Source organism: Dipodomys merriami, unplaced genomic scaffold (genome assembly GCF_024711535.1).
Source record: "Dipodomys merriami isolate MVZ:Mamm:240054 unplaced genomic scaffold, mDipMer1.0.p SCAF_1, whole genome shotgun sequence".
In the NCBI taxonomy this organism is placed as follows: Eukaryota; Metazoa; Chordata; class Mammalia; order Rodentia; family Heteromyidae; genus Dipodomys; species Dipodomys merriami.
Genome location: NW_027202270.1, coordinates 104,807,982 through 105,096,339, shown reverse-complemented (window position 1 = coordinate 105,096,339; position 288,358 = coordinate 104,807,982). Strand labels below are relative to the sequence as shown.

The 288,358-nt window shown below is 37.8% G+C and overlaps 1 protein-coding gene, 1 long non-coding RNA gene and 1 pseudogene across 5 annotated transcripts; all 3 read right to left on the bottom strand.

The window, feature by feature from the left end:
- Positions 1-94,751: 94,751 nt before the first annotated feature.
- Positions 94,752-96,674, bottom strand: LOC138803964 (uncharacterized). Its single transcript, XR_011365109.1, has 3 exons — positions 96,513-96,674; positions 95,647-95,819; positions 94,752-95,100 (listed from the first exon to the last, which is right to left on the bottom strand). It is a non-coding gene; the product is annotated as an uncharacterized lncRNA (long non-coding RNA).
- An 11,324-nt stretch (positions 96,675-107,998) lies between these two features.
- On the bottom strand, positions 107,999-281,276 carry Ttc6 (tetratricopeptide repeat domain 6). Of its 4 annotated transcripts, none has more exons than XR_011373031.1 (31): positions 281,200-281,276; positions 244,579-244,704; positions 237,432-237,644; positions 231,025-231,152; positions 226,411-226,602; positions 219,062-219,203; positions 209,086-209,190; positions 203,843-203,938; positions 201,972-202,046; positions 197,432-197,784; positions 195,774-196,227; positions 193,989-194,118; positions 178,263-178,435; positions 176,054-176,190; positions 167,571-167,740; positions 164,435-164,555; positions 162,354-162,504; positions 159,101-159,183; positions 157,910-157,986; positions 157,425-157,585; positions 153,679-153,813; positions 152,688-152,837; positions 151,025-151,165; positions 146,532-146,645; positions 138,011-138,130; positions 136,680-136,753; positions 131,695-131,905; positions 127,666-127,818; positions 126,330-126,500; positions 114,567-114,679; positions 107,999-108,139 (listed from the first exon to the last, which is right to left on the bottom strand). XR_011373031.1 is itself a non-coding variant. In XM_070026900.1 (31 exons), exons 1-31 carry the CDS (start codon positions 281,203-281,205, stop codon positions 117,907-117,909), a joined length of 4,728 nt encoding a protein of 1,575 aa, XP_069883001.1. In that variant the 5' UTR covers positions 281,206-281,276; the 3' UTR covers positions 117,778-117,906. The 4 variants fall into 4 exon arrangements, 2 of the variants coding, with proteins under 2 accessions (XP_069883001.1, XP_069883006.1); XR_011373032.1 differs by lacking the exon at positions 107,999-108,139 and adding an exon at positions 112,971-113,035; XM_070026900.1 differs by lacking the exons at positions 107,999-108,139; positions 114,567-114,679 and adding exons at positions 117,778-118,046; positions 118,749-118,974.
- Positions 200,065-200,164, bottom strand: LOC138835032 (U6 spliceosomal RNA; annotated as a pseudogene).
- Positions 281,277-288,358: the final 7,082 nt, after the last annotated feature.

Below are 288,358 nucleotides of genomic sequence, written 5' to 3'. Positions count from 1 at the left end.
TAGCAAGCACCGGGCCTTGAGTTCAATTCCCAGTATTAGAATGTGTTAAGTAACTTTTGAATATTGACAAATATAAACTGAAAACAAAGATGTATGCATTTCAAAAGCACGAGATAGATTAAATAATTGATTGTGGGCTGAGAAACTCTTTTGGCAAACTAGAATATTAAATATTAAAAAGTGCTGGTGTAATTGTAGCTACTCAGCAGACTAAAACCTGGAGGATTGAGGTCTGAAGCCAGTGCCAGCTAGAAAGTCCATAAGACTCCATTTCCAATTAATCAGCAAAAATCACATCTGGAGCCACGGCTCAACTGGAAGAGTACTAAAGATGAGCAAAAAAATCCAAGTGAATACAAATCCCCTAGGTAATATTAGAGATTGCAGATATATACACAAATGTATTTTATCCATGAGTTAGGGACTTCATTTTTAGAAACTTAATTAAGAAAATAATCACGATTGTTGTTGGAAAAGATTAGGAAAAAAAAAAAAAACCTCTTCATATGGAGAGATTCTCAGGCTATCACCCATTGTAATACAGGGGCCATGAAAATATGCTACCAGACTTTATAAGCAAAAAACTGGTCCATGGGCCTTTTGCCTGCTGCATTTTAAAACCCTTCTTTGCATTTTCATGAAGCCACATCTCCCCAGGCCTGCTCCTAGCTAATGACCCAGGAGTAAAGATCCCAAGGCAGATTCTCTGGCCATGCTTAAATGTCAATAAGATGGCTATGCAAGCCATGCCTGGCTCCTTTCCCATTTTCTCTCCCACAGGCACTTGTAATAAAATTCTTGCAGGATTTTACTCATCTTAGCATTTAGCTAAAGTACATAGGTAAACAAATGCATGAAAACATACCAAACTGTTGAACCATTTGTTTGAGGGTAGCAATTTTACAAAGGGTTTTAATTTTTTTTATTTGTTTTCCTCTATGGTCTATGTTTCTGAATTGAGATTGATTTATTTTTTATAATTTAAAATATGACATAAACATCACAACTTACATATAAATGTATAGAAAAGCTGAAAAATACAGTATGATTGATCTTTAAAATGGCGCCATTAAGATATATAATGCTTTCTTAAAATACTTCAAGGTGTTTTGTTGCTTGGTTTGCTTTAAATTGGAATTTCACAGAGTTCTTTTAAAAAATTATCAGTATTTGAGCAATTTAAATATACGGGTTAAAACCACTGCTTAACAATGGATTCAGACATATAAAGTATTTGTTGCATATTAGTCAAGTTTGTGCCCTACTGAGAGGGTCTTTACCAAGACAATAACTTCAGTATTTGTGGTATATATATATATATATATATATATATATATTTCTGAAAGTTTCAGAGACAGGTAGAGAAAAACGTAAGAGTGTTTCCTGGTTGGAGTAGGGCAGAAATGATAAATAAAATTTCATTCTCAGGACAACTTTGATAGCTTGAGAATGCTTGTTTTTGTTGATCATTCTGAGGTGGTAGCTGATTTATCTGCCAAAAAAATGATCACGATCAATGAATGGTGTCTGCCTCAACATAAAAGGAAAGGCATTTGTCACCTTTTGAGTCTGGGATAATAGGATAAACAATGTACCATCAATATAGTAGTTTATCATGTCAATATATTCTCATTCTGTGACTTCCATATAAAAACTGCACTTAAGATTCTGCAAACCACAATGAGAAGTACAAAATGTCATGTCAAAACCAGCTTTACAATGTCGGTGGGGGGGGGGAGGGGGGTATAATTGGGTGGGGGGAGGGGGGAGGCTGGGAAGGGAGGTGAAGGGTAAACAAAGGAGGAGGCTGCAATGCTTGGTAAGAAATGTATGCATTATCCTGCCCATGTAATTGTAGCCCCTCTGTACAGTATGTTCTCAAATAAAATAAAATAATATTTTAAAAAAAAGATTCTGCAAACCCATTATTGATCAAAGGTATTGGCCATCTTTTTTGAAAAGTATGTTTATTCTGAAGCTGACTATTAATATAAACTAATGTTGCAAAATTAGTTATCTGAACTAGATTATTGATTGTCACTCACATAGATCAAGAATAGTTGGATAATAATGAGCTATTTGGTGAGTTTCACAATTTTATGGACAAGGAAGTCATTAGTATACTATTAAATTTTAGTATACTTTCCACATTTTCTATACAAAGAAAGATATTATTGGAATGTATGTTGTCACATTACAGATATAATGTTGAAACATTTTAAGTAATTCTGCATTGTTTCATCTAGTTTTAAACCAAATGTTTTCATGTAATAGTTTTAAAAGAGTAATATTTATACCTCAAGATACAGAAAATTTGTCTTGTGTAAGCTAATACTCTAAAAGTGTCAGAATACAGGGTTGGGGTATCTAGTGTTTCATGGAACATGGAACTTCTCATCAGAAGCAGATAGGAGTCCTTAACAAGGTAACTGTTTGGCCCTACTCTTCATCTTCTCTATCAAAACCCTGGTCTGAGTTCTACAAATCTACATTTAAAAAAATAATAAGTACACTAACTAATTCACATGCACACAAATTTGAGGATCACTAAAACTCTGTGTGTATTAGTCTGTGTGTGTGTGTGTCTCTGTGTGTGTGTGTGTGTGTGTCTGTGTGTCTGTGTGTGTCTGTGTGTCTGTGTGTCTGTGTGTCCACTCAAGGCTGGCGCTCCAATCACTTGAGTTACCTAACTTCCAGCTTTTTACTGGTTAGTTGAAGAAAAGAGCTTTTTGAATTTGTCTGTATAGCTGGCTTCAAACTATGATTTCAGATTTCAGTTTCCTGAATAAGTAGAATTACAGGACTGAGTCACTGGCAATAGACTAAAATAATAATTATAAAATAATTTTGGTTTTTTGTGTTGTTTTACCAGTCCTGGGGTTTGAACTCAGGGCCCGGGTGTTTTTCCTGAGCTTTTCCACTTGAGCCATAGCTTCACATCTGTTTTTTTTTGTTTGTTTGTTTTGTTTTTTGGTGGTTAAGAGTCTCACAGACTTTCTTTCCTAGGTGCTAGAGTTTGTGCCTCTTTGTATAAAAGACTAACACTCTACCACTTGAGCCATAGTGCTACTTCCAGGTTTTTTTAGTTTATTGGCAATAAGAATCTCTTGGGAACTTTTCTGTTCTGGCTGGCCTTGAACCATGATCCTCAGATCTCAGCTGCCTGAGTAGCTAGGATGACAGGTCTGATCAACTGTGCTGAGCTAGACCTAAACTTTTGAAATAATTTGTTGCCTTATTCCGTGGCATGCTCCCCATTGCCCACCATCATTATCTTCATTTAAAATGCCAACATCCAGATACTCTCTATCAAACCTAATCAATTTCTGAGAAACAAGTACATTCACTACTAACCCTGAACACCAACAGGTTTCTCAAAAGCACTATTAATACGTTCTTTACAAAAAAAAACTTGGAAAAATGTCACAGGCAGCTTTGCTTAAAATTATGAGGTCTTCTATTCTTACACTTTTGCCAAGATGACCCATATTCTTTGGAAGATTGAATCATCTTTCACCGTGATGTGAAAATGGCCAAGAAGCATTTCCATTCGAGTGGATGTAAGTTATGACTGATAATTTTTATAAATCAAATTTAAAGAGCAGTAGCAACAGTAGTAGGAGGTGTATTTATAGATAACAATTGACTATATTGAATGCTTTTCCTGTGTACTTTGCATTCAAATACCCTTGTATTTCCACTGTAGATGTCTGGATGGATATCAATATTCCAGCACCACTGATACTCAAACCACTTCTGTGTATTTATTGTAATGTTGTAAGCTAAGCAAAGACTGCTGTTTTATATGTTACTCCTTACTCATTTCCAGGCAGCAAGATAGTAGTAGATTTGTAGGGAGATTGTTAACTTCACAATCTCATTACAATATAAAGAAGTTAAAATGGCATCATGTCAGCAAGTCCAAATGAAGATCCCTAAAAAGAATGACTCACTTATGATGATTTATGAAGATAATCATTCTTGACTATGGTGGGAAAACACATCTAACACAAAATGCCTACCTGATACAAAGTGCAGGTGGACTAGACTCTAGCGCCGTGCAACCCCTTCCTTCATTGTGTATCCTGTGAAATTTCTACTGGGCTACCGCATGGATGAAGTGGTGTTCCTTTGACCTAGAGCAAAACTTTTATTTAAAGCTTTAAACATAGACTTAGTAAAAACAAACAAATAAAAAAAGACAGATGGCTCCATAAAATATGCAGTAAAAATAGTCCCCAGGGTCTTTTGAAACTAAAAAAGAGTGAGAATTTGTTGTGGTGTCATTTGACCCCTGAGGTTATGAGTGTTTCAGCATTTCAACTCCTAACTTTTGCAACTTTCAGTTCTATTTTGAGCAAATGTACCATCATGAAAAGGAAAGCTCTGTCGATACAGACTTTTCTTTTCAAAAAACAATACTAATAATCAGATTCATCTGTAAAATTTTCTTTAATCCCAAAGAGTGTGTTACATGTCTTAAGTAAGATCAGTTTTTTTCCACCATTAAAATATTATGTGTGATGGTTAGATGCATAGTCAATCTAATGGCTTGAATCAGGAATGCTCAGTAACCCCCTAGTTGTTTCTCACAGTTCTGGTAAGCAAATTTTTAGCTCTTTTCAGCAGAAGTATCCACTAGACCTACACAGGGTTTTCAGCCCAGCAGGTAGGACTGGAGGCAGAATGATAAGAGATTTAAGCCAATGGTAAAAGCAGAGACTTTGGAATCAAGAATTCTGTATTCCAGGGGCTAGAGGTTTAGCTCAGCAGAAGAGCTCCTGCCTGGTGAGTTCAAGGCCCTGAGTTCTCCTCAGCTCTGGGGAGAAAAAAAAAGAATTCTATATCCCAGCCGGGCACTGGTGGGTCACGCCTAAAATCCTAACTTCTGAGGATTGAGGTTCAAAGCCAGCCGGGGCAGGAAAAACCGTGTGACTCTTATCTCCAATAAACCACTAGAAAACTGGAAGTGGCGCTGTGGCTCAAGTGGTAGAGCACTCACCTTGAGCTGAAGAGCTGAGGGACAGTGCCCAGGCTCAGAGTTCAAGCCCCATGACCGACCAAAAAAAAACAGAATTTTGTATTCCAACCTTCCTGTAAACTGACCAGGAAAGGCCATGGTCCAGTCCATTCAAGTATCTTCCAGCTGTCTCGTGATGAAATGCTACTGTGGAAAGAAACACAACCAACCAGCAATATCACAAGTAGTTGGTCTCGATTACTTGGTCTCGATTCTGAACCAATCCTTTACCACCATTGTTCAGTAAAGTTTAAAGAGAGAAATTATTTCTTTTGTGTCAGCACTGGAGCTTGAACTTGGGGCCTCTAATTTTCACATGGCTTTTCCACTCAAGGCTGGGGCTCTATCACTTGAGCCATACCTGCATTTCCAATTTTATTCTTAGTTTATTTTTCTGGCTAATTGGACATAAGAGTCTCACAGACTTTTCTGCCCAGTCTGGCTTTGAAATGAGACCCTCAGATCTCAACCTCCGTCATAGCTAGAATTATAAGAATTATAAGCCAGCACCTTGCTTTATCAATAACATGGCATTAGCAATTTTAATGTATGAGGCTCGTTATACTCTCTTTTGTCTGAGGCCGATGGCCTAACTGGTGGATCATCCACCAAAGTGGCTCCTCAGATATGCATTAGGTTTCCATGCATCTCCTGAAATTATACATCAAATTCATCTCAGGTGACTTTTCCTGGGAGGGAGTCTGCTGCTTTCTCACTATTACAATAGAGGTTGATGACCAAAATTATCTTTAATTTCTATCTAAAGAGGAATGATAGATTATCCACATTATCTGGATGATGTTCTATTCATCATTGAAGCTATAGTTCTGTTCTCATGTTGTACCTGCAATATTACCTAGATTCAAAGAGAGTTTCCTGAATGAATGAACGAATTGGTAAATGAGTCCGCTAACAAATGTACAAATTCCACTTGGGAATAAGTTTCTGAGCACATGGTTTGCCTTAAGTAGCACAGCTAATCAAAGCCTCAGTTCCTCAAGTGAGCCATAGTCTCTGTTTGCCCATAGCAATTGTGAACAATCCTCTGCTTTTCCTTCTATGAGATATAGTGCTTGTTATTACTGTCCATGGCCAATTAACTCCAATGGAAAAAGGAAATCCATCATAATATTCATTTTTCTAATGGAAAAGTTAAAAGCAATTTTCTCTAAAATAAAGATGTATGATAAAAGACTTACCGGAATACAGTTGAAAAGGAGAACACTATTTTTTGAGACCATGTTTTGGTTGCAAGAGCTAATACCAAGCCAGAGACACTTGCCCATTGGGCCACAAGCCAAGGCTTTTCATTCTCAGGTCTGCTTATATTTCTGAGAATCCATTATCCCATGACCATTTGGGCCCTGGCTCACAACCCAAGAATGTAGGTGCCTTTAGCAGGAGCCACAGATGCTGTTCTCCCTCAGATCCCATTCCAAGCAGCAGATATCATCCACTTACTCAATCCATGTTCAGCAGGCCTCACAGAAGGAGCTCTCAGTTTGACATGCATCAGCCTCTCCAATGTCCCATGATGCTTGCTAAGCACAGGAGAACCAAGCTGCTGCTTCTCCCAATACAGGACCACTGTGAGAGTCCTATCCAGCAGCCAGGGAAAGTTCTGAAAGTTTCTATAGGGTAACCTTGAGTCTTGAGTTTCAGAATGATGGAACTGAATCCACAAATGTCTTCCACTTTTTGTCTGCTGCTTCTGCTCTGATTATACTGTCTTTATTTTTTTAATTCAATTTATTTTACTTGATACATAAAACCATGGAAACTGTGCATAATACAGAGTGCTAAATGATGTCCTGACACGTGTATATATTGTGCAATCAGGTTAATCAATCTAACTCCTTAAACATTTGTCACTTCTTTATGGTGATCACATACAAAATCTTTTTTCTGGTAACTTTTGAGATTTACAGTATACAATCACCGTCTACAGTCAGTCTACTGTCTACACTAGAAACTCTTATTCTATCTGATGGCAACTTTGTGCCTATACCAATAGGCACAATCTTTCTCTGTCCATCCTTCTTCCATTCTCCCCATTATTTGGCGACCAGTGTTAATTTCTACAAGCTCAACATTTTTAGATTCCACATATGAGTATGATCATGAAATATTTGTTTTTCTGTGCCTTTCTGTGACTGGCTTATTTCATTTAGTATAATAATCTCCCATTCCATTTGTAAAATGTGCCACATCTGTTGATAATTGGTTGGTTATGTATGCATGACTTCTGTGTAGATAGTTGACTTCCATAAACTCTACTTTGTTCCCATTGTTATTTTTAGAAATTGAAGATTTATTTCCAGAGCATTTTATGACTGAAAATGGGCCTTGAGCAGCAGTGTTCCTATATTCCATTTTACCTGAGATAAGCTTGGAGAATATAGCTCTTCACGGACCTAATTGTAATCAAGAATTACAAGGCCCATGATGTGAGCCATGGAATTCACATTAAACATCAAAAGATTCTTTAACTATCCTTGGGACATTCTCTTTATCTGAAGTAAATTCACATAGTTGGAGAAGCTCTGTTCTGACCTCAGCTCAGCCTCATTTACTGTTCACTTCCTGAATTACTGAGTAACTATTCATTATGTAGCTTATTACTAGAATGTATTAGCAGTAATAATGAATGTCCTTACCCCAGGAATTTTGTAATATATAAGACAATGAGATAATTATAGTTTTCAAAATAGTCTTATAATCAATGTATACTGTATGTGTTAACATTATTCTAAAAATTACTGACCATTATTATCAGGCAAAAGAAATAAATGAGACAAAAATAGAAAGGAAAAGGCAAAATTATCATCATTTGAAAATGATATGATTATAGAAACATAAACCCAAGAAAGATGACTAGTAAACTTAGAAGCAGCAACATAATTCAGTAAAACAATGTAGTTAAAAAGTAGTTTCCCAAAATAGATTGCTTTCCTATATGCAAATAATAAACATTAAAATGACAGCATGAAAAAAGAAAATAACTAAAAGAAAACATAAGAAATTATGGAAGGAAAAATAAATAAATTTTACTAGGAGATGTAATACAAGATGAATAAATAGATTCAAACTCTTATAAATGCAATCTAAATTTGATAAAGACATCTATTATCCTTAAAATAATCTATATAACTTATCCTTAGAATAATCTATATAACTACTATATTATGTTTAAAAAGAAAACATCTATATTTAGAATTAACTTTCCAAAGTCTGAAGCACATGTGAAAAATGTTTTTATGACACATAAGTAAACTAATAGATCCATGGAATAATTGAAATATTTAAGGAATAAATCAAATATATATATTTAAATTAGTATACAAAAAGAGCAGCAGTGTTGTATACCAATGGGGAAAATATAGATTATTCAAAACAAAGAGCCTGACATATAGGCTCACTTGTTTCACTAAAAGGTATTCAAGTTAAACCAAGAATTTAATTTAGATTATACAATTTAAAAATACAAAAGCATACCGGATGGAGACGGGAGGAAGGTAAGTCTCCGTATGTGTATGTACAATGGTATGAAATTGGAAACAAATGAAACAGAATTGGTAAAGCATTAAGCAGCAACAGTTAATAAGGAAAAAAGTAAGTAGATATTAAAAAGTGGACTTTAGGTTTCAACCTAAGTTGTTCACAACATGTGAACAACTTAAAATTTCTCACTGTATCTTTACCCAAAACAAAACTGAACAACATGGCCTTCTGTGTTTGCAGGGTCTACACTTTCCTCAGTTCTTTTCTTTTTTCTTTTTTCTTTTTTTCTTTTTTGTCAGTCATGGGGCCTGAACTCTGGGCCTGGCCACTGTCCCTCAGCTTTTCAGCTCAAGGTTAGCACTCTACCACTTGAGCCACAGCTCCACTTCCTACTTTTTCTGCTTATGTAGTGCTGAGGAATTGAACCCAGGGGCTCATGCCTGCAAAGCAAGCGCTCTATCACTGAGCCACCTTCCCAGCCCCCCCACTCTCCTCAATTCTAAAGAGATGGGAAAATTCAGAAATTTGCCTGTCTTTAGTAAGATTCCCATAAGCTCATAGAAACACTTGAATGGTAAATTTGCACAATTGAAAAGATCCCCTGCATCTCTGATAGAAGGAAAAGAACATCCCTGTAGAATCCACTCAGAAACTCCTGCACCCATGTTCATAAATTGAAATTTAATGTTTAATTAAAGAGTGAGCTCTTTTCAACTTGATCTTAAGATTTAATGTGTGATTAGGGGTGTAGTTAATTGGTAGAGCATTTGCCTAGCAGAAGTGAGGCTCTGGTTTTTATTTTCCTAGCATGCAAGAAAATAAAGATTTTTACTGTGACTTGATACAATTTAGCAATGAACCTACTGGCAGGTGGTGATATATATTCAAAAGGTATTTTGTAGGTAAGGCCTACTGAGAGGAAGTTAGATCTTTGGAGACATGCTCTTGGGGATAAATTTTAAAGCTGTGACCTCTCTATCGCCCTCTTCTCTTTTTCCTTTTCCCTCTCGCTATTTCTTGAGTATATTGGAATTAGATGGTAAAACTTTAAAGAACTGATGTTTGGATCCCAGGTAGAATCAACCAGAAAAAGCAGTCTCATTTTAATGTTCATCCTATCATTGTTTAAGAAAAATAAATTAGATATATTTGAGTCCATGGGCTTCTCTGTATAGAAATACATAATTTATTAAGCATGTTATAAGAGGAAAATTTTAATGGATTAAAATATTCAGAATTACATATCTATCTTGGGAGATAAAAGTTGGCAAATGTGTATTACCGCTGTGCTTTCTATTTTGTTGGAACAGTTATACTTTTAAGATGAAATTTCCCATGAATTTTTATGACTTCCTATGGACAGACACACTGTTTAATGTTGAAATTGTAGCCCAAGCAAATTTTAGTACATTGCCTCTTTTTTGGAAAATGGTTCAAACTGAGCCTGAGCAACATCGAGATATAACAGAAGGAAAGACTAAGAAATATTAAAGAAGGTCTTGCAGCAATTCATCATTGATATCTTGCAGAATCTGTCTTCAGAATACTAACCTACTCCAATTTATTGAGCTCATTCCCCTCATATTAAAATTTACAGGAGCTGGGAAGGTGGCTCAGTGGTAGAGCACTTGCCATGCATGCCAGAGGCCCTGGGTTCAATTCCTCAGCACCACATAAGCAAAAAGAAAAAAGCTGCACTGTGACTCAAGTGGTAGAGCGCTAGCCTTGAGCTGAAGAGCTGAGGGATAGCGCCCAGGCCCAGAGTTCAGGCCCCACAACCGGACCCAAAAAAACAAATAAATAAATAAAAATAAAATGTACAGCCCTCTCCTACAGAAGATCAGCATAGAAATAACAGCTGTTATTTTTAATGAATACTTCATTTTACCAGACAATACAATAAACTAATTTAAGCTAATCGCAAGCCCTAAAAACAAAGTATTGTCATTCCCATTTTATATGTCAGGAATGGAGAGATTGGCTGGCCCATCATCACACAACCAAAGACTGACACAGAGGTAGGACTTATTTTCAGGCACTCCAGTTCAGACTGCACATCCTGGCTCCCCATTTCATGCCTTTCACACATGGACTTCACCATCGCAGAAATGACTGAACCTGGTTTCTCATTCCACTATTCTTCACTTAATCGTGTAGAGCTTTTTCTCATTCGAGTGGTGGATTTCCACCTCTGCTTACTCCTTGGCTGCAATGGAAAGGCCAATCAAATGGTGTGTATCCTCTTCCCAAGGTCAGGCCAACAGGAAGCATTTGGTTACAGTCACACTGGCACTTGGAAATGGTGGAGACATGGACCTATGCCCTGAGGACTTACATTGGAGAGAAAGAATTCCTCCCATAAGTGCAAAACGTTTACCAAAGACACACAGTTGTTTCTATATATCTTCTACAATGTGTGTATTGTCTACAAACATATGTATACAAATGTGTTAACTGACATATGGTAGATCCAAGGGAAAACTCAAATAGGGTAATTCCTTACAAAGTCAAAAATGAACAAAATAAACACCAAGAAGTGGGTACGTGAAAGAGATGAGATGGAGCCCATGGGAGAGGGGAAGATGGATGAAGAGAAGAAAGGAACATACAGTCAAGAGTTCAATGGATATCTTATAAAATTAAGAGTGAGAGAAAAGATGGGTAGGAGGATGGGTTAGAATTTGTTGAAAGGGATAACATTGATCAAGATATGTTGTATTCATAACTGCTTGTTCAATGGCAACTCCTTTGTGTTACTATTTAAAGATAATAAAAATGGGATCACTGTTGAAGTTATTCTTACAAAAACATTAATTTACCCTGGCAGATTTTGAGGGTGCTAGTCTCACTCATGGAATCCAGGGTGGCAATACTAAAAATATTAATAATAAAAATTTATTATTTTAGTTGATAATGAGTACCTTGTATCAGCAAGCAAGAGTGAATGCCATTCATGCTAATAGCTCAGAAAGATTGAATATTGTTATCATCCTTAGGAATAAAGACTCTAGGTAATCTAGTCCCTAAATTACATATACTAAGGCAGAGCGTTTGGATGTGAATTGAATGATTTGATACAATTTTATAAAGAAGCATAAAAAGATTTAAGACACCAATGTATATTGTCCATTTTCTTTAGGCTGAATAGCAGTGATCAGAAGACTAATCTGATTATTAAATGATGGCTATAGACTTCATAAAGACATAGAGGTTTTCTCAGTTGAGAGAATATGATGTCACAAAAAAAGAGAAGACCACACTCTGGACTCTGAATTATACATTAAAGGATTCAACCAACTGTACATAGCATGTTCTATAGATAGGTCTATGATGGCTGCATCCTTACTGAACATTGAGGGACTTTTATCTTATCATTAATTGAATAATATGTACATTGTATTGGACATAATGCATATCTAGAGATGATTTAAAGTCTCTAGGGGATTATGTGCAAATACTATACATTTTATATATTGAACTTTATTTGTGGATTTTAGCATTGTGTGGACACTAAGGGACAAGGGAGAGTTGTGTGTTGTTTGTATCTCACTCTGCTCTCTGCCTCTGTCTCTGTCTGTGTCCCTGTTGGGGGGGGGGGTGTATTTCTCTCAAAAAGCAAAAGGCTGAAGTTTGTTTGTTTGTTTTGTACCTGTCCTGGGGCTTGAACTCAGAGTCTGGGCATTGTCCCTGAGCTTTTTTTGCTCAAAATTGTTACTCTACCACTTGAGCCTCCACCTCATGTCTGGCTTTTTACTGTTCAATTGAGGACAGGGTCTCGTAGACTTTCCTATTCTAAACCATAATCCAAAGATCTCAGCCTCTTAAGTAGCTAAGATTACAGGCATGACTATGAACAACAGAATGCTATAGATGTACTAGAATCATGCCATGGAAAAATACTCCATCACACTGAAAAGTAGTCATGATAGACCTGCAAGTGACATACCTTTAAGAATACAAAGCACCACACTGAGGACACAAACAAGCAGCACTAGCCTTGACTTCAAGGAGAAGACATTCCACTGTCATAGCACAGCTTATAAATAGGAATGTTATGACTGATGTTTGGATATTGTCTGTCAAGTACCTTTTTGTAAGCAAATTCTTGGAAACCAATTATTCTCTACTCTGATTTCATGGTGTCTTCGGTCATTGAGTCCTTCTCCTTACTACTTATTCTGGTCTTCATCTCCAAACCTTTCCAGCCTTTGGGATGGGAAGACCAAACAGTTGTAACCCAGGAGCTAATATAACTCTGACTAGAGTAGTGGTTAAACAATAGATTTCAACCAGAACAATCAAAATCTTTCCCGATACTTTGTGTCACCACCAATGAGGGGGAAAATGCTTTCCTTTCTATTGCAATTGCTAAGATTATTAGCATGGAAATTTCAGGCTACTGCTGGACATCATGTGTATTATCTGAAGCAGTTTTGCAAAGTAGACTGTATGTACCCCCAAAATAACATGGTATGGTATGGAATTGAGGGCAGGCATGTTCTAACAAAGGAATCTGACTCTGTGAAACTGAAGACAATTACTGCTGCTTTATCTCACCACATCATTAGGATGGTAATGTCTGATCATGTGTAAAGAATGTATTTGGAAGAACACTTACTAACATGTTAACGGCTGTTCTGGGCTGCTAAGATTATGAATGGCTTATTTTTCTTCTTCAAATTTTTTTCAAATGTCTCTAACTCTCCTGTAATTAAATTGTATATTATATAGTGTAAATAAAATACACTAGTATATAATAAATGCAGAATCAAGGCCTTCAGTCAGTGTCACTGTATTACACCTAAGATTTGGTAAACATTCTGAAGAAACTATTTCACAACTTCAAGTTCAGAATGGAAAGGAGAAAACTTAAGAATCTGGGACTCAATAACTCATGTTCCTAGAGAAATTCACTTCTCTTCCTCAGTAACATCTTCAGTAATATCAACAAACCTCATCTCAGAAAAATGATAAAATAAAATTGGAAGAAATAGCATTGAATTCAGTTTTTTTTCTAATTTTAGAAACTTAAAATACAATACATAGACTACTTGTTGGGCTATTAAAGTGCCTATAAGTAGTTATAAGAAGTTATACCTATGGGTATAGGCATACATAAAACTAGTATAGACACAAAGTTAACTAATACAGACATAGGAGTATATGCTTATTTGTTCATGGCTTTCAGTGTCTTCCTTGAGGTCCATTCTTACATTGTCTCATATATAATCTTTAGTTGTTCAACTGAAACTTCTGCCATCCCTAAGATTTTCAGAAATCTAAACTTAATTTCCAGGGAAGAGTTAATGCAGCCTAGTCTCTCTGTGACATTCTATTTTGTTTCTTCTGATGATTGTTATGGATTAGAAACAGAATGAGAACACACAGAGTTCAGGGAAATTTAAAAAGAAAGACAAGCAAATGTCCCCTATGTTAGGATCTAACTCCACAATCACAGAGAAAAAAAAAGAAAAGAAAAGAAAAACCCAAGGAAATAGGATTTCACAGTTCCAGAATATTGCTCCCAGCAACCTTAGACAAACGTCATGTGAAAGATAGAACTACATCCAAAACATCCTCTAGTGTAATCTCTGGAAATAGTGTTTTCCCTCTTCATATAGCTGACTGCTTGTTTTGCTTCTTATTATCTAATTCACCATTTTCACTGCTCTTTAATAAGATTCCACTCTGTCTCTGGCAAATCATCTGTGCTAATAATTTCCGGCTCAAGTTCTCTCTATAACCTCCTGTGAATGATGACTTGTTGCTTTGCTAAGAGCTCATTTGCTGGACTGTAATTTTAGTTAGAGAAGAATTAACATTTTGGAAAACAGATGGAGGAAAATAATTCATCACATTTTGGAAGTTTCAATGCTGCTGCTGTTGTGGAAAGCCTCATCTGACAGGTGTTCCATTGCTATTGTTTAAGGTGATATAAAAATTTTCTCTTCTGAACGCCTTGAATAAAATTCATGCCAGATTTGCAATACCCAAAAGGCTCTCTGAGAAGTGGATAACATATTCTTGTAGGGAAAGATTTTCTTTGTGAATAAAAGAGGGGGGAGTGGACAGAAACACAAAGAGCAATGGAGAGAGAAGGCATTCTGGACTTATTCCATTGTTGAGTCAGAGAAATAAAGTATTTTTTTGCTTTTCACATATACCCTTTACCAAATCAAATCCAAGGACTTAAAAATGCATGGCCAGTCAGGCACTGGTGGCTCATGTCTGTAATCCCAGCTACTCAGGAGACTTGAGATCTGAAAAATCACAATTTGAAGCCAATCCTGGGCTGAAAAGTCCATGAGATTCTTATTGCCAATTAAGCAACACACCTCCCCCAGCTCTGCACCCACCCCTAAAAAAAGCCAGAAGTGGAACCATGGCTCAAATGAGTGGGTGCTTGCTAGTCTTGAGCAAAAAATCTCAAGGACAGGGTTCAGGCCTTGAGTTCAAGCCTCAAGACCAATACAAAATTTTTTAAAGCATGTCTAAAGAAGATACTCTTGAGTCATCAATTAAAAATAAGACTAGAAATTTTATTTTTCAAAAAATCAATAAAACAGGCTTTCAACCTAGAAAGCTGTTAAGATACTCAAGTACTTAAAATTGCTACTCTGCTTTCAGCAAATTGGAACTGTAAGGAAGTTTGACCTCAAAGCTACCCTTTGAGGATCTGTTCTAGGTATTGGATGTAACACATGAGCTGAACTAAGAATTGTAATGAGGGAGAAATCCATGAGGAGGAGAAGACCTTCCTCCAAACTGACACATAGACAGTGAGGAGCTAGAAGGAGCGGGACTTTCAATTGGGGGGGGGGGGAAGGGCAGAGAGAGAAAGGGATAGAGAGAATATTTACAATTTGATTTGGTCCTATCCATGAAAAGCCCTTCCTCTTATGATTTTTGAAATTCAAATAAGATTAAGAGGTAGATTTCACAGATAAAAAATGTAAACTCTGAAAATGTGAACCTTGGAGCTAAACAAGATCAGACTTTTTGAATGGAAGAAAAGAAGCACTTATGAGGAAAAGAGGCCAATACCCAACCCTGAGAGATCTGGTCTATATTTTCTGCGTCATTGGGATTCAGCTCCAGTTGTCCACAGTGGTAAACTATGGCCTTATACTTGTTTAGTTCCCTTCCTGCTCCATGTCCGCAGTCCCTTATCCTGGCTTCCTTGGATTGCCTGCGATGAAACCACACAGTGTATTTTTCTGAGGAAACTCAACCTAAAATGATGTGTAGGGATGTGAGTTTCCAGACACTTTGAGAATATATTTTCTGCATTTCCTTTAAGAGAGGGCTATAATGAATACACAGTTTGAAACTGAGACTGAGAAGAGAAAAGAACTCCAGTCCTGAAAAGGGTCACTTAGTGTAGATGGGGGCAGAGATCACTGCATACACACTATGTGTTGAGAAAAGGGAGAACAGAAAAGGAATAGGCCGGACTGTTTATTGAGGAACAAGGAGGGGCATAGATCTTCCCATGGGTTTGGAGGTTGTGACAGGGACTGGATTTGGGGGTGGACTTATCTAGGGCTTAACAAGAAAGCAGAAAATTTAAAAAATGGGCTATGGTCTCTTGGAAGCCAAGGGTGATGTCCTTGGCCAAGCCCACAGTGGGGTGTGGGGGCTATTGTCTCCTGAGGGCCAAGGTCAGAATGACCTGCCTGCCGGTCATGTGAGCACACACCTGGTACTTTGCTTGACCCTGGAGAATAAAACTGGACTCAGTCCTTCACTATGTATTACTTTCTGAGAACCATGAAAACGAACTGGAATTAATAGGTATTAGTTAATAGGAAATTATATTCTTACGATTCTGGAAGCTAGAGGTCTACAATCAAGGTTCGCAGAGCCATGTGCCCTATTCCCTGCCACATCCTACCTTCTGATGGTTGTCTGAAACCCTAAGTGTTCCTTGACCCAGGGTTTGTCTGAAATGCTAGGTTCCTTGACATGCACCTATGTCACTATTCTGCTCCATCTTCCCAGGATGTTCCTTCTTGTGTGTCTTTCCATATCTTTATGTAATGATCTTATTGAGTTAAATATATCCCAATTCAGCACGACCTCATTTTATTTTAATTACAAAGTCTATTACCAAGTAGAATCACATGCACAGCAATCAGGTTGTGAACTTGAATATTTAGGGTTATATAACATTCCGCACCCACCAACTGTGTAGAAAAAGAAAAGCCAAATAACTCTCTTTAGTTTCTCATTATGCAAACAAAATATAAAGATGATGATGATGGTAAGTGATGATGACAGCAATGACATCAACAGCCAGGTGCTGGTGGCTCACGCCACCAGCTACTCAGGAGGCTGAGATCTGAGGATCGTGGTTCAAAGCCAGCACTGGCAGGAAAGACCTTGAGGCTCTTTTTTTTTTTTTTTTTTTTTGTCTTTTCTTTTTTGGTACTGGGGATCGAACCCAGGATGTTGCACTTGCTAGGCAAGCGCTTTGCCACTGAGCTACATCCCAGCCCTGACCTTGAGGCTCTTATCTTCAATAAACCACCAGAAATCCAGAAGTGGCACCGTGGCTCAAGTGGTAGAGTGCTCGCCTTGAGCTGAAAAGCTCATGAACAGCATTCAGGCCCAGAATTCAAGCCCCATAACTAACAACAACAACAAACAATAACATCAACAAATAATCATTATTATATTATAAAAATTATAGTCATAATCAAAATAAGAAGTTTAAGAATCTACATACCCATCAGAATTAAAGCTCATAGCACAATCTGAATACATAAGAAATAAAAAATTAAAAAATTAAATAGTGCTCAATGCTTCTGAGCTCCAATTAACATTTGCTTTTTGACTTGACATTCTAGACCAGTTATAGCTCAAGGTATCTTTGCTCTTAGAATTTGGTGAGTACCTTGGACTTCTATTGTGCTCTCTTCTGAGAATAAAAAAAGTAATTTTGACAGAAAAGTTCCTTCCTTAGACGGAATGAGGTCCAAAACACCAGCTCATAAAGCCCTCATAGTCCCTGACATTCAATGAAACCTGTTTTGGTTGCTCTTAGAAACACAGATAGCCAGGAAGAAAATAGCCACATGACATTTTTCTCTTGGATCTGAGTGTCCTTGTTAAAGGAAATCCTGCTCTCATCTCTATAAGCACACCTGCTGTCCAAGTTAAATACTCTCTGGTTCTTGAGTAATTCACGAACATGGCATGGCGTTAAAGCTCTGTGTGTGTGTGTGTGTGTGTGTGTGTGTGTGTGTGTGTGTGTGTGTGTGTGTGTGTGTTCCACTTCTTTGATGCAATTTCTCTTCTGGTTACTAATGAGAAGGCATTGAAAAGGAAAAGGAAAGGTTATTGAACAACCAGAGCAAAATGTCCATCACTAATTATGTGAAAGCCCAAAGATCCAGCATCCTGATTAGTGCAGGCCTGGAAAAAGCAGAGAGTATAAATGGGCATTTATTCTCCAATTAGAGATCAGAATGTTTACTGCCTTCCAGATGTGCTTGGGAGCACACTTCAATTGCATCACTCCTTGAGCCCAAAAGTAATTTAAAAGACAAAGAAGTGTCCATTTCAGGTCTATGAATAGCATCAAAATGCTCTCAGATGGAAGGCACTTCTGACTTTCATTTCTTAATCAAATTAGTCACTTGCTGAGATTTTTTTTAAAAAAGAGAGAACTGTACAAAATTATACATTCTATTCAACTGTGTGCATTTTTATGTACGCAGAAAGGGAAGAGATAGACAAAAGACATCAAATTAGTAATATCAGTCATTTTTGAGGAGGGAATTGTAAATACCTTATCACTTTCTTCTTAGTAATTTTGTGTTTTCTGAATTTTCTAAAATTAGCATGTATTGTTAGTAATTTATAGTGGTTTAACTGTTATATGGTGAGAAAACTGAAGAACCACATCTCAAGAAGTTGAATTTTGGAGTCTTTATTAAAAGGCCAGCAACTACATGATGGACTCCTGTTGTCTCAAAGACCAGCAGCCCTCAAATACACTTAATGCTGTTAGGTGAGCCATGAAGGCCTGAGAGGAAAGAAAGAACAGACACAGTACAAGCAAACTAATTCAGCTCCAATGGAGAGCTGAAATGGGACACCATGGTGACTGGAGAAGAACTAGGAGACAGGAGACAGGACCTAAACACAGAGGCACATGGCATGGCCTATGGTGCCTACACTGGTCCAGGCCTACACAGTGTGAGGGTCATGGGGCAGGGTCACAGAAAATTGAAATCCCAGGCACTGGACTGACAGGTTTACTAACTTATCCTCTGAATCCCCACGGCTGTCTCCAGGGATTCAGACACTTGCATCACCTGGGAGGTGGAGGCCTCACCTTCCCACACCATGAAAACAAGATGCCAGACCATACCATCCACCATGTGGTCATGATGGTGCCAGCCAGATCCGATCTCCCTACTTTGGAATAACTATTGAATGATCAGAATGTGAAGCAAAACTACATGTACACTTGAAATAAGGTTACTGGGTCGAATTGGTGCCATCTTGGCAATGTGTAGATGATAGAGAATTTCCAAAAACTCTTTGAGGTGGAGGCCCCCTCCCAGGTGATGTGCATGCCTCCATTCCTAAAGGCAGGGGTGGGGACTTGGACAATAGGTTACCCAACATGCCAGACCTGTACCAGGAACTCCCGAGACTCTTTGAATGCTCGAGCTCCCTGTGACCATGCCTCCTACCATGACTCTATTTAGGCCCAGACCACCTGTGCTGACATTTTGCACCATGCCTCTCTTTGCTCCCCAGGGTGACCACCTTCCAGTCTTCATTAGAGTTGAACTGGTTTGTTGAGATTGTTTTTCTGCTGTTTATTTACTCTATTACACTCATGATTCAGTTTCCTAACAGTATTTAGTGTACTTGAGGCTACAAGATTGGGGGGGAGGGGGGATCATGTGTCCAGATGCAGTTGCTAGCTTTCAAATAAAGACTCCCAATTTGACCTCTCAAAATGTGGCTTCTCAGGTGCAAAGAAACATAGGTCCCATGGTATCCCTTATTTGCAATAACTAGTATATGTCTAAAACAAGCAGAAAAGGTCAGACAAGATGATGTTAAGTGAAATGAACCCCAAGATAAGGACACAAGTGGATTTTTCTTTCTTGCTATTGTTTCTAACACATTTATAAGATGATTTCTTTGTTGCTTTGTATGTCCTTCCCCACGGTATAACCCCTGTTTTCACTGTATTTGATATTGCTATATTTTGGGGAGCAGAAGGGAAAAAACAAATTGTTTAAATAGGGATACAGGTGGACCCATTGCAACAATGAGATGTACAAGACGCTATGTCGAAAAACAAACTTTACACTTTAGGGGGTGGAGGATGGAGTCATGGGGATGGGAGGAGAGGAAACAAAGGAGGAGGCATCAATGCTTGATAAGAAATGTACTTATCACCTTGCTCATGTGATTGTAACCCCTCTGTACAGTATTTTCACAATAAAAAACTTATGATAAAAATAAAAAAATAAAGTGTTATATGCAGGCACTGGTGGCTCAAGCCTGTAATCCTAACTACTCAGGAGGCTGAGATCTGAGGATCACGGTTCAAAGCCAGTCCAGGCAGAAAAGTCTGTGAAACTTTTATCTCCAATAAACCATTAAAAAAAAAAACGGAAGTGGCACTGTGGCTCAAGCAGTAGAGCACTCTTCTTGAGCTGAAGAGCTGAGGGACAGTGCCCAGGCCCAGAGTTCAAGCCCCACCACCGACCAAAATAAAAAAAGAGTTATTATTGGATGTGAAGTAAAACAAATTCAATAGTTAAAAAAAAAAAAAAAACAATGTGGCTTCGCTGTGTCTCTCTTGCTTTCTTTTATCTTTTTGTTTTTCTTTCTTTTTTTTTTTTTTTGGCTTGAACTCTGGGCCTGGGCACTGTCCCTCAGCTCTTCAGCTCAAGGCTAGTGCTCTAACACTTGAGCCATAGCACCACTTCCAGTTTTCTGAGTGGTTTATTGGAGATAAGAGTCTCAGGGTCTTTCCTGCCCAGGCTGGCTTTGAACCACAATCTCAGCCTCCTGATTAGCTAGGATTACAGGCGTGAGCCACCGGCGCCCAGCAACTATTAAAATTTGTATCTCAGATGTAGTAAGAATAGTGGGATTAATTTGTGTAAAATAAGCTTCTCAAAATTCAAATAAAAATAATCTAGAGATAATAAAAAATTGTAAAAATCTTTATCTTAAATTTACCCAACCCCAGTATTAGCTTCTCAATGACTTTCAGTATGAAAATACATATTGCATTATATTTTTACTAGTCCTAGGGCTTGAACTCAGGGCCTTTGCACTGTCCCTGAGCAGCTTCTTTTGCTCAAGGCTAGCACTCTACCACTTGAGTCACAGTGCCACTTCCAGTCTGTTCTGTTTATGTGGTCCTGAGGAATCGAACCCAAGGCTTAAGCCTTGGGTTCTTTTATATTCTTGGGTTCTTTTATATTCTGGATATTAATCCTGTATCAGATGAATATCTGACAAAAATTTTCTTTCATTCCATAGACTGTTTCTTCACTCCAGTAATTATAAATTGGAAACCAAATTGAACAATTCTCAAAAGAATATAAATGGTCAATAAAAATATTGAACAAGAAATGCAAATCAAAACAACATTGAGATACCACCTCACCCCCAGTTAGAATAGTTATAATCAAGAACTCTAATAACAACAGATGCTGGAGGGGATGTGGACAGAAGGGAACCCCACTGCACTGTTGGTGGGAATGTAAACTTGTTCAACCAATTTGGAAAGTAGTATGGAGGTTCCTCAAAAGACTCCACATAGAGCTCCCCTATGACCCAGTAATCCCACTTTTAGGCATTTACTCAAATGATCACAAACAAGACCATAGTAAAGGTACCAGCACAACTGTGTTTATTGCCGCATTATTTACGATAGCTAAGATATGGAACCAACCCAAATGCCCCTTAGTAGATGAATGAATCAAGAAAATGTGGTATATATGCACAATGGAATTCTATGCCTCCATCAGAAAGAATGACATTGCCCCATTTGTTAGGAAATGGACAGGCTTGGAAAAAATTATATTAAGTGAAGTAAGCCAGGCCTAAAGAAACATAGGAAACAACAAATAAATGCTAACAAAGAAGAAGGGAAACTAGAGGGTTAAGAGGAAAGGAACCCTTATAAATTGTCTGTGGTAATGTAAATTAGTGCAGCCATTATGGAAATCAGTATAAAGGTACAAAAAACAAACCACCTAAAAATAGAACTATTATCTGATCCTGCTATATGGCTGCTGGGAATCAATGTTAATATACAAGAGAGATATCAGTATACCCGTGTTTATTTCCCATAATTCATAATAGCCAAGTTATGGAATCAGTTTTGTTGACTGACATCTGATAAATTGATGAAGAAAGTATATATACACAATGGAGTATTTTTCAGCTACAACGAAGAACAAAATCAAACCATTTGCAAGAAAATAGATGGGACTGGAAATCATCAGGTTAAATGAAATAAGTCAAATTCAGAAGGACAAGTCTCACATTTTCTCTCTTATATGTGGACACTACATCTAAAAAAAACAATAACAACAAAAACAAAGCAAAAACAAAAAAGGCATATGCACACACAAAAGAACTATTTGCTATTTGAGAGTGGGACCAGCAGGAAAGAGGGGAACCAAAGAAGTTGTATGAAGTAAATATTATCAAAGAACATTGCATATATGTGAGAAAAATGACACAATGAACACCCATTGTGGCATCTGTAGCTCATGCCTATAATCCTAGCTACTCAGGATGCTGAGAGCCAAGGATCACTGTTTAAAGCCAGTCTAGGCAGAAAAGTCCATGAGGCTCTTATCTCTAGTTATTCACAGAAAAATCCAGAAGTGATGCTGTGGCTCAAGTTGTAGAGCACTAGCCTTGAGCAAAACTGGAGCTCAGGGACAGCACCCAGGACCTAAAAATAAGGAGAGATATCTGGATATCTGAAGCTAGCCTCAACACAAGGAGTTGATTACAAGTCCTCAAAGTCGTGGCATTTCTAGAAACTCAGAGTCCTGCTGTAGAGACACATTTAACCAATGCTAGTTTCACCCAATGAATACAAGGAATTTTAACAGAAGTCTCTTCATTATTTCTGGGGCACTACCTTAGGGCTCCAAATGTTGAGGTTTATTATAAATGTGCCACTTGAAAATAATCTTATAAACATTGTATGAGGTCATCTTGTTGGAAACACTACTTATAATGTTCAAACTAACCTAGTATTATAAGAATGAAAGCTTGTAAAAGAAAAATTAAGGAAAGTTACAATCACCAGAGTAATAACCTGTAAAGTGCCTGAAAACCAATCAATACTGCAACTCTGGGAGAGATCTGAAACCATGCATCCACATCCACATCCACAGTTAGAACCTCAGGGCCTCATAAACGTGTTTCTACTTTGTAACTCTACGTGCTTTCATTTATTCCTTCTGTTCACCAATTTTATTAGTGTTTCTTTTGTCCGTAATATTCCAGGCATTATCCAAGGCCCTGGGAATAAGTGAATAAAAGAGATCTTAATCCTTGTAGAGCTCAGAGCCTCCCTATGGCTAAAGACAATGGGTTACTGAAGGACTGGACAATGAGGTTGTTGAAGGACTGTCTAAAAGAAGATAAACCACTGACCTATGAAGGGTACTCACTACATCTCTGTGTGTGTGTGTGTGTGTGTGTGTGTGTGTGTGTGTGTGTGTGTGTGTGTGAATGAGAGAGAGAGAGAGAGAGAGAGAGAGAGAGAGAGAGAGAGAGAGAGAGAGAGAGAGAGAGAGAGAGAGAGAGAGAGAGAGAGAGAAAGCAGGTCCGAGGACTTGAATTCTGGGCTGAATGCTGGCCCTGAGCTTTTCTGCTCCAGCTTTTAGTGCTCTAACACTTGAACCACAGCTCCACTTCTGGTTTTTTGGTGGTTAATGGGAGATTAGAGTCTCACAGACTTTCCTGTCCTGTCTAGCTTTGCACCACGATCCTCAGATCTCAGCCTGCTAACTAGCTACTGGCAGCAGCCAGTAGCTCACTATGTTTAACCACTGATACTACCTCAGGTTTTCCAGCAATACAATGGAACTTTATCTCATCTTACTTGGGTATATGTGAGAATATTGGTCTCTATAATGCATTATCAGCCCCTACCCAGAAAACATACTGGTTTTTGTAAGATGTTTCATAGAACAGCATATCAGAGAACCAGATGAAAATTTACATACTTCCTTTTCTTTTGGTTTGGGCTATCAAAATTCAAAGTTATATTTAATACTTCCCTGAAAAGTAATAATTCAAAATAAGTTCTTTGCAGGCAAAGGGGGATTCCATTGGTACATTTCTATACATATTTACCATATATTCCAGTCAACCTCCTTCTCTATTACTCTCACTATCCCTCTTCACCTTCTTACCACAGTTTCTGTTTTCATACATGCCACAGCCTTTTTGGACCATGTGCATCCAATTTCGGCCTTGTTAGCCCACCATCTCATTCTTACTGGTACCTACCATCCCCCAACATTTTCTCTTTCCCTTCCCGCAGCCTCAGCCCTCTGTTGATCAACAGTTTTCAATGAAGTTCTTTCTGCTGTTTTCATGTATAGTTGCAATGCATTTCAAAGTTATTCATCCTCTATTTTTCTTTTTTTTATTCCCTTTCTCCTCTTAACTAGTCCCTACGTCTCATGTTCTATGTATACAACCTTTGTGATAATGCCACGCCTCGGCTCTAGTCTTAAGGAATTCAAAACTCCTGAAGTGGCTCATTATTTTAACTATTTCAGGGAGGAAATACTTTTTTTAATAACAATTACAATTCACAGAGCTCCTCCACAAACTTCCTAAAAGCATTGAGATGAAAGCTACCCTCTCCTCATAGTGCATAGACTCCAGTTCCATGCTTTGGTTAATTAATCTAATGTCTCTTCTGCCTGTAAACTCTTCAAGTGTTCAAACACCATTTATTCTCCCATTCTCCCTATCCACAAAATTTCTTCTCTATAAGCAAAATAATCCCATTTTCTACCATTCTTTAAATTACAGTGTTTTGAATCTCTACCTTCTTCCTACTTTATTCGAATAATCATACTCATGTTCATTTTCATCATTCAAAAAATACAATACCACAGGTGTGGTTTGAAGAGTGCAGAGTTGAATTTCATTATCACAATGCTTCTCCTAGATATTATTTTTCTATTTATGTAGCTCAATAGCAAATTAGCTCTTTTATCCCCACTAGTTCATGCTGCTAGCTCAGATAGTATTTGCTATAATTACAATAAAGCCTCAAGTCTTTTTAAAATGCGTGTTACAATGAATCTCCATGTTCATGATGCTATTCCTGGGCTGAGTTTATATGACCTTTTCTCCATATTAAACCATACCACTTAAAGTGGGAGTGCTAAGCTGTAGGGAGAAGGGTTTTTGCAATGTGTTTCTGTCCATAGATGCCTCTCCATATACATCTATCATCAAATATCCTCCTAAGTCATTGAGTAGAAATACAGAGCAAATCAGGATACAATTTGAAATCCATCCAGTGACCTCAAGACTGCTTTCTCAGTGGATGTCAGTTCCACTATTGGTAGATGATAGGCAGTGTCAGTCTCACCAGGTGAGGAATTTGGTCCAAGCTCTGCAGCCCAAGTGCTCCTTGGGTTTCCTCCTCAGGATTCAGGAGAGACCAGAACAGGAGCTTGGTTGTCACTCGGACATTCCTTGTCTACTGAATGCCTCACATCCATAGGACAGAAACTTGACACTCCTGGTTGTCTCCTCTTAAACGTATTCGTGTATATTTTAGATAAAATATACTTGGAACTCAAAAAATTAAATCCCACAACAACAAATCTTCAAAGAAACAACTGCCCAATAAGTAAGTGGACTAAAGACTTAAAGAGAAACTTCTCTGAAGAGGAAAGAAGGATGGCCAATAGACACTTGAAGAAATGCTCAAACTCTCTAGCCATAAAAGAAATGCAAATCAAAACAACATTGAGATACCACCTCACTCCGGTTAGAATGGCTATAATCAAGAACTCGAATAACAACAGATGCTGAAGGGGATGTGGAACCCTATTGTACTGTTGGTGGAAGTGTAAACTTGTTCAACCACTTTGGAAAGTAGTATGGAGTTCCTCAAAAGACTCCACATAGTGCTCCCCTATGACCCAGCAATCCCACTTTTGGGCATTTACCCAAATGTTTACAAACAAGACCACACTAAAGCTACCAGCACAACTATGTTTATTGCAGCATTATTTACTATAACTAAGATATGAAACCAACCCAGATGCCCCTCAGTAGATGAATGGATCAAGAAAATGTGGTATATATACACAATGGAATTCTATGCCTCCATCAGAAAGAATGACATTGCCTCATTTGTTAGGAAATGGAAAGACTTGGAAAAATTCTATTAAGTGAAGTAAGCCAGGCCCAAAGAAACATAGGTCCCATGGTTTCCCTTATTTGCAATATCTAGTATATGTCTGAGTCAAGCAGAAAATGTCAGATAAGCTGATGTTAAGGAAATGAACCCCATGATATGTATTCAAATGTTTTTTTTTCTTTCATGCGATTGTTTCTAACACATTTATAAGATTATTTCTTTGTGGCTTTGTATGTCCCTCCCCCACAGTATAACCCCTGCTTTTTCTGTATTTGATGTCAGTTTAATTTGTGAAGGGGAAGGGAAAAAAACAAATTGTTAAAACAGGGATACAGGTGGACCCATTGCAACAATGAGATGTACAAGCTGTTATGTCAAAAAACGAACTTTACAAGTTTGCTGGGGGGAGGGGGAGAGGTGGATTTTGGGGGGCGGGGAGGGGGAGGATGGGAAGGGGAAACAAAGGAGGAGGCTACAATGCTTGATAAGAAATGTACTCATTATCTTGTCCATGTAAGTGTAACCCCTCTGTACAGTATTTTCACAATTTAAAAAAAAAAAACGTATTCATCAGGTCTCTGTTTACTGTCTTGTTTCCTTTCTTTACAAGAAAGAATGTCTCTAGCTGCTGCGCTTGTTGGTGACTTTCCTGCTTTCCACACCAGCCAGCATCGCAGGCATACAGTCACGGGCAAACCCCAAACTCCTGGGGCCTTGTACTTTGTCTAACGCTGCTGTCACCTTTGAAATTCTTTATAATATAACTTACCTAATTTTATTCTTTAAGTTGCTCTAAGGGTGGAAGTATAAAGAGCAGTGTAGCTTGTAGTTACAGAAAATAATTGAAAACTTTATGTTTTATTCTAATATTTTATTTTTTAATTTTTTAATTTTTTTATTGTGAAAATACTGTACAGAGGGGTTACAATTACATGGGCAAGATAATGAGTACATTTCTTATCAAGCATTGTAGCCTCCTCCTTTGTTACCCCTTCCCATCCATTCCCATCCTCCGCCCCCCATTCTAATATTTTAATGGTAGTTTTTCTTGCATTTGAACAAGAGGCCCTTCACTTTCCTTCTAGAGCCCCACAAATAACGTTGCTGGTCCATCCAGAATAGTCAATAAACACAAAGTGGGTCCTACCTAATCCATCAGGAGTGGGGGGGCCGAGTTGCACAGTCACGGTAGCATGCAGTACCTTGGCATGCGCCCAACAGCTTCAGGCTTCTGACACCATCATTCCTATTCACAGTCCCTCAGCTCATGGCCTCCAAACTGCTGCCTCACAGCAAACCATCTTTGCTCTTTCCTTGTCCTTGAAAAATAGATAAAACACATTTCTTTCCAAAGAAGCCTAAAAGTGAAAAAAAAGGCTATTAGAACTTTGTAAAAAGACCTAGAAGTCATTAGCTGATATATCATTTCCCACAGAGACCATGGCAATGACAGAACTATTACATTTTCATGTTTTAACTTTATGCTTTGCAGGGTTTTATGGTGGGGAAAGAAGGGGAATGATGGAGCAACTGCTTTCCTTAAGGCAAAAAAAAGAGGGGCTGATAGGTACAAAGTTGTTTGTACATCAGTCTAACACACATTAGTCTACAAAGCCTCGCTTCCAATGACTGAAGAAGCACTCTTGTGTTCTTGCATCTATAGATGTGGAGACTGTCCATTGAAATGCAATCATACTAAAGAAATTCTCCAATCCTTTTTCTTTCTGAAGTAAAAAGAAACCATGGACTTCAGAGTTCACCTACAGATGAAACCCCATGCCATCTCCTCACTGAAAACATGAATTTACCAGTCTCTACTTTTCCATCCTGGTCCTGCAAAGGTTTTAACTTAAAGTCACTGAAAACTGCTTATCAAAACTCTTTATAACTATATTGATCTGTGAGGTTTCCTCGGGTTAATATACCCCTTTCTAACATAGTTTCCAATCTCAGCTATCTGCCACATTTTAGTTCAATTTTCATCCTAACCACTATGAAGTCATCTGCTTTACTAGTTTCTAACTTTCCAATCTAAGGCCATATATCTAAATGTTTAAACAAGATCTAATTTATCTGCCTCACATTTAGAAAGCTACCATATTTCAAGTGCAGTGAAGGCAGATTAGAAATTTTCCAATCTTATTCATCTATGAAAGATTAAAATTACTTTGTAGTAGAATATTGGCTTTGAGTTCAGATCTCATTTTCTTTCAAGTACATGATCTTTGAAAATCACACAACCTCTGCAAACATGTATGTTACTTTGTGAAATGATAATAAACACCTGATAATTTTGTTGTATGTGAAATTCTTCTTTATTATGACAATCAGCTACTACTATGCCTAGAATAGAGTATGCACTTGTAGGATATAAATCTATCAATATTAGGATACACTATCACTCATTGCCTGAGTTTTCATCATTTCAAATAAAGTCAATTATACAAAGAGAAAATATCTTCTACCACCAATAAATATAGTTTTTGATGATCAGAAAAACTGTTAAAGTGAATATATGTTAGTGGCAGAGACCATGCTGGTGGGAATGAAGATGAAACAACTGCTCAGAGAAGCAGAAAAGGTTGGATGGGTGGGTTAGGCAGAGTCCAGCACATACTCATGTATCAAGAATGATCTCATAGAATACAGATAATAATATTCTGCACATTTCAAAGAGTTGGAAGAAAAGACTGAACATTTTCTCCATATAGCAATAAAGGTTAGGAAGACGGGTGTGTTTAACTTTATTTTAACATTTCACAATATATCCCTGTATCAGAACACCATGGGGTTCTCCATTAACAGCTATAATTTCCTTGCTTTGTGTATTACTTAAAATGCTTTAATTAATAAATATGATAACTCACTTGGAAAGACTTGGAAAATTATTTTAAGCAAAGTAAGTCAAATAGTAAGCTTACTAGAATGTGCCTATGAATCTATAAGTAAACACACTAGATGGTAAAAGACAAAAAATACACTTAGACCTGATAAATTATACAGGTCTCTAGATAATCACTGGGATATTCTTAGGAGAGAATCACAACAACTCAATAGCTATATTCATGTGATCGTATTTATCAAAATGAATTCCAAGAAATGGAAACAAGTGGGGTTTTTATTCTTTGTTACTGTTTTTGTTTTCTTTACCCTTTGTCTTATTAGTTTATCTCCTTTGGGAGGGTAAGAAAGAGCACAGAAAGGGTAGGAAAAAGGGTGAACAAATGCAACAGTGGTACTCACTAGACATGTGCAAAATGAACTATACAACTTTTGGGTAGGGATGGGAGGGGAAAACTAGGAGAGAGAGAGAGAGAGAGAGAGAGAGAGAGAGAGAGAGAGAGAGAGAGAGAGAGAGAGAGAGAGAGAGAGAGAGAGAGAGGACACAGGGGTGACACTGTTCAAAAAGAAATGTACCCATTACCTGACTTATGCAACTGTAACCCCTCTCTACATCATCTTTACGATAACCATTTTTAAAAGATAAAATTAGAACATTAAAAAGAATGACATTGTGGGTTTCTTTTTATCTCCATGGTAAAAAAAAAAAAAATTAAAAAAAAACTCAACAAAATGGTCTACATTTTCTGTAAAGATCCCCTGAAGAATATTCTGACTGACCCATTCCTGTTCGCATGGCACTTTAAATCCCTGCTGACCCAGAGCAGATTAAAAGTTACAGGACACAGATGAGATTTATGTGACAGGCCCATGCATCATTTTTCTCACCTCAGCGACCTTAGTCCCACTATGTCATTTTTTTTCTTATGTGCATCAACACTGGAGAATTTAACAGGTTGTCTTTATTTTGCTTATTTCTCCAAAATCCTGCACTACAAACTTTTTGACCTTTCAGCTACAGAAATTATTTCTCCAAGATATATAAAAGTGTCAATGTTACCAGGCGGTCTGATGATGCATGGTCTACTTCTTGCTACAGCAAAGGCGATGGAGAAGGTATTGCTTTGAATCAAATACTGACATGAGGCCAAAAATCATTCTGTGGTGGAATAGGTTACAAATGTGCAGGGAGAGGGGGCGATGCCAGCATGAGATGTATACCACACCACAAAACAATCAGGCCAAACTTCTAAGGTGAGAACTTGAAGAACCTCTCTCGATTGTTCTCAGGTGAACTAAACAGGAACCTTGAACTAAAGTCTGCTGTGTCTATGTAAAGAAACAAGACGAAGAGAACATTTGACTTATTCCTATTTACCCCTCAGAGCTCAACTCAGCAATTATTCTCTTCTAGACGTTTCCTATCATTCAAATGCCCACCATCAATACAACACCCCACTCCTCTACCTCTCCTAACAATACCTCTTCCCACCACCATCATTGTCACCTCTGTCACGCACCGTCACCACCCCTACAATCCAATCTGCTCGATTAATGCTGCTTCTAAAACATTATCACGCCCTTATTTATTTTATTTAGTTTCTTATTTACTTACTTTTAGCAATACTCAGCCTTCCTTTCTTTTTTCTTTCTTTCCTTCCTTCCTTCTTTACTTCCTTCCTTCCTTCCTTCCCTCCCTCCCTTCCCTCCCTCCCCTCCCTCCCTTCCTCCCTCCCTCCCTTCCTCCCTCCCTCCCTCCCTTCCTCCTTCCCTCCCTCCCTTCCTTCCTTCCTTCCTTCCTTCCTTCCTTCCTTCCTTCCTTCCTTCCTTCCTTCTTCTTCTTCTTCTTCTTCTTCTTCTTCTTCTTCTTCTTCTTCTTCTTCTTCTTCTTCTTCTTCTTCTTCTTCTTCTTCTTTCTTTCTTTCTTTCTTTCTTTCTTTCTTTCTTTCTTTCCTTCCTTCCTTCTTGAAGTCAGGGCCTGGGCACTGTCCCTGAGCGTCTTTTGCTCAAGGCTAGCACTCTACCACTTCAGCCACAGGGCCACTTCTGGCTTTTTCTGTGTATGTGGTGGTAAGGAATCACACCCAGGGCCTCATATATGCGAGGCAAGCACTCTACCACTGAGCTACATTCCCAGCCCTGTTTTAGTTTTTTTTTTTTTAATTATCTTTAAGTAGCTGTATAAAAGGAGTTGCGATTTAACAAAGCAGTTTATGAATATAATGCATCTTGATCAATGTCACTCCTTTCAACACTTTCATCCATCCTTCCCCCACCCACCCCTTCCCTCACTTTTATTAATTTTGGAGGATATACATTGAATTCTTGACTACATTCTCCCCCTCTTCCCTTCTTCCCTTTCCCCTTGACCCCATCCCCATCTCTTTCAAGTACCTGCTTCCTGGTGTTTATTTTGTTGAACTTTGACTTTACCTTTCTAAGGAATTACGCTATTTGAGTTCTCCTTTTTATCTACCATATTTCAATCAATAAATTGTATATACTTATAAACCATTCAAAATGTTTATTTATAAGTTTATAAGTTAAATCTAGTTTCTATAGGAGCAAAAACATTCATCCTTTGTGTCTCTGGACCTGACTTACTTTTTCCCAGGTCTTTCCATTTCTTTACAAATGGTACAATATTATTCTTTCTAAAAGATGAGTAAAATTCCATTGTGCATAATATGCCACTACTGTTCTTAACTTCATTGTTTCTAGTCACTAAGGACTATGAGAGGAACAATTTACCAAATGTGACCCTAGTTACCAGAAAGAGATAATGTGGTTAATTCCAAAAGTAATTTCCAAAAGTAATTTCTCAGGAAAAATATAGCTAAGTATTTCGAAGACTACATGATAGGGAGCTGTAAATTAGTTCAGTGAACTACATATTTCCAGATTCTGAGAAAGCAATATATGGTGGGCATGCACCTAACTAAAAGCTAGTGTTGAAAATCTGTTGTAAGGCAATCACTTTCTCTCATTACATTTATTTAGCATTTAGGTTTCCGTATCACTTCTGTTGCATGGAAACTTCTATTACATGCATGGAAAATCATATCTGACTATAACATGGACTGCCAAATTGCTTACCAAAGATGTTTGAACAATAATAGGAGATAAATTTTAAAAACTTGTGTTAATTACTAAGTTTGTTTCTCTTTATGGTGTGAGATTTGCACAAAATGAAGGACAATTGAATGAGCAGGAAAATGAGATTGATAGAGACAAATAGCAAAGTAGTAAAATATACCTTTACATATTTAACATCTTGTGAGTCATTATTTCCAAACGTCCAAGTAACTATAGAGTCTGTAACTTCTGGTAACACAAAACTCACTTGATCTATCTGTTCTTAATTTTGCCCCTAACAAATTGATCTTAGGGTTAGGACTTCAATCTTCTGTTTCCTTTAAGTTTCAAAGACTAGTGCTATTAACCTCAAGGTCCCTTTCTGTTCTAAAATTTTACAAAATTCTACTAACATCCCCTGTGTGTGTCTCTTCCTATCAGAAAACCACAGTATATATTAAGGGAAACAGCGCTACAAATGAGCATCTACCCAGGGATCCCACAGGCATTTTAAAAAAATAAGCTTACACAGAGAAAGACAAGCTGCTTTATTCTGCTGCCAAACTCAAGGAGAGTTATAGGAATAATAACTATGTTTGAATTTTAAAGACTTTATCAATCAAATTCCCCCAGGGTTGAATGTTGATCTCATTGCAATAATTCAATATCTTGCAGCAAAAAGAAACGAAGACAGACAGACAGAAAAGTTGCATGACTCTCTGGGCTATTCCTTTCATCAGTATATCCCCAGAGAAGATATAAATCCAGTCCAAAATAACACACCATTCATTCAGCTGAGAGAAACTAATGGATTATCACTCCAGCCCTACCCAACTTTGATCAATAAAGATGGAGGAGAAAGGCGAGAAGAGAAGTGGTAAAGAGCAAAGTTCACTTTGGTTTTCAGATTAGGGGATTGCACATATTTTGGTTTTATATGGTTTTGTATTTTCTTCACTTACTCTTTTTATATACATATCCTCTTCCTTTCTAATTAATCATATTAATAAAACATTTTAAAATTTCCAATCTGCTTTACCTAGCAGAGCTTCTCACTCTCCAAAGAAAAGCCAAAGCCGGCTAGCTGTGTATCCTTGAAGTCAGAGACCCATGAGAAGTAACTCAGGAATCAAGTTGAAGACCTCTGGACTAATGCAAGAAGCTGCCTATTGCAAAGAGTCTGACCAGCACACATGTCCACTATTTCCACCTTTTGGTAGCCTTTATGTGTTCCTTCAAAGTTGGCCTTCTTTAATGTGTTAAGTAACTTGAAGTCCTTAAATATAGAACTTTCTATCCATTCAGTCACCCACTGATATTGATAATAAGGTTAAGAAAGTACCTGTCAAAATATTTATGACATTTTGGCCAGTTCTGCAACTATGACATACAGGTTCTCAATTGTAATTTGTATGTAGGGTGTGTGTGTGTGTGTGTGTGTGTGTGTGTGTGTGTGTGTGTGTGTGTGTGTGTGTGTGTGTGTGTGTGTGTGTGTGTGTGTGTGTGTGTGTGTGTGTGTGTGTGTGTGTAGCTAGGGATGGAACCCTACACTTCACTCATGGCAGGCACATACTCTACCACTGAGCCATGATTCCAGGCCCCTTATCACATTTTTTTGTACTGGAAAAATACAAATTCATCTCTCATAGTAATGGGATTTTAAGTTTTTTTATTTATCTCAAAAGAATGCATATATTTTATTATTCTTTCTCAGTGTAAACAAAGGAGCCCTTGAAGAACCCCTGTGAGATTAATTCTGGGGAAAAAAGCAACTGGTTTTCTGGTAGGCCAGCTCTCTGAATAAAAATCTCCTTTTGTAGTACTTGTAAATTTCTTGATTGTAAGTGCTCCTACTGTGGCCAATTACAAGCTACCAATGGTGTAAGAAGCAGCCTGCAAAGTGCTTAATAATTGCCTAATAATTTAACAATTAGCTCTGAACACTGGTGTGAGCTTATGTGCTGGATCTATGGCAGAATCACAGCATTACATTAAACAACCTATGAAATATTTTCAGAAAGCAAGCTCCTTTGTGAATAAGTTAGTTAGAACTCTAATAACTTTCCTCTAGATTGTCACAACCTAACTCCCTGATAATGCCACCAAAACAACATATTGAAAAGACAAGAGTTTGAGCTTTCTGTTCACTGTGGTAAGGGACATCAGTACCTTGGATGAGACTTATCATTGCTTCACAAGAGGAGAATGAAGATAGGCCGTGTAGAAGGTTTTGGGTATCTAGTGTCAAGGTTTATATAAGAAAGGGATGAATGTTTTTTCTCTTCCCAAAACAAATTGTTTAAATAGGGATACAGGAGTGGACCTATTGCAACAATGAGATGTACAAGATATTATGTTGAAAAAATGAACTTTACAATTTTGGCAGGAGAGGGGTGGAGATGGGAGGGCAGAGATGGGAAGGGGAAACAAAGGAGGAGGCAACAATATTTGATAAGAAATGTTCTCATTACCTTGTTCATGTAATTGTAACCCCTCTGTATGGTATTTTCACAATAAAAAAAAATTAATAGAAAAATAAAAGAAAGGGATAAATGGGTCAACAGGCTAAGTTTTTGATGAAATAGTTAATCAGCAGACAGGGCAAAGCAAAGATTTCAAAGTAAATCTTGAAAGATCATCATTATCATGAAAAAATATTGATCATTATCCTTTTAAAAAAGACATTCATGCTTATGAGAGAAAATTGATTAGTTCAGATCAAGGGTTACAAAAAGAAGTTCTTAAACAATATTTGATTCCCAAATTAAAAGATAATTCATTGCCCTCTCCTAAAAAGAATGTGTTAAATAATTCATGCTATCATTATGGCTCTAATCTACTGATTTTATTTTACTAAACTATTACATATAATTTTTTGTTAGTATTTATTGTGTGCCAGTCCTGGGGCTTGAACTCAGAGCCTGGGTGAATGCCCTAAGCTTTTTTACTCAAGGCTAATGCTCTACCACTTGTTCCACAGCTCCATTTCTGGAATTTTGGGTAGTTTATTGGAGATAAGAATCTCATGGACTTTCCTGCCCAGGCTGGCTTCAAACCATGATCCTTAGATCTCAGCCTCCTGAGTAGCTAGGATTATAGGCACCCAGATTGTTTTTGGTTTTGTTGTCAAACTTTCTATTTTGTACCATTGTTCTCTTAAATGTATATGACTTTTCAATTACTTGGTCCTCAATAATGACACCCATCTCAGGAAAATAGGCAGCAATCAGGGCAGGATCCGTGATGGGTGCTCCTGTGGGGCCAGGGATATGTTTGTGGGCCGCCTCTTGGATTCAGTCTCTCTCTTCGGTGGTAAAAAGTACCTGTAAAAACTGACTGCAATCATCCCAAGTGGGCTGATGAGTAAAGAGTAGTTTCAAGCAAACGAATTAAATCCTGGGGTTTCTCAGAGAAGGGGGCATTTTGGGTGCACCAATTGTATAGATCACTGGTAGAAAATGGCCAATATTGGAGTTGCTGTTGACCATTCGCATCCACAGGACCTACAGGATGTAAAGGAAAAACAGCTGCATTAGAAGGGGGGTTGATACCAGGGAGTCGTCGAGTGACTGGCCCCTAAGAAACTTTAAGGGCAGGTGCAGAGGGTTCGGCTGCTGGTTCTATAGCTCCTTCCGCCTCTTGATCATTCTCAGGTTCTGCAAAAGGAACCTGGAAAGGGGAGTATGGGGGAGGAAACATTTCTTCTTCCAAGTTATCAACCTGAAAAATGGGGGGGGTACCTTTTCCTTTCTTCTTTCTCAGCTTCTTTTTGTAAGTTTAGGGGCCTAGATGGAGTGGTGCCCATGGTTTCCAGTCCCGTCAGTCGTTCAGTCCAAAAAACAATAAACAGTACAAACAAGACACATGCTGGCCTGACTAACGAAAAAAAGAAGTGGAGATCTCCCGAATTGATCCGATGACTCCTATAATAGGACACCCACGCCCCACAGCAGAAGGAGCAGACGCACAGTGGGCGAGTTGGGCCTTGGAACCGACTCTAGCCCCACAATTCACATGGGCAAGGTTCCAAGGACCCCCCCCCACCCCACACGGCAGGGTTCCAAGGACCCCCGACCCACACAGCAGGGTTACCCCCGCCCCACAAGAGGATCTGGGACGTCTCCCAGTTTCTCCAGGGTTGTCATGCAAGCTGGTCCTCTTCAATAATCCTTTATGAATGGGAGCGGCCCTTCTCACAAGGGAAAACGAAAGTAAAACAGACAAAAGACAGGACAAGACAAATTAACAAAGACAGCACTGTTTTACCTTTGGAGTCTGAGGTCTCGGGGGTCTTCCGGGGGTATCCCAGACGAGCCCCCACTAATATGTAATGCCAAGGTTGTAGTACCCCCCACAAGAAGACCACCGAGAGTCAGACTCTACAGCTGTTTTATTTATATGGGCTGCAGCTCGGGCCTTGTCCTACACTCCAACACAGCAGAGCATAGGAGGAGAGCCCCGAGCAGGATTTGCAGGTCTTATATAGGCACACAATCAACCAGATGTTTTTATTACCACCATGGGTTGCTTTGTTAAGCAACCCGTGGTGGTCACTGCCTCAAACTTTAACCTTTCACATGGACTCCACTCCCAAATTACTCGAGCTGAGTCGAAACTTTGGCAAAATAGCAAGGTATAAAATTAACCCTCAAAAATCAATAGCTTTTCTATATGCCAATAACAAGAAGAACATATTGAAATCAAGAAAGCAACTCCTTTTGTAATAGCCCCACAAAAAATAAAATACCTGTAGCTTTAGTATGGTCTTGTTTGTGATCATTTGGGTAAATGCCCAAAAGTGGGATTGCTGGGTCATAGGGAAGCTCTATGTGGAGTCTTTTGAGGAACCTCCATACTACTTTCCAAAGTAGTTGAACAAGTTTACACTACCACCAACAATGCAGTAGGATTCCCTTCTGGCCACATCTCCTCCAGCATCTGTTGTTGTTAGAGTTTTTAATTGCAGCATTATTTATCATAGCCAAGAAATGGAACCAACACAGATGCCCCTCAGTAGATGAATGGATCAAGAAAATGTAAGATAGATAGATAGATAGATAGATAGATAGATAGATAGATAGATAGATAGATAGATACACACACACACAATGGAATTCTATGCCTCCATCAGAAAGAATGACATTGCCCCATTTGTTAGGAAATGGAAAGACTTGAAAAAAAAATTCTATTAACTGAAGTAAGCCAGGCCCAAAGAACATAGGTCCCATGGTTTCCCTTATTTGCAATAACTAGCATATGTCTGAGACAAGCAGAAACAGTCAGATAAGTTGATGTTAGGTGAAATGAACTCCAAGATAAGGACTCAAATGATTTTTCTTTCTTGATATTGTTTCTAACATATTTATAAGGTACTTTATTTGTTGCTTTGTATGTCCCTCCCCCATGTTATAACCCTTGTTTTCACTGTATTTGATGTTGGTATAATTTGTGGAGGGGAAGGAAAAATTCAAATTGTTTAAATAAGGATACAGGTGGACCCATTGAAACAATGAAATGTACAAGATGCTATGTCAAAAAATGAGCTTTACAACTTTGGGGGAGGGAAACAAAGGAGGAGGCTACAATGCTTGATAAGAAATGTACTCATTACCTTGCTCATGTAATTGTAACCCCTCTGCATGGTATTTTCACAATAAAAAACAAGAATAATAATAAAATACCTAGGAGTTAACTAAAGAAGTGAAGGACCTCTACGATGAAAACTTTAAAAACCTGAAAAAGAAAGAAAGAAAAAACATTTGAGTCCTTATCTTGGGGTTCATTTCACCTAACATCAACTTATTTGGCTGTTTCTGCTTGTCTCAGACATATACTAGTTATTGCAAATAAGGGAAACCATGGGACCTATGTTTCTTTGGGCCTGGCTTACTTCACTTAGAATTTTTTCCACGTCTTTCCATTTGCTAACAAATGGGGCAATGTCATTCTTTCTGATGGATTCATAGAATTCCATTGTGATATATACCACATTTTCTTGATCCATTCATCTACTGAGGGGCATCTGGGTTGGTTCCATATCTTAGCTATGGTAAATAATGCTGCAATAAGACGTTATGTTGAAAAACAAACTTAACAACTTTGGCGTGGTGGGGGAGGGGGTGGGGAGATGGGAGGGCATGGATGGTAAGGGGAAAAAAAGGAGTAGGTACAGGTGGACCTGTTGCAACAATGAGAAGTACAAGTTGTCATGTCGAAAACGAGCTTTAGTTTAAGGATTCAGGTGGACCTGTTGCAACAATGAGAAGTACAAAATGTCATGTCAAAACCAGCTTAACAATGTCGGTGTGGGGGGGGGGAGGGGTGTATAATTGGGTGGGGGGAGGGGGGTAAAATTGGGTGGGGGGAGGGGGGAGGCGGGGAAGGGAAGTGAAGGGTAAACAAAGGAGGAGGCTGCAATGCTTGGTAAGAAATGTATGCATTATCCTGCCCATGTAATTGTAGCCCCCCTGTACAGTATGTTCTCAAATAAAATAAAATACAATTAAAAAAAAAAAAAGGTACAAAATTGAAAAAAAAAAAAAAAAAAAGAAAACGAGCTTTACAACGTTGGTGTGGGGCGGGGGGGGGGGGGTAAAGGGGGGAGGATTGGGTGGGGGGGGTGGGGAGGGAAGGCTGGGAAGGGATGTGAAGGGTAAACAAAGGAGGAGGCTGCAATGCTTGATAAGAAATGTACGCATTATCCTGCCCATATAATTGTAACCCCTCTGTACAAAATTTTCACAAAACAAAAACTTATTAATAAAAATTTAAAAAAATTAAAAACCTGAAAAAAGGAAATTAAAGCAAAACTTAGGAAGTAGAAAAACCTGCCTTGCTCCTGGATTGGAAGGGTTAAAATCATGAAAATAGCAATACTGTGAAAGGCTATATACAAATTCAATGCAATACCTATCAATATTCCAACCTTATTCTTAATAATAGAGAAGAAGCAACCCAAAAATTAATATGGAACAATAAAAGACCCAAAATAGTAAAAATGATCCTAGCAGAAAGAACAGTGCTGGAGGAATATCAATGCCAAATTTCAAACTCTACTACAAAGTCATAGTAATTAAAACAGCTTGGTACTGGCATAAGAACAGACTTGAGGATCAATATAATAGAACTGAAGACCCAGAAATGAACCCACAGACCTATAGCCACCTAATCTTCGACAAGGGAGCTAAAAACAATAGAATGGAAGAAAGTCAGTCTCTTCAGTAAATGGTGCTGGCAAAATTGGTTTAATACCTATAGAAAACTAAAGGTAGATCCTTATATATCACCCTGCACCACAATCAACTCCAAATGGATCAAAGACTTTGAAGTTAAAGCAGCCATCTTGAAAACATTACAGGAAGGAATAGGAGAAACTCTAGGATTCCTTGGCACAGGCCGAAGTTTTCTTAATAGAGACCCAGATTCACTCAAATCAAAGAAAGGTTGCACAAATGGGACTGCATGAAACTGCAGAGCTTCTGCATGGCAAAGAACATAACAAGCAAGATCAATAGAAAGCACACAGATTGGAAGATCTTCACTAGCCATACAACAGACAAGAGTCTCATATCTAAAATACACTTAGAACTCAAAAAATTAAATCCCCAACAACAAATCCTCAAAGGAACAACTGCCCAATAAATAAGTGGGCTAACGACTTACAGAGAAACTTCTCTGAAGAAGAAGTAAGAATGGACAATAGACACATAAAGAAATGCTCTTATCCTGCCCATGTAATTGTAGCCCCTCTGTACAGTATGTTCTCAAATAAAATAAAATACAATTAAAAAAAAAAAAGAAAAGAAATGCACTCATTACCTTGCTCATATGATTGTAACCCCTCTGTATGGTATTTTCACAATAAAAAACTTATTAAAAAAAAAAAGAAATGCTCAACTTCTCTAGCCATAAAAGAAATGCAAATCAAAACAACATTAAGATACCACCTCACCCCAGTTAGAATGTCTAGAATCAAGAACACTAATAACAACAGATGCTGGAAGGGAGGTGGACAAAAGGGAACCTTACTGCATTGTTGGTGGGAGTGTAAACTTGTTCAACTACTTTGGAAAGCAATATGGAGGTTCCTCAAAAGACTCCACATAGAGCTCCCCTATGACCCAGCAATCCACTTTTAGGCATTTACTCAAATGATCACAATCAAGGCAATACTAAAGCTGCCAGCACAGTCACAGCATTATTTACCATAGCCTATGCCTCCATCAGAAAGAATGGCATCACCCCATTTGTTAGGAAATGGAAAAACTTGGGGAAAAAAAATCTATTAAGTGAAGTAAGCCAAGCCCAAAGAAACATAGGTCCCTTATTTGCAATAACTAGTATATGTCTAGGACAAACCGAAAAGGTTAAAAGCTATGTACATATGACCATATAAGATAATGTTAAGTGAAATGAACCCCAAGATAGCGACACAAGTGGTTTTCTCTTTTTGCTATTGTTTTTAATGTATTTATAATGTACTATGTGATTTTTTTTGTTTCTTTTGTATGTTCTTCCCTCAGAGTATAATCCCTGTTTTCACTGGATTTGATGTCAGTGCCCTTCATCTTGTATATACATTTTTATAATTTGGGGAGAGAGAGGGAAATAACAAAATGCTGAAATAAGGGTAAAAGTTGACACATTGTAACAATGAGATGTACAAGACACTAGGTTGAAAACAAACTTTACAACTTGAGGGGAGGGGAAGGAAGAGTTGGGGAGGTGGGGAGGGAAGGAAAGGTAGGGAAAAAACAAAGGAGGAGGTAACAATGCTTGATAGGAAATGTACTCATTACCTTACTCATGTAACTGTAACCCCTCTGTACAGTATTTTTACAATATAAGCATATAAAAGAAAGCAGTTTGTAAATATAACGCATCTTGATCAATGTCACCCCTTTCAGCATTCTCACCCATCCCTCCCAACCCATACCTTCCTTCACTTATCTTGATTTTGTAGAATACACATTGAATTTTTTACTGCAGTCTCACTATCTCCTTCTCCTCTTTATTTAAGAATACATAGCAGGTAGTATAGGCTATCTAGTTAAACTTGGCGTGATGTGTGTGTGTGTGTGTGTGTGTGTGTGTGTGTGTGTGTGTGTGTGTGTGTGTGTGTGTGTGTGTGTGTTCCAGTCCTGGGGCTTGAATCAGGGACTGTATGCTATCCTCAAACACTTTTGCTCAAAGCTAACAACCTGCCACATGAGCCACAGATCCACTTCTGGCTTTTTGGTGGTTAGTTAGAAATAAGAATCCCTCCAACTTTCTTGCCCAGGTTTGCTTTGAACCATGATCCTCACATCTCAGCCTCCTGAGTAGATGGGATTACAGGTGTGAGTCACTGATGCCCAGAAAAACTTGGCTTCTTAAACATGTGCAAGCAATAACTTGACCAAACAAAATGTATTCTTAGATGTGACACTCCAGGTATGGATTTAACTGATTTGTCCAATTACATTCCAGTAAAAAGAAAGACAAATTTCTTTTAACTGAATGTTTGCATTACTATTGAAGGAAGAACACTCAAGAGAAGTACTTTTGGATTCAGATGGATCAATGAAAATCAGATACCATTAAAATATTCTACATCAGATAAATAAACTACAATGACTACTGAACTGATAACCAGTGATAGATGAGCTTGAGTGTCTATGTGCCTGTATATATTCATGAGAAATACAGCCTTAAAAACAAGATCATCAAAATTTCAATTTAATAACCATGATTTAACTTAGCAGTTCATTTAGTCCTATGTATATCAATGCACCTTGTAACATTCTGGTAAATAATGGACGGTACATGCAGCAGTGATTCCATGTAATTTTGTTGCCTAATGACCTCGAAGTCATCTTAGTAGTTTCCATCACAGTGTTCTCACACTGTAATGTTCACCAGAGTTGGGTGACATCACCTAACAATGCATATCTCAGAATCTCCTAATCAATAAGTGCCACATGACTGTAATTCATCCTTGTTCTGCGAGATTTGGAGCCCAGAGTCTGCCTTTTGTCCTCAGTCAAGTGTATTTGCTGCATGGCTGAAGAATTCCTAACTTAGTTCATTGGTCAACTCTAAAAGTTGTTTTAGCAATGTGAGCTCAGTAATATGTATCCAAGTATCTATTCTTTGAAGTATCAACAGTTTAGAACACTAGGATGTCTAGCTCATAAGACTCTAAAACTATTCTTTATCAACAATTCATTATTCTAGTCTATGAAATTCAGAAGAGCTTCCACTTAGGTAAACTGAAAGTTTTTTCCTGACAAAGGAATGACTGCAGTTGAGTCACTAGAGTGGTCAAAGTTTCAGAAGAAGAAAATATACCCTCTATAATACTATGTCATAAAGTTACAGTCACTATTTTCTCTTTGAAAAGACTAATGAGTACTGTCAAATATATAGCTTCTGAAAATTTTCCACTAACAATGTCTCACCTTTGCAAACTTAACAAGTAAGGATTGAGCATGTCTTTTGATTTGACAATTCCTCTGTGTATTTCTTACAGTGGCATTAAGCTAATTCTGAAACACAGAGCATATAAAAATTATTCCTACCATTCTTATGTATAAGAAGAAATGATGAATTTCTGTGAATTTTGAAGAAATTTTGGGGCAAGTCACAAGTATAATTTTAAGTAGGAAGGTATACTACGTTATTAAATACAATTTTAGGGCATGAATTTGAGAAGGTATTGCAGGTAATTTGGCCTCTTGATTATGATAATATCAAGGGGAAGTAAATGTGTAATTCCAGTGGCAAGGGCCTGAGGCTCTGAGCTCAAAGCCCAGTACCAGCACTAACCAACTAACTAACTAAATAAATAAATAAATAAATAACCAACCAACCAACTAACTAACTTACTAACTAACTAAATAAATAACCAACCAACTAAATAAATAAATAAATAAATATGAAATCCTCAAGTATTCTGCTGGGAACTAGTGCTTGGCTCTCTATGTAATCTAAGTTATAATAAGGTACTTTAAAATAACATTTAAGGCAATACCGTTGTAAGGAACTGTAGCTCCTTTACACATAAAGAACTTTGGCTTTTTTAAGAAATAATTAAGGACATTATAAAGCTCAACCCCAAACAAAAAATTAGTCTGATGAAATAACAGAATCTCTGTTATTTCACAGAAAATACAGAATAACATTTTATGTAATCTACTGAAAAATTTAAGATGAATTTATCATTTTCCTAGAGGACATATGAAATTCAAGAGCTTTCGTTAAATATTTGCAATAGAAGATCCAAAGGCTCCTTTTGTTTCTTAGATAGGCTAGTGAACAAACCCATCAAAGCTAAACTTTGCCAAGCAAGATCTCAATCCATTTTATAACCTCTTTTCTGATTCAGTTGTTATCATTCATGGCAAATAAAACTCATTCTGCTGAAACCTTCATAACTGGCAATAGATTCTCCATGTCCTCTCCTATTCCAGAAGTAAATGACACTTTAATAAATTATTCTTTTTCCTTGGAACACAAAAGCACATCCAGTTGTCTTTCTTCTCACCATGGCTTCTGTATGGTATCCAGCACCCACATTAATTATACTTTCAACTTTAAAAAATAGCCTGTTTCACAGAACAAACCAGAAGATGGAAAACTGAAGTACATATTGAAATGTAAAATGTTATCACTCTAACGGAGCTCAGGAATACTAATATCAAAAGTTTCTCCAGCAATGTATCATTCTAGATCTCCATGAAGCGTCAAAATAAAACATTCATTAACATGAATACCTCAAAGTTATAGCTACTGTATAATGAACCAAATCAGCTCAAGAGCATGTAAACTTAAAAATATGCTTAGTAATCAATATTTCAGGATCAATACTGCTTATAAATCATCTGGCTATCTATGGATTCAGCTTTGATCAATGTAATTTGTGAAGTTCTTAATTTTTAAGCTACTCAAGCATTGGAAATTATGTGTAAATTATAATTGTGTGTAAAATTATGTGTAAAACATACTTGATACTATAAGAATATGTAAATAAAGGCAACATTTTACAATTTTTAAGCATTATCTATGATAAATTCAAACAGTAAGAACATATGTAAAGTTTCAGACAGTCACACATTAGCTCATCTTGTGAGGAAACATACACAAATCACGTTGAAAAAAGTATTCTGTGCTACACTAAAGATTACAATTATAAAAAAAGAAAAAAAAAGATTACAATTATTACTCTAGTCTAATTTTTCCAAAGATTCACCTGTGAGCATGGATTTCTAAACTAGGTATTTTTGTAACAAGCATTTTCCCACAAATTCCAGTCCATTTAAATAAAATATTAAAAGAATAGGTACGTTCTTTTTATAAAATGTCAGGTTTTTTTATTTAAATAAACACTTCTTTATCTCTAAAACCTGGTCAGAACAGACCTCATTTAATTGAATAGATAGTATATCTTAAAAATAAAAATTCATGCTCACACCCAAAAAGAAAGATTTTCTTGCGTTGTGAACACATTGCTTTTGGCTCAGCTGTACCATTTCAATTGTACATCAGAAGTAAAGCCCAAAACATAAAAAACTCATTCTCCTAGATCTCAAGAGTGGCTGGCCTTCCCAATGGTCAGAAAATATTTTTTAATTGATTTGAGTTCACAAGTAGACAAACAGTGAAAGATTAACAAATCAAATACTGTCAACTGGCCCTTCTGACTCCAGATTTCCATCATTCGTTGACAGAGATCATCAATGGTCAGACCATAAAACCAAATTTCCAACTACAGCTGCTGCCACAGGAATGACTTTATCGAATGTTCAGTAAACAGAACAAGCAAAAGCACAAAAAAATCAATAGAGATGTGGGAAGAGAGAAACAGAGCATCAACAAAGTTAAATTTCTGTTACTGCTAGCAATTTACTGTGGGAGTTCAGGAAAAGAAACAGGAGGTCCACTGCTCTAGAAGCATGGCTTCTTCTAGTGACTGTGCTCTGGCTGTCGAGTGGATTCCATCCAAGACGGTTAAAAGAATCCTTTCAAATGGAAAACCAATGAGTCTCGTATAAGATAAAAATGAACACTTGTCAGTGTTTCTCTTTACTTCACTAAATAACGAGAAAACCAGTTTTTAACATGCTTAAAGAGGATTCAAGATGGCAGGTATGTACATTTAATTGAATAAAGGAATATTAAAATAACATTGCAGGGAAAAACACTACTGAATAACACTACTTAGGGGCCAAGAATTGTATAATCGGAGGTTACCTGTTTTACCCATCAGAAATTTTCATATCTCCTAGACCAAATTCCACAGGATAACCTCTGCCCCTACAGACTTGTGAAACAGCTCAGCCAATAGAAAGCTAAACCCAGACCTGCACTCTATTAACACCCAATGATCTTGTCTATCTGCATCCAATCTTTAGACATTTTTTTCCTGAACAATACAGAACAAGGCTGTATGGTACATGCCAATATGTTTGTAATTATTGCTATTTCTTTGTTTCCAGACAAGTTACTAGAACCCAGTAAACACTCGGTGTTCAGATTTAGCTCTTACCTTTCTCCAAACCAAAAACATGGCCTGCTATCCCTCTTTGCTCAGAATGCCTACAGTAATTGCATTGGGTCTTACAAAACTGCTCTTGCTTTCTTAAAAACTTATTTTCAGTTTTTGACATTTTTCACAAATTTCCACCTTAAAAGTGAGCTTCGAATAAGCCATTGAATTCAATAGTTGGAAATTGTGATTTTTAATTATAGAAAATCTTACTTGTATTATCCTGAATCACCTTAAATGATGGTGGTAGTGATGGTGGTGGTGGTGGTGGTGGTGGTGGTGGGGTGTGCGTGTGTGTGTGTGTGTGTGTGTGTGTGTGTGTGTGTGTGTGTGTGTGTGTGTGTGTGTGTGTTTGCTGGAACTTGTAGATCTATTGTGGTTACTGCTGGAGTTCACATTTAACAGTATCTTAGCCTCTTAGTTAAATGGACCCATTCCATCCATATTCAGCTAATGATGAACTTTTAAGGAGACTGGAAATATGGTGTATTTCTACAAAGCTGGTATTGATTTCTCTTCTCCCTCTCTGGATTTAGTATACTGGAGAAAGACGTCCCCAGGCCAACATTTTCCCAGAATGTCTGCCTATTGATCTTTAGCCCAGGCCCTGTGGTGCTATTTCCTGAGTTCATACAAGTCCATCAACAAGGAAATCCCCACCAACTCTGCTCCATCAGAATTTATAAATAGCCCAAGACTACATTTGGGTCCAACTACCCTTGTATTCCACCAACCCTAGAGTTCACCAAAGATGAATAGATTCGAGTTGGAAGTAGAAGCAAAAGAAGGTACCATCTTGGGGCTGGGAAGGTGGCTCAGTGGTAGAGTGCTTGCCCCGCATGCATGAGTCCCTGGGTTCCATTCCTCAGCACCATGTAAACAGAAAAAGCCAGAGTGGCTCTGTGGTTCAAGTAGTAGAGCATGAGCCTTGAGCTAAAGCACTCAGGGACAGTGCCCAGGCTTAGAGTTCAAGCCACAGGACCGACAAAACAAAAACAAAAAAAAAAATGCCATCTTTCAGAATTTTCCACCAGGAATAACTTCAAGTCTCATTTCATCCATGCTGCTACAGCCTTCTGAACCTAGGGTTTCACTTTGTACATGGGGTGGTATACGGTGGGGGAGGATGGGTCTGAGGTAGGAAGTTGTTCTCAGAGCAAGTGGGAAGTAGCTGAAATCAAATTATGTTTAATTAAGAAGGCTCAAGTATGTCCTCAGTACAGCTTAATACAAAAAAATAGTCATGTCTAGTCTCCCTGGAATGCGGAATCTTAGACTAGCATAAATACAAGTTACCTTCTCTAGAAGTTGCTTATCTAAGTTCTTTACTTTTGCTAAGTTCCTATAGTTCAGACCATGAGATATTTAAAGAACAAATTTGTTTTAAAGCCAGAATATAGCTCTTAGTGAACAGGGAAAAATAAAATAACTTCCTCTAAATAGAGGAAAATCTTTACTGGGTCTTGTGAAGTCCTTTAGCATTATGTTTTGTTGTTTTGTTTTGTTTTTGTCTTTTTCCTCATTGCTGCAAGAAAGGAAATGGACTTAAAGGGTTGTCATCCTCAACCTGCGATCACCCAAGTGTGAGTTCCTTACCCTAGCATTTCCCTATGTCTTCTCTTCCCCGACCTTAGCATACCTTTCTTATGTTCACTTTGCTTTTCTCTAGTCTCTCTGTGATGTCATCTTGTCAGCTGTGATACTGTGAGACCTCAGCTACAGACCCCCACACAGGCTTCCTAACTGTGTTGTAGTCGTTGTGGTGGTTAGTGTGGGGTTTGTTGGTGCTTTTGTTTATTTGTTTATTTATTTTTGTTGGTAGTGGGGCTTGTACTCTGGGCCTGGGCGCTGTCCCTCAGCTCTTCAGCTCTAGGCTAGCGCTGTACCACTTGAGCCACAGCACCATTTCTGGCTTTTTCTGTTTATGTGGTGCTGAGGAATCAAACCCAAGCCTCATGTATGCAAGGCAAGCACTCTACCACTGAGCCACATTCCCAGCCCCAGTTAGTGTGTTTTTTATTGCTTGTCTCAACTGCCTAGATCTAACTACTCTAGATTAGAATCATTTTTTTTGGATTCTATTGTGATACAGCTCCATTCCCAGAGGGATTAAATTTAAGTGTGGAAGTAAACGTCTGGCCATTAGAGTCTATCTTTGCCTAAATCTGAGACATGTCACCCTCACAATCCAGTGCAGTTAGGAGGCTGATCACAAATGATGCTCTACTTAAGATAATGGGCCAGCTTTGTAAAAGGCAGAGAATGACACATCCCCTAGCATTATATAAGGCAGCTCTAATGGCCCTCAAAAGATTTTATGGCTTCATAAACAAGAGAGAAACTTGAAGCATTGTCAATATTATTAGAACCTTAAAACAGGTTCAGAGATTTTCCTGCTTTGTTCCATTTAATAGCTATAATTATTCACAGATGCATAGGAAGACAAGGGTACAACATACTGAAATAGTAGTCCTATTTCTGCCTTTCCCCTCTATAAACAGAAAGACTACAAGCTTTTACTTTGACTTCTTTGCATCTCTTTTGTTTGTTTGTTTCATTAGGATATATTAGTTTTACAATAGGAAGCTCATTGTGACATTTCCTTGCATGAATCTAAATGTATCACAGTCAATTTTTATTGGGCTTGTACTGACAAATTTACACCGAAAAGTAAACACAAGCAATGTCTGTGTGGCATATTTTTATGGAAGTTCTCACTAATCTGTACAAAAATGATACAGGTTTCCTAAACTCTTCTTGAAGTTCATGGTCTATTGCATTCCGAATTAGAGGGTAATTTAAAATACACATTTTATATATAACCAATGCAAAAGCAAAATGGTAGAATTCAAAAATATGAGCCAATTACCATAAGACAAATACAACTAGCGTCCAAATGCATTTTTAGATTTATTTGCATCTTTAGTATTTTTTCCTGTTTATAAAATACAAAACCATAAGGAAGCCAGGCATAGTGGCACACACTTGTAATCCAGCATTTGTGATTTGGAAGGAGGAGGATTGAGGGTTTGATGCCAGCCTGAGCTACACAGTGAGATATTGTCTCAAAAAAAAACAACTATAGGGAAGATTAATAAAAATCAACTCTGATCTCCATAACTATAGATAGCCTCTATTCACATTTTACTTAAATTGACTTTCAGACTTATGTAGATAATGAAATCAGTGATATTCATTTATTTTATGATTTGGACAACATAAGGTTAATATTTTTTAACAGAAACAAAGTTCTTTTGTTGATTTTTTTAGTTTTTATTTTTATTGTAAAGATGATGTACAGAAGGGTTACAGTTACATAAGTCAGGTAATGAGTACATTTCTTTTTCCATTAATAAGTTTTTTATTGTGAAAATACAGAGGGGTTATAATTACATGAGCAAGGTAATAAGTACATTTCTTTTAATATTATTATTGTGAAAATACCATACAGGGTTACAATTACATGGGAAAGGTAAGGAGTACATTTCTTTTTTTTTTTAATTTTATTTTATTTTATTTGAGAACATACTGTACAGAGGGGCTACAACCACATGGGCAGGAATAAATAAGTGGGCGAAAGACTTAAAGAGAAGCTTCTCTGAAGAAGAAAGAAGGATGGCCAATAGACACATGAAGAAATGTTCAACATCCCTAGCCATAAAAGAAATGCAAATCAAAACAACATTGAGATATCACCTCACTCCAGTTAGAATGGCAAAAATCAAGAACTCTAACAACAACAGATGCTGGAGGGGATGTGGACAGAAAGGAACCTTATTTCATTGTTGGTGGGAATGTAAACTTGTTCAACCACTTTGGAAAGGAGTACATTTCTTATCAAGCATTGTAGCCTCCTCCTTTGTTTCAGCTTCCCATCCCTTCCCATCTCCTCCTCCCCCTCCACTTCCCCTCCCCTCTCCTGCCAAAGTTGTAAAGTTTAATGGGTACATTTCTTTTTTTATTTTTTTTATTTTTTTGTGAACATACTGTACAGAGGGATTACAATTACATGGGCAAGTACATTTTTTATCAAGCATTGCAGCCTCCTCCTTTGTTTACCCTTCACATCCCTTCCCAGCCTTCCCCCACTCCCCCCACCCAATCCTCCCCCCCCCCCACCAAAGTAGTAAAGTTCGTTTTCAACATGACAACTTGTACTTCTCATTGTTGCAACGGGTCCACCTGTATCCTTAAACGACTTGTTTTTCCCCTTCTCCGCCACAAATTACACCGACATCAAATATAGTGAAAGCAGGGATTATACTGTGGGGGAGGGACATACAAAGCAACAAAGAAATAATCTTATAAATGCGTTAGAAACAAATGCATGAAAGAAAAAAACATTTAAATACATATCTAAGGGTTCATTTTCCAAACATCACATTATCTGACCTTTTCTGCTTGACTCATACATAAACTAGTTATTGCAAATAAGGGAAACCATGGGACCTATGTTTCTTTGGGTTTGGCTTACTTCACTTAATATAATTTTTTCCAAGCCTTTCCATTTCCTAACAAATGGGGCAATGTCGTTCTTTCTGATGGAGGCATAGAATTTCATTGTGTATATATACCACATTTTCTTGATCCATTCATCTACTGAGGGGCATCTGGGTTGGTTCCATATCTTAGCTATGGTAAATAATGCTGCAATAAACATTGTTGTGCTGGTAGCTTTAGTGTGGTCTTGTTTGTAAACATTTGGGTAAATGCCCAAAAGTGGGATTGCTGGGTCATAGGGGAGTTCTATGTGAAGTCTTTTGAGGAACCTCCATACTGCTTTCCAAAGTGGTTGAACAAGTTTACATTCCCACCAACAATGAAGTAAGGTTCCCTTCTGTCCACATCCCCTCCAGCATCTGTTGTTGTTAGAGTTCTTGATTTTTGCCATTCTAACTGGGGTGAGGTGGTATCTCAATGTTGTTTTGATTTGCATTTCTTTTATGTCTAGGGAGGTTGAGCATTTCTTCATGTGTCTATTGGCCATCCTTCTTTCTTCTACAGAGAAGTTTCTCTTTAAGTCTTTAGCCCACTTATTTATTGGGCAGTTGTTTCTTTGAGGATTTGTTGTTGGGGATTTAATTTTTTGAGTTCCAACTATTTTTTAGATATGAGACCCTTGTCCGTTGTATGACTAGTGAAGATCTTTTCCCAGTCTGTGGGCTTTCTATTGATCTTGCTAGCTATGTCCTTTGCCATGCAGAAGCTCTGCAGCTTCATGCAATCTAATGGGTACATTTCTTATCAAGCATTGCTGCCTCCTCCTTTGATTTCCCCTTACCATCCCTGCCCTCCCATCTCCACGACTACACTCCCTCCCACTAAACATTTCTTTTTAAACAGTGTCATCTCTTCCCTCATTGTCTCACAGTTTTTCGACCACTCCCCCACAAGTTGTACAGTTCAATTTCAACATAGTGTCTAATGAGTATCACTGCTGCATTTATTAACTCCTTTCTCACCATTTCTGTGTTCCCCTTATCCTCTCCCATATCAAATAAAAAGACAAAAAGTACAGAAATTTAAAAAAAAAACAGTAACAAAAATGGAAAATCAGAAGAAAACCTACAAAAAAGTAAAATTTTAAAAAAGCCTCATTTCAATTTCTTGGAGTTCATTTCCATAAGCATCATTTTATATGCTCATAAGGTTTTTTACAATCATATTTGAAGTTACCTTTTACCTAATCACAAAGCCCTATAATAGTATGAGTATTTGTTTAATAACATTTTACCTCCCATCTCTTGCCAATCCAACCTAAGAATACACATTTAAAATATTGATTTCTCATTCTAGCTTCTTTTTTAACTATAGACTTGTTTCACTTGGGCACCAGTTTATAACAATAGGAATCACTCTGGGCACATGTCTGCATCAGTATTGCTTCTTTAGAAGCAATCTCATTTCCATATATGTATTAATAAATTGTTTCTGGGTGCCTAGGATTACTCTTGATATACATAGGTTCATGATTCAAGGCCAACCCAGGCAGGAAAGTCCTCGAGACTCCAGCCCAAAGTAATTGGCAAAAAGCTGGACTCAAGGTATGGTTCAAGTAACAGAACAGAACAACAAGCTAGAAAGGGCAAGACCTTAAGTTCAAACCCTAGCACCACCAAAAAAATAAACTGTGTATTTTTTTTAAATCCTTAACATGTTTTAATACTAGAAATTCAAATTTTGTCTGGCATGTGCCCAAAGCCCCCTATTTAATTCTTTATCCTAGCACATTTTCCTCACTCTCTACTCTTGGGTACGTATTTTCTGATCATGCAATTCTTTGTTACATCTTTGATTACACATTTAATTATAGTTTCTACTCTTCATTTAGCTTCATTCTCAAGGGGGCCAATTATTCACAGTTTCATACTCTATCCCTCAAATCTCTCATTTTCTTTCTTATAATTTTCCTTTTTCCCATCTCCGTTATATAAAACAATCTGCACTAACTATTCTCAATGTGTATTTTAACTCTGAATTAGAGAGATTTTTTTTCTTATCATTGGCAGTTTTTCTTTGATCTTGATCAACTCTTCTTTTAAATATTCTTGCATAGATACCTTGCTTTGCTTTCTTAAAAAATGCAAAGCAGGTGCATTCTAAATGTTCTTCTCCCATGCTAACCTTTCACATACATTTTTAAATAGTACCTTGTAGCAGCAGGTCCAGTCTTGGATCATAATGTAGCCATCTTAAAAGGTTCTGATTTAATGCTTATTGAAATGAACTCCAAGAAATGGAAGGGGATTTTTGTGTATTGTTTGCAGTTATTTCTTTTTTTTTCTTTCTTTCTCCCTCCCCCTTTGCTTTATTCCCTGTTGTCACTGTTTTTTACTTCTATACCCTTTATCTTGTATATAAGCTTATCTGATTTAGCAAAAGGAATCACAAAAATAATGGGTAACCTCCATCAGAAGAATGACATTGCCCCATTTGTTAGGAAATAGAAAGACTTGGAAAAAGTTATACTAAGTGAAGTAAGCCAGGCCCAAAGAAACATAGGTCCCATGGTTTCCCTTATTTGCAATATCTAGTATATGTCTGAGTCAGGCAGAAAAGGTCAGATAAGTTGATGTTAGGCGAATGAACCCCAAGATAAGTATTCAAATGTGTTTTATTTTTCTTTCATGCAACTGTTTCTAACATATTTATAAGATTATTTCTTTGTTGCTTTGTATGTCCCTCCTCCACAGTATAACCCCTGCTTTCACTGTATTTGATGTTGGTATAATTTGTGGAGGGGAAGGGCAAAGCAAATCGTTTAACTAGGGATACAGGTAGACCCATTGCAACAATAAGATGTACAAGTCGTTATGTCGAAAAACAAATTTTACAACTTTGGTGGGAGGGGGCGATTGGATGGGGGGAGGTGGGGGGAGTATGGGAAGGGATGGGAAGGGGAAACAAAGAAGAGGCAACATTGCTTGATAAGAAATGAACTCGTTATCTTGCCCAGGAAATTGTAACTCCTCTGTACGGTATTCTCACAATAAAATTTAAAAAAAAAATAGTGGGTAAAAGGGTGACCCAATGCAACAGTGATACTCACTAGCAACTATGTTGGAAATTTCATTTCCAAGTTGGGGAGGAGAGGAATGGGGGAAGTGGGAGAAAGTGAGGGAGGGAGTGTCACTGTTCAAAAAGAAAGGCACTCATTACCTTATATATATATATATATATATCTGTAACCCCTCTACATCCTGTACAATAAAATAATTAATTAATTAATTTTAAAAAGGTTCTGATTGGTTACATATATTTTAATCAAAATCTGGTTAAAATCCCAGGAATGAGTTTCCTCTATTCTTCCTCTGTGTTCCCAGACTAGCAACCACTTCTCATGCTGAATATGAATAAGCCCAGAGCACCTTTAGGTCTTACCTAGAAGAGTCTACAGACCTAAGCCTAATGTTTGCTCTGGTACTATATACTCAATTAGCTTCTGAGTAATATGATGCCATACAGGTATTTTTATGTACACTCAGATACATGACATTCTCTCCTCTTCTCTCTTGCTCTCAAATCTATTTAACAGGAATGTCCATTGATATGCTATGAACTTAACAGTCCCATTCTATTCCCCTATCTCCATATTTTAGTGGTTTGGCCTTTTCTACTTATGTAAAATTGAAATACAATATACCCAGAGAAAAGAAAATTTACAAATCTTGACTGGACATTTGATGGATTTTTGCCACATGAACTAGATGAACATCAGCACCCTAGATATTTTCCTTACGCCCCTTTACAATTTTTAATCCTTTCCAAAGATAATTCCACTCTGAGTTGTTACATCACCAAAAATTACTTTAGCTGCTTTTGAACTTTATATAAATTAACATATGTATACTTTTGTGTCTCACTTCCTTTGGTTCGTGATTATGTTTTTGAGATCCACTCATATTCTAAGTAGCCAAAATATGTTCATTTTCATTGCTCTATAGTATTCCATTATATAAATATATCACAATTTCTTTCTCCACTTCACACTTAAGATAGTTTTCTGTTTGGCACCATAATCATGTATTCTGGTGCATATATATATATATATATATATATATATATATGATTCAGTATATATATATATATATATATATACTGAATCATAAGTTATGTATATAAACAGCTTTGACAGTATCTGCCATTTTAATACTTAGTGTTGCTAATTTATTTCTATTGATCCATTCCTGTAGATGTTAGTAATACTTCAAATGCCACATATTTGTTGGCCATCTAAGTATCTTCTGTGATTTATATGTTCAAGAACTTTCCTACTTTCATTAGGGCTGACTGCTTTTTTGCTTTTTTGTATAAGCTCTTTATATATTGTGGATACTAGTCTTACCAGATATATGTCTTACAAAACACATTTTCCAACTCTGTGACATCTTGTCCATTCTTTGAAAAAATTAATTTATTAGAAAAAATAAATTTATTAAAAATTTAATTTTTTGAAATTTATTAGAATAAATTCATGTAGAAATTTATTTTTATTAATTTTATCATTTCACTATATGAAATAATTTCAAACTTTAATAAAATACTAAAAATAGGTATCTATTTCTCTATACTCATAAGTATCTTCTAGAAAGATACATTGAGCTTATGCAAATATCCTGCTTTTTGTAATAACTATTTTTTCTCTTTTTTTGTTAAATCAGTGATTGTTATCTTACTGATTTATATCTAATCATGATTTTATATCACTATCTACTTCTAAATCTCTACATAAATGAAAGCTATTCTTTTCAGTTATTTATGTAAGTCTGAGCTTATAGGTATTTATTTAATACTGTGGCCTATAATCTGTCATTGTCCTCATGTACTTCATTGTTCAAAGTCTTCCTGGTTTGGCCATTGGGAATCTGGCTCATGACATGTTCTTGTCATTTATTTTTCTGTTTCCCTTACTTTCAATACCACATGATATTCCAGGCTTTCATTTCTTTATTTTTTTTTTGTTTGGTTGAATTTTTTTCCTGTCCTGGACCTAAAACCATTGTTTTCTAAAGGCTATATTCCTTTTGCAATGAATAATGATATTGTGAAATCAAGATCTGTGTCTAAGCTGTGCTCACTGTTCCTGGAGTTCCACTTCTTCTATCATCTCTGAAAACAAACAAAGCTGAAGAATGTATGTACATGTCCTTACACCTCCGTATTTACTTCTCTGTCTCTGCGTCCATACATGTGTATTAAAGTCAATTCCTATGTGTACACACATGTATTAAAGTCATCAATTCCTAGTAATGATTCCTATTAACGTTGATTCACAGTTGCTTTCATTTCCCATGAAGACAAGTGACAGCAGTCTGTCTTGTGAAGACAGAGAGGACATTTCAAGCTCTGAGCAATCCCATTGGGGCTCCCTCTCTAGGCACGTGGATAGACATGGCCAAACTATCATGGGTCCCCAAACTGAGAGAGGGACTTACACCTTTGTCCAGTCCAGCTCAGAGAAAACCCTCCAATAATCCCCTGGAAGAAAACTCTCTGAGGAGCCTGGAAGATGTGGAATGCCTTCCGAACTCTATTTCCATGGTAAATCTGCCTCTGAACAGGCTCTGTGCCACACTCACCGTTACTGACTTCTATATGTTATTCAGTCAAAGCCTGACGCTAACAAGCCCCAGGCTAAAGCTTTGCATGCATCCTATGGATGATTTCCTTGAAGTTCTGATTTGAGACAAAGGAATCCTTTCAGGCATATTAGCAAGTATCTATGAGGCAGAACAGGGAAGACAGAGCAAAGGGGTTTCCACTGCTTCCTTATTAAGAATCCAGAAATCAAAGACCGAGACAATCCTTCCAGATGTTGCCAGCCAGAAAATTAACTCCATATTACCTCAATCCTCTCTCTGTAAAGCTCCATGCACTTTAGCGAGTGCCCCAGCAGGAAGGTTAGTGGATGAAGTATGTGATATTCACTTGTCATCATCACGTATTACAAATCTTCTAGTGTGATTTAGATTTCTTTAAGGCTGCTTTAGATTACTTTGCAGGAACATATTTAAGATGGAAGAGCATATAAAGAAGAAAATGATGACAAAGATATGCGTAATTAATTGCCTTTCCTGTCCACGGTTCCTGTCCAACAAAACCTAGAGCTGCTCTAATTTCTGTAAATGATTTCTTGGAGCTTTCAGAATTGAAATCATAGCCAGTTCTCCCAAACTACAATAGCAGTTAGGGAACAATAGTCATGAGTATGGGAATGTGCTTGTCTGTCGTGATTTGTAGAATATCAGCTTTTTGAGACAGCTTATCAACTTTTGGTTGGGTCACTCTGAAAATTGTGAGTGAAATGGCCATGTGGTGGCAGTCACTAGTAATAGCCACAAAAGCGTAGAATGATAGGAAAGTGAATAATCTTCATTTTTCTTTGCCAGATTAGGTTGCTAACAATGAATTCATTCATTCACACACACACACACACACACACACACACAATTTTCAAGTAGTCGTACAGGGAATTTTAATTCAATAGTCAGTTTGTGAGTACAGTGTATCTTGATTAATATCACCCCTTCCATCCGTCTCTCCCATCTCTCCCAAATCCACCTATCATCTCAGTTTTTCTTAGTATATTCATCTACAATATGGTGGATAAAGAAAAGGCATTGCCTGAATTGACTGCAAATAAAGTACATTGTATTTACTCATGCACAAAAATACGACAAAGAAGCAGGAAGCCCTAAACAGAGCTGTGAAGCCATTGATGAGCTGTTTACTTTCTCATGTCATCAATTAGCCTGGCCAACAAATCAATCGTACTGATTGCCTCCCTACAGCGTGGCGTAGAATGCATTTCTTCATGCATTGAAATACTGTCATTTATCATTACTCCTTAATTAGCATTGTATGACCAATCTCCAGTGCCTAGTAAATTAGCAATGCTTCAAAAGTCAACCATAATAAAATAATGAAATCTTCCTTTATCTATTTTTAAATTAACTCATTACCTTTGCTGTGGCCACTAACCCATGCCAAACTTTACTCTAAATCTTGTGCTGGACTTTTGGTTATTATATCACAGCTCTTGCTTTCATGATGAAGTGAGAATAAATATTACCTAAACAAATGTTTCTTAAATGCTGCAGAAGGAACGTAATGTGCTAACTGCCAGAGGAACCCAGAAGTTATAATAAGTACTTCTCTAAGAAAGCTAAGGAAGGCTTTACAGAAGATTTAGCATCTCAGTTTATCTATAGAAGTAGATTTTAAACATATGAAATTGAAATAGAAAGAGCATTCCTAAACAACGGAGGAGGCTACAATGCCTGATAAGAAATGTACTCATTATCTTGCCCATGTAATTGTAACCCCTCTGCATAGTATTTTCACAATAAAAAAACCCATCAACAAGAAATGTAGTCACTATGTTACATGTAACTGTAACCCCTCTGTACATCACCTTGACAATAAAAAAGAAATGTACTCTTTATCTCAAAAAAGAAAGAGCATTCCTAATAAATAGAATTGTCTGACATGCATGCATGTGTGTATGTGTGTACATATATATACACATACATATATAGATATATGAAAATTATATGACACATAGCCACAGAGCACGACTTGACAGAGGCATAAGGACTGGAAGACAGATAGCAGATTTAATTGTGAAATGTCATAGGAAATGCTGAATGCTTGCTAACACCTTTGAGCTTGTATTTTGCAGTAACTTCCGCATATACACTTCGAAATTCTATTCATTTAAAAAATCAATTGAAGATTTCTCAATTATTTTTTATGAATGCGTTCTCTACAAGAGTTTTCAAAGTCTACACACAATTTCCTACCATCTCAATTGGCTAATTTTAAAAAATAATTAAATTTACACATTTTGGACACAATGACAAGTAGTAAAAAAATAAATGAGACACTATTTAAGTAATAATAAAAAGTAGTTTGAAACCTTTGCAGTCTCGTTGAGTATATTATATGTCAGACAGCGACATCTACTGGTCATATTTTATTGTGCAGCCAATTCTGTGATGGCTAAAGTTAAACAATCTGGACTTCCCAGTCCAGGCACAATGCTGTCCGTGAGTATGGGCAGTAAGGGGTGTGATGGACGTAGATAAGGGTCTGAGAAGACATATTTGGGAATTGGGAATAACACAATTTCCTGAGAGAATTGCAAAGTTTCAATGTAGCTTCAGTATCGGTCACCGTTTAGAGCTTTAGCTATCCATGCTTCAAGCATCAGCTTATGGTATGAAACCAAAAGTACTTCTCATTACCTAAGTATTCCTACTATAAGAACAAACAACGCTCTTCCAATATTTGTTTCCTCCAGGTCTCTGGATATTAATGTGTGCAAACCAAAAAAGACAAATCCAATGTTTGTCTAACACCACACATCAATGATGAAAATTTATACGCATGCTCTATCCCTGCTGTTTTTTGGGGGGGTGGGGGAGGGGAGGAGGAAGTATGTCACAGTGTCATAAACTGTCTCCAGTCTACTGGTGCTGCTGTCAGATACCTCCAATTGAAAGGCAGCAACTACTTACATAAGGTATGGCTCTTGTGCCGAAGGCCCTTACCCTTTGATTGAATCTTGAGTGTAGAACAGTACTGCTCAGGGCTAAGGAAACTCACTCTGTTGGTTACAGTGGCTCATGCTTGTAATCATGGCTACTTGAAGGCAGAGATAAGAAGGATTATGGTTTGAATCAGCCCAGGGGAAAAATTATTGAGATGAAACCTCTATCTTTTTTGTTTGTGTGTCAGTTGTGAGCTTGAACTCAGGATCTGGGTACTGTCCCTGAGGTTTCTTTGCTCAAGGCTAGCACTCTACCACTTTGAATCCACAGTGCCACTTCTGATTTTTGGTAGTTAATTGGAGATAAGAGTCTCACAGACTTACCTGCCTGAGCTGGCTTTGAATCGTGATTCTCAGATCTCAGCCTCCTTAGTAGCTAGGTTTGTAAGCATGAGCTAGGGGCGCCAGAAAAAGCCCCCATCTTAACAAGACAGCGTGATGGTTCAAGTATATAGCCCCAGCTGAATGCGTGGTGTACATAGGGAAAATCAAAGGCAAAGCCATCCTTGGGGGAAAAGCATAAGATCTTATCTGAAAAATAACTAAAGCAAAAATTACCTGGGGATGTTAAGCCCAGGGCTTGAACCTTACACACTTTAGCTACAGTAACATTCAATGCATACATTCTCTTGCCCACCATGCAACAATGCCAAACTTAGGAAGAAAATGTCAGTTGCTAGAATGATCAGGTAACAGTTCTCACTCACTCTCTGCCTATGTTTAGTATAAGGACCTGCAATTGACTGAAACTCCAGCCTGAAATCCAATGAACATTGAACCTGGGAAGCAAAATTAAAGGCTAAATCAGGACAAGAGGCCCTTTTAGCAGCAGCAGTGCACCCTTCTACTCATATCTCCAAACACTGCAGGAAACACAACAACAGGAAAAACAATCCTATTTGTCTATAGTATTATAATTGAGTACCTTTCATTTCTGCTTCAAGCTAGACATAGAGCTCTTTTTAGATCAGAACACACAACTTGAGTTACATTTCTATTATTATTCAACTTTGTGGATGTAATTCACTTCCCCAAATGATACTAACTTAATAGCATGGATTAAATATCCATTCTATACTCATCACTGAGTTAGGTTAAGGAAAAGATAGAAATAAGAAATACATTTGTGGGCTGGGAAGGTGGCTCAGTGGTAGAGTGCTTGCCTTGCATGCATGAGGCCTGGGTTCGATTCCTAAGCACCACATAAGCAGAAGAAATACATTTGTGTCCAACATCAAGTGCAGGCTTTTCCTTCACGTTCAAAAGAAAATACTCCCTTATAGATCAGCTTTAGCAAATCACACCCATGACTTAGTCCAGGTTTACACTTGGCTAAAATATGCTGCCAAGTTCCTCAGCTTCTATTCTTGTCCATGTTTTAATACCTAAAGAATGAAGGAAAGAAGCTGGAATAATCATAATGAAGGAGGAGCATGTTCAAATAGGCACGAGTTATCCATACATGGAGCCAAACCCTCAATGGTAATGCGAACTGAGTCCCTGTTGATCTGGGAGGATTTGGTGAGGAAGAGCCACTAGGGTCCATGAGCCTCTGCTGCCTCTACCAGGCACTGAGGAACAGACTTAGTATGTGAGGGAGACACTGGTGCTTCCCACCGGGCCCACGGGGTCAGTTTCTTCATAGATGGTGAACCCCGAAGGGCTAGCCTCTCATCAATCTCGTGTCTCCCACTTCTAGAAGAATGAAATTCCCAGGGGAAAAACCACAAAAAGACAGTGGAGCCTTTTCTCCTACATTTGCTCATTTCTTGAAACTACAGCAGGTCAGATTCCCTTGTAAGTCTATGCAGCTAGCAGCTAGGTGGTCCACATTAGATGACTATCAGACCGCTACAAGAACTTGTCGACTTTTCCTGACCTCCCCCCATACAGAATGTAATCTTCCTATAAACACACAGTGATATTCTTTAACATAGTCTGCAAGCTTTGTGTCTTTTCACTAATAAATTTAGTGTACTCACGTCTTCTGTGAAAGGAGATATCTATACTGTCTTAGTCTGTACTGCTAACACAAAACACCACAAACTGAGTAACTTACAGAGTAGAAATTTATTTCTCAGAATGCTGGCGATTGGGAAGTCCAAGATCCATCCATTTGCCGGTTCTCTGTATCTGCTTGCAAGGCTAGTCTTGAATGGGAAGGCACCAGATGGGAAGGCCAGAAGAACAAGAGGGTGCTGCCAGCTCCCTCAGCGCTCGGGGCAAGTTGTGAATCCTAGTCACGAAAACAGAGGGTTTTGTTTTTTGTTTTTTGTTTTTGTTTTTTTATTATTATTTATTTTTTATTGTGAAAATACTGTACAGAGGGGTTACAATTAGATGGGCAAGATAATGAGTACATTTCTTATCAAGCATTGTAGCCTCCTCCTTTGTTTCCCCTTCCCATCCCTTCCAAGCCTCCCCCCACCCCCCCACCCAATCCTTCCCACCCCCCACCAAAGTTGTAAAGTTCGTTTTTCAACATGACAACTTGTACTTCTTATTGTTGCAATGGGTCCACCTGTATCCTTATTTAAATGACTTGTTTTTCCCCTTCCCCTCCACAAATTATACCTACATCAAATACAGTGAAAGCAGGAGTCATACTGTGGGGGAGGGACATACAAAGCAACAAAGAAATAATCTTATAAATGCATTAGAAACAATCGCATGAAAGAAAAAAAAACATTTGAATACATATCTTAGGGTTCATTTTCCTAACATCACCTCATCTGACCTTTTCTGCTTGACTCATACATATACTAGATATTTCAAATAAGGGAAACCATGGGACCTATCTTTCTTTGGGCCTGGCTTGCTTCACTTAATATAATTGTTTCCAAGCCTTTCCATTTCCTAACAAATGGGGCAATGTCATTCTTTCTGATGGAGGCATAGAATTCCATTGTGTATATACCACATTTTCTTGATCCATTCATCTACTGAGGGGCATCTGGGTTGGTTCCATATCTTAGTTATAGTAAATAATGCTGCAATAAACATAGTTGTGCTGTTTGCTTTAGTGTGGTTTTGTTTGTAAACATTTGGGTAAATGCCCAAAAGTGGGATTGCTGGGTCATAGGGGAGCTCTATGTGAAGTCTTTTCAGGAACCTCCATACTACTTTTCAAAGTGGTTGAACAAGTTTACACTCCCACCAACAATGCAGTAAGGTTCCCTGTGTCCACATCCCCTCCAGCATCTGTTGTTATTAGAGTTCTAAATTTTTGCCATTCTAACTGGGGTGAGGTGGTATCTCAATGTTGTTTTAATTTGCATTTCTTTTATGTCTAGGGAGGTTGAGCATTTCTTCATGTGTCTATTGGCCATCCTTCTTTCTTCTTCAGAGAAGTTTCTCTTTAAGTCTTTAGCCCACTTATTGGGCAGTTGTTTCTTTGAGGATTTGTTGTTGGGGGATTTAATTTTTTGAGTTTCAAGTATATTTTAGATATGAGACCCTTGTCCGTTGTATGGCTAGTGAAGATCTTCTCCCAATCCATGGGCTTGCTATTGATCTTCCTTGCTATCTTCTTTGCCATGCAGAAGCTCTGCAACTTCATGCAATCCCATTTGTCCATCCTTTCTTTGATTTGCTGTGTTTCTGGGTCTCTATTAAGAAAATTTTGGCCTGCGCCAAGGAGACCTAGGGTTTCTCCTATTCCATCCTGTAATGTTTTCAGAGTGTCTGCTTTGACTCCAAGGTCTTTGATCCATTTGGAGTTGATTCTGGTGCAGGGTGATATATAAGGATCTAGTTCTAGTTTTCTACAAGTACTTAACCAATTTTGCCAGCACCATTTACTGAAGAGGCTGTCTTTCTTCCATTCTATGTTTTTAGCTCCCTTATCGAAGATTAGATGGCTATAGGTCTGTAGGTTCATTTCTGGGTTTTCAATTCTATTCCATTGGTCCTGAGGTCTGTTCTTGTGCCAGTACCAAGCTGTTTTGATTACTATGGCTTTATAGTAGAGTTTGAAATTTGGTATTGATATTCCTCCAGCAATGTTCTTTCCGTTGAGGAGCATTTTTGCTATTCGGGGGAAAACAGAGTTTTGATGACCCAAAATCTCCTAAAGACTCACCTCTTAGCATAGTTGCACTGGAAATTCAGTTTCAGTATGATTTTTTTTTTCTTTTTTGTCGGTCGTGGGCTTGAACTCTGGGCCTGGGCGCTGTCTCTCAGCTCTTCAGCTCAAGGCGAGCGCTCTACCACTTGAGCCACAGTGCCACTTCCGGTTTTCTGGTGGTTTATTGGAGATAGGAGTCTCACAGTCTTTCCTGCCCGGGCTGGCTTTGAACCGCGATCCTCAGATCTCAGCCTCCTGAGTAGCTAGTTCAGTATGAATTTTGAAGATAGTAATGAAAGTAAATTTCCAAACAAATGATGAGAACAAATGACTGGCGGAAAAATTGAAAAGAATTATAAAATCATATACACCACTCGCTGAATATATGAATAAAAAATAGTACAATGAATCCCACTCTACCTGTTGCTTTACTCATTCTGCACTCTGAACAAAAATTATGAATGAAATAGTAGCCACCATGTGAAATACTTAAGATATTTAAAACAATATGTGTGTATGTGTGTATGTGAGTAAACATTTAAGGTTTTTAATGTTTTAGGGAATATATTTTTTGCTATTAGTTTATTTAAATCAAGTTAAATAGGTAACAACTCATATCTATATATGAAAAGGTAACTATATCTCATGTCTAAGGTTTCTCCTAATAATAGTAAAAAAAAAAAAAGTCACATAGGAGTATGCTGGCAAGAATGAAATAAGAGACTTTAAAGGTGTTTCAGCAGATTTAGAATATGTATTCTCAACTTTTACCCCAAATCAACACAAGTGACATTGCAAAAATTTAACTCTGTCATTATCTTTTGTTCATACTAAGAAGACCAAATGATCCCTTAGGTTTCTCTTTTTCCCAATAAAAAATCACAACTATCTACCTTCAAAGTTACAATTAAATGTTTAAAGCATTTGGAGGAGGCAAAAAACCTGCACTATGCTGAGCTGGTACTCTACTACTTGATCCATGCCCCCAGCTCTGCTTTTTTGCTTAATTTTAAGATGTTGACCCATAAACACTTTCTGCCCTGGCTGGCCTTGAACCTCGGTCCTGCAAATGTCAGCTTCCTGAGTAGCCAGGATTGCATGGAAAGCTAGTCACTAGCACCTGGCTAAAGTAAAATTACCTGAATGAAAGTAATGGAGTTCAGACTTTATGTCATTTTGGATCTGCTTTTACCAACTGACTTTAAAATAAAACACTGTGTAACTTGGCCCCACTGGGCATTTCACTTCATCTCTGTATATGAAATTTACCACAAGTTTCTGACTCTTTTCAGTCTTGGATGTCATGGCACTGTCAAAATCTACACGTCAATTGCCAAACTCTGTATAAACAGCTTAATGACGGACCGTAGTCCATAGACCCAACTCTGAATAGCAGGGCTCTTGAAGGCATTGTGGGAGGCTCAAGGAAATCCTGGCTTTCCTCTTTTGAGGACTGGGTAACAGTTTTTGTTTTCCAAGTCGGAAGCTTCTCACTGTGGGTCTAGCTGCCTTTGATGTCATCTAGATGCACATTGGAGAACAGCACCATTCAACAGGACATTCCCGGTGATAAAACGGTTCTGTATTTGTGCTTGCTAACCAACATCCACACGTCACAAATGGCTGTTGAGCATCTGAAGAACTGGAAATTTTTATTTTATTTCACTTTAATTCATTTAATTAATTAATTACAGTGGCCAAAGGCTACCATAATGGACTGTGCATTTCAGAAGCTTTTGTGAGGCTAGCATATTAGGAGAGGAAGATCCAACTTGGGAAGCAGGGCCAGGAGCCTAGGTAGAACCTGGCTGAGCCCAACCTGCTGTCCCAGCAGCTCTCAGGCACAGGAGGACCAAGGTAAAGAGGGGAGAAGGCAGCTGCCATCTCAAGTGGGCGCTAGGTCAGCTTTCTGCGTGTTCTTCGCCTCCCTTTACACTCTTGGCCTCAAGAGCTTCGCAGGACTTCCTCTCCCCACATCACCTCTGAAGAACCTCACAGTAGAGGCTCACTACTTGACATATTTTCTAGATTGGGGGGGCCCCAGACTTGGATCCTTTTCCAAAGGCTTTGCCTTGGGAACATGAGCCATACCTTATCTAGTCTGCAATCTGCAGCTGGAGGAAATGGTAGGACAATGCATGCAGCTTGTCAGAATCCAAACGCACAGGGCTGGCCCTTTTCAAGAAGGCTCACAAGGCCAGCCTATTCTTTCTCTGTCCTAAAATCTTGCAAAACTAGATTGCTTCCCTCCATGGAAACAAAATCTTCTCAATTTCCATTAGTCACTCAGCTCTTTCCCAGAATCACAGGCAGCAGCAGCTTTAGAGGTTCTTCCAAGTCCTTCCCTCCCACCCCCACCAAGAATGTTCCAGAAAGATTAGTCTACTATAGTCCAAAAATAACCTCTAGAAACTTCCCTAACAAGTGCTACATCTCTGCCCTCACTCCTTCCCACCGAAGGACCGTGGAACGTCAGATGCTAGACTAGGTGCTGCTGCCTGTTCATTCATGGGAGGATGGAACACGGCTGAACCTTCCCTCACTTTCCAGCACATTCCTACCACAAACTGCAGGGGCTCTGTTCTGCAAGCTACAGCAGCTCCCTTCCTGTCCTCCTCCTTTGGGTTATATGATCTGTTTCTTTTTAGTGTTTGAAACTATAAGGAAACCTCAAACTTATCTGGTCTAAACTCCTGATCTTGTAAGTGTGAAGCAAAGTCACAGGAGGGGTATGGAAATAGCATGTGTGCTACCGATCCATGTGAGTTGCTCAACCCTGTACGTGTGCCGGAACTCAGTAGTCAATTCAAGCAATCTTTTCTGCTCTGCCTGCGTAGTGCCTTAAAATATTGCTCCAAAGTATCCTCCAGGAAGTCTTTTCAATTTTAAAGAAAAAGATGAGTGGCATTACACGTTACACATTCACCAGTTCGATGTTAAATGAGGCCAAAGTAGTTTGTGTGCCACACATGATGGTACACGCCTGTGATCCCAGCACCCAGGAGGCTAAGGCAAGAGGCCTCTCAAGTTTAATGCCAACATGGGTGATGTAACAAGCTCAAGGCCAGCGTAGGGTACACAGCAAGACACAGCCTCAAAAACAAATACAAGAAGTATTGCAGAATCATGGAAGGGGTGACATTGATCAAGATTCCTTACACTCATGAACTGACATGTTGAATTGAAACCCCTTTGTACAACAAAAGATCATAAAAATAATTCTTAAAGGTATTGCATTTTCATAGTTCAAAATCAGAGCAGGTGTGCTCTGAGTTGTGTGCCTGCCTCTTGCTCTATTTGCTCTGTTTCTCTACTTTGTTAGTCAACTCCTTATTTATCTTTCTAGATGTATGTGTGTGTGTGCGTGCGTGTGTGTGTGTGTGTGTGTGCGTGCAAGTCCAAACAAATCAAGTATGTATTGTCACTTTTCTGGTCATACAAAAATAATTATGTACCCCTTTAGCACTTTGCCTTTTATAAAAACAAAAACTTCATACTATATTTGCAAATGAATCTTCCTTACTGTTTAGCAGTTACATAATCTTATCACCTCTGTCATTTAGGCCATTCCAATATGTGCTCTCTTATGCTCTGTTTTTGTTCTTTCTGACATTTGCTGCCACTACCTAGGCAATTAGCTGTAAAGTGCCCATCAGGATGGCATTGGCAGGAGTTCCAGGTTCTGAAGTTCCTCAGTTTAAGCCAGGAAGCTTGGGAGGTTTAAGGACAGAGCTCTTACTAGAAGATGCATGTCTATTCCCAGACCTGCTGTTGGTTTTGCTACTCAAAAAAAAAAAAAAGACTTCTCTGACTCTAAGAGCCTGACTACAGGCCCTTGGATCTGCAGCAGCAGCAGAAATGAACTACTGGACTGGGCTTTGCTTAAATAGACCCCCAAAGCATGGCTCTGGCCTGTTCTGTCAAATTGACTAGAGTGAGCTCACCTGTTCTACCAGAGGAAATTGTCATCTCTCATCTGTGCAATATAATTGTCATTTCTGGTCTTTCATACCTACTATGTAGGTACAAGTCATTTGTGCTTTTCCAGAGATAATAAGGAGTGACCTGCTAAAAGACAACTGAGAGACATTAAAATCTTCCTGAGTTATTTAACCACTTAGCAGTCTAGGAATCCGGCAGCAGCAAATAGTAAGTTGTTTAGTTCTCCACTGAGGAAGCAAAACTGGAAAACTTAGAAAGCACAGAAGCAAGAAAAAGAAAATCTCTGCTTGGTGAAAAGTGGAAAGTCTCTAGTGAAAGGGTAATTGGCAATTTCCGTCTGGGTAGTTTTTAATTTTATTCTATTGTTTACATCGAGCTGGGTTTCAGTTTCCTTAGGAAGGAACTCAAATAACTAGAGCCACCATGGTCTAATGGTCTCCCAGTTAGTTATTATAACAGACCACTACCCTAAAAAGGTCAGCTTCCTTATGGAAAAAAATAGATACTAAGGACATTAACAGAGTAGAGAAACAACTTTAAGGCTATATAACCACATTGCTCTCACAGTAATTATTTAGATGATAACTTACATTGAAAGAACACTATGATAGCCAATTTAGGCATGATATGAATTGAGAGAAAGAATAGTAAGACCAGCCAGGTGCTAATGGCTCATGCCTATAATCCTAGTTACTAAGGAGGCTGAGATCTAGAGGACTCATGTTCTTAGCTAGCACAGGCAGAAAAGTCCACAAGACTCCATCTCCAAAATAATCAGCAAAACAAATGTGCTGGATGTGTGGCTTTCTTGTAGACCAGCAAGCTAGAGGAGCAAGCAAAGGAGCAAAGCAAGTGTCAAGGCCCTGAATTCAAACCAAATATTAAAAAAAATAATAACAATCTGAGAGCTTGAATATTTGGTATCTTAGAGTCAGTAATACCATATGGAGATTTTTTTCTGAAAAGCATCATCTCGTACCAAGGTGAGCTCAGTATAACAGAGTTGCCATCTTTGGATCTTGGCTCCAGGTGAGGACAGAAACTCATATGTCACTCTAAATGGTAGAGCAGACTATTAGCCCTAATAGCAAAATAACTAGAAATTTATTTCTTCCTCAGGTAGCTGAGCTCTTAAAGATCCAAAGCTTGGCAGTTCACTCCTGGATGATCCATCTTGACTTCTAGAGTTGCTATTGTTTGTACATTTGCCCTCAGGTGTTATCATTAGCTTGTGAGCAAAACCAGTTTGTTTTTGTGGGGTTTTTTTTAGATCATGCTCAATCTCCCACAACCTTTCTTCACTGTGTAAGCTAATCAACAGGCTGCCTAAATCAGGCTGAGATTTAGCTGAATTAGTAACACCTCAAAGATCACTTATGGATGAAGCACTAAGCCTCCAATTTCATCTAATTAGAGTGCAAGATTATTTCCATAAATCCTCACCAATATTTTGAGTTGACAGTCATCTTGATAAGGAGAATAATGAGTTTCATAAAGCCACTACTTTTTTTTTGCTCCTTCAATAACCTGAGCACAGTGCCCCTCTGCATGTTTAAGAATCAAGAACAGAATATACAAGCATCTGCTACTTTAGTCATTAGCCAAGAAACCTCTGAAGTTCCCAAGTTTTCTTGAAGCACTTTACCTCGGAGCCACCATCCTCTGGAATTCTTCTACCGATCTTACACTTCAATCTTTAAGCACTCAGAGACAGACAAATGCAGTGGGTCCCTTTATCATGAAAACTCTTGAGTATTTGCTACAGTTAATTTCTCCCAATAAATTGCAGCTTATCCCTAAAAGATATTTAGAAAGACACAAGAAGCATTTTTTTAGAACAGTCAATAAGATTTCACTTACGTTCTCTGTGAGGATTTGTTTAGAACAGTATTTGGGATAACTGATGAGGTGGTTTGTCAATACGCTTGGTTTTGTCCCATAAGTCTTAATGCATGGTACTCCAGCACAGCTACTGCTGTGGAAAAGCACACTTTATCCTTTGGCTCACCTTCATGTGTTAGCCAGCATTCCATCACTGTGACAAAAACATCTGAGACAATCAACTTAAAGGGCAGAAAGGTTTTTCAATCCATGCCTTCTTGGCCTATGGAGGTACAGTACATCATGGCAGGAACTCATACTAAAGGAAACCTGTTCACTTCATAGCAAAAAACATGTTATTTCCCAAGGTCCTCTTAAAAGGTATGCCCCCACTGGGGGCTGGTAGCTCACACCTGTAATCCTAGCTACTTGGGAGGCTGAGATCTGAGGATCACAGTTCAAAGCCAGCTTGGGCAGGAAAGTCAGGAGACTCTTATCTCCCATTAACCACCAGAAAACTGGAAATGATGCCATGGCTCAAAGTGGTAAAGGGCTAGCCTTGACAAAGAAGCTCAGGGGCAGCACCCAGGCCCTGAGTTTAAGCCCCACAACCAGCCAAAAACAAACAAAAAGTGTGCTTTTACTCAGTTCTATTTCCTACAGATCCTACCATCTCCCAGGCCAAGTGATTGTCACTACCCTTGAAGGTTGGCAGCTTCTGGCAAGCCTTTAACACATGGTCCTCGGTGGAAACATCTAAACTCTAACACCTGGGAACATTATTGACTTGGTTTGGCTTGGTTTGGTTTGGAACAAAACTGGGGTTTAAAGTCATAATCTAAGTAAGCATGAGCTACACGTCACATTTTTCTTTTTTTCTTTTCTTTTCTTTTTTTTTTGCTTCAGTTATTTTTCGGATAGGGTCCCACTTTTCTGCTTATGGCTAATCTTAGTCAGAGAATCCTCTCACCTCCACCTCCCAGTAGCTGGGGTCCAAGTGTACTTCACCACATGCAAATTGTTTCTTGGAGTAAAGGGCTTACTAACACTTTCACAGGTTGGCCTTGAATTGTTATCCTCCATCGATCCAAACCTCCCACATAGCTAGAATTACAGGTGTGCACCTCCACACCCCATGGCAACAGTATTCTTTTCTTTAATTTTTAAAACTTTTTATTTTCTATAAGGTGATATACAGAGAGGTTACAGGTATATAAGTCAGGTAAAGAGTACATTTATTTTTAGAAAATGTCACCTCTTCTCTCACTCTCTCCCAGTTTTTTTTTCTCCCATCCCCACCCACAAATTGTGTAGTTCATTTTCAACATAGTGTCTATTGAGTACCACTGCTGTATTTGTTCACCCTTTGTCCCTCCATTTCTGTGCAGCCCCCTTACAGTCCCAAAGATAGATAAACAAACAAGACAAAAAGAAAAGGGAAACAACAGAGGAAAAAATAAACCTCTTGTTTCCATTTCCTGGATTCATTTCGATAAATATTATTTTATATGATCAGAGGCACAGAGGCACTCAGCCTTTGCATTCCTCCCCTAAGAGTACCCTCCTTTGGCCTCATTGTATGTGAATGTCTTGAGTCCTGCATAGTGTATCATGTTCCAGTGATTTTAGATCTACTTCCACATTTGAGAGAAAACCCATACTGTCCCACTGAGCTTGGCTTACCTCACTCAACATGATTTGTTCTAGGTCTATCCATTTCCCTGTAAATGACAAATATAATATCCTTTCTATTGGCTGTTAAAATTTCATTGTATGGGTTGGGAATGTGGTTTAGTAGTAGAATACTTGCCTAATATGCACAAAGCCCTGGGTTTGATTCCTCAGTACCACATATACAGAAAAAGCTGAAAATGGTGCCACAGCTCAAGTGGTAGAATGCTAGCCTTGAGCAAAAGAAGCTCAGGGACAGTGCCCAGGCCCTGAGTTCAAGCTCCAGGACTGGCAAAAAAATTCCATTGTGTATAGAGACCCCCCTTTTTTTTTTTGATCCACTCATCTATGGTAGTGCATCTGGGCTGTTCTGTAACTTGGCTATTGTGAATAATGCAGCAATGAACATGGATGTGCAAGTGTCTTTATGGTATCCTGGCTCATGATGTTCTGGGTAGATGCCCAGGAGTGGTATGGCTAGGTGTTAAGGAAGATCTATGTTTAGTTCTTTGAGTAACCTCCAGGACACATTCTTCTTGAAGGAAAAGTAGAAACTGTATTTGGGAAGCAATAAAAAAAAAGGAGTATCTGAATGACTGATGGAAATTCTGTCTTTTCTCTGCCCAGAAGTTCGGACAGACTCCCTTCCTTTTGCCCTCAGGGAAATTAAACACCTCAGGCACTCCTGCCAAATACAACAAAAGGTTCACAAAGGCAGGATGAGAAGTTGCTTTATGGAACCTTAAAGAAGACCAGTCATTTGTTTTAAAGCTAATTACTCACTTGGAATTATGCAAGTTTACATATTTTTAGAAATCTAGCCAAACAACTATGTTCCTTGACTTCTTTGCATGGCAAAGCAGGTCTACCTGTGATTTCTTTGCATACTCTATGGTAAATAATGCTCCCACAAGGGTCTGGAGACCATTTTTCAACTAACAAAGGTGACAGCTGCTAAGTAATGGAGTTGGAATCTGAGCTCTATTGTTCCCTCACCTGTCCCCTGCTCTCTGTGCCCCACAGCCGCTAGTCATTGGTACTTTGATGAATTACTGAACATATTTTTCAGTCTTCAAAAATATTTGAGGCAGGGATAGTAGGAGAAAACCAAAGGAAGAGGTAACAATGCTTGACAAGAAATGTACTTATTACCTTACTCATGTAACTGTAACCTCTCTGACAGCATATTTATAAGAAAATAATTTTTTTTAATGGAAGCAGAGATACTAAAAAGACAGTGTCACAGCAAGTCAAAACACCCCACCTGCTGCCCAAGGTCGGAACACAGAGTTTGTGGAGCCACAGATGGGGATCTGCGGGAGCCCCTGACTTTGGTGGAACCAAGCACCCTCCCAATAGCTTCCATGTGCAAAGCACTGCACTGAGTGTCAGTGTTCTGAGCATCACATCTACTCACCACTTCCAAGACCCTGAGAAGTGGATGTCTCTATTTTACAGATAAGCAACCGCAACCTGACCCATGGAGTAGTTAAGTGATCCATAGCCCCACCACGAGAAGAGCAGGTCCCTGAATACAAGTTGGCCGTTAAACCATAGTGCTTTGTACAACATGAAGACACTATAGGCCTGGCTTTACCTTCAGCTGTGTGTGTGTGTGCGTGTGTGTGTGTGTGTGTGTGTGTGTGTGTGTGTGTGTGTGTGTGTGTGTGTTCCCTTCCAGAAGACTGTCAGTTTATACAATCACCATCATGTATCTATGCCCCTTGACCCACATCCTTGCCAACATGGGATATTATAACTGTAGTTTTTGTTAATCCAATCATTCAATTTCAGCTAACTGAGAAGCTCTTGAGTAAATTGCTAGTTCAGACATTTTGCTCCTTTGGCAATTGGGTTTGTCTTCTTTTAACCCATGTAGAAGCTTTTTATACATTCTTGACAGTGGCCTTTGTATCCTATTGGCTGATCCTTTTTCCACCTTATGTGTGTTCTGAAGATTACCTGCATCATGCAATAGCAGTGTCTTCATTCACTTTGTTCTGCTATAAGCAGAATGCCTGAGACTTAAGTAATTGATAAAGAACAGAAATGCATTGATTCATAGTTCTGAAGGGAGTGAGTCCTGAAGTCGGGGCCCCAGCAGATCTGGTGTTCTCTTCTTTGACCTACTCATCATTTATGTCCCACTGTTCAGGCATGGAGGCTTAGACAGTTTAACATGCTTGTGTATGCTACTGAGCCTAGCTTCCTCTGCAAAGGTTGAAGTTCTGCAGATTTACTCTCATCACAGACTTTTCTCCAGAGAGGCTGGGCCTTCCACATCCATTCTTTTGTTATCATCTCTTTAAAAAAGGAAGTTTTCCAAAGAGGCTCCTAGGACTAGGCTTCTTTAAAGGTCTTGCAAAGAATAGTGTAGAGACTGTGTCAGAAATCCAGATATGGCATCGAAGAAATATTGTTGGTGGGCATGCCGTCCAGCCAGGGCTTTGTGTATTCTATGCAGCCTAGGTCTCTGCCTGGCCTCTGTTCTCATGGAGTCACACTGCTGACCTCCACTTATCTAGCCTGCTGTTAACATATGCTCCCTCTAAAAACTCACCAAGGAAAGCCCTGGGCTGGATGAAGCTAACAGCTCACAATCTGGGCATTTCTGTTTTCCCAGTTACTTGCTTGGGAAGAATCAATCTTCTTTTCCTTCCAATCTACTTATGCTAAATCATTTTGTTATATTTGTGTAATTTGTTCATATATTAGTGACAAAATGTGAATAAAAAGATGAGTTGTTTCTGTGAAAATTTAACTGAATAAATTGGTATCTACTTAATAAATTAGGTACCAAAGACTGTTGGCATTCTAGGCATAGATAACTATTATTTTAAAAATAGAATAAATAAAAAACTGGGAAATTCAAAAAATACATAATAGAAGCTTACTTCACCCAGATTCTGTTATAAAGACCCTGCTGTAAAACAAATATTGTGTATGTCATATTTTATGATTCCTTGCTCTACTAGACTTTTCTTGCATCTGACCCTTAATGTGTGTTCTACGGATTACCAGCAGCATCTGTAGTAGTGTCTTCTTCATTCACTTTGTTCTGCTATCACAGAATGCCCAAGACTAAGTAATATCTAAAGAACAGAAATGCTTTGATTCATAGTTCTAAAGACAGTAAAGTCTGAAGTCGAGGCCCCAGCAGAACTGGTGTCTGGTAAAGCTAGTCTCTTCTTGTAAGAGGGCACTTGCTGTACTGTGTCCTTCTAGGTAGGAGGAAAGTGGGAGTTTCACATGGGAGAAGTCAGAAGGCCAAAAGAGAAAAAGGAATCAACCTTGTTATTTACAATTGCACTAATAACACTCGTAATTCATGAGGGCTGTCTTCACAGTCCAGTCACTTCTTTAAGGTCTCATGTCTTTGTATTGTTAGAATGGACATCAAACTTCAGCGTGAGTTTTAGTGAACATAAATATTTTAGCAATAGGTCAGGATCTTGTTTAGAAATGCAGGGTATAGCAACTATTCTGGACTTACCAATTCAGGGTATTCATTTTAATGAGATCCCAAATAGTTGTAGTTAAGGAATTCTTGACCTACATTATGTAGCTCATGTGAAAGATTTTTTTTTAATTTGCTACTAGGAAAAACTTGGTTTCTCTTACAAACTTGAAGCTTTTTATTTAAATTTTATCATTTCCTTCTATATGTTTCGTGAAATCAATTTGCTTTTTGTTTCTCGTAACATCATTTATGAAGAAAAACATAGAGAAATAAGCTGGGCTCAGTCTACCATTGAAAAATTATAGTCAATCTGACAATTCATGATCTTAGCCCCTGCTTCTTCTATACAAGATGATGTGTTGTACTGTTGCACAATTATTAAGCCCTTGACCATTATCCAAATATCCTCTTTAAAAAAACACTCCCCATTGGTCCCTCAAAGTCATCCCAAATTAGATGTGCTTCCTGAATATTTTCCTTGGTTATGCTACAGAAAAAGTTCTTTCCTCTTTAAATCATGGGAAAACACTGTAGACATCTCCCAAAGACAAATTCAAACTGAGCCTCAGTCTCTTTCCTTTACATATGTGCCTTGCAAGCGTGCTTTGAAGGAAATCAGAATATTTTATTTGGGTCACCTGCAGATCATACTGCTCAGCTGATATTATATTAATGAATGAAGAAAGGTGTGGTATAATTAATCCAGCATGTATGATAATGATTTTGCTTGGTTTAAACACTTTTTTACTCAACTCAGACAACTAATAATGGCAAATAATATAGCACATGTTTTACTTTTTCTGCCTTACTCAATGTGGAAAAAAGTTTATATCCCAGAATTTGATGAGGTGTCTGAAGATGACACAAAATGGGTAAGACAGTCAGACTATATAATGGTATCTTCAAAGAAAGCTGAGGTGTTGGCATTATGTGGCAAGATGGGTGAGAGGTTTGTTTGGAAAATGTTTCTGTTCACCAGAATGTCACTGCTCACAACAAAGCTTCTGACATTATTTCAAAGACTCACAGCCTGCAATAAAGTTATTTAAGACTAAAAGCTCCCTACAGATTGTCTCATAAGGACCTAAAGAGGAACAAGGTAATAGTGACTTTGATGACTGAGAAATAAAGCAATAGCAGTAGGCAGGCAAATTGGTATGCAGCCAGCTAAAAAAATGTGGGGCATCTGTGTGGGAGCCAAAAATCATTTTTTCTGACCTTGGGTTGAAGGGCTCAGGCCCTAGCAAGCACTATTCAAAGGTTCTGACTCGCTAAGAAGCAAGTGACCTCCAGGTTCAAGTGCAAGGGAGCGGCCACGCTCACCTACTTGGTATGTGTTATAAAGTAACAGCCACCTTGGTTAATAAAAAAAAGACACAGAAGACAATGACATTTATAAATTCTCTCACTATCTATTCAGACCATTGAAGTCATCCATGTGGAAAGAAGTAGAATGCAAGATACAAACATAGTTCAAAAATGAGACACATTTAAAAAGTAAAATGAAGAAAGTAAAAATAATTTTAACATATTTTAACCTAGTATACCTAACATATCATTTCAGCATTTAATCCATATTTTTAAATTGTTAAAATTACACCCATTTGATAGACGAGGCCCTAGAAATCTATATCTCGGTTTGAAGTACCATGTTCTAAGCACTAAGTAGCCACATAATTGACCAGTGCAGACTTTAGATGTTGAAAACACAGTAGAAAATGATTTGTAAATACTGGGAAATAATGGCTTTGTACATCAAGGCACCTTTATCCTTTGGTCTACTAACTGATAAGCCAGTTAGAAAGTGACTAGAATGGGCATTTCGCCAAGGAGACGTTTCCCTATAACCTTTCAAGAAGTATTCTTACATGCAGAACACTAGGACATTGTCAGGTCTCCAGAGGACACTCAACAAGTGGTGATTTAATGATAGTATCTTCAGATGAGAGACGTATTCTCGTTAAGCCTGCCATGTGAGGGAGAAATCTATCTGAAGTAAATTATTGTTTCATCCTGGTTTAAAAATCACAATAACATAAGAGGAAGATGGTGATTTCATTTCTTTTCATTTTTACAATCTATTCTGCTAGATTGCATGTCTTTTACAAAAATAAGAATAAACTAAAGAAATCCATATGTTTCAATAGAAGGAGTTAAAATATTCTGAATGGACTTCTCATTTGAGGTCTGACATTCAAGAACCTTAGAAATCCTCACTCTGTCCTAACAAATAAAAAGCTTAACACTGGCTTTATGAAATCAATGAGATTACAGGAAAAGTGATGCCTGCAAAACTGGAGAAGCAGGCAGAAAAAACATTGAGAATTATAATTTACCAAATCAAGAGCCTGCATTGGAATAGGAGGGCAGGGAAAGGAGCTATCATGTAATTGATGTCTATAGTTATGAATTGTGCCGCCAAGACCTTTGTCAGGTCTTGACACTACATGTAGCTCATTTGCTACAACTTATTTTAGATAGTACACCATGTTTGTGACTTAAAACGTTACAAAGCAAATTAGAAGGTTTAAAAGAAACACGTAGTTTGAAGAGACTGAACCAGAAACAATACTAGGATCAGTGATAACAGAATGTTAGCATTATCAGACTAGTAACTTTACAAAACTATGATTAGTATGCTAAGAGATTTAATAGAAAAATTTAGACAATGTAAAAAGGCAGATAAAATAGAGAGATGGCATTTCTATAAAAGAACCAAAAGGAAATGCTAGCAACCATAACCATCTTAACAGAAATGAAGCCACTTTTCAATTGGTTCACCAATAGACTAGACACAATGGACTAAAGAGACACTCTGCTTGGAAACATAAAAATAGGAACTCACAAAATCAGAAAGAAAACATGGGTGAAGCACCAACCCTCCAAAACCAATATCTAAGAACTGTGAGGTAACAACAAAAATATAGCCTATACCAGAAGGAGAAGAAAAAGGAGCAGAAGAAATATTTTAAAAATTAATGATGGGAAATTTCCTCAAATTAATGTCTAGTTCCAAACCATAGATTCAAGAAGACCAGCGAGAAAACTTTTTAAAAATCATGAATGCTAAAAGAATTGTTTATTGGGCTGGGAAGGTCGCTCAGTGGTAGAGCGCTTGCCTTGCATGCATGAGGCCCTGGGTTCTATTCCTCAGCACCACATAAGCAAAAAGAAAAAAGCCAGAAGTGGCACTGTGGCTCAAGTGGTAGAGCGCTAACCTGGAGCTGAAGAGCTGAGGGACAGCGCCCAAGCCCAGAGTTCAGGCCCCACGACCAGACCCCCCCCCAAAAAAAAAATTGTTTATCATACTTGAACTTTAGAAAATTAATATAAAGAAAATACTTTGAAAGAAAGCAGAGGATAAAAAATATCTTACCCATAGAATAATAAAGATAAGACCCACATATAACCATGCAAGCAATAGAGTGAAATATATAAATTGTTGAGAGAAACAAACTCACCAACCTAGAATTCTAAATTCTTCAAAAGTAAAACATGATTGCTTAAATGATTTTTAAAGGAGGGAAAAGGTTTTAAAAAAAAACACATTGTCAAGGGACAATTTCCAGGCTAGAGCAAAAAAATGACATAATCCATTGGATATATAGATGTAAGGCTTAGAGATACAGAAGCCCATTTTCTTCCAGAAAAGTTCAATATAAAAATAATAAGTAGGTGGCTAGGGGAAGATGATGTTATGACATAAAGACAAAGTTTATGGGTGCTAGCTAAGTCACTGTTAGAGGAACAGATGGTTTTCAATGGACAAGCAAAGCAAGAAGGCTGGAAATAAAACTGGAGGGATGACACCACATTGTCTTTCTAAAAGATAAGACTAGTTAGAAAAGAATGACTAGAAACAGAAACATAAGTTCAAAGATGTACTTGTTAAAAGCTGTGTCAAAGTCACTTCAGTCCCTAAGACAATCAAATATGAACTATATCTCACTCCTTCCTCATGAAGTTGGGAAAAAAGTTTGGAGGGATCTCATAGCTGAGGGAACAGAATAATATCCTCTTGGATAGAAAGCAAAAAATATTTTAGGGCTGGGAAGGTGGCTCAGTGGTAGAGCACTTGCCTTGCATGCTTGAGGCCCTGGGTTCGATTCCTCAGCACCACATAAGCAAAAAGAAAAAATGCCGGAAGTGGCACTGTGGCTCAGGTCGTAGATCTCTAGCCTTGAGCTGAAGAGCTAAGGGACAGCGCCCAGGCCCAGAGTTCAGGCCCCACGACCAGACCCCGCCCCCCCCCCAAAAAAAAAGAAAGAAAAGTATTTTAGGCAAAATTGTTTTTAGCTTGACACTGTTGCCATGTAATTATTAAACCTCTTTACATTCTTCCTCCAACTTTCCACCCTTTCCCCTTTCCTTGTCTTTCATGGTTACCAATGGCAACAATTCAAGAAGAACCAGCTCTTGCCTCTTAAGAATGAGGAAATCCTACAGACCCAACAATATACAAAAATAGATTCAAAGACACTTTAAAAAATGATTGCAAAGGTTACAGTTGCACAAGTAATGCAATGAGTACATTCCTTTTTGAACAGTATTGTCCCCTTCTTCGTTTTCTCTGACTTCCCCCACAATTTGCCTCCTCCCAAAATTGTAAAGTTCATTTCCAACATAGTGCCTAGTGAGTATCACTGTTGTATTGGTTCATCCTTTGTCCCACTGTTTCTGTGATTCCCCTTCCATTCCCCAAATCAGATAAACTTATATACAAGACAATGAGTATAAATCAGAAACAGTGACCACAGGGAATAAACTAAAGGAAAAAAGAAAGACAAAAGGAGTAACTGTACACAGTACAATAAACAAAAATCACTTCCATTCCTTGGAGTTCATTTTGACAAGCATCACCTTCTATGGCCATATCCACATTGCTATTGAGCTGTTGTGATCCTCTGCTATAACTATCCTAGACATATTCTAGTAATGAGGGAAACAATACAGGCTGTGTTTCTTTGGGTCTTCTGATGGGGTGAAAACACCTTTTGGAGAAGATTCTTTTCATGTAGCAAAATTCAAAATACTATCACCATAACAGTGATCATTTCTTCAGACTTGTTTATTTCTTTAGGAAATTAAACATGCATATTTTCCAAAAAGACAGAAAAGTCATTAACCAGGCCAAGAACAAGTTTCATTACTTGGCTTCAGGAAGTGAAAAGCAATAAAAAGTGATTCTTCCAAGGCAATTCCTTCCCTCATGTAGTTTGGCATGGGGCACTATTCTGTGAATCTGATGCCCAACAGCTGACAGCCAAGAAAAACTTCCTCCACTGACTTTGTCTTGTCATGTTTTAAAACACACACACTTAACATGGTGTCATGCATTTCAAAATTTCCCAGGGTGTGTCAGTAAGCTGTTATCAAGATAGACAGCCTCAGTAACCTCAGGTTTTTCACTCTCCCACCTTAATCCACTTTCGGAAATCATTTGTGTACAGTAACCTTGAACACACAGAAACATCTATCTATCTGTAATACATGTAAAAAATATGTTAATGAAATCAGAGTCATGAAACAATATTGTATTATCTATGATACACTGTAAAATTTGAATTATGGCTCTATTTTTAATCATATGGTTGTACACAATATTGATCAGTATCCATTCATCAAAACTCCAGGTGAAATACCCTGGCTTAAAAGTTGTAACTTGGGGCTGGAAAGTTGGCTCACTGGTAGAGGGCTTGCCTCGCATGCGTGAGGCCTTGAGTTCAATTCCTCAGCACCACATAAGCAGAAAAAGCCAAAAGTGGTGCTATGGCTCAAGTGGTAGAGTGCTAGCCTTAAGCTGAAGAGCTGAGGGACAACGCCCAGGCTCAGAGTTCAAGCCCACGACTGACAAAAAAGAAAAAAGTTGTAACTTCATCTGGCTATTAATTTCAAGTGGTTGTCATGAGTTATCTATACTCTGCTGCTGATTTACACATGAGACCCCTCCACAGTCTTGTCCTATCTCCCCATGAGTCCACAATTCTCCTAACACAACTCTGAATCTTCCAGTTTCCATCTGAGCATGATGGCACATGCCTGCACTCTAGGCACTTCGGAGGTCAAGATCACAGGTTCAAGGCTAGCTTGTCTAAAACAAACCAACAAACAATATAATAGCTACCTTTTATTGGGCACCAATTATGCCAACTATGCTACCATTCTTGTGATATAATTAATCTCTACTATGCACAAGCCTGTGATGGAGTACAGTCTTCCCTCACTTTATCCCAGTTCACTTGTTTGCAGCTTCACTGTATCACAAATTTTCTTTAAAAAAAAATACCGCAATGATTGCTACTTCCTGGATTTTCACCTATCTTGGGGGTCTCTGGAATGTAGCTCCCGTGATAGGTGATGAATCACTGTCTTGATTTTCTTCTAGTATATACAGAAAAAAGTAAAACCTGAGCAAAGGAAAGCTGACCAGGCAAGTGGGGGACTAAGTCATTTTGGAACTTGAATTAAGATAAATCAAACTTCAGAGCTGTCCTCTTTCCATGCATATACAATGACCTCCAAATGGACAAGTCTTCTCTATTCATGTTGCCCACAGTCCTCCTGAGTTCATAGTGTCCCCCAGCTGGAAGGCTTTCAAGCCTTGGCTTGGCCATTCATTCTTCCAACAGCTTCTCTCAAGAAGCACCCAGAGGACCTGGATCCATGCTTCACTGCTCTCTTGGAGCCAGTGAATCAGAACTTACAGCATTCAAACACTGGAACCACACTGCAGGGCTTGAATGCTAGTCCCATCACATTGACTTTGAGGACCATGCTAACCCCTCTTTCTCCACCTCCTCCTCTGCAAAATGGAGGTCAAAATGCCTGCCCTTAACCCAAGGCATGGTTATTCATACTAGCAAACTACAGCATCTGCGCTGGGTCATCCGTCTCTATGGCGGCCTTGGAGAATGAGTCCAAAGACAGAGGGAGGAGGGAGTGAAATGGCTAGAATTTATTGAAGGAAAAGATAAACAGAACTCTTGCTAGATAGAAATGGGCATTGCCTAGGGTGTGTTGGTAAGGGTTAATAAGCTGTCTCTAGGAGAAAGCTATTCTCAAGATCACTGGACAGCCTGAGGGCCCTATCACAGTCCTGACACCCAATCAGAAGATTCATACAGTCTGTGAGAGCAATCCGTGTGACCTTTTAGCCTGTCTGAGTGGATGCCCATTACAGCACACACCTCTGGGGTCCAATCATCCCGTTGTTCATGTGCAAGTTTCCCAGGGCCAACAGGCTAGGAGGTGATGCCCAAGGCCATGCTGATGTAATGCATGCCCAGAGGCCTACACATGGGCCTGCTCAAGACATGATGAAGGATGCAGACTCTCTATAGGAAGGGGCCTTTGCCCTGATTGTGTAGCCAAGCTCTGCTTTTTCTGCTCAAGTACCAGGTAAATCAGTTGCTATACAGAGAATGATTCATACAAAAAATGGTTTGTACCAGATGACTGATAATTACCATCTTTCAATTTTACCACCACAATCCCTTCATCGGACCTTAATTAGAGCACACTGCATTTATAGATGGGCTCCAGAATTCCCCAGTACCACAGATTACATACAACAGGAACAAACACCAGATTCTGACATTACAAAACTGGCCTTTGCCAGATAAAGAATGGTTTCTTTTATTTTTTTAAAGGAGCAGTCAGCATGAACCTGTTAGCCTTCATATTTCTAAAGGTAAATATTGTGTACCTTTGGAGATGGTTTAGGAATCTTACCAGGATGCTTTTAAGTTTATACACAGACATGCTCTTCAAGAGAATTGTCATGCAGAGAACTATCAGAATACTATCAATTATTATAATTATCAATTATTGTGACTCCTGTTTAGTGACTACAGACATATAATCTCATTGATTATGTACTGAGACTGGAATGAACAAAAAAATCTACATTTTTAAAAAAAATTTTCCCAAACTTATGTAATTTTTCCTGAGCTATATAATTCCATGTAATAAAATTTAATCCAATTTAATCCTTGCATTGTACATGATTCTTTCCTTCCCATTTTTCTTTCTCTCCTTCTTTACTGGCGCAGACTTATTACCCAAACCCAAGCACAGCAAGAAAGAAATACAAAAGTAGGCCAAAAGAAATATAAAAGAAGGACTTTTTCAGCTCTAGCTTTTAATGAGCCTCTGGCTATGGGGATAGTTTGTTCTATAGGGCTCTGCAGAAAGTAGGACATTTTAAACATTCTCAGTATAGACACTTTGTCCCTGCTTTTCTTTTCTGCCTCATCCAATATTTTTCATTCTGCAAATTCCCATCTCCAACAATAAGCACCTTGCTGCAAGGAAGTTATAGCTCCCCACACATTCAAAGACCTCAGCTTAGCTTTCTCTGGTCACTAGACACAACAGAAAACACATTTCTTTCTTAGACACGGATGCACAGAATATGCAAGTGTGCGTGCACATGCACACACACACACACACACACACACACACACACACACACACACACACACACACACAGCAGCCTCTACAGAAAATCACATCACTTACAATACTTATTACCGTTTCCAAGAAATACAAGTGTAAGATGCCTCAGACACCTGCATTCAGGGAAACTATTTCTCTGCCAGTAGAAATGCTGACTTTGATGGCTCACACGCCCTCATTCAAGTTCACCTGTTAAACACTGTGTGCCTCTGAATGTGTATCTAACTTCTTGTCTCCACATGCATTCACTGAGAGAAATGGGTCTGGTTCAGGAAGGTGAGTGGACAAGCAGAAATATGAATAAAACTGAAAGCTCTCTGAAAAGCAACCCTGCTTTCTTTTTCATTTTTCTTTTCTAGAAGTGACTTTGGCTTCAGCTGGAGATAAATCATCTCAACCTTTATCTGCTCTATATCATGGCTTCTGGAAAGTTCTAGATGAGCCTAGAAATTCAGAACTCTTAAGAGTTCGAACTTGCTGCTGTTGTTGGGTGAGTTCACCTCCGGAGTCCCCAGAGAATTACTTGGCTTGTGCTTAAAGAAGCCCTAATAGAAGTGTCTACATCAGTATATAATCAGCCATGTCTGAGGTTTTTATAACAACCTTGGAAATATTGTTAGCTGACTAAAATTGCAAAATCAGATTCTTGGTTTTAACTCCAAAGCAATACATAGTGACATGGACAGAGTAGTGCTGAAAGCAAATTGGGAGAAACATTTTTAACAACAGAGCACAAACATTTGTGCTGTGAGTCTGGACCTCTCAGTTCCCTGGTGAAGCTCTGAGAAGCACATCTGTAATCCTCAACTACAAGTTCAGCCTGAGCTTGACAACACAAGGGGGGGGGGGGGGGAAGCAGATGTGAAATACTGCTGAGTCGACACTAATGATGTAAAATAGCTGCATCTGTTAAGGAACCTTAAAGAATGCATTTCACTAAATAAACCTCTTCTCAATAATAATAAAATAGAGACCCAAAACTTAGAGTAAAATCTTCGTAACTTCATTGAAGATCATTTTGACTCTTTTTTTCCCATAATTGTTTCTATTTAACTTGTACTTTGAATAATAGGATGTTTTCTCTTTTTATTCTTTTTTTGCTATTCTAAAGCTATAGAATCAGATATCTGTTAATCCATTTGAGGGTTTCTAAACAACCAACTGTTTCTGCCAGGAACATGTGACTTCTTCTGGGAGTAAATCCTTTTTGAGCAAAATTATACTTTCAGATTCTTGCCAAAGCAGACCTTCTTCAAACTTCATTTTCCAGTCCTTTTATCCAGGCATCATACTAGTCTCTCTGCCTTAAGCCTAGTGAAAACTACCCTGTAATTTTTTAATACTGGAGAGCAATTTTTAAAGAGTAAGAATTATTTGGTATGGATGTAAGAAAAATTTCAGAGTACATCAAATTCAGTTATTGGAGTTTTGGAGCAAGTTTCTGGCTAAGGAAAACTTCAAAAGATTCAGAAAATAGGTAGCTATAGTGCATTCCTGTGCTGGTGGAGACTGAGAAAGGAAAACAATGGGGTGACCTCTCTAGTCTCAATGGGTATAGGACCCAGGCCTGAACATTGTAGCTTTCTGAGATAAATCACTCCAAGAAGAAATAAAGAATGAATGAGGATTTCTGAGGACTCTATTTACACTCAATACAAAGAATGGTATTTCCTTAAATATTATCAGTCCAGATACTTAGCTCTATCTTCCACCTGAACAAGCAACAGCATGTTTGCTGAAAATATAAAGATTCCCAGGTGTCAGAGGCTTACACCTTGTAATCCTAGCTACTCAGGAGGTTGAGATTTCAGCATCACAGTTTGAAACCAGCCCTATTAGGAAAGTCCGTGAGATTCTTAACTCCAGTTAACCAGCAAAAAGCCAGAAGTGGAGGTGTGGCTCAAATAGTAGAACACTAGCTTTGAGTCCAAATGCTAAAGGACACCACCCAGGCCCTGACTTAAAGCCCCAATACCAGCACAGGCACGTGCATGTGCACACGCACACATATGAATACACACACACACACACACACACACACACACAGACGTTGATAAATTAATTGCAAATAAACTTTTGGAAATACATAGCATATTTTTTATCTAGTTTCTAACCAAAGTATGATGTTTCTATTAACTGCAAAAGCTAAGGAAGAAGAGATATGGGAAAGCTGAAAATGTTCTAGCACAATATACTCAGCTACTTCTTAACTTTAGTGAATTTTTAAATTTTAGGATCCACATTGCTACTTCTGCTCTCTGTTACTACAAAAAGCCTTCCTAACAGAAGAAGAAAAAAAGGAGGAGGAGGAGGAGGAGGAGGAGGAGGAGGAGGAGGAGGAGGAGGAGGAGGAGGAGGAGGAAGAGGAGGAGGAGGAGGAGGAGGAGGAGGAAGAGGAGGAGGAGGAGGAGGAGGAGGAGGAGGAAGAGGAGGAGGAAGAGGAGGAGGAGAAAGAAGAAGAAGAAGAAGAAGAAGAAGAAGAAGAAGAAGAAGAAGAAGAAGAAGAAGAGGAAGAGGAAGAGGAAGAGGAAGAGGAAGAGGAAGAGGAAGAGGAAGAGGAAGAAGAAGAAGAAGAAGAAGAAGAAGAAGAAGAAGAAGAAGAAGAAGAAGAAGAAGAAGAAGAAGAAGAAGAAGGAAGAAGAGGAAATAAGAACAAGAAGAAAGCAGCAGCAGCAGCAGCAGCAGCATCTGGATCAGAACTCACCAATTTCCAGGTAGCAGGACTTCCAAGTTCTCAATATGAACAATACTATTATTGATCTCTATTATTTTCTAAAGTATAATGAGTTTGACCTGAACAGCTAGCTCTTCACTGTCCTTAGATATTCTGATTCAGTTGATACAGGGTGTGGCCAATATGCAGCCTGACTTCCAAATAGCAGTAGTCAAAAGGATTGTTACCGGTTAAAGGACACAATCTTTCCTTGAAGCAAAAGAAGTCTGTTCCCTTAGAGGACTGCCAAAATCCCAACATGCTTGGGTATTGGCTAGTCGGGCTAGGATGGGGGAAGGATGAACAGCAAAGACAAATCATTACCAGAAGAGGGCAGCAGAGGGCAGGGTAAATTGCACTAGCTTCCACAAGCCAAACTCACCTCAACAAAACTCAAAACAGATCTTGGGTAATTGAACACTTGGAAAAGCGAGTATAGAGACTCAACAGCATGAGGGAAAGGCCGGGAACAAATCTTTTGAAGGAAACACAGTGCGCGTAGAAAGCACACTAGTACAGGAGTTACAGGCAGGAAGTGAATCCAGACACTGAACCCAAAGAGCAGTGAACTCTCGGCCAGCTAGTCACTCACCACCAGCTTTGATTTCTTCATCAGTGAAACAGGAGGAAATAGAAGGGTGATCTCTAAGAGGTCATCCCAAGCCAACCTTCACATTTTATGAGTCAGTGGGTGTTGTCCAAACTTTGAGGAAAGTGGAAGTTTCCATACACCACAAACAAAGGATGAGGAGTCTAAGGAAAAACATGGAGAGATGACTGGTCAGGGATCGCTGAGGCCCACAGAGCCGGTAGAAGGCTCCTTGATCTACAAATCAGTGGAGACTCTTTTAAGTCTGTTATCAAGGATTATCTACAAATTGACTAAAAATCCAAATAGGTGCATTCTTTATCTTCTGCTTTCTCAGAAAAGATGTCTTTGAAGACTTTTCGTCACTTCTCTTCTATTTATGAGGATGTATAGCATAATCCCATCACTTGATTCAAAAAACTCTCGTTTATTAGTACAATCATACCATCTTTTCCTTTTAATTAGTCTCTCTGTATAATTTATCTTATTTTTGAATCATATCTATACATCCACTGCTTCTATATTTTGATTGTATTCTTCCTTAATACATCAAGTAATATATGCTATGATAACATTTAACTTCTACAACTTTTTTGTTTAACCTGGAACCAGTGACTTTTTTATTGGTCACTTTACTTTGAATATGACTCCATTTTGCACACCGTCTAATCTCTCTGTAAAATGGAGAAATTTGTCAGATTACTGGTTTTGTTTTTGTGCATGTTGGGTCTCACGTTTCCTGGAGTTTGTCTTCCTCCTAGGGTTGTTTTCTTCTTTGCATGCAACATGCTCTCCAGAAAAGTCCCTCATGTCAAGATCAGAATCTTATATTTCAAGTTAAGTCATCACAGCTATCTCAGATGCATTCTCTTGTGACTTGATCCTTTAGGAAGAACTCAGGAGATCTGTGCCTTCCTACCTCTGGCATGCTTAGAGCTGCATGCTGGAACACTTTATATTTGAAGGTGAATTTTGCTAGATATAAACATCTCTTATTTGTTTCATTTTTCCTTCAGTATTTTAATTAAGCTATTCTATTATTTTCTGGCTAGCATACTGCTCTTAAATCATCATTTATAAAAATTCTGTTTCCTTTCCCCAACATATGAATGACCTTATAGCCTGAATGCCCAAAAGATTTTTGTCCAATATGTTTACTGGATTATATCTTAGTATTGATTCTCTTGGTTAATTTTCCCCCCAAGTATTTCTTTTAATATTATACCTAAAATCATCATTATCCCAGAAAAGTTTTCATGAATTGCAGATTTTAGCATTTTTTGTACCCTTTGAGGCAATTTTCTTTTTTGAGATTTCTTACAATATGGACAGTGGCACTTTTCTCATTCACTTTCCTCAAGTACATTTTCTCTCCATTTCTCGATACTTACATTTTCCTCTTCAGTATCTCTCAAAGACAATATCTGCTATGTCTATATATTTTTGTTTGCTCTCTGGTTTTATCAGTTCTGATTTTTAAATGTTTCTTTTACAGATCCACTGTTATTTCAGTGTCTTCTTGCTCAGTGGTGTCATTCCTCAGCCTTTCTGGTTTCATAGTTCTTACTAAATTTTCCATTTCTTCTTACTTATTTGAAAATAACAGGTTACAGCTATTATCAGGCTACATGTATCATTTGAACTTAGGTATTTTCCAGAAATCTGTCATTCCAAAGAGATCTTATTCTACCTCTTGCATTCCTTTTTAGAATAGCATTGTATGTGGCATGCCTGTGATCCTTTGCGTTTCTCAAGCAGAATTTTCCTGTTCTTTTAGCAAGGAAAATGTGAGTCTAGATAGATTGTCTAGGTCCAAGGCCCTAGAATTCTCTTGTGTCATTTGTAAAGAGACAAATACATGGCCTGAAGCTTGAAGGGATGCTCCTCCTCACTCCCCTCCCCCGTTCTCAGTACATCCTCCTTGCCATTATTCTCTGTTCTGTTTGGACTCTACTCCAAACAATTTTTCTCTTCTGCTGAAGGGAGCTTTGTTTTTTAGTTGCTGGAATTCATAGAAGCCAGGCTACCCCAGACACTCCCTCCCTAATTGAAGTTTCCAGCCCAAGTCAATCATAGTTGCAATTCAGACTCAGCTATAGAAACTCTAAACCCTGTCTTTTCTTTCTTTTCTTTTGTTTTTTTTTTTTTTTTTTACTACGTTTTCCAAGCCAGAAAAGTGTGGCCCCAGCTTCACACTGCCAGCCAGATTTCACTACCGGGACTTGTTGTGTATGTGTCACTTTAAAAGGCAACATCCAAAGTAATTGAGGGGAAAATGACAGTAGCTAATACCTATTATATAAAAACTGTGAGCCTGCCAGTAAAGTTTGAGTGTGTAATTTTTATTTTGTTTATTTATTTTTGTGCCCATCCTGGGGCTTGAACTCAGAGCTTGAGTGCTGTCCCTTTAGTTTTTTTCACTCAAGGCTGGTGCTCTACCACTTGAGCCAGAGTTCCACTTTCAGCTTTTGGTGGTTAATTAAAGGTAAGAGTCTCGCGATACTGTTTGCAGTTATTTCTTTTGTCTTTTGCTTTTCTCCTCCTCCTGTTTTAATTCCCATGGTCACTGTTTCTGATTTTGGTACCCTTTGTCTTGTATAGAAGTTTAACTGTCCTGGGGAAGGGAAGGAGAATCACCGAAAAAGCAGGACAAAGGGTGAACCAATACAACAGGGATCCTCACTAGACATTTTTTTGGAAATTAATTTTACAACTTGTGGGGAGGGGCAGGGAAAGTAGGGGGAAAGGGAAAATGGGAGAAAACAAGGGAGGGGTTAACATTACCCAAAAAGAAATGTACCCATTACCTTATTTATGTATCTGTAACCCCTCTGTACATCACCTTCACAATTTTTTTTTAAGCTGTCTCACAAGCTTTCTTGTCTGGCCTGGCTTCAAATTGAGATCCTTCGATCTCAACATCCTGAGTAGCTAGGTTTACAGGTGTGAGCAGCCAGCACCCAGCTTAAACTTTTACAGCTTACTGGAACTGTGGCTTATGGTTTGCTCTCCTTATGGCTCTCCCAGAATAGCTGAGTTTGAGCTGAGTCTGTGGCTTTGGCTCCCACATCTTCACTGTGCCGCACGTTCTACATTTGGAATAGGACAAAGAAAAGCACCCACCTACCAGCCACCCAAGTCTGAGAGGGGGTAAAAGGTAAAACATATGAAATTACCTCCATGATTTAACGTGATCCATATGAATAAATATGGATCCAAAATATCCAAATAAGTATGTATTTATAAAACATAAAATGAAGTGTCATTGTTAGCTATTTCAAAATGGATTTAGAATATGTGAAACTCTGGAAGTCAATTTTTGTGTTTGTGTGTGTGCCAGTATTAGAACTTAAACTCAGGGTCTAGGCATTGTCCTGGAGCTTTTTCTACTTTAGGCTAGCACTCTACCACTTGAGCCACAGCTCCATGTCTTTTTGTTGGTTGCTAATTGGACATAAGAGTTTCATGGACATTGTTGCTTGGATTGGTTTTGAACTGTGATCCTCAGATTGCTCAGCTCCTGAGTAGCTAGGATTACAGGTGTGAGCCACCAGTGCTTGGCTCTGTAATTTGATATCTTAACATGTTTTTTTTTTACTCTACATGTTATTTCTTCTGTCTTTTCCTATCCGAACATGAACTTCACAGAAGTGGTGACTTGTTTTTGTCTGTTTTCATTCAATGCCAAGTCTTCACTTCCAGTCTGATGCACATTGTAGACTGTTAACAAATATATGAATGATAAATTAATTGATTGTGATCATTTTGCCTTACACTGTGTTATGCAAGGGAGAAAACAGATGCACAAAAATTAAGCTATTATTACAATGTTGGATGAGATCTGCTTTTTATTATTTCTATTTGCTTCACATTCTTGCTTAAAATAGAGCTGGAGGCTCTACTGCATAGAAGGGAATCTGCAACACTCCCCAGTACCAGAAACAGCTATTCGTGCAGCCACCTGGGCCTCCAAGTTTCTGTCCTCCAGGCCACAACATGGAAAGCTTGCAGCCATGCAGACAATGGCTGGGCCCAAATAAGGAGCAGCACCGTGGCTCTCTCACTTGCTGACATTGTATTCTTAAGTTAAATAGACTTTCTCTAATGGAGCAATCTATCAAAGGATCTGGTCTGCTAGAGTGGGGGCTGAGGGGCCAGCTCTTCTCTTTCCTTTGGGAGCTCTTTATCTGAGCAGGGTAATAGATGAGAACAAGCCAGGAGTCGATGGTAATGATACTCAAAGCAGAAAAAATAATAGCATGTGGCTTAAGAAGGGCTCATCTTGACTAAGGTGTGGAGGGGCTCTGTGTGTTTAAACAGCCGGCTCTTCATCAGCAAGAGGCTTCTCAGTGAGTGGGCTCCATGAGAGCAGGGTGGTGCAATGCACAGATTAATGAGCACAAGTTTGGTTTCTACAGGTTTTCTCCCTCTTTACTAATGGAGGGGTGTCAAAACCACCAATTGGCTTCCTCACCACACAATACGTGATAAATGAGTAACATATTTATATCATGACTTAGAGGGCAGGGCAGAGTATGAAAGGGGGGTGTGGGGAGAAATTACCAAATAGTCACATGCACACTCATATTTTGGACTTTACTCGAAGTATTCCCAATGACACAATGAAAAGGTGCAGGTGTACTTTAACCCTTTTAGTTTGTGCCAGAACCTTGAAATCTTTGGAAAGAAAGAAAGGGGATTTAACATAAAACTACAAACGCTTTAATCAAGTGGCTTTCTTCACATGCCATGAAAGCATTTTGAAACAGTCAAGTAAAAAAAAAAACTTATTTTTTGAAAATATAACCTCTTAAACACCAAAGACACTGTCAGGCCAAGTCCCATCAAGTAACAAGACACAATAAGAAGCTTAAAAAGGGTTAGGATTAGGTTACGTTTGTATGAATAAGCTCATTTTTTGTTGTTGTTCAGGTCTCAATTCTTAAATTATCCTATCTCGTGTACTACGGAAGATGTCTCCTCATTAAATTCATGTTCTCAGGATGGGTCCCCAGAGACCTGTTTCCCTAGGACACACTGTACCCATAGCAACCATTCAGATGTTGCCTGACCATTGTGCTAGCCTGCCCAAGCCCCTTCCCTCCCTCCACCTGAAACTCCTGGAAGTGTCTTGGGAACACAGCTGCGCCCCACTATTGGCAGCTCCTTCTGAGGGGATGCCACTCCCAGATGCCATTCTCACCCCCGTGTGATCATCCATCAGATGCCACACAAGATCTAGCCTCTGGACCACTTCCTAGAGGGGTTCTATAACAAAACTTCAAGAGCCGCTCATATTCTAGTGCCAGGTAACCCTGTTTCTTGGGAACTGACACAACCTGACTTCTGACTTATGCACATTCAAAAAACATCTGCATCTGTTTTTGTCCCCCCCCCCTCCTCCTCCTCCTCCTCCTCCTCCTCCTCCTCCTCCTCCTCCTCCTCCTCCTCCTCCTCCTCCTCCTCCTCCTCCTCCTCCTCCTCCTCCTCCTTCTCCTCCCTCTCTTCCTCTCCCCCTCCTCCTCCTCCTCCTCCTCTTCTTTCTTCTTCTTCCTCTTCTTCTTCTTCCTCTTCTTCTTCTTCTTCTTCTTCTTCTTCTTCTTCTTCTTCTTCTTCTTCTTCTTCTTCTTCTTCTTCTTCTTCTTCTTCTTCTTCTTCTTCTTCTTCTTCTTCTCCCTCCTCCTCCCCCTCCCCCTCCCCCTCCTCCTCCTCCTCCTCCTCCCCCTCCTCCTCCTCCTCCTCCTCCTCCTCCTCCTCCTCCTCCTCCTCCTCCTCCACCTCCCTTCTTCCTTTTCTTCTTCCTCTTCTTCTTCTTCCTCTTCTCCTTCTCCTTCTCCTTCTCCTTCTCCTTCTCCTTCTTCTTCTTTTCTTCTTCTTCTTCTTCTTCTTCTTCTTCTTCTTCTTCTTTCTTCTTCTTCTTCTTCTTCTTCTTCTCCCTCCTCCTCCCCCTCCCCCTCCCCCCCCTCCTCCTCCTGCTCCTCCTCCTCCTCCTCCACCTCCCTTCTTCCTCTTCTTCTTCTTCTTCTTCCTCTTCTTCTTCCTCTTCTTCTCCTTCTCCTTCTCCTTCTCCTTCTCCTTCTCCTTCTCCTTCTCCTTCTCCTTCTCCTTCTCCTTCTTCTTCTCCTTCTTCTTCTTCTTCTTCTTCTTCTTCTTCTTCTTCTTCTTCTTCTTCTTCTTCTTCTTCTTCTTTCTTCTTCTTTCTTCTTCCTCTTCCTCCTCCTCCTCCTCTTCCTTCTCCTTCTTCTTCCTCTTCTTTCTCCTTCTTTCTTCTTCAATTATATCTTTGTTATCTTTGAGTAGCTATATAAAGGGTTTACAAATCAGCATGTCCATTTATAAGTATAATGCATCTTGATCAATATCACCCCTTTAATCATTCTCCCTGCATCTGTGTTTGACTTCTCTCCATTTCAAATCACAATCAAGGTCCTACAATGGAGTAGAAATAACCTTGTGTGGCCTAGCTCCTTAGTTTTAAGAAAAGTTAGACTAGTGAGGCCTTCCCTACTACTTTGGCAAACATGCCAAGATGCAAAGTCATAAACCCTAAGAGTATATAGTATCTAATTCTTGTCCAGGCTCCATGTTGCATATAGAACTGTATGATGATCCCTTCTTTCTTTCCCATCTGCTATCATCTTCATCAAGATTCTTAAGTCTGACTTTAACTCTGTATCCTTGAACCTCCTTAAATCTCAGAAGCTCACGAATGACACTGCTCTGTTAATTTGCCCTAATTTGCTACCGGACTGGACTATCAATCCTTGCCTCTGCCTTGAACACACGAAAGTTTTATTACAGTTTTTCACTTCTATTTGGCCCCACAGTTGGGTATGCAAGGGTACAGAGAATGTTGGCCTTGAATTCAAATTTTTTTTATTGCTAAGATGCTGTACAGAGGGGTTACAGTTACATGAGTAAGGCCATGAGTACATTACTTCTCGATCATTGTTACCTCTTCCCTTCCTTGTTGTTGTCCCACTATCCCTTCCCTCCCCCATCTCCCCACTCCTCCCCATCTCCCCCACTCTTCCTTGTTGGGATGGGTCATTCATTCTGTGTCCTTGTTTCAGCATTTTGTTATTCCTCTTCCCCTCCCCAGATTAGACATATATACATATATATGTATATATTATGTATATTATGTCTAATATATGTATATATTAGACATATTTGTCTAATCTAATATATATATATATACAGAGAATCAAAATTTAGTACAGTGACAACAAGGTATACGCCATAGGAGAAAGAACAGACAAAGGAAATAGCAACAACAATACAAATAAAATCACATGGTACATTTAAAACAATAATAAAAACAGAACTCTTGTGTCCATATCTTGGGGTTTATTTCACCTAGCATCATCTTTTTTTTTCCTGGACATGGAGCCTGAACTCTGGCCCTGGGCACTGTCCCTCAGCTCTTCAGCTCAAGGCTAGCACTCTACCACTTGAGCCACAGCACCACTTCTGGCTTTTTCTGCTTATATGTTGCTGAGGAATCGAACCCAGGGCCTCATGCATACAAGGCAAGCATTCTGCCACTAAGCCACCTTCCCAACCCATTTAGCATCATCTTATATGGTTATTCATACATGGTTTTTGAGATTTTCAGCTCCTCTGATAAGATTATCCTATATGTACACTAATTATTACAAATAAGGGAAACCATGGGACCTAAATTTCTTTGGGACCAGGTAACTTCACTTAATATGATTTTTTCCAAGCCTTTCCATTTCCTAACAAATGGGGCAGTGTCGTTTTTTACTCTGTGTTCAAGTATTGTTTTTTACTTTAATCACTTGTTTTGAACTCAATTTCATCATAGATAAGAATGTGATTTAATAACTCCTTCATAAGGCTATTGTAAGACAAAATAATGAATACAAGGAGATTTTCAATATGAAAGTATAAATGTAAGATGTATTGTTACAAAAACTCAAGAATTTGCTTTTAGAACTAAGTATCTCTAAAATCCACCAGTGCCTTATTCCTCAGGCTTTTCTCCAATTACACCATTCCTATCTTTCTTCCTCAGATTCATCAGTCTGTTCCTTGCCCTTTGGTTTTTAATTTTTTCAAAATTTATTTTGTTTTTGGCCAGTCAGGACCTGGGTGCTGTCCTTGAGCTCTTTTGCTCAAGGCTAGCACTCTACCACTTGAACCACAGCTCTATTTCCTATTCCTTGTCTTTTAAAGGAGTTTTTCACTTCTAGATAATGTTAACTGGGCTTTAACAAAAGGAGCAAAATATTAATGGGTAAACACAAAGGGAGTTTGATTCTTTTTTACTTAAAATCTAGGAGAATCCCAGCTAGATGGGGAGCTCACCTCCACGTGATAATTCAGAAATTCAAGATCCAACTTGTGTCTCTCCATCCTGAACATGTGGCTTCTGTGGTCACTTCAAAAGCAGCAGTATACAATCACATGTGGAAGCTGTGATGCTTTCATGTCAGAGCTCTATCATGTAACACCCAATGCTGTCCACTGGTAAGGACACAGGTTGGGGGAAGAGTTGGCCCTTCTTTCACTTCACATAGAAGCTTTACACTGATGTCTTCCAAATCTGAATTTTGTCTTCATTGCTCACCCTCACTCCATAACCATCATCCCACCAGTTCAAAGCGTTTATATGTTAGTTCTCCACAAACATTCAAATAAGCCTCCTTACCCTCCAGTGTACTACATCCCTTGGAATCTATACTATTGCATGGCCTCTTCTCTTTTAAATGTAAGCTGGCTAGCTGCTGAGTTAAAGGTCCCAAGTGAGATGTGGTAAGATTCCCACAGCTAAAGAATTTGTGATACATCGTCATGCAGTTCTTGAAATGCTCATTCGTAGAACACTTACTGGATGGCAATTGACAGTCTCCCCTGTGTTCCCAGCCAACAGCCATTACCAATGCTAACCATGTGGCAAGTCTGAGGAAGCCAGCCTTGGATGCCTTCTGACTAAAATTGTGCAAGGGATCCTAGTGGGAACTTGCCAGCCGAGCCCCACTAACCCTATGACCCATAAGAACTAATAAGAAATTTTTGTTATAGACCACTACATGTTGGATGCCTCCTTATGCTATATTATAAGAATGCAAATAGAGCATCTAATTGTTCATATTGCACCCAAACATGATTTCTCAATAGAACTGTTTCTTAACTAAAAGGGAAAGAATTCAATTGAAGACCCTGACACCATTATTATTCTTTCTTTTCTTCTCTAGCTCATCCCTTAGGGTGAAAGCTCCATCAGTCTAGGAGACTGATCCTATATCCTCTGTACACATGCTTCTCTATAATATTGAGTCAATAAACGTTTTACAAATAAATTCTGAATAGCTGAATTATTGTTGTAGCACAAAGTGTATTTCTTTAAAGTATATCAGCAGCCTGAGTAACAGTTTTTGCTGCCAACTCAACCATATTAGGGTAATAGCTGTCACTGAGGACATAGGTGCTAGATGCTGTATTTATAATCATTTTAGCTCTCCTAATGGCATTAAGAGATATGCATCATAATTTATTCTTGACAAAAAGAGTAACCAAGCTTAAGAGAAAAGTCAGTTTCCTTGCCAAGTATCACAAAGCTTAAGCATTTAAGAGTCAGACTTCTTAGCCTGGGTTGTAAACAAGCCTGATTTATTTCACTCATGAAATACTGCTTCCTTATATGTTGCTTAAATAGCCTATTTCTGTTTTACTGTTTTTTTCCATCCATGGGGATGGGAGTCATGCTCAAAATTATTAATCCTTTGGGAAAAAAAGAAGGATGGGAGGTGGGAAAATGGAAGATAATGAAGGAAGGGGAGACACTGATCAAGCAGCATTGTACTCATAAACTGACTTATGGCATTTTAACCCCTTTGTACAACTACATAAACATTTTTAAAACAAGTAAAACAATGAAGTTCCAAGTCAAAGTTCATGATCATATTTTCTCTCCTTGGCCATTTTCACTCTGCAAAAGCAAGAAACAAGTTGGTAAATAGGGAGAGTGTGGAGCACTGTTACTGCTTTATCCCTTTGCTCTGTAGTGGCTTTCCCATGGAACAGAGGTCCTCAACCCTAGGTGCATGTTGGAATCACCTGCATCTTTAACAATTATTTCCTTTGTGTGACTTATTCCAGACAGGGCACAAGCATTGGCCCTGTTTTGAAACTCTCCATGACAGGGAGGTACAGCCAGGCACAACCCACTGCTTCAGGAGTCCCATTGCTAATATTGATGCCTGTCATCCATCAGACAGATAACACCAGAAATCTTTGGGTTAGGCCATACTAATCAGCTTTTGCTTGCATGAAATGCATCCTAGTATATTCTTGTTGAAAGGACTCAGAGGCTGGGGGCAGGCCTCAAACCAGAATCTTAAAACCACAAGGCATTGATCAAAGAGGAATCAAAGACCTCCACAGAGGTCTTCCAGATTTTGAGGGATTCTTTAGCTGCTAAGTCAAGTTGTATAGTGTTAGCTTTTTAGCTGTCATTGGTATGTCGGTAGCTCACATTGAGAATCCTAGCTTCTCTGATATCCAGAGGGCTGTTATCCAAAGCCAGCTCAAGAAGAAGAGTCCTCAAGATTCCATTTCCAAAATAACCAGCAAAAAGAGCCAGTCTGGAGGTGTGCCTCAAGTGGTAGAGTACCAACAGATCAAACCAGTTCAACCTAAGTTCAAACCCTAGTACAATGGAAGTTAGGAAGGGAGGGAGGGAGAGAAGGTGAGAGGGAGGAAGGGAGAAAAAGAAAGAAAAAGAAAAAATACCTGCAGTCAGTTGCAAAACATAATATAATAGGGTTCAATTTATGTTTGCCTATAGCTAATGATCCGTGGTAATTGGTGGGTAATATTGACTGTGAAAATAGTACGAGTACGAATAAAACATTTGAGATAGTAACATTGGAAATAGTAAAACATATTTTTAGAAATGTTTGCTTCTAGCATGGTTTTAATCAGACATGGTAAAAATCTGCTTCCTTCCTATATATATCAACATGCTATTCTATTCTCCATTGATCGGGAGCAACAAATAAAACCCTACAAAATAAAACTATTCTTTGAAGGTGGGAGAAAATAAAAGAACTGTATTTAACTGTATTTTTTAATTAAAAAAAACTATACCAAAATTCCTTAAACCCACCTCCAATGGTAAAATCGTTTCCAACTCCCTTTGCGCTCTCCTCCACCTGGGAACTTTTTGGCTTCCCAAATTTGGGGGAGGTTTTAGAAATCCCTACTCTCTAGTGAAGCCCATAAGTCCTGTCCTCTCTACTCGCCCCCCCCCCGGCCCCCTGCCTGCCTCCCCGCACCCGCCCCTCTCCTTAATGCGCAGACGCAGAACAGTTGGCTCATCCTTTTCAACCCAACACAAACCTCACTTGTTCTGCTGTTGGCATCATGGAACCGAGTCAACTTAAGTCTCCTTCACATTTATTCATGTAGCTCAGCTCCTGCCCTGTTGACGTTCCCAAAGCAGATGTGCAAGTACCCAAAGACAATTAAATCATGATTCATCCTCCAAGACGCCTGCTAAGGCAGGCGGCCTGGCTGTGAGTGAAAACATTTGAGCAGTAGCTGATCTTTTCCTTTGGTAGAGGACCAAGTCAGACTAGGCATAGCTTTGAAGTTATTTCTGTCTCGGTGGATTAGAGGTATCAAAAGAAGCAGCTCTACAAACCTTTTAACAAATATTTACAATTCCACACTAAACAACCTCCACTGTACCTTAACCTTTACCGTCTTGTGAAATGCATGCCAACCTCCCTGCCAAACGTATGCACTTGCCAGAACAGGAGGGAAGGCTCAAAGGCAATGAAGTACGGAACAGAAAGGGGCATCCACTCCCTCCCATGTGGAGGAAAAACCTTGTCTCTCTACGCTGCTGACTTGACCACTAAGGAGGGCTATATATATATATGCCAGACACCTTCTCTTAGTCCATCTGCTCCAGCCTCAGGCCAGCATTCCTCTGCCCCTGAGAGATACCTGGCTTGCTCAACAGGATGCTACCAGGACACTTCGGCTGCCCTGAAGCCAAAGTTTCTGAAGGGGCCAAAGTGGGTCTATCTGGTGTGGGAAGGACACAAATCAATGGGTTCAACTGGAAAGGAGTTTAGTTATGTGGACACAAATGTTTTTGTTTTTGTTTTAAGAACACGGCATGTTTCATACTTCACTTCCCTCACTGGAGGTTTTAAAATGCTTATCACAGAGATGGATTTGTAGCTCAAAAGGTAGAGTACCTGCCTGGCAAGGGTAAAGTTTGGAATTCCAACTCCACAACAGCAAAAAGGAAGGAAGGAAGGGTGGGAAGGAGGGAGGGAGGGGGCGAGAGAGGGAGGGAGGGACCGAAAAGAAATTCATTAAAATGGGTATCATAGAAAGTATGGTTGCTCAGAAAATGCTGTAAGGATTCATTAAATGGATGACCTTGACATCTTTTCTGCTTTTAAGACTCTTTGTTGTGAACATATATATGATCTCATAACAAAAGTTCATGGAAAAGGACAGATGAAAGTATTCAAACCCTAGTTTTAGCAAGTGTGTGGGCGTGCGCGCGCGCACACACACACGAGAGTTCAGAAGGTAGGGTCTCTCAGTCCACAGTGTGAAGAAGACTAGTACTCCAGTCTTCATTCTGTAGTAGGTACTCACTCTTGCTTGCTTGCTCAGCGGGAACTCTATCACTCCAGCCACAGCCCAGCCCAGCCAGGTTATTCTGGAGATGGAATCATGTGGGTGTTTCTGCCCAAACCAAGATCAGTTAATGAGACCCAGTTTAAGGGGTGAGCACGAGTAAGTTGTCCCCAGGGGTTTTTAACAAGAGACTCAATAGCGAAGTCACCAGAGAAAGCAGAGTTTGAGAGGAACAGAGGCCAGCTGCTAACATAGCATAAAGTCCTACTTCCTAGAACTGAAGCCCCGTATTATTGACAGGTAAGAGTTGATAGTGTGTGTGATATTGTCAACAAGAACAATCAGCTCTTACCTCAGGCTAATGCACCCAGAAAATACAAATTAGAATGAACTCAGATTTGGTGACAAAGGTCACAGTCATCCATATTATTATATAAATAAATCATAATTCATTCATCTTGTATACTTCTGTGTATTTAGATCTCTTTCAAATTTAAAAGCAGAATTTTCATGCTGAAATCTTAATATTTCCTTTAAAATTGAGGTAATTTCCTTGGTAAAAAAAATTTATAGAAGTCTTACCTGGGCACTGGTGGCTCATGCCTATAACACTAGCTACTCAGGAGGCTGAGATCTGAGGATCAAGGTTCAAAGCCAGCCGAGGCAAGAATGTCTGTGAGACTCATCTCCAATTAACTGCCAGAAAATTGGAAGTGGAGTTGTGGCTCAAAATGGTAGAGTGCTCGCCTTGAGTAAAAAGAGCTTAGAGACAGCACCAAGGCCCTGAGTGCAAAGCCCCAGGACAGAAAATAATAATAATAATAATAATAATAATAATAATAATAATAATAATAATAATAATAAAGTCTTAATTTCTCAATCTAAAGGCCAGCATACTACAAAGGTTTTGGATAAATATTGGCAAATCCTGCAAAAATCCTAAACCAATATAATTTCCAGTTTAATTGCCATTAATGAAACTGGTCTCCCTCTTCATTAGACGCTAAACTCATAATACAAGAAATGGATTGGATTTTTTTTCTATTTCTTCTTTTAATCAGGATTCCATTCCTCAACCAACAGATGTACTTTATTTCAGCTTTATCATACAATGTAATATTTGATATTTTAAGAGAGGTCCCTCATGATTAGTTTATCTTGTTGAAATTGTACTTAGTCTCAGTCCATTTGCCTTTAACATTCTCAACACATTATAACATTTTTATTCATTAAAAAATGGCATTTAGCCAGACATCTATGGCTCACACCTATAATTCTAGCTACTCAGAAGGCTGGGATCTGAGGATCAGAGTTTGAAGCCAGCCCAGGCAGAAAAGTCCCCATAAGACTCTTATCTCCAATTAACCATTCAAAAACCAAAAATGGAGCTGTGGCTCAAAATGGTAGAGTGCTAGCCTTGAGCAAGAAGAGCTCAGGGACGGTACCCAGGCTCTGAGTTCAAGCCCCAGGACTGACAAAAAGCATTAAAAAGGAAAAATAAAGGCAGGTAAAATAAAAAATATAAACATCCATGTTCCTATGTTGAGTCTCAGCTTGAGTAAGGATTTTTATTATTATAATACAGTTGATGCCTTTGTAAACCTTCTTCAATCACTCCCCTCAAAAAAAAAAAAAACAGGTGACCCATGTCTTATTTTTGCCCTTAAAATTTGTTGTTCTCTATTCATCTATGTATTCATGTATTGCATGTACTGCAATACATATATTGCAGATGACTGGCATCTTTTTTGTAAATATTAGTTTAGATAATTTTACTTTTGATCTTTTCATTGCTTTTGCTCAATATTGTTTGTATGTTTTACATAATTGATATGTGTCACTCTTGTTTATTCATTTATATCACTTCAGGATATTCTATTTTATAACATTTAAATTTTTACCTATAACCTTGTAAATGAGGTTGTATGGGGTTCATTTTGTTGTGCACATTCTTATTTCCGTCTCATAAACACATAAGAGTTTCTTAAAGATATGTTGTCATGAATAAAACTGTTAGGCTGTAGACTGGATCCATCTTCAATTGTAGGTATTGTCCATTTGCTTTCCAATGTGGTCAAACATTTGATTATCTACAGTTTCCATCACACCTCAGCCTTATCAGCTTTGAATGTGTTCAAGTTTTTAAACTTTTTCCAATCTGATGATTTTTCCAGATGAACTTTGGAAGGCTATTATTCTTAAAAAGGTAATTGTTGAGAGTTTCCAAAGGATTTTCATTTTCACATATTAATTTGGAAGAATCAATATGTACAAAATATTAAGTGCTTGTTTCAGAACATGACTTCTCTAGCGTTTTTTGCTTCTTCATAAAGTTTTGTGCCTTCTTGTAGTCTTGACTATTTCTAAGTTAATTCATATGCATTGCATATTTGTTGCTATTGTGAATGAATCTTGTTTTCAAAAGGGTAATTTTAAAAGCTAAAAATTCACTTTCTTCTTTTATTGACATTGAATTTAAGTAGATTAGTGAACCCAAAAGATGGAAAATACGTTAAGAACAAATAGTTGAGCACATCCATAGCATTACCGAAAATGTCAAATAAAAGGTCAGCACTGAAATTAAATTTCAGTACCATTATAAACACTGCTGGTCCCCTTCATTTGATATGACCCACTCTCTCCAGAAGCCCTATTTTTTAAAATCATTTTTCAATAGCCTTTCTAAACAGGCTAGTCACCATGAAAATAGTCTCGAATATAGAGCAGAATGTAGTGAGCAAAAACTGAACAATCAAGCCCATCCTCACAAGGAATTTTGTAACACCTTGCAACATCTTGTCAAATTTCTCTAGCAGTGCTGAGAATGGAGTTTAGTGCTCAGCTTCAATTTGGTTCCTACCAGTTTCCTCCCTTATAGTCTAAGCATCTACCTTCACATCAATATGCTATCAAACACCTTCTGGTGGGCCCAGCAACATAAGTAGGGAGTATGAAAAGAGCCTAAGATGTGGTTCATGATCTCAGGGAGTGAAAGATTTCTGGAAAGATGACTAATGGGCTTAAAGAATTAGAAAGGAATTTAGTACAGGGAAAGAGTACTCTCATTTTCTACCTACTCTCAGATATATCAAAAGATAGTTGGTGATGATAGATAGATAGATAGATAGATTGATTGATTGATTGATTGATTCATAGATAGATACATAGATACATAGATAGATACATAGATAGATAATGAGACAATAGATAGATGGTAGATAATAGACAGGATAAATGATAGATAATGGATGATAGATGGAAGATGGATAGATAGATAGATAGATAGATAGATAGATAGATAGATAGATAGATAGATAGATAGATAGATAGAGACAAAAAGATCATTTGGAATATTTTAGTCTTTGTGTCATCCTATGAATTGGGAAAATGGCACATATTCTTTTGATAGCAATGCTGCTGCATCTCAACAGTAATGCCAAGTACAAAGGATGTTATTATTTTCTCTTGGGTCCTGAGTGTGTATCTCCTGCAATTACCACAGTCTGTTCTCACTTCCCACTTCCTTGGCTGTGGGTTGTTCTTAACAACACTTCCCCCCACCAAAAAAAATGCTCAGTACCCAGCTCCATTGAAGCAATCTCTGACATGAAACTGTATACTACTTCTCAGAGCTTTGAAAAGAATAAAAGGTAAAAGAAAAAAAACTCCAGGACTCTGTGAACCCCATGTGCCCTGGATTCATTTTACCTCAGTGAAAAATAAATAAATAAATAAATAGCCCCTCCCTCCAGCCCACTGATCTAGGATGACACTTGGAGTTGCATCCGGTGAAAGACAGATTAGTCTGTTCATTTGTCTTGCCCTGTGGTGTGCATTATTAAAGATCTAAATACAAAAGATATACACACAGTCTGGAAGATTAAAAGTAAATTGCAAGCTATTTTGATTCTTCAGAAGGAATTAATAGTATCACATTCCTTAATCTTTTGTGGAGGGTTTATAGAGTAGTTGCATAAATATGATCTGCTTTAATTCCTTCAACAACCCAGCCAGGGAGACTGAACAGGTCATGCTAATCCTATCAAATCTATACGTCCTAAGGCTAGAAGGGACTTGAACACCTTGTCTGTAGATAAGAAAATAGGCTCAGAGAAGTTAACTGAGGTCATACAGCTGGTGCGCTTCACCAACTAGAAAACCACGTTTTTTCAGCAGCCTTCTTGCCTTCTTCCAGAGCCTAATGCCTCATCCAGCTCAGCAGGGAAAGCTAACCTGGTTATTTACTTGTAGGTGACCACAGGAAAGGGAAGGAGAAGAGCTCAGAGATCTTGGTTGTAGAATTCTATGGTCACATCAGCCGTTATGTATGTATTAATGTGCATTATGTTGTGTATTAGTATGTATCATATGTTTTAATGTGTAGAATATGTTTAAGGTTATGGGCATATGAAGGTTATGATCATATGAAATTTAAAAACCATTTAAATCTCCTATAAGTTTTGGGCCAACGATAACAGCTGACTGAGAAGTCAGTAGTCTTTCACTGAACGTGTCCAAATCTAAGGAAAAATGAGCTCACAGTCAATGTATCTACTCTCCTTTCTCAGGAAATGCCTAGGTCTACAATCTTTGACCAGCAGAGTCCCTTCAATGGCCAACTGTGATTTTAATGCCCCCAACTTAGTTCAAAGCTCATGAGGAAAAGTTGTACCTACAATGGAACAAATTTATCATTTTTCCAGAGAGGGTCAAAGCCATTGGGTATTCCCAAATCTAGGATACCTTTCCAGTCTCAACCTCTACAAACCATATCTCCCTTGAGCTCATCAGATGAACTAACAAGTAGAAAACCAGGTGAAAGCCAAGCGAGGAAGGGACTCCGGGATCATTTATGCCATCAAGAGACCTCTTTCTCTGCTGACCTATTAAGCAATTGGCGTGTGAAATGCAAAGGTGAGACAGGTTGCCCAGGGATTGTACCCCTGGAAAGGTTGGCGTGTGGCTGCCCAACTAAGCTCTTTACTTGGCAAGCCCTAAGCCATTTGGGACAGACAACTGGGTCACCATGTCCCCGGGACATCGACGCTGTTCAGACACCAGAGCAAGTAAGACAGCAATTTGATCCAAAGATTGGTTTTGGAGAACCACATTCAGACTGGAAGGCTGAGCCCCTGAAAAAGATCTGTCTCGCCAGCTGGCCAAAATAAATACGTGCAAAAATAAAAGGGGAGAAAAGCAGATTATGAATAGTTTTTTTTCCAGACATGCAATCCTAAACCTAAGTCCAGATATGCACTTTAGAAAAAAAAAAAAAGGGGGCCTCTTTTGAAATATCTCACCTCTGAAAACAACCTTATTTTGTTTAATTTACTTTGATTTAAAAAAAAAAAAACTGACATACCATGAGATCGAAGTTTCTTATTCTACACATTAAACCATATTAATACAAGACTGCAATGCATATCAGTTGGATATTACTCATATAAAACATATGTAACCACCTTTCATGACTGTCTCATGTGAAATTACTGAAATCTATGCCCACAACTTCAAACTTATTTGCTTTTTGAAAGGTCAATTTTTTCAAATACTACTTTCAACAAATATGTAAACACCTGCTATGGACTGTGCACTCTACAACTGACTCAGGAACTCTTAAATTTTTGTTGTTTGGGGGAGAATGAAAAAAAAAGAAAGTGAAATTCCCTAGGGAGAAGTAAATAGTATAAAATATTCAACCACTTATAATGTTAATCTTGGTGCAACTTAAAAAAGTGCACATGAGATTTGAAAAGGTTTCAATACCCAACTTTAAAAAGATAGGCATTGTTCTGCTTCTACTTCTAACAAACCTAGTCATTTTATTGTTTTGAAATGATAGTATGAGTTGTTTTCAATTCCATTGTCTTTGTTGTCCAGATAGAGACAGCATCAGAAAAAGAAAACTATTATGAATAATATCTTAATTATTACATGTGGAAAGTTTAACAGACATAACATAGTAAGTGGACTATTGGAAAGTAAAATCTTCAGTAGTAAAGAAATAATTCTTCCCAATTCCATAATATTATGTCAAGTGGAAAGAAGATGCTCTGAAAATTAACTGCTCTATTTACTTGTGCTGAGCATTCCAGGCCTTGGAGAGCAGAATGTTTACTGCCAGTAATGCCATCCATATTCCAAATAGCTTTTTAATAGCACTGTTCTTTTTTGGTTACATTGTGTCGCATTAAACCTCCCAGAGACATGAAACACACACACACACACACACACACACACACACACACACACACACACACACACACACACACACTAATGAGCAAGACAGATAAAGTTCCCAAACTCTTTCAGTTGCCTTGCCAATCTGCTCTTCCTCTTAGCTAACACATTCTCAAAGCAGTTTCTCTGACCTTTCTAATGAGGGTTTTATGAGAATCCCAACTGTCATAAAAGGGAGGAGATCTTATTAACCAAGAAAGTTCACATCCACGTAAGCCTTACACATTAAATGTTGCATAATTTGTTCACAAGGGAGAAGGATGGATCAATAGTCTAAGGACAGTAATCTCAAGTAAGCCTAAATGAATGTTTTCATATTTGTATAGTAATGACATACTCTCAACCCTAAATTATGGGTAAACATTTTAATACTAATCATAGAAACATGTTCTCTTATTTTTGACAATTTATTTAAACTATAAGGCCTTGACACGAGTTATACTGTACATGAAAATCACAAAAAGCACCAGTTATTGTGTATTTCATAGCATAACTAATTTTCCATATAAAAATATGACTTTATTACAAACTGAGATAGAGTAGAAAGGCTCTCAAAAATGTCTTTATATAAAGCAGTAGTTACTACTTGATACCAAATTTTTGTAGCCAAATAGCTAAAGAAAATACCTTAAGTTTGATAATTCAAAAATCAAAGACATATGGATTACAGAGAATAAATAATGAGACATTTTTAAAGATAAATCCACTCATCTTGTATTATGTCACATCTATGTTTCATATATTTAATTATGTCTTAATATATACTTACCCACATCAATGATGTCTGGCTTTGTGGAAAAGCTCAGGTTAATTACATTTCTCTAATAGTGCCTGGCACAAGATGATCCCCATTTAGTAAAAACCTTTGATGGTGGTTACAAACCCTCAGCGGAACTATCAGTTAATGAGGGGAAAAACTGGGAGAAAATGAAGGAAGGGGTGACACTGTTCAAAAGAAATATACTCAATACCTGACTTTTGTTACTATAACTCTTTATATATCACCTTGAAAATAAAAAAAGAACTACCAGTTAGTGAGACTCTTATCTCCAATTAACCACCCAAAAGCCAGAATGGGGTATGGCTCAAATGGTAGGGTGCCAGCTTTGAATGCAGAAGCTAAATGAGAACTAAATGAGGTCCTGAGTTCAATTCCTAGTACCAGAACAATAATAATAATAATAATAATAACTTAAAATAACAACTCACTTAAAACAACCAAAAATAACTCTGTACTGACTTTTAAATCCTGTTTTTAGACAAAAACAAACTGTTCTGAGTGAAGCAGTGTCCCTTCAACTTGGAAAAACACTTCATTTTCTCATTCAGGAGCTCTGGAGTCAACAGCTTACATTTCTGTCTTGTTCCAAGAAAGGATGGAGCTAGAAAACCTACTTCATAAAGAGAATAGAAAAAAATTAAGTCAAGGTGGCTGGACAGTTCACTGGGAAAGACATATGTCAGAGAAAGACAACATGAGGACAGATATGTCACAGGAAGACAACACTTCCGTCTGTCCCAGCCCTTGTACCATCTTCCCAGATAGAGATACTGGCTTGGGGTTAAATAGGGAGAATCAGAACCCTTGACGATGGCTGATTGGTGGATCACCTGTCTTATTTTAATATATTTTTTTCTTGTAAAGATACTGTACAGAGGGGTTACAGTTATATAAGTAAGGTAATGAGTACATTTCCTATCGAGCATTGTTACTCCCTCCTTTGTTTTTCCCCTAGCATTCATTCCCTCTCCACCTCTCCAACTCTTCCCTCCCCCAGCCAAAGTTGTAAAATTGGTTTTCAACATAGTGTCTTGTACATCTCATTGTTGCAATGGGTCAGCCTCTATCCTTATTTAGCATTTTGTTATTTCCCTTCCCCTCCCCAAATTAGAATAATGTATATACAAGATGCAGGCCACCAACATCAAATACAGTGAAAACAGGGGTTATACCATGGGGGGAGAATATACAAGAGAAACAAAAAAAAATCACATAGTACATTATAAGTACATTTAAAACAACAGCAAGAAAGACAAAACCTCTTGTGTCCCTATCTTGGGGTTCATGTCACTTAGCATCATCTTATATTGTCATATGTACATAGCTTTTGAGGTCACCTTTCTATTTCTTGCAAGGTCATGACACTGAAATTTTAGTGTCTCATCCTTATTTTCTCATTCTTTTGCCTTACTTAACAAGGAAAAAGAATATATTTTCATGAAATTCCCTAACGTTATCAACACCATCAGGCATGTTTCGCTGGTTTTAATCCACAAAATTGTTCCTCTGATACACTACCTACCTTCTCATCTAAACAAAAGAAGAGAATGACAATTACTGCTGTAAAGATGGAGCCATCAAATGGAAGGTGGGAAGCCTTTCTGGTATATAGCATTCATTTAAAGGAATGAAATGCATCCTTCGCCCACTGAATCACCCATTTGTTAACCAAACATCTCTCAAGCATCCATGAAGCACCTAAAATCACAAGGCAAACCCCTATATGATATGATATCACTGTAGAATAGACAGGAATCAATTTTCTGGAAGAAGTAAAAGCTGGGGGTGGGAGGTTGTGTGACTCCAGGAGGGCCTCCTGGAGGAAGCAGAGTCACCTTCTGAAGGAAGAACTGGGCGGAAAATGCAGAGATAGAGACATTTGGATGTTTTGGCCACACTTGTTTCTACAACCAAAATGATTAACATCTTTCATTTCCCAGTATGTTTTATTATAAATTTTCCATGACTTCCAACTCTAGACTAATGCTGGCCAAAGCCCTGGACTTCTCAGAGTGAGCTTTCCAAATGAGCAATAGTGTTAGCATCACCCAGGAATGCAATAAAAATACAAGTTCCTGCCCAGGACCTGCCAAATTGGAAACACTGGGGCAGTGCTGGGAGCCTGTATTGTAACTAGCTCTGTAATTAGATTTGATAACTTTGGGATCAGACCTTCTTTGCTTTCAGCATGGATAGGAATCTCACGGGAGCTTATTGAAATGCAGATTACTAGGCTCCACCAGAGAATCTGATTTAGGACAGCTAACATGAGGTCTAAAATGTGCATTTTTAACAAGCATCCCACCTTGTCCGATGGCTGTCTGATGGCCAGGAGAACAGAGACCCTATTTTGAAAAACACTGAGCCTCAAAATAGGAGATAAAGAGAACAAAAAATAAATGGCGGGGGTGGGGTAAGAAGTCAGTAAGAATAAGTAGGAAAGAGGAAAAGAGAAAAATAGCTCAATGTTATCATCATGAAACCATCCAGTAAAGAAAGGGTTTGGTTCTGAATGCCCTGGAAAGAAAATTAGATCCAGAAAGCTGATACTTAAGTAACTCACATTTCATAAAGTTTGATGGACAGTTCCATAAGGATTTCTCAATAGCCATAAACAATTCCTCTTTTATAACAGAGGCCTCTGAGTATGACTCCTCTTGACATTACAAGTGTAGAGAAATTGCTTGAGTCCTTCTCCACTTGATGCCCAAGAATTCGTTAAGCCATTGCTGTCTAAAAGCCAGTCGTTTATTGCTTGTGGGTCACAAAAGAGCTTAATGGTAAAAATTACTCTTAAATCTTGTTTAGAGCACTGGGTCAGCATTAGGCATTTCTCACAGAGATTCCTTTCTTTTTCCTGTGAACTTTCAGAGATAAATCGCAGAGTGACTTAGTATCTAGAAAATGAAGTTCTGGTTCACAATAGCAATAGCCACCGCATCATGAGGTTAATTATAGGTTTTAAGGTTGTGCTCTGTCATACAATCTTTCTTGTTTTAAAACAAGACGGAACAGTTCACTTGCTCTGGGTTATTCCACACAGAAGATAAAACACAAGGTTTCTGAAGTCATCAAGGAGCTGGATAATGTCTGGGGTGCCAAGAGGCAGCCTTTGCAGGTAAGAGTTTCTTCTTTAGGCCCAGAGGCCCTGACCACTCATTTGAACAGGACTGAGGCCTTTTTCTCTAGGTAGTATGAGGATCTTGGTAAAAGCAGAGGGCCTGGAATAAAACTGCTCTGTACTATGCTACAGATGTAACTTGCAGCAAATGATATAATCTCTCCACTTCAATTTTTTCATCTATGAGATTATTTTCAAGAGTGGCGGTTCAGACCTGTAACCCTAGAAACACAGAAGGCAGAAATTAGGAGGAGCACTATTTGAGGCTAGCCAGGACAAAAAATTAATAAGACTTTATCTTAATGTGTAAGTTGAACATGGTAGTATATACCTATTATTCCAGCCACAAGGACATAGGCAAGAGGATCATAGGTCAGGCCAGTATAGGCAAAAATGTCAGATCCTACCTGAAAAATAACTAAAACTCCAAAAGTCTGGGGCCTAGTTCAAATGGTAAAAGTCCTGCCTAACAAGTACATAAAATTCTGAGTTCAAACCCCAGCACCTCTTCAAATATTAGAGGCAGCAGTCATAATACTTTCATATGGGTACTTGTATTAATCAAACAGATAATCATGTAACACATGTAGAAATAACATGTAGAAAGATCTTGACACTTCATGTCTCCTTGGAGCTATCTATGCTGGATTAAATTTGGGCAATAACAATAAAAATAAAAATAATAGTGCTTATGAAGACAAGAATAATTAAGCTGGATGTCCATAGATCATGCCTCTTAGCTACTTAGGAGGCTGAGATCCAGTTAATTGTAGTTTCCAATTAAACAGTTAAACAGTTAACCAGCCAAACGCCAGAAATGGAACTGTGGCTCAAGCCAAGACCATCCTTGAGAAGAAAAGCTCAGAGCCAGTCCCTGTACTGGCAATTAATTAACTAATTAACTGAAAGCCCCTGTGTTATGGAATGACTGTACTTTGAGATGTTAAATCTCTATATCTAATGATAGTTCAAACTCATGATTGGTCGGCCTACAATTTTTAACTACATAATGGTTTGAAAACCATATACATTGAATGGAAATGATACTTTTTTAAAACTTTACTTATTTTAACCAATTGATAGCAAATATACACTTTGTGGGGGTACCATGTGATGCTTCAACATATACATATGGTGTGTAAAGTTCAAACAGTAGACATCATTAATCTTGTTGTTATTATAAAGGTGAAGTGCAGAAGGCTTACTATTTCATAAATCAGGTAATTTGTACATTGCTTTTTGGACAATGTCATCCCTTCTTCACTTTCTCCCAGTTTTTCCCTTCCTGTCCCAACCCACAAGTTGTATAGTTCATTTTCAACTTAGGGTCTACTCAGTACCACCACTGCATTGAAATCACACTTTCATCAACTTTGAATTTTTTTCCAGACCAGCAATCCATCCTAGGAACAGTGACAGGAAGCCACATCCAGCAGTCAGCCACACAATCAACAAGTGTGAGCCACCAACACATCCAACTCTCTGTGTTGCATGTGTTCCATAGGTTTGATGTCTTAACAATGATTTCCCAGGAACTAATCCAACATAGACTGAGGAGCATCTATAATTCAAGAATGCATTAGATTAGAACCCTAAAAATCCTGAGAGGAGCTTCAGTTTTTAAAAATCCTGATTTGTAGAGGAGAGAGAGATAGAGACAGAGACAGAGACAGAGAGAGAGAGAGAGAGAGAGAGAGAGAGAGAGAGAGAGAGAGAGAGAGAGAGAGAGAGAGAGAGAGAGAGAGAGAGAGTTGTCTTGTTTTCTGTTCCAAAGAATTCTTGAAATGTTGCTCAAATTTTCCCAAGTTTGCTAGGAAAAAAAAAGCCTCACCTTTGAATATGATGAGCCTAGATTCATTTCTCATCTAAAATATGGAACAATAAATCCAGTGAGCACCTGCTGTCAGAGAGCTGTGGTATTCTGGGGTATGTCCTTGGCTCATAGTCCTCAGACCTATTCCATGAACACCAGGCTGTGCAGTTGCAGGGCATCCTTAGGCTGCCACCCCAAAAGAAGAAATGCCTGTTAGGGTTCAGGTATGAAGCCCCTCCTCAAACAGCTCATGTTAAGGCATGATCACCAGTAAAATGTTCAGTGGCAGGGCTCTTGCGGAAGTATGGACCATGAGGTTTCTGATGCAATCACTAGATCAATCCATTGATAGACTGATACAAATGCAAGCATTATTGGAAGGTGGTAGAAACTGTTGAAGACCGGGCCTTGTTGAAATTAATCACTGAGAGTGTGCTCTTGGGGCCTGTGTCTTTTCCCTAGCCACCTCTTGTCTCTCTCCTTCTTGGATGCCATTAGGTAAACAGCCTCCTCTGCCACATTCTCTTAAAGCAATAGACCAAGCTGACCTTGGATTGAAACCTTGGATTGAGCCAAAATAATTCTTTCCTCTCTAAGTTGGTCATGTCAGGAATATTGTCCCAGCAAAAGGCTGACTAATACAGTCCCCAAAACCTTGTGTTTCGTCACTAAGATTCATGGGAATTTTTGTTAAATGATGTAGCTGTATCTTTTTACATATTTTTAAAAAGTTACTTTCCAGGTAAATTACTTGACTTTCTTCTCATTTCCTTCCCCATACTGCTGCACCAATTATTTCAGTGACATTGATGTTCCTAAATCACTCACTTATTCCCCTAGTAGGAAGAAATCCCTGCTTCTGGCAAAACATAGATAGATAGATAGATAGATAGATAGATAGATAGATAGATAGATAGATAGATAGATAGATAGATAGATAGATAGACAGACACATACATACATACATACATACATACATACATACATACATACATACATACATACATACATGCATGCATACATACATACATACATACATACATACATAGGCCACGCTACAGGGATAGGTCTAATATATTAAGCTATTTTGATACTATCAAGGATTTTTCATTCTCATGCTTCTCCCATCTGGTGTTCTTATCATCAAAGATCCAATATAGTAAGCATAGAGTTTAAGAATTTAATGTGAAGGGTAGAATATTAGAGAAGTTGGTGTTATGTGATGATGGGAATTCCCCAGAGCTATTGCACAACTCGAGCAATATTAAAAGCACCTTATAAGCAGAAAAGTTGCATTCAGACGCATAGTTCTACCATAAAACTTGTAAGTTTTCTGAAGAGGGCTGTAGGACTTTAATGAAATTACTGTTCTATAATTTTCAAGGATAAAAGACTTTATCTCTAGATGGGTGCCAGTGGCTCATGCCAATAATCCTAGCCACTCAGGAGGCTGAGATCTGAGATTACAGTTAAAAGTCAGCCTGGGCAAGAAAGTCTAAGAGACGCTTATTTACAATTAACCACAAAAAGCCAGAAGGGGTGCTGTGGCTCAAGTGGTAGATCACTAGCTTTGAGCACAGAAGCTCAGGGACAGTGCCCAGGACCTCGATTCAAGCCCCAGAACTGGCACACACACACACACACACACACACACACACACACACACACACACACACACACACACACACACACAAAGACCACATCTCTAATTTTGTCTCCGTCTTTAAATTCAAAAGATAAATTTGTTCCTGGCTTATAAAATGTATTCTTGCTTTATAAACAAGTAACATTAAAATCATTCAAATAGTGATTTCTCAGTCTATTAAACTCAAACTATTGTTGGGAACCAGTAATTCACCCCTGTAGTTTGTAATCTTAGCTAGTCAGGAGCATAAGATCTGAAGATTGAAGTCAAAACCAACCCAGGCAGAAAATTCTGTGACACTCTCATCTCCAATTAACACCCCCACCAGAAAAAAAAACCAGAAGTGGAACTATGGCTCAAGTGGTAGGGCATTTGGCTTGAGCAGAAAAAGCTCAGGGACAGTGCCTGTGTCCTGAATTCAAGCCACAGGACCTGCACAAAATAAATAAATACATAAATAAGTAAATAAAACTATTATGATTTCTATCAAGTTTTAAAAAACTAAATACTAATGTGTAAGGCAAAATGCCATAAAATATTAAATTAAAATCACACTTAAAACTATGATTCTAAGTTGATTCGTAGAGTTACATAGGTCTCCTATGGGAAGTTTATAGGAAAAATATAGAACTTTTCCTGCTAAATAAGTAGGAGTCTTGCTCAGCATCCATCACTCATACTTGTAATACTAGCTACACAAGGAGGCTGAAATCAAAGGATCTTGGTTCAAAGCCAGCTCAGGAAAACCCATAAAAGGCCAGAAGTGGAGCTGTGGGTCAAGTGGTAGACCACTAGCCTCAGGCATAAAAGCTCAGAGACGGCACCCAGGCCCTGAGTTCAAGCCCCAGGACTAGCACAAAACGGACAAGTAAGAATCTTTCCCTTGAGTCTTAGGACCTAAGAGTAAGAGTTGGACTTCAAAGTTCACGTGATAATATAGAGCAGCAATGCTTACTCAGTACCTAACTGAAATAAGATGAAGGAGGTTATTTGTATATTGAATATGATTCATGCTTTTTCCATTTGATGACTTCTTTCATAGAAGTGATAGTTATAAATTTTTAAGTATCATCACCATATACCACTAATCTCCCTAGATTACTCTCTGAATTAACATTTGTGTCACAAAATTGATCAATACATTGAGACAAGGTTTTCAATTATTCTTTTCTTTTATATAGGAAGTGTGGTAATCAATCTATGTTCAGAGAAAAGCTCTGAAGTAAACTAAGACATCATATGAGTACACACACAAATAAATGAAAATCATAGCACTAACAAGATAAAAGTCCCACACATACAGATAGCAAGTTTTGTATTTTCCTTAGAAATTTAAGTGTCTTTGATCATTTGAGATGAATTTTAGAAAACTCCATGTAAGTACACTCTAACATAGTACACTTTTCTTAAGAGATGGTAATGGTGCAAACAGATCTTGACTTGCTTTGTAGATGGGGCTTACAAAGGTCTGAGCCTGTGGGACCTCTGAAGGACTGACTCACCTGCCAGCTCTAGCTCACAGCCCACTGTAGGCACCCAAGGAAATGGGCAGTGTAAGTTAATTTTCTATCATCTTAAACGTTGTCTCCAACGAAGTATTTAAGTCAACTTATGAAAGGAGATGTTATGCTTCTCTTATTTACCAGCATGTGTTCAATGGCTAAGAACAAAATGCATCCAAATGCAAAAGTGTTAAGAGTAAAATGAAAACAAAAAAGTCAAACAGTAGCCCTCAAACCTCCCACATGGCTTCTCTGGACAAACCCTCCATGGCTAATCCTGCTCATGACAAAATTTCAGGCTTTCTCTGAAACAATATTCTGCATAAATACAATTATTTCACAACACAATGGACTCTTGTACTATATTATTTTAGTTTTTTTACATGTCCACATGATTAAATAAATTATCACTGAAATGGTTCTTATATAGAATAAAATCAAGGTATTTGATTTTGACTTGATTTGATTTTGTTGAATTGCCTTATGGATTAGTAGATTAAAGCCAGGACAATGTTATGTTCTTCATACGAATTTTCCAACTAACAATATATCAGAAGATATAAATATTCCCCTCAATTGTTTAAAACATCTGTATCAGACAGTCAGAAATATGCATAAGAGTGTTTGAACTCTAATAATCTCCTCCCCCTCATTCTAGGTTCAGTATACATAATGTTTCTTTGATTGGTGAAACTTTTCTTAAGAAATGACAGTAATTGAAATTTTGCTATGTCTCTTTAGACTATTTGATTAGGTTACAATTGATTGTATCATCCAATTATAAAAATAACAGTGATTAGTTTGAGATGTTAGTACATCTTTATTTCAACCATTACAGCCTCATCACCTTGGCGAAGTTCTATTTTCAGCTATTATTTGTTAGCTAATATTTGGGATAGGTCATTTTTACATCAGGCTGATATCGTCCATGACTTCTTCAGTTTTTAATTTCATTTTGTAAGATTAATCTTATGATTCCAAGGTGTACTCTGTGTGTGTGTGTGTGTGTGTGTGTGTGTGTGTGTGTGTACATGAGCACACACATTATGCACTGTGAAGACTGTGAAGATGCTAAAGATCTCTCTACTTGGGGGAATGCTGAACAAATAAAATATTAAGAGACATGTTGTCAATACTTTGATTTTTCAGGAGTCTAAACTTGCCTAAAACATCTCAGTGTATCTTTTTTTTATCATGGAAATAGTAAAACACACTTTTCTCATATGTTGGGGCATAATGTCCTGTGTGAGTGTCCAGGTCTCTTATTTATTAAAGTAAGTATATCATATACTTATGAAGCATCTTCTTTGTTTGTGCAACTGTGGTATTAGTGATTCAGTGCTGGACAAATAGATAGAATGTTCACCCTTATAGAGTTTGCAGTCTAGTGTGGAAGCCAGCCTGTAAACAAGATACACAGGTGTGTAGTGCCATCAAAGTGTGTGATAATAGATCTAAGGTACCCTACCAGAGAGGGAGAGAACTTCCTAAGAATTCCATCCAGGCAAAGATGAGTGAGGACAGGAGAACATGTTGAACATTGGACCCTCAAGGTGGATGGCCATTAACACTAACAACATATTTTTATGACACTGGGGAAAGTCTGTAGTGAGATCTTATTGTTCTGACAGGCTAAGGATGTGGACTGGGATGCTCAAGCATCAGATTGGTGTTGTGTATCTGACCTACCGTAAGTCCAGGTATCAGTCACCTTTTGCTTCCTTCACTCCTCTCCACAGCCATTAGATGTTTTCTTGTCCTTCACTTGGTTGCTCTCCAGCTATGTCCATTAAGCAATTATTCTGTGAAGTAAAATTTTCCCAGAATGCAAGTAAATAAGAAGCATCAGGTGACTGGTGCCTAGACAGGCAAGTCGCATTCTTAGCATGCTATAACAATAAAATCTTACTCCTAGAATTTACCCGATATCATAAAAAATGTTTTGTTAGTCGGTGACCTAGATGCTGCTCTGTCATGAAGAGAAAACCAAGAAATGCGCACAGTAACTACTAGCTCCAAGAAAGGTTCATTCCATGACCCTCCATAGACAAATGGATTGATAAAATGTGGCATATATACTCAATGGAATTTTGCTCATCTATTAGGAAGAGTGATGTTACATCAATTGCAAAGAAATGGATGGACTTGCAAAAAAAATCACATGATGTGAAGTAAGTTGGGACCAATGAACCAAATTTGAAACGTTTTCCCTCATATGTGTTCTCTCCTATGTGGAAGCTATAACTTAATTTATAATGACTAGTAAATACTTCGGGGCTGGATGCAAGTATACACCATGTATTAACTAAGATACTGAATTTTCAGGCAAGAATTCAAATGGTGTAATTTCCTAGAAAGGCTAATTCACAGATCAACAAAATGAACACCAGCAAACAAGTACTTGAAAAGTGGGAAGTGAGGTCAAGGGGAGGGAAGAATATAGTCAACCCCTAGTCTTGGACTTTGACTCTGAGAAATGTCTCCAGTGGGCAGCATAGGTGCTTGCAGTAGGACACTCAGTGTGTGAAGAAGCTGTGGGGGTTGAGGGGTTATAGGCATTGTGACCTATCAGACATCACTAGCCCTTTGATGCCCAGTTTGGTCCTGTGACCTCTGCTGTGTATCATTCCTCAACAATGATCATATTCTGTCTTATAAGTGCTTTTGTGCTACCACTTAATCAAGAAGTTCAAATCCAAGAAAGCAAGAATGGTAGGGATAAAAAAAATCGAATGGAGCAGGGAAGGGAGAAAACCTAAGATATTCTCTAGGAATCTACACAAGCTGAGTGTCTTGGGATATTCTACTAAGAGATGGAGTCCCATCATCAAAATTTTATATGACAGAAACACCAGTCTCCTGCACATCTGCACTGCAAAGGGATTGTTCACAGAGAGAAAGAATCCTGCAGAGCCTGCATCTCAGCAAGTAATAGCCAGGGAATAGAGAAGAAATACATACTCGCTGCTCAAGGGGAGAGTTTCTGTCTGTGAGGTCAGTCTGAATCTAACCTACAGCTAGGATTTGGAGACCAGAAAGCACAGGAGAATCTAAAATCACATATTAGTGTGTTTGGCCACCAGCTGAAGTAGCTTCAATAAAGGGACACAAAAGGGTTTTCTTTGTTGTTTTTAATGTACCATGTGATTTTTTTATTTCTTTTGTATGTTCTTCCCCCTATGGTATATTCCCTGTTATCACTGTATTTGATTTTGGTGCCCTGCATCTTGTATATACATTTATCTAATTTGGGGAGGGAAAGGGGAATAACAAAATGCTGAAACAAGAACACGAGATAACCCACTGCAACAATGATACTTACAAGACACTATGTTAGAAATGATCTTTACAACTTGGGAGGGGAGGGATAGTAGGAATAAAACAAAGGAGAGGGATGTGAAGGGTAAACAAAGGAAGAGGCTGCAATGCTTGATACGAAATGTACTCATTATCTTGCCCATGTAATTGTAACCCCTCTGTACAGTATGTTCACAAAAAATTAAAATTAAAATTAAAAAAAAAACAAAGGAGAGGGTAACAATGTTCAACAAAAAAATGTACTCATTACCTTACTCATGTAACTGTAACACCAGAGGTGTTTAAAAAAAAAGAGAAAGAAAACCAGTCCTCACATAGACCTACTTATCACGCCAGGAAAAGTATCCTGAAAAGTGTGAGGCATTTTCGTATTAGCTTACAAATTGAAACCAATTTTGTGTTGGGAAAGGAAAGCGGACAGAAGTATCTTTCCAAATACCTGACCATCATGAAAGCAGGCCCCTTAAGACCTAGAGATGTACAGGAAAAATAAAACACCAGAAAGGAAAACAAACTGAAGGGAACAATGTGAATGAACCAAACATCAGAAAGCCTTCTTATTGTCAGTGAGGTAAAAAGAGGGGGCTCTCTGCTTCACTCAACATTCCTCAGAAACAGTCCAAAAATAACCTTTCACTGTTGTAATTTGGTTTTACTCATCATCCACTGCTGTGAAGCCCTCATTACAAATGAACACACACATACATATGAGAATGTATACATACACACACATTTTGAAATTGTATTATTCAAATATTTATGAAATTTAAACTAAAAAAGCAGAAGGAACTGAGCACTGGTGGCTCACATCTGTAATTCTAACTACTCAGGAGGATAAGATCTGAAGATTTCAGCCAACCCCAGGCAGGAAAGTCAATGAGACTTATATCTGCAATGAATCACCAAAAAGCCAGAAGTAGAGCTGTAACTCAAGCGGTGGAATGCCAACCTTGAGCAAAAGAGCTCAAGGACAGTGTTCAGTCACTGAGTTCCAGCCCCAGGATCAGCACACACACACACACACACACACACACACACACACACACACACACACACACACACACACACACACACACACACACACACACACACACACACACTGTAGAAGGGTTACCTCAGGAAAATAGGTCACCTAAATCTTCGTAGGAGTTATCCTAGAAGACAAGCAACTATGTAAAGGAGAAACATGTCTATTAGTTGGAAGCATATGAGTATCTGATATAGTCCAGAATACACAATGTTAAAAGGAGGACAGAGACAATGTACTTGACTTTAATTTTTAAAATCATCAATTTATGTTTATTTTTTAAAGATAGATGCAGTTGTATACATATTATGAATAGAAATGTATGAAAAGTTGGATGACACTTTGTCTACAATCAAGTAGTACTCCGAAGGAAAATTCTCTTACTTTAAACATTAATAATCCTTAAGAAACATTCCCATTTAAACAGTGCATCTTCTGAAGAAATTTAGTTCATGCTATATATATGTGCAACAATGTTACAGTTGTTAAATATATTAAATATATTAAATATTTAAATACAGTTGTTAAATATATTAAATACAGTTGTTAAATATATTAAAAGGTCATAGAAAATACCAAGTCTACCAGGAACAATAACAAAGGTGGTATAAACTTCTAAACAACAAATGCATTTCAGTTGCAAGAAGAAAGTCTATGTAAATTATCATAGAAACTTAAAACAGTCTATTTAATCATGTAGCTTGATTTTTCAAAATCCAGTGCTTGGTTATAGTCAGTTACAGCTTTCTCAATCAGACCTATTTTACCACGAACTTCTGCTCTGAGATTATACATTAGAGCATCATCAGGCTTCAAATATAAGGCTGAAAAACAAACACAAACTTCATGATATATATGTTTATGTCAACACAAAAAAAAATTTCAGTTTTTAAAGATAAAATTTTTGCAAGAATTTTAATATTACTTTTTTGAAGGTACTTTTCTTTAAATGTAATAATACACACATGCATATATATATATATATATTTAATTTAGGGAACCACAGTACAGTATTATCCTTTGAAAGGTTGGCATTGCTTGTGTGGTTTCCTAATAATTCTGTATATCTAAGTTTATTAAAGCTTTTTAATTAGGATATATTGATCATACAAAGAGATTTCATTATGATACTTCCATACATGCCTATATGCACTTTGATTGAATTCATATCTTCCATTATTCCTTCTTCTTCCCCATTCCCCTTCTAAAAATAAATTTAATGGGCTTCATTATTCTGTTTTCATATATAAAGATAAAATGCTTCGATCATATTCAGCCTCTCCTTTTTCCATACCCCTTTCCATTGGCTTCCTCCTCACATAATCTCCCCATTTCACAATCAACAATCTTTTCTTTCAAGTTAAGAAATTATATCAAGGAATGTATATTATATGAAAGGCATGATTAGATATCTAGACACATCGATTCTTGTGCAAATTTATAGAGACAATTTTTTTCTTTTTTAATCTATAAGAAAGGAGTATATCAACTACTATGATCTTACCAAAATAATTACTAAACAATACCTTGACAAAGGTCTTTTTCAGCTAATTGATATTGCTTTAAACAGCAGTACAAATGTGCTCTGTTAAAATACACTGCAGCCCAAGAAGGACAACGTTCAATTAGACTTGAAAAATCTTCTTTTGCGTCTTCATATTTTTCTAATACTGTATTTACAATAGCTCGATTCATGAGAGCATATTCATTTTCTGGGTTAAACTTTAAAGCCTTCGAGAAGTAGTCAATGGCCTATAAAATGTTGAAAAAATAAAATAATTTGAATCTACTGTAACTGACAGCCATTGGAAATTTGAAGCTCTTTCATAAGATTGACCAATAATGGATCAATGGAAGCCTTCATCTCCAATACAGAAGTCCTATAGAAAAAAATTTTTAAAAAGAAAAGACAACAGTTGGCTCTGTTTTTGTTTTTGCCATGTGTTTTGGTCAGCTTTCTGTCATTGTACTGAAATGCCTGAAGTGACTGACTTAAAGGAAGGGAAAGATCCATTTGGCCTGGCTGTTTCAAAGACTGCAGGATATGGTCACTTGGCCCTGTTGCGGTAGGCCTGTGGAGCACAGTACCTCATGGCAAGAGAGTGACAGAGAAGGATGCTCATCTCATGGCAATCAGGAGAGAGAGAGAGAGAGAGAGAGAGAGAGAGAGAGAGAGAGAATTTAGGGAATGTCCCATGTGCCCCATGACCTCACTTCCTACTACTAGGTCCCACTTCCTAAAAATTCCTCCATGGCCCAACAGTACCAGTGGCTTATGACAAAGCCTTTAGCATACATGCCTTTGGAGGCATTAAGATCTAAACCTGAACATTATGTGCCAGCAATGCTAGTCAATGTCGATCATAAAAAATATTTCTCCATAGTATAGTGAAATATTCCCACAGACTGCCAGCTAAATTTCATACCCCTGAACAGAACCACAAGTAAAAGGTAAAAAGTCAATTAGGAAAGACTGAACAGAAGATAAAATGAAAATTAGATAGGCAACACATTGTATATGAAAACAGAACAAAAGGTGAACAGATAACTGAATCGTCAAGAGAAAATTGTAAGCAATGTCCAAAAGTATGAAAACTCAGTGATACTATGAAAATTTATAAGTAAGAGACGGGGAAAAAATCAACTTGTTGAGATCAAAGACTCTAGCGTAGGTTGGGAGGGATGGGTGAGATGTTAAAAGGTATAATGTTAATACACGCTGTATTCATAAATTGCTCTGTTGAATGACAATCCTTTGTACAACTACTTAAAGATAATTATATATTACATATTAATATACCACAGTATATTTATATATTCACATTTTGTGATCAATTCAGGTTTCAACATAAAAATTAAGATGGGTGGAGTTTGGTTAAAGAGAAAGCAGAATTTTCTGAGAACCTCAGAGATTGCATTTAGCAGGCTGAAATTTGCCTTACAGGCACAAGTTCCTCAATTTTTAACTTCCAAATGAAAAAGGCTATCTGGAAAGAATGTACCAGAGCTTTGGTTAATTTCTTGACTTTTAATTGACATTGCTTAATGGAAATGATCTTCCAACAGCAACCTAGAAATCTAGCAAGTTGTTTTATTATATTTTTAATTAAATGTTGATATGTAATAAATGGGAATTTTTTAAACTTACCCCTTCATCACAAAGTGACTGAGATGCTGATTAGACATTCACCCACTCATTAGGACTCTCATCTCTAATGCTGATGGATAAACATTTGGTTCCTACTTTAAACTAAAGGAAAACCTTTTTACAATACAACTCTATTTCTCCAGTCATTTACCAGCTGATTTCTTCCCAACCAATCACAAACTGGCCTCCTATCTACCTCCTCCCATTCCATGAGCTCTGCTTTGGCTATGGTTACAGATGGACATTTTCCAGTTATTTCTACCAATGTACCTCTGTGGAATGGACCTATTCATCTCTCTTTCCTACGTAAAATTTTCTATACTGTCTCCCTGGTCTTTCTCCAACCTTTCTGTTTGTTTTCTCTCCAATTATTTCCCTTTGTATTTCCTAAGGATCTGTCCTCAATTCCTTTTCACCAAAGATAAGAGTCATGGTGGCTGTGGTTCAGACCAAGGAGCACATGCATGAGGTTCAAATGTTGCCTCTACTTTGGATGAGTTTCTACAGCTCTAATTACATCAATTTCCTCATTCTGTAAAACAAAGGTAATTACCAAAAACCTACTTCCTGCACTGATGTTAAGAATGAGGCAGCTAGTATATAAAGTACTGAGAACAACATGCAGAATGTAGTAGACTCAATCAATGACTACAGGTTTGCTACTTTTCTTCTAATGCCTATAAATAGAGTCTTCAGGTACTTATGAACTTTGCTTCCTCTGATGCAATTCTATCAAGATTGTATAAGTCTTCTCATCCCTGGTGGTAGTTACTCTATGCAACATTTATGTGTAATTCAAAGATCTATTAAAATGGGAGCAGTATTGACATCTACCTGTGAAGAGCTTAAAGAGAATTCACTCCTAAAAAGAAGTCTACACTGAGACATCGGGAATGAAGCAAGAGAATAACACCAAGCATTACATTCTTCATGAAGTAGCGGACTTCACCTTAATCACTAACAAATTGATAACAGCTAGAAAATTCTATATCACAAAATCATGACTTTAGCCAGGTAGGAACAAATGAATACCTTAGTTAGAGAAAAGAATTCAGTGAAATACCTGTAATGTACCAAACTTTGAATAATGTAACTTTGTACTATATTACAACTACTAGAATATATTACTTTGAAAATTGAAAATCTATAAACATAATGAAGATACTTGAAGAATAAGGAGTATGAAGCAATTCCAAGGCAACGCAATTAGTAATAAAAGGCCTTAAATTTTTAACAATTGGTCTGATGCCCACATATCTATAATAAGTTGATTTAAAAGTATATCCAATTATTTAAGTCATCAGTAGTTCCTAATTTATGCAAACAACTATTCCAAATGTGCTTTTAAATCATTAGGTCACTAAAGAAAAAGAAAGTCAGATAATATACATTTTTTTATGGTCCTGGGGCTTGAACTCAGGGCTTGGGCACTGGTTCTGAGCTTCTTTGTGCTCAAGGCTAGCGCTCTACCACTTGAGCTACAGCACTTTTTCTGAGTAGTTTATTGGAGATGAGAGCTTCATGGGGCTGTCTTTGAACCGTAAACCTCAGATCTCAGCCTCCAGTGTAGCTAGGATTACAGTTGTAAGCCATAGCACCAGGCTCATACACATTTTAACTCTCCAGAGATGAGTTGGTTTGTTTAGGGACCACTCCCCTAGGGCTTACATATTCCTTTCTGTATTATCAGCTGTCACTGCAGAAAGGAGAGGCAGGCAAGCACAGTAGTATAGTTGAATACGGCATAAATAAATGAAAGTCTGCTTATCTCTAGAGGAAGTGCGCATGATACCACATAGTGTCCAATGTGTGTACACAGAGAATGGAATACATTGGAGATGAAATATTGGCCCAATTATTGTGTCTAAAGTATGGAGCAACTATGGAGTTGAACCTTATTTTTTTGGGGGGGGTCCGGTCATGGGGCCTGAACTCTGGGCCTGGGCGCTGTCCCTCAGCTCTTCAGCTCAAGGCTAGCGCTTCTACCACTTGAGCCACAGCACCACTTCCGGCTTTTTTTTTCTTTTTGCTTATGTGGTGCTAAGGAATCGAACCCAGGGCCTCATGCATGCAAGGCAAGCGCTCTACCACTGAGCCACCTTCCCAGCCCCTGAACCTTATTTTTTTGATGTCAGGCTGCACTATAGATCTAAGCAAATAATTTTGCACAGGATATTCTCAGAGTTATTAAATAACTTTTAAAGGTATGTGGTTCCCTGAGTCTTCCAGATGGAAACAAAAAATGCCCTTGGGTATTTTACTTGTCTTCATCTTATTAACCAACTTTACAATGGGAAGGAATATTTCTAGGAAGCATCTAGGAAGGATCTAAGATTAATGAAGTTTAGACTTTAGGTTGTCAGCCTGGGGAAAAAAAATAGCTGTCTACTGACATGGCAGTGACATCCTTATTCAAGCTTTATAAAATTATGCCTTTGATACCCTGCCCCAACCTCCAGCTTCCCTATTAAGATCAGCAGAGCTTATCACAGGGGTCAGCAGGCTGTTAAGGGTCATGGCTGCATCATCCAGCTGGGAAGATGGACGATAGAAAAATGGTAATAGAAAGTGAAGAGCACTAAGATGGAGAAAGGAAGGGATGGAGGTGTGGTTCAAATGATAGAGCACTCATTTCAATAGATCACAAGGTGCTGAGTTCAAGCTTCGATTCTACACAGCCACCAGGTCATTCTCTATAAACTTTGCTTCCTTTGACTTTTAAGAGGCAATTCGATCAAGATTGTGTAAGCCTTTTCATCCCAGATCATAGTGACTCTATGCTACATTTATGCACAATTCAAGGATCCACTAAGATGGATGCTGAGAGGTCTAGTAAGAGCAGGACCGAGACACACTGAAGTAGTTGAAGAAGCAGTGGAGGTAGAGGTTTAAACTGGAAGGTCTGCATAGACCTGGAAGGTGAGAGAAACAGAGAGGCAACAAGTGGTTTTAGAAAGTCTTCTGTGAAAATCAGTAGTAAAGAACAGGCTGTGGGAGCCAACCCTCTCTTTACTTTTTTTTAAATGCTGAAATCTCATTCAGAAGCCTGAGGTGGGAGATCAGCCAGCTCAAAGCCAGCCTAGGATACAAGAAGAGACATTGTCTAGAAAACAGAAGGAAAAAGGAAGAGGAAGGGTTATGGCTTTACACCCTCATGTAAGTGACAAGGAAGAGATACAAGGTATATTTTTGCTGTGGTTGAAAAGTACAGAAAAGAAGAATGAAAAATGTGAGTTTTTATACAGTGATAGTCACTAGAGCAAAACTATAAACTTCCCTTTGCTTCAGAAAAAAAGCTTTCTAAAAAAGTCAAAGCCGACAGACTATGTGTTTAATACAAATCAAGCTATACATTTTAAAATGGTTACAATGGTAAATTTTATTTTATGTGGATTTTACTCAAATTTAGGAAAAAAGACTTACGGATCTGCCAGGCAAAAGTGGCTCATGTAATCCTAGCTTCCTGAAGAGGGTAATCTGTAGGATCAAGGTTCAAAAACAAACTGGGCAGGAAAGTCTCTGAGTCTCAGTCTCTCAAAAAGCTGGACTACGAGTGTAACTCAAGTGGTAGAGCACTAAGTCATCAAAAGAGCTTGAGCATAGTACAAAAAATCAAAACAAAGAACAGAAAAGACACAAATTACAGGACAAAATAAGTGGGATACTGACAAAACAGTGTTTGGAAGAAATTAATGGAAGAGAATGCTAACTACACTGTTGGTGGGAGTGTAAACTTATTCAGCCACTCTGGAAAGCAGTATGGAGATTCTTCAAAAGACTAAACACAGAGCTTCCCTATGACCCAGCAATTCCACTTCTAAGCATTTATCCAATGACCACAAAGAAGGCCACACTAAAGCTACCAGCACAGCTATGTTTATTGTAGCATTATTTACCACAGCTAAGATATTGAACCAACCCAGATGCTCCTCAGTAGATGAATGGATCAAGAAAATTTGGTAGACAGATAGATAGATAGATAGATAGATAGATAGATAGATAGATAGATAGATAGATAGATAGATAGATAGATAGATATAATGGAATTCTATGCTTCTGTCAGAAAGGAAAACACCACCCCATTTTTAAGGAAATGGAAAGACTTGGGAAAAAAATCATATTAAGTGAAGTAAACCAGACCCAAATAAACATAGGTCCCATGGTTCCCTTTATTTGCAATAATTAGTATATTCCTAGGATAATCTTGGCCGATGAGCTGAATAGCTCAATAGCTATGTACATATGACATATAAGATGATGCTAGGGCTGAGAAGGTGGCTCAGTGGTAAAGCGCTTGCTTTGCATGCATGAGGCCCTGGGTTCGATTTCTCAGCACCACATAAGCAGGAAAAAAAGCCAGAAGTGGCGCTATGGCTCAAGTGGTAGAGTGCTAGCCTTGAACTGAAGAGCTGAGGGACAGCGCCCAGACCCAGAGTTCAGGCCCCACGACCAGACCCCCCCCCCCCCCCGCCAAAAAAAGATGATGCTAAGTAAAATGAACTCCAAGACATGGACATAAGAGATTTTTCTTTCTCGTTGTTCTCAAAGTACTATGTAATTTCTTTTTTCTTTTGTGTTTTCCCATTGTTTATCCCCTGTTGTCACTGTAATAAATTTTGGTACCCTGGGTATTGAATATACATTTATCTGAACTAAGGAAGGGAAGGGGAACAACAAAATGGTAAGGCAAAGGACAGGGGGGAACCTATGTAACAGTGATACTCACAAGACGATATGTTGGAAATGATCTATACAACTTGAGGGGGGGGTATTGGGAAGGGGTAGGGAAAGAGGGAGAAAAATGAAAGAGGGGGTAACAAGTTAGACAAGACAGGGGAATCACTACCTTACTTAAGTAACTAATACCTCTGTATATCACCTTGACAATAAAATTAAAATTAAAAAAGGAAAAAAGAAATTAAATACCACAATATAAATGAAAGAGTATCAATAAATAAACTATCAATTCAAAAAGATAAGGGACAACGGAATAAAAGAATGATTATAGATATAATATTAAAAATATTAAAACGTTTTCTGAGAGAGGTGACATTGATCAAGATGCATCATATTCATAAACTGCTTTGTTGAATTGCAATTTCTTCATACAACTACTTAAAGATAAATAAAATCCATTTCAAAAAATGTTGTAAGTTTGATCATGCTAATTAAAATAAAATTTTAATTAAAATTAAAAGTTTAATTGTAATACAATTTAAATAAAATGTATTTGTACATTTATATTACCTAAGACCCAAATACTTTTATTTCAGATACTATAAATTGAAATGGAAAGGAATTAAGGATTACACAAAACCAGATCAGAAATTCCAGTCTCTTCACTGATTCTACTCATGTCTCTGACATTTAGAAAAGGTGTAAATTAAAAGAGCTAAATCCTCCTGTCATGAAGCGCAAAGAATTCCAGGCAGAAATAGTTGACAATGGATATGGCAAGGAAAATGGCCACATTTCCTCTCAGGAAATCCAAATAATGTTTATGGCAAATGTTGAAAAATTGATCAAAGAAGAACAACAAATCTAGACCAGTATTAGTATTTAATGGATGAATATGCTATGAAAGAGAACATTATTTGTGCATGTATGTGTGCCAGTCCTGGGGTTTGAACTTACAGCCTGAGCACTGTTCTTGCTCTAGGCTAGCATTCTACTACCTGAGCCATGCTCCACTTCTGGGTTGTTGTTTTTATTTTATTGGGGGGTGTTGTTGTTTTGTAATTTATTGGAGATAAGAACTTTCCTGGATTGACTAGCTTCAAACAGCAATCCTCAAACTCAGCCTCCTGAGCAACTAGGAACATTATTTTTTTTTAAGGGGAGCTAAAGATTTACTACCTTAGAAATAGAATGGATTGTGTTTCAATACGACACATACCAAAGAGTATATGTATGGAGCATTTAAGGGCAAAGAGGAAATATTCAAGAAGATGCACATTACCTGGGAAAACTGCCTGTGGTGAAGGTAGATATTCCCTGCATTGTAGTAAGCCAGAGAGTACGTGGGGTCCAGAGACACTGCCGCCTGGTAGTCTTTCATAGCATTATGTTTATGACCCATTAATTCATGAACCACCCCACGATTTGTTAAGAACTCAGCTGTAGTTTTGATCTGGAATACAAGAACATGAGCATCTGGGAATAGTATTCATTTCTGACTTCAGGTATGTCATGAAATCTACTTGTGGGAAACCAGTAATAGAGCACAGGTAAAACCCCATTAGAGAAAGTATTTTGAGAAAGGGCTTGGTGTGAAATTTTGTTGACATGATTGCAATCAAACTATTTTTACTCAGATCCTTTCCAAGGGACAGCCACATGGGGAAAGTTTATCTGCTTATCTAGGTTAAGAGGAGGAGAAACTAAATTGGATAATGAGCATGCCTATCTGTCCTGTGCTATAGCAATTTTCTTTCTGTTATTTCCCTTTGCTTATCTTACACATTTTGGTATCTACTCAAATCTGCAGAAATGAAACTTTAAAAATAGGGAAAAAGAAGTTTCTGCTATTGTGTTTAAAACGCAAGATTTATAGTTGCCATTTCATTCCAGGAAGAATCAGGATTTACATTGTCCTTTCTCTGGTTCTGTCAAACCTTGTTTTTATATTTTTCTGTCATTATATGACAGAACTATATTTGTGTGAGGGTGTGTGTGTGTGAGGGTGTGTGCGCGCACACGCACGCACGCGCATGTGTGTGCCAGTACTCAAGTTTGAACTCAGGGATAGTATTGTTGCTTGAACTGAGGGCCTGAGCCTCTTGCTTGGATTTTTCAGTCAAGGTGGTGCTCTACCACGTGACTCACACCTCTACTTCCAGCTATTTGCTGGTTAACAGGAGATAAGGATCTCACTGACTTTCTTGCCTAGGCTGACTTCAAAACACAATCCACAGATCTCAGATCTCCTGATTAGCCAGGATTACAGGCCACAAAATCCCAGCAACAAAACAATATGGATGTTTCATTAAATTTATAAGCTGCATTTGCTGAAAGGAATTGATGTTCATGGGGTACTGAGGTTTGAACTCAAGAATACCACAACTGCTAGACAGGAGCTCTACCACTAAGCTATACTTCTTGTTTGTTAATACAGCTAGGTTATAAAATGGACAAGCCACTCCTTATTGTAGGACTCAGGGGAAAAAAATAGGAAATTGTAGGATGTTTTCTACATATGAGTCAATTTCAAAGGTAACAGATAACTTCTTACTTGGACCTGTCCATGAGTGGTATTAACTTATTCTAATAATAACGTCATCTAAGTGGACTTTTACCTTCAGGGCAGCGTTAATATCCTGCATTGCAGCAAAATTATTACCCATTTGAAGACAGACCACACCTCTTCCCTCGTAGGCTAGGTAACACCTTGGATCAACTTCTATGGCAATGGTAAAGTGGTTCCAGGCTTTCTGGAATTTTTCTTGAGCCTAAAATAAATTTCCAATTTCATGAAATAAGAAATATTTTATAACATGACAAACAGTTATGATTCTCACTCACTTAAAACCATTGGTAAGTGCATATTCACTTTGTGTGAAATCTGAGGTAAGAAAATAATTTAAACTGTGAGCATAGTCAGTTGATTAATTACCTCTGAGTATTTGTGATGAACTTTTAATAAATTAAAATAAATTTAATTGTAAAGTCATCTCCTATACCAATCTCAGACACAGTAAAATCACAGCACCATTTTCAACTCCGGAGCTTCACGCAATGGCTAACATATTTATATGGAGCTCCACACACACAGGCAAGAACTGTTTTTACTTACTTGGCACATAATGACTTTTCATATAAAATATGCATAGTACACAAAGTAAAATTAATATATGCTGCATGAATAAGTGAATAAATTCATAGTCTAAAACTTATTTTTATAAATTGCATGAGCATCTGGAATTTTAGGATCACTATATATATATTCTATGGACAATGCATATATCCACCAATGCATGTATCTACCAAGCATATATCTATACCAAATTTAGTGCCAGTTACAAAGAGAGAGAGAAAAAAGGGTAAGAGCAGTATAACACTTTTAGAAGGATTTCTGAATGCCTCCTGGAGAATTTCAACTAGCAACTAAGCACCTCACCACAGGAAATCAGTGAGAAATTAATTCAGCATGGTCCTACCTCCATGCTTTCTTCTCATTGATTCAAAACCCAAGCTTCCAGAATCTGAGAGGCTGACTCACTTTAACCTTTAACCAAGCTGAGCCCAGTGCCTTTCACCTAAAACTTAAAAAACTTAAAAACATTAAAAAAAAAACTTAAGGAGATCAGATCTTGTTTTCTGACTGGCAAATCTTGGTTCTCTCACTTAGTAAGTTACTAGGAAATCCACCTTGTCATTACAAGTTTGTGTAATAAACCATGAAGCAGGCAAACTAAGGTTTGATTAGTGGAACACTAAACTGAAACCAGCTTAGAATAGGTTTCCATTTGTCATTTGTTCCTGACACCTCTGTGGTGCTCCCTGGTGTATCCTGAGTGGAATCTATATGCAGTTATTGAACAAATTGTCACTCTCCCTCCCTTGGGCAGAAAGATACTTCCCTTCCTTTCCTGTTATACTGGCATGCTTTTCAATCCATTTCTAGATTACATATTTAGTAAGCCCTTCATAAGATGCAAACTTGATGCTTATTTTTTTCTATTTCATTGTCTTTATACACAGACATATACACATATATAATACATATATATATTTCTACCTCATTTCTTCCAACACTATCCATCCCTCCAAGTTCCTTGATTCCATTTTCACATATGTATATTGAATCTTACTACTGTATATGCCCACCCTTCCTCTTCTCTGATAAATGCTGTTTCTATTTTTAATTTGACTGCAAATCTTCAATGCCAGCCTTTGTTTAATTCTCTAGCCTGTCTCAACCACTCTCCCCTTGTCCATAACCTTCTACTTCCTTGGGCCCTCTGCTCTTCCAGAAGTCAGATTCAGTGTCACGTTGGATTGTATTCAATTTGATTTTCTTTCTAGGAGAGGGGCAGTAATGAAGTTGGAACACATGGCTTCATTTTTGATGAGCAAGCACTCTACTACTTGAGCCACACTCCCAGTCCCTGACTCTCTGCTCTCCCTCCTCCCTCCCTCTCTTCCTCCCATTCCTTCCCTCTCTTCCTCCCATTCTCTCCCCCTCTCTCTCCCCCTCCCTCTATCTCCCTCCCTCCACCTCCTTTTCTCTCTCTCTCTCTCTGCCTCCCTCCCTTTCCCTTCCCCCCTTCTCTATCTCTTCCTTAAGATTTTTTGGTGGCTATTCTTTCTTTCTGGAACACCAACCACATCCTAGTCCTGTGACTAATTACTAGTCTTTCACACTTCAACATAAATGGTAAATTTTTGGTGTATTTTATATTTTATTTATATTCTTTTTTATTGTCAAGGTGATGTACAGAGGGTTTCAGTTAAATAAGTAATGTATATGTCTTGTAAACCTTGTTACTCCTTCCCCCAATTTTCAATTTTCTCCTACTTTCCTGTCCCTCCAACATCATTTGTCTCACCGTTCTGTTGTTCCCCTTCCCTTCCCTAATTCAAATAAACATATATACAATACCAGAGTACCAAAATCACTGAAGCAAGCCAGACCCGAAACATAGGTCCCATGTTTTCCCTTCTTTACAATTAGTATATGTCTAGGATAATCTTAGCAGAGGAGCAGAATAGCTCAATAGCTATGTACATATGAACATATAAGATGATGCTAAACAAAATAAACTCCAACACATGGACACGAGGTTTTTCTTTGTTGTTGTTTTCAATTGTACTATGTGATTTTTTGTTTCTTTTCTATGTTCTTCCTTCTATTGTATATCCTCTGTTGTTACTAAAGCTACCAGCACAACTGGTAGCTTTATAGCATTATTCACCATAGCTAAGATAGGGAACCAACCCAGATGCATATATATATATATATATATGTGTGTGTATATATACACATATATATATATATATGAATTCTATGCTTCCATCAGAAAGAATGACATCACCCAATTTGTAAGACTTGGAAATGGTAATTTTTCACAAAGCTCTCTAATACTTACAACAAAGCTAGGTCCTTTTACATGAAAAAGTTCTTTTTCTTTGTTGTTGTTAACACAATTATAATCAAATAATTATTCATATGATTGCTTCTCTCTCTGCACTAGGAATTAAGCTCCTAAGGGAAATACATATATACTGTTCACTGTGGTCGTCCCCCCCCCTCCGGCTGTGAGCAGTTCCTGCCCTGTGTTAAGTGCTCAAAATGTCTGGTGAATGTAGAGACATTCATGCCAGCAGCTGCCACTTGGTGCTAGCTGCTTTGGAGTCAATCTTGTCTCCTTAATAGACTTTGCAAATTTTAGCTGTCATCCAATAATATCTAATTTTGTATTTAACTCTCAGAAGGTAATCTTATTTCCCTGATTAATGAATTCTTGGCATAACTTCCTATAATTACCAATCCATCCTTTCTAGTATCAGAAGTCTTAGATCAGTCAGAGTTGCTATTTCAGTGGAAGAAAAGCAACCTTAATGGCACATTATTAACAGAACTTTTTGTGGGTTGTAAGAATTGAAACCCACCTTTAAAATTCTGCAAATTAAAGCAGATTAGAAGCCTTAAAATTATTCTGTTCTATCTCATGGAAAATATAGCACACTTAGTAGTATATTCCAAGAATCTTTTATTAATAAAAGAGATATAAAATCTCAATCCCAGAAGCCACTGGGAAACCTGCTTAGCACCAATAGGCAAAGCTCTTTTCCAGCTGAGAGGACAAATTCCTGTCAAGATTCTTGTTCTTGACTCCAGGCTCTATGTGACTGCCATAGGGAAGATGGCTGAATTCAGACATCCCTAGAAACTTGTCTGTCTAACCTATGGTATAGCAGGAGTCCACTTGAAAATTCTCAGACATTGTTATTTGCTTGACTTTTTTACTACTTCAAGATGACAAACCTATAGAACCAAGATATAACCCAGTTACATAAGTATTATGCCAGGTTTTTACATGTGAAATTCAGATCAATTTTAAAGTTCTTTTTCAGGGTAATGAGGGGGCCAGACATTAAGGAAATTCAGGAGTGATCCAAGACTCTAAACTAGTCCAGGTGGGCTCCTTATACATGATCAAACCCCTCTTTCCCACTGCTACTCTGAATAATAAAAGTAAGGGAAAGCTAAACATTCCTACTCAAAGAAATAACATTAGCTCTATCACCAGTAAGAGATAAATATATTCTTCTCCTGTCCAAATAATGCTTCCAGTGTTCAAAATGCTGTTTTGTAATATTACCTGCAAATTATAGGCCAGACTGATTCTGGCCTTTGTGTAGGCTGGATTAAGATGCAACGCTTTCATAAAATCCTTCTGAGCATATTTGGTGGCTTCCTCAGATCCATATTCCATGTAAGAATTTCCTCTCCCAACATAAGCATCCAGAAAACGGGAGTTAATTTTAAGAGCCCAGTTAAACAGATAGACAGCTTGTTCATACTCTTTTATTCTGGGGGAAAGATGAAGAAAATATTGATACCTTCTAGTGAATTGATGCTTTCTGATAACATACTGTGTTTTCCTGTATGTGAATTTCCTGTGCAGTCTGCACTGAAAGCAGACTTGGCTGCTATAGGAGAGCTAGAGAGCTGTTTATCTCAACAATGCTATCAGAAGACAAGCTTGCAGATCAGACCTGAGCCTGAACGTGCAAGTTACAGCTAATTTTTCCCAGCATATCTGAGACCCAAATAAGAGCATATGCAAAATACTTAGTTCAGAGACCTTCTCCCATCCTCTTCATTACTTCTCAAACAGGTTTCAAGATTTAACACTATCCATCACTACTTTACTAATTCTTTTAAGTACATGGAACCCATGTACTAGAAGCTGTCATCTAGCTATTACTCACGAGTATCTCTTACAACAGTGTTCCCGAAACTTGTGCCCTTCCTGCATGAAACCACCTAACTCTGTACTAAGTTTTCACTTAGTACAATTTACTTTAAAAAACAAATTTCAATATGGTAAGTAGAAAAATAAGTCTATGCCATAAAAGAGAAGATGATGCTAAAAGTTTGTACAACTGGGGCTGGATACTATAATCACAGAACACTAAGCCTGGAGTTGTCACTATTACAGAGTTTGAAAGTCATTCAGACATGAGCTAATAGCTGAGACTTTCCCAATGCTTGAGAAACAGTTCATTTAGAAATTGAAAGTAGACTCTGTTTTTAATTATGTGATGCAGAAAGGTAAGAGAAAATGATAAAAAAAAAAACTAGTTTTGTAGATCTAAATTGGTTTTATTTATCATTCTAGAATCATTGGCTTCATTTCTCATTTGAGGATCCGGCATCAGCGTACACTCAAAATGGTTCTGAATACTATGCACCACATGAAAAGATTATATTGGTAACCAGAAAAAGATACATACATGTATATGTATTGTATTTTATTGTATTTATAACTAGAAAACATGCCTAGCTCCAATGGCTCATGCTTGTAATTGTAGCTACTTGAGAAATAAAGATAAAAGAATCAAGACCCAAAAGTGATTTGCTAGAACAAAACTCAAAAACAGAACTGAGAGCCAGTGACTCATGCCTATAATCTTTGCTACTCAGAAAGCAGAGATTTAGGAATCACGGTTTGAAACCAGAACATAGAAGAAAAGTCCCTGAAACTCCTAACTCCAATTAACTGTTTGCTTTTTTTTAATCCAGAAGGAAAGGTGTGGCACAAGTGGTAGAATGATAACCTTGAGTAAAAAAGCCAAACCATACTTTGAGGCTCTAAATTCAAGCTGGAGTAATGACATGACGGGAGGTGGGAGGGAGAGGGAGAGAAAGGGGAAGGGAGGAAGGAAGGAAGGAAGGAAGGAAGGAAGGAAGGAAGGAAGGAAGGAAGGAAGGGAGGAAGGAAGGCAGGGAGGAAGGGAGGGAGGAAGGGAGGGAGGAAGGGAGGGAGGGAGGGAGGGAGGGAGGGAGAAAGGAAAGGAGAAAATCAACACTAGAAAATCAGGCACTAGAAATCTCAGCTTCTTGTGTCTCACAGGCAAAACAGCATTCGTGCTTATGAGCCAGCTCTATCTTCTCAGTTCACTCTATGGGGCTGTTACTCAGAGATCGCAGGGTCATTTCCCTCAAGTAGTTTACAATGAAATTGCACTTCTCTTGATAACTGGCACTTTTTAAGAAGCAAAAGTTCACTGAGTAATAGGGTCATGATGTTTTTCCATGTACCTCATGGTATTATATCAGCAAGTCTCTTCACAGTATAAGGTTCTTTATCAAAAATAAGTACATCATCATCATTTGGGGTAACATGCATTTGTACACACTCCACAAAGGATTTTCTTACAATGGAGACTTATATGTGATGAAATTTCCAGCACATATTTTTTTCATATTTTCCCAGTAAATGCTCCTATTATATTGACATTCAAATTGTATCATTTACACTGCCCCTATTTCCCAAGGAGAAACTAAAATCCTTGTGAGTGCATGTTGTAATAGATGGTTTACAGAATGCAATCTTTCCTTTCATATAGCTTAGTTAGTTTCCAAAATTCATAGTGAATGAAGCACACTACATGAGTATAAGTTATAGATAGGTAGTCATCAAAATTATTTTTTCTATCTCTATCTAGTTAACTTTAATGAGCATCCAGGTTACTTAGACTTAGCAAATCTTAAAGCTGGAAATGGATCTTGAAAGCCACCTGAAAATATGTGAAAATTAATGAGTAGAAATCAAGTTCAGAACTGACAATAGAGACTCCCCTAGTTTTCTAAATCAAGGGAAAAGGGGAAGACAATTTCATTTTCTGGAGATGTGTTGATCATAATGTCCTATAGGTGAAAGTTTCCATTATGTTACCATGTGTCAATCCATCTAATGGGAAATGAAGCAGAATATCCACATTGCATCAAGGTACATATTGACTGAGATAGAAGGGCTCGGCATCACTAATCACAAATAGAGCACTACATTGAAAATGTTTTCTAAAATAAAACGTGCTTATAAAAAAAACCTAGAGCACTGTCTTCACTTGCAGAAGATTCTCACTATACTATCTGCGAACAATGAATAATGCTGAGCTTGTCAGCTCGGCTATGAACACAAAGACCTTCCGCACTTAGCCCCATTAATCACATATGTGACCAGATGTGCCCTGCTGAGTTGCACAAATAAATCCCAAATGCTTCCCCCCAACTAAAGAACGTGGCTTGAGAGTTACAGATTCAAACTATTTTATGAAAAAATATGAAGAATAGCCAGAGAAATGTGTTAAGGGAAAAGTACTTGGGATATATAATCTCCTGTATTTTTTTTGTTTTATTCATGAGGGTGGTTTTCATAAGTACAGCCCAAAAAATAATTCAACTCTGATACTGTTGATGATGACTTTGGGCAGCAAGTAGGATATTCAGCCTAAGGAATGCTGTCTCCTAGCAACCAGAGGAGCAAGAACCGGACAGATACAAAGGATCCTTCAAAAGTTTGCAACCCCTCAAGTTCAAAGATCAAAGCCCTAAAATTTAGAAATGTATTCCTTTTGTAAATTCTTCCAAAGGATAAAAAATGTACTTTCTTCAATATAAAACACCGTAAGCCCCCATCTCCTCACTAACCATGTTACTGCAGAGCTGGTTGTAACTCAACTCAAAACACAAAAACACTTTTCTTGGAGAAAAACAAAAACAAAAACAAAAACTTGATCTCAACGAAACACTCCCTACTGTTAAGTTTCTTTAAACAGTTAAAACTCAGTAGACCTGGAATTGGAACTCAGAGTTATTAGGGCTTTACTGTTGATTTTAATTCTACTTTTATTCAAGAAAAGCAGAGAGGCTAATGGGGTGATGAAAGTAGGTTGTTCAGAATTGCAAAGTCCTATCCGTTCAAGGAAGCTCTGCTACATATACTCATCAATTACGTTTCATAAAAGAGATTGTGAACTGACACAAAGAGAAACTTACAACTCTAATAGTTACTAAACAGAGGAAAGAGGTTGAGAGAAGAAATCATATGGTCTGTTTTTAGTTTTAAAGAATACAATGACTTTAGGCATTTTTGGACTGCACACACATTCACTAAAATAAACACATCAGTCATGATTATCCCATTGCTTTTTAAGAATGACAATTACATAAAGATGAGGATTATATAAAAGTTGCTGGAGAAAACTACAGAATGATTTGACTATGGTTTTGCTATCTTTATAAAATGAAAGGCCCAAGACTAGTTTAGGCCTTTTTACCCACAGATATTTTCAGAACTTCCAGTTACTCTATTATTTTATTTATAAATAAAAACTCTTAGTTCTTATAAGGAATATACTGTGTATGTCCTAAAAGAGAAACTAGAGAATGTTAATTTCTTAAATAATTCAAGCTATGTCCTATTCTCTAAGTTGAATATTTACACAGCCTACCCTACATAATTTATGAATTATCCGAATTTCCTCCTTCAAATTAACTGCTACTGTTTCTCTCATGAAAAGTAATGCTATAAACTGTTGCTTAAACAAGTACATTTTATCCCATATTAAAATCTGAATGTGCTGACTCTCTACCCTTGTAAAGCCAAAATGACAAAAAATTAATTTTCTGATGTCAAATGTACACAGAACTGTGAATAGATCAGTAGCAAAGAATACGGGTGTATTTAAAATTAATCAACCTCTATATTTTGGCCTTATGTAACTATTGGGAAGCAATTGGGAATTACCAGATAGAGTAACTACATGTGGCTTCCACATCAAAGCACAAAATTCCCTTTTTTTGTCTGAAAATACTGTACAGAGGACTTACAATTACTGGGCAAGATAATGAGTACATTTCTTATCAAGCATTGTAGCCTCCTCCTTTGTTTCCCCTTCCCATCAAAGCACCAAATTCTTTTGTCTCACCCCACCACCACCCCACCACACTTTATTTTTGTGCTTGAACTCAGGGTCTAGGCACTGTCCTTGAGCTTTTTTGCTCAAGGTTGCTTCTCTACCACTTGAACTATAGCTTCACTTCTAGCTTTTTTGGTGGTTTATTGGAGATAAGAGTCTCAGGGACTTTCCTGCCTGAGCTGGCTTTGAACCTCAATCCTTAGATCTCAGCCTCCTAAGTAGCTAGGGTTACAGGTGTAAACCACTGATACCCTGCCTCTAAATTTTATGCACATTTTCCTCACTTTCTTTCACGCCTTTGGCTTCTCGATGGGCTGTGATTTACATAGGTTTGGGGGCCTGCTTGCTCCTCTTTAACAACAATGGCACTCCGTACCTGTGATGGCACATGGCAGCAGCTTGGCAAAGAGTCACGTTATTCTGCTTTATCTGGGCAGCTTGTTTAAAATCCTGAAACAATGTTAATAGTTTAGATTAATGTTTTAGTATTACATATATGCCTTCTTAAACTCCTCTCTTTCCACATGAAAATATCTAACACAATCATTACAAGTATATCATATTAAATGTACATCATATATGTATACATTAAACATATCCCCTATAGGGTCACATCTACTGAAAAATATGTCCATCTTCCCTTCCACAGAAAAGGAAATTCTTGTGGAAGTTTTCTGTTTAGGCTTGGCCTATATCCACAATCCTCCCATGCTCAGCCTACCATGTAACTTGGGATGAAAGACACTTATAACTATTCCCATCTATGGGTTGAGAAGAAGTCAAACTTTTCTTCCCAGGTTAGTCTTAAGCCACAAACCTCTGCCATAGGTAACCCATAATGGTCTTTCTTCACTATATCAAAGATCCTAAAGGAATTCAGATGTTGAGATTGCACCCCATCATAATGTAAACAGCTCAAAAGATGCCTCCATATGGAGTAAGAGAATACCAGCCAACTTTGCAGATGGAGAGAATAGGAAATGCTCTGTTGTATAGGTTATGCTGCTATGCCGCAGAAATGAAGATACAGAACTCACTGCTTAACTAGAAACTGCCATTTAGTGTTGTCTTGTGTTTCTTAATTTTCCTTCTAAATTACTGTGAAAAAAAGTTAAAGTGGTACCTGAGAATTCTATAATGAATAAATTTCAAAGGCACCTCTTTCTTTTCAGTGTGCATCCCTGTTCTGACTCATTTAAAAGCCCATTCTCTTGAGCTGGAGACATGGCTCAGGGCACCTGCTTGGCAAGCCCAAGGCCCTGAGTTCAACACTCGGGGGTAGGGGGGGTTGCGGGTGGGGGGTAGGGAGGGTGTAGGAAGTACATTCCAAGTAGCTTATCCTAGGCAATATTCCCCTACCATGTTTGAAGCACACTTACTTTGACAATAATGTCAATGGGGAAAAAGAAATTTTAGGATGCAAAAGAGCATTGCCAAGCAGAGTACATGATATACAAATAATTTTATTTGCCAAACGATTGGCTTTTATGTGTAGTTCTGTGGGTAGACAAATGTCTTTTTCATACATTGGCTATTCATCTGTTTATCTTTTGCAAAGATTCTAGTAGTCACTGTAAGTATCTCAATACAATTGCTGCTAAAGTTATCACTCATGAACATTGCCATTACAATAAAAACCTGGTCACTAGTTTCAAGAAAAGAATGTATACAATCACATGAATTTTCATACATCCACATTGAGCTCACCTCTAATGCAAAGCTGTACTTCTCTAGTTCTGTGTAAATGAGCCCACGATTAATGAAAGTATTGAATATCAGTGTTTCTCCAGCGTCGAGAAGAAGCACAATTCCATAATCTATTAATGCCTAAAATTAAAATAATTACAACATAGATATGACTCGATTTTTAATAGCTCAAGATATTCCAGTTTGACTTAACTTATATTTTTTTCTAAGACAATTTTTTTTCTTAGACACCTGTTTCAGATTCCCATTATGTTTGTGGTCTTCACCTGACTTTGAGATAAGAAAGATACTGTCATTCTCTGTTAAGTATTCTCCCAAAATTTTTCTGTTCTCCTTTCCTAGTAACATCACCTTTGCCTGATTCTTTTTTTTTAAGATTTTATAAATCTGTTTTTATTAAGTCTTTCTAATTCTTTTTTTAAATAAGTTTTTTATTTTGAAAATACTGTACAGAGGGGTTACAATCACATGAGCAAGGTAATGAGTACATTTCTTATCAAGCATTGTTGCCTCCTCCTTTGTATTTCTCCTACCATCCCTTCCCTCCCACCCCCACAACTTTACAATTTATGGGGGGAGGGGGGCAGAGGAAGGGGGAAGTAGTCTGATTCTTGTGATGTTATACATGGTTTCATCTGCATATCTATATTTTCCTCACATAAAATCTTTTTTATACTATATCATCATTATATAGTAGCTTTTGAGCCCAGAATCTGATTTTCAATAATATGATTGAAATAAAAGAGTCTGAGAGTCATCAAAGTCCTTATCCTGCTTTAGTTCTCAGCAGTAAAAGCTATCAATGAATATATCATCCCTCTGCTTCTCCCTCCCACTGCATTTGTCAGTGCAGCAGCCCCTCGAGCTAACTGCCCTCCTTCCTTCCTTCCTGTTACTTTTCTGTATTCATGTGTGTGTGCGCGCACGCGTGCACATGCCAGTAATGGGGCTTGAACTGAAAACCTGGGTGCAGTCCCTTTTTCACTCAGAGTGCTCTATAACTTGAGCTACACCTTCACTTATGGCTTGTTATTGGTTGACTGGAGATGAGAGTCTCATGTACTTTCCTGCCTGGAGTGGCTTCAAACACATCTTCAGATCTCAGCCTCCTGAGTTGCTAGGATTATAGACATGAGCCACTGGCACCCAGCTTCTGTAATTCCTTTTAAATCTGCAAAGATTTTTAAATATCAAGTCCCTTCCCTCCATTGTCCAATCCATATTTCCAATCTTGATCTCTTTGTAGAGGCTATGTGTTTTTTGGAGAGGTCATCTGTCTTTTTATTTCTTCCACTTCAGTTCTCATACACATAGTCTCATCACCACCAGTACTTGATGTGTATTACTTCTGCACACTGCTAATCTTATACTCTTTATGTTGATTCCTATTTGTATACCTTGGAATGTCATACTTTTCTAATCTGGGAGGTGAAGTGGTTGCTCACCTTTGAGCCTAACTTTGAGAATTTCTTTGTGGTGGTACTGGAGTTTGAACTCAGGTCTTCACCTTTGCTAAGCAGGTGTTTTACCATCTGAGCCATACCCTCAATCCCATGTTTCACTGGATATTTTTAAAGTAGGGTCTTGCTTCCCACTCAAGCTTGACTTATGATCCACCTACTTAATTTAGGCTTTCTTTAGTCTCTAAAGGATGACAAACTAACACCCCAATGTCCCTGCATAGAAATGGATTCTAGTGGAGTTTTCTGCCCAGAATGTCCTTGAATTGCAATCCTCCCATTCTCAGATTCACAATTACCTAAGATGAAAGGTGTGAGCCACTGGCATCTAGTTTGTCTTTCTCTCTCTTCTCTTCTCTCTCTCTCTCTCTTTTTCTTTTTTTTTTGGTCAGTCATGGGGGCTGAACTCTGGGCCTGGGCGCTGTCCCTCAGCTCGTCAGCTCAAGGATAGCGCTCTACCACTTGAGCCACAGTGCCACTTCCAGCTTTTTCTGTGTATGTGGTACTGAGGAATAGAACCCAGGGCCTCATGCATGCAAGGCAAGCGCTCTACCACTGAGTCACCTTCCCAGACACTCTCTTACGTTTTTTAATCAGGGTCAATTATCAGTTGCGTTGTGCTTTTTATTCTTTTGAATAATTTTCTTCTCTATACAGATATAACTTTATGGAAATGTTCTGAGATTTCTTTCGGATGTACACTCACCTACATGGTTCAGAGGCTTAAAGCCATCAGCTAGAGCCATCTCTTTTTTCCAATTGAGATTCTTATTCCAAAAAATGTATATATAAAATACCTTAACCCAGATGATTTCTTTTTTTAAAAAATTTTTATTTATGTTTTATTGTGAAAATACTGTACAGACAGGTTACAATTACATGGGCAAGATAATGAGTACATTTCTTATCAAGCATTGTAGCCTCCTCCTTTGTTTCCCCTTCCCATCCCTTCCCCTCCTCTCCCTGACCCCCCAACCAATCCTCCCCGCACCCTCCCCCACCAAAGTTGTAAAGTTCGTTTTCAACATAACAACTTGTACTTCTAATTGTTGCAACAGGTCCACCTGTATCCTTATTTAAACGACTTGTTTTTCCCCTTCCCCTCCACAAATTATACCGACATCAAATACAGTGAAAGCAGGGGTTATACTGTGGGGGAGGGACATACAAAGCAACAAAGAAATAATCTTATAAATGTGTTAGAAACAATTGCATGAAAGAAAAAATAAACATTTGAATACATATCTTGGGGTTCATTTCCCTAACATCACCTTATCTGACCTTTTCTGCTTGATTCAGACATATACTAGATATTGCAAATAAGGGAAACCATGGGACCTATGTTTCTTTGGGTTTGGCTTACTTCACTTAATATAATTTTTTCCAAGCCTTTCCATTTCCTAACAAATGGGGCAATGTCATTCTTTCTGATGGAGGCATAGAATTCCATTGTGTATATACCACATTTTCTTAATACTTCCCAAGGCTATCTACAAATTCAATGCAATACCTATCAAAATTCCAACCTCATTCTTCAAGGAAATAGAAGGGGCAATCCAAAAATTCATATGGAACAATAAAAGACCCCGAATAGCAAAAACGCTCCTCAATGGAAAGAACACTGCTGGAGGAATATCAATACCAAATTTCAAACTCTATTACAAAGCCATAGTAATCAAAACAGCTTGGTACTGGCACAAGAACAGACCTCAGGACCAATGAAATAGAAGTGAAAACCCAGAAATGAACCCACAGACCTATAGCCACCTAATCTTCGATAAGGGAGCTAAAAAAATAGAATGGAAGAAAGACAGCATCTTCAGTAAATGGTGCTGGCAAAGTTGGTTAACTACTTGTAGAAAACTAAAGCTAGATCCTTATATATCACCTTGCACCAGAATCAACTCCAAATGCATCAAAGACCTTGGAGTCAAAGCAGACACTCTGAAAACATTACAGGATAGAATAGGAGAAACCCTAGGTCTCCTTGGCACAGGCCAAAATTTTCTAAAAAGAGACCCAGAAACAAAACAAATCAAAGAAAGGTTGGACAAATGGGATTGCATGAAGTTGCAGAGCTTCTGCATTGGAAAGGACATAGCTAGCAAGATCAATAGAAAGCCCATGGATTGGGAGAAGATCTTCACTATCCATACAACAGACAAGGGTCTCATATCTAAAATATACTTGGAACTCAAAAAATTAAATCCCCCAACAACAAATCCTCAAAGAAACAACTGCCCAATAAATAAGTGGGCTAAAGACTTAAAGAGAAACTTCTCTGAAGAGGAAAGAAGGATGGCCATCCCAGATGATTTCTGACATAAGGACCCATTATATAAGCACCTTCCAGTGAAACTAGAGACTATTGATTGAATTAACAAAACGTTGTCTTTTTTTTACTTTGTGCCGGTCCTGGCATTTGAACTCCAGGTCTTGCACTCTTACTTGGAATTTTGCTCATGACTGATGTTCTACCACTTGAGCTATGACTCCTCAGCAACTTTGCTGGTTAGAGCTAAGCATCTGGTCTGCCTAGGCTGGTTTTGAACAAGCCTCTTTGATCTCAGCCTCCTGAGTAGCTGGGATTACAAGCATGAACTACCATTACTCAGCTTACTAAATTTTCAGTTCACAGTGTAGACTTCAAAGTGGTCAAGATGCACTGTATTCATGAACTGCTTCAGTGAATGGTAACTCCTCTGTACAACTACTTAAAGATAATAAAAATAGTTCCCCCAACCGTGGCTAACAATCCTATTTTATACTCCTAATGTATTTCTTTGGGAATCTATAGAAAAGCCATCATTACCTTTAAGCTTAATAGATTTAGAAAAATATTTCCTATTTTTCAGTTTTGGGCATCTTATTTTTCTGTGACACTTACAAAGGAAACACACTCATTTACTGCTTATGAACAGAGTCATAGTATATGCATGAATAGTACATCAATAAATGGGACTTGTTTCTATGAAACTTAAAAATGTTTTCCAGTTTTACTTTGATTATGAAAAAGACCAATCAACACAGGTGCTCTAGTTCCTTTGACAAATGGATCTGTGTCCAGAACTATATGAGTCTAGCTACTGTGACTTAAAGTAGCCAGCTGCTGATGGCTCATGCCTGTTATCCTAGCTACTTAGCAGCAAGAGATCTGAGAATCACAGTTCAAAGCCAGCCAGAAAGTCTGTGAGACTCTGATCTCCAATAAACCACCCTCCCTTCCCCTCCAAAACAAAACACTTAAAAAAAAAAGCTGCAACTGGAATTGGGGCTCAAGTGGTAGAGTTATAGCCTTGCTGGGATGGGAATGGGGGAGCAAGCTCAGGGACAACATCAGACCTAAGTTCTAGTCCCAAGGTGGGCAAAGAAAGAGAAGAGAGAGAAGGAGGGAGGGAGGGAGGGAGGGAAGGAGGGAGGGAGGGAGAGAGAGAGAGAGAGAGAGAGAGAGAGAGAGCACAAGTAATTGGAGCAACCCGCTTTTGTTCAAATGTAGCATTCACAATTAGAAGCAACTCTTTGTACCTCCCTTTGTGCCAAAGGGAGGCTTCAGAGTCAGTTCTTTATTAATGTGATTTATATTTCAGGATCAAAATAATCATCTGTCTCTTTAGCCAAACAGTTGGGAAATTCCTACTTTGTAGTAAGTGGCAGCCACTGGGTTTGCAGATCCTATGCTCTGTGAGTAGCCACATGCATTTTCCTGTGAGTGGATGAATGGAAGGAATTGTGCATGATCCTCCCACTCAGTAATTTCTCCAAGTCATGGCTGACACCAACACAGAGCACTGATTGCTGTTTAAAATTTAATTTGTTTTAGTGGTTTATTGTCTTCTTCTCTGAAGATTAAGGCCCATGGAACCAGAGTTAATTGTGTCTACCAAAATCATGAATAAGTATTATACCTGCACATAATAAGTATTCAGTAGTGTGTGTGTGTGTGTGTGTGTGTGTGTGTGTGTGTGTGTGTGTGTGTGTGTATGTGTATTGATACTGGGGCTTGAACTCAAGCCTGGGCACTGTCATATTTTTAGTGATTAACTGGAGATACACATGTCACAGAATTTCCTTCCTGAGCTGGCTTTGAACCTCAGTGCTCAAATATCAGCCTCCTGAATTGTTAGGATTACAGGTATAAGCTACTAACTCCTCACTTCAGTACATTTTAACAAAATGAATAAATCACAACTCAGTGAAAGTGTATATTGATGAAAAATAAAAATAAGCACTTGTAGGAAAGTTACTTCTAAATAATTTCATTAGGTATACTCTATTTTTTTAAAGCTCTTCTCTAAGCTGAGGAAAAATCTACTCAAAAGACCTTTACTTTTAAATTTTCTATTCTTTCGCTGAATAAGCAAAGCTTACTGATCTTTCCACTACATCAGATACTGGAAGCATCCAAAATGTGGATTGGAATCAAGTATTCAAAACCACTTTCCTAGTAAATGTTTTTTTTTTCTGAGAAAGTTGTGTGGTTTAATCATAAAAGTATTCAATCCTATATCTCTGACAAATCTACTGACTGAAAATGACAAATAACATTTTACTTCTTGCTTATTTGCTCACCTCTAGCATTTCTTTATTGGACACTCCAGTCTCTAAAAACATGAAATGAACTATCCCTTATATATGCTGTTACATAATTATATTTTTTTAAATTGTCAAGGCTACAAAAATGACAATTCTTTTTTTTACAATTCTTAAAAAATAATAAAACCCAGAAATTATCTAACCCTTTCATAGAATTGCAGGATGGAACACATGTAAAATGTTTTAGAGGTTCACTAAGTAGCAGAATGAGTGATTCAAGAGGAAACAAACGCTCAGGAGTAGGACTTTGCGAAGGTCAATGGAATGGAGAAAGGATCACATCAGGTAGCCAGCGCTGTCCTTGAAGCCCTGGTTATGTCATGTCTCTGCCCAGGATTACAGCCATACACTCGGATCAGGGGTTTTGATTAAAAGAATGAGGAGTTTGGCTCTTACTGGATTTGCATCATTCTCTGAAATTACTACTGGCTCCACAATTTAGCAGAATTAACTGACCCCTAAGACCTGAGTCTTCATCTGCAAAACTGAGATATTAAAAATGCAATTTGTTTGGAGGGGAGGGGGGGAGGCTGGGAAGGGATGTGAAGGGTAAACCAAAGGAGGAGGGTGCAATGCTTGGTAAGAAATGTACGCATTATCCTGCCCATGTAATTGTAACCCCTCTGTATAGTATGTTCACAAATAAAATAAAATAAAATTTTAAAAAAATGCAATTTGTTGTAAGAATCCACTTAGAAATACTTTGATTGTATGCTAGGTAAAGCATTTAGGCCAGGTTTTGTCACATGATAAGCCTTAATAAAATGTGAGTGGTATTGTTTTTATTAACATAGAATGTTAAAATCAGAAGCCATCTGTCTTTAGGTTTTCAGAAATAGCATCTTTGGAGAATGCTCGAGTATAACCTGGTTTTTATTTTGTTGTTTCTCAGCCTATTGGTGAGAGAAATGCTAAGAAAAGGTGAAGGAAGGCAAAAGGGAGGAGTTGACTCTATTAAATGACATCCTCCATAAGCTGGAACCAGATGGCTTTAAAAGGTCACCTAAAGACTGTTAACCCAAAAAGATAGCAACCTACAAACACCAACACAGGTTTCCCTGTCCTTGTGTGAGTCAGAGGAGTGGCATCACCCTTCCTTACTTCCATTTCCTCATCTGCAAAAGCAAACTGAATGCTTCAAAGTGCTGGCAGCTTTAAAATCACAGATAGTTTGTCACTAATTTGACCTTATTTAGTGACTTCTGTATTTTCTTACTTAGGAGGAAAAAGTTCTTCTACATGTCTGAGATAACAAGCATGAAGGCTTCCTTCCCCGTCCAACCCATTGTTCTTGGCCTCCAGGCTACCTTTCTGGCAGAAATGGGGGCTAGAAAGAGAATCCTCAGAGACACCTGGTGTGAGGGTCTCCGATGAATGGTCCTTTCATTAGCTCCTTGAATCCAACAGCTTCCTTGTTAAAAATCACTTATTCATTCGTCAACATTCCTCAAGGCAACTTGACAGTCTAGTTGGTAGGAACTTTACCCTCCTGGGTAACAACAGTGTTTCTCAACTTCTTCCCCTGGATTTGTAATTTTTTTTAATTTCTAAATATTTTGTTACAGATTTAACTAAATTCCATAAAGCTTGAGGAGTGCGTCGCCACCAAACAGCAAGAATGTGATGAAATCTTTTAAGAAATGTTCCATTACTGGAATTCCCCTTCACACTCTCCATTACGAGAGAGGGCAGAAATGAGGAAGAGGAGGACAGTGAACATCAGAAAGAGAAGCAAGAGGAGGGGAGAGAACACAAGAGCTTTGAGGAATTTTCAAGGAAAAACCAGCATACTGAGGAGGGGCGAGAAGATGAAGGTACAGTTAGAAACATGAGAATTTGTACAGGCCAGTCCTGGTTCAAACTAAATGGAGAAAAATGCTTACTACAGCCATACAGTACACAGGAAGATTCCTGGCCAGAAATCCTTATGAGTAGGTGTCATTATTCCATACTTCCCACGGAGTTTATAGTTTCAAGACTGCAAAAATTACCTGTCTGATCTGCTCTAGTTAATGCTGAAATTAGGGAGCAACCATATTGCTTATTGATCACTGTTATAAAACTCTATAGACAGTATAACAGTAGCATACTGAGACAATATTCATGTCATGTATTTAATTTATACATGCTTTTAAATGTTCATATAAACATTATAAAATTAATTTTTCATTTGACTTAGTACAGAAATTGTTTAAGCAAACTTGGCAAGCACTAACAAAGAAATCAATAAGATTGAAACAGTTCTTAGGTTTTATGTGTGTACTCTCATGAAAATTAACCTCCAAGCCTATAGCAGAGTTAATAAGAAAATACTTTTCAGAGGCTTTAACTGTGTTTTTATTACACATATTTTAAAATGTTATTTATGAAATGTTATATGCTAATTGCTTATTGAATTCAAGAAACCATTGAATTATTCTGTTTGTTAAATGCTTTAAATTTGTTCTTTACTAAAATAGCCATCTTACCAGTTGGAGCTCTCCTATCCTGGTATAGCATAACGCTCTGTTATAAAATGCTATATAATTGTTTTTGTCCATGTTCACAGCCGTACTTAAATCTGTAATAGCTAGCTTGTAATTCTACAAAGAAACAGAAAATTGAGAAGAGTAAATCATAATGGGTTGACATTTAATTATAAAATAAATTTTGATCCTATCAGGTTTGAAGCACTCATTTAAACATTCTGGGTTATCCCTTGTAAAATTATGAATGTCAAGCTAATCTTTCATGAGGTTACCATGATCATAATCCTGGTAAGAATTCTTATGATTGTTTTCATCCACAAATAAAATTAAAGATACCAACATTTTAAATTTATTTTTAATGTTTTTATCTTTAAGTAGTTGTGTGGAGGTTTCGATTCTGCTTATCAATTTGTAGGTATAATGCATTGTGATCAATGTCCCCTTTTCCATCATTCTTCCTAATTTAGGCTATTACCAAATAGTATATGGCTTGGAAATCAATTATACTGGTTGAATTTTCTTTTATTTTTTCTGACATATTACATAGTCACATTGTTTTCTGGCCACACTCTCTTCAATGTCCTTTTTTATTATTCTCTGATACTTTATGTCACCTATTTTTCTTTCTTTTCATTATTAATTTTTTATTGTAAAAATGTTGTACATAGGGGTTACAGTTACATGAGTAGGGTAATGAGTACATTTCATAGTGAACATTGTTACCTCCTCCTTTATTTTCCCCCTACCATCACTTCCCTCCCCATCTCCCCAACTCCTCCCACTCCCCCCACCCCGACATTGTACAGTTCATTTTCAATATAGTGTCCTGTACATCTTGTCATCACAATGGGTCAGCCTGCATCCTCATTTAAGCATTCTGCAATATCCCTTCCCCTCCCCAAATTACAAAAATATATACACAAGGTGCAGAGCACCAGCATCAAAATCCAGTGAAAAGAGGGGTTATACCATGGGGGAAGAACATACAATAGAAAAAAAGAATCACATAGTGTATTGTAAGTACACTAAAAACACTAGCAAGAAAGAGAAAAGGGAAAGAAAATAAACCTCTTGTGTCCCTGTCTTGGAGTACATTTCGCTTAACATTATCTCATATAGTCATACATACATAGCCTTTGACCTACTCTGCTTTTCCTAGACATGTACTAGTCACTGCAAACAAGGGAAACCATGGGACCTATGTTTCTTTGGGCTTGGCTTACTTGAATTAATATGATTTTTTTCCAAGTCTTTCATTTCCTAACAAAAGAAGCAATGTCATTTTTTCTGATGGAGGCATAGAATTCCATTGTATATATGTACTACATTTTCTTGATCCATGCATCCACTGAGGGGCAGCTGGGTTGGTTCCATGTCTTAACTATGGTAAATAATGCTACAATAAACATGGTTGTGCTGGTAGCTTTGGTATGACCTTGTTTGTGAACATTTGGGTAAATGACCAGAATAGGATTGCTGGGTCATCAGGGAGCTCTATGTGGAGTCTTTTGAGGAACCTCCATACTGCTTTCCAAAGTGGTTGAACAAGTTTACACTCCCACCAATGCAGTAGGGCTCCCTTTTGGCCACATCTTCTCCAGTATCTTGATGATAGATTTCTTGATGATAGCCATTCTAGCTGGGGAGAGTTGGAATCTCAGTGCTGTTTTGATTTGCATTTCTTTTATGGCTAGAGGGAGGTTGAGCATTTCTTTATGTGTCTATTGGCAATACTTATTTCCTCTTCAGAGAAGTCTCTCTTTAAGTCTTTAGCCCATTTGTTAATTGGGCAGTTGTTTCTTTGAGGATTTGTTGTTGAGGGATGAGTTCTAAGTATATTTTAGATATAAGACCCTTGTCCATTGTATGGCTAGTGAAGATCTTCTCCCAATCTGTGGGCTTTTGTTGATCTTGCTAGCTATGTCCTTTGCCTTGCAGAAACTCTGCAGCTTCACGCATTTGTCCAACCTTTCTTTGATTTGTTGTGCTTCTGGGTCTCTATTAAGAAAACTTCGGCTTGTGCCAAAGAGTCCTAGAGTTTCTCTATTCCTTCCTGTAATGTTTTAATGGAGTCTGCTTTTATTTTGAGGTCTTTGATCTATTTGGAGTTGATTCTGATGCAGGATGATACATATGGATCTAGTTTTAGTTTTCTACAAGTGTTTAACTAATTTTTCCAGCACCATTTACTGAAAAGGCTGTCTTTCTTCCATTCTATTTCTTTAGCTTCCTTATCAAAGATTAGGTGGATATAGGTCTGTGGGTTCATTTCTGGGTCTTCAATCCTATTCCATTAGTCCTCAGGTCTGTTCTTGTGCCAGTACCAAGCTATTTTGATTACTATGGCTTTGTAGTACAGTTTGAAGTTTGGAATTTATATCCCTCCAGTGGTGTTCTTTCTACTAAGGATTGTTTTTGCCGGGTGCCAATGGCTCATGCCTGTAATCCTAGCTACTCAGGAGGCTGAGATCTGAGGATTGCAGTTCAAAGTCAGCCCAGGCAGGAAAATCCGTGAGACTCTTATCTCCAATAAACCACTAGAAAACCAGAAGTGGCACTGTGGCTCAAGCGATAGAGCACTCGCCTTGAGCTGAAGAGCGCAGGGACAGCACCCAGGCCCGGAGTTCAAGCCCCATGACTGACCCCCCCCCAAAAAAGGATTGTTTTTGCTATTCGAGGTCTTTTATTGTTCCATGTGAATTTTTGGATTGCTGCTTCTATTTCCTTGAAGAATGAGGTTGGAATGTTGATAGGTATAGCACTGAATTTGTAGATAGCCTTTGGCAGTATTGCCATTTTCTCAATATTAATCCTCCCAATCCAGGAGTATGGGAGGTTTTTCCACTTGAAGAGGAGTGGAGAGATGGACATCCTTGTCTTGTTCCTGAATTTAGAGGAAATGGCTTTACCTTTCACCATTAAGTATAATGCTGGCTGTAGGTTTATCATATACAGCCTTTATTAAATTGTGGAATGTTCTTGCTTGCTTGCTTTTTTTTTTCCGGTCAGTCATGGGGCTTGAACTCTGGGCCTGGGTGCTGTCCCTCAGCAATTCAACTCAAGGCTGGAGCTCTACCACTTGAGCCACACCATCACTTCTTGTCATCTATTTTCATATGTAGTAATTTTCATAAAATTAATACATAATTCAAATCTTTGCTTTAGGGTATTATTTGCAAAATATTTTATATAAAGCAGCTACAAAAAAACACATTTTAAAAAAGGAAAGAGAATATTCCACATAGCTCCAGATGTTGAGCACTGTTCTCATCTTTAGCCCTGTAATTCAGAAACCAATTATAAACTTGAGTAATGATTTTGTTCTCAACCGTGCATAACTATATTGCTTGAAATAGAAAAATTTAAAACATACCAAGGGCCCAAGAATTCTATGGTTAAAAACAAATAACAAACAAAAATTGCTGTGGATGGGCTGGGAAGGTGGCTCAGTGGTAGAGCGCTTGCCTTGCATGCCTGAGGCCCTGAGTTCGATTCCTCAGCACCACATAAGCAAAAAGAAAAAGCCAGAAGTGGCGCTGTGGCTCAAGTAGTAGAGCGCTAGCCTTGAGCTGAAGAGCTGAGGGACAGCGCCCAGGCCCAGAGTTCAGGCCCCACGACTGGACCCAAAAAAAAAAAAAAAAAAAAATTGCTGTGGAATATTATGCCATCACATAAATGATACTTGAAGCAATTAAGTATAAAAAAATCAACAAAGAGCATGGTGTATATTATCAGGAAAACAAAAAGCAAGCTTTCTGTCCTTCCATATTTATAATGAACATATAATGCTTTGTTAATAAAAAATAAATGACAATTTTTTAAAGGTAAATGTCTAAAGTATTCTTATGCCCAGCACTGTTGGCTCATTCCTGAAATCTTCACTACTCACTAGCCTAAGATCTCAAGTTTGTGGTTCAAAGTCAGTCTATGAATAAATGTCCATGAGACTCTTATCTCCAATTAGCCAACAAAAAGCCAAAAGTAGAGATGTGGCTCAAGTGAGTACCAGCCCTGAACAACAAGGCCAAATGAGACTGCAAAATCCTGAGTTCAAGCCTTAGTATAAGCACAAAGAACAAAAACTAAACAAAAATGTATTCTTGCCAGGCACTAGTGGCTCAGACCTGCACTCCTAGCTCCTCAGGAGGCTAACATCTGAGGATCATGGTCCAAGACCAGACTGGGCAGCTCCAATTAACCACCAGAAAACCACTGTGGTTCAATGTGGTAGAACACTAATCTTGAGTGGGGAAAAAAAAACTCAGAAATAGTACCCAGGCTCCAAATTCAAGCCCCATAACTGACAACAACAGCAACAAAAAATGTATTCTTCTTTTGTGGGAAAGGATTCTCTTTGATGCATTGTGAAAAAGGTATCTTGTGTAGTTCATCCTTTCATAGCACAGTAATTTTATCACAAAATTGAGTCTCTAGTTAGCACCCAGAGAATCCACCAGCTCTCAGTTTTAGTAAACCAGGCAGGAAGGGCCTACCTTGCCGTAGTACTTCAGAACTCCTCTGTAGAGGTAGGCCCGCACGCCCTGAGGATAAATCTTGATGGCCTCATTACAATTCAAAATTGCCTTGGCATACCTTCCCTGAGAACCGTAGAAGGCTACTCGGCTTAAATATGCCTTATCAGAGAAAGAAAAGAGGAAGGCAGAAAGACATGTGTTGGTAAAATCATCAGTTTTGCCAAAATATATAAAATTTTAAATCAATCTATATCTATCAAAATGAATTTAAAAGTGTGTTCTTCACTATCATTTGAAAATATTCCATATGAAATAACAGTCACCATAATAAGGGTGACTTATAATGCCTATCTAGATCCAATAATTAGTAACATTTGCCTGCCCTGTTTATTTTAACTATTTTTTTCCCTGAACTATTGGGAAATAAGTTGTAGATATTGTGGTCCTTTATCCTGTGTCCTACAGTATGTATCTCTGGGCAAAAACCACATGTCCCTACATAAGCACACTACTATCCAAGATTATAGCCATTTCCTAAAACCATCTAAGATGTAGTTACCTCAAATGTCAGACTTTTTTATTGTTATTGTAAAGGTGATGTACAGAGGGATTACAGTTACATAAGTCAGGTAAGGAATACAATTCTTTTTGAACAGTGTCACCTGTTCCCTCATTTCCTCAATTTTTCCCTCCCAATCCCCTCCCCCCCCACACACACAAATTATATGTAGTATCACTGCTGCCTTAGTTCATCCTTTGTCCCACCATTTCTGGGTTCACTCTTACCCTCTCTAAAACAAATAAATTTACATACAAGACAAAAGGTACAGAAAACAAAAATAGCAACAAAGGAGAGAAAAAGTAAAATAATAAAAAAAACTCATTTCCATTTCTTGGAGCTCATTTCAATAAACATCATTTTATATGATCATATGTATATGGCTATTGAGCTTTTATGACCCTCTCCTAAGAATATCTTCCTTTGGTCTCACCATGTGAATATCTAGAGTCCTGTATAATTTATCACATCCAAGTATACCATTTGTATGGAAAAGGAAAGATTTGGAAAAAATTGTATTAAGCAAAGTAAGCCAGACCCAAAGAAACATAGACTGGATGGTTTCCCTAGTTTGTTATTAGTAGAATATGCCTATAAATCTACAAGTAAACACACTGGAGTGTCACATACTTTTAAAAATGAGTCTCCACCAAATTTCATGTATTTACTTCTGTGTTGTCTCCACAGTCTATTTATCCAATGTGATATCAAAAGCAATAGAAAAAAAAATACTAAAAAATATATGCACCAAAAGTATTTAATAGAACAATTGATATACTAGCAATGTATGTAAATATTTCATCATGTCAAATCATTTCCAGAAATAATTCCCCTATTAGAAATAATACTCTTTGGTAGTACTGGAGTATGAACTGACAGCACTATTGTTCTTGCTCAGCTTGCTTGCTTGGCTGGTGTTATACTACCTGAGCCATGTCTTTAATCCTAGAAATAACACTTATAGTTCAAGGAGAAATACAAACGTTTGGATTATCAAAACACAGTTAGCTGAAAAGTAGGTATAAGTAACAAACTATTCCCCATGAATGGTATATAAAAGACTTGATAGTGTTGTCAAAATTAACATACATTTTACATCACTGGTATCCTTTATTCAAATACCTGGTAATGTTTGGGGTTGAGGGTAATTGCACGATTAAAATCTATAATTGAGTTATCCTTCTGGAGTTTTATTTTACAAAGTCCTCGTTGATAAAAGGCTTCCGCAAAGTCAGGATTTGTTTTCACAGCCTTTGTAAAAGAATCAAAAGCCTGGAAGAGTATATTGTTAAAAGTATAATCCACTTAGTGAATAGGATATATTGTTTTGAAAGTTTGGTAATCTATCGTATATATCTACTATTTGAAGGTCTCATTCTGTTTTTGATTTTGGTTCTGGCTTTTTGATCATATAAAACATTCTCTCACTGAATTTTGTGGAGCAAACAAAAGTAATGTTTAGAAATGTCAGGTTTCTTATTATAGTTAAAGTTCTCTTTCTTTCTAAATTAACATCTAGAAAAAAGATTGTCAGATTTCAATGCTTTGGGGGTATCATTTTAATTATAACTCTGGATTTTATTTCCTTAAAGAAGCCACAACCAGCAAGATTCATTTTCCATGATAGACAAGAATTATAGCAGATACATAGTTAGAAAACTTTAGAACAGTAAAATGCTAAAAAAATTCCATGAATCTTGTCATCTATCAAGATGGTTTAAGTTATTAATGAAAATCAAACAATATCCTTATCATTTTCCATTTATTCTATAGCATATTGAAGCACTTAGTTTACTTAAAATTTAGTAAATCCTATCAGTGCAGGGAAAATGTTTTTTCTATAATAATTTCCTACAGTTAGATTCTTTTGGTAGAAAACACATACTAATCTTTAAAATGTTGTCCAAAAAGTATCAAATGAAATGTATTGCTTAAATTAAAAACAAAAACATGGAAACTGTAGATGCAGACTGACTATAGTGGGCAGGGCTTTAGTGCACCTTTGGTCTAGTCACTTTTGGTACTGTCAATATAGTGATCAGAAACAGAAACTGAACGAAAGCAGCCAATTTCTAAAAGCATAATAATCACTGCTTCTAAATACACACAATACCATTTGTAAGTTGCCTTCTTCCATGTAACAAAGACCCAGGTGATACAGACAGTCTGCTGAAGAATCTACGGCACTTGGATCTTTATCAGAAAGGACAAACATTTCCAATGCCTTCTTAAACATTTTTATAGCTTCCTATAAGGATAAAAAAAAGAGATGAAAGGAATGCCTCTTCCTAATATTTATTTAACATTATAGCCTTAAATGTTCAAAGGAACACGGGCACACTGCCTCTCACTTGAAATTCTTTTTTTTGTTGTTGTTTGTTTTTGGTGTGGTGATGATGGTAGTGATGGTGGTGATGGTGGTGGTGGTGGTGGTGGTGGTGGTGGTGGTGGTGGTGGTGGTGGTGGTGGTGGTGGTGGTGGTGTGTGTGTGTGTGTGTGTGTGTGTGTGTGTGTGTGTGTGTGTGTGTGTGTGTGTGTGTGTGTGTGAACTGGGGGCAGGGCGACTGTCCCTGAGATTTTTGTTTCAGGCTAGTAACCACATCAGCCAGAGCTCCACTTTCTGATGCTTAACTGGAGCAAAAATATTGGGGAAAAGTTCTCATGGATCAAGATATATTGTATTCACAAACTGCTTTGTTAAATGACTATTCCCTTGTACAACTACTTAAATATAAATAAAATGGGGTGGGGGGAGGGAATCTCATGGACTTTCCAACCCAGAACGGCTTCAAACCATGATTCTCAGATCTCAGACTCTGAATTGCTAAGATTACAGGAGTGACTACCAGCAATTGACCTGTATTTTCTTAAACTCTTGGAAATGAGTAGAGTAACAAAATACTGTCTTTCTAAAGATGTTAGTACAAGGTTGTCCATTTGCATTATTCTAAGTGTACTAAGCCAGGGCCATAAACTCAAGTGGACTGCATAATCTCACTCATATTTGGAATAGAAGAAAATAGATCTCATAGAAGGTGAACATGGAATGTTGGTTACCAGAGGCTGAGGAAAAGAAGGGGCAGGAGAAAGATGGAGAAAGGTTGATCAATACAGTTAAATGCGATCAAGACATTTTGGTGGCCTATTGCACAAAAGCATAACAGTATGGATAATAATGTATTATTTCATTTTTAAAAGCTGGAAAAATTTGAGCATTTTCTCCATAAAGAAATGTCAACATTATGCAATATATACATGAATTGAAATATCTCATGGTACCCCACAATATAACAAATTTTATGGTGTTTTTAATGTAAACTTAAAGATTTTTTTCAATTTAAAAAATCACCTGTTTTATTAAATACGTTTTTTATTGTGAAAATACTGTACAGAGAGGTTACAGTTATATAAGCAAGGTAATGAGTACATTTCTTGTCCAGCATTGTTGCCTCCTCCTTCATTTTTCCCCTAATATCCTGTCCCTCCCACCTCCTCAACTACACCCCCCTAAAAATCATCTTAAAGTCTTAAATCAAAAAAGAAAAACTTGGGGCTGGGAAGGTGGCTCCGTGGTAGAGCGCTTGCCTTGCATGCCAGATGTCCTGGGTTCGATTCCTCAGCACCACATAAGCAAAAAGAAAAAAAGAAGTGGAGCTATGGCTCAAGTGGTAGAGTGCTAGCCTTGAGCTGAAGAGCTGAGGGACAGTGCCCAGGCCCAGGCCCAGAGTTCAGGCCCCACAACCGGACCCAAAAAAAAAAGAAAAAGAAAAACTTAAAACTTCCAGAGCTTCCCTATGACCCAGCAATTCCACTCCTGGGCATTTATCCATAGACCACAAACAAGTCCACACTAAAGCTACCAGACAACCATGTTCATTGCAGCATTGTTTACCATAGCCAAGATATGGAATCAATACAGACAAATGAATCAAGAGAATGTGGTATATACACACAATGGAATTTTACTCATCCATCAGAAGGAATACTATTGTGCCATTTGTAAAGAAATGAAAAGACTTAGAAAAACTTACATTAGACAAAGTAAGCCAGACCCAAGGAAACATAGGCTGCATGTTTTCCCTCATTTGTGGTAACTAGAATATGCCTATACATCTACAAGCAAAAACACTAGATGGTAAACAACAAAAAATACACTGGGACATGATAAATTGTACAGGTTTCTAAACATTCACAATTAGACCAAAAGAAGATATTCTTAGGAAAGGATCTCAGAGGCATGTGTGCATATGATCATATAAAATAATATTTATCTAAATGAATTCCAAGAAATGGAAACAAGAGAGCTTTTTTTATCTGTTGACATTTTGTTTCCTTTACCTTTTGTCTTGTTACTAAGTTCATCTATGAAGGGATAGGGGGCACTGATATGGTGGGACAAAAGTGTATAAATGCAGCAGTGATACTCATTAGACACTATGTTGAAAATGAACTATACAACTTGTGGGTGGGAATAGGAGGGAAAAACTAGGAGAGAGCAATGGAAGAGGTGACACTGACCCAAAAGAAATGTACTCATTACCTGATTTATGTAAATGTAACCCTTCTGTGCATCACCTTTATAATAAAAATATATTTTATAAAGAAATATAGCATAATATCTTAATGATCTCAACACAGAAAAGTTTGTAATATTTTTCAAAGTACTAACCATAAAACTAAGAATAAATATATTTAACAACATAAAAATTAAGACTCCAGATACCAGTGGCACAAACCTGTAATGCTAGTTACTCAGGAGGCTGAGATCTGAGAACCATGGTTCAGAACCATCCCAGATAGGTTTAAGTCTGTGAGATTCTATCTCCAATTAAGCAAGAAAAACTCCAGAAGTAAAGCTGTGGCTCAAGTGGTAGAGCATTAGCCTTGAGCACAAAAGCTCAGAGACAGTACCCAGGCTCTAAGTTCAAGCACTAGAAACCATCATACATGAAGAAAAAAAGCATATACCAAAGACACAAGACAATAAAAAGATAAGCCACAAATGATGAGAAGATACATGGGTGCACAAGCAAGCATTAGTAAACAGAATTTCTTAAATGCCAAAAATCAAGAAGTACAAGACAAATACAGATGTGTATAGACAGAACTGGAAACACAAGTGACTGATAAACTGATAAAAATTAAAAGATGCTCATCCTGATACTCAAACAGAGAAAGATGATCTACGAACAAAGCGAAACTCATTTTTAATCAGATAAGAGTCTGCCAATTCCACTTATCATAGAGGATGGAGAAGCCCTTATATGCTGGCAGAGGGGAGAGGAAGTTCTAACAAACCTAAGGAAAAATATGTCCTCTCTACATACTAGCAATTCCATTCCAGGAATATATCCTTTAAAAAATGATGATACTCATTAATAAAAGATATTAATAACAGAATATTTGGAGCAGTTGCTGTCTTAAGAAGAAGAAATGAAATAACAGTGTTAGTTAATAGAAAAACAAATAAATAGTATAATAGGTTTTTGTTGTTGTTGTTTGTGGCGGGGGGAGGTTGCCAGTCACAGGGGGCCTGAACTTTGGGCCTGGGCGCTATCTCTCAGCTCTTCAGCTCAAGGCTAATGCTCTACCACTTGAGCCACAGTGCCACGTCTGGCTTTTTCTGCTTCTGTGGTGCTGAGGAATCAAACCCAGAGCTTCATGCATGCAAGGCAAGCACTTTACCACTGAGCCACCTTCCCAGCCTCAGTATAATAGGTATGAGTAAAAATAAATAGCACATACATACGTTAAAAGCACCATGTCATTTTGTGACAATAATATTTAAATGTCATATGCTAAGCACAGCCTATTATTTCCATTGCTTGATCTAATAAACAGTAATCATAGACTTTTCACCTTCATTTTCCTAGCCTTCATTTGGGCTTTTGCTAACAAGGAATACATGGTGACTTCTGGTTTATTCCACACAATCCCATTCAAGACCTGAATGGCTTTGTCATGATTTTCACAAAATGAATAAATGAGTGCTTGCTGTATGGGACTCAATTCAATGGCACCTAAGAAAGAAAGAAACTTTATCAGTGCCTTTACCAAGTATTGAGAATTTAGATTAGAATTATTTTAAGAATGTCACAGAATTCCATATTATACTGAAACGTAATTACTACCAAAAAACAATAAGGCATTCCATCACAAACCAAAAAATAAAACTGTAAGTTTGTAACAAAATCACTATACTATGAATCAGACTATGCACACAAACTTCAGAAACTGTCAAGTGAACTCTTCATGTTGTTAATATATAGGTATTACAGGGAGTAGAAATTTTTGAAGAAGTATTTATTAAGTTAAAACAAATTTAATCTTTGTGTTATACTTACCTTTGTTCATTTCTGCCACTTGATAAATAGTGAATTTTGCAAGATCATAACACTTCATTGTAAGAAGGTATTGTCCTCTGGAAGAAACAGTAGCTTTTTTATTCTAAGCAGCTACATTTTTTTCTAAAATCAAATGTCTTATAATCAATTGCTTAATATTTTAGGATTATAATGTATTCATATTTGCATATGGAAGCATAAAAACAAATCAAGATGATGATATGGTAATTTAAGAAATGCAATACTGAGAAGAAAATATTCAGACATTTTTTTGCACCTACCTATGCTTAAATTGTTGTACTTGATTGCTGAGAAATCATTTAAAAGTAAAGTTTATGGAACATTAAATACATTAAAATGTATTTATAGCTGGGTGCTGGTGGCTCATGCCTATAATCCTAGCTACTCAGGAGGCTGAGATCTGAGGAATATGGTTTAAAGCCAGCCCAGGCAAGAAAGTCTGTGAGACTCTATTTCCAATAAACCACTAGAAAACCAGAAATGGCACTGTGTCAAGTAGTAGAGTGCTAGCCTTTAGCTGAAGAGCTGAGGGACAGTGCCCAGGCCCAGAGTTCAAGCCCCAGGACAATAAGAAAGTAAGTAACTAAATAAATAAAACGTATTTACATACATTTCTAAAATGTGACACAAAAGCAAGCCTTTATCAGAAAGCATTCATTCCATTCTATATTTCTAGGTCTATTAATCCTGAGAGATTATATTTTTTTGGCAGCAAAAAACTTGCAAAGGGTCTTTTTTTTTAATAGCAACACCTACTAAATTTGTTATTCTATGTGTCATTCTTTTTTCTGCTGAATTAGCTGACAGTTGGGTATCCCTGTGGACACAATCACAGCTGACATTCAAAATGTATTTATCTCACTCACTATCATGAGATACTTGATAGATAACTAGCCATCTAGAAAGGCCTCAGAAATGTAACTAACAGTCAGCAGTGGTGTTCTGATGTAAAGATACAGCAAAGGGAAAGATCCAGTTATCCTATATAATAAATTATCTCAATTTTATCACAAACTGGAGGTATATGTTGGAAGATGGAATATTTCTTGCAGATTAAGCATAAAATGAAGAGACTGGAATAGTAAGGGAGAGTAAAAGGGAGAATAAACAATCCCAGTAGCTTATTCAGATGCTGTTATCCCCCAAACAATCCGATGCCTACTTTCATACCTTATTATGTAGAATTGGATTCCATCTGGCTGAAGGTGAATAACACGAGATAACTCCCTTACTGCCTTACTCAGGTTATGTAACTGTTGAATGATAAATAGAAACAGGTTCTAATATCTAATTTCTTTCTTTCTGATCCTTATCCCTTCCCACATTTCACTATACCTTTTATTTTGCAGAGATATCTAATACAGAGGATTTTCTTTAAAATTATTAAAGCTAATAGGATATAGAGAAATGAAAACAGAAGAATGATTATATACACTTACTTAATTATCATTTTACATTAATATAATTATGTTACATATTCTGGTTTGTATGTGCTCTTTTTTTCTGGTTTTTTTTTTCAGTTTTTCTCACTCAACTATAGTGCCTCTTTCACCAAACTTCAGTTATCTTTAATCAGCCCATATGCAAAAGAAGATAAAGTAAAAGTTAATTCCACTGGGAAAACAAATGGGGACAGGGACCAGGCTCTCCGTCTTGAAGGAAAAAGTAGGCAAAATAATGATTAAAAGAAAACATAAGAATGCTATAGCCAGGTCCCAGTGACTCATGCCTGTAAGTCTAGGTTATTTAAGAGTATTGAGGGTCAAAGCCAGACAAGGCAGACAAATCCAAGAGACTCATCTCCAATCAATCAGCAAAAGGCTGAATGTGAGGTGTGGCTCAAATGTTCAAGTGCCAGCCTTGAGTGGAAAAATCTAAGCAAGAGCTAGAGGATCTGAGTTCAAGCTCCAGTACTGGTACACACATACACACACAAACACAGACACAGACACAGACACAGACAGAGAGAGAGAGAGAGAGAGAGAGAGAGAGAGAGAGAGAGAGAGAGAGAGAGAGAGAAAGCCGGGTGCTGGTGGCTCATGTTTATAATCCTAACTACTGAAGAGGCTGAAATCTGAGGATCACAGTTTAAAGCCAGCCCAGGCAGGAAAGTAGTCTGTGAGACTTTTATCTGCAATTAACCACCAGAAAACTGAAAATGGCACTGTGGCTCAAGTGGTAGAGCACTAGCCTTGAGCTGAAGAGCTGAGGGACAGTACTGAAGACCAGAGTTCAAGCCCCACAACTGACAAAAAAAATTATATAAAAAGATATATTTAGCATCAATATACAATGAGAAGTAGATGTTCAATAATTGTCACTGAAACATAGTCTGATTACACACAGGTGAAGACAAAACTCTACTACTACCAGAGAAGTACTAAAAAGACTCAGCAAAATTAAACTGGAACAACCAACCACTCTTCTAAATATAATGACATCATGATGATGAAGCGAAATATGAATATATTATTCTCTTTTGTAAAGTTCATATTTCTACATGGAAGTAAGTAGTACCTGCAGATATAGTGTAAATTGTCCTGTTCTACCACCTGTCCACATCCATGCATTAAGTAAAAACTAGGTTCACTCTAAATTTATAAACTTTCTCTCCAGGCATCCATAGATTAGATTCTCAGTAGTAGTTAAATCCCCACCAGTAGATGAATGTCCTCTCTCATATATCCATGAACAGGATTTGATTTATAATTTTTACATGGGATCATATCATATACACTTTAACCCTTTCCTAAATCTTGCTTTTCCTACACACACACACACACACACACACACACACACACACAAATAGCTCATGGAAATTCCTTCAAATCACCTAGTATAGTTCTGTTTATTCTTTTTACTGACTGTATTCATCTATTACTGTAGAGAGATGTTTGCCTCTTAAAACAAAGTGCCTGACTATGATGATGAGTGTGTGAATTGGTTTCTAGGATTGCATAGGAATCAAACCAATGTCCCTAAATGGGCTCAAGTTCTTCAACAGTGTTAGATTAACACACAAAAAAAAAACCTACATACTACAGTTATACCCATGTCTTTCCCAAGGACCAAGAGCAAGAATCCCATAGGAGCAACACTGAGCCTATGCTGGGTTTCTCCATCCTCTGGAAGGTAAGAACTTAGTAGGACTCTAGTCACACTGGGTTCTAAGATGCAGAGAACGAAGGAGAGACCTGCTAGACGATCCTCTACGCACATGTAGTATGTGCAAGAAATAAATCTTTTGGTGTTTTAATAAGGTGATTTTGGGGTTTTGGTGTTTTTTTTACTACAGTGTAACCAAGTCTGTTGGGACTTGAATCGGTACATCTAGAGGGCTTTCAGGAAATGCACTGAATGGTCATGAGGAGCCACCTTCTGTGGTTACCTATAGGACTTGAATTTTGGTTCTATTCTAAGTGTCAAAGAAAGTAATCATCTGTTTTTGAGCACAAAAGTAAAATGACCAGTGCTTTGACAGGATGGAGTCTGCTGTGTTGCAATTCTGTCAAAGCAGTAAAGACCAGAGTGAAGAAGACTAGGAGGGGGTTGCAGCAGTGTTGATAGGGAACAGCTGCGTCTTGGACAGGACAATTAGTGATGAGCAGTTGGGAAGCAGTGTCTATTTGAGGGCTGGAGATGAAGTCAGATTTAGTTACACTTGGTTTTACTGAATTGTTTGATTTTTTACAATAAGGATATCTTATACATTTTTAATTTAGGTAACTATAAACTATTACTTATTAATGGATTTGATCCCATTCTGTTAACCCACTCACCCGGCAGTGTACACGTACACACACATACACACTGACAGATCCCAAAATTTTAGTGGTACCAATCCCCAGAGAATAAAATTATGGACAGTTTTTAATTTGCTAATTTTCATTAACTTATTTAATGCTCACTATTATTTGCATGAAGACATTACCTGCAATAAATATTATTGCTTTGGTAATAAGGATTAAACAGGAACTATATTATTGTAAAATTGAAATACATTAAAATGCACACATAATTAGAAGTTTTGTAAGTAACTATACTTAACTTTATCTGTTTAGCTTTTGTTGTTCATAAATCCATTTGCTTCTATTGCTATTAAAGAGATTAATACACTAGTATAGCAGAAATTACCTTGAACAAATATCCAAAATACAATTTTTTGGCAATACTAGAATTTGAACTCAGTGCCTTATACTTGTAAGGATTACTTGGCCGGTGCTCTACCAGTTGAATCAAACTTCCAGCCTTGCTTCTTGCTGGGTATTTTGGAGATGAACTCTCCAGTGACTTGCTCTTTAAGCTAGTTTCAAAGCGTAGTCCTACAGATCCCAGCCTCTTGACTATGTAGGATTACAGGTGTGAGCCATCAGCATCTGGCTTACATTTCCCTAAAAATCCAAGATTCTCAAACCTTAAATACCTTATGATAGGCTTCTGCTCTACAAAGATAGCTTTGAATATTCAAAGAATCAATCTTAATAGCTTCGGAAAACTTCCAAATGGCTTGAGTGTAGTTGTCCAGGTGAAGCAGATGTATGAGGCCAATGTTTATATAAGGCAAAGTAATAGCTCTAAAAATAGAAAATGAGAAAGAAAATCTTGTTAAAAATCTTTATGATTCCAAATTATGAATAATCCTAATGAAACAGATTCATCAATATATATCAAGGTGTTTTTAATGTTTCACTTAAGCAATGAAAATTAGTTTACTGCACTTTTTTTTTTTCAATCGTGGAGCTTAAACTCAAAAAGCTCAGGAGTTGTCACTAAGCATTTGTGCTTAAGGTTAGTGTTCTACCACTTTGAGCCACAGCTCCACTTCCAGTTTTCTGGTGATTATTTGGAGATCAGAGACTCAGACTTTCTTCGCTGGGCTGGTTTTGAACCATGATCCTCAGATCTCAGCCTCCTAAATAGCTAGGCTTACAAGCATGAGCTCTCGATGGCAGGCTCTGTACTTCCTTATTATAAACATCATTTATCAAATCCTTAGAAAAAAATGACAATCATAGTCTATGTCAACAGAATTTATGAGGTCTCCCAGACTCAGTAATTCTTTACTCTTCCTTAATGTATTCTTGAGTTTCTTGAATTACAAGATATTTCCTTCAACTCAAATTTCTTTGCCTCAGGCCATGAGTAAAAGTAAAAAATAGTAATATTCTATGGTTTAGGAGTTTGGGGATAACATTCTCTCCACATTGGCATTTACACAGCTACTTTTTTATATTGTAAAAATACTGTACAGAGGGGTTACAGTTACATAAGTAAGGTAATGAGTACATTTTTTATCGAGCATTGTTGTCTCCTCCTTTTCCCCCTACTTTCCCTTCCTTCCCCATTTCCCCAACTACTCCCACCCTCCCCCTTGCCGAAGTTGTAAAGTTCATTTTCATATAGTGTCTTGTACATCTCATTGTTGCAATGGGTCAACCTGTATCCCTATTTAAGCATTTTGTTTTTTCCTTTCCCTTCCCCAAATAAGAAAAACGTATATACAAAATGCAGGGCACTGGAATCAAATACAGTGAAAACAAGGGTTATGCCATGGGGGAGGAACATACCAAAGAAACAAAAAAATCACATAGTACATTATAAATATGTTAAAAACAATAGCAAGAAAGAAAAAAAACATACACAGATACTTTTTATATCAAATAAAGGTTGTTTTCCTCTATAAAATCAAACAATTTTTAGAATGGGAATGACCTTAGACATTATTTTGTTCAATTCTTCTATTTCAAGATAAGGAAACTACATTTCCAATAGATTCTTTACCTGGGACATCAAAGTTCTTATCACCTACTTTCTAATCCTTGTATCTAAAATTCTTTCTTTTTCTTCCTGACTCCAAAATTTCCTAAAGTTTTTCCATGGTTTTTAATGGAGCATTATTCCATGATTGACTGAGACAAACTCAACATTCCCTTTAGATAACTAAGAAATCAATCTACTAGTTATCATGGAATATAAGAATAATTGGTTATTCTTTCTGACAACTTCCATTTTAATGAATGCATAATTGGAAGTAAGAGGAAATATTTAATTAAATTCTGTGCTTTGCAACCTGGATTTCTATCATGCTTAATTCTTATTAAACAAAATGAAGTCAGGTGTTCAAAAATGGGGGTTTCCCTTCTGTTAGTTGTATTGTCTATCCAGAAATGATATCAGGTAGCATGTTTTGTCATTAATTTCAAAACTTGATTACAGTTTTTTAGTAAGTTAACTTCAAAAAGCTCTAGCCTATCTTCAAACTCCTAATAATTTACTGACTTATCCATGGATTTTAGCCTTTTCAAACCCATTGAATCTCTAAAATCTACAAAATCAGTGGAAACAAACTAATTTCATTTTAGCACTACCTTATTTTCAGTAATATTCTAAGTCTAGTATAATTTTATAATTACAGTCTTGCTTTCTAATAAGTTATCAAGGATGAGAAGAAAGTTTTTACCTTAATTTCATTCAAGTGAAATCAACAGGAAAAGAAGGGCATACCTTTCTAGAGAAATAACAGCTTCAAAGTCACAAATTGCCAAATTCCAAAGTTTCAAATGTGAATACAGTATGCCCCGATGTAGAAAACACCCAAGATTCTCATAGCCATCATTTAAGAGAACTTAAAAACAAAAGTAAGTACCTCAGTCAGTTTCTGAACATTATCTGTCATATTGATACCTTTCCTATTATATATTTTTATTTTCTTAATGTTATGTAAAACAAAGCATGCCTAGTATGAGGGTAACTACTTCGTGGATATAAAAACATATCATATGGCTTGGCACTAGTGGTTCATGCCTGTAATCCTAGCTACTACTGAGATTGAGGATCTGAAGATCACTGTTCAAAGCCAGGCAGGGCCACAAGGTCTGTGAGACTCTTATCTCCAATTAACCACCAAAAAGCTTGAAGTGGATCTGTGGCTCAAGTGGTAAAGCACTAGCTTTCAGCAAAAGATCTCAGGAACTCTGTTCAAGCCTCAGATCTTCTGGCATGTGTGTGTGTGTGTGTATGTGTGTGTGTGTGTGAGTGTGTGTGTGTGTGTGTGTTTGTGTGTGTATCACATATGCACACACACATATTTGTTATGACAGCCCTCTACCACTCAGCCACAAGTAGACTTTCATATTAATATTTAAATGTTAACTGAGATATTCTTTTTTTTTGTCCGTGTGGGGCCTGAACTCTGGTCCTGGGCGCTGTCCCTCAGCTCTTCATCTCAAGGCTAGCACTCTACCACCTGAGCCACAGCACCACATCTGGCTTTTTCTGCTTATGTGATGCTGAGGAATAGAACCCAGGGCCTCATGCATGCAAGGCAAGCAGTCTACCTCTGAGCCACCTTCACAGCCCCTTAACTGAGATGTTCGATATGTGCATTTAGAAAGTTCCTGTCAGGTAGTTAATTGTCTAATGAATATCATATATGATCATCATCATCATTATATATATATGTATATAATATATATGTATATTGTATGTCTAAATTTATTCATCAATTCATAATGATGTGGCTATTATAATTGACAAATTCGTTAGATCTGAAAGAAATACTAATGACAATATATGGTAATTCTCTCACTTTACATATGGCCCAAACATTGACCAGGGTTAGAATGCAAGTCAGGGCAGAGATGGGACTAGAAGTCAGTTCCTGTCAGAGTGGTGCCAATATTGGTAATACTGGTGCTAACCTATTATAATTGCCAAGACTCCTTTACCAACCATCAGACTCAAGTACTGGTCTAGATCATGATATACATCTGAAGTCAGACCTACACATAAGCCATGATAAGCAGCTGCAAAGAGGCTACTCCAAAGCAAGTAGAACTATAGCTGCTAGAGCAAGGAATAAAGAGAACTTCCTGTCAGTGCTCGAGATGTGGAACTCTCTTCAATATTCAGCCACAAGTCATCTATGGCTCCTGCTACTTTCAGAAACATGCTAGTGATTTAGACAGGTTTGACATAGATTTGATGCATATCTGCTGAGCATCTCAAGCTCACTCTGATTTAGAAGGAAAACTTCTGCCAAAAATATTTACAATGTTGCACACAAATATTCTCAGTACTGGATTTGGAGAAGTATAAAAAGTGTGAGCAATTGCCCATAAATAATCATTTGAAAGCAAGTCAACAGTTCAATTCATAATATTGTTTGTCAGCAAGGGAAAAGTTAACTGCTATGTTGCTCTTGAAAAGTGAAAAAACATTATTCTTTTTTTGGTGGGGGGTCCAGTCGTGGGGCCTGAACTCTGGGCCTGGGCGCTGTCCCTCAGCTCTTCAGCTCAAGGTTAGTGCTCTACCACTTGAGCCATAGTGCCACTTCCGGCTTTTTTCTTTTTGCTTATGTGGTGCTGAGGAATCGAACCCAGGGCCTCATGCATTCAAGGCAAGCACTCTACCACTGAGCCACCTTCCCAGCCCCAAGAGGAAAATTTTTGAGAAAAGATTATAGAAGACCAGAGAGAAAGGCAGCTAGGCTGATAAAGCAAGATAAAACAACAGAGGTCTCCAAATTTAAGTTGTTTGTGCTACATTTATTCTCTCAACCTCAAATATTCAGTAACAAGAGTACTACCCAAAATATGTGACATTGAGGAATGAAGGAACTATCTGGGATTAAACAAAGCAGAGGAAACACTAGCTACAAGGAGCACACAGGCATGAATGGGTCAGCAAAGACAGAGAGCCAACCATGGACAAAAGTGAGAATGAAGTAGCAATCTTTAATCCTCTTTTCCAAGAAACCTTAGAAGTAGAGGGCACAAAACTCCTCTCAGCACAAGTAAAACAACTGTTTTATTAACAACTGTTGTTTTAACAATTCAAATTAGGATTGCTTTATCTAAATATAAATGGACAGGCAACCTCAGAAGACACATGATTTAGAGACAGTTAAGCAATAGTCATTTTTAATTTTCTTCCCTGTCGGAGTCTGGTTGTCTCTTAATCTTTAAAACTTTGCAATCCGATGAATATAGTCCTGTTTGGAACTCCGGGGTCTACCTGGATTTTATTAACCAAAATAGGCTTACTTATTCTATTGCAGATTGTTTTCTGGGCACCTACTTGAGGCCAAAAATGTTATATATTTTATATGTGTTATGCATATAATCTAAACCAGTAATGCATTGAGGGTACAATATAAGTAGCCTTTTGCTGTTAGCCTCTTATAACTGCAAAGAATTCCAAAACCTGTTCTTAAAGAGTTAAAAACTGTAAATCTGACAAATGTATGGATTTAGCTTTGGAATGGGGTATCACAAAACAGAATGATTTAATACCATTTTAACAAGCTAATGAGGAAATAGAACTGAGATTTCAGAATAGCTCTCTAGAACTCAATTTATAGATACGCACTCTATTTGATATGATAGTCTCTCCTGGCCATAACTGAAAACACACATATACCCAAATGTACCCAAATCCATATTCACATTTAGTAAAAAGGCATGTTAGAATGCTTGTAGATCAGCCCTTGTTACTTATCAATGTACATGGATATACTACATATATGCAAATATACATGTAATACATTTATTACATTAGTGATCAAACAGATTACCCTCTAGGATACTGAGCTTCTGAACCAGATTAGATTCTTATACATGTATAGTTAAAGAAAAAATACCTGAAATGCTGTAGTCCTGCAAGGCTCTGGAAATATTAGTCGTTCTAAACAAGCAAGCTCGATAATAAAATGCTAACCAATTATTGGGATCTAAGTGGATAGCAGCAGATAAGTCTTGGGCTGCTAGTCTATAAAGCTGCCTTTTAAAATATGATCTCCCCCGGTATGTCCTAGGAAAAAAAATTGACTTTAACATGTATTTTTTAAAAATATTGTCTCTTTTCATTATATCTATTCACCCATTTATTCATTACTATCTTTGGTTGTACAAAGAAGATAAACTCAACATGTCAATTTGTGTCAAAAACTCTACAATGAAAACTATAAAATTTTAAAGAAGGAAATTACAGAAGTAAAAATCAATGATGTAAAAATGGCTATACTACGAAAAGCAATCTACAGGTCTAACACAATCCCTATAGAATTCCCAACAATGTTATTAACAGAAAGAGAAAAAATCAATCCATAAATTCAAATAGAAATACAAAGGACCCTGGAAAGCCAAAGCAACCTTGAGAAAAACAAAAACAAAATGTTTGAGGTATGATACATGAGACTACCAGATTTCAAATTATTCTATAAAGCCATAGTACTGACACAAAAGCAGACCACTGGAACAAAATAAAAGGCACAGATATAAATCCACACAGCTATGGCCATCTAATTTAACAATGGAGTGCAAAATGGGGCACATTTGTTAGAGAAAAGACAACCTCTTCAAAAAATGCTGCTGGAAAAACTAGATAACCACAGCAAAAGTCTGAAAATAAATCTCTATCCCTCATCATGTGCTAATATCAATGTCAGTTCAAAGTGGATCAAAGATCTTAATGTGAGACCTGAAACTTTGAAACCACTATAGTAATCATAAAGAAAACACTAGAACAATACTAGCATAGGCAGGAGCCTCCTAAATAGGACTCCACTAGCTCAGCAAATAAGAGCAAGGACTGACAAATGGAATTGCATCAAACTGAAAAGCTTCTGCAAAGCAAAAGAACTATCACTAGAATGGAGAGTATCCAGAATGAAAAAAAAAGTCTTTGCAGGCTATACACCTTAAGTCTGGTAGCCTAGTATTATAATACCTCCATCCAATACTTTGTTTTTGTTTTTGTATGACTGGAATATACAAGAAGCTCAAAACACTAATCTATCAAAGAATCAAACAAACCAACTAATAAATGGCAAAGGAACTGAACAGATAATTCTCTAGAGAATAAGTTTAGATGGCCAATAAATCTCAGTCACATCATTTATTGACAACTAAGCTAACAGAACAGGGACTTGAGTGACCATGCATAACAAAGAACAGGTTTCTCAAAATTAGCTCAGAAAAGTCACTAAAGAATTATATATAACTAAAACTGTACTATATAAAACTATATATATATATATATATATATATATATATATATATATATATATATATATAACTAAATTCTGGGAAGTGGGGTGCATCAATATCCAAATGCTACATTACTATACTAATCAAAATATCTACTTTTAAAAATAACAATTAATACAAAGAAACACAAACATAGGGCTCATTCTTACAATGAAATTAATAGAAACTAGCCCCTCCCCCTGAATCTTAAACATTGGACTAACTAGATTACAGTCTTTACATTAGCTATCTTAAATATTCTCAAAAATCTAAAAGAACGCACTAGACAAAAATCTCAAAGACACTAGAAAATTTATCACTTAACACATAGAAAATAATTATAGTGCTTAATAAATTGATACTAAATAATACAGAACCTATAAAATGGAATGAGAAATCATGAAGTTGAAAATTATAATCACCAAAAGTTCACTACAGTTGCAACAAGATTTGAACAAAAAATAATAAAGATCTAGTGACCTTGAAGACATGCCAATTGAAATTATCTAATTGAAAAGAAAAAAGTGAAAAACAAATAAATACAGACTAACATAGCTACAGAATATAGAATATCATCAAGCTTATTAACATATATATTGTGAATCCTGGTGAAGGGTAAATAGTGAGAAAAGAAAATAGTACTTTTTAAAGATGAGTGAAAACTGCCTAAATTTAATGAAAGAAATGAAGCTACATCCAAGACACTGAAAAGATTCCAAGTAAGACAATTTCAAAACAGTTCCACAAAAAAGAGATGCATTATAATTAATCTACTAAAAGCCAAGACACAAAAACAACAATAGAGAAATTATTCATTATGTATAGGATTTTCAAAAAATGACATTTTTAAATTTTATTGTCAAGGTGATGTACAGAGGGGTTACAGTTACATAAGTAAGGTAGTGATTACATTTCTTGTCTTACTTGTTACCCCTTCCCTCATTGTTCTCCCTTTCCCTCCCTCTCAATCCCCGCCCCAAGTTCTACAGATAATTTCCAACATACTGTCATGTGAGTATCACTGTTGCATAGGTTCTCCTTTGTCCTTTGTCTCACCCATTTTGTTGTTCCTTTCCCTTCCTTAGTTCAGATAAACATATATACAATACACGGGGTACCAAAATAGAATGCAGTGACAACAGGGATAAACCATAGGGGGGAAAAACACAAAAGAAAAAGAAATCATGTAGTACATTGAGAACAACAACAAAGAAAAACCGCTTGTGTCCATGTCTTGAAGTTCATTTTGCTTAGCATCATCTTATATGGTCATATGTACATACCTACTGAGCTAAGATTATCCTAGATGTAGTCATGGGTGCCAAATGTAGTGAGCAGCATATTTAATGTGCTAACAGAAGAAAAATCGTCAGCCAAGAATTCTGTACCTAGAAAACTGTCCTTCAAAATTGAAGGAGAAATCAAAGCATTCTTAAGAGAATAAAAACTAGAGTAACACTGATAGTAGAACTGCTTTATAAGAAATACTAAAATGAATATCTGAAGCTGAAATAGAAGGCATTAGAAAAGTAGCTCAAGATCATATAAAGAAATATAAAAGGGCCATCTATAAAGGTAACAAACAAGCAAATTTAAAAAATTATTAAATTCTTTTGTTTTCAATTTTTTTTCCTATGTGGCTCAATACAAACACAAATAATACAGTTATTATATTAATAGGCATAAATGTATAAATCACATAATTATAACTCATTATATAGTATGTATATGTATGCTTATTTATATGAATAATACAAACAATTATGTTAACAACATAGATAATTCAAAGCACAGGATTCCAATATCTTACAAAATAATCCATGTTAACATTTAATGGATATTTTCACAGTATTAAGAGGTGGGTCTGCAAAGGCTGAAATAAGGACACAGGATGACCCATTGCAACAATGATGCTCACAAGACATTATTCTGGAAATGAACTTTATAACATCAATGGGGGTGAGTAGGGGAGGTGAGGGTGGGAAGGGATAGTAGAAGAAAATCAAAGGAGGGGGTAACAATGCTCAACAAGTAATATACTCACCGCCTTACTCATATAACTGTAACCCCTCTGCACAGCATCTTTACAATAATTTTTTTTAAAAAAAGAGGTGGGTCTGTAAGTGATTAAAACATAAAGACTCCACATTCATGGTTGGGATTGATGCCATTATAACAGAACATTTCTCACATTTTCCCTCTGCTATACATAGGATGCTTCTCACCTGGAATGATGTAGCAAGAAGACTCTCCACAGATAGTGGTACCTAGATTTAGGGATTTGTCAGTCTCTAGAATTATAATGCTCAGAACATTTTGGGGCTGAGAAGGTGGCTCAGTAGTAGAGTGCTTGCCTTGCATGCATGAGGCCCTGGGTTCAATTCCTCAGCACCACATAAGCAGAAAAAGCCGGAAGTGGGACTGAGGCTCAAGTGGTAGAGCGCTAGCCTTGAGCTGAATAGCTGAGGGACAGTGTCCAGGCCCAGAGTTCAGGCCCCACAACCAGAAAAAAAAAAACATTTTATAATTATAAATTCTCAGTTTCAGATATTCTGTTACAGCAGTACAAAAAGGACTAAGACAATAATCTAAACAAAATCAACAACTTCTGAGAAACATAAACTGCCAAGAATTACTCAAAAAGAAATAGACTGTAATAGACCAGCAACTGTCACTCTGCCTGTCATCCTACCTACTCAGGAGAGGCTGAGATCCAGAAGATCAGAGTGCAAGGCCAGCCAGGACAGAAAAGTCCACAAGATTCCATCTCAAAAAGAGTCAGTAAGGGGATGGGAAATCATGAGGCCCTGGGTTCCATTTCTCAGCACCACATAAGCAGAAAAAGTCAGAAGTGGTTCTATGGCTCAAGTGGTAGAGCGCTAGCCTTCAGCTGAAGAGCTGAGGGAGAGCACCCAGGCCCAGAGTTCAGGCCCCACAACCGACCAAAAAAAAAAGAGTCAGTAAAAAAAAAAAAAACAGCTGACTAAAACCTCCATATTAGGAAAAAAAAGGATCACTTTCATAAATACCTGCAATAAAATCTATAAAATATCATGAAAAAAATCTGTTTCATAAAAGAAAATGCCATGCTTGTTTTTTTTATCACTGGGACTTACCCCCAGTGCTGAGATTGTCAGAGGTTCTCTATCTGGGAAAAGTCATCCCTAATTTGTAATACACATAAAAAGAAAGTCTGTATGGATTAAAATTTGAAATTAAAAATATTAAACTTTGAAATAACTCTATGTATCTTGAAAGGGAAATATTAATCTGATCTCAAAATGGAGATTGGTTTTCTAAACTCAAAAGAAGAAGTATCACAAATTTGGCTGGATTAAAATGTTTAAGTCTTTATATTTAAATATAAACATTCCCCACTTCCTCCTTAATAGTCATCTTTCTTATTTCAATAACAGCCATTCTAATATCAAAACAAAGTGTGAGATGACATACCAATGTAGTTTTAATTTGCATTTCCATGACTATTTGTGAAATGGAGTTTTTTTTTCATATGTCTCTAGGCCATTTGTATGTCGTCAGTTGAGAAATATGTATTTAGGTCCTGTGCCCATTTTTTAAGTCAGCTTAATTTGTTTTCTTACTGTTGAGTTGTTTAAGTTCCTTATATATTTTGGATATTAGCCTCTTATGAGATGTAGGATCTGTAAATATTGTCTCGCAGTTTGTGTCATAGATACACAATGGAATGCTCAACTGAAGCTTACCAAAGAAAGAAAGGCTGTCACTTGTGACAGCACGCAGCCTGGATGAAACTGGCAGATGCTATGCTCAGTGACAAAAGCCAGGCCCTGAGAGGCCAGCACTGCATGACTGCACTGACACCTGGGATCTAAAAAGTCCAATTCACGGAAGTAGAGCTGCTAGAGACTGGTGTGGCCACATGATGGAAAGGGAAGACGCCCAAGAGCAAGGGTTTCAAGTCAGACAGAAAAAAAGAAGTGTTTAGTGATCTTTTACATCACCTGTAAAATACACAATACAACTATGCATTATATATGTCCTAGTTGCCAAAAGAATATAGCTTAAATAGTCTCACCACTGAGAAATAAGAATGAGATGGGTGTGTGAATTAGTTTGATTTTACCCATCCAATGAATTGCTATAATGTCATATAGTACCATAAATATAATCTAAAAATTAAAAATGAATGTAAATTATGTTAAAAATATATAACAAACACACATTTTAGTGAGCCTGGACAAATGTATTGTGTGAATAAAGTGTACATATAAATTGATGATATGCAAATTAAAATTTGTAGAGACAAGACCAAGAAGGAAAAAATACTAAGTCAATGAAATTCAAATTCATGTATAAAAGAGTTCTGATTTATTAGACTGACTAAAATTTGAAACAATTTTTTGGCAGTGTTGGCACTGGGGTTTGAACTCAGGGCTCGAATGTTGTTCTTAGCTTTTTTACCCAAATCTGGTGTTCTACCACTTGAGCCACATCTCCATGTCCAACTTTTTGGTGGTAAATTGGAGATAAGGGTCTGAAGAATAGGAAAAGCTATTTGTCATAACTATGATGATAAAGTGTTCATATCAACAATAGACATGAATTTGGGACTTGGCATGATGACATATGCCTGTAATTCCAGCTACTTCAGAGGCAGACACAGGAGGGTTGGGGGTGGGGGATAGATACCTTCCCTGAAAAACACAACCAAAAGCAATATGACTGAGAGTGGGCCTCGAATAATAGAACCCTTCACTAGAAGAAGAAAATCCTAAGTTCAAGCTCTAGAACAGAGAGAGAGAGAGAGAGAGAGAGAGAGAGAGAGAGAGAGAGAGAGAGAGAGAATATGAGCTTACAAATTAATAGCAAAACAATACATACATACATACATACATACATACATACATACATACATACATACATACATACATACATACATACAAAAACTCCGAGATTAGAATGACAAAAGAAAGAAAACTTAAATGGTTAATTGATTTATGGGAAGACACATAATCCTGTTAGGAATGAAGAAAATGGAAAGGAAAATCTAGTAGGATCACACTCCATGCCTGTGAAGATGTCTAAAACCTGAAAGCCAGCTAGCAATACTCAATGCTTGTGCAGAACTCACATAAACAGCTAGTAATACAACCGCTCTGGAAATCAGCTGGGTCTCAGCACTGCATACTTGCATGCACTATGAACCTGATACTTTGCACCCACATAAATGTGTAGAAAGATATCCAAGAAGCAATATGCCTAATGGAAAATTGAAAACACTCAAACATCCATCCATAGCAGGAGTAAATTCTAACATAAGGAAACTAGAACCACATGCCATAGTGCACAATATAGAAGAGCAAAAGCCATACATGAGATAATACTGTGTGATTCCATATATATAAAGTTCAAAACATGGGCATACCTAAACTAATAATGTATAGAGACACTGTACTATAACTATAAAGAACTACAAGGTAGTGACCAAAATGTAAAGATAACATTTACCACCACCTCCCCTTCCAGGGGATGCACATACAAAAGAGTTCCAGACTGCTGGAAAAGTTAGTTGCCAGTTATAGTTATATGGTAGTAAGATTAGATTTCCCTTTTCCAAATTGTGTAGTTTCCTAATTGCATGCATTATCTTTACTATAAAAATAGTTTGCAATTAAAACTTGCAGATAGAGGGTCAAGGGTGGTATACATCAGAATTCTCAGCTATTGTGGAAGTAGAGATAGGAGTGTGGTAGTTTGAAGCTAACCCAGGCATGAGATAGTAAGACCCTATTTCCAAAAACAAGCTGCACATTGTGGTTCACATCTGTATATTCAGCTAATCAGGAAACAGAAGTAGGAGAATTGTGGGCTAAGACTGGCATTGGCAAAAGTGAGATCTCATCTGTGCCTCTCAGACATTTTGTTTTTAGTTAGTTCTCACAGAAGATTTGCTAACTCTCCTCCACACCAGGTTGGTCTGGAATTCCCAACCCTCCAGTCTCTGCCCCTCAAGTAGTTGGGATTACAAGGCTGAGAACATGGCTCAAGTGTTACTGTGCTTGTCTAGCAAGTACAAGGCCTTAATCAAATTCAAAGGCCAGAACTGTCAAAAAATTCCTGAATTGGATACGAATCAGGGCTACATAGTGAAACTTGGTCTCAAAAAGTTACAAGTCATGGGCTGGGAATGTGGCTTAACCTTGCTTGCCTAACACTCATGAAGCCCTGAATTCGATTCCACAGTAACACATAAACAAAACAAACAAGCAAAAAGAAGCCAGAAGTGGTGCTGTGGCGCAAGTGGTAGAGTAATAGCCTTGAGCACAAAATTTCAATGACAGTGCCCAGGCCCTGAGTTCGAGCCCCAGCTCTGGCAAAAAGAAAAAATAAAGTTAAAAGTGAACTGGGAAAGAGTAGTTCATACCTTTCATCCTAGCTACTCAAGAGGCTGAGATTCAAGGATCTCAGTTCAAAGTCACCCCAGGCAGTAATGTCCATGAATCTCTTGTCTCCAATTAATTATCAACAAAATATAAAAAGCACCAGAAGGAGAGATGCGTCTCTAGTAGTAGAATGCTAGCCTCGAGCACAATAACTTAGTAACAGTGCCCAGACTCTGAGTTCAAGCCTCTACCAAAATAAAAGTCACAAGTGAAAAGATGAGTAGGCCTAACATTTTAAATCTCTAAAATAAACCTTAGATTGGAAGGAAAACCACAAAGCATGACATTTACTGGAAGTATAAATTCAATATACAAGTCAGAGAAAGGTGTTACAGAAACATATGTGAACAGTTCTTCATATTCAATGGATACAAAAGGTATGTATGTAAAAGAAACTTAAAGAAAAAACTATAGATGGTAGACTGTGTGTTACACGTGTATACTATAGCCAGAATTTAGGAAGTGAAAATTAAATAACTCTTAATTATTATTTATGTTTGTTAAATGACCTACTCCCATTACAGTATGAGTAAAGATTTTCATTCACAGGTATCTCTAAAAAGGAATTCATTATTTTTAAAAGGCCATTAAATGTATTTCAAACAATCTTCTTTCCTGAAAATGCATTTCAAATAAAAGCATTTTTAAAACACTTTTAAAATCCTTCTTACCTTGCTTGTGCATTGAGGTGATTTATATTTAACAAAGATGTAAAATCCTGTATAGCTGATGTCCAGTTCTCATTTTCAAAGTGAAACAGCCCCCGTTTCAATAACGCATCAGTTCTTTTAGGATCACAAGCAATACACTACAGGGGTGCAGGGAGATAGATACACAGGTCAAGGAATGAAAGCACCCTATGAAAAATACATAATCACATAGTAACTTCAAATTACAAACAAGCAAACCACGTTAAGATTCCAAATTTTGTTTAAAGGATCTTATTTAAAAATGTATTCATCATCAAATTTTGTTGTAGTTACTGTGTGTGTGTGTGTGTGTGTGTGTGTGTGTGTGTGTGTGTGTGTGTGTGTGTGTGTGCATGTGTGTGTAAAGGGGCTTGAACTCAGGGCCTCATGATCTTGCTTTTCGTGTTCTACCACATAAGCCACAGCTCTCCTTCCAAGTTTTGAGTGGAAATAAGAGTATCACAGACTTTTCAGCCCAGGCTAGCTTCAAACCATAGCCCTGAGATCTCAGCCTCCTGAACAGCTTGGATTATAGACAAAAGAAGCCAAGGATTTCATTCATAAGTAAAAGAAATGAATTGGTGGTGACACAATTCATCCATTTGATGCGGACCTACAGAGCCATACAGTGAACAGGCTACATCCTATGTTCATTTGTAAAGTTTCTTGCTAATTGGGACTGGCATAATTTTAAACATACAAAAAAAAGGCTACAGAGTTTGAAATTTGTTTCACCTTGTCCATTTTTTCCACTATGGGTGTCAGGCAGAGAAAATAATTTTTATATCTACAAAAGAGAATTTTTTATCACTTCTAGACCAGAAATTACAAGACTTGTAACAATATCAACTCAGTAGCTAAGCCATAATGGATGGATTAGGAAAACAGGGCAGCTAGGAACATGGAAAGTTAATTAATTAAATGATTGTTCCTAAATTCTCATTTCTGGATAAAAGTCAGAACTGTGGCATGGCTACAGGGAAAGAGCACTTGTCCAGCATGCACAAGGGCAGGCTCCATCCTAGCACACATCAGGAGAGCAGAGTTAGCATGTTCTGCCACATTTGGGGAATATATTGCCTTGTCTCTAGCCTCTTATTATACTCTAACTACAAGTTATCTTACTTAATGACATTTCTTGATACCACAGATATAAACACTTTCAGTATTCTTATTTCCTTCCCAACACCATTATAATTATATGTATATATTTTTTGTATCTGCCCTTAAGTATTTGATCTTTTGGGGGGGGAGGGTTGGGGGGGTCCGGTCATGGGGCCTGAACTCTGGGCCTGAGCACTGTTCCTCAGCTCTTCAGCTCAAGGCTAGCGCTCTACCACTTGAGCCACAGCACCACTTCTGGCTTTCTTCTTTTTGCTTATGTGGTGCTGAGGAATTGAACCCAGGGCCTCAGGCATGCAAGACAAGCCCTCTACCACTGAGCCACTTCCCAGCCCCAAGTATTTGATCTTTAAACAATGAGCTCAATATAGTGTATTCATTCATCATTTCTAATCCACTCTATGTACTACTTTGGTCAATAAAATTTGTGATTGAATGAATGAATGAGTGAATAAATGAAAGAAGGTTCCTCAAAAACAGCATCATCTAGTCAAGAGTTTCAAGGTAGAAATTAATTTCTCGGTTGTCTGAAGGAAAGAAGCAATTTTCAAAGGCTTCTCTTTTTTCTGCGTCTATGTCTGTATACACACACAACGGTACTGGGGTTTGGCCTCAGGGCCTGGACACTATCCTATAGCTTTTCCATTCAAGAATGATGGTCTGCCACTTCAGCCACAGCTCCATTTTCAGTTTTTTGCTGGCTAATTGGAGATAAGAGTCTCAGATTTTCCTGCCCAGGCTGACTTCAAAACACCATCCTCAGATCTCAGTCTCCTGAATAACTAGGATTATAGGCATGAGCCACTTCTTGAATCACAATTTTCTAGTTCGAGAGGAGAGAAAAGAAAAAGTCAGGTCCTCTCCCCATCCCACAAATTACTTCAGTGTCCCTCATGCCCTGACATGAAGCCATTTACTCAACAACCTTTTTTTAAATATCATTGAAGCCATGTTAATATCAATACTCATAGTGATCCCAACCTAAAATGAATTTTTATTACATAAAATATATGAAAATGCTTTTAAGAACAAATTCATAAATGGCAGCATTTCCTGTGCTAGCACTTACTTTGGAATAGTCATCCATGGCCAGCACTCTATTTGTCTTTTCATATACTACACCCCTTCTGAAGTATATCTCAGCATCTGTGGGTTTGCATTTGATTGCCTGTGTGTAGTTTAGAATTGCCAGGGTCATGTCATTTTTTCCCTTGAAAATTTCTGCCTTTGACAAATACGCTTCTAAAGGAAATTAAAAGGTAAAATTCAATGCTTCCATCCTTTCATTAACTATGAAAAATGCAAAATATCAATGCTTCTCCCCCAAGAAATATACCTGAAAAACAATTTTCCCAATAATGGCTATTCTAACAGGGGTGAGGTGGAATTTCAATATTGTTTTGATTTGCATTTCTTTTGTGGCCAGAGATGTTGAGCATTTCTTCATATGTCTATTGGTCATTTTTTATTTCTTCCTCAGAGAAGTGCTTTTTAAGTCTTTAGCCCACTTATCAGTGGGGTTGTTCTTTCTTTGAGGATTTGTTTATGGGGGGTTTAATCTTTTGAGCTCTTAAGTGAATTTTAGAAAGGAGGCCCTATCTGGTTTTTTTTGTCATTTTTTTATTGTGAAAATACTGTACAGAGGGGTTACAATTACATGGGCAAGATAATGAGTACATTTCTTATCAAGCATTTTAGACTCCTCCTTTGTTTCTTTCCCCTTCCCATCTTTTCCCATCCTTCCTGCCCCACCCTCTCTGTTTTATACCTAGTAAGGATCTTCTCCCCATCTGTGGGCTTTCTACTTATCTTGCTAGTTATGTCTTTTACCACACAGAAGTTCTGAAGTTTAACATAATCCCATTTATCCAGCTGTTCTTTGATTTGTTGTATTTCATTGTCAAGAAAACTAATAATAATGGATGCTGGTGGGGATGTGGCCAAAGGGGAATGCCACTACACTGTTAGTTGGAATATAAACTTGTTCAACCACTGTGGAAAGCAGTATGTAAATTCCTCAAAAAACTAAACATAGAGCTCCCCTATGACTCAGCAATCCCACATCTGGGCATTTACCTAATTGACCACAAATAAGACCACACTAAAGCTACCAATAACCATGTTCACTGCAGCATTATTTATCATAGCTAAGATATGGAACCAAACCATATGCCCCTCAGTAGATGAATGGATCAAGAAAATGTGTTATATATACACAATGGAATTCTATGCTTCCAACAGAAAGAATAGCATTTCCCCACTTGTAAGGAATTTGAAAGACTTGGAAAAAACTATTAAGCAAAGCAAGCCAGACTCAAAGAAACACAAGCTGTATGGTGTCCCTCATTTGTAATAACTAGAATATATCTATGATATTCTTAGCGGAAGATCACAATAGTTCAATAGCTAGGTGCATATGACAACATACAATGAAGCTTATCAAAATGAACTAAAAGACATGGAAACAAAAGGTTTTTATATGTACTGTTTGCATTTCTTTCTTTTTTCTTTCTTTTTCTCCTTTGGTTTAGGCCCTGTTGACACTGTTTTTTTTATTTCTGTGCCCTTTGTCTTGTATATAAGTTTATCTGATTTGTGAAAGGGAGAGGGAATCACAGAAATGACAGGACAAAGGGTGAACCAATGCAACAGTTGATACTCACTAGATGCTATATTGGAAATAAACTTTACAAAATGGGGAGGGAGTCGAATGGGGGAAGCAGGAGGAAATAAGAAAGGAGTAACACTGTTCAAAAGAAATGTGCTCACGTACAGTACAGTTACATACCTTACAGATGTAACAGTAACTCCTCTGTACATCATCATCACAATAAAAAAAGAAAATTATTTTCCCTATATTTTCTTAATCATTTTTTTAATTTTCCAGCAATATCAAATTTGGTTCCATCAACTGGCTAAAATATTCATTTGTGATTACAAAAATTCTGAATTTGAAGTGACAAAAGTTGTCTTTTACTTTCATGTATATCTAAAATGTTTCACAGTTTTTTAATGACTACAGTAAAAATCTAGGTGTTTATTGAGGGGGTTGGTTGTGAGGTACTGTGGTTGAACTCAGAGGCTCACTCTTGCTAGGCAGGTACTCTACCACTGAAACCATGCCAATGACCTCATTATGTATTGGGGGTTTTTGACATAGGGTCTTGCTTTCTGACTAGCTTGTACTAGAATACGATCTGCCCATTTTTGCTTCTTCTCATAGCTAAAAAAAAGGCACCACCTCATCCAATAGCCCTCTGCTATAATCATTCAGACTCAGGCCTAAAACTAGAAACCTCTCTGAAACTGAAATTCAGTTTGGGATGACAGGTACATACTACTGAACCCAGCTATTGTTAGAAAAAGATCTCATGAAGTTTTTTTTTCCACGAAGGTCTTGAACCACAATCCTGATATTCTGAGCCTCCCACACAGCTAGAATTATGGGCATGAGCTTTCAGAGCCTGGTCAAAGTCAGGTTTTGAACACACAAAATGTTATGGATCTTTAACTGATTGATACTAACTAGTACAGGCCAAAAAAAATCTTTTAGGAAGCTCATGTTATATATTTGGTGGATGTGCTGTGAATATTGGGAATATGAAGATGGTATGACATTTTTGCATTCCTAGGAAGTCCATGTCAAGAAAAGATTGGTGAATTACCTCTAAAACCAAAACTTGTGAGATGAGCATTAAAAAATGAGTTTTATCTAAGGTATATCAAGGGACATGAACATTTCAAACCATAATGAGTATCTTAAAGGCAATCTATACTCACTAGACACTGTTGAAAATGAAATATACAACTTGTTTGAGGGGATGGGAGGGAAAAACTGAGAGAGTGTAAAGGAAAGGGTGACATTGTCCAAAAAGAAATTCACTCTTTATCTGACTTATGTAACTGTAACCCCTCTGTATATCAACTTTCTAATTTTTTAAAAAGCAATCAAAAATTGTATGAGCCTGGAGCTTACCACATAAAGAGTAAAATATTTAACTGAGTTAAAAGACACAACTATTTTTTCAGAACTTCCATCTTTTTATTTCTATTTCTAATACTCTTTCAGCTCTTGATTTATGTGCATTTATAATAACAATGATAAAAGCTGAGATAAGGATCCAAAGGAAGATGGAGGAGGAGAAGCTGGGAGCTAAACAAGCTCTTGAATACAAAACAGTTTTAGTGTTCCAGTGAAAAGGCCTAGGGTAGAGAGTCACACCAAGTGTGCCATCATAGTACAGAGAGTTTGGCCAGAGAGGAAAAATCCAGGCAGCTTGGTTAAGGAGACAGATTTGAGCACTTGCTGGTGTCCATGGCAGCAGTGGTGGCAATGGCTGCTGCTGCAGCTGCCATATCAACAGAGAAGAACCCAAGACAAAGGTGCCAGAGGCAGTGTGTGAGCAGATTCTACTCACCACCAGCAAGAACTGACAAGGAGTGGAAATCTTCATCCTGCTGACCACAGATAGTCACAGACTGTGGAAAGCCCAGAAACCAAGGGATAGGCATGAGTACTACAAGACATCCTCACTCCTTCTCACAGAGGAGCAGTTGGAAAGTAGCCCCTTCCACACAACCAGAGAACTCCTCCATTTTTGATACTGACAAAGACTTGGCCAGAGTAGAGCATGTAACTCAGGCCTTCAAGAAGACAATAGGAGTTAATGAGATCTACAAGTCACTATATCGAAAAACAAACTTTACAACTTTGGGGGGGGGGAGCGGAGAGGGGGAAGGGGGGAGATGGTGGGAGTTGGGAAGGGATAGGAAGGGGAAACAAAGGAGGAGGCAACAATGCTTGATAAGAAATGTACTCATTATCTTGCCCATGTAATTGTAACTCCTCTGTATGGTATTTTCAGAATTAAAAAAAAAAAAAAAGACAATAGGAGCCATTCAACAGGTCACAGGAACCTGACCTGCCCAGCTCAGCTCCACCCAGAGGAAAGTTGCCCTTCCCAAGCAGAGGAACCTCCACCCGCTGAGGAGTGACTTTCTTCATTGGGTAAACAGAGCCAGAGGCTGCCCCTCTCCACTGCAGCACAGGCAGCAGACCCAGCAGCAGGAGGGTAAAAGAAAAACAATTGAAACTAGTAAACATAAATCCTGAGAATGGCTCCAGGATGGGGTCAGAGAGTGTCTCAGGAGCTAGCCCCTCAGGGTAAAGCTACTGATTGCTGACAGGCCTCAATCCTACCCACAACCTAGCCCCATCACAGCAACTCCAAGCTGGAGGAAACAGCCATTTTCCTCTATTGAACACTCAAAGTAGATCTTCCTCCAACTGAACTACCCTGGGAGGAGGGTCATAATGTTCCAGGAACAGCATAGCTTCTTTCTGCCTGCTCAAACAGACTTAAGAAACCAATCAAGACACAGGAAAACCAAACAGCACAAGCAAACCAGAGACTCCACCAAGAGACGGGTTACAGACACAGGGGAGACATAAGATCGCCCCCCCCCAAAAAAAAAATTCAAAGAACTCTTTTCTACCTAACTTTTTTTTTAATTAAATTCTTTTTTTCATCATTATTAATTTAGGTGTGTGTGTGTGTGTGTGTGTGTGTGTGTGTGCGTGCGTGTTTACTCTTTTTACTTTTTTCCCTTTTGCTCTCTTTTGGATTACTTTTGCATGATTCAATTGATGTTCTGCTCATCCCTAAATATATACCCATCTTAGATTATTAGACCTTATCCTTCATTGTATGCACACCTAATTCAGAGATTTTTCAATTCACAAGCTCTCAGCCTTAACTCCTTTAAATAGAAGTATTCTTTATACTTATATAATTTTTAAGTGTTTCATTTTTTAATTTTTTTAATTTTTTATTTATTCATTTTTCCTTTTTTCTTTATCTCTGTCCTCCTTTCCTTCTATCCTTCTACTCTCTCAGTATTATTTCTTTATACTTATATAATTTTTAAGTGTTTCTTTTTTTATTTTTCATTTTTCCTTGTTTCTTTCTCTCTCTCCTACTTTCCTTCTGTTTCCTCTCTCTGAATTTAGGTCTTGGTTAAATTCCCTCTCTCCTTTTCCCTCCTCACATTCCTCTAATCTTACTTTCTCCCCACAATTCTCCCTAAACCTATTCATTTCTGTTCTACTGACTCCTTGTGTGACTTGTTAGTGCATTAATCCATAGTTGTTTGTTGTTGAACTAGATTCTATCTGTTCAAATAGTTTGTATCTGTACTCATTTTTACTGCATCAAACAATCTATGCAACTACAGGGTTCTGGTTGATGCATGCTTTAAAATAGTGTTCTAGGGTGAAACTGGTTTTGCTTTCATACCAAATGGGTAAAACAAGCCAGAGAAACACAAGAAAAATGGCAAGTCTAGATATCTCAACTCTCACTCAGGATAATCAGGTGACAAAGCAATTAATGAATAATCCAGAGGAGAGTTCCCAAAATGCTCCACAAACACTACTGGTAAATGAAAAGATTGAAAGCCTGCAAAGGATTCTGTGTGAGCGTGATAGGAAAAAGCATGAGCAGGATAGGGAAAAGCATGAGTCTGATGAGGCTCACCAAAGATTAATACAGGAATCTCGTGAGCATGATGAGGCTAACCAAAGATTAATACAGAAATATCGCAGGCATGATGAGGCTAACCAAAGATTAATACAGGAATTGCATGAGTGGGATTAGAATAGACAAAGATCAGTGAAGGCATTCATGGAATCCACAGACAGCTGAAGGAATCCAGGGAGCACAAAAGGAATGCTGAATGGAACCCATAAGTAGGAAAGGAAGTACAATAAAACCATAACCGATCAACTAAGGGATTTGAGAATGAACACTGAAAACCAAATGAAGGAAGTAAAGAAGTCCATACAAGATCTAAAACCAAATTCCAACAAAGAATTTGAAGCCATAAAAGCCAACCAATTAGAAGGAAAGGAAATACAAAAACAAAGTAGAAAGCCTTGACAGTAGGATAGACCATGAAGAAGATCAAAACTCTGGGATTGAAGACAGCCTAGATATTATAGAAGAAGGACAGACAACTAACTACCCAAGACAAATCCAAGAAATATGATAGATCTACTCAAAATTTAGAAGACACCATCAGAAGGCCTAATCTGAAGCTAATGAGTGGAGAGGAGGGCCTTGAGACAGAAGTTAAAGGTCTAAAAATTTATTTAGCAGGATCCTAGCAGAGAACTTCCCAAACATGCAAAAGATCCATAAATAGACCATACCAGAACAGGACACCCCTCTCCCCCCACCCCCCCTTACCCCTCCCCCCCCCTCACATTATAATCCGCACAGGAATAATTCAGACCAAGGAAAGGATCCTTAAAGCTGTCAAGAAGAAAAGATCAATCACCTATAAAGGGAAACCAATCAGAATAACTTCAGATTTCTCAGCAGAGACAATTAAAGTAAGAAGAGCCTGGAATGATGTATGCCACGCCCTAAAGACAAACAACTAACAACCAAGAATATTCTACCCAGCTAAACTCTCCTTCATAATGGAAAGTCAAATAAAAACCTTGCATAACAAAGAAAAATTGAAACAATATAGCTCCACCAAACCAGCCCTACAAAAGACTCTTAAAGGTGTCCTACACATAGAAAACCAGCACAATAAAGACCAAGAAACCACCCTCAAACAGAGAATCCAAGAATCATAGGAAGAACACAGTTGTTGCAGCCTCCAAGAAGGTGGATAATATGGCAGGAATTACCAAGCAGGAATTACCAAACACCTCTCAGGCTTAACTCACACTAATGGACTTAATTCTCCAATTCAGTGACATAGATTGTCTAGTTGGATTAACAAGTAAGATCCTTCTATCTGATGCCTTGAAGAGACACACTTTTCCCACAAAAACAAACATATTCTGAAAGTAAAAGGCTGGAATAAAATCTTCCAAGCAAATAGCCCCAATAAACGGGTGGGAGCTGCAATCCTAATATCAGATAAAATAGACTTCAAATTAAAATTAGTGAGAAGAGATAAAGAAGGTCATTGCATACTAATTAAGGGATCTCCTCTTCAAGAGGATATTAAAGTTCTAAACATCTATTCACCAAACAACAGAGCACCCTAATTTATTCAAGAAATGCTACTTTCCCTAAAATTTAACACATGTTAAATTTTAGACTTTAACACACCACTATCCCTTCTGGATAGATCAATCGGGCAAAAACTCAACAGAGACCCTCTAATCCCATATAGATCCAAAGACATTAATTGTTGGGGATTTTAACACACCACTCTTCCCACTAGATAGATCAACTCGGCAAAAACTCAACAGAGAAACCGCAGATCTAAACAGCTGCATTGATCAACTAGACTTAACAGACATCTACTGAACATTTCACCCAGCAGCATCAGAATACACGTTTTTCTCAGCAGCACATGGAATGTTTTCTAAAATAGACCACATTTTAGGCCACAAAGCAAACTTGTCTAAATTCAGAAACATTGAAGTTATACCCTGCATTCTCTCTGACCACAAGGGAATAAAATTAGAACTCAACACCAAAAGCCACCAAAGAAAGTCCGGTATCACATGGAGGCTGAACAACACACTGCTGAATCAAGAGTGGGTCATGGAAGAGATTAGAAAGGAAATTCAAATGTTCATGCTATTCAACAAAAATGAACACACAAATTACCAGCTCCTCTGGGACACAGCAAAGGCAGTACTCAGAGGCAAGTTTATAGCTCTGAGCTCCTACATCAACAAATTGGAGAGATCTGAAACTAGCAATTTAATGACACATCTAAACCTCCTTGAAAAAAGAGCAGCAAGATAAACCCCAATCCAGTATATGGAAAGAAATAATCCAAATTAAATCAGAATTAAATGAATTAGAATCCAAAAAAACTATAGAAAGAATCAACAAAACAAAGAGTTGGTTCTTCGAAAAACTTAACAAAATTGACAGACCCTTAGCAAATCTTATCAGAAAAAGAAGAGAACACACCCAAATTAATAAACTCAGAGATGAGAATGGAAACATCACCACGGAAACAACCAAGATTCAGAACATTATAAGGGAACACTTCTCAAAACTTTATGCTAATAAGTTTGACAACTTGACAGAAATGGACCTTTTCCTAGCAAATATTGACATGCCAAAACTAAACTAAGATGAGTTAAACCAGCTTAACGAGCCCATATCAAGCATTGAAATAGAAACAGCAATAAGAGACCTCCCAGCTAAGAAAAGTCCAGGACCAGATGGTTTTACAGCGGGATTTTACAAGGCCTTCAAAGCAGAGCTCACACCAATACTCCTCTAACTCTTCAATGAAATTAAAAGAGAAAGCTCACTACCGAACACATTCTATGAAGCCATCATAACCCTCATCCCAAAACCAGCCAGGGACTCATTAAAGAAAGAGAACTATAGACTCATTTCTTTGATGAACATTGATGCAAAACTTCTCAACAAAATTTTGGCCAATTGACTTCAACTATTCATCCAAAAAATCATACAGCACAATCAAACAGGATTCATTTCAGGGATGCAAAGCTGGTTCAATATACGCAAATCAATTAATATTATTCATCACATCAACAGGAGCAAGAATAAGAACCACATGTTATCTCAATAGATGCAGAAAAAGCACTCGACAAGATCCAACACTCCTTCATGATGAAGGTTTTGGAAAAATTAGGAATCCATGGAACATTCCTCAATACAATAAAGGCTGTATATGACAAACCTACAGCCAGCATTATACTCATTGGTGAAAAACTAAAGCCATTTCCTCTTAACTCAGGAAGAAGACAAGGATGACCACTCTCTCCACTTCTCTTCAATCTAGTATTAGAATGCCTAGCTACAGCAATAAGACAAGATGCAGACATAAAGGGGATCCAAATAGGGAAAGAAGAAATAAAACTCTCCCTCTTTGCAGATGACATGATCTTGTATTTAAAGAATCCCATAGACTCCACTCCCAAATTACTCAAGCTGATTCAAAACTTTGGCAAAGTAGCAGGTTATAAAATTAACCCCCAAAAATCAATCGCTTTTCTGTATGCCAACAATGAGAAAAGAGTGGCTGAAATTAGGAAAGCAACTCCATTTGTAATAGCCCCACAAAAAATAAAATACCTAGGAATTAACTTAACTAAAGAAGTGAAGGACCTCTATGATGAAAACTTTAAAATCTTAAAAAAGGAAATCAAAACAGAACTTAAAAAATGGCAAAACCTCCCATGCTCCTGGATGGGAAAGATTAACATCGTGAAAATGGCAATACTTCCCAAGGCTATCTACAAATTCAATGCAATACCTATAAAAATTCCAACCTCATTCTTCAAGGAAATAGAAGAGGCAATCCAAAAATTCATATGGAACAATAAAAGACCCCGAATAGCAAAAACGCTCCTCAACGGAAAGAACACTGCTGGAGGAATATCAATACCAAATTTCAAACTCTACTATAAAGCCATAGTAATCAAAACAGCTTGGTATTGGCATAAGAACAGACCTCAGGACCAATGGAATAGAATTGAAAACCCAGAAATGAACCTACAGACCTATAGCCATCTAATCTTCGATAAGGGAGCTAAAACAATAGAATGGAAGAAAGACAACCTCTTCAGTAAATGGTGCTGGCAAAATTGGTTAACTACATGTAGAAAACTTAAGCTAGATCCTTATATATCACCCTGCACCAGAATCAACTCCAAATGGATCAAAGACCTTGAAGTCAAAGCAGACACTCTGAAAACATTACAGGAAGGAATAGGAGAAACCCTAGGTCTCCTTGGCTCAGGCCAAAATTTTCTGAATAGAGACCCGGAAACAAAACAAATCAAAGAAAGGTTGGACAAATGGGATTGCATAAAGTTGCAGAGCTTCTGCAGGGCGAATGACATAGCTAGCAAGATCAATAGAAAGCCCACGGATTGGGAGAAGATCTTTACTAGCCATACAACGGACAAGGGTCTCATATCTAAAATATACTTGGAACTCAAAAAATTAAACCCCCCAACAACAAATCCTCAAAGAAACAACTGCCCAATAAATAAGTGGGCGAAAGACTTAAAGAGAAACTTCTCTGAAGAAGAAAGAAGGATGGCCAATAGACACATGAAGAAATGTTCAACATCCCTAGCCATAAAAGAAATGCAAATCAAAACAACATTGAGATATCACCTCACTCCAGTTAGAATGGCAAAAATCAAGAACTCTAACAACAACAGATGCTGGAGGGGATGTGGACAGAAAGGAACCTTACTTCATTGTTGGTGGGAATGTAAACTTGTTCAACCACTTTGGAAAGCAGTATGGAGGTTCCTCAAAAGACTCCACATAGAACTCCCCTATGACCCAGCAATCCCACTTTTGGGCATTTACCCAAATGTTTACAAACAAGACCACACTAAATCTACCAGCACAACTATGTTTATTGCAGCATTATTTACCATAGCTAAGATCTGGAACCAACCCAGATGCCCCTCAGTAGATGAATGGATCAAGAAAATGTGGTATATATACACAATGGAATTTTATGCCTCCATCAGAAAGAATGACATTGCCCCATTTGTTAGGAAATGGAAAAACTTGGAAAAAATTATATTAAGTGAAGTAAGCCAGGCCCAAAGAAACATAGGTCCCATGGTTTCCCTTATTTGTAATATCTAGTATATATATGAGTCAAGCTGAAAAGGTCAGATAATGTGATGTCAGGAAAATGAACCCTTAGATGTGTATTTTAATGTTTTTTTCTTTCATGCATGTGTTTCTTTTTTTTTTTTTTTGGGGTCCAGTCGTGGGGCCTGAACTCTGGGCTTGGGCGCTGTCCCTCAGCTCTTCAGCTCAAGGCTAGCGCTCTACCACTTGGGCCACAGCACCACTTCTGGCTTTTTTCTTTTTGCTTATGTGGTGCTGAGGAATCGAACCCAGGGCCTCAGGCATGGAAGGCAAGCGCTCTACCACTGAGCCACCTTCCCAGCCCCATGCATGTGTTTCTAACGCATTTACAAGATTATCTCTTTGTTGCTTTGTATGTCCCTCCCCCACAGTATAACCCCTGCTTTCACTATATTTAATGTCAGTATAACTTGTGGAGGAGATGGGGAAAAACCAGTTGTTTAAGGATGCCGGTGGACCTGTTGCAACAATGAGAAGTACAAGTTGTCATGTCCAAAACGAGCTTTACAACGTCGGTGCGGGGGGGGGGGGAGAAGGGGGGGAAGGAGAAGGATTGGGATGGGGGGGGAAGGGGGAGGCTGGGAAGGGATGTGAAGGATAAACAAAGGAGGAGGCTGCAATGCTTGGTAAGAAATGTACGCATTATCCTGCCCATGTAATTGTAACTCCTCTGTACAGTATGTTCACAAATAAAATAAAACTAAATTTTAAAAAAAAACTCAACAGAGAAACCTCAGATATAACAACTGCATAGATCAACTAGACTTAACAGACATCTACCATATATTTCACCCAACATTATCAGAATACACGTTCTTCTCAGCAGCACATGGAACATTCTCCAAAATAGACCACATTTTAGGTCACAAGCAAATTTGTCCAAATTCAAAAACACTGAAATTATGCCCTACATTCTCTCAGACCACAAGGGAATAAAATTAGAACTCAACACCAAAAGCCACCAAAAAAGTCCTGTAACACTTGGAGGCTGATCAACAAACTGTTGAGTCACCCGTGAGTCATGGAAGAGATTAAAAAGGAAACAAATGTTCATGATATTCAACAAAAATGAACACACAAATTACCAGCTCTTCTGGGACACAGCAAAGGCAGTACTCAGAGGCAAGTGTATAGCTCTGAGTTCCTATATCAACAAATTGAAGAGATATGAAACCAACAATTTAATAAGACACCTGAAGCTCCTTGAAAAACAGCAGCAAGCTAAACTCCAATCAAGTACATGAAAACAAATAATTAAAATTAAATCAGAATTAATGAATTAGAATAAAAAAACATAGAATCAACAAAACCGTTAGTTCTTCGAAAAAATTAACAAAATTGACACACTCTTACCAAATCTTTTCAGATAAAAGAGAACACACCCAAATAAACTCAGAGATGAGAATGGAAACATCACCACAGAAACAACCAAGATTCAGAACATTATAAGGGAATACTTCTCAAACCTTTATGCTAATAAATTTAAAAATCTGGAAGAAATGGATGATTTTCTAGCAAATATCAACATGCTGAAACTAAACCAAGATGAGTTAAACCAACTTAACAGACCATATCAAGCATTGAAATAGAAACAGCAATAAGAGACCTCCAACACAAGGAAAGCTCAGGACCGGATCATTTACAACTGAATTCTACAAGGCCTTCAAAGCAGAACTCACACCAGTACTCTTCCAACTCTTCAATTAAATTGACAATGAAAGTTCACTACCAAACTCTTTCTATGAAACCATTGTAACCCTGATCCCAAAACCAGGCAGGGACTCATCAAAGAAAAAGAACTATAGATCCATTTCTTTGATGAACATCAATGCAAAACTTCTCAAGATTTTGGCCAATTGACTTCAACAACTCATCAAAAAAACATCATACTCCATGATCAAACAGGATTCATTACAGGGATGCAAAGCTGGTTCAATACACACAAATCCATTAATACAATTCATCACATCAACAGGAGCAAGGATAAGAACCGCAATAAATGTAGAAAAAAGCATTTGACAGGATCCAACACCCCTTTATGAGGAAGCCTCTGGAAAAACTAGGAATGCATGGAACATTCCTCAGTATAATAAAGGCTGTATATGACAAACCTACAGCCAGCATTATACTTAATGGTGAAAAACTAAAGCCATTTCCTCTTAACTCAGGAATGAGATAAGGATGTCCACTCTCTCCACTCCTCCTTAATTTAGTATTAGAATGCCTAGCTACAGCAATAAGACAAGATGCTAACATACAGGGGGTCCAAATAGGGAAAGATGAAGCAAAACTCTCCCTCTTTGCAGATAACATGACCTTGTATTTAAAAAATCCCACAGATTCCACTCCCAAATTACTCGAGCTGATTTAAAACTTTGTCAAAGAAGCAGGGTATAAAATTAACCCTCAAAAACCAATGGCTTTTCTGTATGCCAACAATGAGAAGAGCACAGCTGAAATCAGGAAAGCAACTCCCTTTGTAATAGCCCCACAAAAAATAAAATACATGGGAATTAAATTAACTTAAGAAGTGAAGGGCCTCTATGATGAAAACTTTAAAAACCTGAAAAAGGAAATCAAAGCAGAACTTAGGAAGTGGAAAAACCTCCCATGCTCCTGGATTGGAAGGATCAACATTATGAAAATGGCAATACTTCCCAAGGCTATGTACAAATTCAATGTGATACTATCAATATTCCAATCTCATTCTTCAAGGAAATAGAAGCAGCAATCCAAAAACTCATATGGAACAATAGCAAAAGCAATCCTTAACAGAAAGAACAGTGCTGGAGGAATATAAATACCAAATTTCAAACTCTACTACAAAGCCATAGTAATTAAAACAGCTTGGTACTGACACAAGAAGAGACCTGAGGACAAATGGAATAGAATTGAAAACCAAGAAATGAACCCAAAGACCTATTGCCTCCCAATCCTTGACAAGGGAGCTAATAAAAAATAGAATGGAAGAAAGACAGCCTCTTCAGTAAATGGTTCTGGCAAAATTGGTAATCATCTGTAGAAAACTAAAGCTAGATCCTTATATATCACCTTGCACCAGAATCAACTCCAAATGCATCAAAGACCTTGGAGTCAAAGCTGACACTGAAAACATTACAGGACACAATAGGAGAAACCCTAGGTCTCCTTAGAGCAGGCCAAAATGTTCTTAATAGAGACCCAGAAACACAACAAATCAAAGAAAGGTTGGACAAATGGGATTGCATGAAATTGCAGAGCTTCTGCATGGCAATGGACATAGCTAGCAAGATCAATAGAAAGCCCACCGATTGGGAGAAGATCTTCACTATCCATACAAGGGACAAGGTTCTCATATCTAAATTATACTTGGAACTCAAAAAATTAAATCCCCCAACAACAAATCCTCAAAGAAACAACTGCCCAATAAATAAATGGGCTAAAGACTTAAAGAGAGACTTCTCTGAAGAGGAAATAAGAATGGCCAATAGACACAAGAAATGCTCAACCTCTTTAGCCATAAAAGAAATGCAAATCAAAACAACATTGAAATTCCACCACACCCCGGTTAGAATGGCTATAATCAAGAACTCTAATAACAACAGATGCTGGAGGGGATGTGGCCAGAAGGGAACCCTATTGCATCATTGGTGGGAGTGTAATATTGTTCAACCACTCTGGAAAGCAGTATGGAGGTTCCTCAAAAGACTCCACATAGAGCCTCACTATGACCCAGCAATCCCACTTTTGGGCATTTACCCAAATGATCACAAACAAGGCTGTACTAAAGCTACCAGCACAAGTATGTTTATCAAAGCATTATTTACCATAGCCAAGATATAGAACCAACTCAGATGCCCCTCAGTAGATGAATGGATCAGGAAAATATTGGATATATATATATACACCATATATATATCATATATATATATATACCATATATATATATATATATATAAATTCTATGCGTCCATCAGAAATAATGACATTGCCCCATTTATTAGGAAATGGAAAGACTTGGAAAAAATCATATTAAATGAAGTAAGCCAGGCCCAAAGAAACATAGGTCCTATGGTTTCCCTTATTTGCAATAAGTAGTATAAGTCTAGGACAAGCAGAAGAAGTCAAAAGCTATATACATATGACCCTATAAGATGATGTTAAGTGAAATGAACCACAAGATAGGAACACATTTGGTTTTTTCTTTCTTGCTATTGTTTTTAACTTATCTAAAATGTACTATGTGATTTTTTTCTTTCTTTTGTATGTTCTTCCCTCACGGTATAACCCCTGTTTTCACTGTATTTGATTCTAGTGCCCTGCATCTTGTATATACATTTTTCTAATTTGGGGAGGGGAAGGGAAATAACAAAATGCTAAAATAAGGATACAGGTTGTCCCATTGTAACAATGTGATGTACAAGACACTATGTTGAAAACAAACTTTACAACTTCAGGTGGGAGAGGGTGGAGTTGGGGAGGTGGGAGGGAAGTGATGGTAGGGGGAAAACAAAGGAGGAGATAGCCATGCTCTATAGGAAATGTACTTGTTAGCAAAATGAGCTCCCTTCCCATAGATTAGTCCACTCCTTCCCTTCTCCACAGCTTAGCATGCTCCCCTCTTAGGCAACCCTAAGCCCATGTAGTAAAGGCAGTAAATAATCAGCCTCCAGTCCCCTTTACCTTTGGATGGCATTACCACCATATAAGGCAACAAGAGCCCCTTAGAGTGACTTTCAGGTCTGGGCAGTTGCAGGACCCTTATGTACTATTTGGACAGCAGCCATATATCCTAGTCTGCCATGATGAAGCCTCTGGCCCTCACATCTATACCAGGGTCTCCACCTCCTAGCTCCTTCTAGCTCCTCCTAAACCTCCTAGGCTATATAGGTCACCTCAGACAACAGTCGGTGCTCTTCTCACTTCTCCCTTGTCAGAAGGGGTCTTGTTGGCCCCTTTCCCAGCAATAAACCTTTCTTTGTTCTCTGTACCTGGATGTCTGCATGGTTTCTGGCAAAGTCTAATTAATCTTTTTTTTAAAGTTTTCAGGACTCATTAGCTTACTCATGTAACTGTAACCCCTCTATACAGTATTTTTACAATAAAAAACATATAAAACATTTTAAAAAATTAAAAGGCTGAAATAAGGACACAGATATCAGTCACCACAGACAACCCACCTGCATTGTTTTTATTGTACTTATGTATATAATTCAAATCATCCAAAGCCTCACTGATTCTGTCTTGGAAAAGAAAAATGAAATGTCGGTGCCAGTAGGCATTTAGAAAATTTGGTTCCAAGAAGATAGCCTAGAAAAGATATGCATAAGATCAATTAAGGTTGACTTGCTTAAGGAAAATAAGACTTTCAAATAAATGTTTCAAACAACATGGACACCAATGGCTTATTATGTTTACTATTTAAAGAAAAAATCCTCCCAATTCTACTAATAAAAAATCTTGGATTATTTTGCTGCTGGTTCTTTTACTTTACAATTTTTTTGGGGGGGGGTCCAGTCGTGGGGCCTGAACTCTGGGCCTGGGCGCTGTCCCTCAGCTCTTCAGCTCAAGGCTAGCACTCTACCCCTTGAGCCACAGCGCCACTTCCGGCTTTTTTTTCTCTTTGCTTATGTGGTGCTGAGGAATCGAACCCAGGGCCTCATGCGTGCAAGGCAAGCACTCTACTACTGAGCCACCTTCTCAGCCCCAACTTTACAATTTTTATTATTGTAAGGGGGAGAGGTTCATTGTTCATCCCTAGCATTGATTTATTTTACCTAGTCCTCCCTTTTAAAGTAATTCAGCAGGTTTCATTGTTCTGTTTTTATAAGTGCAAATACATTACTTGGACCTTACTCATCCCTTTCATCCTCTGTATTCACCCTCTTCCCACCCTCTGTTGCATTACCCCTACACACCTACACAGAACCTGTTTTACTTTCTTGTTCTTTTTTTCCACAGTGTATATTAATTGTACCAACAGGGTTTCACCAAGGTGAAAAAATTTTTGATAATAATTATTTGAAAAATGCAATAACTATCTTTTACAACTTTATATTCTATAAATGACAACCATTCACTGTTCAACATTCCAGTAAAACATTTATCATTAAAAACCAATGCCAGCCGGGCCTCAGAAGTGGCTCTCGCCTGTAATCCTAGCTGCTCAAGAAGCTGAGATCTGAGGATCACAGTTTGAAGCCAGCCAGGACAGAAAAGTCCCCGTGAGACTCTTACCTCCAATTAGCTACCCAAAAACTGGAAGTGACACTGTAGTAGAACTAGCCTTGGGCACAAAGAGGCTCAGAGAAAATGCCTAGGCCCTGAGTTGAAGCCCTACAACTGACAAAAAAAAAAAAAAAATGCAAGCTAGACACTGTCAGTATTATTCCCACCTTTTGTCCTCAGCTCCACCTAGACCTGAGGCTCCTCGCTGCCCTAGAGTTAGCTCCATACAGCTGGCACTTCCCTCTCCTCCCAGACACACCACGTTAGCCCTTACTTCCTTCCACCCAGACCTGCCCACCCCTGGGATAGGGGCAGATCCCATGTGCTCCCTCTCCCGGGGAAATATGGCCCCTCTAATAAACCTTACAATCATCTTTCTCCTGTGCCTGCCTGCCTGCCTCTGTGTGTGGTCCCCAGCGTGAAGGATTCCTACAGACACCAGTGGCCCACTCACACCTGTAATCTTAGCTATTCCGGAAGCCAAACCCAGAAAATCACAGTTCAAGGTCAGCCCAAGCAGAAAAGTCCACAATACTCCATCTTCAGGAGCCTGAAAGCATGGCTTAAGTGGTAGGGCACCAATCAAGTAATCAAGCTGAGCAACTGTGAGGCTCTGAGTTCAATCCCTAATACTGCTGAGAGAGAGAGAGAGAGAGAGAGAGAGAGAGAGAGAGAGAGAGAGAGAGAGAGAGAGAGAGGAAAAAGAGCAGTTGTTCTTTTTATTTTGAAAAACTTACTTCTTGCAGGTCATTCATGGCGCTCAGCAACTTGCCCAGTTTCCTATAAATTGCTCCACGCCTACAATAGGCAAACGCAAGGTGTGTTTTATTCTTCTGTATTTCTTCAGTCAAGGCTGCCACTTCAGCTTCGTAATATTTAATGACTTCTGGTGGAAGATCACATTCCAAAGTATCATGTAGTTCTATTTTTTGTGCATCTGCCACTTTTTCAGGCAGGTCTTTGTGGATATCTGCTCTCCCAGCTGTCCGGCGTGCTTCCGGTCTCTGCGCTTCCCTCAATTTATTAGTAAGCCACGTCCGAGAATCCTTGAGTTTTCTCAGTCCTCCCTTTGCTGCAGGGTATTCATTGAAATCTAAACACGGTAAGCTGGGACATCGGATTGGACGTTCATATACTGGAACTCTAAGCAAAAATTTCTTCTGCCCAGGAAGTATTCCATGAGACAACGATCTAGTTGAAAAAGAAAAATCCTTTATTACAAAAGCGTAATTATCTTCCTGATCAATAAGGCAATGCATCCACATCCAAAATCGCTACTTGTCAATTCTCCAAATAAAACTACACACTGATTTATGTGTGTATTATTTATGACTTCTGATTTATGCCTCCAGAATCTATCTTTTCTGAAACTAAAATGGTAACACAGTCTGAAGAGTCTGTAATTAAATGAGTGAACTAGGAGACCAGTGAACTACTACTAAAGAGATGGTCTCCTCCTGTAACTAGTCTCCATGATCTGTCATCATCGCTATCACCATCATCATCATCATTGCTGTGAGAAAATGCATAGATCAATCCTCAGGGCCTTTGTTTTTGTTTTCATACCTCAACCAGGACAAATATGTTAATAAAAGGAACCAGCCTTCTTTTCATTTATACTTTTTAAAAATAAATAGAAAAGGGTAACTGAACAAAAACAGAGAGAGAGATGATCTCCTTCAACTGTAACACAGTGAGGACACTGCCCCTTTAGGTTTCATTTATTTATAGTCCCCTGCCTTATCTTCCAGAGGAATTATACTGAAGGACTGAGGAGACAAATATGACAGGAGAAAGAAAATGTCATACCAGAGACTAGAGAGGACAGGGACTTGAGAGTAGGAAGAACAAAGTATAGCCAAGTGTCGGTGGCTTACTCCTGTAATCCCGGCTGTTCAAGAGGATAAGCTCTTAGCTCAAAGCCAACCCAGGCCAGAAAGTCCATGAGACTTATCTCCAATAAAGCAGGAAGTGAAGCGATGGCTCCATTGGTAGAGTGCCAGTCTTGAGAGGAAAAGCTAAGCAAGTGAGAATGTGAGACCCTGAGTTCAAACCCCAGTATGGAGTGTAGGGGACTGGGGGAAGGAAAAAGAAAGCCTTTAACATCCATTTTTGAATGGTAGTCTTTGTATGGAGCAAGAATTGGTTTTCCAAACCACTTCCTTTTCTTTCCATTCAATTAAAATGAATGAGTTTTCAATCAATAGTCTGAACCATTCCTTGTTCAATATACTATGAAGTGCTCATACATCTTTACCATGAGGGGTTGGCATTGTAGTTCGATGTATTTTCAGGCTGAATAAAATAATAAACTGGACTAGATGAAATTATAAAATTAAGTCTCAGACCCACAATAAGTTTCTTAAATCATAGAAATACATTACTGGAACAAGACCTTTCAAGCTTTTGTGGAGGCTTGACTAGCTGTTCATACACAAAGGTAAGTTTGGAGGGTTTCAGTCTTTTCTTCCATTTCACCTTCTTTTTTCTGGGATACACAATGTAATTAATGCCAGCTTTCTTTGATGCTTCAATGAGAGAGAAAGAAGTTTTTTCCTCCTCCAAGTTATCTAAGATGTCACTTATACTTTTTGTCACAGAGACCTCTGATGGCTCTTCCTGAGAAAGACGAGCTTCATACGCCTTGGCTTTCTGGAGTCTCAACTCTTTCATATTGCTTTGTGTGTCATCTTTTATGTCCAACAATTGGGTGACCTCCTTCCACAAATCAGGAGAAGATTTTGCTCTCTTTAGTAAGGAAACAAAAGGGTAGGTTTTTTTTTAAGCATAAAATCTATTTACTCTTGCTTGACATGCAAAGTTAACTTAATTACAACTATCATTAATGTACTTTATTGAAATGTATTTTTTGGGTTCTCTTTCAAATGTGTCAGTAATATTCATCAGACAAAATAATGAATTTGATTATAAAATTTTTGTATATGTATATAATGAGCTTTGATCGCAATTATCACCCATATTCTTACCTCTTACTCCCTCTTTCCCTCCTTTTGCTGTTCCTCTTCCTCTTTCAGAGTGGTTTTCACTTCTACTTTCATGGGGTTTTTTTTAACTCTATTTTCCATGTTACTGGGCCTTGGTAGCTCATGCAGGCAAATCCTAGCTACTCAAGAGGCTGGGACCTAGATAATTGTGTTTCAAAGAAGCCAGCTTGGGCAGAAAAATCTGAGATTCTATCTCCAATTACCCAGCAAAATGCCAGACAGAAATCATGGCTCAAGTGTAGCACTAGCCATGAACAAATAAGCTGTGTGAGAGTGAGAACCCTGAATTCAATCTCTAGTTCCAGCAAAAATAAGAGTCAAAAATAGATTTCACATAAGAGAAAACATGTGGTCTTTATTTTTCTCAGTCTGGCTTATTTAGCTTAACAACCGTGGTACCATCAAAAAATAAGTGAATAAATAAAAATGAAAATAATAAACAATTAACTAACAATGAACAAGTAACATATGGTATTTGTCTTTCTCAATCTGGCTTATTTTGTTTAACATGTTGAACTCCATTCTACCTATTTCCCCCAAATGACATAATTTCATTTTTCTTCATAGCTGAATAATATTCCATTGTGTACACATGCCGTGTTATGTTTTTCTATGAATCTACTAATGGGAAACAAGAATAATTCCATACTCTGGTAATTGCAAATAGTACTGTGATAAACATAAATGAGCAGGCTTCTTTATTGTGTGCTGGCATCAGTTATATTCAGAAGTTGATAGAGTTACATCATATGGAAGTTCTAGTTTTACTTTTTTTCAAGGATCCTCCATACTGGTTTCCATAGTGACTATATTTCTATTCCCACCCACAGTGTGTGAGATTTCCTTTCTCCTTCACATACATGGCAGCAGTGGCTGTTATTTGTTTTCGTATTGAGTTGTCATTCCGTCTGGGGTAAAACAGAATCTCAGTGCATTTCCTTTGTAGTTTTCATGTACTTATTTGGCTGTTTGCTGCTGATTTTGCTCTTTTTTTGACACCATTGAAGTTTGAGCTTCACTCTGTAAGCTTGCTAGGTAGGCACATTACCACTTGAGTCACATGCTCTGACTTTTTACTAGACATTTGTACTTCTTTTGGAAAGTGTACATTCAGTTAATTTGACTAATTAAACTGCGTTGTTCTTTCAGTTTAATATTTCCTGATTTCTTCATAGATTGACTATTAATCCACTGTGGGATGAATGGCTAGCCAAAATTTTTCTCTTGTGTTTTTATTAACTTACACTAGCTATAGTGGGCCTTCATGGTTAGATTTCCACATGTGTTTACTATGTATTTCAATTAATCTCACCTCATCTATCATTCCCCTTGCCCTCATTACCTTCTTCCCAAAACAATTTTCATTACTGTCATTATTCTATTCTAATAGTTGTAGATAATCTATTTTGATCATATTCAACTTCCTTTACCCTTCTTGTTAGTTCATCTTCCTCCCATTAGTTCTGAACACCTGACAGTCTATTTCTATATACACCCCCCATATCTCCCCATTGATTAACAACATTCATTGAGTTTCTTTATGATGTTTTCATATATATTGTAATTTATTACAAAATTATTTACCTTCTTTTGTTCCTTTCTACATTCTCCTCCTCCTAAGTAGTTTCTTGCTTTGATTCATACTCTGTTTATCCATTTAAACAATTTATGTATATGGATATATATCTATGCATATATGTATATGTTCATAAGTATGTATATGTCTTTCAGGTCTAGCTTTCATATATGAGTGAAAACATGCAATATTTTGGTTTTTGATCTTAGTTTGTTTCATTTATGATATTCTCCAACTGACTCCAGTATCCTGCAAATGACATAATTTCATTTTTCTTTATGGCCATGCAATATTCTAATCTACATATTCTAATACATATATATGTATTCTCACATATTCTTTATCTATTCATCTGTTGTTGGACCTCAGCTGATAACATCATTTGGCTATTGGGAACATCATTGCACCAAACAAAAATATGCAAGTGTCTTTCTGGTGTATTGATTTAAAAATACAGAAAGCTTCATGAATTTTTGTGCTGTCTCTGCACAGAGTCCATGCTAATCTCTGTGTCTGTCCAATTTTAGTATGCTTGTTACCAAAGCAAGCACAAAGCTTTTTAATCTGATGCAAATGGGTTTGCATTTCCTGATCTATTGCATTCCCATTCAGAAAGTCATGACCTATGCCTGTTATCTTCAAGTGTTTTCCAGTGTTTTTCTTAAGTAGTTTCAAAGTTTCAGCTCTTACATTATGATCTTTAATCCAGTTTGAATTAATGTTTGTGAGAGATAGGGATCTAGTTTTGGTCTTCTGCACGCAGATATCCAGTTTTCTAAGCACTCTTTGTTGAAGAAGCTGTCTTTTCTTCAATATATATTGAGGATTTCTCATCCTATCATTTTTTTGAGGCTGCTTATCAGCTCACAGAGTTTTCTGGAGTTTTAGAGTCTTGTAAGTATGAGATTATATTGTTGGCAAGTAGGGATAATTGGATGTCTTTCCTTCTTGTTTGTGTCTCTTTTATTACTTTCCCTTGCCTTACTGCTCTAAGAACTCAAGCCCTGTACTGAATAAGAATGGAGGGCACAGCCTTGCTTTGTTCCTGATTTCAAAGGAAATGATTCCTGCTTTTCCATTCAGGATAATGCTGACTCTCAGTATGTTCTGTAGAGTCTTCATTGTGTTATAGCACATTCCTTCTATTCCTAGTGTCTTTGGGGCTATTATTATAAATTGATGTTGGATGTTGTCAAAGGCTTTTTCTATATCTAATGAGATGATCACATGCCTTTTTGTGTCTTCATTTCTACTTATGCTCTGGATTATGCTTATTGGTTTGCATATGGTGAACAACCCATGTATCTCTGGAACGAAACCAACTTGATTATATGATAGTTCAATGTGTTGTTTAATTATTGGTTTGCAAATGTTTTACTGAGGAGTTTTGAAAAGTGGCCTATCAGTTTGTAAGTGCCCCTTATCTACTCACTGTCAAGGTAATGTTGAAGTCATTAGATGAATTTGGTTGTATTCCTACTCTATCTATTTCATGGAATAGTTTGAGGAATACTGATGTTCTTAAAGAGTCTAGTAAGATTCCTAAGATTAGTCAAAAGTCAAATCAAATTAACAGTGGGTTAATTGAATCAAAACATAGTAAATTAATTTGTTTTCATTAGTACATATAGACACATACTAATTATATTTTTATAGATTTTAACTGAATGCAGATATTTTCTATATGTCTAGTTCTCTCATTTTACTTTTAATACCAAAAATGATAGAATGGGTAAAAAACAATTTGAGTTTATTTTCAAAACGGTTCTAACAACACTGAATTTCTATACTGTACTATTAAAACACACTCTCCAATGGCTTCAACTCAATATTTATGAACTTATAAAACAAAATTCCATTCTATCATTTATTGGATCTACTTATTAGAGAATCAACATAACAATTTGTTTAGCATTAAAATTATTATAAATAATCTGTAATAATCATACGTGATTAAGCATAATATTCACTACTAATAATTTTTTAATACTTTGATATAGTTTCCTAATAGAGCTACTATCAATGAATGAATTGCATGTTCTTTTGCTAATAATTTGTTATAAAGAAGCTTTTCTTTATAATCAATTTAGACCCAGATTCTGAAAAATAACGATTTCATGCAAGCTAGTTATACATTTAAGATAACTAAATTACAGCAAAGACATAAACTCTCCGTGACTTATTATCTTCCCCCCCTCAAGAAACTGTATTTGTAATGTATTATATTTCTAATATATTACAATGTGATTATAATATAGAATGCATATGTTTGCTTTTGAGAAAAGTACAAAGTGATTATTTCTGCTAAAATTACAAACAATGATTTTTAGTAGTAAAAACCACAGTTACCATACCTTCCAATATATCCATTTTGATCTGAGAGGTTTTTGTACATTTTCATAAGATGAAGCTTTTCTTAATATGAAAGACTGTAAAATAATCAAATAAAAATATTAACTGTAGACACTACAAAATAAGCTAAATTGTTATGTAATAGCAAGTGGTCATGAATCTTAATTAATGGTCATTAATTTTAATTAACTTAATAATTAGAATATAAGTTCTTATTGATTTTGAAATTATTGACTTCAAATAGAAGAACAAAAGTTTAGAATCGATCAATTTAGCAAGACAGATAATAAAGAAAATCTAGATTTTTAAAATTCAACTGGAGATAACAAACATTGAGACCCTAGTATGTGCAAGATTTATAGTGTAAATTTTGAGAGCCTGGTAAGGTGGTTCATACCTGCAATCCTAGATACTCCAGGAGGCCAAGATCTGAGAATCATGATTTGAAGCCAAATTGGACAGACAAATATTTTCTCCAATTAACTAGCAATTTGCTGCCAATGGAGCTTAGTTCAAGTGGTAAAATGCCAGCCTTGGTGATTAATTGGAGATGAGTGTCATGCTATGACCACAATCTACAAAGTGACAATGACTTTCCAGCCTAGAGAGAGTATGATTACAGCTACTGCTCTAGTTGCTATAAATAAAACAGTAAATATGAGTAATATGACCAAGATCAATAAAGAATGAAAAGATCAAACATACCTAAGGGCAAATATCTAATAAATAAAAAAGAAAGAAGGTGGCCAGGCACTAGTGGCTTATGCTTCTAATCCTAGCCACTCAGGAGGCTGAGATCTGAGGATCACAGTTTAAACCCAGCCCAGGCAGAAAAGTCAAAGAGACTTTTATCTCGAGTTAATCACCAAAAAGCCAGAAGTTGAGCTGTGGCTCAAGTGGTAGCAAGCCAACCTTGAGCAAAAAGAACTAAAGGACAGCACCCAAGCCCTAGTACCAGAACAAGGAACACAGGAGAAAAGGAAGGAAGGAAGGAAGGAAGGAAGGAAGGAAGGAAGGAAGGAAGGAAGGAAGGAAGGGAGGGAGGGAGGGAGGGAGGGAGGGAGGGAGGGAGGGAAGGAGAGAGGGAGAGAGGGAGGGAGGGAGGGAGGCAGGGAGGGAGGGAGGGAAGGGAAGGAAGGTGGAGGGAGGTGAAGGGAGGTGAAGGGAAGGGAGGGGAGAGGAAGGGGGAGGGAGGGAAGGGAGGGGAGAGGAAGGGGGAGGGAGGGAAGGGAGGGAAGGAAAAGGAGAGAGGATGAAAGCGGGGTAAGGATGGGTTTTCTGACTGCATAGGGCAGGGTGAAGGGTTAGTGGCAAATAGGAAACTTAATCTACTTAGCACACTAAAAAATGGAACTTTTGTCTACAGGACACTAAGTCTCTCTAGTATACCATGCTCGAAGAGGAAGTAGCAGACAGAAAGCACTATTGAAAGAAAATGGTTTCTTATTTGTCTCCAATGAATGTCAGGGCACAAATAAGTTAATCATAAGAATTTCATGCTTTTCTTCTTCCCTCAGTCACTGTCTCCTTTCTCTCCAGTCCTACTCAATTACTTCATAAGCGCATGACAGTGAAATCTTAAGTCTACATCCAATCATTCCAATTCATGGCCACAAACTACTTTTCTATTTGGTCAAACATCTCACACATACATTTCTTTCATCATCTAAATCATCGGCAAGAATGACTGGATATGCTGCAGATATTCTGTCAGTATTAGTGCATAAAATCTTCTGAGGGTCAGAAAGACAGCAGACTTGAGGAAGAAAAAGAAATGTCATCAACAATGATGCCATCGCCTGTTATTTAAAATAACATCTGAACTGTAGGTAGATATAATAACTAACTCACAGTTTTAACAAAGCATACATACCTTAATACTTTCCTTGCGACCAATTTCTAATATTGTGATACTTTCCTGGCTTTCAGATACTAAATCCTCAGTTAAAAGTTTACATGTTCGAACACTCTGTGATAAAAAGATAAACATTTTACATTATATTGTGGAAGTTTAAAATGCTTATGATCCTTGTTATTTCATCATCCAACATTCTTACCAAACTCGCTAAAAAATTACATCAAGGGAAAATTTTTTAGAAAATACTTTCCAAACATACATTAAATCTAGCTACAGGCTTAGTGTTTAGCTAAAATTCACAGTATGGTTTCTGCTTCGGCACATACAACCATGCATAATTTAGATATGTAGTTAACTATAAGGCAATTATTGTTAAATTCCAAAAACATATTCTGAAGAATATGTTTTATGTTAAGAGCTAAGAATAAAATTCAAACAAAATAATTCCATCAAGTTAAAATTTAAAAATATATAAATGCCACATAGAAAATAAATACATCTGGGCACTTGTGGCTCATATCTTGAATCCTAGCTACTCAGGAGGCTGAGATCTGATGATCACAATTCAAAGTCAGCCAGAGCAGGAAAGTTCATGAGACTCTTACCTCCTATTAAGTACCAAAAAGCCAGTAGTGGACTTGTAGCTCATGTGGTAGAAGATCAGCTTTGAGCAAATAACTAAGGGACAGACCCAGGCCTTGTGTTTAAGCCCCAGAATTCGCAGCAAGAAAAAGAAAAGAAGTCACTTTTGACAATAAATGGATGACACTAAATAAGATTTAGTCAATTAAATGCAATATCCTTAACAAACAAAAAAATATAGATGGGGAAAAATTTTAGAAAACACTTTCCAAAAATGCAGTATGTCCAACTACAGGCTTAGCATTTCACAAAAAATTACAATATGGTTTCAGCTTGAACACATACAAATAACTATGCACAATATCATTAAGTTAATACATATTGGTATATCTAGTTAACCATAAGGCAAATATGACTAAATTCTAAAATATAGGTATTTTAAAGTATATATTTACATTAAGAACTAAGAAAAAAATTAAACATTTGTAAATTATTTCATATTACTCTTTAAGAGGATGAAAGGATTTTTTTAATGAATTAAGTTTTTCAACACACAAAATTAGAAAAATGCCCAAATTCAGCATCAACATTGTGTGGTAAGCAGGAAGCCAATAACAACAACATTTCAAAAGAGAATTATACCAAATGTCAGAGGAACAAAAATGTAAGCAATAGTTAATCTAAAAGTTTTTTTAATCAAAGAAATGATTTTAACTCATTTGTTTTTTTAATCAAAGAAATGATTTTAACTCATTTGTTTTTCTGGCTGACTGGCCATGATATGTAACAGTGCATGGTATATCATAAACTATGCTAAAAATGTGAAGTTATGGTCCTTTGTTGATAGTCTAGTGGTTTGAGAGAGGGTAATAGTTTTATAAATTAAAACTAACAAGAAAATAATTCAAATTTTTCTAAATTCTAGTCTAGATAAGGAAAATATCAGAGTTCATTAGAGCTGGGAGCCAGTTGCTCAAGCCTGTAATCCTAGCTACTCAAGAGGCTGAGATTTGAAGGTCACCGGTCAAAGTCAGCCTAGGCAGGAAAGTCCATGAGCCACTTATCTCTAATTAACCACCAGAAAATCCAAAGGGGCACTGTGGCTCAAGTGGTAGAGCACTTGCCTTAAGCTGAAGAGCTGAGGGACAGCTCCCAGACCCAGAGTTCAAGTCCCACAACCAACAACAACAAAAAAGATCATTAGATATGGGAAGAAAAATAATGTGACATTAGAAACAGAGATAAAATTAACAAGAGAATACTGTATCTATAACTATGGACATACTTAAAGCCTCAATAAGTGGTAATTTAGCAGTGGACTCATAGTCAATATGAAAAATTCAAAAATTTGACAAGAAAGAAATCTAAGTTACCAATTACCTTCCTAAATGAGAAATCCAAACAATGACTCCTTCCAAAGTTCAAAAATTGTCTCTAGGCTATATCAATGCCAGACTACATAAAAAGATGAAAAGAAGAAGCCTGCCAGTAACGTCAACAAAGGAAAAGATCCAGGTAGGGACCCAGTTTCATAGGATTATAGTCATCTTGGTGGTAACTGTCATATTTCCTGCCAGGTAACCCTGGCATACGTCCCAAGCGCTACAGGATAAACACAGTTGCTGAGAGACTCAGCAGAGCATGTTGTGCTGGCCACCAAATGCTGGACTGTGTCTTATCTGATATTTAAACATGTTAATAGTTTTTGGAAAATGCTACATGCATCCCATTTGGCTATGGTATACCTTTATCTAACCAGCTGTGCGTGTGTGTGTGTGTGTGTGTGTGTGTGTGTGTGTGTGTGTGTGTGTCTGTGTGTGTGTGTGTGTGTGTCTGTGTGTGTCTGTGTGTCTGTGTGTGTCTGTGTGTGTCTGTGTGTGTTTGTGTGTGTTTGTGTGTGTCTGTGCCTTGGGGTATAGTTACCTGTACCTGTCTTCTTGTTGTGGTCCAATTTCAATTGCCAATTAACTATGTTTTGTGTAATCCTGAATCAATCTATCTCTTCAGTTTCCTGACTCCTACTACCTTTGTCATTTGATAATCATACATTGGAAACAGGTTTCTCCAAAATAATATGGCACACTCATATTTCATTTATTAAGTACACATTAAAAACAAAATAAAATATGGTCTAAGTGAATTCAACATAACTTCAAGAACAGCATACCATGCCCAAATAATTCATGAAATAAAAAGCATTTCAGTATTAAAATTCTAAACATGTAATATCAATAAGTCAAATTTGAGCACAAGTCCAGCCCTTTGCTGGCTGCAGTGAAATTCAGAAGTAAATTCTTCACCTCATTTCGAGTCTACAAGGACCGACTTTCTGGTTTGTTATGCTATTACCTAAGTTATGTTTTACCCCAGATTGTTTTCACTGATTTTTCTAATAATCAAGTATACTATAAAAATAATCAGTATACTATAAAATGAGAATATGCATACATTTTTTGCAGGAAGAAAAAGATGAATAATTATACTTAGTAGATTTAACTTTTTAAGCATTAGATTAACCAAAAAAAACTCACTTTCAAGAGCAAGTGTTTTCAGAGGTGGGGCTCTGACCAGGCTGTGGGGGGAGTTTAGTGACTTTCCTGATGGACTCTGAGAGCAGAAGTCAATAGGAGAATGAACTTTAGGAGAATGAACAGCTGATCCCTGAATGTGCAGGCTCACATTTTTTTTTCAGTCATGGGACTTGAACGTAAGAGTGCTGTCCCTAAATCTCTATACTCAAGGCTGGCATTCTACCACTTTGAGCCACAGTGCCACTTCCAGTTTTCTGGTAATTAATTAGAGATAAGATTCCCATGGTTGGCCTTGAACAGCATCCTCAGATCTCAGCCTCCTGAGTAGCTAGGATTACAAGAGTGAGAATATGATACCCAGACTGGTACAACATCTTACATGAACATCTCATTCATGAGTTACCATCACATAGCTATAAGAGGACTAAAACCTCATGACTCTTGAAAATGTGAAGGAAGTTATCATGTTAACTAGATTTTCAGGGTCAAGATTTAATTATTAAGCAGATCCTTCAGTAAGCTGACACTAGGTGAATTACTCCTGTGTTTGTACAAGCAAGGCAACCTGGTACCTTGAAGACCACCTTTAAGTTAAAATCCACAAAGAGCACTGAGCAGGTGATGGGTTTTCAGCAGGCTTCAGTGAGACTCCCAGCCAAAGGAGCCACGTGAACATGTATCTGTGTATCTCTAGGCTTCTACCAACGGTACGGTTATTTCTTCTTGGCTATTGTGAAATTAAGTATTTCATGGAGGACTGATGCAAAGGTATGGAGGTTCATATGCAATATGTGTTTGATTTGGTTTCCAAAGAAAAATTGTAAGAACATAATTTCAAGGCATGTACAGATATGATTACTGTTGTTAACTGAATTAATACAGATTATTGGTGATCTAATAATATCTAACAACATGGTGTTCAATTGTAGTCAACTATTATAATGGTAAATAAGCCGGGCACCAGTTATTTACCTGTGGAATACTAGCTGATTTGGAGGCTGAGGTGAGAAGATCAGAGATAGAGGCCAGCCAGGCCAAAAGAAAGAAAATCACAAAACCTCTTCTCAATCAATAGCTAGACATGGTGGCACATGGTTGTTGGAAGCAAACATAGTGGATCTCTGTCCAGGTGTGAACCTGGGCAGGACATGAGACCCTATATCAAAAATAAAAGGGCTGAAAGCACTACAAGATGGCAGAGTACCAGTCTGGCAAGCACAAATTCAAATCCCAGCAACCACAAAAGAAGAAAAGAAAAGAAAAAGTAAGTGAAACTCTTATGAAGATCCTGGACACTGCCTAACTAACCTTAGCTCTTAAATCCTCACTCAAATATTCTTTCAAAATGAAAACAGGTAAGCCTGTACTAGTGGTTCACACCTCTAGTCCTAGCCACTCAGGAGGCTAAGATCTCAGAATCAAGATTCAAAGGCAACCTAGGTGTATGAATCCTTTACTCTCTTATGTCCAATGAACCAATAAACAGCCAGAAGTGGAGGTGTCGCCCAGGTGGAAAAGTACCAGCAAGGAGCAAAAAAATCCAAGCAAGAATGTGAATCCCGGGGCTGGGAAGGTGGCTCAGTAGTAGAGCGCTTGCCTTGCATGCCTGAGGCCCTGGGTTCGATTCCTCAGCACCACATAAGCAAAAAGAAAAAAGCCAGAAGTGGCACTGTGGCTCAAGTGGTAGAGCGCTAGCCTTGAGCTGAAGAGCTGAGGGACAGCGCCCAAGCCCAGAGTTCAGACCCCACAACCGGACCCCCCCCCCCAAAAAAAATGTGAATCCCTGAGTTCAAGCCTCATTACTGGCACACATACAAACAAACAAACAATATTTTTCTTGTCTAGGCAAAGTAAATATGACATTTTAAAGAAAAGATTATAATGTTATACCCATATCTTAAGCAAATATATAAAATTATAATTTCATGAATGTAGAGGTGTGTCTTTGTATACAAACATATGATGATGCATCTATGTAAGAATTAGACATATACATAATTTAGTGTCATTCAATCATGATGATGACAATGCGGTCTGGCAAATTATATAACAATTGCCCTATCAAATTTGTCATAGAAATTATACAAGTTAATTGATTCAGTAACAGCAACAATTATAATACAGAAAACAATTTAAATATATTACCTCATATTTTGGATATAAAATATCCCTTATAACTGATTCTGGAACACCAAATTTGGGTGCTGCTGGACTCCAAAATAACTTTGTACATACTGGATAAGCAGATACCTTTGAAAATAAAATAAAATAAAATCATTAGAAATAGGCCAGACACAGTAACTCATGTCTATATCCAAGCTACTTGGGAGACATAGATCAGGAGTTCATAGTTTGAGGCAAGCTTGGAGGAAAAAGCTAGCAAAACTTCATCTCAACCAACAAACTAGGGCTGGTTATACACACCTGTGGTTCTGGCTGTACAGGAAGCAAAAGTAGGAGAATCATAGTACAAGGCCCAGTCCCAGCCAAGAAAGGAAAAGAGATAAACCTGCAAGACCCTAATAAAACCAAAAACAAAGCTAATGGCATACCTCAAGTAATAAGAGTTCCTGCCTAGCCACTATAATAATAACCTGAGTTCAAAACCTTACTACTACCAAAAGCAATTATTAGAAAAAATAATGAATGTCCCCTAAAATAACAATAAACTTCTCACAAAATTATTTTCAGTTGTTGAGGAAAATGGCGGTTTCACAGCTTCTGAAAGTCTAGCGAGAAAAAAAGAACATTTCATATCATCAAATTAGAAACAAGCTAAAATGGAAAGTACTAAATGGCGCTAAGGTTGTGAGGATATGAGAACCACTTGGGCACATTGGTCATTTGTATTAAATAGAACTATATAAGCCATGTGTTCATGTGTTCATCTTTGCTTCCAGCCTCACATTCAAGGCAAATATTTGTCCCTACGCAGGGGAAGATGTACAGAGACATCTGTACATCATGTGTTTGCACACAAAATGGCAAAAATAAAACCCAACCTATATCCATTAATGAAGAAACAGGTAAATAAAAAGTAGACTATCCATACAATTAAACACTAAAAAACCATTTAAAACATACAATTTAAGATCCATAGATAATCTTAGAAGTAGAGTGTTAAGAATAAAATGTCTCCAAAACTTGCATACAACATTGTTCTTTAACTCAGAAACATAACAAATCAAAGAAAAGTTGGGCAAATGAGATTGCATGAAACTGCAGAGCTTCTGCATGGCAAAGGACATAGCTAGCAAGATCATAGAAAACCCAAGGATTGGGAGAAAATCTTCACTAGCCAGACAATAGACAAGGACCTCATATCTAAAATATACTTAGAACTCAAAAAATTAAATCCCCCAAAAACAAATCCACAAAAGAAACAACTGCCCAATAAATAAGTGGGCTAAAGACTTAAAGAGAGACTTTTCTGAAGAGGAAATAAGAATGGCGAATAGACACATGAAGAAATGCTCAACTTCTCGGGCCATAAAAGAAATGCAAATCAAAACAACATTGCAGCCAGGTGCTGGTGGCTCACGCCTGTAATCCTAGCTACTTGGGAGCCTGAGATCCAAGGAGCGAGGTTCAAAGCCAGCCCAGGCACAAAAGTCCATGAGACTCTTACCTCCAATAAACCACCAGAAAACCAGAAGTGGCGCTGTGGCTCAAATGGTAGAGCACTCGCTTGAGCTGAAGAGCACAGGGACAGCGCCCTGGCCCAGAGTTCAAGCCCCACAACTGACAAAAAACAAACAACAACATTGAGATTCCACCTCACCCCAGTTAGAATGGCTAGAATCAGGAAATCTATTAACAACAGATGCTGGAGGGGATGTGGCCAAAAGGAATACTATGCATTGTTGGTGGAAGTATAAACTTGCTCAACCACTCTGGAAAGCAGTATGGAGATTCCTCAAAAGACTACATATAGCGCTCCCCTATGACCCAGCAATCCCACTCCTGGGCATTTATCCAAATGACCACAAACAAGGCCATACTAAAGCTACCAGCACAACTATATTTATCAAAGCATTATTCACCATAGCTACTATATGGAACCAACCAAGATGTCCCTCAGTAGATGAATGGATCAAGAAAATGTGTCATATATACACAATGGAATTATATGCTCCCATCATAAAGAATGATACCACCCCATTTGTAAGGTAATGGAAAGATTTGGAAAAAATCATATTAAGTGAAGTAAACCAGACCCAAAGAAATGTAGGTCCCATGGTTTCCCTTATTTGCAATAATTAGTTTACGTGTAGGATAATCTTGGCAGATGAGCAGAATAGCTCAATAGCTATGTACATATGACCATATAAGATGATGCTAAGCAAAACAAACCCCAAGACATAGATACAAGAGGTTTTTCTTTGTTTTTGTTGTTCTCAATGTACTACATGATTTCTTTTTTCTTTTGTGTTCTTCCCCCTATGGTATATCCTATGTTGTCACTGTATTTATTCTGGTACCTTGGTATAGTATATACATTTATTTGAATTAGGGAAGGGAAGGGTAACAAGAAAATGGTGATACAAAGGACAAGGGAGAAACCAATGCAACAACAATATTCACAAGACAATATGTTGTCTTGTGAATCTGTACAACTTGGGGGGATTGGAGGGTGGGATATTAGGAGAAAAATGAGGGAAAGGATAACAAGTTTGACAAGAAATGTACTTATTACCTTTCTTGTGTAACTGTAACCCCTCTGTACATCACCTTGACAATAAAAAGAAAAAACTGTTCTTTATATAAATGCATCTAGATCATATTATATTATTTATTTGTATGATGACAAATATAGCTAATAAACTATGAAGTCATACTTGAAAAGACCATAATTATAGCAATAATTTCCCTGAATAGGGAGGAAATGAAGTAAAATTAAAAAGAACTTGTTTAATGATTTATTAGTTTGTTTTTTAAAGTATGAAACAAGCTAGGTGCCAGTGGCTGATGCCTGTAATCCTAGCAATTTAGGAGACTGATTTCAATCTAGAAGATCAGGGTTGAAAGCTAATGATGACAATGAGGAAGTTTGTGAGACTCCAGCCCTAAAATAATCAGCAAAAGCCAGGATGGAGGTATGGCTCAAGTGGTAGAGTGCCAGCAAAGCAAGCCAAGCAAGTGCAAATCCCTCAATTCAAACCCTAGTACTAGAATAGGTATGAATAGGATTGCAGCAAACTAAAAAGATTCTGCATGGTAAAGGTCATATCTAACAAGTTTAAAAGTTAGCCTACAGAATGGGAGAAGATTTTTGCCAGCTCTACATCAGAAATTGCCTAATATCTAGAATATACAGAAAGTTTAAAAAACTAAACCCTCCAAGAACCAACAACCCAATTAATAAATGGGAAGAGACAAAGAGGGACTTCTCAGGGGAAGAAATAAAAATGGCAAATAGACACATTTAGAAATGTTCAAAACAACTCAGAGATTTCACCTCACTACAGTTAGAATGGCCATCATCAAAAATACAAACAAAAACAGATGCTGGTATGGATGTGGACAAAAGGGAACCTTAATAAACTGTTGATAGAAAGGTAAATTTGTTTAACCACTTTGGAAAGCAGTATGGAGGTTCCTCAACAGACTAAACATAGAACTACTCTATGATCCAGCAATTCCACTTCTTGGCATTTATCCAAAGGATTACAAACCAGGTTACAGTAAAGCTACCAGCACAACCATGTTCATCGCAGCACTATTCATCATAGACAAGGGATGGAATTAGTCCAGACATCCCTCAATGAATAAATCAGGCCTTCATAAAAAGAGCTTAAAGAAAATGTGGTAATATCTTAACATAATAGCTGTTTGAAAGCATGGTATTACTGGTAATACTATTTTTGACTTTTTTATTTTCACAGTTATGGGTATAGAAGTCCGAGTTCAAGGGGTTGATATGCTTAGGTCATGGGAGATCTCCTTGGCTTGTATATGATCATCTTCCCTCTATGTGTTCACATGGACTCTCCACTATGTGTCTCACTTTCTCTTTTCATTGTTGAAGGACACCAATCCCATCACATTCAAGATAACCCTAGCGGTCCCATTTTAAGTTACTTGCCTCTTTAAAGCCCTTGTCTCCAAATAAAGTCATATTCTAAAGTACTGGGGTGATAGGACTCCATCATATAAATTTGGATGGAGAGGACCTCAATTTGGCCCATCATATCCCACAACAAAAATAACAAACTGGCTTTATACTTATCTGCCAAGAGAGCATGGTGGGAACAAAGTCAATGCATTTACTAGAGCCATTCAGCCAGTAAAGTTTATGGGATGAAATCTAAAACCTTCTGACTCGGATCTAATAGATTTTCCTCCAGTCTTCAGCTATTTCTATAATTACCTGTGACCTCAAGGAATCTACAAATTAAATCATCCTGAAAGCATGTGGAAATATGCTTTTCTCACAAAGAGGAAGGACAAAAGGGAAGATGGAATGCAGAAGAGAGCTTGCCTTACTTCCTGTTGAGGTGGGTAAGAAGGCATTTTATCTCTCCCTCAGTTGTATAAATCAACCATCCAACTAACAGCAATGAAGAGGAGCTAATGCAAAGTCCCAGAGTCCTCCTCCCCAACACTGGACACATCCAGGGTCATCAGGGGAAACCCCACTCCTCCTCTTGCTCCTTGTTCTCTCCGTTCCCCACATAGAAGGTTTCCTGTTGTTACCACTCCCCAGTTCCATCATTCCCCTGCCTCTCCATTGCTCTAGGTTGATTACCCATTATACAAAGGCATTTCACTATGATGCTTCCATATGTGCATATAATGTACTTTGTTCAAATCTACCCCCCATACTACTCCATCCTACTCCCCCCTTTTTTAAAGAACAACTGGGTTGGGTTGTTTTTTTTGGGGGGGTAGGTGTGTGAGTCCTGGGACTTGAACACAGGGCCTAGGTGCTGTCCCTAAGCTTTTATTTCTCAAGGCTAGCACTTTAGCTCTTGAGACATAGCTCCACTTCCAGCTTTATTGGTGTTAATTGGAAATGAGAGTCTCACAGACTTTCCTGCTCTGGCAGGCTTCAAACTGCATTCCTCAGATTTCATCCTCCTGAGTATCTATTATTACCAACATGAGCCTCTGGCACCTGGCAACACAATTGTCTTTGTTTTGTTTTTGGCAGTTCTGGGTGTTTGAACCACAACTCCAGCCCCTTTTGGCCCTGGTAATTTTCAAAGTAGGCTCTCAATTTATCTCTAGATGTTCTGGGCTTCAATCGCCTCCCAATTTCACTAGAAATGACTTATGCATTGCCATATTTCCCAACCATTGTGCTTTCTCTACAGCTAAGATAAGAAGTGTGTGCTCTACTACATCTAACCACTAGATGAGAAGGTGTCTCATGAACTTCCTGAGCTGGCTTTAAACCAGGATCTTCCAATCTCCTGCTCCCAAGTAGTGAGTAGCTATAGTATAATACAAAACAATTTTAACAGGTTTCAACATTCCATACATGAAAATAAAGTACTTTAATCCTATTCACTCCTTTAAACTTTTCATTGACTTTAATAATATTTAATTGGGCTATACATCTTCTCCTTAAAAAAAACTCTTCTGGTAGAGGAAACCTGAGCTCAAGTAATTTTCAACCTTCAAGCACAACTTTAGCATCCACTATGAACCCCGGACAGTACCATCTTCTACAGAGTGGACATGATACAAAGTTCCTGGATAATAGATGAAGACCCAGACCCAGCAAATAAAAATTCACAATGTATCTTGAATACCATGGTATGAACACTCAGAGCCAGTGAGTCCTGGTTAAACTATAATATGAGCAAACTCTTCCCAAATCAGATGACAAATCTTCCAGAGAGCACTTAGGAATTGAGATTTCAGGTACACAATGACATATCATATATGATGCAGTAATTCCCCCAGTGCCATAAGCATATTTATAGCAGCTTAAGCAGGCAGAATAAAATTACTGCTCTAGACGTAAGACACAAACCTCAAAAGGAGAGGCTAAACAATAGTACACAGGAGAGAATTATGCAATTATATTAGTAAAGAAACCAATCATGGTGAATCAGTTTACTCTGCCAAACCCAAAATGTTCTAAGAAGAGTTCTAGGAAAATGAATAGAAACAGCAGTGCTGGTGGTTGCTAGAATTTCACATGCAGGCCAAGGATACGTAGCAAACTGAATTACTAACTATAAAGCATACTTGTTTAATTTAGTGTTTACCTGCACCTGCAGAGACCCTCAGGTTACAATATGCATATTACCATACAGGACAATCACTCATGCTCATACTGATAGACCTAAGGTCAGAGCGCTGTGTTCGTGGAGGGAAAAAGACATACATGCACATTAATTTCAGTCGTAAGGTCAGTCTCACATCAATGAAACATAAGGCAGAACACCAGCTTTGAAAATGTAGTCTGAGACCCTGGAAAAGGTTATTTGCCTTTTTCACTGTGTTGACATTTACGCCGATGGTACATATATATATATATATATATATATATATATATATATATATATATATATATATATATAAATTGACAGTGCCTTTTGCCTGAATCCAGGCAAAATTCCTTTTAAAAGCCCTCTGAGAAGCAGAAAAAAATCATAAATTTTATGAACTCTCACATCTTTTTTCTAGTAAACGTGAAGAATGAGCTGAGCACACAGATGTGTCCGTGGCTACCACTGAAGGAGGGTAAAGCTGGAGGAAAAATGTGAGTTGTAAACTGAACATACTGTTTTGATTAATAAACTATAATGACTGAGAATGAGATTAGGTTGGGCTAGAGGAGTAACCCAAGTGGTAGACTACCAGCCTTGACTAAGAAAACTGAGCAAAACCTTGAGGATTCAAACCCAGATATAGGAATGAATGAATAAGTATGAAAAACAAATAACAAATTAGTCAAATAAACAAAAGGGGGTTACAATCCTTGATAAGAAATGTACTCACTATCTTGCCCATGTAATTGTAACCCCTCTGTACAGTATTTTCACAATAAAAAAAAAAGAATCAGGTTATGTAGCAAGTGCTTTCCTTAAAAGGAAAAATAGAAGCCTGTCAGTTTAAATCAAACAATTCAGACTAGTTATGCCAATCAAGATGTGGGGCTGTTGCTGGATCCCAACAGTTTTTATCTGTAATCCTACCTACTCAAAAGACTGAGGTCTGGGGAATCTTCATTGGAAATTAGCCAGAATAGAAAAGTCCACCAGACTTCATCTTCAATTAATTGCAAAAAGCTAAACCAGAAGCATGGCTCAAGTGATGGAGCACCAGTCGAGCAAGCATGAGGTCCTGAGTTAAAACCTAGTACCAGCAAAAAAATATATTAAATTTTTAAAATTTTAATTTCTTTCCATTTATTGGGGGGTTCATATGTGTGTGTGTGTGTGCATGTGTGCACACACACACATGCTGGTCCTGGGGCTTGAGCTCAGGACCTGGGTACTGGTTCTGAGCTTTTGTGCTCAAGACTAGAGTCACACTTGAGTCACACTTACACGTTCTTGGTACTTAATTGGAGGTAAGAATCACACAAACTTTTCTGCCCAGGCTGGCTTCAAACCATAATCCTCAGATTTCAGTCTCCAGAGTAGCTAATTTTTTTAAGTTAAAAATTGAGGGTTTTGAACCAAAAAGAAAAAAATCCAAATTTTGAAAATATATGGCTTTCACTATAACCTTTCTTGATTTCCATTAAGAAGACTTCTGCAACACTAATTATAAGTTATTTTGATATTGTATTCACTGTAAAGTGTACCAACATTTCAAAAGCTATAAAAGTTGATGAACAATATTTTCCAGGTACAACCACACAGTAGAAACAGACTCATTCAGTGTCTAAGACAAATCAAGATTTTAGTGTAATAAGACACACAAAAAAGGCATTGATATGATTTCTGATTTTAGTTGCAACAAACTTTTTCACAATTGTATTCTTTCTGAACATACTTTTTGTGAACTTTTTGTAAAAAGTGTTCGTAATTGCTTACTGAAGCAAAGTGTGTGATGGCAGCTTCAAATTTTTCATCAGAAAATTCATCTAACATCCATTATCACAGTGTTTCTCATCAGAAAATTCTATCATCTGTTATCAATCCATGCATGAACTGGCTCTTGATATTCAAGGTGAGATTTTCCTCGTTATTAGTGTGATCAGTGGTTTTGAAATAAAGTCTGGACATTTGGGGTCTTATGTCCTAAGACTCTCCACCTTCTTTAAACTATATTTTGCTGACACGCTGAGACAGACCTCTTGTGATCACACCACAGTGGGGAGTGGGAAGAGTGGATCCCTACTGAGGATGGGAATGGAATTCCATGTGGTTTCACTGTCAAGGATAAAAAGGAAGCTTCCTCACAACTCTAACAGAATGCAAGCCCTGATTTGTATTAGTGACGTCTTAATTATGAGACAAAATATCTGAGGAAAGCAATTTCAGAGGTTTTAGTCAGAGGTTTTAGTCCCTAGTCAGCTAGATCCATTGTTGTAGGCCTACGACAAAGCTAAAACAGCATGGTAGTGACCATGAAGCAGGCCAGAGCTGCTCACCACATGGCAGCCGGAAGCAAGGAGACAAAAAGAACAAGAGGCTGAGAACAAGACCCATCCTCAAAGGCACCACTGACAGCGACTGTCTTCTTCCAATCAAGTCTCCTTCCATAGCTTTCACCACCTCCCAATCATTTATTTGATTATAAATCTAGACAAGTATAGATCCATTTATTAAATAAGAGCCCTCATGATCCAGTCATTTCAAAAGCCCTACCTTTGAACATTGTACACCAAGCCTTTAATGCATGAGTTTTGAGGGGACATTTTATAGCCAAACCACAGCACAGATCCATACTCAGTCAGTTTGTCCAAAGGTGTTAGTACACATTGGAACACTTTGGGAGAGGATAGACACAAGGCTTTTACTGGCAAATGTGAGAACTGAGAGTAGCTTTTTCTGTCATATTTGCTGGCAGAAGAGTAATTTCCTTTTCTAAAAGTTTTATTCTAATATATTAGCCTGCTTTTTTGGCTTCTGATTACAGGTTTTCATTGAAGCATTTTTCTTCTTTCTCTATTGGTATTTCCTGGTTATTCTTTGTTTTTCTTTTCAACTTAAGTCTAACATATATGAAGCAAAAAGAAAAATTCAGAAACTTTATTCACTTACATGTTATTCTTTAACTCCCTTAAGTTCGTAACTACTGTGCTTCTTTGGTTCTACTTTTAGAGTCATTCTATGTAATGTCCAGGAGTTTTTGTTGTACTAGGCAACAAACTGAATAAGGACAATGATCATAGCCTAGTTTGGCCAGCAGTGGCAGTATCCCAACTAACTCTCGAGAAATATGCACTTATTTAAATTTCGGCATGTTATTAAATTGAAATGCCTGCAATTATATAAGCAAAGGCTATGGAAAATTGTTCTTTTCCAAGTACCTATAATTTTCTCATATATTTCAACTAAAACAACCACAAAATTAAATACAGCAGCAGTATTGAACATGTAGCTGTCTTCTATGAAACAAAAAGTAAAGTGTTCCATAGAAGAATAATTAAGCAAACAATCCTGATTTTCTAATTTTTTATTTAAAAACATAGTTATCAGGCACAGGGGCTCATGCTTATAATGCTAAGTATTTGGAAGGCAGAGATCAAAAGAATCACAGCAAGAGGAAAGAAATTCACATCTCATCCAGGGAAAGGCTAGGCACTGTGCTTTGTACTTGCCATCCTGAGCTACAGAGAAGTGTAAGTAGGAATTCAATCAATACCAGCCTGCAAAAGAAATGCATGCTCCTTGCCAAAGGAATAACTGAAAGCAGAAAACTCAAGAGGTAGAGCACTTGCCTAGCAATCCTAGGCCCTGAGTTCAAACCATAGTAATGTCAAAGAATTATTATTTTCATAAATTTCATTGTTTATGCTAACTCATAATTTTGTTACTATTATTTTTAATAAATATTTTAGCAGTTATTCTAACATCATAAATGTCAAAAGATACAGTTTGTGTAAATAATTAGTGAAGTTCTTAATATTTTGGAATGTCAAGAGGATCATAAACCTCAAATTTTAAGAATCTATGAGGTGGAGAAAGCTAATGTTCAAGAAAATTCTTACTTCTTCTCCCAGGAGCCTCAGGTGTGGTTTTTGAGCATGCCAACTAGGTCTATGTTCAGGTTCAGGGGATTTTGTTGGTGCTGTTGGAGAAATATCCATATCCTCTTCATTTTTCTCCATCACAGAAATTCCATGCAGCATTCTACAATGTGGCACAAACAATATATTTGTTTTTACTATTACTGATAAAGGAAACAAAAGTTTGTGCTCTTTGCATACTTCTGCAGAAACAAACATGATGTCATTTGACATCTACACACGTGGGAAGGAAAAGCCCAAAAATACAACATGAGAATTAATCCAAAAGCAATTTATGTTTGGGCCTGCATATATGAAAGCAGTAAGCCTTATGATACTTTTGTTTCACTACACTGAAATGCAACAGCTCTTATTTCACTGCAAACGCTCAATACAAATTTCACTTCTTCAACTCAGGCAAAGCACCAACCTAAGCAGAAGGTAAGAATGATAAGGTGCCTTCTGAGATTTGTTTTCCCTTCTTGAAGCAGCTCTTGCTGGAATTAATGGAACCTGTGTTAAAACGGGTCTTCTATATATCTTTTTCACAGAAGATTAGATACAGTGTGACTTTGGAGGAAAAGTGAGGTTTTCCATCTCCTAAGGATTTGAATACAGTAGATACTGAACAAATACTGTTGAAATGGGGCTTAGTAAGACACATTGTCAAAGCCAAAGCCAGCCCCAGCCCAGCATCATCAGTGTTACATAGGAACATGTTAGAAATCCAAACCATTTAGACCCACCACAGAATCAAAACTTGGGGTGTGGGTTGAGTCTTCTATGTTTTAACTAGCACTGCAGTCAATTCTGACACACTCAGTGTGAGAATAACTGATACAATTCAGGTTGTCCATAAACAGCCCAGAGGTAAGAATATCCTAAGATGATTGTCAAATCTATACCTTCCCAGACCCCTCCTTTGGGGATTCTAATTTCATAAATTTGGAATACAACTGGATAATTATTATACTTACCAGACACCAAGATTGTCTAGCGAGGCACTGGTGGCTCATGTCTGTAATCCCAGCTACCCAATCTGAGATCAGATGATCATGGGTTGAAGCCAGCCCAGGAAGGAAAGGCCACAAAAAAAAGCCAGAAGTGGTGCTGTGGTACAAATCCTTGAACAAAAGAAGCTCAGGGACAGTGCCCAAGCCATGAGTTCAAGCCCCAGGACCAGCACAAATAAAAAGATGGTAATTATCTTCAGAGAAGTCTAAAAACTATTGATATATTGGAAAGAATAAGCCTTAGAATGAGATTAAGGGCAAGGATTCCAGCCCCTTTAGCTACTTGCTATGCTATGTTAGTTATGGTTTGAACATGATTTCCACCAGGAAAATGTATGTCTTGTCCTCCAGCCAAAATGGCAGTGCTGGAAGGTGTGGCCCAGTTGAAAGTATTCGGGTCATAGGGTTAGATTCCTCATGACTAGATTCATGTCTTGACTGCAGGAATGTTAGCTATGGTGGGAGGAAGTTTGCTCTCCTTTTCTGTCTCTGATAGGCCCTTCCTTGTCTATCCATTTTCCCACCAAAGTGAAGCAGCCTGAGATGTTGCTGACCAGATGAGGAAGTCCAATGTTAGGCTTTTCCCACCTTCAGAAATGTGAGACAATATAAACCTATTTTCTTTACCAAGTCTTAGATATATGAGCAACAGAAAGCAGACCAACACAATTATGTTAGCACAATAGAAAGCAGACCAACACAATTAGATAAGGAAATTTTCTTTTTAATACTTTTCCAAACAGTACATGCACAGTAAGCGGTTGGTGTTGTAATCATCATTGTTATAATAGTGAGGATGCTGATGGAAAGAAACAAGCCAACTCCTCTAGGAGCAAAAGCTAACCCTCCTTTGGAGTCAACATCAGTGTCCCATGAGATCAGAGACTTTGAAATACGTATTCCTTTTTTTCTCTATTGCTGGTATTGGGGCTTGAACTCAGGGCCTAGGCAATGTCCCTGAGCTTTTCTGCTCAAGGCTAGTGCTCTACCACTTGAGCCACAGCTCCACTTCCAGCTCTTCAGTGATTCATTGGAGATAAGAGTCTTGAGAACTTTCTTTCCCAGGTTGGCTTTTATAGCATAATCCTTAGATCTCAGCCTCCTGAGTAGCTAGGATTATAGTCATGAGCCACTGGAGTCCAGCAAAAATGTATTTCTTATTGTAAGTTGCTGTCATGCAGTTCAAAAGGCATCTTCTTCTAGCATCTGAGCACTCTTCTAAGAGTTACACTAAACTGAGTGTGAGCTTCTACCTAGGCAGCCCTGTTCTCCCTCTGACTGTTTCCTCCACCCTGCTAGGACTCTTCCAGAGAGATTCTGCACTACAGCTTATCTGGTCTTCTCCCCTAGAACATGTACCTTGCTTCTGAGTACCCAGAGGCCTGAGAGGAGATTCACAGGATAGACCCCTCCATTGCTTTTAGGGAAGTCACAAAATGCGTACAGGGAAATTTTTTTAGTAACTCACAAACAAAAATGATACTTGGCATGCAATGGACTGTTCCATTCTACACATTTCTTAAGTGTCTATAGAAAAGCATTGAACTGATGTCACAATACACTTTATGGCGGTCTCAACTAATAGTCTGAACAACTCTAACTTGTAGAGAATGTTACTTTAAAAGCCAGGACAGAGGTCTGAAAGAATTCAGCTATGTAAGATTTTCTTTTGCATGGAGGCTTAGAAATTATGTGCATTGTTAAAAGCACAGAATGTAATCTTAACAAAACAATGAGCCTATAGGAAAACATACATACAGTCAGAATTCTTTTTTATCAAATATAATGAGGGAGGGCAAATTGTATTTTTAAGTCATTGCAACTTCATTGTTATATGCAAACAGTGACATCTGGTGGAATGACATTGTTTTACTTTAAAAACTCAGCTTTTACACACTGGAGTTAGAAACACAAATTTCCAAATAAATACACTTTATGGTCTTTCTATTAAAAAAAACAAAAATTTACTAACATACTATAATTATTCACTAAAAAACAAAAATCCTATTAAAAACAAAAATTCACTAATATACTATAATATACTATAATTCACTAATATACTATATTTTTTAAATCTAATAGGACCTACTGAAAATACTTTCTGTCAACCCAGTCAACATATATTTTTTAATACATGTAAGGCATACTAATGAGCTGCTTGTTCAAAGCGAACATATCAGAAATCTAACTGAGGGAACTCCTGATTATAATTCTCACTCTGCCACCAGCTGCAATTTGGGGTGCATAATTCTGACTCAGTCTAATACATAATATAAAAAATGCAGGGTAGTAGAATGTCAAGATATCTTATGACTGATATAGGTACTTCTGTGATACACATTACCAGATAGACTTCAAACAGAGCTTAAGTCTGTGGTAAAAGAAGTCTGTGACGGATCACCTTAGGTAGGGTTGCAGCAAGTATTAAGGCTGAGTAAGGAAAAAGGTGAAGCTAGGATTAGCCTGAGAAATGAGGGGCATGGGGACCTGTGCTGTCTTAAGCAAGGATTGAAAAGAGAAGGAGACTGAGTATTCAGAATAAAATAAATGAAGAGGGGGAAAGTAGAAGGATATAATAGAAATTACATTTCGAATCGGAGTGACTGCATCTGAATTATAGCATTTACCAGCTATGTAAATATGGACTGGTCACTCAATCACTACACTGCACTTTCCTCACTTAGAAAATGCAACAATATTATAAGCACCGAATTGTTGTTAGTACTTCATTTGATATTTTCCCCACCTTACATGATCAATAGAAGATGTAAGTCCTCAAAATTATGTTTAGCTTACAAAGGGCTCATAGAAATTACCCAAGTGCAGTGAAGTGCAGTGGACCTCCATGTATTCTCGGCCATGCAATTTTTCTGTTTTCTTATCAAAATATCTCTATCCTGTTTGGTGGGTTTGGATACAATCTTGCAAATGGAAGACTCACTGAAATAAGTAAAATTGTCAAGTCATGCCTTGCCTCTCCCACACCATTCAGGATTCTGATGACTGTACTTGTAATGTGCACCTGCACCTCAATTCCACTGCCTAGTCATTTTAATGCTTCCCAAATGAGCAGTCAAGAAATACTAGAGAAATTCATGCCATGTTTAATTTGGGTAGCCAAAAATGATCTGTCTTCCTTCACAGATGAACCCTCAAAGCAATCCAGTTACTTAGTTCAATGAAGAGTCTACAAAGGATAAGGCGCAAAAATAGCATTCAAAGAATTGTATGTAGACTAGCCTTTTGAAAAAGATTTACTATGAGAAACAAAAGTAATTTGGACAGGTCCTGTCTTAGGGTCTCAAAGAAAACTTTTATGTTTTCATGAAACAGGTAGTATAAGTTCAAACAAAATGAAAGATTTGTAGATTTTTCTTGAAACTATAAAATTAAGAAAAGTAGCCGAGTGCAGTTCACGCCTGTAATCTTAGCTACTCAGGAGGCTGAGATGTGAGGAGCACAGTTTGAAGCCAGACTGGGCGGGAAACTCTGTGAGAGTCTTTTTTTTATTATTATTATTGTGAAAATACTGTACAGCGGGGTTACAATTACATGGGCAAGATAATGAGTACATTTCTTATCAAGCATTGCAGCCTCCTCCTTTGTTTCCCCTTCCCATCCCTTCCCATCCTCCCCCCGCCCCCCAATTCTCCCCGCCCCCCCACCCCTACCCCTCGCCCCTCCCCACACCAAAGTTGTAAAGTTCGTTTTAGACATAATGACTTGTACATCTCATTGTTGCAATGGGTCCACCTGTATCCCTATTTAAACGAGATTCTTATCTCCAATAAACTACTCAAAAAAGCTGGAAGTGGCACTGTGGCTCAAGTAGAGTGCTTACCATGAGCAAAAGGAGCTGAGGAACAGCACCCAGGCCCTGAGTTCAATCCTCAGGACCAGCAAAAAAAAAAAAAAAAAAAGTAATGCAATATTAGCATGAAAAATGTGATTTTTTTAAACTTTACATCTCAGAAAATGTAAGAACTGATTAACAGACTTGAGAAAGGGGTGCAAAGAAATGATAAATGTAAAGATGAGGTAATGAAAAAGAACCAACATATAGAGAACTGGTATTCCTGAAAAAATATACCAAATGAATAAAACGCAAACATTATTAAAGAGTATAATGAAACATCCTGAACTGAAAAGCTAGTACTATATCAGAAGGCATTTGCTTATGCCAGAAAAAGTTAATTAGAAATCAACCTGCCTCCAAATATATGTTAAGAAAATTATTTAATTTAAAAGAAAATTCAAAAATCCTGTACATAAGCCTGGCACCGGTGGCTAATGCCTGTAATCCTCGCTACTCAGGAGGCTGAGATCTAAGGATCGAAGTTCAAAGCCAGCCCTGGTATCTTCAATAAACCACTAGAAAACTGGAAGTGGTGCTGTGTCTCAAGAGGTAGCATGGTAGCCTTGAGCTGAAGAGCTGAGGGACAGTGCCCAGGCCCAGAGTTCAAGCCCCATGACTGACCAAAAAAAAAAAATCTTGTACATACTTAAAATGAATGGAAATGAAATCAATTACATGAAAATAAGATAAAAACAGTTTATTTCAGATTTTTATTTTTTTGCATTATAAGTAATTACTACAAGCAAAGAAAAACATGTACATAAATATTGGTGATTTTTAACAGATTTTAGGATATAGTAAAGAAACAAAAAAGAGGCTGGATCAGAACAATGGCTCCAATCCAGCCTAAGCAAAAAAGTTCAAAAAACCCAACTCAACAGAGAAACTTAAGGGCATTTTTGTCATCCCAGCTATAGCAGGAAGAATAAATAGATTATAATCCAGGTTGAAGACCCTATGCAGAACATAAAAGGCTGGAGGCATTGTTCAAATGGTAGAGTAGCTGTCTGAGAACCCAAGTTCAAACCCTAGTACTACCAAATAAATATGTATGTATGTATATATACATATATCCTTACAGTTCTACTAAAATACCCTTAGTTTTTGTCACAGTTAACCAATTACTATACACAGAATCAGGAAAACACTAAAACTATGTAACCACAAGTAGTATTATAATCTGGAGTTAACTATTCATTGCACAGAATGAAGCAAAAGCCATCAAATGAAAAGGTTTTAATTTTGTGCTCACAATTACCTTTCTTTAGGACTCCTTATTAGTGTAGGAAAATTATACATTTCTCCAAATTTGTAAGCTCAGCAGACAGATATATTTTGAAAAGGTTAAGCTATGTTTAGTAAGGTAATCCTCGTGAGAGGGATGCTAGCAAATTAAATATTCAGTACTTAAATTAACTTCTTATTTGGTACTTAAGAACAAATTGCTAAGAATTATCATTATCAAATAGACCATTTATTGACTCTCTCTTGGAAAAAGAAAGTGAGATCTATTTGAAGAAAAAAAAATTAGAATTGGAAAGAAACCAGCATTTTCCCTACTTTACATGATCAATAGAAGGTGTAAGTCCTCAAAATTATGCTTAGCTTGCAAAGAGCTAATAGAAATTACTCAGAACTGTATAGTCTCAGGGGCTGGGGTTGTAGTTCATTTGTAGTACACTTGTCTAGTATGCATGAGGCCCTGGGTTCAAAATTCACAGCACTACAAAAACATGTAGAATCTTGTACTTTTTACTTCCAATTTTAAGCTTTTAGGGGAAATCCTAAAGACTATATTCCTGAATTACTATTTTTTATGAGACATCCTAAAATAGTTTTGAAATTTCCAAAAATGGTTCCCATGTTTATCAAAAAGTTATCAAACAATGACTTGATGAATTAAAATAAGACTTTGCAAGTGCCAGTCTCACACCTAGAATGCTAGCAACTTAAGAGGCTGAGATCTAAGGATCATGATTCAAATCCAGCATGAGCAGACAAATTCAAGAGACTCATATCTCCTTAACAAGCATAAAACTGAACTAGAGGTATGGCTCAAGTAGTAGAGTACCAGCTATGAGGGAAAACACTGATACAAAAAATAGTTGGACTTCAGATGCATAAAATTATAACTGACACTTGAATCTTCAAAATATATTTTGTCTGAATAAAAATTGGTTTGAGTTCTTCCTTTTAGGAATTCAAATAAAAGCTTAATGTTATTACTGAACACCAGGAAATCGGGCCATTATTTTTAAGCCATGAAAGAATTTAACAGACTGCTCCAATTTTTACTAAAACTCGTGTTTGAGGAAATGAGTTCAGAGCACCCCATGACAAGTGTAGGTCAGTCACTGACAATGCTTTAAGGGCAAGAAAAACTGATCTTTCAAAATACTGTTAAAATTTAATATTGAAAAGTTTTATTTAGATTAATATTTAATATTTTAAGATTCTCTTACCTCTCTCTTTGCTCATCTGTAAACCGATCACCTAAGAAAGATGGCCCAAGTGTGCGGAGCATATTCCTGTGACTCATCTTGTCAGCAGTGTGGAACACACGAGAAGCCAGGTACAGCTCAACTGGCAGCTCCTGGGCCGGGATGGTCTTGCAAAGATCATGAATGTGAGGAGGGATGAAGCCCGGTAGCATTCTGGAGGAAAAGAAAGCAAGTGAGCTTCATTCGTTACTGGGTAGAATCTAGATATCAAGTACACTTACAGTGACTGTTCAATTCAAGCTCCAGGTAAGATACCTACAAGTAGGAGGACAGATATAGCATTAGTCATCCAACTGCCTGCTGAAACTTTCAACCCACATGTCTTTCTAAAGCAAACTCACTACTATGCCACTGCAAGCCTCTTCTGTCTTGAATTCTATGGTTCAGTCCAAGAACACCATGTCCAGCCATGGTGGATTCCTCTGCTCAAACAGTAATGTCCCTGAATATATATCTACCATCCGCCAATGGCATACCATGTCCTGCTACATTGACATGATAGGTTCCATCCACTTCTCTGAAACTTGTGTCTCCCCTGCCTTTTAAAGTAGGAAACAAGTTGACTCATGCCTATAATCCTAGCTATTCAGGAGGCTGAGATCTGATGATCACAGTTCAAAGCCAGCCTGGGAATGGAAGTCTATGAGCCTTTTATCTTCAATTAAGCACAAAAATAAAGAAAGAAAAGAAAAGAAAGAGAAAGAAAAATTGAAAGTGGAGCTGTGGTTCAAGTGGTAGAGCATTAGCCTTGATCAGAAGACCTAGGTACAGTGCCCAGGTCCTAAGTTCAAGCCCCAGGATGAGCAAGCACGCGCTCGCTCGCACGCGCACACAGGCACACGCACGCACACACACACACACACACAAGAAGTCATGATGATCTGCTTTTGCCATCCAATCGGCAAATACTTATTGAGTGCCTGCTATGTGCTAGCCTTCTGTAGTTGTTTCTTTACCTACATTCTTTCTGACGCCCAAAATGAATCTGTATTGGAGGCATTACTGTTTTTACTTTGGAACAGGATTGTTTGGGATAGGTGAAAAAAAATCAGTGTGAAGCTATTGAGATCCAAGTGCAATGTTGCTGTCCATAAGCCAAATTTCTTTCCTGCAAATGCCTACTGAGGACTCCTGAGTGGGTGTGGCTTTACCCAGTACTACTCCATCCCTATGTCTGTACACTGCAGTAGCCAAATCGCTTTTGTCATTTTGCATCTATCCTCCCTTATTTTAACCATTGTCTCTTTTCAGGCATTTTCCTACTTTCGTGTACTCCTTTTTACCCTTTGTCTAGTGAGTCGTTGGTCTGTCCATGTATCTGGGCTACTTCAGATAGGAAGTATTACCAAAACTACAGTTTGGAGTTGGCAGTGCCTGACTCCAAACCTCAGTTCTAATGCCTTAAATCTGTAATACTGGTTTCTTTGGAAGTCTTTAGAAAAATTGGAAAATTCCTAGCTCTTGCTTTTAGAAGAATTGATTTTTAAACACAGTATATCATTCTTGATCTGTTGAGGTCATCTCTCCAGTAATACTTTATTTTTAATACATTTTTATTGTAAAAATACTGTACAGAGGAGTTACAGTTACATGAGCAAGGTAATGAGTACATTCCCTATACATTGTTATTACTAATTGCACTGCACGGCTCCTAACCTAGTGCTGGGCATACTGTGTACATGATTCGACCACATACATCAAGTGGTCTCTGACTTTTCCAAAATAGCAGAGGACCCAATATGAAGTTGCAAACATAAATGGGAAGAAAAGAAGTAAATCTAAAACCAGTACAAGTGCATAAGACTGGGGAAGGGAAGGGTGTCTCTAGAATAGTGCTTCAAGCACTATTTTTTTTTTTTTTTTTTTTGTGCAGGATCTGGGACTTGAGTTCAAAGCCTGGGCACTGTCCTTGAGCTTCTTTTGCTCAAGGCTAGCACTGTACTACTGGAGCCACAGCGCCACTTGCAGCTTTTTCTGAGTAGTTTATTGGAGGGAAGAGTCTCAAGGACTTTTCTGCCAGGCTGGCTTCCAACTGTGATCCTCAGTTCTCAGCCTCCTGAGTAGCTAGGATTATATATGTGTGAGCTGAGATTCTAATCAGCACCTGGCTTCTGAGTTCCTTAAAAAAAAAAAAAAAGCTTGGACAAAAGAGAGAGAGAAATAGAAGAAGGAAGGGAAGGAGGGACGGAGAGAGAAAGAGAGAAAACAACAAGGTGAGCCCCCATGTCAAGCTCATTTATATCATCATTCTGTCCCAGACAGGTCCTGGCTAGTGGAATGTGCTTGAGATTACATTACTGACTTTTCTTTTCTTTAAAAAAGCATTGCAACAGGTCTGAATTCCTATGATCCCATTATAGTCTAACAATATAAATTAGTAAAAGAATCTCCCTTGGTTATTGAGCTAAATAACCATATCCTGCCACCAAGAGTTTGATTCCCAAGAATACCATTCAAGAGAAAATCACCAGAGAAAAGTTAACAATTGATTGAAGGAAAAAGGAGCTATGAATTAAAGATTTCAGGAACATTTTCCCAAAATTCTCTTTTCTTATTCAAACAGCAGAATTTTTCTTCGTTTGCATTTCATTCTTTTCTCTGTAATGGAAATTTCTAATTTCAGTTTCAATGAATTAAAATAACATTACATATATCAATAAGATCTAGAAATATTTTGGGCATGCTCAAGAAAGGTTATGTGTTTTTACAGCACAATCTCCTTAAGCAGGACTATTTGTCATTCTTTGAAATGCTGACATAAAAAAGAAAAGACCCTTACTCTGTGTGTGGCCATACTACTTTGCTTAATGCACTAAATGCAAGGAGTTTTAGGGGAGGTTAAAATCAAGAAGTTTCTGCTTCATTGATAATCTGACAGTAACTATTTATTGAAAGTAAAGTACTTGTTGTCTGCTGTGACTGTTTGTTTTAATACATAATCTTGCTAACTAAATGAGCTCAAAGCAATGCAGATAAGCAGTGGCATGTACAGGGTCACTTAAATGCCAATTCCTCTGTTTCATCGACTTTGGAATTCTTTTCCCATGAGTCTATTCTCAGCCACTAAATAGTGAGTAACATCCATTTACAAAGTTTAGGCTGGCCATAAAAACAGCTGTCTTCCATGTTCAACATGCCTTTCAGTGCCCCAAGCAACAACAAAAGCTAATAATTAAAGCTTCTTTAAAGCCCCATAAACAGTTAAATGAAGAATAATCTAGAATAAACCAACCCATAAAGCCCTACTAGTGAAACAAGGAGAAAACTAGAGTTTCAACAAGGTGAATGGTAAAAGGTAAACCATCCTATGATATCTTTATACATTGTTGTCCAAAATTGTGCATTCTTGTGTAATAAGAAACCCCATTAAAACACAAGAGGAGAGAGAGAGAAAGCTATCTAAATTACTAGCATGAGTAGCCTAGAAACATTTAGTGTTGGGTTGTCTTGTACTTTATCATAACAAAATGAACCAATATGAGAAAGTAGTTAATCCAAATCAACTACTGAAGTGACCAAAATATGGAATCTAAAATGTTAACTTTTCATTTCCTTTAGTCCCACAAAAAGCTATTTTGAGTCCCATTGTTACATTGATAAAGTGTATTGGTAAAAGCATTAATTGGTATATATAATGGAATTCTATTCCTCCATCAGAAAGAATGACATCGCCCCATTTGTTAGGAAATGGAAAGACTTGGAAAAAAATCTATTAAATGAAGTAAGCCATGCCCAATGAAACATAGGTCCCATGGTTTCCCTTATTTGCAATAACTAGTATAAGTTGAGGACAAGCAGACCATATAAGATGATACGTGAAATAAACCCCAAGATAGGGACACAACTTGTTTTTTTCTTTCTTGCTATTGTTTTTAATGTATCTAAAATGTACTATGTGATTTTTTTTTTGTTTCTCTTATATGTTCTTCCCCCTCGGTATAACCCCTGTTTTCACTGCATTTGATGTTGGTGCCCTGAATCTTGTATATACATTTTTCTAATTTGGGGAGGGGAAGGGAAATAACAAAGTGCTGAAACAAGGATACAGGTTGACCCATTGTAACAATGAGATGTACAGGACACTATGTAGAAAATGAACTTTACAATTTGGTGGGGGGGGGAGGGAAGTGATGGTAGGGAAAAAACAAAGGAGGGAGTAACAATGCTGGATAGGAAATGTACTCATTACCTTACTCATGTAACTGTAACCGCTCTGTACAGTATTTTTACAATAAAAATATTTTTAAAAAATTGTAATAGATGGAAGTGGCACTGTAGCTCAAGTGGTAGAGCGCTTGCCTTGAGCTAAAGAGCTGAAGGACAGCGCCCAGGCCCAGAATTCAAGCCCCACGGCCGACCAAAAAAAAAAATTGTAATGGAGGAAAGCTTGCAGTAAAGCCTATATCTTAACTCCAAAACCTGTTACCAACTTTGTCTCTAGAAATTTAAACTCAGGTATCATATAGGAATTACTAACACACTGGATTTTCCTTTTCTAAAATATGCATTTTCATGAATCAAGCTACTGAATGACTGTCCTTCAAATGGTAAAATTTGTCAATTTAATAAAGTTACTTTTTAGTTTGTCTGTAATGGTGCCATCTGGATTTTAAAGCCTTTCTTGATGTTGGAATTCCAAATTTCACTTTCCGTATTGGTTTAATTTCTTCTCCTTTGATTTGCAAGAATTCTGATGCATCTACCTTAAGAAAACAGAAAATAAGTTGTTAAGGGAAATTATAATGCTGGGAGATCATTCACTCATACTCTTAAGTTCTTTGTTTCTATGTTCACTTTACAACAATATAAATCAAAAAGTAAGCTATTTCCCTCGAAGTCCATTCCTAAATTTTATGTATAAAACTTCTTGGAAATAAAAAATATTAGTAAATATTTTGTTTACAATAATTTTCATTTATTACCATGAATATTTTAGCTTCCAAAAACAATACCTCTTTTCCTTGCTTGTTTTCCCTAAGTGCTAGGGATTAAAGCAAGAGTCTCATACCTGCTAAACAAACACTCTACCACTGAGCTACATTCCAGCTACTCTGCCTTATTTTTTTTCTTTTGTATCTGTCTTTCCTTTTTTTTCTACCTACACTACACCAAGATATTTTTAATAGAATTTGTCATTAGTTTCTTAAAGTTGGGCAGTCTTTGATTATAAACACAAGCCAAAAGAAACTTTGGTGCTTTCTATTACTATTTTGAGTAAAATTATTAATTTGTATTTCAGTTGTACTGCTTTCTTTTCCTACAGCTTGGCTAAAACTAAATATACTCTGTCTCATAAATAATAGAACCTTCAATAGTTACAAGTATTGGGAGTATTGTTTTCCTAGATTTCCTACAATTTATGGTAATCATTCCTACAAGTTATGGTAATCATTCTTGTAAAAAAAAAATTTTTCTCCTTGGGTTGCTCTGTATTTTTTAAACTAACTTTCAGGAAAAAAGCAGGGAGGTCTTCCCTGGCGGGGGTTCGGGGTAGGGAGAGGTGGTTAAACAGTAGGAAAGGAGCCAGACCAAACAGCTCTTAAATAAGATGCAAGATTTGGCCTTGTTTTGCTTTAAAAAAAAAAAAAGATGAATGATCTATCACAATAGCCCACTATAATAAGGAATAATGAAAGTTCAAGCTGCACACAGAATTCTATCTTACCCACCAGTTAATGTCTGAATTTCCTCTATAGTACCTCCACCTCCAGTCATCAACTGGCGTAAACACTGTCTAGTATGGAAAGGTCAGTACACACAGTTTGTCATGTTCTCTTTGAAACTCTCAGTTGCTAGCATTGTTTGTTTCTTTATTATTGAACCTAATCACTTCCTCCCACCAGTCCTAATTCAAACCTTAGAAACCATACAGGCACAGCCTAATTCTCCTCTATTCTATAGTCAAATCAATACTTGAATGTATTGATTCAATACATTCTGGGCTTTCTTCCCCCTCCCGCGCTCCCCCCCCCCCCCACCCAGAGAAAACATCCCTATCCCTTCAACTCTACTTGATATGGCATTGTTTTGAAGTACCAAGCTTTATCATCTTCAGTGTTCTCTTTCAAATATTCTCTAACTTGTCAGTTTTTCCTGATCTTGGACATTCAGATCTGAACTCAGTATTTGAGGTATGATATGATTAGATCGTCCAATAAAAAGATGATTCTTATGACATCTATCCACCAGTTGTATTCCTAGCAAAAATGACATTACTGATTAAAACCCTGAAGTCTTTCACCACTGCTACTGTTGAGCCTTATCATCCTATTTCATTTATGGACTCAAAGACAGAACCTTGCATGTATTTATCCCAGTTAAGGTTCTTCGGAGGTTTGACCAAACAAATTTTCTTAGTCTTAGTTTGGGTGTTACCTAAAAATCCAGTAAGTAGGTCCTCCATATTTTAATCCAAGTTATGGAAACATAAGTGGAAATAGGACACAGTCCTATGGCATCCTACTAGGTACTGTCATGCTTGCTTCGCAAGCACATTGTTTCATCATTTCTATCATTTGCATTCTGTCTCATATGCTAATTAGAAATCCATCCAGCAGTTCACCTAACTGGTACCCCATTTAATAACTTTGAGGAGGCTTTTGTAAATAGATTGCTCCTGGGAGAAAACAAGAGAAGAGGTGACATTGTTCAAAAGAAATGTACTCATGCCGGGTGCTGGTGGCTCACACCTGTAATCCTAGCTACTCAGGAGGCTGAGATCAGAGGATCACGATTCAAAGCCAGCCCTGGGCAGGAAAGTCCGTGAAACTCTTATCTCCAATAAACCACCAGAACACCGGAAGTGGTGCTGTAGCTCAAGTGGTAGAGTGCTTGCCTTGAGCTGAAGAGCTGAGGGACAGCGCCCAGGCCCAGAGTTCAAGCCCCATGACCACCAAAAAGAAAAGAAAAAAAAAAAAAAAAGAAATGTACTCATTACCTGACTTGTGTAACTGTAACCTCTCAGTATCTCACCTTCACAATAAAAATCTTTAAAAATTAAAAATACCAGATAAGGAAAAAATAGATTGCTTCAGTTCAGAGGATAATGGCAATCACTAATACCTACTGAGTTTTCTGTGTTCTAGGAACATATACTCCTCACAACAGCATGAAGACATTAGCACTGTCATTCTTCTCATGAAAACAACATAAACATACAAGCAGTAATCTAAGGCCACACCACTTTTAAAGGACAGAGACATAATTCTGTCCCTGGAAATGTGGCTCCAGAGCCTGTGACCTTCCCAGGAGTCTCTTATGTGGAACACACATGTGACACTCTTCTGATATTGGGTCTAGAAATTCCAGAAGAAACAAGGTTAGTCTTCCATGGTTTGTTCTTAGGGAATGTTTGCTCCAAGTGATTACCCTTCCCATTTTGGATAAGAATTCAAGCACAAATCATTTAATAAGTTCTTTCATCATCATGTAGTTTTGTCAAAGAACGCACATCAGTTGCAGAAATCAAAACCTTTACCCTAAAAAAAGGAAAGCCAGATTTTCAGTGACAGGTTAGCCTCCCATCTTCTAGCACTTTGAGAAGTATTTGCTTCTCAAAGCTACTGCTGAACCTGGCAGGAGAAAATTACCTCTCCAAGCCTATTGGTTCTATGTGAACTCAACATCTTTCATAAATCTTGGGACTGAAGGGCTTTTTTAAATCAACTTTTCTTCTCTTCTTTCTAAACTATAGATCACTTTCCTTGCCAGATTTAACAAGTGAAGTGTGAGTTTTCAGCTTCCTTTTCTGTCATATATTCTGTTCACTTCAGACCACAACCTTTTTCCAAAAGTAAATTAAGGCTGCTTTGTCATTTGCTGTCATTACACTCTTCATCCCTAATGATAGGCTGTCATTCTCCACCCCACACACACACACACACACTTCACTGCAAAACTAACATGAAAATCATCTTTTTGTATTCTTCACATTATTCACAGGCCTCAACCAACTTCTTATCTCAGCCTTCTTGGTATAAAATTTTACAGGCACATTCCACATATGTGTTTATTTGTGGATATGTATTTTTCTTTCATCATTTGCATCTTTGTAAGACTCGATCAAGTCAGTCACTCATAGTTTTTTGTTGAGAATTTGGGGGATTTGGAGCTTCCTACACTTATAAATTGTCTTCTTCCACTTAGAATTCCAGATCACATGATCAAACCTATTTTTACAGACATTTTCCTTTATAAAACTCTCATCAATCTTTTACTGGTCATTTGTTTCTTCATGAAGTCACTATTATTGGTAGTGACTAGACCAGAGTACTAATGAGCTTCTAAGAATAGAAAGAAATGACCAACAGAATAGGATTGTCCACATTCTCTACTTTTTGCTGAAGGAGGCCTTCGAGCATGTATCTAAGCAGCTAAAGGCCTTCATTACCCCTTTATAATAATACCTCATTGTTAGATCTATGTTTACTACATCCAAAACTCTTATTCCCCCCACTGCAACACCTGTCCTGGTCACTCCTGTACCAGAGATGCTGGGGCTAATTTTATTGCCCACACACAAGGTTAAAGTTCATGGGTAATACTTGCTCTTGAGATGTTCACACAAGTGAACATAAGATTCTTGGTAACAACTTGTTGGAATGAATCACAGAAATACTTTAGTGTTTTCATGGCATTTCTGACATCCTCTCTAACATATCTCCACAACCTCTCTTCCCCTCCTCTTCCATCTCCTCTCTCTCTCTCTCCTCTCTCCTCTCTCTCTCTCTCTCTCTCTCTCTCTCTCTCTCTCTCTCTCTCTCTCTCTCTCTCTCTCTCTCTCCCCCCTAGGATTCCTTTATAGCCCGCGCAGGTATTCACTCTCGTACTTAACTCAAGCCTGTTCTTATACTTAACTAGACATTTGTTATTTACTATTATGAATGGGCAGCATGGCTAAACTGAAATTGCAGTATTAGAATACCTCTGTCAGACTTGCCTCTCAAGTTAGATATCTTCTCATGATTTAGCTATTATTTTCAATTACAAAATGGGGTAATAGTAAGGATGTTATTAGGAAAAATATGACAAAATACATAAAACATTTAGCAAAGTCGCTAGATGGTAAGCACTCAATTCTAAATACCTTAGGAAAGGACTGTGTGTTTTAACTAGGAACAAGTAATTTTGCACAGTCTCTTTTCAACTATTTAATAGAAATTATCATAAGCCAAATAGCATTACTGGACTTTTCTAGGATAGATTTAAATTCCTGACAGGTCATGGTGATGAAGAATATCTATTTCATCCTTTGACATACTGAGTAGCTTACCAATTTGCCAGTTATGCTTTCATTTATTCCCAAAATCACAATGTTTATGTAGAATACATGAAGATCCTACCTCTGTGCCCCATAGCCTAACACTTTTCATCAAGATGCTATCATCTCTAGATGCCAAGAGAGCATCAGTCTAAACACAGGAATCCCCTGGGGTAGTTCACTTAGCCTTGGCTGGCTTCACTTCATACGCAAAGTCCTGCTTCAGACAGACAGCAGGACTGCTGATGGGAGACATTTCTCATTGAGAGCCATGGTGAGTTCTCTCTGGTAAATCCTTACTTGTAAGTCTCCTTTGTTACCTACTTTTCCCCAGAAGCTATGTAGCCTAGTGTTATACAGGATGAACCTAAGAGAGTACAGATTGAAAACTGAAGAAAAACCAAAAGACACAAATCCAGAATAAGGTCACTAGGACACAGACCAGGGAAGAGAGAAACTGAAAAATTAGTAATATTTGAGAATAATCTAAGCTTCTGGAGACTGATTATATGTGAAAGGCTAGAGAAGTGATAGGTCACAGACAAAGCCCAGGTTTTAGCCTCCAGAATTCCGGGCAAAAGTTGTAGAACTAGGGCTGGGAAGGTGGCTCAGTGGTAGAGTGCTTGCCTTGCATGCATGAGGCCCTGGGTTCGATTCCTCAGCACCACATAAGCAGAAAAAAAAAGCCGGAAGTGGCACTGTGGCTCAAGTGGTAGAGCGCTAGCCTTGAGCTGAAGAGCTGAGGGACAGTGCCCAGGCCCAGAGTTCAGGTCCCATGATGGACAAAAAAAAAAAAAAAAAAAAAAAAAGTTGTATAACTAGTAATGTCCAGTTGACTTGGATAAAGAACATCAGGAACAAAACCACAGGGGTCCAGGAAAGGGTTCTCAGGAAGGCTCTCACCCAGAAGTTAGTCATACAGAAGATGGTCTCTGGTGATAACTAAGATGATATGCTGGGAAAAGAGCCTTTTCAAAATACCGCTAATACTTAATTTTAAAATAAGTTTATGGCCGGGGTGGTGGCTCACACCTGTAATCTTACCTACTCAAGAGACTGAGAGGTGAAGGTCATAGTTCTATACCAGTCCTGACAGGAAAGTCCAAGAGACTCTTATCCTCAATTAACCAGCAGGAAACTACAAGTTGGGCTGTGGCTCCAACAGCACCCAGGCCCTGAGTTCATGCCCCATGACCAACTAAATAAATAAATATTTTTAAAAACAAAATAAGTTTGTATATTTAAGCCAAAATATCACTGACTCGAAGTAATAACAGATAATAATAGAGCAATGGGTAAGTATGGTAAAAAAAAATTATAAAAATGATACATAAATGAAATGAATCTGGGAAGCCTTTAAGCAATAGGAAGAGACTCATCAGGATAAATGTTAAGTGGGGCAAAGACATTCTGTTTCCAAGTGTGATCCTTGTACTGTATGTAGTTCCTGATTCCTTTGAAATGTCAGTTTCTAACAAGAACCAAGATCCCTTCTTTTCTCAAAAAAAAAAATCTAAATTTCCAGTGTTGGAATTAATTAGGATTAGTAATAGGCACTCTCAACAAATATATGCTCTTTTACTAACTGGAAAATTTGCACTTCCCAGGTTCCTTTTGACAGTGGATTCAGTCTCCGTACCTTCCACTTTGCCTGGACCATTTTCTCCAACATAAATTAGGTTTGAGGATTGAATATGCACAGTGTCGTTGTTGTTATTGTTACCTTTAAAGATGTTTTCTTGCTTGTTTTTAAATCAACTGTAGGATGTATCTCTTCCAATGGTCTCCCTGATTCTTCTTCTGGATGAGTTTTCAATACTGCCTGAGATTTAAATTCGGCGCTTTCTGTGTCCACAGCTGTCCAATCTAAAATATCTTCCTGTTCAATCTGGAAAATACTTGACACCGCATCGGTATGCTCATCACCCATACTGTGCTGGAAAAAGTAAACACACAACCATGTTCTTCTTATTAATCCTTCCAAAGCCTTCATTTACACAATGTCTTTCTGTTTCAACAAAATCAAAACAAAACAATGCAGATTTGAAACTGAACCAAGGTGGTGATTTTGATCAATTCAGATTGACTTTTAAAAGTTAAGGTTCAGGAATTATTTTCCTCTGCCTCAGAAAAATATACCTAGTCTACAGTTGTAAATGCACAAAACCTGTAAGAAGAGGACAAGACTCGGGTCTTACCCAGACACCAGCAAACACTCACAGAGTGAAGCTAGTATATAGTCCACACAAAGCACCACTGGACAGTTTATTTCATTATCCAAGTTGGCACTTTGTCAGTCTTGGGCACACTAACTAGTGGAGACCTGCTCAATCCTGATAAATGGGATTTGTACTAAGGAGCTGTTCTTCCCAGAAATCTGACTTCAGTTCTCAGGGAAATGCTGAACAGGCTACAGAAGGGCAGTAGTCACCACAGATCTATCCCACACCCAGGTAAAAATTTCTCTTGAAATGTCTATGCCTACTAGGCTAAGGAAAATGTCCCGCTAGCCTAGTACCTCTAGCTTCCCAGCTTCTCAGTAACCAGAGATAGGAGGAACCTTAGTTAGTTGGGGATGGAGTAATCCCTTGTCAATAGAGAAAGCCAGGCATGTGGCATGCACCTGGCATCCCAGCTACTGCAGGAAGTGTAAATAAGAAGAGCATTTTCTGGACAAAAAGTTAAAGTCTGTTTCAAAAATAACCAGAACACAGAAGGGCTGGAAGTATGGCTCAGACAGTAGAACCTCTGCCTCACAAGTCAAAAGCCTTGAGTTCAAATCACAAAAAATGAATGAATGAATGAATGAAGGTGTCTTAGTGACTTGTAATAGGATCTCAACAACTCCTAAGGAAAGTATTTTTATGGCAATGTTTGGGTATTCATTTTAAATCAAGACTATTTGGAATTACAAATCACTACAAGTTAGAATTCATTGCCTCAATGTGGTAAATGAAAAGATTAGTCTGGTTTACCTAAAAGTCTGAATTATATAGGATGACTAAGATGCAATATATCATTTTTGTCTCTGATAAACTCATTTGCTAATAAGTAAAATAAAACGAGGGAAAGGATGTCTAAAAAAGAAATGTCCTCAGAACAAAACAAAAAAAGAAATGTACTCATTACTTGACTTATACAACTTTGACCCCCTCCTCCCCCATCTCCCACCCCCCACCCCCACCCCCAACCCCCACCGTTCATCACCTTTAAAACAACTTTGGGATGGGGAGGAGTGGGGAAGGTGGGGGAGGGAAGGGATAGTGGGACAACAACAAGGGAAGGGGTAACAATTATCTACAAGTAATGTACTCATTGCCTTACCCATGTAACTGTAGCCACTCTGTACAGCATCTTTACAATAAAATAAAGTTTAAAAAAAGAAATAACTTAAAAATTGCATACAGTGCCAAACACTGCAACTTCTTCATTGTGCGAGAAAGAGTAGCTGGGCCAAGATGTCTAAATTAATAAAGTGAAGCATGATGATTGCGCTCTGCCTAAGCAATAATCATCACGATAATATCCAAGAGATATGAGCATCATCTCACCGAATTCTAACATTCAGCACAGCTCCAGAGTAGGAACTCCATGGGACCCACCACAGGAAAGAGGAAACTGAGGCTTAGAGACGTTACATTACTTATTCAAAGTCATACTTTGTATAAACAGGAAAGGTTTGTTTACATGCCCACAACCTGATTCAAAGATGTGCTCTTTTACCTATTTCCCTTTTAGCTCTCAAAATGTAATCTATAGATTCCTGTAGGTCCCCTTCAGACTCTTTTGGGAGGTCTGCAATGTCAAAAATGCTTTCATTGCAATATTGTGATGTTTTACACCTTTTCATTGTTGAAATTCACAACCGTAAATTTCACTGATAAATATTGAAACAGTGATTAGCTCATGAGATTACAAAATCAATTAGGGTAAATAAAAATAGCTCACAAACCAAGATGGATGTCATGATATACAATAATCATATGTTTTACATATATATATATGTGTGTGTATGTGTGTGTGTGTGTGTGTGTGTGTGTTTGTGTGTGTGTGTATTTGTAATTATGTATGCATGTATATATAAATGTATATATGTGTGCATATGCATATGTTTCTCTGTGTATATATGTGTATATATGTATGTATATGTTTCTGTTTCTGATAACAAATTACAACTAATCTTTTTTTAATTTAATTTTATTTTATTGTAAAAAGTGCTGTACAGAGGGGCTAGTTGCATGAGTACATTTCTTGTCGAGCATTGTTACCCCCTCCTTTGTTTTTCTCCTACTATCCCTTCCCACCCCCACCCCCCTCACTCCTCACAACTAACCTTTAAGAAACTCCCACTTGTGGAACTCTGATCATTGAGAAAGAATTAAAAGACTATAAAAAATATGATTCCCTTTCACCTATATGAAGTGACATTTTAAATATAATTTGACCCAAAGAATATATTGCTACAGATTGAATGCAAAAGCAGATATGAGAATCTAGTGTCTATGAAATCATACATACAAAAATTAATGTGAGGTCATCTTCCTCTTGTCATTCCATTTTTTTTGGTCAGTCGTGGGGCCTGAACTTTGGGCCTAGGCACTGTCCCTCAGCTCTTCAGCTCAAGGCTAGCACTCTACCACTTGAGCCACAGCACCACTTCTGGCTTTCTCTGCCTATGTAGTACTGAGGAATTGAATCCAGGGTCTCATGCATGCAAGGCAAGCACTCTGCCACTGAGCCACCTTCCTAGCCCTCATTCCAAATATTTATATATCTTAATCTTTAAAAGTCATTTTATGTTATTATTTTAGATGAATGAATAAATGCTGTAAACTTTCCCTTTTTAATAGATAAATATTGGTTGAGATAACACATATCTACAAAAAATCTTGGGGTCTTTAAAAATACTTTTTGATGGTATTGGAGCTTGAACTCAGGATCTTGTGCTTGCTAGATAAGCAATCCACTATTTATTTCATGATGATCCAATCCTTCTTGCTCTTTTTAAATTAGTTTTTTAGATATTCTCATGTTATTTTGTCTTGTCTGGCCTCAGATCAAGATTTTCCTATCTATATTACCAACCCAGTTGAGATTATAGGGCCCTCCAACAACACCTAGCGTGTTTGTTGAGATAAAATCTCAAATTGTTCACCCACCTGTCCTCGAACTTTGATCCTCCTAATCTCTACCTCCAGCTAAAATTACCAGCATAAGACATGTTAGCCAACCTTAAAGTAATTTTTAAATGTGAAAAGTCATCTTAGAATGAACAAGTTTGAGTCACTTAAAACTTCAGTTTGAAGGCCAAGTGCTGGTGGCTCTCATTAGCTATTCAGGAGGCTAAGTTCTGAGGGTCAAAGCCAGCCTGAGTAGAAAAGTCTGTGAGAGGCAACAATGCTTGATAAGAAATGTACTCATTTCACTTAACATCAACTTATCTGACCTTTTCTGCTTGACTCAGACATATACTAGTTATTGCAAATAAGGGAAACCATGGGACTATGTTTCTTTGGGCTTGGCTTACTTCACTTAATATAATTTTTTCCAAGTCTTTCCATTTCCTAACAAATGGGGCAATGTCATTAAGTGAAATGAACCCCAAGTTAAGGACTCAATTTTTTTTTTCTTTCTTGCTATTGTGTCTAACATATTTATAAGATATTTCTTTGTTGCTTTGTATGTCCCTCCCCCATGGTATAAGCCCTGTTTTCACTGTATTTGATGTTGGTATAATTTGTGGAGGGGAAGGGGAAAAACGAATTGTTTAAATAGGGATACTGGTGGACCCATTGCAACAATGAGATCTACAAGAAGTTATGTCAAAAAACAGACTTTACAACTTTGGCCAGGGATGGGGGTAGGAGGGAGTGGGGTGGGCGGGAGGAGATGGGAAGGGTTTGTAAGGGGAAACAAAGGAGGAGGCAACAATGCTTGATAAGAAATGTACTCATTACCTTGTCCATGTAATTGTAACCCCTCCATATGGTATTTTTAATTTCTTTTTTTTTTTGTTTGTTTGTTTGTTTTTTGTCGGTCATGGGGCTTGAACTCTGGGCCTGGGCGCTGTCCCTCAGCTCTTCAGCTCAAGGCTAGCACTCTACCACTTGAGCTACAGCGCCACTTCCGGTTTTCTGGTGATTATTGGAGATAGGAGTCTCACAGTCTTTCCTGACCGGGCTGGCTTTGAACCATGATCCTCAGATCTCAGCCTCCTGAGTAGCTAGGATTACAGGCGTGAGCCACCAGCGCCCGGCCATATGGTATTTTTTAAAAATGACAATTTTTAAAAAAATGACTCATTACCTTGCTCGTGTGAGTGTAACAGTATTTTCACAATAAAAAAAAACTTATTTTTTTTTTAAAAAAAAAGTCTGTGAGACTCTTATCTCCAATTAATTATTAGAAAACCAGAAGTGGAGCTGTGGCTCAAAGATGTAGAGCACTAGGCTTGAGCAGAATAGCTCAGGGACAGCATTCAGGCCCTGAATTCAAACTCCATGATGGGCAAAAATAAGAAAGAAAGAAAAAAAAACTTCAGTTTGAGAAACTTCAAAAAATTATCTTTAAAAAGATATTATTTAGCTTTTGTATCTCAAGGACTTGACACACTGTAGAAATTCTGCAATTATTCATCAACAAGTGAATATTAAATAGAATAATTTCAATGTTTTTCCACTAATATGCAATTTGTCTCTACTAATATTAATTAAATAGTAGTATTCCAGTTTGTCTCTTTATGTATTGGGCTAGTGGTCCTTAAATGAGTTCCTTTAAGGAACAATGCTGGAAAATAATGCTAATATAAAAAAGAATGAATATAAGTCAACTCCATTTTTATATTGTGAGCATGGGGGGGAAATTACTCACCATCACAATTCAGAAACTGCTATACTCACCCTAATGAGTACAAGAAAAGAAAAGAAAAAGGAAGGAAGGAAGGAAGGAAGGAAGGAAGGAAGGAAGGAAGGAAGGAAGGAAGGAAGGAAGGAAGAAAGGAAAGATGTTCCAGCAATAATACTTCGTTCAAAAAATAAAATCAACTTGCACCAAAGAACTGAGAGAGCTCTTATCCAAAGGACTGAGATGCTGAGGACTGAATCATCCATGTTCTGAGGACCAGGGCCAGGTGTCAGTAAGATGACAGGGTCCTCCTCAGATGAGACAGTATGCTGACCAGTGTCACCCACATAAATCTCAGCCTAAAACTTCTAGGGGAAACTTCTAGGACAATCTAAAAGACAGGTAGGACAGATTCCTAGAATTCTGCTGTTGAATATAAGTGGGAATAAAAAAGGAAAGAAAGAAAGAGAGAGAGAAGAAAGAAAGAAAGGAGGGAGGGAGGAAGGGAGGGAAGGAAGGAAGGAAGGGAAGGGAAGGGGAGATGAAGGGAAGGGAAGGGAAAGGAAGGGAAGGGAAGGGAAGGGAGAAAGAAAATGTCTGGTATGAAAGATACCATGGTATGTCTTTATGCCATCACTGGATATCAACAGCTATTTACCTCTAAAAAAAGTGCTTACCTTCCTTGTTAATAGGCAGTGGCTGGAAATAATTGATGGTTGCATATGAGTGTCAAAATTGAGAGGATGTTTCCCACAAAATTACAAAAAAATACTTTTGTTTAAATCCTTATTTTAAACAGTCAAAATGATACCTAAACTAGGTACCTGATTGTTGACCTTTTTCATAGTTTATTTTAAAACAATATATTCCCTTATATATTATATAAATGTAATGAATGGTATTAAGTCAGTTTGATTCTATGAGTGCCTTCTATTTTCCTTAGGCTAACTGACCATGTCTTTTCAGTGTGCCTACTAAAGGATTATTGACCAGAGACTTTGGTCTAAGTGGTATTACTGTGAGATGCTTATTCTTAATATAAACTCACAGCCCATGCTGTAGGCTTCAGAGTTGATTTATCCACATACCATTGCCACCTGGCTACTAGTTCCACTATATGCTGGATTCTGAAGCCAGTGACAAGAAAACAAAGTTGAAAAAGACACAATCTCAGCCAGAAGTATCTCAAACTCCAGCACTTCTAGCAACTGTGGCAACTCTAACTTACAGAGTCCATGGCTTTGTGAAAACAAAGGTCCACACACTTTCTGAATATGACATGGTACCCTACAGAGCCAGTGTCTGCTCAGTTTTCAGATGGGGGAGTCATATTTTCAAAAGCCAAAGGGGTTTGCTACTTACTATTAGCATTTTATAAAATGTATAGAGCGACTCATTATCACATTTGTTTCACTTAAATGTATATTTCTGTACTCAAAGAGATATATCCAATTTAGAGAGTATGTCCTGGCTTACTCTGGATTCCTCCCTTACTTTGCCAGGGATGGGCAAAATGGAAGCTTCAATTCTGAAGCAAACCTCTGTCACCCGTTTTCCATATTTCTTAGAAAAAAAAGTTTCCCCTCGTCATACTTGCAACATTTCTTCTAGCTCAAGGCAGACTACAGTAACACTTTCTTATTGGCTAATAACTTTTAATTAATTCTCCAGCTACCTTCTAGACATTCTTGTCTCTATATCAAGTAAGCTATTAAAAACCTTTTCCAAGACTCCCCATGTAGCTTTGGATGAGAACTTGCTGACAGTTAACTATGCTCCTAAAAGCCAGGTGCAGCTGGCTTATGCCTACAATCCTAGCTACTCAGGAGGCTGAGATCTGAGGATCACAGTTCAAAGCCTGCCCAGGAAGGAAAGTCCATGAAGCTCTCATCTTCAATAAACCACCAGAAAACTGGAAGTATCACTGTGGCTCAAGTGGGAGAGCTCAGGGAACTTTCAAGCAACAGAAGATAGATTATTACTTTCATATTGGCAAGGAGGACTTTTTTTTAAATTAGAGACTTCACCTTTTCTGTTTCTTCATCACTTGTCTCTGACTCTTGCTTTGCTTCCTGCTGAGGCAATTCTACTTCTGTCTGAGGTGATGTGAGGCCCATTAAAGGTGAGGTGACTTGGCCCATTAAAGCAAGTTCCTTGAAGAGGAGAGAAACAAGCAATTAAATAATGCCAATATTTAAAAATCATTGAGGTATATTATTCAATATAGAAAAATGTTAATTAAGCCAGTAAATGAGAAACAAAAACCACTCAATAGCATCCAGTGAGTAATGCAAAAAAAAGACATTAAAATAGTTTGCTTTGTTTTTCCTATTTCATGGACTTTTAATCTGTTGATCTCTATAGATACATTATTAGATTTAAAATATGATAATCTGGTAATATATCAGCTATCATAAAACACCCATTAAAGCAAAAAGTGTAAAATACTGCACAAAAAAGCTAAATGAAAACTAAAATTTAATCCAATTGAGAGCAAAGGGAAATATAAATAACTTTAAATTTTACTGGATGCAACTTTTGATGTATTTTCTACCATTACTAATGCCAATTGCAATGGTACATACTATTTAGTTGAGATTACAAGGTAATCACATATTATAATTAACAATAAACCAGAAAGAAGGTGACACTGGTTCTGTCCAAACTATAAATTCTCATATTGGATATCAACAGAAAAGTTATTTCCTTCATCTCAGTTTTAGGCATTCAAGCTAGTCATCGGTAGTTTACACCTGTAATCTTAGCTACTCAAGAGGCTTAGCAAACTAGGCAGACAAATCTTAGAGACTCTTATCTCCAATTAACCAGCAAAGTTCTAGACTGGAGGCGTGGCCCAAGTAGTAGAGCACCAGCTTCGAGTAAAAAAGCTAAGCACGAGTGGGAGGACCTAAATTCAAGCCCCATTTGGGGCATGCATGCATACACACACACACACACACACACACACACACACACACACACACACACATACACACACACACACACACGCAAAAGAATCAAATGAAACATCTAGATAAAACCTACATTACCTTAAATAAAAATCTCACTGGGGCTGGGAAGGTGGCTCAGTGGTAGAGTGCCTGCCTTGCATGCATGAGGCCCTGGGTTCGATTCCTCAGCACCACATAAGCAAAAAGAAAAAAGCTGGAAGTGGCACTGTGGCTCAAGTGGTAGAGCGCTACCCTTGAGCTGAAGAGCTGAGGGACAGTGCCCAGGCCCAGAGTTCAGGCCCCATGACCAGACCAAAAAAAATCTCATTGGTTGTATTAATAATACATATATATATATATATATTAATGTTATTAATGTATACATATATATGTATTATATGTTATTAATGTTATATATATATAAATATATATAACAATATATATTTAATTGGAGTTCCAGGAAAGGGTTAGGTGAGATCAGAAAAAAATGTTACACACAGAACAATTGCCAAAACTTTTCCAAATTGCATAACAGCTATAAACCCTCTGATGTAATAAACTCAATAGACTCCAAGGAGAATCACATTAAGAACACTGTACCAGGTCGTTTGTAATCAAAGAAAAGAAATCTAGGAGTAAAGAAAATATCTTAGAATAAAGATTCAAAGGAAAAGTACACATTAAATCCAAAACATTAAAACATGACAAAATTATCAAAAACTAATTGCCAGACATTAATATCCCAGATTTCTTGTCAGAACTAAGCAAAAAGACAAAGAAACAGCTTATCCAAAGTACCATTGCTGAAAGAAAATAATCACTTGCACTAAAACCTTCATCTAATGAAAGTATCTTTCAAAAGTCAAAAGGGAGCCATGTAATCCTACCTACTTGGGAGACTGAGAAAAGGAGAAATGTGGCTCCAGGAAAGCCCAGGCCCAAAAAAAAAAAAAATGTCTATCTAGAGAGGGAAAATGGGTATAGTGGCACACTCCTGTGATCCTAGCTATGACGGAAAACATTAAGTAGACACATTCCAGCACCTTCCTTACATGGAAAGCAAGACATACCCTTAAAATAACCAGTGTAAAATAGAGCTTAAAGTATGACTGAGCAAAAGAGTGTTCCTCCTAACAAGTATGGGGCCCTAATTTCAAGCTAGTCAGGTGACAGTGGTTCACATCTATAATCCTACCTGCTTAGGAGGCTGAGATCTGAGAATTTCTGTTCAAAGCCAGCCCAGGCTAGAAAGTACATGAGACTCTTAACATTAATTGACTGCCATAAGTGAGCTTTTGAAAGTGGAGCTATGGCTCAAGTGCTAGAGCACTAACCTTGAACACAAAAGCTCAGGAAAAGCGACCAGGCCCTGAGCTCAAGCCCCAGGACAGGCACAGGAAGAAAAAGTCAATATGAAACACTTTTTAGCAACAAAGTGGGGGCAGGAATCATTGTCATCAAAGGTACAATATAGCAATAAAGTAACTATATCAATTTCAAATACAATAGACTCAAAACATTGGATATTTCCAGGGTAAAAGAGAATCATTTAATTATAAGAAGAGAACAAAGCAACTTAGGAATCATAAAAGAATGCACTAGGGACAAAGCATAAGCAAAACCCAATATAACTGAAAATAGAAATATAAAAATCTACACTATAGTTTGGAAACTTAAAGCCAAGACTTCCTGACTCAAAGACTTCATTCTTCACAAATAGATACTAAATAGATACAAATAGATACTTCACTGAACGAGATACTAAGTGTGAAAGCCTGAAAATAATTACTTTTAAATATTAGCTTTATAAATATATCATTAACGTATAAAAGCATAAGAACGTTAAACACCAAATTTAGAAATACTGTCCACATAAGAGGAAAGAAAGTATTATTGGAAAGATTTATTTACTTAAACAATTTAGACTGAAAATTAACAAAGCATCAAATTTGTGTGATGACTAGTTAACTCTTTTTATTGTACTGTTCACAGATTTTCCCCCCTTGAGTTTATTCCCTTTTGTCATTTTTTTTATTTCTGTACTGTATCCTTTGTCTGGTATGTAAATTTATCTGATTTGGGGAGGTAATGAGGAATCAGAAATGGTGGTACAAAGGGTGAACCAATTTGTCAGCAGTGATACTCACTAGACACTATGTTGGAAATAAAGTTTACAGCTTGTAGGGGGAGGAAGGTTGGGAGGGGGAAAAGTGAGAGAAAATGAAGGGGTAACACTGTTCAAAAAAATGTACTCATTACCTGACTTATGTAAATTTTACCTCTCTGTACATCACTTTACAATAAAATTTAAACTTAAAAAATATTTCATGATAAAAATACTGTTAATAAATTTCTCAACACATACTAAATACCTTAATATAAAGACCTACAGCTTGTCCCACTTGTATATTTAGATGCACTGAAGTCAAGTTATTTATTTAGAAATAATACATCTTCACCAAGGGACACTTTCCTAGAACTATGTGGATCCATTGCTGGGTGTTTCTGAGTATTTTGGGGGGGATTTTGTTTGGTTTTGGTCAGTCATGGGGCTTGAACTCTGGGCCTGGGTGCTCTCCCTCAGCTCTTCAGCTCAAGGCGAGCACTCTACCACTTGAGCCACAGTGCCACTTCTGGTTTTGTAGTGGTTTATTGGAGATAAGAGTCTCACGGACTTTTCTGCCCGGGCTAGCTTTGAACCATGATCCTCAGAACTCAGCCTCCTTAGTAGCTAGAATTACAGGCATGAGCCACCAGCACCCAGCTCATTGCTGGGTTTTTTTTTCCATACATCTTGTTTTTCTTATAGCATGTTTACTTAACATTGATGATTTTTGAGATTAACAAATTAATAAAAATGAACACATTTTTAAAAGAACATTTTAATAAATACTCAGAAAAGAATCAATGAAACACAATGCCTTTCCAAGAAAATAGAAGCTACAACCAGAAGAAAGCTAACCTTATCCATACAAGTGGAAATGCAAGCTAGGTAGAACCTTGCCAAAAAAGTCTTATTTCACAATAGTACATTCACATAGTCAATGGAATATGAAAAACATAGTAAGCGCCTTAAATAATATTAGGAGAGAAGACCAAACTGTCATTATTAATGGATTTTGTGACCACATATTTGGAAGGGAAAAGAAAACCAACTGAAAATCTGACTGACTAGAAGTTAAAGTCATTTCCAATAAACAAATACAATTGTATACCACCAATAACCACTACAATCTTAATATCAAAATAATCCTAAAATAATGAATCATTTTAATTTCTTTTTCCTCCTATGTTTCCCTGACTAAGAATTTTAATACTGTCTTGACAAAAAGTGATCATTGACACCTTGTTTGTTCCTAACTATAGGGGAAATTATTTCAGTTTTGTTCTGTTAATATATTGGCTATATGTTGAGGTACATTGCTTCCATTCTTAGTTTCTTCAGAACTTTTATCACTAGAGGATGTTAAACTTTGTTGAAAGCTTTAACTTCAATTGAGATGACCATGCAATTGCTGTTCTTAATTCTGTTTATGTGTTCCTTATCTTTAACCTTGTCCTTATTGATTGAGGTATGTTGGTTGTATTGAATGATTTTTTTAATGTGTTTTTGCATCCAGTTTGCAAGAATTTTATTTAGAATGTTTACGTAGGTGTTCATCAAAAAATTGGCCTGTAATTCTCTTTGTTATATCTCCATTTTTGGAATGAACTCATGAATTTGGTAGCATTCCTTCTTTTTCAACTTCAAGGAAGAGTTTAAAGAGTATTGGTGTTAGTTTTTCTTTATAGGTCTGGTAGAAATGCAGTGAATCCATCTGGTCCTGGCCTTCTCTTTTATAAGAGTCTCTTTATTGCTGCTTCAATCACATTGCTTGTTATAGATCTGTTTACATTGTGTATATCCTCTTGGTTCAATTTTGTTAGGTCAACTGCATCTAGAAATTTATCCATTTCTTCTATATTTTCCAATTTATTTGAGTATAGATTTTCAAAGTATTTCCTTATGATCTTTGTGGGTTTCTTGGGTATTTGTTGTGATATTTTCTTTTTCATATTTAATTTCACTGAGACTCTTCTCTCCCTTTGGTCACTAAAAGTTTATCCATCTTATTTATTTTTTGAAAGAACCAGCTACTTGTTTCATGAATTCTTTGTATATATGCTTTTCAGTCTCCATTTAACTAATCTCTACCCTAATAAATTTATTATTTCTTACATCTGCTAATTTGGAGTTTGGATTATACTTCTTTTTTGTCTTTTTTTTTGGGGGGGAGGGGTCCAGTCGTGGGGCCTAAACTCTGGGCCTGGGCACTGTCCCTCAGCTCTTCAGCTCAAGGCTAGCACTCTACCATTTGAGCCACAGCACCACTTCCAGCTTTTGTCTTTTTGCTTATGTGGTGCTGAGGAATCGAACCCAGGGCCTCCGGCATGCAAGGCAAGTGCTCTACCACTGAGCCACCTTCCCAGCCCAGCTTATACTTCTTTCTAGATGCTTGAGGGACATCCTGAAGGCTATTTGTGTGCCCTCTGTTTTGTTACATAGGCACTCATAACTCTACACTTTCTCTTAACACTGCTTTTACTCTATCCCAAAAGTTTGGTAGATTAGTTTATTTTTAAATAGATTCCAGGAACTTTTTTATTTCTTCAATGAAACAAATTCCTTGTTTTGCTTATAAGTTCTAGTTTAATTCCCTAGTGATTTGATAGGATACACAGAGTTATCTCAGTTTTCTTGTATTTGCTAAGTTTATTTTATGTCCTAAAAAAGTGGTCTATTTTGAAGAAAGTTCCATGAGCTAATGAGAAGATTGTATACTACACAGCTGTTAGACAAAATGCTCATAGATGTTATGTCCATTTGATTTACAAATATCATTTGCTTCTGAGCTTTCTTTGTTAACTTTTAAAAGATCTGATTTAAATGACATGAGAATGGCCAAAAACAGCCTCTCCTGATTTTCTGGAAAAATAAGTATAACAGTAAAAGATAAACAATTATTCTTATTCATCTAGTTACTTCAGAGCACAGGCTTTCTCAATAAGAGTTTCTACGCAAAGCTTTTTTTCTGTGTGTGAACCCTACTTTCTTACATATTTGCATGCTACAAAACTGACTGTTAAAAGGCTTGTAGTAATCCAAAGAGCACTTATTCAATAAAAATGAATAAATTTCATTAATAAGAATAAACTTTTTAGTATGCTAACTTGCATGCTTCTCGTGCCCAGTTCTTTAACTAAGCAATAGACTCAAAAAACAAAGATAATAATAAAATTAATATTTTAGTAACTTCAGTCCATGTGGATTCGGAGGTTAGCATGCACTCCAAGAGCTCAGAAAGTACCCCCAAACTCACATGCTTTTATCTCTGGCTGGTATTAGGTACAAGGCATGTTCCAAGTGGAAGCTTAGGCAAAGTTGTAAACTATCTGTCTTAATTCTAAGGTGTCCCCAAAAACACAAAAGAATGCGTAGGCAAACATCAGAAAATAGGGGTTCTAGACATGCAAGGAAACATATGTGCAATCATTAACTGTCCATTAAGCTAAGTACAGCTTTTCATTGACATACTCAACAAAGAATCTAATCTTTATAGAATTTAGTTCAAGAAAATTGCTAACTGTTAAATGATCCAATAAAGAAGCAGCAGAAACAATAAATCCAGTGGGAAAAGAAGAATCTGAGTTCCAGCCTCCTCATGAAATTATTTAAAACATCCAAATTGCAACAAAAATTATCATGAGATATGCAAAGAAATACAAAAGTATAGGCCAACAATCAACAAAAACCATCTCTAAAGAAATCTAGAACCTGACTTATGTAGCTGTAACCCCTCTTACATCACCTTTAAAATAACAATTTTAAAATTTTGAAATCTAGATCTTGGACTCATTGAGACAAAGACTTTTAAATCACCTATTTAAAATATGCTCAGAGAACTAAAGGAGGACATGTCTAAATAACTTAAAGAAATTATGAGGATAATATCACATACCAGAGAATATCAACACATAAGACTTCAGAAAGAGTGAGAGTCAAACTCATTTTTTTTGTTGGTCATGAGGCCTGAATTCTGGGCCTGGGCGCTCAAGGTTAGCACTCTACCACTTGAGCCATAGCACCACTTCTGGCTTTTTCTGCTATGTGGTGCTGAGGAATCGAATCCAGAGCTTCGTGCATGCAAGGCAAGCACTCTACCACTGAGCCACTTTCCCAGCCCCAAAAACTCATTCATTTTTGTACTTACTTAGAGCTAACAGAAATATTCAGCTCAGGAATAAACAAAAATAAAAAGACAATTTATGACTCATGAAAAAAATTATGGAAAGAATAAAAATACCCTGAAACTTCAAATAAATTAATTTTAAATAAACTTCGTTATACGCTCAAAAGAGGCAGGAAGATGCCAATTCTATCAAAGACATACAGAAATTCATACAGAGAAAACATAATGAGTTGAAAAACAGCAAGATGCAAATTAAGCTTGAGTACAAAGGGAAGTTTTAAAGAAAAACTAAAATAGTATCAAGGCCATTGACTATATTTTTAAAAGAGATTTTAATATATCCATAATGGAAACAAATTAAAAGGGCAAGAATTAATGATAAAGTCTTCCTAATAAAAAAGAAACTGAAGAGAGCAATAATCTTAGCTACTCAGGAAACCCAGATATGAAGATTGAGGTTCAAAGCCAGTTCAAAGTATGTAACAACAACAAAAAACATGTCAGTTCCCTACTCCTTGGACATTTTAAACTAATATAGCAGTAAAATTTATACTTTATAATACATTGCCCATTAACAATGTATACAATCTATATAAATACAAAATATACCTTCAATATTTTTACTATCTTTTGTTGATACTGGATCAAAATTCTAATAACAAAGACACATAAACAGATATGGAGACAGGAAGTGTGACTAATAATGTCACTTCACCCATATGCAGAAGCTAGATCTAATGTCTACTGGAACATGATCAATTTATCATTTAGGACTCTAGACATTCACACATAGTGAGACAAAAGGACACTCTCAGAAGAACACAAAGGCACAATGTTTATGTGCATCTGATCATATAAAATTATATTTATCAAAATGAACTCCAAGAAATGGAAACAAGAGGGTTTTTTCCTCACTGCTCTATTTGTTTTCTTTTCTTTTTTGTCTAATTTCTTCATTTATCTGTCTTTGGAAAGGCAAGGGGGCACAGAAATGGAGAGACAAAGGGTGAACAAATGCCTCAGTAGTACTCATTAGATACTATATTGAAAATGAATTATGCAATTTGTACATGGGGATGGGAGGAGGAATCTGGGAGAGAGCAAGGAAAGGAATGGGACTGTCCAAAAATAAATATATGAATTACCTGTGTAATTTTAACAACACCTTTATAATAACAATAAAAATAAAATAAAGAAGAATCAGCACCCAGACCCTGAGTTCAAGCTCCATGACCGACAAAAAACAGTATTAGAAATATGAAAAATAGAAGGGAGGTGAAGGGTAAACAAAGGAGGAGGCTGCAATGCTTGGTAAGAAATGTATGCATTATCCTGCCCATGTAATTGTAACCCCTCTGTACAGTATGTTCTCAAATAAAATAAAATAAAATTTAAAAAAAAAGAAATATGAAAAATAATTCATAGAAACAAAACATCAGAAAATGAGAAAAGCCACAAAATACAAAAACAATACTTTGAGAACTCTGAAAACGTATTTTTTAAATGAGTGAGACATTAAAATTGACTTGAATCAAAAATCTTGGATTTGGGACTATAAGAAAACCAAAGAGGATTTTTTTAGTACAGTTCATATTTTGTCTAAGATGCAATAATGCTGGTTTGTCTCCCTGAGTCTTAAACTATAAGGAGTCTACTACATTTTCAAGAGGGTCTGACAATTTCAGGACTCGGTAAATAACTGAAAATTCACAACACTGGGAGCATTCCAGCTCGCCAGCCAGTGGATGCTTCTTGGGTGTTTCCCGGGCATTTCTTGTGGTGTCTAACCTTAGTATCCAAAAAATGCCAAATGGATGTTGTTTAAAAGATCAATAAAAATCTGAAGGGAAGCCCAAACCTCACAGACGCTGAAACCCCGGATGTGAGCCCAAAGGCTTCCAGGAAGTATTCCTCGCAAACAGAGCCTCTGTTCTTTCACCTACAGTCCTTCAAACAGGTAGCCTGTTAAGCAGGCTGGCTATTGTTTTACTCATCAGTCAAAGAAGGGGTGAGGACAACATCTCCCCAGTTCTCACTTGGCAAGCCAGCATCCCCCACCCCAAATAACACTGACTCAGTGACATGGGCTACAAGGGCATTTCTAACACATAGCCTTTTATTCAAGACATACTACCTTTAAATAACCTACAACAAAGTTCAAGTTTCACAAATAAGGCAGGAAAGTGCCTTATGGCTCTGGACAAATACTTGTCCAAACAGGTAACTTTCTTGAGAAAGTGGACTGATTTGCATGGGCTCTTTCTAGCTCCTCTTGCTTGCTACAGACAAACCCCTGACTACATTGGCCTGTAGACTTCTGCTGGCAAGCACCAGCTCGGGCCAGGCTGCTTTGCATTTATTTCTTCTTCTGCTAACATTTGTTTTCCTAGTCTAATATTTTATGAGATTATTCTGGGTGGCTTATCTCTAAACTCAGAACTGCCAGTTTTTAAAAAAATAAAGGAAGGAAGGAAGGAAGGAAGGAAGGAAGGAAGGAAGGAAGAGAGGGAGGGAGGGAGGGAGGGAGGGAGGGAGGGAGGGAGAGAGAGAGAGAGAGAGAGAGAGAGAGAGAGAGAGAGAGAGAGAGAGAAAGAAAGAAAGAAAGAAAGAAAGAAAGAAAGAAAGAAAGAAAGAAAGAAAGAAAGAAAGAAAGAAAGAAAAAGAAATTTCAGGGGCTGGGAATGTGGCTTGGTGGTAGAGTGCTTGCCTTGCATGCATGAAGCCCTGGATTCGATTCCTCAGAACCACAAGTGGTAGAGCACTAGCAGTAGGCAAAAGCAGCCCAGGCCCTGAGTTCAAGCACCAGGACTGGAGAAAGAAAGAAAAGAAAGGAAGAAAGGAAAAAAGGAAGGAAGGAAGGAAGGAAGGAAGGAAGGAAGGAAGGAAGGAAGAAGAGAAAAGAGAGAAAAGAAATTTCAGGGAAAATAGAAATTGAGTGCCTGCTGTGCCCATTTAAACACCAAAATTGCTATAGGCACTATTTGTAACTAAATACGTATCATCTTTTCTACAGAAGTCCTACACAGAATACAATATATTAAGCCAGTTCAAAAAAAAAAAAAGGCCACTATTCCCAGAAACACAAAACTTGTACTTCTTGTGATACTACTATGGTAAGTGCTTTTACTACAAACTGCACAAAGCTCTTGGGGAAAAAAAGCCTACGGAACTTTTCATGAGAAAGCTTATTTCAATTAGTTTGTTCAAAATAAAAGTAATGAGAAGCTGGGCACCAGTGACTCATGTCTATAACCCTAGCTAATGAAGAGACAGGGATCTGAAAATCATGGTTGAAAGCCAGCCTGAGCAGAATAGGCCATAAGAGTCTTATCTCCAATTCACTACCAAACAGCCAGATTTGGAGCTGTACCAGCCTTGAGAGAAAAAGACAGGGGCAGCACCCAGGCCCTGAGTTCAAGGACCAGTACCAGCATAAAAACAAATAAATAACGTCATGAGAAAGATAATTCCAAAAGAGGATAGAGCCTGTGGGAGAGGCTCTATTCTTCACTCTTTAATATCCATACTGAAAAAGACAAAGACAAGTTATTTTCTTTCAAAAATAGATACGTTTGACTCATTACACCTGCTTCTCAGCTACAGTATCCGCTCTGTCACCTGGGACATTCATTTAATTTAAGTGAGTTCTGCCCAGTGAGTTACAAGAGCCACACTGTGCTGTAGCACTTCACAAAACAGATGTCACCTTCCACCTCCCTCTCTCTTAGATCACTTGTTCTGGGAGAAGCCATCTATCACGTCATGAGGACACTCAAGCCATCCTGTGGGGAGGTCCACAGGGTAAAGAACTAAAGGTCTCCTGCCACAACCAGCATTCAATACTCGGCCTGGGTCTGAGACAACCTGGAAGCTGATCCTTGTATCATCATCAAGTTCCTCAGTAACACTAGTACCGCATAAGAGCTTGACCACATCCTGTAAGATACCTGAAGCTAGGATCGTGCAACTATACTATTTCTGGATGCCTGACCCTCAGAAACTGTGTAAAATAGTAAATGTCCATTGTTTTAATCTGCTAAAGTTTAGGACAATATGTTGCACAGAAATAAAATTCAAAAGGGGGCTTTAAAATTAGAATTCTAGCTCCAGCTGTTTCGTAGTATTTCTTAGAGAACCCAAGACCTCAAAAATCACATTTAAAAAGTCTAAATTCTTCTGGTTAAGTATTTATCCTCTTTCTCATTATTCATTACTAAGTAATTTTTTAGCCTTTTTTTTTTTTTTTTTTTTTTTTTTTTTGTCGGTCATGGGGCTTGAACTCCAGGCCTGGGCGCTGTCCCTCAGCTCTTCAGCTCTAGGCGAGCGCTCTAACACTTGAGCTACAGCGCCACTTCCGGTTTTCTGGTGGTTTATTGGAGATAGGAGTCTCATGGTCTCTCCTGCCCGGGCTGGCTTTGAACCGCGATCCTCAGATCTCAGCCTCCTGAGTAGCTAGGATTACAGGCGTGAGCCACCAGCGCCCGGCTTTTTTAGCCTTTTTTAGAACATGTACTTTATTGTTATCATAGAGGTGATGTACAGAGGAGTTACATTTACATGAGTTGGGTATTAAGTACATTTCCTTTTATAGTGTCATCGATTCCCTCTCTCCCAGTCCCTCCTCCCTCCTGTCTCCACCCAAAAGTTGTATAGTTCACTGTTACCAGTGTCCAGTGAACTCCACTGTTGCACTTTTTCACCCTTTTTCCTCGAGTTCTGAGCCCTACCCCTCCTGCCCTCCACAGTTATATGCGTGAATACACTATATAAAGGTAAAGAATACAGAATTACCAGAAAAGAAAAAAAGTATTTGTCTTTTGTTTCCTTATCTTAGGAGTTCATTCCAGTAGTATAATAATTTCAAATACATATGATATAATGATTATATGTTATACAATAAGCTTAATTATATATAATTTTTAAAAATAAAACAAAGTAGTTTGTGCAAAATTCTTAAGTAAAATAAAAGTGTTACTAATGTATACTGAGCAATAAATGATGTGTTTCTTTTTCTCACATAATTGTCTATACATCATAAAATCTTTTGATTGTTGTTTTTTAGTGCTGCAATTGGTTCCAGGCCCTAGTATATGGCAGGCAAATGCTTTACTACTAACATATATCTCCAGCCCCTGAAATCTTGTTTAATATTTCATTGCATTTGTCCCCACCCTTAAAAGACACATTTCATGAACAAAGGTTGGAAGGTTTTAAAACATGTAGAAGCACTGGGAAATTAAAGAGCTTGCTAGAAAGTGGCACTGTGGCTCAAGTGGTAGAGCACTAGCCTTGAACTGAAGAGCTCAGGGATAGCTCCGAGGCCCACAGTTCAAACCCCATGACAAAAAATTAAAAAATAAAAATAAAAAATAAAGAGCTTACTAGAAGCAGATGTTATAAATGCATAGTAAAAACATGGTTCTTTGTCTTTTCATTAAGTAAATGCAAAGAAGAAAATTACACTGTCAGAAGCACAAAGTATTCACATTTAGTATTGAACTTGTTTATATCCTAAGCAATATATATATATATATATATATATATATATATATCTTAGTTAAGATAAAGAATGATGAAATCCTACCCATAAAAGAAAATTAACAACCAGACCTCCATTATTCCTTCTCCATACTAATTCTCATCTTCTTCTCATATGGATATGGAAGAATAAATGACAAATTTTTCAGAGGATTTTATAAATAAAAATAATAATTTAAAAGTAAAGAAAAATTCTCTTAAGTTACCTCGTTATTAAATCTTATATGATTTAATGTTACAAATGAATCCTTCAAAAACAAAATTCAGAACTCCAGAGTAAGCACATTTTTATTTGCATCATTCAATAACTATTTATTCATAGAGTCATAAAGTAATTCTAAGATACATATATCAATTTGTGTTTTATCATATTTATCTTTGGAGTATTAAAATTCAAGGATGGTATTTGGACAAGCAAGTGGTTTAACATGTGCATTTCAGGAAGAGGTGAGGCAGGTTCCAGCCAACACAGCTCAATCACAGCTCATGTGGCAATGAAATCACACAGTATGACTAGAGGAACTATTTAAGAAACAAGGTCAACTTTTAAAAAATATAATTCCAGACTAGCATTAGTAGATACAGCCAACTATAAAGTTTAATGTCGCCTGTATATTAGAAAAGAACATTTTTTCCAAACACCAAAGACCCAAGATCTGAAATTCTGGGAGCACTATTAGACAAATGAATTTCACTTGTAATTTAATTTCTATGTTCTTCTAAACTAATTTAACTATTATTAATATTCTGTTAAATTCTAAGAGTGAATAAAAAAGGGGGAAAAGTTATTTATCCCTTTACAGTCTGGGGGCCAATTCTGTCACTGGGCTTTTATTTTCCTAGATTTTTGTCTAATATTTTCTCAATAAAAAAATAAGTTCAAAACCATCTGGCCAAGCACCAGTGGCTCACAGCAGTAATCCTAGCTATTCAGGAGGCTGAGATCTGAGGACAGTGGATCAAGAAAATCCCTGAGATTCTTATCTTCAGTTAACTACCAAAAAGCCAGAAATGGAACTGTGGGTCAAATGATAGAGCACTAGCCTTGAGGGAAAAACAGCAGGAATAGCATCCAGGCCTGATTACAAGCTCCACAAGACCAGCACACACACTGGGAGGGTATGGGAGACACTGTGCAAAAGGAAATGTACTCATTACCTGACTCATATAATTGTAAGCCCTCCATACATCACCTCTATAATAACAATAAAGTAAATTAATTATAAAAATACTGACAAAATAAAGATAAAATAAATTTAAATAAAAATTTTTAAAAATCTGTATCTTCAGCCGGGCACCGGTGGCTCACGCCTGTAATCCTAGCTATGCAGGAGGCTGAGATCTGAGGATTGCGGTTCAAAGCCAGCCGGGGCAGACTCTTATCTCCAATAAATCACTAGAAAACCTGAAGTGACGCAGTGGCTCTAGCGGTAGAGTGCTCACCTTGAGCTGAAGAGCTGAGGGACAGCACCCAGGCCCAGAGTTCAAGCCCACGACCGACAAAAAAAAAAAAAAAAAGAATCGGTATCTTCGACAAGTATCTTAGAAAAGCTTCAGAAGATGTTGCTTCAAAGAGTGTCTTCTGGAGACCCAGAAACACAACAAATCAAAGAAAGGTTGGACAAATGGGATTGCATAAAGTTGCAGAGCTTCTGCATGGCAAAGGACATAGCTAGCAAGATCAATAGAAAGCCTACAGATTAGGAGAAGGTCTTCACTAGCCATACAACAGACAATGGTCTCATCTCTAAAATATACTTGGAACTCAAAAAATTAAATCCCCCAACAACAAATCCTCAAAGAAACAACTGCCCAATAAATAAGTGGGTTAAAGACTTAAAAGAGAAACTTCTCTGAAGAGGAAAGAAGGATGGCCAATAGACACATGAAGAAATGCTCAACCTCCCTAGCCATAAAAGAAATGCAAATCAAAACAACATTGAGATACCACCTCACCCCAGTTAGAATGTCAAAAATCAAGAACTCTAACAACAACAGATGCTGGAGGGGATGTGGACAGAAAGGAACCTTACTGCATTGTTGGTGGGAGTGTAAACTTGTTCAACCACTTTGGAAAGCAGTATGGAGGTTCCTCAAAAGACTTCACATAGAGCTCCCCTATGATTCAGCAGTCCCCCTTTTGGACATTTACCCAAATGTTTACAAACAAGACCACACTAAAGCTACCTATGTTTATTGCAGCACTATTTACTAAAGCTAAGATATGGAACCAACCCAGATGCCCCTCAGTAGATGAATGGATCAAGAAAATGTGGTATATATACACAATGGAATTCTATGCCTCCATCAGAAAGAATGACATTGCCCCATTTGTTAGGAAATGGAAATGGAAAGCCAGGCCCAAAGAAACATAGGTCCCATGGTTTCCCTTATTTGCAATATCTAGTATATGTCTGAGTCAAGAAGAAAAGGTCAGATAAGGTGTTGTTAGGGAAATGAACCCTAAGATATGTATTCAAATGTTTTTTTTCTTTCATGCGATTGTTTCTAACACATTTATAAGATTATTTCTTTATTGCTTTGTATGTCCCTCCCCCATGGTATAACCCCTGCTTTCACTGTATTTGATGTCGGTATAATTTGTGGAGGGGAAGGGGAAAAACAAATCGTCTAAATAGGGATACAGGTGGACCCATTGCAACAATGAGATGTACAATTCGTTATGTCGAAAACAAACTTTACAACTTTGATGGGGGGAGGGAGGGGGAGCGGGGAGGATTGGGGGGCAGGGGGAGGATGGGAAGGGATGGGAAGGGGAAACAAAGGAGGAGGCTATAATGCTTGATAAGAAATGTACCCATTATCTTGCCCATGTAATTGTAACTCCTCTGTACAGTATTTTCACAATTAAAAAGAAATATAAAAAAGAGTGTCTTCTAAGTTGAACGAAGATATTAAAGGAACTTTTCATTGGATGTGATCTCATAGACAAGAAGAATCTCAAAATATATTCTGTGTGGCTTACCATTGTAATGATTGTAAACTTTCACTGTATAAATCAATGAAGAAAGAACCCTTTGCCGGGGGTCCTGTAATCCTAACTACTCAGGAGGCTGAGATCTGAGAATCATAGTTCAAGGCCAGATGGGGCAGGAAAGTCTGTGAGACTCTTATCTCCAAAAAATCACTAGAAAAGCATAAGTGGCGCTGTGGTTCAAGTGGTAGAGTGCTTGCCTTGAACTGAAGACCTGAGGGACAGCGCCCAAGCCCACAGTTCAAGCCCCATGACCTACAAAAATAAAACCATTTTAAAAAATGAACATGGATGGCATTTTCTTATTATTTTATCAGCTACCTATGAAATGTAACTACTATGCTTTACAAGGATGAATTTCCAGAAGGAAAGTAAGTCATACAATAGAAACAGAAAGATTTAGGAAGTGGAGATACTAAACTCCAAAGTGAGAGTGCAAGTAGGGCTAAACTTCACCAGGGGCCCCCTCCCTTCAGCAAGTGAGATCTCCCCCACAGCAGTCTGTATTAAAAATAAAATCATGCTGGACCAGTTGTTATAGCACATGTCTATAATCCCAGCTACTCGGGAGAAGATAGGAAGACCTTGGTCTGACGCCTTCCAGGATAAACATTCGTGGACAAGCCAGTTCATATCTATAATTCCAGCTAAGCAGAAGCCTGAGGCAGGGGAATTGTGGTCACAAAGTAAGAGAATCTGTCCAAATAATAATAATAACAACTACCACTACTAAAGGGAAAAGGCTCTGGCTGTGGCTCAAGTTCTAGAGCTTGGTAGACAAATGCAAGGTCCTAAGTTCAAACCATGTTACCACCAAATCACAGTAATGACAAGAATTATAGGGATAAAAAGTGAAATAAGTACCATAGTAACTGATCTCCCCTTCCTGGATGAGTGAGCAAATGGTGACAGCATCCAAACGTGCAGGGACTGGCTACTCTGTCATCTGGCTCTGTGAGGTTCTCGCCATTCAAACAAACAAGACTCGGTAAAATATTGTTAGGTTGAGGCTTGCTTGCCTTCACTCAGACATCTTTGTATGAGTCCAGTGGTTGTGGTATATGGCTTTTGTTTTGTTGTTTGAGTTTTTTTCCCCCTTTCTGCTCCCGCACCTCCATTTTCAAATGGTTTGTAGCTGATGTTCACTAAGAGACTGAGTACTTGGAACTGTCCCACTGATGGAAGGAACTCCTATCTAAGAAAGTGCATTTCTTTGCAGAGCTGTGTCATACCATCCTTTGGCCCTCTGCTGGAAAAGTAGAATCAAGTCTCAATAATGCCTTTTTAATTGTATCCTCTAGTATTATAGACATAGGACAGTACTGTATCATCCCTCTGTGAATATAAATACCTGTACCTGCTTTATGATATGTAGTAGTGACTGTGCTTTATCAGAACTGTTTTTAATGATGTTACTCAAGAATGTTTTCTTTCCAGATGATGATTGAGAAGTTAATTTAAAAAATGGTGCCAGGTACCACTACAGTAACAGAACTTCGCATTTTTCTGGGGTTTTGTTTTTTATCTTTTTTTCTTTTTATTAATAGATGTGCTGGATGTCTAATTTTGTTCAGATGACTGCAGAACCTGGAGAAGCTGTTGCTGCTATTGATGCATAACATACTGCTAGTATTGGTCTTTTTATATAAATATAAATATATATACATATTTATATATAATTTGAATTTTTGGAAACTTTAGCTGTGCTGTCAACTTTGGAAAAAAGTATCCCAGTTTACCATGTTGAGTTGGAATTGTACAGAAATTAATAGCCATATTAGTCTAGAAATGTTAAACTTAATTTTTTCCATTTGTACAAAGGTAAATGCACTGTATTAAATATGTAAGGTCTTATCTACATAGGTTTGATTACAGAAACTAATAAAGTATTCTCTAAATAATAAAAAAAGTGAAATAAGCTAGCAGAACAAACACTTTCATACAAAGTAAGAAACTAAAGTTAAGAAAATTTTTCTGAAAAAAAACAAATATGAGATGGAAGAAAAGAGAAAATATATACATAAAGAGAATCATTGCAGAAGCCCCATATCTTACTAACAGGATTTCCAGAAACAATTAAGAAAATAGAAGGAAATATATTGTTAGAGAAAAAAAGAAGTTTCCCAGAAGTGAAATTGCTGGAATAAAAGACCATGAAGGGCCCATGATGAATTAATATAAAGGAATCATGTCAAGTCAGGCTACTGATAAATTCCAGAAAGCTTGGGGGGAAAACAATTTTAAGAAACAAGAGAGCTTGGGCGCCCGTGGCTCACGCCTGTAATCCTAGCTACTTAGGAGGCTGAGATCTGAGGATCGTGGTTCCAAGCCAGGCGGGCAGGAAAGTCCATGAGACTCTTATCTGCAATAAACCTCCAGAAAACCGGAAGTGGTGCTGGGGCTCAAGTGGTAGAGGGCTTTCCTTGAGCTGAAGAGCTGAGGGATAGCGCCCAGGCCCAGAGTTCAAGCCCCCCCCCAAAAAAAAGACGAGAAAAAAGTTACTTAACAAAAGAATATATTAAAAATGGGAGTTTTTAGCATATTTAGAATTTTTAGAATCATTGAATTTCTCAACTACTATTACAGATATTATCAGAAGATGGAATTGCTAAACTATTTTTGTGTGTGTGTGCCAGTCTGGGACTTGAACTCAGAGCCCAGGTGCTGTCCCTGAGCTTTTCGTCTCAAGGCTAACACTCTACCACTTGAGCCACAGCTCTATTTCCAGCTTTTTGGTGAATTATTGAAGATAAGTCCTGGGCTGGCTTTGGACCATGATCCTCAGATCTCAGCCTCCTGAGAAGCTAGGATTATAGGCTTGAGCCACCAGCACCCAGCTCTCTTATTTCTTTAAGAATACTTTTCCTGGTGGGTGCTAGTGGCTCATCCTTATAATCTTAGAAACTCAGATCTGAGATCTGAGGATGGGAGTTTGAAGCCAGACTAGTCAGGAAAGTCCATGAGACTCTTATGTCCAATAAACCACCAGAAAACCAGAAGTGGCACAGTGACTCAAGTGGTAGAGCACTAGCCTTGAGCTGAAGAGCTGAGTGACAGTGCCCAGGCCCAGAGTTCAGGCCCCATGACCGACAAAAAAAAAAAAGAAAAGAAAAGAAATGATAGGATATTTCCTAGATATGAAGGATGTGAGTTATTGAATTAAAGGGCCACTGGGATCAAGCATGAATGAATGAAAAGAAACTCTGTCAAGTAATGCTACTACTGCTAAAGTCCAGAAAACTCAGGCAAAAGAAGTTTCTAAGGAGAAGAGGAAAAGTTACAAAAAAAAATAATAACCTTCATTATAAAGGGGTGTTGGATCTTGTTAAATTCTTTTTCTGCATCTATTGAGATAACCATGTGGTTCTTATCCTTGCTCTTGTTGATGTGATGAATTATATTAATTGATTTGCATATATTGAACCAGCTTTGCATCCCTGAAATGAATCCTGTTTGATCATGGTATATGATTTTGGGGATGTATTTTCAGAATAAAAAAATTAAAAATGAGAACATAATTTTGAATTTTTTACCTACTAACATGGATGTTATAAGAAGATAAAATTTCTAAACTATTACTTTAAAGGATGAAAATTTATGAATTTTTTAGGTATGCAAGATCTAACATATATATCTAATAGACATCTTAGATATCTATCCCCAAACACATACACCCATCACCACGTGTGCGCGCACACACACACACACACACACACACACACACACACACACTTTTCCCATGTCCCCTTTCTTAAATCAAAAAAAAAAGAAAACACAAAAATGCAATCAGCACATCAAGTCCAATACCAGGCCCCGCTGAGGATCACTTTGATGACACTACAGAATTACAGGCTCCAAGAGGAATATCCCAAAAACTCCTAAGACTCACCACTGGGCATGCCTGTAGATATTAAGAAGATGTTTACACTTTTATAAAGAGTTCAGGAATATGTTAGTGATGTGTATGTTATCCAACTAAGTAATAGGGAGAAAGATTTTACATTCATTAATCTCAATTATTTCTCAAGTATACTTGAGAAAGAAAATATCACTGGGAATATCAGCCTAAATATATTTCAAATAATAAAAATTATAATTCACTATATTGTGAAGATAAAAGTCTGTATTCGTGGTATAGGAGTAGGTTTTAGTAAAAGCAAGCAAGCAATCATTATATTCCACAAGAGGAAATCAATAGATGCTGTCTGATATTGAGCAAAATTAAAAACTAGCAGCAGTGTGAGGATGGTGGTGCATATCTATAATCCTAGCACTCAAGAGGCTGAGGCAGAAGGATCACAAATTCCAGACCAGCACAGTGAGACCTTGTCAGAAGAGAGAAAGGAAAAGTAAGGGTGGAGGGTTGGAGAAGGAAGGGAAGAACAGAGTGGGAGTGGGAGTCCTCATTTCTTTCTAAATTAGAGCTTTAGATGTTAACTCTTTCCTCCCATCAGCCCAAGGTGAAAGATTTAGATCTTTCTAAATCACTCTACTGTATATTACTCCTCTGCTCAAAATCCTTCAGTAGCATGCCAATGCCATCAGAATCAAGGCTAAGCTCTTGTCCTTGGCCACACACTGGCCTCTGGCCACCCCTCCCCGCCAGCTCCCCTAAGCTCTGCACCCTACCTGACTGGATGCCAACATCACACTCTACACTTGAGTCCTACTGGACTACTGACAGGCAACAATATTCTGTTTTTATGCACAGGAGACTATATATCCCTCATATTTGGCACTTTGAAGACACTTGGTAAGTATTTATGAAAGGAAAGTTTGGTGTTTTCATAAATGATGCAGAAATGAATCACACAGCATATTGGAGGCATATCTCACTGGCAAAGACAAACACTGCCTTAAAGTAGAAAAGATTAAGTGAAGTAAGCCAGACCCAAAGAAATATAGGTCTCATGGTTTCCCTTATCTGCAAGAACAAGTATATGTCTAGGACAAGCAGAAAAGCTCAAAAGCTATGTACATATCACCATATAAGCTGATGCTAAGTGAAATGAACCTCAAGATAGAGACATAAGACGTTTTATCTTTGTTGCTGTTCTTTTTATAATACTTTTATAATACTAATACTTTTTATTATACTTATAATGTTCTATGTGATTTTTTTGTTTTTTTGTATGTTCTTCCCCCATCGTATAACCTCTGTTGTCACTGTATTTGATTCCGGTGTCCTTCATCTTGTATATACATTTTTATAATTTGGGGAGGGGAAGGGAAATAACAAAATGCTTAACTAAGGATACAGGTTGACCCATTGTAACAACAAAATATACAAGACACTATGTTGAAAACAAACTTTGCAACTTTGTGGGAGAGGGAGGAGTTTGGGAGGTGGGGAGGAAAGGGATGGAAGGGGAAAAACAAAAGAAGGGGTAACAATGCTCGTTACCTTGCTCATGTAATTGTAACCTCTCTTACAGTATCTTTACACTAAAAAATATTTTATAGACAGACAGATGATACTCCATTTTTTCTAAAAGCCAAGTGAAAAACTGAAAAAGACTATGCTTGCTTAGGTATTTAAGTAGACAGTGGTAGGAACTAAAAGTAAGCTAAAAATTATAGTGACAGACAGATGGAAGAAGGAAGGAAGGAAAAGAAAGGAACAAAAGGAAAGAAAGACAGGGAGAGACCGAAAGACATAGAGAAAAAGAAAGAGAAAAGAAGGAAGGAAGGAAGGAAAGAAGGAAGAAGTGGTCCAGAAAAATAACTTCACCTTAATTTTACAATGTAACCAGTAAGTTAAAAAATCTCTTAAACATGACAAGTAGTCTGAGGACAGGAAATTACTCTTCATTTTCTGGGAAAAAAAGAAAGCTTAGCCTTAGAGAATATATGCTGTAGGTATTAACACTTCTATTTGTTTTCTGGGGAAGAACTGCGTCATTAACTTTTAAAAGCAGTCTAACCAGTTCTCAACCAAGCATGCCATCCAACAAAAGTTTAATTAGCTTAGGAGTTTTGTTTAAACTGACAGATGTGGTTCAAAAAGCCCCCAGGTCAGCATTATAGTTTGCATCTTAAATAATCAAAGTGCCCAAAGGTATTCTGTGGTTCTACAGTTGTTATTTTTCATTCTGATTTGCAAAACGGATCCGGTTAATCTCTGGATGCTAAGAATATGGCTTATTCAAATACAGAAATATTTTTACAGGATCTTTGAATCCATACATACAGAAAAAGAAGAAGAGCAGTTATTCCTCACCTAATCACAGAGCAGACACCCAGCAACTTCACTTCCCGGGCCTCACAGGACGTGGGAGGGAGAAGTAGTTGCTAAGGTAGCTGGCAGCAGGCAGAAGGGTCCCAGCAGAGACCTGGGTAGAAGCAGCTCACACGTTCCCATCGGAAAGCCTTCCAGGCCCTCCCTCCGAGGCTATTTACTCTTTACAAATAATATTACTAGTCTTATTTATCTAGTTTCTAAGCCTGCGGCAGAATAGAAATAAGATATTAGGAAGAGAGCTGTGGGAGAGGAGCTACTTAACACATAACTGAAAATCGGGCTGCAAAGCAGAGACAGCTGCAGCCTAACGGGAAGGAGGAAACAAAAATTCTGAAAAGAAAATGAAATAAAAACCCAAAGCACATCTGAACACAGAGTGTGGGAAACACACGTTGCTCACCCAAGAAGATGTTGGGGTTCTACAGAATTGTAGAAAGACATAAAGAACTCACATGGGTGAAATGGGACAAATGGGGGGGGGGACAATGGCAGAAGGTGACATGGACCAACCTGCATTGTACATGCTGAATTGAAAGCCCTTAGATAGATAGATAGATAGATAGATAGATAGATAGATAGATAGATAGATAGATAGATAGATAGATAGACAGACAGACAGATCTAACATTCAACCTGATAGTCTTTGTCTTCAAGGAAGATTTAGTTACACACAACACAGTAGGTAACATGCCCCAGGATACAATCATCCTTACAAAGGGGAAAGTGAGTGATGGATTTTTAAAATGTTTCTGGCCAAAAGAAGGCATATTTGTACTGCTAATTCAGGGTCTGGTTCTAAACTCCCACCTGCCATCCCTACTGACAAGTTTACTTCACATGTCCACAATCAATACCAAAATCTCGACCTACTAGTCATAAAACCTTATTACTTAGCTACACACACACACACACACACACACACACATGCACGCACACACGCACATACACACGCACACATACACAAAGCCAGGTAGCTGATTGCTCACACCATATCCTACCTCAGAAGGCTGAGATCTGAGGACTGAGATTTGAAACATGCAAGGACTGGAAAGATTATCTCCAATTAACCACCAAAGAACCAGGAGTAGAGCTGTGGCTCAAATGGTAGAACACTAGCCTTGAACAAAAAAAGCTAAGGCCCTGAGTTTAAAGCCCCAGTACTGGCACAAGACAACAATTAAAAAAAAAAAAAAAAGGCAGAGTCATCCTAACCTCTTTCTTTTACTCCTTTTTCTCTCCTCTCTCCCTTCCTCCCTCCTTCCCTTTCTCTCTCTCTCTCTCTCTGTCTCTCTCTCTCTCTCTCTCTCCACACACACACACACACACACACACACACACACACACACACACACACACACAACCTGTAAACAATCTTCAAAGTGTATACTGAGTCAGACTATCCTTCTCTGCTACCATTCCCTTCCAAGGTTGGCTCATGCCACCATCAGCTGCGTCAAATCAAAAGGCAATGACCCTCCTCCCTCTTTTCACCACCTCCTACCTATAATCCGCAAGCAGACTAAATTTTAAAACAAGGTCATGTCATTTCAATAGATAAAACACTCCAACATCCCTGTCACTAAGAATGCAACGCAAAATTCCAAATGTTGGTGGCAAGTCCTCCAATGGGGACTTGTGCTAAATGGGAATGGTGCTGATTCCTAGAAGTAATTTGGAAGCTGCAGAGATGGGAGAGAAGATGCTATTGGAATGTAGTAGTTAAGAAAGGGCCAGAATAGACATCTGGCAGATAACAGAACAATCCAGTAGAAAAAATAAATGCCTGTATCCTAGATAACATCCCAAAGGGATAACATCCCAAAGGGACAGGGTTTTAAAAAAAAAAAAAACTTTATAAATACATAAGGCCAGAATCTAATTGTTTTATATATTTAAATACAAAAGTTTTCCCTAATGGAAGCCACTTTGTATGACCCAAGAATGCAACTATAGTATCAATGATAGCGACTCTAGTACGCTGCAATTGAGAACCAAAACACACCTACCCAGCTCTGCACTGGTCTCACAGATATCATGATATGTTCTGAGCATATATGAAATATATTCTCTGGCTCTAATATAGAACCCAAAAATACATTTTACAAAATACATATATAAAATACAGAACCAGTGATAAGTTAAATGACATGAAACATGAGAAGGATGGATATTTTATTAATAAAGGGAAACTTCTTTGAAGTGAGTTATTTAATTTTGAGTGCCCTGTTGCCACTCGGTTCCAAATCTGTGCAGAAAGATCTGATTTCCATGTCCTACTCTTTGATATTTTTTTCCAGTCTATCTTGTAGTCTTTTTTGGCGGGGGAGGGCGGGCGGGTCAATCGTGGGGTGGGGCTTGAACTCTGGGCCTGGGCTCTGTCCCTGAGCTCTTCAGCTCAAGGCTAGCATTCTACAGCCACTTCCAGCAGTGCCACTTCCACAGTGCCACTTCTAGCTTTTTCTGTTTATGTGATGCTAAGGAATCACACCCACGGCCTCATACATGCAAGGCAAGTGCTCTACCACTGAGCCACCTACCCAGTTCCCTACCTTGTAGTCTTACCATTTACTGAAAGTAAAGGCTTTTGAAGTCTTTTCCAGTACTAGAGACTAACATGCTGAAATTTCAATTTCTGAGGCTGGTTTTGTTTTTTGATGCATGTCACTTAGTTACAATAGGAAGTTTAAAACTCTTTAATTGGTCTTACCATTCCTACCCCACTTAAGGTTATCACCCACTTTCTCTTACTAAATACCCCTAAATATCATCTGTTATTGCTCCTAACATGTATTCTACTTCCAACTCTACAGTTTTTCATTTCCTGGTCCTTCGCATACTTTATGGCTTCATACTATCCTGCTCAAAATATACCCATTGTCCATAGATGAAAACAGCTGACAATTTTGTTAAATGACTCTCATATTTTTTCTCTAGGTTACAAACATGACATTAAGTAAAAACTACAAACTATTTCAGGGCTTTAACAGGAGAACATATGTCCAATAAGAAGGAAATAGTCAGTCTGATAGTATGGACTGATGGGATGGATAGGTGGACTGGCTCTTAGCTTCCTCTATGACATTGTCTCCTCCCATTTTCCCCATTCATAGCCCTGCATTTGCAATCCCCTAAACACCACAGGAGCAGCTCTTCCTTGCACCTTGAACTGTCTATCAACTACCTGGCATGACCCTCCCCATACATAATTACATAGTTTACTCCCTTATTCCCTTTAGACTTATGCTCAAATGTCACCGTCTCTTCTGATGCTTCTGCTCATCTTATTTAAATGTCTCTCCATCATCTTAATCATTCTTTCTTATGTTTCTTCCTAATAGTTAAAATATTACTGACTTATTTATTTATTCTCTATCTCCTCCCTCAGGATTATAAACCCACTTCCATTGCCCAGGGTCTGGCAAACACTAGCCCCTATAGATACCCAATAACATTGACTGAAAAGTCAAATGTCACATATCATTCACTCATGAAGAATATAACTCAAAAAGTATAAGATGGGTTCTGTTTTGGGTAGCAGAAGACAAAAGATTTGGGGGGGGGAGGTTGGCTGTGGTTGAAGTATGTTATACACATGTATGAAATAGAACAATGGAATCTGATAAAAATTGTCACAAAAAGGGGATAGGGCAAATGGGAAGGTCATAGATACAATGAGTTTGATTGGTTGGACACATTGCATGCATGTACAGAAACATGTCCCACTAATATATGCTAATGTAAATGAGGGGAAATTTTGAATGGATGAGAAAATGCCTTAAAAACTAAAGAATATATTGGGTTAACCAGGTAAGTTCTTGGTCTCTCATATAATAGCATGTCCAGTCTATAGACATGTAATTAAATATTGAAGATAATTGAACTTTTACCAGATGTTCCACTTGAAAAGCTTCCACAACTGAATACTGGAAAGCCATTATTCTTACAAATTAGCAAAGCTTCAAAGGCACAATAGTACACAAAGCTGACAGATTTACAGAAACAGACTCTAACCACTACTGGTGGCAATGTAGTTCATTCAGTTTCACTGGGATACAGTGTATAATCTGCACAAGGATCCTTTTTTTAATACAGTACATTTAATATGCATTATCTTATTTATCTTATTTAAGATTCTTAAACAGTATTGTGTTTAACTATCACTATCTATATTGCACAGATGAGAAAACTGGGGCAACAATAATTTAAAGAATAAGTTGCAATTCAAAGATCCCCCAAATTAGGTCATCTAAGTCTAAATCTAGGCTTTCTCGTCGTTTTCCATTGTCTGCTAATTCCCTTGTTATGAGGACAAACTTACCTCCTTAAAGCCAAAAAGTGTGTTATATACAAATCTTTTGAGTCTTGGTGTCTAGTATGGTGCTAAACCTTATAAGTGCACAATAAATCTTTGTGGAAGAGAAAGTAATTCTTTGAGCTACAAGATTCTCTATGAAATGTTTTACATCACCAACAGAAACCGTGTCACAAATTTCCCCAATTTGTCTTCTACCATCTGTCTTTCATGTAGTAAGATGGCTTCCCAGAACAATGGCTTTATTTTTCATCCTCCTTTGTACCTAGATGTGATCATTTAGCTAAATTTAGCTAACTGAATATAAGCCAAAGTTACAGGCAATCTCAGGCATGTCCTTCTCTTGCTTAACACCTTCCTGCTAGTTAGATAGCTGGTGCAGATGTTATCACCCTGAGGTGACCTTGAGAATGAGGACAACACTCTGTAAGACAATCAGTTGACAAGAGTCTAGATTCCTGATGTTGTTGAACCTATCTATCCATTAATTTCTAACATGGTTACAAGGAAGATGCCACTACCACTTTGAGTTCTCTGATTTGGGGGATCCATAAACTAATCAGAACTAGTTATAGTAGGACTGCCACCTACTTCTTCTTTTCTTGTAACTTGTATTTGGTTAAACAGAATTGACTTTGTTCTTGTGACAGTCTATATGAATTATGCATTCTATTTAGCATTTTCATAGGTTCCATTGTAAATGGATATTTAATAAGCCTCTTCTCTTAACCCCAAAGAGCAACAGAATAGTCTTGCATAAAAAGCCATTATTCAGTAAACTGTTTAATAATCACTTTCCAGAGTAATAATTGATTGTCAAAGACTGTACAATGAGGCCAGGTCTCAACAGCATAATGAAAGTAGAAAAATGAAAAGTGCCTCAGCTGTCTCAGTATTTCATTTCTTCATAACCCTGTTTCTAATGATTAAGAGATGAAGAGCTTGAAACTTGAGATGTTCTTGAGAGGAAATCTGGCTGAAATGATGAGATCTGGCTCTATTATAATCTGCTTCTGTGTGCCTAATAAATTTATAGTAAGCCAAGAAAAGGACAGGAATTTTATAGATTGCATTATTTGTGAGACTGAAGAAAAGATAGTCTACCTCTTAAAAAGGTAGGAAATGGGTGGATCTTGCTTGTCAATATAGAATAAGTCTGATGACCACTACAATTTATAGTCGGCCATGTGACCAGGACAATCCCATAGTCTTGACTGTAATAATATCCTGGGCATCAGTTCTTCCTATTGGCTGTTGAAATTTCTGGGAAGGCCAATTTATGCATCACATTCTCTGGCTAAGAATATTCAACAAAGCCATAACTTATTACAGATAAAAAGATTTCAAGTATATTAAGGTAGATTTTCTTACCCTAAACGATTAACCCACACTTATTAAATGAAGAAATACCCACTTTGCAGGTGGGTATTTACTTTGAGAGTAGTTCAAAGATGTCTCTAAGTAAATAAATAAATAAATAACAAAGCTTCTGAGATGAAGAAAAAGTATGTCAGTCTGTTAGACTGCTTTTGTTTGACATGAGAGATAGAAAGGAGATTTCATTTTGTTACTCATATTAACATTGGCAGAATCAGTAGGTTTTTTTTTTATTGTATGTAATGTTTGGGCACCACTGTCATTTGTCCCACTGTTATCAAACAGAATGGACCTTACCTAAGTCCCATCCCATAACCACCATCTCTACCAACACTAAAAGGCTAAGAACCAATCCTGGGTTTTTGATGACTTTCTCCAGGACCAGGTATGCTGGGTTCAGAAGCTACCAGCAAAAGGCTGGGCAATCTAACACACAAGAGTGCAATTGTCTTCTAACTGTGCAGACCTGAGAGTGGAAGTGTCATGGTAAGAAATAATTCACAATTCTTTGGGATTGAGTCTTAAAAATTGTAATAAAAGGGGGAGGGGGAGATGGAAAGACCATCAGCATGAAATAATACAATTGAAATAACATAAGTTGAAAGCAATTCTAAACTATTAGAATACCTATATATCGTCTCAGCCCTATTAATTAGCTATACAGTCTTGCAAAAGTCACTTTCCCTCATTGGGTCTCAGTTTTTTGGGTTTTTTTTTATTTATTTGTTTGTTTGCTTGCTTTTGTCAGTCGTGGGGCCTAAACTCTGGGCCTGGGCACTGTCCCTCTTCAGCTCAAGGCTAGCACTTTACCACTTGAGCCATAGCACCACTTCTGGCTTTTTGTGCTTAATGTGGCGCTGAGAAATCAAACCCAGGGCCTTATGCATGCAAGGCAAGCACTCTACCACTGAGCCACCTTCCCAGCTCCAAGGTTTCAGTTTTATTGAGTCTTAGAACTCAACACATTACTGTAGGGGAAAGAAGGATAAGGAAACAATATGAGGAAATTAATCATGAAGGCCCTGAATGTTCTTTTCTCTATGAGAACGCAGTGTAAAATACAACAGAGAAAATGCATTAAATGAGAACATATTATTTTAGCATCAATGCAATAAACTAAGAAGTTAGCCTTCTTTTCCTATAATGATCATAAAAACTCATACAGAAAATGAATATGACTAATTGTGTCAAGCCATCTCCCCCCAGTGTGGTGAGACTTTGCAATAAACTAAAGAAAATCAAGTCCTACTTGTTACCCCTTCCCTCATTCTTCTCCTATTTTCCCTCCCCACTTTATGTCCCCCCAAGTTGTACAGATCATTTCCAACATATTGTTGCATTGGTTTCGTCCTTATCCTTTTTCTCACCATTCTGTTATCCCTCTTCCCTCCCCTGATTCAGATAAACATATAAATACCAGGGTACCAAAATAAAATACAGTGACAACAAAGAGTATATCATAGGGGGAAGAACATACAAAAGAAATAAGAATTCACATCGTGCATTGAAAACAACAACAAAGAAAAATCTTTGGGTCCATATCTTGGAGTTCTTTTTTTTTTTTTTTTTTTTTTTTTTTTTGTCGGTCGTGGGGCTTGAACTCTGGGCCTGGGCACTGTCCCTCAGCTCTTCAGCTCAAGGTGAGCGCTCTACCACTTGAGCTACAGCGCCACTTCCGGTTTTCTGGTGGTTTATTGGAGATAGGAGTCTCACGGTTTTTCCTGCCCGGGCTGGCTTTGAACCGCGATCCTCAGATCTCAGCCTCCTGAGTAGCTAGGATTACAGGCGTGAGCCACCAGCGCCCGGCTTGGAGTTCATTTTGATTGGCATCATTTTATATGATCCTATGTGGGAGAGGTTGGGGAGGTGGAGAAGGGAAGGGATAGCAAGGAAAAAAAGGAGAGGGGTAACAATGTTCAACAAGAAATGTACTCATTGCCTTACTCATGGGTAACAATGTTCAACAAGAAATGTACTCATTGCCTTACTCATGTAACTGTAACCCCTCTGTACAACATCTTTACAATAAAATGAAATTAAGAAAAGAAATATATGATTATATGTACATAACTATTGAGCTATTCTGCTCTTCTGCTAAGATTATCCTAAATGTATACTAATTCGTGCAAATAAGGGAAACCATGAGACCTATGTTTCTTTGGGTCTGGTTTACTTCACTTAATATGAATTTTTCCAAGTCTTTCCATTTCCTTAAAAATGCGGAGGTATCAGTTTGACAAAAAATGTACTTATTACCTTACTTATGTAACTGTAACTCCTCTTTACATCACCTTGACAATTTAAAATTTTTTTAAAGGAAATGGAAATTATTTTAATTTAAAAATAAAGGTAATGAAAGAAACAAAGCCCTATTATACACACACACACACACACACACACACACACACACAAAGAAAATCAAGTCTTTATAAAAGAACACTACAAATGAAACACACATCCAACAAAACTAGAAAATGTGCTGTTCAGTCTATTTGACTGTTTTTATTTGGGATAAGAGATGCTTAAACATGATTGTGGTTGGCTAGTTCTCAAGATTTTGATTTTACTGTCAAAACTGTTTATCTACCCATCCTTAAAACCCACATGTTTACCTATTCTGCTTTAAAACAAATACTGTAAAGAATATAGCTACCTAGCTTCAGGCTGTTACAGCTACAGATTGGCTGACTTCAAGCGCAACCAAATACCTTACTTTTCAGTAATAAAAAATAAACAGCTTCCCATGTACAGTAAATACAATGTGTAGCCTTACTGGGATAGTTAACTAACTCAAACTGCAGTCAAGGTAGCCATGTTATTCAAAATCCTGATGTCAATTTTATACATTCAACAACTGTTTTAAAATGGTAAGCTCTTTAGTTTCATTCAGAATAAATAAAAAGCATGACTCAAGGATATCCCAAAAAGTCTCTTCATAGTACTTTCATGCTCTACAATGTTAAATCAGTGCTGGATTTTAACTCTTCAGCTTACCAGTTAGTGTCTGCCTCACCTCCCAGTCAAGGAGATTCTAAAGTCTTGGATCCGTCCTTAATATTTAAAGACATTAAAAAAGTCTACATTACAAATAAATAAATGATGAAATAAAGTTGTGTACTAAATAAACAATCTATTGGGGAAGAAGGAGATGTTTTTATCCTAATAGCCACCATCAAGGGATTATTTTTAACAATATTTTGAAATTAATTGTTCTCAGTGTAAATTATATGTAATTACCTTACCAAAGACTACTGGTGTATAGTCAACTCTAATCAAAATGATACATACGCCAGGCACTGGTGGCTAACACTTGTAGTTCTACCTACTCAGGAAGCTGAGACCAGACCAGGTAGGAAAGTCTGTGAGACTCTATCTCCAAATTAACCACCAGCAAACTGGAAGTGGAGCTGTGGCTCAAAGTGGTAGAATACTAGCCTTGAGCAAAACATTTCAGGGGCAGAGATCAGGTCCTGAGTTCAAGCCCCACCTCACCCCCACAAAAAAAGACACATAAGAATGTCATCATGGGTTCTACCATCTAACCCCAGTTAGAACGCCCATTATAAAAAAAATAATAAAATCACAACAGACAGATGCTGGTGGCCAAAAGGAATGCTACTACACTGTTGGCGGAAGTTTAAATTTGTTCAACCACTCTGGAAAGCAATATGGAGGTTCCTTAAAAGACTAAACATACAACTCCCCTATGATCCAGCAATCCCACTTCTGGGCATTTACCCACATGACCAGAAACAAGGTCATACTAAAGCCACTAGCACAACTATGTCCAGGGCAGCATTATTTACGATAGATAAGATATGGAACCAACCGAGCTTCCCTCAGTAGATGAATGAATCAAGAAGATGTGGAATGAGCTAGGAAGGTGGCTCAGTGGTAGAGCGCGTGCCTTGCATGCATGAGACCCTGGGTTCGATTCCTCAGCACCACATAAGCAGAAAAAAAAAGGCCGGAAGTGGTGCTGTGGCTCAAGTGGTAGAGCACTCGCCTTGAGCTGAAGAGCTGAGGGACAATGCCCAGGCCCAGAGTTCAGGCCCCATGACCGGACAAAAAAAGAAGAAGAAGATGTGGAATATATACACAATGGAGTTCTATGCTTCCATCAGAAAGAATGACATTTCCCCATTCATACAGAAATGCAAAGACCTGGAAAAATTCTATTAAACAAAGTAAGCCAGACCCAAAGAAAATACCTCATTTGTAATAACTAGAATATGTCTATGACATTCTTAACAGGGGATCTCAATAGCCCAATTGTTAAGCGCATAGGACCATAAGTCTATCAACATGAACAGAATTGGAAACAAGAGGTTCTTATTATGTCCTATATGCAGTTATTACTTTTTTTCTTTCTGTTTTAGTCTTCTGTACCCTTTGTCTTCTATGTAAGTTTATTCAATCTGTGGAAAGGTAATCACAGAAACAGCAGGACAAAGGATGAACTAATACAAAAGGGATACTCACTGACACTATGTTGGAAATGAACTATACATCTTGGGGGAGAGGGGAGTAAAGAGGGATAAGTTGGAGAAAATGAGGGAGGGGGTAACAGTGTTTAAAAAGAAATGTACTCATTACCTTACTTATGTAACTGCAACCCCCCTGTTCATCATGTATAGAAAAAAGAATCTTCTCATTATCATGATATTGAGCAAAATAAAACAAGTTCAAAGAGCTAAATATCAAGTCTTCTCTCATATTCAGAATCCAGACTTTAAAAAATTAATAACAATAATAATAATAATGATAGACACTACCATAAAAGGCTCTCAGGAGGAATCAGCAGGAGTTGAGAAAGGGAAAAAGATTACTGATGATGATCAAAAATATTACTTATACATATACGTTAAGTACTGTGTGAAGGAAAGAGGAAACACAGAAGTTAGAACTAAATTGTCATACTTTTAGTATCAACCATCAAAATTAACCTACAAAACTCAAGAAAAAGGAAGTATTTATGTAGCTATCATTTTATTGTATTCATCCCTCCTTCCCCAGGCTCCAAGAATCGTTTTTTCCAATAATTTCCTTTTCCTTTAGAACATTTCTTTAGCCTCCATTTTAGGGTAAGGCAACACTCACCAAATTCTCTTACTTTTTCATCTAAGAATGTCTTCCTTTCCCCTTTATTTGCTAGTAATAGACTTCTGAGTAGATAATTCTTCCGAAGCTTGAGAAAAATGTGTCAATTACTTCTGACTTACATGGTTTCTGGTGAGAAACCTATTTTGCACTCAGTTTTTCCCCTTATAAGCAATATGCTGTTTCTTTCTCACTGCTCTAAGTATTTCTTTCTTTGATATTTTTGTTTTGAGATATATTACTGATAGATATTTTGGCATGGAATTCTTTGGTTGAAGATTCTCTCAGCTTCTTTTTTTTTTTGGGGGGGGGGTCCAGTCGTGGGGCCTGAACTCTGGGCCTGGGCACTGTCCCTCAGCTCTTCAGCTCAAGGCTAGCGCTCTACCACTTGAGCCACAGCACCACTTCCGGCTTTTTTTCTTTTTGCTTATGTGGTGCTGAGGAATCGAACCCAGGGCCTCAGGCATGCAAGGCAAGAGCTCTATCACTGAGCCACCTTCCCAGCCCCATCTCTCAGCTTCTTAAATCTGTATCTCACCAAATTAGGGAAATTTCAGCCAATGCCAATATTTCTTTACGATTTTTTTGTTTTTGTTTTGTTTTTTGGTGCTGCCTTCTTTTTCCTCTCCTTCCAGGATTGTGACGAAAAGAAGGTCCCATCTTTTTGTTATCATTCCACAGATGTCACTTTTTTCCATCATAATGTTTCTCCAGCTCTATCTTCATTCATTGATTCTGTCCTCTAGCCCCTTCTCCATTCAGCGACTGAATTTATCCAATGAATTCATTGTTACTTCAATTATTATTTCAACTTCAGTATTGTCCTTTGTTGAGACTTTCTGCATCTTTACTAAGACATTCGACTTTTTCTTTTCATTTGTTCCAAGTATGTTCATAATTACCAACACATTTTCAAGGCTGCTTTACAATCTTTGACAGAGTACTCTAATATCTCTGTTATCTTAATGTTGGCATCCATTGTTTATCTTTCAAACTGAGGTACTGTTGATTCCTGGCATAAGTGATTTTCTACTGAAACTGGGCATTATAAATGTCTAGAACTTATTTAAACTCTGTTTAAGCTGGTTTTCTCTGACACCGCAATAAACAGGATCCTTGTTTAGGAGGGCAGACACTGCCTCATTACTTCTGGGTAAAAATTCAGGTTCCTGGTCAGCCTCCATGGATGTGCAGATGTGGCCTTTTTGTTACTGTTGGGTGAGGGAGAAGTTCTGGCTTCTCACTAGGTTTCTGCTGACTCCATCTTGGTTGGAAAGAATGTAGTATCTCACTGCTGTTCCCCTTACAGTCTCCAGTGTTCCCACAGGGAGTAATGAATGGATGATCTCTTTACTGCTGGGCAAGTTTAGAAATCTAAGCTCTCACTGTTACTACCCCTTCTTAAAATGGTAACTAAAATACCAACAACAACAAAAAAAAGATACAAAAGAGAAACAGAGAAATAAATATGGTGGGGGGGGGGAGAATTCGCTGTTCCAAATATCATCATTTATTTGATATTCCACCTTCGCCTATTCCTAATCCCATTTCACCCCTTCAAAACGTCTTCTTTCTAATGCATCGTGCTCTGAAATAGAACGTTCCTCAACTATCTAGGGCTTCCTAAACTGGTTTCTCTTACCAGTCTCTTTTCATGACTACGCCATTAGATATGGGCACTGAAGATTTTCTTCTGTTTACTAGGACCTTCATGGGCACATGCCCCCTAATTCTTCTTTTGGGTAGCTTGGGGGGAAGAAACCTTAACTGAAAATTTGCAATGGCCTCTGATCTTTCAGTAAGTGAAAGTATGGACCTTAATTCAGGGTAAGACAACACTGGAGACTCTAGCTCATATGCATTCTGTTTCCCTTCACGATCACATTCCTAAAGTCACTGCCCAAAGGGTTCTGGGGCAGAAATACTTTTAAAGATACACATTTGTGCAGCAGTAGTCTACGTACTAGCCAGATATTAGGATCTGCAGGGAAAAACAGTAATAATCTAGAATCTTCTTCCCTTTGTCCTTTTCAAAAAAAAAGAGGACTCTCACTATGCCCCAGTATAGGGCTCAAGTTCCATCATTACTATTTTTGCTTTGAATGTCCCCACCAGAGCAAACCTTATATCACAAACAATAAGAAAAACTTTCTTCTTATTTATCTATTTATTTGTTTGTTTATTTTTGGTCCCAGTACAGGGGCTTGAACTTCTGGCCCGGGTGTTATCCCTTAGTTTTTTTACTCAAGGCTAGTGCTCTATCACTTGAGCCACAGCCCCACTTCTGGCTTTTGGGGGGAGTAATGGGAGATAAGAGTCTCATAGATTTGCCTGGGATCTCCTGAGTAGCTAGGATAACAGGCGTGGATAACATCCCTGAGCCACAGACACCAGGCCCAGACAGAATAAACTTAAATGTAACCCTATCTCACTTTGCTTCCTATGAAAAACATATCATAGTAAACAAATAAGCATGATTCCAACCTAGTCTCTGAATGAGCCTGCCTGGGATGGAATCCCAGCTCTGCCATGAATTCATTGTGGGACACATTGTTAGTTCTTTTCCTCACTAAAGCAGTAAACGGGACTTTTGCTATCTACTTGATGTAGCTGTTGGGACACAATTCACATAGAGTATCTCCCTCTGTGCTTGGCACACAAAAAACACATTCATGTGTATTTGTAAATGACACTGGTTAAGTGCCCAGAAAATATTTTTTTCTTTTTTTTTTAATCTTTTGTGGTACTAGGATTCAAATTCAGAGTCTCAAGTTCACTTGACTTTCTTGATGTGCTGGGGTTTTGCTAGTTAATTGGAGATGGAGTTTCCTCAACATTTCTGCTCAGACTGGCTTTGAATCATGGTCCTCCAGAACTCAGGCTTCCTAGTCACTAGGAATTACTAGAATTATAGATATGAACCACTAGAGTCCAGCCAAATGTTTTTTTTTCCATTTGTTTGTTTGTTTTTGGGTCCGGTCGTGGGGCTTGAACTCTGGGCCTGGGCGCTGTCCCTCAGCTCTTCAGCTCAAGGCTAGTGCTCTACCACTTGAGCCACCGCACCACTTCCGGCTTTTTTCTTTTTGCTTATGTGTTGCTGAGGAATCGAACCCAGGGCCTCATGCATGCAAGACAAGCGCTCTACCACTGAGCCACCTTCCCAGCCAGCCAAATGTTTTAAGAGAACAGTTTTCACTAGAAATATTGTGTTATATAGTTCTTATAAATTAATCTTAAGAGGGAAAATTGATAGTAGAGGTGACATTGACCAAGTTACATTGCACTAATAAACTGAAGCGCTGAACTGAAACTCCTTTGTACAATTAAAGAAAAACATAATTTAATATTTTTAAATTTAAATTTGAAAAAAAGAAAATTAAAACCCAGCTTTTCTGAATACAATTTAAAGAAATGATTCTTTAAGCAGTAATTAACAGTTTAATCATGATCTTCTTAAGATATAAATTCATATCACTGTAATTCACCACTTGTAAAGCTAACCTAACCAAAAATGATTGGGGTTTTTGTTTTTCATTCAAAGTAGTGCCTACACTGTTAATTCACCATTAATTGGTCTTTAAGAAAGAAAACTAGTAGTGTTATGCTTATGAGTGCAATCTTCCTCTACTGGTGATTTGAAACACTTTTCAGGATATAACCTCTCGATTTCTTTCGCTTTGCAAAGAAGAGACACGCTCTCCCTAAGGAAAATTCGAACTCAAACTTCCAGTAAGTTACAGAGTGTTGTGTATGACATCGTGTCACGGACATATTTTTAGGCACAATAGAATGTGTATACAGAAACTGAACCGTCTATGTGTGCGTATAATGTGACCTTCTTAAAGGTAACCTTTACGTGCCATTGACCCAGGGCGGTCCAACACCGCGGCTCTGGTCCACTTACTTCCATTTTGATGTCGTAGTTCTGGCCCAGGACGCTCTGAATGAGCTCTTTGATGGTCTGGTCGAAGGCCAACTGGCTCTCGGACTGCAGCGAGCTGATGATCTCCTCGATGGACGTGGGGATGACTCGATGTGGCTGCCAGGACGGGTGCGAGGACAAGCGCAGGGACGGGCGCTGTGACTGGCGCGTCGACGAGCGCCGCAACGTTCGCAAGGACGGGCGCGGGGACCAGGGCAAGGGCGAGCGCAAGGACGAGCGCAAGGACGAGCGCAAGGACGAGCTCCGGGACGTGCGCCGGGCCTCCTGCGCCTCGCCCAGGGTGCCACTGTCCAGGCGCCCCGTCCTGGAGACGGAATCTAGCGAGCTGCTCTCCGAGCGCTGGCGCGTGAAGCGAGTGAGAATCCTCACGGTTCGCCGCTGCTTGGAGGAGTCCTCCTCCTCTCCGAGGCTGCTGATGTAGGCCCCCTGGTCCATGGACCGCCGCTCCTCCAAGAGCTGGTCTGCGTCCAAGCCCGATTCTTGAGTGGAGGGTCGCCTGGACTCCCCCCAGAGTGTCCCTGGCTTTCCCGGGGGCGGCAGTAGGATCGCGGGTTTGGTCGTGCCCACCTGCGGGGCGATGATCGGTGGCCTCTTCAGTGGTTTGTGCCGCAGGAAGGCGGAGCTCCGCATATAAAATTGGTGGGGCTGAAACTGCTGGGCCTTCTTGGGGGGGAGTGCCTCGCCCAGGCCCGGGGGCCGAGGCAGGACCCGGGATGTCTCCAGCCAGGGGCCCCCAAGGCCTTTACCTGAAAGGGACTTTTTGGATGGTCCAGGTCCTCGCAAACAAACTCGTCGTCGCTTCTCCGGGCTTTGGGCAGGGGCGGGGACCGGAGCAGAGCTGTCCTCACCTAAGGCTGGCCTGGCCAACAGCTTCTGCTTCAATATTTGAAAATCCTTCTTGGTCTTCTGTTGAATCTTATCGAGCTCTTTAAATAGGTATGATTCTTCTCTGGCTTTCAGTCCGAAGTGCTTCGGGATCAAGGACATCTTGACAAATTTGGCCTGCAAAATAACCCCGAAAAGTTAGAGAGATATATATGTATGTGTGTACACATTTATGTACATATATGTGTGTATGTATGTATATACGTATCGAGGGGGAGGCAACACAAAACTTTTGTTAATAAAATTCTAGCTCTGCAAAACTTGTCCTAGTAGAACCTTGTTGTGCTTAAATAATTTTAGATCCATTCACTAGACTTTCTACATGAACCACAACAACGCCTTAAAGCAGTCATTTTGGGAATTTCCTAAAGTCCTGTTGGGTTTATTTTACTATTTCCTTAGACTATAACTCTATAGCCACTCCCACACAAGGAAAAAATCTACCAGGCACAGGCACAGAAAACCCAAGGTAGCCCTGTTCACAGGGCATGGTTTTCTACTGTTCAGAGTTTTTCAAAAGGGCTAAATTGGGGGGGAGGGGCAGGAGAGCGACTCAGAAGCCTGTAATCCTAGTTACTCAAGAGTCTGAGATATGAGAATCGCTGTTTGAAGCCAGCTGTGGCCAAAAAAAATTAAAAGTCCACAAGACTCTTACCTCCAATTAAGCACCAAAAGAGCTGGAAGTGGCTCAAGTGGTAGAGCATTAGCCTTGAACACAAAAGCTTAGGAACAAGGCCCAGACCCTGAGTTCAAGCCCTAGGACTGACAAAAATAAAAATTAATCCACAGATTACTGGTGTAGATTCGGAGGTATTCACATAGGAAGGGAGATTTGCAGTTTCTCTGGAGGATGGAAAGAAAGGCTGTGGCAAGTCCCTGCTGGTGACTCCACAGTGGTTGTCCCTTCCTTTTCCCACTGCCCTCAAAGTGTCTCCTAAACTACTGCAGAAGGCAAAGCCAGAGGGAAGAAGTCAGCCTGAAGGTGGGCTGTAGCCAGGTTACAAGGCCAGAAATGCCAAGAGTTTGTTCTTTTCCTAAAGTGAGCTACTGAAAATCCCTGAACACTTTTAACACAAAAGTGATTTGATAGGACTCAGTGTCTGGAAGCTATTAATATTTAATAAAAAAGAAAAGGAATGGAAGCAGAAATGCCAATAAAAGGCTCTGTAACTTGTATCTGGTCTTGGTAATGGAACAGAGTGAGAATAGATACATAAAAGGTAAAAATGGACAGGTTCACCAGACCAATTGTTTAGAATGAATAGGGATAATTAGAGCTCTTTAATAAGATTGGGACTTTGGCTGAGCATGGAGCTCAGAGGCAGAGCAATTGCCTAGCATATGCAATATACTCTGGGTTTGATTTTCAGAGTTGATAAAAATGAAATAAGTAGCACCAGTGGCTCACACCTGTAATCCTAGTTACTCAGGAGGCTGAGATCCTAGGATCATGGCTCAAAGTCAAACAGGCTGAAAAGTCCCTGTGAGACTCTTATCTCCAATTAACCACCAGAAAGAGCTCAGGGATAGTGCCCAGGTCCTGAGTTCAAACCCCACAACTGACCCAAAAAAATAGATATTAAATAAATGAGGGCTTTGAGCTACCTTGATGGTATGTTTGTTATAACCAAATGCATAGTAAAATTTGTCACTCACTGACCTGTAAACTTCAAAATGGTTACAGAGGTAAATTTTGTTTCTCATTTAACATAATTTTTAAAACATATGAATTTTTGTTATTTAGTACAGACTGCTATCTACAATCTACAATTTTAGGATTTTGAGATCTTAACAACTCAAGATCATAACCTAAAGCCAGGAAAAACTATACCTAGAGAAGGAACCAATGACGGACTTGCGGTTCACTTAATAACAAATACCCAGCCCAATTTGAAAAATACTTAAAATAGTCCTAGCAGAGGATCACAGTAGCTCAATTTTGCTATGTACATATGAACATATAAAATGATGTTAATCAAAATAAACTCCAAGATATGGAAACAAGAGGGTTATTTTTCCTTGTTGTTTTAATGTTCTGTGTGAAGTTATTTCTTTTTTCTTTCATATTTTTTGTTTGGTGTTTGGGGGTTTTTTTTGTTTTTTGTTTTTTGGACAGTCATGGGCCTGAACTCTGGGCCTGGGTACTATCCCTCAGCTCTACCGCTCAAGGCTAGCACTCTAACACTTGAGCCACAGCGCCACTTCTGCTTTTTTCTGCTTATGTGGTGCTGAAGAATTGAACCCAGGGCTTCATGCATTCAAGGCAAGCGCTCTACCACTGAGCAACCTTCCCAGCCCCCTTTCATATTTTTTTCCTTTGGCTTATTACCTGTTGTCACTGTCTTTGATTTTAGTACCCTGTGTCTTGTATATATGTTTATCTGCTTTGAAGAAGGAAAGATGAATAACAAATGGTGAGACAAAGGATAAAGGGTAAACCAATGCAACAACGATATTCACAAGACACTATGTTGAAAATGAACTTTACAACTTGGGCAGGTTGGGGGAGTCAGGGGGGAAGGAAAGTGAGAGAAAAACAAGGGAGAGGGGTAACAATGTTCAACAAGGAATGTACTCACTACTTTACTTATGTTACTGTAACCCACCTTTACAATAAAATTAAACTTTTAAAAAAGAAAGAAAAATACCTACAGCAAAAAGGGCTACCGTTGTACCTTATGTGTTATAGCACATACCTAGCAACACAAGGTTCTTTGCTTGCCAATAAACAAATAAATATCATATAAAAAAACAATAGTTTCCTTTTCTCTAAATATCTAAATATCTCAATTAAAACTACCATAAATTTTCTATTTTTTTTGTTTTTTGGTTTTTTTTTATTTTTTTTACTTTTTGCCAGTACCAGGGCTTGAACTCCAGATCTCATGGCTATCCCTTAGCTTTCTTAGTCAGTGCTAGAGTGCTATCACTTGAGTTCCAGCTCCACTTTGGGCTTTTTGATGGTTAATTGGAGATAAGTGTCCTGAGGACCTTTTTTTTTTTTTTTGTGGGGCCTGAACTCAGCCTGGGTGCTGTCCCTCAGCTCTTCAGCTCAAGGCTAGTGCTCTGTCACTTGAGCCACAGTGCCACTTCAGATTTTCTGGTGGTTTATTGGAGATAAGAGTCTCACAGACTTTTCTGCCCAGGCTGGCTTTGAATCGTGGTCCTCAGATCTCAGCCTCCTGAGTAGCTAGAATTATAGGCATGAGCCACCAGCACTCCAGATTCTCTAGACTTTTTTTTGCCTCAAATGGCTTCAAATTGTGATTCTCAGTCTCCTGAATAGCTAAGATTCCAGGCATGAGTTCATAAGCCAACAGTGCCCGGCTTTCATTTATAAAGAGAGCTCAAGAAACTATACTCTCAAAGAATCAACAATCCAACTAAAAAATGGGCAAACGAGCTAAATAGAGTCTTCTCCAAAGACGTAAAAATGGTCAATAGATTCATGAAGAAGTATTCAACATCTCTGGTCATGAAGAAAGTGCAACTCAAAACAACACTGAGATTCCTGGTCACCTCAGAATCCCTATCATCAAGAATACAAACACTAACAGTTGTCAATGAGGGAAAAGGAACACTAATACCCTGTTGGTAGGAAAGGAAACTGGTTCAACAACTATGAAAAGTTTTGTTGTTTTCTTTTTCTCAAAAAACTTGACATAGGACTACTCTATGATCCAACAATGCCACTCTTTGGCATTTACCCAAAAGATTTATGCAAATCAGGCTACAGTAAAGCCATTTGCACAACCATGTTCTTTGCTCTACTTTTCACCATAGCCAAGGTATGGAAACAGCCCAGAGGCCTCTCAAGGCAAAGTGGTATATATTCAAAATGGAATTTTACTCATCCATTAGAAATACTATCTCATTTGCAAAGAAATGAATGGATCCGGAAAAAATTAGGTTAAGTGAAGTAAGTCAGGCCCAGAGCAACAATGGATGCATGTTCTCTTTCATATGTGGAAGCTATAACTAATTTATAAATGTACAAATGAACATATATGGGGTTGTATGATAGTGCACATAAATGTGCTATTTGAAATATGGTATTTGCAAGGGAGAATTTCAAATGGTGTATCTCCTTAGCAAAACTCACTCACAGCCCAACAAAATAAGTACCAGAAAATTGGTAGTTGAAAGGTGCAGAGGAGGGACCAATAAGAAAGGGGGAAAGGAATGAAAAGAGGAAGGAGTCATAATATTATGTAGTCATAATATTCAAGGTATATCCTATGAAACTAAGAAACTTGAGAGAGGGTTGGGAGGAATAGGAGAGAATAATAAAAGAAGCTATATTGATCAAGATGCATTTGTACTTATAAACTGATTGGTTGACTAGTAACTCCTTTGTCCAGCTACTTAAAGATAATATTTTTTTTGGTCAGTCATGGGGCTTGAACTCAGGGCCTGGGCACTGTCCCTGAACTCTTCCACTCAAGGCTAGTGCTCGGGATGGGAATGTGGCTTAGTGGTAGAGTGCTTGCCTAGCATGCATGAAGCCCTGGGTTCGATTCCTCAGTACCACAGAAACAGAAAAGGTCAGCACTGTGGCTCAGGGACAGTGCCCAGGCCCTGAGTTCAAGCCCCAGAATTGGCAAAAAATAAAATAAAATAAAATAAATCAAGGTTAATGCTCTACCACTTCTGGTTTTCCAGCAGTTAATTGAAGATATGAGTCTCACAGACTTTCATGCTGGGGCTGGCTTTGAATTATGATTCTCAGATCCCAGCCTCATGAGTAGCTAGGATTACAGGCGTGAGCCACCAGCACCCTGCAATAAAAATAATTTTAAAAAACTAAAATAAAATAAATGATTAAGTTTCTAGGTATAAATATAATAAGAAAGCTAATAAAAACTACATGAATAAAATTTTATTATAAAAACAGCATTTTGGTGATTAAAATTTGCTTAATGAATCATGGTGAGCACTCAGCATGTGTTTTGTGTCACTCATCAAAATAATGTGCAAGATATTTCTGGTTTACTGTATTTCTTTATCTCTTATCTACTTTTCTTGGTTGGATTCAGACCAGTTATAAAAGAGCCCCCTTTATGTTGGAATTCATTAATCATATGTTTGAGTAACACAAAGAAAATATCCAATCTATGACCATATTGCTTTTAATTTCCAAACTATTTTCAAAACCAGAGGTCCTGCTATATGACAGAACTCTCATCTGGGAAGCAATAGGCTTTCTTCTTTACACAGCTCCATGGCTGACTAGACCTTAGACAACTCAATTCCTTCCTTACAAGGAGTTCATATTAAAAAGTGAAAATCATAGGTTGTTTCCTGCTCAGACCATAGAACAGGAACATTTGAAATAAGTTCTAAAAACTTTAAGGAAGTTTCCTTAATTAAAAACTGATACATAATCCTCCATATTTTATTTGGTTTTTATTGTTTGCACAGGTGGCAACATGTTCATATAGACACCATCTGCGTTTCTTCCTGCAAGAGGTTGAAAGGTAGTAACTGGAACCGAGCACAGACCAGAAGTACTGTAAACTGAAGAGTCTAAGCTGACTCTCCTAATTGCACTTCCCTTTCATTTCTCAGTTCCTGCTGTGGATGCACTTCCCAATTTCTCCCAGGCCCTTAGTTTGCTAAGCACCTTAACAAATGTCTATTGTTTAGCTTCTCAATATCTTTCCATGAGTTTTTAGTGGGAAAGATGTTCTTTACATTGAAGATATACTAACAGGAAATGGAAATTACAAACTTAACGGGAACTTCTGTTGTGCTTTCAAGGGAAGTAATAGCCAATGTTTAATGGGCCAACCACCAGAGCTTCGTGCTTGTATTTCTCCACCTTCCCTCAATAGTGCAAACTAAGTTGATTTTAAACATCAAGTTGCATAGGAAACCAATATAGTCTTTCCTTCTTCAGAGATAGTAGATGGAAGACATCCTAGGAAAATTATATAATTGTCCCAAAAGGAGAAAATATTACTTTACAAAAGAGGTCAAACTGGTTACTCATGATCCAGCATAATTAGGTTTACCCTACATTTTAACATAGGACAGACTGTGCTTAAAAATCTTTGGAAGCAAAACGATCACTTCTCTCCACTTCTTTTCAAATTTAGAACTCTATCCCTTTCCTTCTTCTACTAGAAGACTCAAGCCCTGAGTAGTGAGGTAGCTAGCATTCTCTCTCCCAACTAAGGCATAAATAAATACAGCAGACCCCTATATGACTTGGTTCCAAGCCACATAAACCCAT

Bases quoted from the DNA above. Each gene is read 5' to 3' on its own strand.
- Ttc6 (XM_070026900.1), bottom strand. The intron at 203,939-209,085 runs GTAATATATTTA...TTTTTATCACAG, and splicing joins TTTTATATCCAAAATATGAG to AGTGTTCGAACATGTAAACT. The intron at 202,047-203,842 runs GTATGTATGCTT...ATTATTTTACAG, and splicing joins GTCGCAAGGAAAGTATTAAG to TCTTTCATATTAAGAAAAGC.